This window comes from Linepithema humile, chromosome 1 (genome assembly GCF_040581485.1).
Source record: "Linepithema humile isolate Giens D197 chromosome 1, Lhum_UNIL_v1.0, whole genome shotgun sequence".
NCBI lineage: Eukaryota > Metazoa > Arthropoda > Insecta > Hymenoptera > Formicidae > Linepithema > Linepithema humile.
The window spans coordinates 37,249,485-37,537,842 of NC_090128.1; the positions used below are offsets into that span (position 1 = coordinate 37,249,485).

The 288,358-nt window shown below is 34.1% G+C and overlaps 19 protein-coding genes, 3 long non-coding RNA genes, 2 other non-coding genes and 1 pseudogene across 42 annotated transcripts; 11 read left to right on the forward strand and 14 right to left on the reverse strand.

Moving 5' to 3' along the window:
* Positions 1-4,178: 4,178 nt before the first annotated feature.
* Positions 4,179-8,606, reverse strand: LOC136997439 (fatty acyl-CoA reductase wat-like). The gene is made up of 6 exons (XM_067348188.1): positions 7,118-8,606; positions 6,108-6,356; positions 5,734-5,876; positions 5,549-5,658; positions 5,092-5,284; positions 4,179-4,564 (listed from the first exon to the last, which is right to left on the reverse strand). Exons 1-6 carry the CDS (start codon positions 7,403-7,405, stop codon positions 4,309-4,311), a joined length of 1,239 nt encoding a protein of 412 aa, XP_067204289.1. The 5' UTR covers positions 7,406-8,606; the 3' UTR covers positions 4,179-4,308.
* Positions 8,607-17,421: 8,815 nt separating this feature from the next.
* On the forward strand, positions 17,422-20,956 carry LOC136996992 (uncharacterized). Of its 2 annotated transcripts, XM_067347035.1 has the most exons (6): positions 17,423-18,771; positions 18,858-19,202; positions 19,313-19,530; positions 19,660-19,819; positions 19,914-20,028; positions 20,114-20,956. In XM_067347035.1, the coding sequence occupies exons 3-6, from the start codon at positions 19,489-19,491 to the stop codon at positions 20,151-20,153; spliced, it is 357 nt and encodes a 118-aa protein (XP_067203136.1). In that variant the 5' UTR covers positions 17,423-18,771; positions 18,858-19,202; positions 19,313-19,488; the 3' UTR covers positions 20,154-20,956. The 2 variants fall into 2 exon arrangements, 1 of the variants encoding a protein (XP_067203136.1); XR_010887820.1 differs by having other exon boundaries at positions 17,422-18,771; positions 18,858-19,819; positions 19,903-20,028; positions 20,114-20,954.
* Positions 20,957-27,594: 6,638 nt separating this feature from the next.
* On the reverse strand, positions 27,595-31,271 carry LOC136996985 (E3 SUMO-protein ligase ZBED1-like). Its single transcript, XM_067347017.1, has 5 exons — positions 30,985-31,271; positions 30,457-30,800; positions 30,333-30,384; positions 28,767-30,263; positions 27,595-28,338 (listed from the first exon to the last, which is right to left on the reverse strand). The coding sequence occupies exons 1-5, from the start codon at positions 31,061-31,063 to the stop codon at positions 28,292-28,294; spliced, it is 2,019 nt and encodes a 672-aa protein (XP_067203118.1). The 5' UTR covers positions 31,064-31,271; the 3' UTR covers positions 27,595-28,291.
* Positions 31,272-37,832: 6,561 nt separating this feature from the next.
* Positions 37,833-42,938, reverse strand: LOC136996989 (fatty acyl-CoA reductase wat-like; annotated as a pseudogene).
* Positions 42,939-46,524: 3,586 nt separating this feature from the next.
* LOC136997398 (cytochrome P450 4C1-like) lies at positions 46,525-59,219 on the forward strand. Of its 5 annotated transcripts, none has more exons than XM_067348110.1 (4): positions 46,525-47,592; positions 48,819-48,925; positions 49,134-49,221; positions 51,343-59,219. In XM_067348110.1, the coding sequence occupies exon 4, from the start codon at positions 56,238-56,240 to the stop codon at positions 56,997-56,999; it is 762 nt and encodes a 253-aa protein (XP_067204211.1). In that variant the 5' UTR covers positions 46,525-47,592; positions 48,819-48,925; positions 49,134-49,221; positions 51,343-56,237; the 3' UTR covers positions 57,000-59,219. The 5 variants fall into 5 exon arrangements, with proteins under 5 accessions (XP_067204211.1, XP_067204212.1, XP_067204213.1 ...); XM_067348111.1 differs by having other exon boundaries at positions 46,533-47,592; positions 54,231-59,219; XM_067348112.1 differs by having other exon boundaries at positions 46,533-47,592; positions 54,248-59,219.
* A 3,131-nt stretch (positions 59,220-62,350) lies between these two features.
* On the reverse strand, positions 62,351-63,277 carry LOC136997448 (uncharacterized). The gene has a single exon (XM_067348221.1). The coding sequence runs from the start codon at positions 63,275-63,277 to the stop codon at positions 62,351-62,353; it is 927 nt and encodes a 308-aa protein (XP_067204322.1).
* A 4,953-nt stretch (positions 63,278-68,230) lies between these two features.
* TRNAA-GGC (transfer RNA alanine (anticodon GGC)) lies at positions 68,231-68,303 on the forward strand. The gene has a single exon. It is a non-coding gene; the product is annotated as a tRNA-Ala (tRNA).
* Positions 68,304-68,569: 266 nt separating this feature from the next.
* Positions 68,570-70,480, reverse strand: LOC136997396 (cytochrome P450 6B1-like). The gene is made up of 5 exons (XM_067348107.1): positions 70,346-70,480; positions 69,888-70,232; positions 69,264-69,534; positions 69,000-69,200; positions 68,570-68,865 (listed from the first exon to the last, which is right to left on the reverse strand). The coding sequence occupies exons 2-5, from the start codon at positions 70,221-70,223 to the stop codon at positions 68,597-68,599; spliced, it is 1,077 nt and encodes a 358-aa protein (XP_067204208.1). The 5' UTR covers positions 70,224-70,232; positions 70,346-70,480; the 3' UTR covers positions 68,570-68,596.
* A 1,825-nt stretch (positions 70,481-72,305) lies between these two features.
* On the forward strand, positions 72,306-78,910 carry LOC136997399 (uncharacterized). Of its 2 annotated transcripts, none has more exons than XM_067348115.1 (5): positions 72,306-73,103; positions 73,186-73,388; positions 73,475-73,573; positions 73,674-73,988; positions 76,180-78,910. In XM_067348115.1, exons 1-5 carry the CDS (start codon positions 72,994-72,996, stop codon positions 76,185-76,187), a joined length of 735 nt encoding a protein of 244 aa, XP_067204216.1. In that variant the 5' UTR covers positions 72,306-72,993; the 3' UTR covers positions 76,188-78,910. The 2 variants fall into 2 exon arrangements, with proteins under 2 accessions (XP_067204216.1, XP_067204217.1); XM_067348116.1 differs by having other exon boundaries at positions 72,306-72,867.
* LOC136997449 (uncharacterized) lies at positions 76,900-77,498 on the reverse strand. The gene is made up of 2 exons (XM_067348230.1): positions 77,277-77,498; positions 76,900-77,202 (listed from the first exon to the last, which is right to left on the reverse strand). The coding sequence occupies exons 1-2, from the start codon at positions 77,496-77,498 to the stop codon at positions 76,900-76,902; spliced, it is 525 nt and encodes a 174-aa protein (XP_067204331.1).
* Positions 78,911-81,636: 2,726 nt separating the features above from the next.
* On the reverse strand, positions 81,637-85,370 carry LOC136997397 (farnesol dehydrogenase-like). 2 transcript variants are annotated; one of them, XM_067348108.1, is made up of 6 exons: positions 85,183-85,370; positions 83,857-84,170; positions 83,107-83,233; positions 82,766-82,934; positions 81,897-82,040; positions 81,637-81,820 (listed from the first exon to the last, which is right to left on the reverse strand). In XM_067348108.1, the coding sequence occupies exons 2-6, from the start codon at positions 84,158-84,160 to the stop codon at positions 81,779-81,781; spliced, it is 786 nt and encodes a 261-aa protein (XP_067204209.1). In that variant the 5' UTR covers positions 84,161-84,170; positions 85,183-85,370; the 3' UTR covers positions 81,637-81,778. The 2 variants fall into 2 exon arrangements, with proteins under 2 accessions (XP_067204209.1, XP_067204210.1); XM_067348109.1 differs by having other exon boundaries at positions 82,766-82,919; positions 85,183-85,368.
* Positions 85,371-87,036: 1,666 nt separating this feature from the next.
* On the reverse strand, positions 87,037-89,306 carry LOC136997450 (uncharacterized). The gene is made up of 3 exons (XM_067348237.1): positions 89,100-89,306; positions 88,603-88,831; positions 87,037-88,490 (listed from the first exon to the last, which is right to left on the reverse strand). The coding sequence occupies exons 1-3, from the start codon at positions 89,304-89,306 to the stop codon at positions 88,420-88,422; spliced, it is 507 nt and encodes a 168-aa protein (XP_067204338.1). The 3' UTR covers positions 87,037-88,419.
* Positions 89,307-90,464: 1,158 nt separating this feature from the next.
* LOC136997403 (uncharacterized) lies at positions 90,465-91,584 on the forward strand. The gene is made up of 2 exons (XR_010888166.1): positions 90,465-90,982; positions 91,074-91,584. It is a non-coding gene; the product is annotated as an uncharacterized lncRNA (long non-coding RNA).
* A 1,534-nt stretch (positions 91,585-93,118) lies between these two features.
* Positions 93,119-94,167, forward strand: LOC136997404 (uncharacterized). The gene is made up of 2 exons (XR_010888167.1): positions 93,119-93,411; positions 93,501-94,167. It is a non-coding gene; the product is annotated as an uncharacterized lncRNA (long non-coding RNA).
* A 408-nt stretch (positions 94,168-94,575) lies between these two features.
* LOC136997400 (uncharacterized) lies at positions 94,576-108,173 on the reverse strand. Of its 4 annotated transcripts, XM_067348120.1 has the most exons (10): positions 105,211-105,721; positions 101,326-101,443; positions 97,369-97,618; positions 96,693-96,848; positions 96,384-96,515; positions 96,221-96,301; positions 96,075-96,122; positions 95,772-95,995; positions 95,314-95,473; positions 94,576-95,228 (listed from the first exon to the last, which is right to left on the reverse strand). In XM_067348120.1, the coding sequence occupies exons 3-10, from the start codon at positions 97,580-97,582 to the stop codon at positions 95,050-95,052; spliced, it is 1,194 nt and encodes a 397-aa protein (XP_067204221.1). In that variant the 5' UTR covers positions 97,583-97,618; positions 101,326-101,443; positions 105,211-105,721; the 3' UTR covers positions 94,576-95,049. The 4 variants fall into 4 exon arrangements, with proteins under 4 accessions (XP_067204221.1, XP_067204220.1, XP_067204219.1 ...); XM_067348119.1 differs by lacking the exons at positions 101,326-101,443; positions 105,211-105,721 and adding an exon at positions 97,975-98,139; XM_067348118.1 differs by lacking the exons at positions 101,326-101,443; positions 105,211-105,721 and having other exon boundaries at positions 97,369-98,134.
* A 586-nt stretch (positions 108,174-108,759) lies between these two features.
* Positions 108,760-111,080, forward strand: LOC105678872 (uncharacterized). 3 transcript variants are annotated; one of them, XM_067348124.1, is made up of 6 exons: positions 108,760-109,006; positions 109,370-109,585; positions 109,651-109,734; positions 109,801-109,907; positions 109,987-110,110; positions 110,391-111,080. In XM_067348124.1, exons 1-6 carry the CDS (start codon positions 108,859-108,861, stop codon positions 110,546-110,548), a joined length of 837 nt encoding a protein of 278 aa, XP_067204225.1. In that variant the 5' UTR covers positions 108,760-108,858; the 3' UTR covers positions 110,549-111,080. The 3 variants fall into 3 exon arrangements, with proteins under 3 accessions (XP_067204225.1, XP_067204226.1, XP_067204224.1); XM_067348125.1 differs by having other exon boundaries at positions 109,571-109,585; XM_067348123.1 differs by having other exon boundaries at positions 109,651-109,907.
* Positions 111,029-112,574, reverse strand: LOC136997402 (uncharacterized). Its single transcript, XM_067348121.1, has 3 exons — positions 112,344-112,574; positions 111,819-112,230; positions 111,029-111,646 (listed from the first exon to the last, which is right to left on the reverse strand). The coding sequence occupies exons 1-3, from the start codon at positions 112,547-112,549 to the stop codon at positions 111,101-111,103; spliced, it is 1,164 nt and encodes a 387-aa protein (XP_067204222.1). The 5' UTR covers positions 112,550-112,574; the 3' UTR covers positions 111,029-111,100.
* A 1,611-nt stretch (positions 112,575-114,185) lies between these two features.
* On the reverse strand, positions 114,186-122,650 carry LOC105674266 (homeobox-like protein HDP1). Its single transcript, XM_067352310.1, has 8 exons — positions 121,857-122,650; positions 119,293-119,497; positions 118,952-119,191; positions 118,705-118,818; positions 118,350-118,433; positions 117,759-117,997; positions 117,405-117,564; positions 114,186-117,119 (listed from the first exon to the last, which is right to left on the reverse strand). Exons 2-8 carry the CDS (start codon positions 119,489-119,491, stop codon positions 116,959-116,961), a joined length of 1,197 nt encoding a protein of 398 aa, XP_067208411.1. The 5' UTR covers positions 119,492-119,497; positions 121,857-122,650; the 3' UTR covers positions 114,186-116,958.
* Positions 121,857-132,827, reverse strand: LOC105672031 (uncharacterized). Of its 3 annotated transcripts, none has more exons than XM_067352249.1 (7): positions 131,631-132,827; positions 131,032-131,195; positions 130,661-130,894; positions 126,918-127,181; positions 126,396-126,586; positions 126,132-126,294; positions 121,857-125,986 (listed from the first exon to the last, which is right to left on the reverse strand). In XM_067352249.1, the coding sequence occupies exons 1-7, from the start codon at positions 131,687-131,689 to the stop codon at positions 125,853-125,855; spliced, it is 1,209 nt and encodes a 402-aa protein (XP_067208350.1). In that variant the 5' UTR covers positions 131,690-132,827; the 3' UTR covers positions 121,857-125,852. The 3 variants fall into 3 exon arrangements, with proteins under 3 accessions (XP_067208350.1, XP_067208313.1, XP_067208263.1); XM_067352212.1 differs by having other exon boundaries at positions 131,032-131,288; XM_067352162.1 differs by having other exon boundaries at positions 131,032-132,827.
* A 690-nt stretch (positions 132,828-133,517) lies between these two features.
* Positions 133,518-145,779, forward strand: LOC105667430 (nose resistant to fluoxetine protein 6-like). The gene is made up of 13 exons (XM_067352096.1): positions 133,518-133,810; positions 134,680-134,924; positions 135,060-135,244; positions 135,359-135,453; positions 142,044-142,268; positions 142,357-142,570; positions 142,754-142,919; positions 143,007-143,086; positions 143,173-143,268; positions 143,339-143,468; positions 144,285-144,459; positions 144,678-144,820; positions 145,478-145,779. Exons 1-13 carry the CDS (start codon positions 133,585-133,587, stop codon positions 145,601-145,603), a joined length of 2,106 nt encoding a protein of 701 aa, XP_067208197.1. The 5' UTR covers positions 133,518-133,584; the 3' UTR covers positions 145,604-145,779.
* Positions 145,780-157,281: 11,502 nt separating this feature from the next.
* LOC105667450 (RNA polymerase-associated protein Ctr9) lies at positions 157,282-171,179 on the forward strand. Its single transcript, XM_012359253.2, is given in 18 exon segments — positions 157,282-157,437; positions 158,092-158,190; positions 158,297-158,536; positions 158,609-158,760; positions 158,762-158,803; positions 158,805-158,855; positions 158,857-158,891; positions 158,894-159,153; positions 159,233-159,352; positions 159,438-159,748; positions 159,826-160,351; positions 160,418-160,612; positions 160,688-160,804; positions 160,958-161,268; positions 161,335-161,672; positions 161,751-161,925; positions 164,570-165,229; positions 165,316-171,179. Coding segments are annotated over 18 exon segments (3,735 nt in total). The 5' UTR covers positions 157,282-157,395; the 3' UTR covers positions 165,377-171,179.
* Positions 171,180-185,181: 14,002 nt separating this feature from the next.
* On the forward strand, positions 185,182-252,261 carry LOC105667442 (uncharacterized). 4 transcript variants are annotated; one of them, XR_010888124.1, is made up of 9 exons: positions 185,183-185,829; positions 199,230-199,487; positions 200,645-201,593; positions 204,897-205,048; positions 218,398-218,647; positions 222,048-222,269; positions 223,733-223,928; positions 224,130-225,051; positions 251,876-252,261. XR_010888124.1 is itself a non-coding variant. In XM_067348009.1 (8 exons), the coding sequence occupies exons 2-8, from the start codon at positions 199,251-199,253 to the stop codon at positions 251,877-251,879; spliced, it is 2,010 nt and encodes a 669-aa protein (XP_067204110.1). In that variant the 5' UTR covers positions 185,182-185,829; positions 199,230-199,250; the 3' UTR covers positions 251,880-252,261. The 4 variants fall into 4 exon arrangements, 3 of the variants coding, with proteins under 3 accessions (XP_067204110.1, XP_067204109.1, XP_012214669.1); XM_067348009.1 differs by lacking the exon at positions 224,130-225,051 and having other exon boundaries at positions 185,182-185,829; XM_067348008.1 differs by lacking the exon at positions 251,876-252,261 and having other exon boundaries at positions 185,182-185,829; positions 224,873-235,727.
* Positions 208,097-208,974, reverse strand: LOC136997336 (uncharacterized). 2 transcript variants are annotated; one of them, XR_010888126.1, is made up of 3 exons: positions 208,683-208,974; positions 208,358-208,417; positions 208,097-208,250 (listed from the first exon to the last, which is right to left on the reverse strand). It is a non-coding gene; the product is annotated as an uncharacterized lncRNA (long non-coding RNA). The 2 variants fall into 2 exon arrangements; XR_010888125.1 differs by lacking the exon at positions 208,097-208,250 and having other exon boundaries at positions 208,304-208,417.
* A 26,301-nt stretch (positions 252,262-278,562) lies between the features above and the next one.
* On the forward strand, positions 278,563-278,634 carry TRNAP-UGG (transfer RNA proline (anticodon UGG)). Its single transcript has one exon. It is a non-coding gene; the product is annotated as a tRNA-Pro (tRNA).
* A 4,660-nt stretch (positions 278,635-283,294) lies between these two features.
* On the reverse strand, positions 283,295-285,746 carry LOC105667440 (GS homeobox 1-like). The gene is made up of 2 exons (XM_012359244.2): positions 285,103-285,746; positions 283,295-284,717 (listed from the first exon to the last, which is right to left on the reverse strand). The coding sequence occupies exons 1-2, from the start codon at positions 285,356-285,358 to the stop codon at positions 284,008-284,010; spliced, it is 966 nt and encodes a 321-aa protein (XP_012214667.1). The 5' UTR covers positions 285,359-285,746; the 3' UTR covers positions 283,295-284,007.
* Between the last annotated feature and the right edge of the window lie 2,612 nt (positions 285,747-288,358).

Genomic DNA, 288,358 nt, shown 5'->3' on the forward strand with positions numbered 1-288,358 from the left:
TATTTTCACGTCACTTTCGCTTCTATTTTGCGCCGCTTTAAAATAATTATTTCACCATTGCTTAGTTTACCGCACTCTATCCGTACACGAGCGTTGGCACGGACATTATAAAACACCCTGTATATATATACAGGGTGTCTCAAAGTTCGCGGCCCAACCGTCGTGTACAGATAGAGCGGGTCAAACTAAATAAGTAAGTCTTTTACCACTTTGCGAAATTTTCAATAATTAATTAGAAAATAATTAATAAAGATCCGCCAATCCGCGCAAGTATTCCCCGAGCGCCAAGCGCGCGGCGAGTAGGACCCACCCAGCATAGCATAATACAAAGCGCGGCAGAGCGGTGGGAGGGACTTACGTTCTCTTGGCTAGCTATGCACACTACACACGAGCGGCGCGTGACATAGAGTGTATTATGCTATGCTGAGTGGGTCCTACTCGCCGCGCGCTCGACGCTCGGGGAATACTTGCGCGGATTGGCGGATCTTTATTAATTATTTTCTAATTAATTATTGAAAATTTTGCAAAGTAGTAAAGGACTTACTTATTCAGTTTGACCCTCTCTATCTGTACACGATGGTTGGGCCGCGAACTTTAGGACACCCTGTATATACCCTGTATATACCCTGTAAACTCGCCGCTCCCCGCTCCCCGCTCGCCGCTCCCCGCTCGCCGCTTGTCGCTCGCCGCTTACCGCACGCCGCGCGCCTAGCGACCGTAGTCTGTAGGCGGTCGTATCTCAGCCGTGCGTTCGCATTCAGTAATCTTTAATAATTAATATCTCTTTAACCCTTGTAAAAATTGTAAAATGGTAGAGGACTTTTCGGTTCAGTTTGGTCTGCTCTACCGGCATACGGCCGCTGTGTCAAAATTTTTGGGACACCCTGTATATATATATATATATATATATATATATATATATAATGTATTAATGAAAATAAACATTATTTATGTAGCAAAGAAAATATTACTCTTTTCTGAGAGGTGCCTCAACAACCCAGCATATTTCTTATATAAAACGCTCCTGCGCCAGAGCTATCGGCGGCTCGGCCGCCAGCGGCCGGGCGATAGTGGGGAAACAGGAGGCGTCGTCTCTTGAATCGGCCCGAAATGTGCAAGTTGCACAGTGCAACTAATTCCGAGCGCTAGTCTAGATAATGCATTTTATCATGATTATGATGACGCTGTTTCTGATTACAAATCTACTGATATAGATATTGCAACGGCTAATAGCGGTGCTGGAAGATAGATTTTTAATTAACCTGTGTACATTAATAGTGACTTGTCATGTACCAAAACAATACTACAAGGAATCTGTTACTATTGCTGAAAACCTTAGAAAGAACCTTAGAAAGCCTCTTCAGGATTCTCATATTTATCCAATGATCCCAGATCGCTATTGACTTCATCTAGACAGACAACTTTCAAAGTCGTCGAATTAGGCTTGTACTCGCACCTTGTATTAGCAAATGCAGTTAAGAAGTTGTGTTCGCCGACAGGGAAATTTTTTAATAAGATAGTATTGTTAGTGAATATTAATGGTTTGCCTCTCAGTAAAAGTTCTGGTAGTTAAATATGTGTTATTAATGGATGGGGAAGCTCACTGGTTGTCCACTCCTGGCAGCCCCCCCCACAAAAAAATTTTTTTTGCTATACTAAAAAAGCACAAAATTTTTTCTTTGTAGATTTGGTGAGGGCATAATTAGCGCATAATTTATTTAACAATTTATTTAACTTTTTTATTGAATTGACGCAAAGTGGTGGGGGGAGGCGAGGAGGTGGGCTAGCTGGGCAGACATTAAGTACTTCCCATTATGAGGATTTGTTATTGAGATTGATGTGAGTTTCTTGTTCTGCAGTGTCTTATTCTCCGTGCTAGGAGACAGTGTTTTAACTGACAAGTGACTGGACAGTAATTTTAAGAAAGAATATGTCAAAATTTTATGTAAGCAAAAAAAAAAAGATACAGTGCTTATTAAATAACACGCATAAAATTGTAAAATTAAAATTGCATGGTTCTAATAATACAATATAATACGAGGGTCAATCAAATATAAACCAAACTTTTTTTCTTATTGCTGAACGAGCTAACGTTCGCGACTGAGATCGAGTGCAGGATATTAATGGACGTATCTAGACTACCTTCTTGTCACGCACATCACCTTGCATTCGTTCGTTTATTAATTACAGTTAAAAAACACGATGAACGAGCAAGCAGTACCTAGTGGCGTTGTGCAACGCATTATCAAGTTCTTTACTTTTAGAGAACCGGCCTAGCCACTGTGGTTCTGAATCTGCACGATAGCTATATATAACACGAACTTTATACATGTATACAAGGGTTGGGTATCAAACATACATGATTTTAAGAAAAAAGTGCCATGTAAAGACTTGCGTCCTCGGTCGATTTCACGTTTTCGTTTGTTAAAAACTTGATTATAATAAATAAATGTGAAGTGATGTGCAAGGCGGGAATCTAAACACGTCCATTAATATCTCCACTCGATCGTAGCCGCGAACGTTAGCTAAGTTAAGAACAATTAAGTCGGTAAACAAAATTCATGAAAGACTTACCAAAATTTTTTAATCTAACAAGGAACATTTTTGAATGATCCACGTGATTATTTCAATATTTATTTGCTAAAATTACAGCATTTTGATTTTTTTAAGTAAATATTTATAAAGTAAATCCTATTTTATCAGATAAAGTAAAAAAGTATAAATAAAAATGTAATATTTATTACATCCTGTTTTAATGATGTAACTGATGTACGATATCGATTTTATCTCGAAGAAAATATTATCGCAATAGTTTTAAGCAGAAAACAGTTATCAAAGAAGACTAAATTAATATTTACATAATAAACAAATGACATAAATCTATATTTGTATTTTTGGAACAGTGCGCTGTACTGAAGAAATTTGATTTTAAATTAATTGAATTGTCAATTAAAGATTTGTAATATTATTCAAGATAAAAAAATTAGAATCTTTTGTATTACTCTATTAATAAAATCTGATTAATTGCATATTTATATTTTTCTGGTGTATTCTTTTTAACATGTGTATATCAAAACTCGTTACTTAAATTTCTGCTTTATACATATAATTATGACGATTATTTTCAATACAATTCTCTGCGAAAGAATGTAGTCGTGCTTTTTTCTTAAAAATAAAATATTAATTTCTACTGTTTATTCCCACATTTTCAAAACGCATATCTTGGATTTTAGATCTTACCTACTACTTGTACCGTCTCTGCGTCATTTGTTTTCGTTGAAACATTTAAAGACCATAGATATTATGAACCAGCAGAACGTCATGCCAATCAAAATCAACACGAGTTTTAACGCTTGATGGCACCAATACAATCTGTAATATGAATAATCCACAAGTTTAGAAAAATTTTTTAATTGGATAATAAAAGATTAAACATAGAGTACTATATTTAATATTATATTTATGAAGAACGCAGAAATGTAAAATAAAGTTTCAAAAATATGACTTAAATTCTGTTCAAATTGGACACAAAAAATTTTGCAATATTTTTATGGAACGAATTTTTGTCATAATTGGGATTCGGAAATAAATGTATATAAATTTTTATAAAAGCAAATAAAAATTAAACGATTATTTTTTAGTTTATTATCGAGTATATGAGTAAAGAAAAACTTTTGCATAATTTTTTGAAAAATTTTGAAAATGTCATACCTTTGCCATTTAACGCGTGCTTGCGGCAGAGTACCCAGGGGATCCTTAATGAGATGCACTCTCAATCCTCGTATATACATCTTGAAGTAAACTTTCCAATTGATATTCTTTATATCGCAATCAAAGTTTTTACGATCATTGGACGTGAACTTTGCAATCATCTCGCGTACTCGATCATTAGTAAATATCCATTCTTTTGTGGAGAAATATTTCAACACATCTATGGATGTGTGTATCCTTTTGTAAAGCTTAAGCAGTCTTTAAACAATTCATGATATAAAAATGTTAAATAACCAATTATTAATACATAAGTTAAAAATAATTTACTTTTCCATGTAATTATATTCTAAATTGCTCAAAATTATTCTAAATGATTTAATATGGTTGATTGATTTTAAAAATTTAAACAAATTCTAATGTATAAAAAACACTCATTTTATTTCACTTGTTATAAATATTAGCATTAATGGAATTTATTTTCTCTTATAGTGTAAAACATACATGCAACTGTTGTTAATAAAAAATTGCTTTGAGGAAATATTGTATAAGCAAAAATCCTATAGATTTTTTTATGTCGTGTTTGATTTGATTTGATTATTACCTTAGTTCCTTTCTCCAACAAAAAGTCGCGATGTCGATCAACAAAGCTGGCAACAAGTGGCAGAAATATATGAAAAAAAGATGAACAAGTCTGTACTTTGTTAATCTAAAGCTATAATACCACATTGCTTTGTTAGAGGGAAATTCAAAAATTCCCTTTTCAAAGAAATCCTTCATATCATTATAACTTATCGGGTTGTCCTTACCCACATAATTATAAATCGGAATGTCACTAGGCAAATCGTTGTTTAATCTGAAACAATGACGTAACGAGATAACATCACCATGTTTACAAATGTAGTAAAATTTTTTAAACTGAATTAATTGCCGCTAATTATACATTAAAATAGGTGAATACAAATAGAAACGGAAAAATATATTGAACAAATATAATATCTCAAAAAAACAATTTCTAAACACTCTCAAAATTAATTTGTATACGAAGATACGCTATTTTTATCCATATAATAATTCAATATTTTTAAAACCGTGTATTCTGTTTACCAACACTTTTAAAAAAATTTTTATTAATTTTAGCTTATGTTATAATAAAATAAAACTTATGCTAACTAATGGCAGGACGAAAAATACCGATCAGCAAGTCACCAGCCTGATTCCTAATCACGTATATGAAAATTTGAATATTAAAACCATATGTCTAATGGCACTTTTGTCGGAATGTTAAATGTCGAATGCCTAAATGCGTTTTCAAGTATTGAGATTAATTTATATCTAATAATATTCATCGATCGAAAAAGACAACGATGATGATAAATGTACTTTGTATTAGCTGCATCACATGCGCACGCGATAAGAGTGTTGATTACTAAATCAGCAGGTATCACATTTGTGGACATCGAACCATCGCAATGAACCGATCGCAGCAATCCAATACTAGCACCAAGAATAATTCCTGTTGGACCGTATAAATTGTCGATCCAACCTCGTATAGGTTCTCGATACGTTGAAATTACTAAAAGTAACAAGATAATAATCCATAATTTTCAACTTAAGATTTATCAAATCTCTATACGTATTATTATTATAATTAATTACTATTTCGTGATAATAATTACTATATTTACAATCATTTATTATTAATAACATAATTAATTATTTTTATCCAAATAATAATTCAATATTTTTAAAACTGTGTATCCTATTTGCTGACACTTTTTAAAAAAATTATTATTAATTTTAACTTATGTTATAATAAAAATGTTAAACTTGTGCTAACTAATGGCAGGACGAAAAATGCCGATTGGCAAATCACCAGCCTGCTTCCTAATCACATCCTCCGCCATCGCTTTTGTAAAAGTATAGGTATTTGGCCGTTTTTCTAAAAATCTGTAAAAGATAAAAAAATAAGATTTTTTTTCGCTTTTTTTTTTCAAGAATTTGAACAAAGAAAAATTCACGTACTGCGGTGTTATATCGGCCAATTTATCATCCGTGCATTCCATCAAAGCGAGTAGTTTGTCGGAATCCATTGGCGCGTCGTAAAATTTTTCTTCTATCACGTTTTGTGGACAGTTTGCATACGCGGTTGATACATACACAAATGACTGAAGAAATTGAACAAGTAAAATATCAGTCGCGTTGTTTTACTATAAAATTTTAACTTTTAAATTTCCGAGAAAAGTCATTCGATTGAATAAATAATAAATAAATAGTAAATCGTAAATAATAAATAATATAATAATAAATAAATAAATAAATAACAAATCATGAAATAATTGTAAGATGCTTCTTAGGTAATTCTTATCGTTTTTTGTTTCTTAAATATATTTAAATACCTTTAGATTCGGGATTTCCTTGCAAAGATTTAAAACGTCTTTCGTACCGCCGACATTAATTGTTACGGCTAATTTCAATTTCTCATTAAATTTTACTGTTGCCGCGATATGAAAGACAATCGAAACTTCTCGAATGAGAGTAGCCCGATCTTCCGAAGATATTCCGAGATTTGGGTGGTTACAATCGCCCGTTATAGCGATTACTTGATCCCGGAAATTCGGCTGCTCGTCTTTCAGTTTTTCAAATAGCTGCATAAAGTGAATAATGGTAAATCCACAAAAATTACACATTAACTGAATTAAAAGAAATTTATTATAAAAGATTAATAAAAATCGATAACTTTTATCATTTATAATAAATCTTCGACTTTAATCTTTTTCTTTAACAAATGGTAGGAGTTTTGCTCTGCAGTTCTGGTCTGCCTCTTCAAAAACTGTAAGTGAGTGGTCCCTTTAAGTGATAAAACCATCAGACATGACATTTACATAAGTTCTTAAACAATTCCAAGAAATATGATAAATATGAAACTATCGAAGGACGGTAAGAAATTTTTTTGGTTATCTAACAGTTACTAGATTAGCTTTACATGAGTTTTTTTAATTGAATTTTTCTACGTTTGATTTAAAAGAAACCCCGAGCTCTTAGAATACAAATTAATGACGCAACAATAAAAAAATGAACTTGAAGACTAATTAGCAAGGTGTGGTCACTGAGTAGCAATTATTTACATTTTTTTCTGTTTATCAATCGAGCGAGTCGCTCGCTAATGATAATGGCAGCATCTACAGAAATAACTTAGATCATAAAATATTGAACAAAGTACAATTTGATTACGTAATTTCTTTGCAAATTTTACAGCATATTAATTTAATTTTTTATTTAGTGACACAACACAATTTGATTGAACTTGAAATTGTAAAATAATTGAATTCCATAAATTTGTTATTAATCGCCAAATTTTTCTTGTATAGTTCTAGAGCGCTCTGCACTCAAAGGATTAAAGACTCACCACATTATCAAAAATTTCTTCTATTCGTTGTTGTACATTTTTGTCCTTCTTTGGACGCACTAGTAAGTAAATAGTTCCCAATCCAAAACACAGTCTGAGAAGTTTCTCGATTAACAGCTTGCCTAGAAAACCGGTACTGCCGGTGATAAAGATGCTTTGGCCATGATAGAACTTCTGAATCGGCGATAGTTTTTCATTGACCGCCGACAAATCCTCTTTCGATGAGGATTCCATCAGCGAGAGTTCCATGCGTGATTTCGATTTGCATTCCGATTCAATAACAGCCATTTCGTGGTCGTCGATTCGATGTGCACTTTATATGAACACTTTTATTATCACTTCTCCTTCTGTAAGCGGCTAACAAGCTTCCACCTTAACAAATGAGCTTCGTTATTCAATCGATTCATCTTATATTCAATTCGCAATGTGTTACGCGACGGCTCCCATTATGTATCGTAATTTACGTATCCATATTTATCGACTTTTTTATAATACATACATCTTTGAATTATCATAATATATTCCAAATGTTATTTTTTTTTTCGATAATACAAAAACTATAAAAATTATACATAAAGTATATAATACACAAGGTGATTCGAGCGTGACAGTATTGACTAAAAATAACGCAGCGCATAAAACTAAACAATGACAAAAAGATGTCTTTTTTAAGTTATCTTTTCGGCAAGATTAAAAGATGTCTAAAGAATGTCTTTCTAATTACACAAAAAATCATAATTAATTTTAGTTGACGGAAAGACATTGCAGGTGGCACATGTTCGTTTCATACATGTTTCCTAAACGTATATGAAACCACTGGATACGTTTAGGACACATATGTGAAACAAACATGTGCTATCTGGGTACCTTTTTGGTCATCTTTTTAATCATTTTTTCGACAAGACAAAAAAATGCCTAAAAAACATGTCTCTCTGACTAAATAAAATGTCTTCTCTGATAGCACAGAAAGTTTCAGTTATGTTGCAGAAACGTTTCAACGTCTCAATTGTGTATTATCACATTTGTAATGTCTCTGAGACCATCTTTTTGGAAACATTGCAATTGCAATATTTCTGCAACCATCTTGATTAAAACCTTACACTTGAAATGTTCCTGCAATGTAGTATTTTGTAACATTATAAATGTAAAATTTCTGAGAGGTTTATGAGACCTCTCAACTAATAAATGCGCGCACATCGTATCCCGGCGGTGCGAATTTGCGCGAACTGGTCGTCGCGCGCCGCGACATATCTAGCTTAAAGGTCCGTTTATACATATCCGTACCGTATCCGTACCGTGTCCGTACCGTACACGTCCGTGCACGGATGCTAGATTCGATTCCATATGATTAAATGTAAGTATTTACACTATTCCGTATCCGTGCCGTCCGTGTCCGTACCGGCACCGCAGATATCGTTGGCGACGATATTTTCACGGACCGCACTGAACGTGTCGGTACTGACAAATGTAAATAGGCTTCAGTGTAGCATTCAGATTTTTGAGTCTCATTTTTGTATCAATCTGCGATATCGAGAGCATTCTTTTAAAATAAAGAAATGGATTATGATAGAATTATTTCAACAAAATTGATAGAATTAGTGCAACAACACATAGAATTATACGACCTTTCCCATCCAAAATATCTTGATGGAATTTATAAAAAAAAACTGTGGCAGAGTATTTTTCAAGAACTTGACCAACTAAGTAATTTTACTCATATCGAAGTATTTACACATATCCGGCTCGCATCCGTGAATATTTTGAAACATCAGTCTTGAGACATACATTTGAACTGTGAACATGGCAGAGCTATCGATAAACGAATTAGCGGTAATAGTATTAATTTTAGACGAAGAGAAATCTTTAAAAAAAAAAACGGATTTTATGGGTTCATAAAGCATGGACAAACGAAAAACAAAACAAGAGTGAATTTTTTACATTTTACATATAAAGAATTGGTTGATGATGCAACTAAATTTTATCAATATTTTAGAATGTCAGAACATGCTTTTAATGTGTTACTCAATTTAATTGATAATAAAATACGAAAACAATATACAAGATGGAGAGAACCGGCTAGCGAAAACACGTTCCTACATATGTATAAATTTTTGAAGAGAATTGTGTATTTTTTCTTCAAATAAAATGATGTTTAATGAATATAAAAATTTATTTGTAAAATAATATTTATCATGAGTAAAATTACCTGGTTGGTCAAGTTCTTGAGAAATACTCTGCCACAGTTTTTCTTTATAAATTCCATCAAGATATTTTGGATGGGAAAGGTCGTATAATTCGATGTGTTGTTGCACTAATTCTATCAATTTTGTTGAAATAATTCTATCATAATCCATTTCTTTATTTTAAAAGAATGCTCTCAATATCGCAGATTGATACAAAATGAGACTCAAAAATCTGAATGCTACACTGAAGCCTATTTACATTTGTCAGTACCGACACGTTCAGTGCCGTCCGGTCCGTGAAAATATCGTCGCCAACGATATCTGCGGTGCCGGTACGGACACGGACGGCACGGATACGGAATAGTGTAAATACTTACATTTAATCATATGGAATCGAATCTAGCATCCGTGCACGGACGTGTACGGTACGGACACGGTACGGATACGGTACGGATATGTATAAACGGACCTTAAACGGACCTTTATCTCGCGGTTGCTACGCGATCATACTTGTTTGCGCGGTATTTGGCGAGACTCAGCGAGACAGCGAGACATTACCGTAGATCTCACCGTTTGTGATTCTTACACACGTGGAATCTGTTGAACAGATCAGTATCAACAAATCTATTTGTCTCACGTATAAGGTATGTACAATACTTATAATTATCATATAAAAATTGTAAAGGCCGCTCTACATAAGACGCAAGACGCGGATTTCGCAGATCGCAAGGTTAGACGCAGCGTGACATATTTCCAACCTTGCTGCGTTAACGCAGGACAAAATTGTTTGCGATGCACTTTGTACAATCTCGTATCGAATAGAAACGTAATATTATGTATGTATGGAGACTACAATAGACTCAAAAATCTTGTGGCCAGCGTTCGTTCCCTGCGACCTGCGACTTGCATTCTGCATCCTGCGTTTTATGTAGAAGGGCTTTAAGATAAAATATCGATGGCTTGTTATATCTAATAATAAAAGTTGTGACTTGATCGGCACGATAAGAAAATACACACGTATTTTCTGTGTCCGGAAATTAGATAGGTTTATAACCTAGCAAATAATGCAAACACTGATTATAGTACTATTTATATTATGTTTGTTACAGAGGAGTTTGTTATATTTGCTGACAGCTATAGTCGAACAATAAGCAGTGAGTATAGCTATAGTTGTACAAGAAGCAATAAATATAATTACATTTTCTCACAATGGACAAAAAACGGAAAAGATTTTCGTCTCTTTCAAAACGGCATGTTTGTCAAATTATTAAAAAAAATACGTCTGTAGATTTAGATACGATTTTTGCACCAGAATGTTCTCATCAATCATTTTCCGATAGTAATAATAGTGCTGAAATAATAGCTCAAAATCAAAATGATAGCGACGATGGAAATTTAAACAATGATGTTGCGCCTAATTATGTTGCTGTGCCTAATGTTATTAATTATATAGATTTATTTGACAATGATTTAGAACCAACGTGCGAAGTTGAGGATATACAGTCAAATAGTGAGGTTGAAGTGTTTGAATCAGAAAGTGAATCTGAAAATGATGAGAGAGACAATCAAATTTTAGAAAATTATGAGAAATTTAGAAAAAAATTATGTTGTTGGTATGTAAATTCTGGTATATCGCATAAATCTCTCGCCAAATTGTTGATTATTTTACGGAAACGTACAAATTTTCCATTTCCGAAAGATCCTCGAACTTTGTTGAACACTCCCAGAAACGTCGAATGCATTCCTACAGAAATGCAATACTATCATTTTGGTTTAAAGAGAGCTCTTAAGATGATGTTAAATAAACATGTACAACTTGTTGGCCCTACTAATATTCTTCGGATTTTTATAAATATTGATGGCCTACCAATTGTGAAGTCTAGTAATGCTTCTTTGTGGCCTATATTATGTTCTGATTCTATCACAAAATCTGTTTATATTGTTGGAGCATATTATGGCGAAGTAAAAACTGAAAATAATAATATCTTCTTGCAAAAGTTCGTTGATGAAGCAATTTTTTTAATAAATAATCCATTAAATAATGACGGACAAAGGGTTGAAATTAAGTTGCACGGTTTAATATGTGATGCCCCAGCCAAAGCATTTGCTTTAAATGTTAAAAACCATAACGGTTATAATAGTTGTACAAAGTGCACTATGAAGGGCAGTATATCAATGGCCGAGTATGTTTTCCAACAATAAATACACATTTTGCTTTAAGATCTGATGAAGATTTTATAAATAATAAGTATGAAGATTATCAGATAGGAGAAACAATTTTAAGCAATATTCCTAATTTTAAACCTGTCACAGATGTACCGCTAGATTATATGCATCTAGTGTGTTTAGGAGTTGTTAAAAAACTAATTTTACTTTGGAATCTCGGACCGGCTTCAGTAGAACTTTTTAATAATATGATGAAAATTATATCAGATGCGTTAGTCAACTTACGAAATACAGTACCTTCTGAATATTGTCGAAGACCAAGATCCTTAAAAGATTTTAAACTCTGGAAAGCAACTGAATTTCGCCAGTTTCTCCTATATACCGGCCCAATCGTACTAAAAAATGTTTTAAGAAAGGATGTTTATTTGAACTTTTTAAGCTTACACGTTGCGATGACAATACTTGCAAGTCCCGTCCTTACAAAATTTGTGGATAATATAGAATATGCACAAAATTTACTCGAGTATTTTGTCAATACTTTTATTCAAATTTATGGACAACAGTATGTTTCTCATAATATTCATAATTTGTTACACATTTGTGCAGATGTTAGAAAATATGGACCTATAGATCAATTCAGTGCATTTCCATTTGAAAATCACATGACACATATTAAAAAACTAATTCGCAAACCTGATAAACCTCTGCAGCAACTAGTAAAACGATATGCCGAAATAGAAGCGCTTGATTTGGAGAATTCAAATCGGGATAATTTTCACGATCAAATGCATTTAATGAAATCTCATCAAATGGGACCTCTAATTGATAGATATAATTTTGTTTCTCAATTCAAAAAGCTTCGTGGTAATTCATATTTGTTAAACTGTGATAATGAAAGAAATAATTGTATACTGTTTGAAAATGGAAATGTAGTTTCAGTTTTAAATTTAGTAAAATCAGAAGATAACAAAACATTCATTATAGGGAAGAAACTAAAATATGTAAAAAATCTATACTCGTTACCCTGTGAATCAAAAATATTAAATATTCAAGTTGTTGCAGAAGATAATCGGATACGTATCGGATTCGCATGGGCATGCGAAAAAATTCAAGCAAAGATGTGGAAAATGCCTTACAACGATAATTTAAACGTCGTTTTTCCAATTATACACATATAAAATATCTGTTTATTATTATTATTTTACAAAAATTTAATCTTTAAGTTAACTATTAAAACAAATTAATTACGTTGTAATATATTGTAAAATTATATACTTATAGCTTCAATCATTAAAATTGTTTCTCCTATCTTGGTAATTTACGTTAAGAATATGTGTCCCTTAATAATTAACAAATATAACAACTATAATTAGCAAATATAATAACTATCATATACATATTTAATGTAGTATAATGTAGTATAATATAGTATAATAATAATATCAACACATTAATTATATATTAATCTGTTTATACTTTTTTTAGATTTACATCGATTGGTACTATATACAAATAATCTTTGCATTTACTTATTTAAGAATAACATACTATATATAATACAATTCTAATTCACATTCATAATGAAAAATCAACAATTATTAAGTTTCCTTCTGTACTCAATAATTCTCAATACTATTATTTTATTAGATATTTTGAATCAATTTTATTTTTCTGTGTTGCATATATAAGAATAAATTATTGCAATAAAGTCAATCAAGATTATAACAACTACTACTACAACATAATCATGTACCAATCTAATTTTGATGAAGAATTGTTTACCCCTTATTGTACGTTCATTATTTTTAATGGAGATTTGTAGGAAGTTTATAGGGATGTCGCGATTTACAATCGCTCTTTTTGAGGATGGGCTCTTTCTGGTCTCATCATCGTAACGCAAAATAACATGTGTTATTGGCCGCCATACCCCTGGTGAAAAAACATCTCATAATTTCCTAGAAAATTTTAAGAATTGTTTATAATTTTATTTTATGAAAAATTCTGAGAAAAAATTTATTATTTATTCATATTTTTAAAACATTTTTTCGAAAATTATTTAAAAAAAAAAAAAATTATTAGCCGGGATTTTTAAGATTACAGAATCTGATGTAATAATGTTCGATAGCTGTATAGCTGCAAGCGTTATAATAATAATTATTATAAAAATTATTTTTGCCAATAATGTTATAATTACAATTTATATTTCATAAGCGGTTTTTATATTTATTATATATGAAATGTAATAAATTCAATATTTGTAATTATTATATATTTTTTATAGAATTTTTAAATGTATATGTATGCGAGTATGTGTTGTAATAAGGTACATTTTTCTGTATTCTATTTAACGGAATATTTCTAAAAAAAATTTACGATTTATCAGCTTCCATATTTTGCTCTGCCTTTGAGTACATTTCATTTAACGGTACAAATTAACGCAAGTATATATTTCTATTCTATCTTTTTCATTGGATGTCAAACACAGAATAAAACATGTATTAACATGTATGTTAACGTGACATTCTATGTTCGATATCTACTAGAAAATAAATATAGAATGACACGTTTTTACATTGCTAAATGAAATGCATTCAAAGATAAGATAGAAAAATAAAAGCTGATAAATCGTATATTTTTCAACTTGTAAATATATTTCTAAAGGCCTGTGTCCATGATGCAAGAAATTGGTCCAAGTTCTTGGTCCGAGAAATGTATAGCCAATTAAATTGAAGTTCTTATGGAAAAACAGCAAGTTGATTGGTTACACATTTTTTGAAGCAATCCAACCAGTGATGCAAGATCGAGCATTGTTACGTGCCGCAACTTATAGTTTCTTAGATTACTCTTTTTATTCGAACCTTTGAACCTTTTTTTATCTTTACTCCTTCTTGATCCTAAACACATGACCCTTCGATAACTGTAATAAACATAAACGCTGTCCCTATGCCTAACGCATATTTTCCTTTTGACAAAACCGCCTCCTTCCAATAAACATTCCGCCGCTACGATTTTCCTACAGCACCTTAAACCAGTGATGCGATATTTCCCACAGCGGTCCCGGCTCCGCTGCCTCACACAACCTTACAGAAGCGCTACGTCACGTATCCGTGTGAGCTCGGCCGTTCAACCAATGGAAGAGAGCGAACGCTCCTTTCCACCGAGCCGACACAACAGACGATAAATGCATGCTACTTGCATGTTAAAAGCAAGCGTTTCTGATTCAGAAAAGAAATTCTGAGGCGAGTGGCTGGAATATTAGAGATCACCTGTTCGAAACCTGCTTCGTGCAACTTTTTTTCTTTTTTCCACATTTGTTTCTAACATAGTAAATTATTAGATAATATTTTTTTGCCCAAAAAATAATATTTTCTATTTATTATTAATATTTGCATATATTAAACTAACAATTTTAGAAATAATACAGATCTGCTATTGTTAATAGAAAAATGAAGTTATTTTACAATGTTGCAACAAAGTGCTAATTTAACATATGCGAATATTTTTAATAAAAATAAAATAATTTTTTTAGCCAAAAACATTATCTAATAATTTACTTAAAATAAATATCGAAAAAGGAAAAAAAGTTACAAAATCACAGTTTTCAAACACGAGATTTTTAATATTCTTGCCATTCGCCTTACTCGTTTAGCCATGCTTGTTATTTTACATTTATCAACATAAAAGATTACACGCCTGCAAAGCTTTTAATTATTTATTTTAAACTACTGCATATTAGCAAGAGTTACTGCAGTAACTACATATACATGTACTGTGGAGATTAGTGGAGGAACACAGTAGCATATTAAAACTGCAGTGAAATAGATGTAGATTGGTAATTTTATTAATACTATTAATAAGTAGTGGTCTTCCGCACCACCTTTGAGGTTCCACTTATGGCGCGTTCGATTTTTTTTAAGTGGATCGTCGCCTGGAGCCCTATTGTACCACTTTTTTTTACACCTGTTATTTACAGGTTAAAATAATTTACAGTAGTTGACACTGTATTTTTGTATCTATATACTTACTGTACTTTGTATACTCACTGTACTTGTACTTTTGCGCGTTGCGCGTATATTGGCGAGTTGGGAAAATTACTTACTTTATAATTTTTTATAAATACAAAATATATTTTGTATTTATTATGCCTGCAATGCTATCAAGAGCAATGAGAAATACAAGGTGTCCCATTTTAAACAATCCACTCAAATATCTCAGAAACACCGAGTTAAATAATAAAATTTTTTAAATAAAAGTTGTAGGATTTGGAGAGGGAAAAAATATAGGGATATTTGTTTGACCTTGGATGGAAGCGCTTCTGAGATTTGAAGGTCATTTTTATTTTTTTAAATGGAACTACTTTAATTTTTTTATATAAATCGATTTCTCATAATATTTGTCGTAAAAAGTTATAAAACTAGGATGGCCAAAAATTGAATGGTTTACAAGATATTTTATACTTTAATTTGACATAATTTTACATAAATAAATACAATAAATACAATAAATACAATAAAATAAATACAATAAATAAATACAAAATATATTTTGTATTTATAAAAAATTATAAAGTAAGTAATTTTCCCAACTCGCCAATATACGCGCAACGCGCAAAAGTACAAGTACAGTGAGTATACAAAGTACAGTAAGTATATAGATACAAAAATACAGTGTCAACTACTGTAAATTATTTTAACCTGTAAATAACAGGTGTAAAAAAAAGTGGTACAATAGGGCTCCAGGCGACGATCCACTTAAAAAAAATCGAACGCGCCATAAGTGGAACCTCAAAGGTGGTGCGGAAGACCACTACTTATTAATAGTATTAATAAAATTACCAATCTACATCTATTTCACTGCAGTTTTAATATGCTACTGTGTTCCTCCACTAATCTCCACAGTACATGTATATGTAGTTACTGCAGTAACTCTTGCTAATATGCAGTAGTTTAAAATAAATAATTAAAAGCTTTGCAGGCGTGTAATCTTTTATGTTGATAAATGTAAAATAACAAGCATGGCTAAACGAGTAAGGCGAATGGCAAGAATATTAAAAATCTCGTGTTTGAAAACTGTGATTTTGTAACATTTTTTCCTTTTTTGATATTTATTTTAAGTAAATTATTAGATAATGTTTTTGGTTAAAAAAATTATTTTATCTTTATTAAAAATATTCGCATATGTTAAATTAGCACTTTGTTGCAACATTGTAAAATAACTTCATTTTTCTATTAACAATAGCAGATCTGTATTATTTCTAAAATTGTTAGTTTAATATATGCGAATATTAATAATAAATAGAAAATATTATTTTTTTGGGCAAAAAAATATTATCTAATAATTTACTATGTTAGAAACAAATGTGGAAAAAAGAAAAAAAGTTGCACGAAGCAGGTTTCGAACAGGTGATCTCTAATATTCCAGCCACTCGCCTCAGAATTTCTTTTCTGAATCAGAAACGCTTGCTTTTAACATGCAAGTAGCATGCATTTATCGTCTGTTGTGTCGGCTCGGTGGAAGGGAGCGTTCGCTCTCTTCCATTGGTTGAACGGCCGAGCTCACACGGATACGTGACGTAGCGCTTCTGTAAGGTTGTGTGAGGCAGCGGAGCCGGGACCGCTGTGGGAAATATCGCATCACTGCCTTAAACGAAGATCATTCTCGCCAGTTCAGTTCTCGATCAAAGCTCAAACCAGCAACACCGAATAAAGACTTTTTCCACAAACGTGTCCCGACTTATTCTAAATAATCTATTACGTAGCTATACGCTCGTAACAGCATCCTGCATCAAGCACCACATGAGGGGAAGAGCCTCCACCATGGCGGCACCACACAAGCAAGCATCGCTGACGTCACGCGTCCGTGTGCGCTCGCCGTTCCAATAGCGTATGAGTCGTACGCTGTTGGACGGCGAGCGCACACGGACGCGTGACGTCAGCGATGCTTGCTTGTGTGGTGCCGCCATGGTGGAGGCTCTTCCCCTCATGTGGTGCTTGATGCAGGATGCTCGATCTTGCATCACTGAATCCAACCATTTTGGGCCAAGAACTCGAACCAATTTCTTGCATCGTGGACACGGGCTTTAATATACAGGGTGCGTCAGCTAAATCCGGACAAAACAAATTGTTTATTAAAACACTCTTTAGACTCAGAAAAAACTTGAAATTATGAAATATTTTTTTGTACGTTGCTTAAGGGATCCTCTCTGAGTACAATTATTCTATATAACCCCCGTTTGCTGCGATCACTGCTTCAATCCTTTGCCTGAAGCGCGAGCACGCTCTTTTCAACTGCTCCTTGTCTAAATCAACGAATGCTGCTTCAATAGCGGCTTGAAGAGTTGCCACATTGGGGTGCCTGGACTTGTTAGACAATCTTTCAATAACGCCCCAAACATAATAATCTAGGGGGTTTAAATCCGGACTATTAGGAGGCCAGAATTCCTTGGACCAAAACGCATCCACGTTATCGTTAAGCCAATTTTGCACTAAATGGCTTGTGTGAGCCGGTGCACCGTCTTGTTGAAAAATGTACGGCCTCCCGGAGGCCGTAGTTTCCATCCATGGCTTTATTACAGTCCTCAAAATCCGGAGGTAAACCTCCTTCGTGATGGTTTCTCCCTTTTTAAAGAAATACGGCGGCATGACATCACCCTCATTAGAGACGACGCTTAAGACGTGAACATTGGCTGGAAACTTCGTCCAGCCTATTATGGGGACATCCTCGGGATCACGGGCGAGCCAACGGTCGTTCCTTCGATTCACTTTTGTCGATCTCGAGTACTTGAAGAACCGAATAATTTCGATCGGTGAACGTCCGGCGCGAAGCGCTTCAATTATCGCCGCTCTTCGATTGTATTCCGCACTTGATTTTATTAACTCGGACATTTTAAAGGTTATACACGTTTTACACAAACATTTGACTAACGCGAACATTAACAATCATTTGTTCCTAAATTCACACGTAGCAAGGAATTCTAATTTAATTTTGTCCGGATTTAGCTGACGCACCCTGTATACAGATCTGGAAAATATGAGAAATAATGAATTTATTCATATATTTTCATATATTTTTATTTCTTTTCTGAACTTTTCTGAAAAGTGTGCCAATTCATATAAAAAATCTTAAAATTTTCTGAAAAAGTTATAAAATTTTTGTAAAAAATCTGAAAATTTTTATGAAAAATTTTGAGAATATTTTTCACCAGGGACACCAACGATAAGAAAATTCGAAAAGCAGTTATTAACAAAATCAGTCCTGATTGTAGCTGGACTAAACTCAAAATTCACCGCATTTTTGGAACATCAAGTGAGTTAATTATTCAATAACAATTTTAATTTATGTGTTTTAATATAGAGATTTTAAATATTACTGTGTTTGCCATCAATTTTTAGATACATACGAGTCAGGAATCGAAAAAGTCAAGATTGCTCAAGAATTTTCTGACTTGGATCATTCAGAGGCAGATGACATTTCGCGTAAAAAAAGGCAAGTTTGCCACAAGCTTCTTATTAGGAAGGATTGTTCATCGTCCGATGAAAGTGATAATAACCTCTGTACTGATGAAAATCAAGAAGCTATTGTGGATAAAGAACTTCGTGCAATACCGCCAGTGCCTCCACCATCGTTGATTGCTAATAAAACAATAAAGCAACATGTATCAAAAATAAAATAAATTGAAAACGAGAAATTATTCTCTCGTAATAACAATATCACCTCCACTTTAGACAAAGATAAAAGTTAGTTTGATATATTTACGATTTATACATTACATTTACACGAAATAAATAGTAATTTTGTATTTTATTATATGTATCCGAATATGTGTGCATTATCTATTTGTTTATAGATACACTGCCAGAAATATTGCGAAAATTGAATCAAATATTCGCTAAATTAAGCTCCATTGATGATAGACTTTTCAAACTCGAAGAAAAAGGCTGCACGCATGAAAATAAAGAAATACTATCGGTGCTCTAAGAATTCGTATCTTTGCCTTTAAAATCCAATGAGGAGCTACAAAATATGGAGAAAGATTTAGAGGATAAAGAATTTTTGGAACAAATGGTAAGCATTTATTTATTTCATTTAAAATATATCTCAAATATGTAAATTATACTATAGTTTGAAGTACAAATATCTGCTCTTACGAAATTCATATAAACTCTTAAATATATAAAATTATATTTTTTATAGGCAATTTCCATGAATAGAATCGGTGGACGAGACAGCCACGATTTAACCATTAACATTTTAAAAAGAGTGATTAGCAATGAAGTAGCTTTACAATATAGTTGGGCGGAAAAGTTAAAAAAAATGGAATTCAAAGATTTATTACTGGCAAAGTGTATTATACGTAAGTTTGGAGATATTATACAGCTAAATATATATAAGATTCAGTATTCAATTTAAAATTCAAAAATATTAATATTAAAATAGATATATTTTAGGAGCTGTGAATATGGCGGATAATAAAGTGACGGAAAAAGAAACCGTTAATTGTATTTCAAAGTGGCTCGTGCAAGCTACTTTAAGGCATGAGCGAAGCCTTGATAAACAAAAAACGTAAGTTTTAACAAATTCAATAAATAAAGATCTCTTCAATAAATTTGTTACTTTTATTACATTGCATGCCTATTTTCATTTTCAGTAAAAATCAGAAGACTTCTGCAAATGACCAACAAAAATAAATATATAATCTGAAGAAAAAAACGTAAAATAAATAAGTTACGTACAATAAATAATATATAAAACAGTTCAATTTCAGTTCGTAATTTTAAATGTTTATTACTTTTATTAAATATATGTTGTAAAATCCATAATAGAAGGTATTGTAATTATATCAAATTTATTTACCTGAATTTAATAATACACACAGAAACATACACATATACATGTCTGCAATGTCGCAAATAAAACCAAAATAAAAGCCAAATAAAAGCGGACATTTTGACATTAGCAATCTATCCGAGACGTTTCAGAAACATTTCTGTAATATTTCAGAAATATTCCAGAAAGGTTTATTGCAACGTTTCTGCAATGTTGCAAATGTGATCAAAGCGGACATTTTGACGTTGTTGCAACCTTTCAGAGACATCCCAAAGACCTTACGTAACATAACTGAGATAGTTTCACGGTTTCTAAGTTATCTTTCTGCAACATTGCAGGGACTTTTCTGTGCTATCAGGGTAGCTTTAAAATATTGCCTAATATATGCAATAATTTTAGTTTGTACACCCAGGTAGAAATTTCTCTCGATCTTCCTTGATATATACGGGCCCCGCATAGGAAAAATTAGCTTGGAAAATCCAGACGGGTCCTGGCTTTTCGCTATAAATTTTCCACGATTTTTCCCAGGTTTTGGTTAAAAAATATCTATTTATATTGTTTCCTGGATCTGGCCGGGTCTGATCAGGGAAAAACCAGTATTTTTATTTTAAACTTTCAGGTTATGTTAACGTTTGTTAAATATTTTACGGCTCAAAATAGTAACACCTTAGAGCATATCAAAGAGTTACGGTTTAAAATAAAAGAAAAAACGGTTTGAAACGTACAAAATGTGTGATCGCATATTCGCGGTTTCTCGTCTACTGTTGAGGAAGCGAAAATATCGGGCGAGGACAAAATTAGAAACAAAAATTGCGAACATTGAAACTGAAAGTGACACGTGTGACAAAAGTGACTTGATAAAAAACAAGTATTCGCGATCTAATAGTAATAAAGCTACTGATAGTGCTGTAAATGAGAATGTCTATCATGTACGCGACGAAGAGGAAACTGATGGCCAGGAAATATTTATGAAAAATAACAATTTAGAGCTCGGAAATGATATGTCAGATCCGGAAAGAGAAATCAAGAATTCAGAGCTCGAAGATAATATATTAGAATCAGAATCGATGAATACAATGAAGGTCACAATAATGAGGACGAAATGGCTAATGAAATGGAAAAACTATGTCAGTGGATTGTAACCAACCAAATTCTACACAACCAAGCAGATGAGTTGCTGGATATTTTACGACCTAAATTAATGTCACTTTTACCTAAATCTACAAAAATGTTTATAGGAATGTCATCCGCAAAATACAATATCGAACAATCCAGGAGAAAACCCGAGTAAAATAAGGGCCCCAGGCGGGATTCCAGTATGTTGGTTTCTTCGTTTCTTAAAAATAGACATACCGCATCATCAAACAGAAACACAATGCATACAAATTACGCAATTATACGTTGAATTTGCAAGTATCAGCAAGCCCGCATGAATAATTATTCTTATTTTTCTTTTTATAGTTGAATCCAATTAAAAGATATGCATAACCTTTTACAGTAAGGATTTAACTTTTAGATCTGTAATCAATAAATAAAGGGACAGAAAATGTTGTGTACACGAGATATCCTTGAAGAATTATGCATGTATATTTACCAATTGTTTAGACTCATGGAAAATGTACTCAAAATATACACTGACAAAGGAATGTTCACAAGTGTTCCCTCTCGATTTGATTCTCCTTGAAATATGTTGTAAAACATACAATTTGAAGAGACATGTATTTTTTTATAGCGGCCCTAACTCAAATTTAAGGAGTAAAACACCCTTTTGAAAAAAAACGAGTTTTTTCTTTGTGTGTAACTATCGCCAAAACCGTAGGAGATACAAAAAAATGTTTCAAATAGAAGTTGTATGGCTTGTAATAGGCTTTATAACTGTGTAGTTAAATTTTCAAAAAATGTAATTTTTTTTAACTTACCGTCACCCCTTGTTATTATTTTTTCGAATTTCAAAATTTTTGTTATGACAAAAGTTGTAGCATTTTTTACGATAAATTTAACCATATATGATTTTATGTTCCGAAATCGCATCTTTCAAAAATGAATCATCAGTATCACACTATATGCGTCGCGCTGCATGACGCATCGCTTATACCGCACTTGTGCTGCGCAATAGTTGTTAAATAAATATAAAAATAACAGGTTATCACATATTTGAGGAAGAAAAGTTAACTAAAATTGTTGCTAAAGCATCCCTTCCACATTACACCTTTATAGATAATCGCTGCATTTTGTGCGCAGCGCGTTGTCATATACAAGTTTGCTATCAGCGCATATTACACTTTGAAGTTTCGCTTGTAGTGACTACGGGAAAATAATTTATGAAACGAAGACAGTGAATGAATCAATCTATTCAACATATATTCACCCTGACTCTACCTTTTTGGCCCGACTTGACTGACAATGAATTGAAATATAAAATTCTGTACAGTTTACTCTTTTTCAATAGTTTAAATATATTGCGATATATTCTACATACTATTACATTCTATTAAATTACTACGATTTTTTTAAACTATGGTATATAAAATCTTAAAATATAAAATGTATATCATGAGTATAATTATAATATATACAATTAATAACCTTTTATATATACACATATCAGGAGTACAAATTAGTTCGGTCCGTTTTTTTGTGTTCAAAAATGCATTTATTTCAAAACAAAATGAATGAACAGATTAATTAAAGTATTGTCCATCGCTGGCTACTACTTTTTCCCATCTCTCAACCAATTTTCAAATTCCATCTCGAAAAAATGACTCGTCTTTGGAGGCGATCCAAGTTTGGAGCCAATTTTCGATTTCTGCGAAAGAAGTGAACCGGTGACCTGCCAAATCGTGCTGCATCTTTTGGAACAACCAGTAATCAGAAGGAGCAATGTCCGGAGAATACGGCGGGTGCGATAAAACATCCCATTTGAGCGGTTCCAAATATTTTTTTACGACTTTTGCGACATGAGGCCGAGCGTTGTCATAAAGAAGAATAACTTTATCATGTCTTTGCTCGTATTCCGGCCGTTTTTCTCGCAATGCACGGCTCAAACGAACCAATTGAAGCCGATACCGATCGCCCGTAATGGAATCGCCAGGTTTCAGCAGCTCATAGTAAACAACACCTTTTGGTCCCACCAGATGCAGAGCATGATCTTCGAACCATGAATGTTCGGCTTTGGTGTTGATGTTGAGGTCGATGGCAACGATTGACCGGACTTAGCGTAGTATTTTTTCCTCTTGGAGTTGTCGTAGAATATCCACTTCTCATTTCCAGTCACAATCCGATGCAAAAAATCTTTTCTTTGTTGCCTTTGAATCAGCAGCTCGCAAGTGAAAAATCGCCTTTTAACGTCTCTCGGTTTGAGTTCATAAGGCACCCAATTTCCTAGTTTTTGTATCATTCCCATGGCTCTCAATCGTACAGAAACGGCTTGTTGAGTTACTCCCAATGATCCTGCAAGCTCCTCTTGCGTTTGACTCTGATCTTCTTCGAGTAATGCCTCTAATTCTTTGTCTTCGAATTTTTTTGGCTGTCCAGAGCAAGGCTTGTCTTCAACGCTGAAATCTCCATCCTTGAAACGTCGAAACCATTCCCTACATGATTTATCAGTTGGAGCAGTGTCACCATAATCTTCGACAAGCATTCGATGGGCTTCAGCTGCACTTTTCTTTCAATTAAAGCAGAAAATTAAAACCTCCCGCAAATGCTGCTTGGTTAGCACAAAATTCGACATTTTGAACACAGTAAAAATCAAGTCAGGTTTTTGTATGAAACTCAAAGCGATATAAACTGAATATTATTAGCAGATGTCTAACCTCTCTGAAACCGCCAAAATCTGCTGTCACTATGAACCATTCACAACAGCCAGAGCTATCTTTTGAAAAACGGACCGAACTAATTTGTACTCCTGATACAACAACTTTTTTTTTAGATATATACGACAGGTTTTTTTGAAAGGTTCTAAATATGTACGACAATTTTGTTGACAGATAAAGCAATACTGTTTTGTTTTGGTTAATATATACGACAGCTTTATGTACAAGAGTTTTATAGAAGAGTTTTATAGAAATAGTTAATAACTTTTTTTATAGTTCTTTAGTCCCTTGGCGCCATTTCTGATATCATATTTTTTTGTAGTTTTATTATATATACAACAGCTTTTTTTTAGATATATACGACAGGTTCTTTGGAAAGGTTCTAAATATGTACAATTTTTTGACAGGTAAAGCAATACTGTTTTGTTTTGGTTGTGACAAGAGCGTGTACTTGGCGCCTTTTTTTTACCGTTTTTTAAAAAGGTAATTTTTTGATAAATATCATTTCTTTTTGTTTAGTAATATACAGTGTGTTCCATTATAAAACATCCACGCAAATTACTCCAAAGATAAGAGTGATAGCAAAAAATGACCTTAACAAACGTTGTAGGATTAAAAGGGGGCCAACTGAGGGTGACCTTGACTTTGACCTCGCAGTTGATTTTTAAGGTCATTTGAAGATCAGAGTAATTTTTTAAAATAAAAACCCCTATTTTTGATTCCAAAATCTAATAGCTGGTGTCAAGAGCTTTTCAAAACACTATAATGAAGTTATTTTTCATTAAGTACTTTTCGAGTTATGAGGCTTGTAAATTACAGTATTTTGACATAAAATACAAAATATCTTGTAAAACATTCAATTTTTGGGAATCTTACCTTAATACTTTTATGCATAAAATAATGAGACGAATCAATTAGTATAAAGAAAACACATTGGTTTTAAAAAAAAGTATGCAGTTGCATGTTGCAAATTACATATTTATTCTTGAAAGCAACTATGTGTTTTCTTTATATCAATTGATTTGTCTCATTATTTTATGCATAAAAGTATTAAGGTAAGATTCCCAAAAATTGAATGTTTTACAAGATATTTTGTATTTTATGTCAAAATACTGTAATTTACAAGCCTCATAACTCGAAAAGTACTTAATGAAAAATAACTTCATTATAGTGTTTTGAAAAGCTCTTGACACCAGCTATTAGATTTTGGAATCAAAAATAGGGGTTTTTATTTTAAAAAATTACTCTGACCTTCAAATAACCTTAAAAATCAACTGCGAGGTCAAAGTCAAGGTCACCCTCAGTTGGCCCCCTTTTAATCCTACAACGTTTGTTAAGGTCATTTTTTGCTATCACCCTTATCTTCGGAGTAATTTGCGTGGATGTTTTATAATGGAACACACTGTATATTACTAAACAAAAAGAAATGATATTTATCAAAAAATTACCTTTTTAAAAAACGGTAAAAAAAAGGCGCCAAGTACACGCTCTTGTCACAACCAAAACAAAACAGTATTGCTTTACCTGTCAAAAAATTGTACATATTTAGAACCTTTCCAAAGAACCTGTCGTATATATCTAAAAAAAAGCTGTTGTATATATAATAAAACTACAAAAAAATATGATATCAGAAATGGCGCCAAGGGACTAAAGAACTATAAAAAAAGTTATTAACTATTTCTATAAAACTCTTCTATAAAACTCTTGTACATAAAGCTGTCGTATATATTAACCAAAACAAAACAGTATTGCTTTATCTGTCAACAAAATTGTCGTACATATTTAGAACCTTTCAAAAAAACCTGTCGTATATATCTAAAAAAAAAAGCTGTTGTATCAGGAGTACAAATTAGTTCGGTCCGTTTTTCAAAAGATAGCTCTGGCTGTTGTGAATGGTTTATAGTGACAGCAGATTTTGGCGGTTTCAGAGAGGTTAGACATCTGCTAATAATATTCAGTTTATATCGCTTTGAGTTTCATACAAAAACCTGACTTGATTTTTACTGTGTTCAAAATGTCGAATTTTGTGCTAACCAAGCAGCATTTGCGGGAGGTTTTAATTTTCTGCTTTAATTGAAAGAAAAGTGCAGCTGAAGCCCATCGAATGCTTGTCGAAGTTTATGGTGACACTGCTCCAACTGATAAATCATGTAGGGAATGGTTTCGACGTTTCAAGGATGGAGATTTCAGCGTTGAAGACAAGCCTCGCTCTGGACAGCCAAAAAAATTCGAAGACAAAGAATTAGAGGCATTACTCGAAAAAGATCAGAGTCAAACGCAAGAGGAGCTTGCAGGATCATTGGGAGTAACTCAACAAGCCGTTTCTGTACGATTGAGAGCCATGGGAATGATACAAAAACTAGGAAATTGGGTGCCTTATGAACTCAAACCGAGAGACGTTAAAAGGCGATTTTTCACTTGCAAGCTGCTGATTCAAAGGCAACAAAGAAAAGATTTTTTGCATCGGATTGTGACTGGAAATGAGAAGTGGATATTCTACGACAACTCCAAGAGGAAAAAATACTACGCTAAGTCCGGTCAATCGTTGCCATCGACCTCAACATCAACACCAAAGCCGAACATTCATGGTTCGAAGATCATGCTCTGCATCTGGTGGGACCAAAAGGTGTTGTTTACTATGAGCTGCTGAAACCTGGCGATTCCATTACGGGCGATCGGTATCGGCTTCAATTGGTTCGTTTGAGCCGTGCATTGCGAGAAAAACGGCCGGAATACGAGCAAAGACATGATAAAGTTATTCTTCTTTATGACAACGCTCGGCCTCATGTCGCAAAAGTCGTAAAAAAATATTTGGAACCGCTCAAATGGGATGTTTTATCGCACCCGCCGTATTCTCCGGACATTGCTCCTTCTGATTACTGGTTGTTCCAAAAGATGCAGCACGATTTGGCAGGTCACCGGTTCACTTCTTTCGCAGAAATCGAAAATTGGCTCCAAACTTGGATCGCCTCCAAAGACGAGTCATTTTTTCGAGATGGAATTTGAAAATTGGTTGAAAGATGGGACAAAGTAGTAGCCAGCGATGGACAATACTTTAATTAATCTGTTCATTTATTTTGTTTTGAAATAAATGCATTTTTGAACACAAAAAAACGGACCGAACTAATTTGTACTTCTGATATATATAATAAAAAAAATATTTATTTAAAAATGCAAAAAAAACTTGACGCTGCTACATTTCCAAATATTGATGTTCAGAAATTCACTGCCAGTGCTAAAATCTACAGTTTACGTTACATACATTGTAGATTTTCAGTACTGTAGGAAATTAACGCGTAACGCTCTCGACGAATGTAATACAATGCGAATGCAAAGATGTAAATACTATCGAACGAACAGTCAGCTGTGCTCCGTGATGTTTTTCGTGTCGGAGTAAGCGTTGAGAGAGTTGTTCTCTAATCGTCGTTAACACCGGTCGTTTTCGGCAACCGAAGACATACATATATTCGAGAGACTATTATCACGAACGCTTTTATACTTTAATTGTGTCAGTTGTTCTGAAGTAAATCTTTTTTACGTTTTCTCCAGTGTATCGCTTTGTAACCCGGTCTTTTCCCGATTTCGGAAACCCTTAAAACCTTCCGTTTTAAAAAATAAAAGAAATAAAATAAATAGAGGCATTAAGGAACTCTACAATTTTGGGGGCTCAGCCGGGATAGACTACGTGCGAAGCGGTGCGAGTGAGGGACGGACCAACGGAAAAGAAAACGATTCGAAAATCTCAACAATCGAATACGACGTACGCGTGTCACGAAACGAGTACTATTACGAAGGACGGTGCGAATATTATTACGACGTAGGCTCTTAACGAAGATAGAACGATTATATAACGATTACGAATACATTGGTGCGACGCGAGGACGACGCGATCGTCATCGAGTGTAATTCGACGTGTGATATAGGGATGGGCGATGTGTAAAAAAAAGATCGATGCTAAATTATTCGATGTTTGAATATATCGATGTTGATTAATCGATTATTCACAAAAAATATCGATGAATCGGTTATTTTTAAAAAGGAGTTTTTTTATTGTAGAAATGGTTAAAAGAGTAAAAAAATCGTAGATTTTATAGAGGAATAACGCAAATTAATAAATATAATTTATTTTATTTCTCTCTTTCTCTCCCTTTTTCTCTCTCTCTTTCTTTATTAAAAAAAACTTCCCATTAGTCAGATTTTCGAAATGCGGTACACTTTGTAGATGTTGCTGTCACTACAAATAATTTTCAAACATTATATTATTATTACTAATTATGTAAAATATACATGCTTTCACAACAAAACATAAATTTAGATATTGTACGATAGATTGATATAGCATTCTATGAGTAAAGAAAGTGGTTTTTATGAAGGAATAGTTTAAGATGGAAGTTCTGTTTATAATTGAAAGTTATGCATACATATCATCTACACAATCATGCAAACATCTTACATAACTAGTTCATAATGCATTCATAAAAATAAAATAAAAATACAACAAAGGATCAGTCTTCCAATAAAAGGTAAATCTCTTGAAAGTAAAACAAATAAAACGCAAAAATAAAAGACAAAACAGACAAGTAAAATTACAGTAGTTTTATGCAAGTCCCCATTCTTCTTTTGACAGACTGCTCAAAAATAATAACATGTTAAGATGCTCACCAGTAAGACGACTGCGATTATCAGTTTTCACATTTCCAGCGTGTGAAAATAAACGTTCGCATGGGACTGAAGTTGAAATAATACTTAGATATTGCAATGCCAATTTAGACAGTGTTGGAAATGCATGCTTTAGTGATTTCCAGTAGTTGAAAGCATTTTCTGAACGTTTGATTACCGGTTGATGCAAATATTGCTTTAATTCCAGACTCAAACTTTCATCTGTATCAGTCATCTCTCTATTTTTCATCACAAGATTATCGTGAAAATGCCACAAATTTGAAGAACTTTTTTCATCATTAGCATCTTGATTGTTTTCTTTTTCTATATTTTTATGTGAATGATTTGAGATCTTTTTCAGCTGACTGTCTATGTCTTGAATTGCTTGAGAAGCTGCTAAAGCGCTTTTGAAATGCAGCCTTTTGAAGCGAGGATCTAAAATTGTCGAGATTGCTAGAATTCGAGTCGATTCCAGATATTGAAATTTTTTATTGATCTGATTGAGCAATTTCTCTTGAAACTCGATGCCAATTTCTGTGGTAATTACGCAATCAGTAATAGCTGCTGTCATGCAGTGGATAATTGGAATTATGACACTACAAGTGGGATAATTTTCTCCGCTTATCTCGGTAATTACACTTGCAACAGGCCTCATCAGTGCTACCAAATTCTTTAAAACTGAAATTTCAGTCCTTGAGAGCATATCTGGCATATTGGTACATTTTAACATTACTGGATAAACATAATCCTCTAATGTTAAAAAACGCTCTAACATGTAGTAAGTTGTGTTCCATCGCGTTTCAACATCTTGGATAAACTTCAATATCGTTCCATCGGTTTTCCCATCACGTTTTTGTAATCTTTTTAATTCATCTGATGCGACAATACTGTGTCTGGTAAGGCTCACTATCTTTTTTACTTTACTTATAATTTCCATAGCAGATTGGATGGACTGTAAAGCTTTCGGCACTAAATGGGATAGAATGTGCGCAAAACAAGCTAATTGTTTATTACTTCCAACTAATTTAGTAACTGCGCTTCTAATATTCGCTGCACTATCGCTAATAATAGCCATAATTTTGTTTGAATCCACGTGAAAATCCTCCATCACTTTTAATAAAGAGTCATGTAAGTAATCACTGGTATGATTCTTATCTAATGGTAAAACTCCCAAACAACCATTTTTCATTTCGCAATCAGCTTCTAAATAATGAATTGTGACACCAAGATAACTCTGATTGCTAACATCAGACCAATTGTCACATGTCAAAGTATACGATGGAGCTTCTTTAATTTTCTTCTTAAATTGTTCTTTCATTATTTGATACCTTGATTCCATTATGTTCGTAATAGTCTTTCTACTTGGAATATTATACAAGGGAACTATAGTTTTCATGAGCGTCTTGAATCCCTTCGCCTCAACAGTAGAGAGTGGAAGCTTATCGACAGCAATCATGTACATAATTGACAATGTTATTCTATCTGCAGTCTGTCCGCCCTCTGAAAACATATTTTTAACTTTTATTTTATATTTATATGTACACACATGTTGTTTAATTTTTCACTAACCTTCGAAGGATTTTATTTTGCTGAAAGCATAATCAATTCGTGATTCGTTGCTCTGTAATTATTTTTAAAATATATCAATATAATTATATATTTTACATTTTAAATCATATAAATTAAATCGTACCTGAGGTTTTTTTCTTTTAAAAACCTGAAGAGTTTCATCAATCGATTTAGAACTTTCTTTAAAAAGCTCAAAATCACATTTTCTTTTCTTTGCTTGTGATACTAATATTTCATGCTTTCTTGAAAGATGTTGCATTAAATTTGTTGTGTTTCCACTATGTTTTATAATTTTATCACAAAAGCAGCATTTTGCTGATGTATTATTATATTTTGTGTAATGTTTCCAAGCAAGACTTGTTTGTTTGATGGAAAGATTCTGCATCTTCTGTGGTTTACATGAAAGAGATTGATCTCTTGAACTTTCAGATGAAATATCATCACTTTCTCCTCCAGTATCTTGAATATCTGTTAACAATTTATTGATGATATATGATATGGATGGTAACAACTCCTGCAGCTTGCAAAAATTTCAAACTAAGTTGTACATATATATATATATATACTATCTAATAATTAACAGAAAGAGAAAAAGAGAGAAAGAGAGAAAAGAAATATATATACAATTTTGTGTAATAAAAATATTGCTTACCATTGTTAGGAAGTACTTGACTCATTGTCAATGTTACACATAACCAAACAGAGAGAAACTTGTATCTATGTATACACATACAACAAAGCAAACTAGACCGAGAGGCTTTTATCTAATTTACTAATATTAACATCACAGTAATTTATAGTTTCTTTGACGTCACTTTCCGTTTATATGTATATGTAGCGTAAACTCTTTTTAACGAAAATAATTTTAAAAAACACCTGTCTGACGCAACGATAGCTGTTGAGGAGCGTGCTATCAGTGCATTGTGTTAGCCCCGATCTACAATAGGTGTAGTAAACTTTAAGCCGTAAAAAATTGACTAATCACAGTCGATTATTCTTTTACGCTTTGACTGTGATTGGTCAATTTCTTACGGCTTAAAGCTTACTACATCTGTTGTAGATCGGGGTTAATGAGCGATAAAGATAGAATGACGCAATAGTGCTTATAGCGTGCTTTCTGACACAGCCGATGTCTGACGTAAAAAATCGATGCATCGATGCATCGATCAAGAAAATATCGAACTGATTAATCGATTATTAGAAAAAAAACTATCGATCATTTCGATTAATCGGCAAACATCGCCCATCCCTAGTGTGATACAACGAGAACGGCATTCTGAGTGAGCGGTGCAGGGGAAGTGACGAGCGATTTCCGACCCGAAAACATTCAGCAGTGTAGCCGCGCTCAAGAAAGTTGTAAAACGAAGAGGACTGAGCACGGTAGGAACGAAAGTCGAACTTATAAGCCGCCTAACGAATAACGATCCGAGTGGCGGATGGATGCAGACAATGGGCGCGAGAACCGACGAGATGATGGAGCTGACGAGTGGGAACGACGATGGTGCCCACGGGGGACCGTCGCACGGAAACGAAGAAGCGTGACAATCACGAGAGGGGTTGAACGATCGATGGAAACCGCAAATTTACCAACGAGAAATAAAAATTTATCGAAGGGAAAAAGAACTGGCTGAGCGAGAACTTGCATTGGCGCGACGTGAGATTGAGCTGCTACACCTAATGCAGAGCAGCGGCACAACAGACGTGCGTGCAGGCGTGTCAAATAGAAATGCGCCCGATAATAACCGAACTTATGGAGAAGCGTCAAACACGAATCAACGATTGCCTGGTGAAGAAGATGATTCACTCATGAGGTCAGCGAGGGTGAACGTCAATGCCGTAGCGGATTTATTAAGTTATTTTGATGGTGACGCTGAAACCATCGGGATGTGGGAGAAGCAGATGAAATTTCTGAGCGCCGCGTATAAATTGAACGACGGTCTGACGAAAATTTTAATTGGCATGAGACTGAAAGGACGCGCGTTAGAATGGTTCCATTCAAAGTCGGAGTATATCGAAATGACGCCCAATGCAATACTCGACAAATTGCGGAGTATGTTTTACCACCGACCAAACAAGATAGCAATGAGACGACGCTTCAAAGAACGGAACTGGAGGAAAGACGAAACGTTCTACGATTATGTGTACGAGAAAACAATAATGGCGAATCGTATTGCCATTCCAAACGATGAGATCCTGGGGTACATAGTCGACGGCATCCCAGATCCAAACTTGCGCGACTTGGCGCGGGTACAAAGATTTACGACGAAAGATAGAATTTTGCAAGCTTTTGAAGAGATATCGCTAAAAAACAGAAGATATCTGTTGGGATGGATGGCGCTTAAGTCAGTTCTTCATTCTCATGATTAGGCGCTATTCGCTATTGGATGGAATTTTCTCGATCGCTTACTGAACACATTATTATTAGACACCGACCTGTGTAGCGCTCGTTTTATAAATATACATTGTCTCTTGCATTTTATTGTGGCAAATTCTGTGATTTTCTATTCCACCTCCACATATCCTATTAATATCCAATGACAGCGATGAACTCGAAGAACAATGACAGTAAGAAGCCTAAGAACGACAAAAGCGATAAGAGTGCTGTAGGTAAGAAAAGTGCGTTAGGCGATGGGAAGGACTCGAAAAAGAGAAAAGAACACGGAACGACGAAGCTTTAATTGCGGATCGAGAGATCATTTAAGTGCGTATTGTCCGACGAGAGAAAAAGGTGTCAAGTGTTTCGGCTGCAACGAGTACGGGCATATAGCGTCGAAATGTCCGAATAAAAACGCGACAAAGAACAGCTGCGCGATCACCCAGCCTTATCGACAAAAACGACTCAAGGATGTACTAGCTAATGACGTTGCGATGCAAGCAATTATAGATTCGGGTAGCGATATTACTATAATGCGCGAAGACGAATACGTTAAATTAGGATCTCCACGGTTTAAGCTAGAGGCAACGCCGTTCCGGGGAATAGGCACAGAGAAAAATGTTACGAACGGGGGATTTCACGCGAAACTGACAGTCGACGAAAATTGTTATGTAATTCCGATTTATGTGGTAGCTGATAATTTAACGAGATACAAATTACTGATCGGTAATGATTTTCTTGATACCGTTAATGTAAATTTAGAGTGCGGAAAGCAGACTATTGTAAAACCGGCAGGCTATGCCAACGACGAGCGTGATTTCGCAGAAATTTGTCAAATAAACGTAATCTCTGACCGAGAGGTGAATGTCGCAGACGTATCACACATACGTAGCGCCGAACACAAACAAATTATACAGTCTCTAGTAAACGATTATAAGCCGAATCCGACTCGTGAGATAGACGTCGAAATGAAACTTGTATTGAAAAACGACGAACCGATCTATCTTAGGCCAAGAAGATTAGGATCGGCCGAACGAGCTGAAGTAAACGCGCAGATAGATGAATGGATAAAAAATGGTATTGTACGACCGTCCGTATCTGATTATGCAAGTCCGGTAGTATTGGCAAAGAAGAAAGACGGCACGAGTAGACTATGCGTCGATTATCGATTACTTAATAAGAAAGTCGTTAAAGATCGATATCCCTTACTGCTGATCGAAGATCAACTCGATGCATTGCAGGACGCGAAGGTATTTAGTACGCTCGACTTAAAGAACGGGGTTTTTCACGTGAAAATGGATGAATCCAGCGTGAAGTATACCGCGTTTGTAGTCCCTGACGGGCATTACGAATTCCTCAGAGTACCATTCGGACTCTGCAATTCTCCCGCTGTTTTCGAGAAATTCGTGAATGTCGTGTTCAGGGATCTTATTCGCGATGGAGACGTGTTGGTTTATATGGACGATTTGATAGTACCCTCAACCAATTTCGCGACAACGTTAAAGAAATTAGAGCGCGTGTTAAACGTGGCTAGTCAATATGGCTTGATAATCAACTGGAAGAAGTGCGATCTCTTGCGGACGAAGGTCGAGTATTTAGGGTATATTGTCGAAAGCGGTAAAATTCGTCCGTCGAAACACAAAACCGAAACTGTAAGGAAATTCCCGATGCCTACATGCATACGGCAGGTTCTGTCGTTCTTAGGTTTGACAGGATATTTCCGGAAATTCGTACCGGGTTACTTTATGATTGCGCAGCCGTTGACGAATTTGCTGAAGGTTACGATATTTAAATTTGAGAAAGAAGAAAAAAACGCGTTCGAGCAATTAAAGTTGATATTGATAAACAAGCCTGTATTAAGTTTATATAAGATAAGTGCGGAAACCGAGCTGCATACCGATGCTTCGATGTACGGGTACGGTGCGACCGTAGTGCGGTATTTTGTTGCAACGTGATAGTGAGGATCATGCGATGCATCCGATATATTACGTGAGCGGAAAAACCACCCCGGCGGAGGAAAATCCGAGTTATGAGTTCGAGGTTCTTGCGATAATTAAGGCGTTGAAAAGGTTTCGAGTATATCTGCTTGGCATAAATTTTAAGATTGTCACCGATTGTCGCGCGTTCACTCAAACGATGTCGAAAAAAGATCTATGCATACGCGTATCTAGATGGGCGCTTTTGTTAGAAAAGTTTCATTACGAAATCGAACATCGCCCGGGCAGAAGTATGCTTTATGTTGACGCGTTAAGTAGGAATCCAATGCTTGTTTGTTTACTTTTAGAAAAAAGCGACAACGGACTTATAGCGAGATTGAAAAAAGCGCAACACGACGACGTTGATACGGAGAGAATAATACGATTAACGAAAGAAGGACAGACACACGGGTACGTTATTTGCGGAGGATTATTATTTAAAAAAGTGGATGACGATATTCGACTTGTAGTTCCGAGGGCGATGTGCTCGCAAATAATTAGAAGAGCTCACGACAAAGGGCATTTTTCAATCGTCAAAACGGAAACAATTGTCAGGCGAGATTATTATATTCAAAATCTAAAGCCGAGAGTCGAAAGGATTGTACACAATTGCATCAGTTGTATATTAGCTGAGAAAAAACAAGGGAAGCAGGAGGGCTTTCTTTTCCCGATTGACAAAGGTGAGGTCCCGCTCGACACCTTTCATATCGATCATTTAGGACCGCTTGCAACGACGAGAAAAAGTTACAAATATATATTCGTGGTGACAGATGGTTTCTGTAAATTCACATGGCTCTATGCGACTCTATCCTGCGACTCTATCCTGCAAATCCACAGCCACGGCAGAGATGCTTAACTCTCTTGGAAAACAAGCAACGATATTTAGAAATCCACGGCGAATCATTTCGGATAGAGACACGGCCTTTACGTCAGGGGCATTCGAGGAGTATTGTAAAAACGAAGGCATCCAGCATGTTTTCACGACGACGGGAGTTCCGAGAGCAAATGGACAGGTGGAGCGCATAAATCGAACGCTCATACCGCTGCTGACGAAACTAGCGGCACCGAAGCCAGAAGAATGGCACAAGTATTTGAGAGTTGCCCAGCAGTATTTAAACGCTACGATACACCGAAGTATAGCCACGACACCGTTCCGTCTGTTGTTTGGAACACACGCACGATTGCGCGAGGATGATAACGTACAAGAATTGCTCGAGAAAGAGTGGACGGCTTCATTTCAGGAAAGTCGCGACGAGTTGCGCGTGCAGGCAGCACAGAATATCGCAAAAGTCCAAGGAGAGAATAAGCGAGGATTCGATAAAAGACGAAAAGGAGCCCAACTCTACCAAAGTGAATTGGTAGCCGTGAAGCGAACGCAGCGGGTCCCTGGATCTAAGTTAGCATCGAAGTACTTTGGACCTTACAAGATAGCACGAGTCTTGCGTAACAATCGCTATCTCGTGCATAAGATTGGAGAGCAAGAAGGGCCTCGGCAGACGTCTACAGCAGTCGACTTCATGAAACCCTGGATAACCGAGGAAAGTGATTTTGAAGCTGAAAATGAGGACGATGTGTTGGAAAGCGGAGATGACAAAGACATTCGGGGGCGAATGTCAACGCCGAATGTAGGAAATTAACGCGTAACGCTCTCTACGAATGTAATACAATGCGAATGCGAAGATGTACATACTATCGAACGAACGGTCAGCTGTGCTCCGTGATGTTTTTCGTGTCGGAGCGAGCGTTGAATCGTTCTCTAACCGGTCGTTTTCGGCAACCGAAGAAATACATATATTCGAGAGACTATTATCACAAACGCTTTTATACTTTAATTGTGTCAGTTGTTCTGAAGTAAATCTTTTTTACGTTTTCTCCAGTGTATAGCTTTGTAACCCGGTCTTTTCCCAATTTTACGGAAACACTTAAAACTATCCGTTTTAAAAAATAAAAGAAATAAAATAAATAGAGGCATTAGAGAGCTCTACAGTACTGGCAATGAATTTCGGAACGCAGCCCTTATAAAGCAATAAAAATGAATAATAATATAATAATTGGCATGATTAATTGACATCATGTAATAAATTGACATCATGTAAGTTAACATGTAGTTCAGTGTAGCAGCACCAAGTTTTTTTTGCATTTTTAAATAAATGTTTTTTTTATTATATATATAACAGCTTTTTTAGATATATATGACAGGTTTTTTTGAAAGGTTTCTTTTTAATATGTATATATCAAAATTTGTTACTTAAAATTCTGCTTTATACATATAATTATGACGATTATTTTCAATTCAATTCTCTACGAGAGAATGTAGTCGTGCTTTTTTCTTAAAAATAAAATATTAATTTCTACTGTTTATTCCCACATTTTCAAAACGCATATCTTGGATTTAAGATCTTATCTACTACTTGCACCGTCCCTGCGTCATTTGTTTTCGTTAAAACATTTAAAGACCATAAATATGATAAACGTCATGCCGATCAAAATCAACACGAGTTTTAACGCTTGATGGCACCAATACAATCTGTAACATGAATAATCAACAAGTTTAGATATATATTTTTTTAATTGGATAATAAAAGATTAAACATAGAGTACTATATTTAATATTATATTTATGAAGAACGCAGAAATGTAAAATAAAGTTTCAAAAATATGACTTAAATTCTGTTCAAATTGAACACAAAAAATTTTGCAATATTTTTATGGAACGAATTTTTGTCATAATTGGGATTCGGAAATAAATGTATATAAATTTTCATAAAAGCAAATAAAAATTAAACGATTATTTTTTAGTTTATTATCGAGTATATGAGTAAAGAAAAACTTTTGCATAATTTTTTGAAAAATTTTGAAAATGTCATACCTTTGCCATTTAACGCGTGCTTGCGGCAGAGTACCCAGGGGATCCTTAATGAGATGCACTCTCAATCCTCGTATATACATCTTGAAGTAAACTTTCCAATTGATATTCTTTATATCGCAATCAAAGTTTTTACGATCATTGGACGTGAACTTTGCAATCATCTCGCGTACTCGATCATTAGTAAATATCCATTCTTTTGTGGAGAAATATTTCAACACATCTATGGATGTGTGTATCCTTTTGTAAAGCTTAAGCAGTCTTTAATAAACAATCCATGATAAAGAAATGTTAAATAAACAATTATTAATACATAAGTTAAAAATAATTTACTTTTCTATGTAATTATTCTAAGTTGCTCAAAATTATTCTAAATGATTCAATATTGTTGATTGATTTTAAAAATTTAAACAAATTCTAATGTATGAAAAACACTCATTTTATTTCACTTGCTATAAATATTAGCATTAATGGAATTTATTTTCTCTTATAGTGTAAAACATTTGCATTTTCAAGCATTGAGATTAATTTATATTTGATAATATTCAATTACATCGATCGAAAAAGACAATGATGATGATAAATGTCCCAGGGAGAAACGTAAAGTCGAATAGATGTCTAGTTGACGTCTATTCGATAGATCTAAAATAAGTTGATTTTTGCATCTCGGTAGACGTCGAAATGGTTTCTATTAGACACATCTATTAGACGTCTTGTAGATGTCTTATAAATGTTGATTAGACGCCTTATATAAAGCTTATATAAAGCTCGTATCAAACCATGCATTAACAATTAAAATTGAAATTTGACTAAACAGAACAAAGAAATTTTAGTCTTCTGTCCTGATTAATTAAATTCCAATCTTCAATCTTTAATACGTAGTCTGATATGGGCTTAACCCAACGGATTGTTAATATATATTAATGAACTGTCAAAATTATAGCCTCGTGTAATGTAATGTCAGATTTATTTATATGTAGTACATAAGTACATTGTTTTATTATAATATGCAATATTGTTTTAAGGATCACTGAAACATATACTGAGAAAAAATACAGCATTGTAGGATGCTTGCGCATTTATATCTTTAATATCATTTGACGCATACACTACAATGCTGTATTTTTTCTTAGTATATGTTTCACTTGTGAGCCTTAAAACAATACTGCATAATATACATTTAACACAGTACATAATTGTAATATATATAATATAATAATGTTTATAAGATTTCTAAAGTAGGTACTTATATTACTACAGTAGAATATATTATACGATACATTTCTACATTATTCAAATTTCTTTGCGAATACATACACAATATTTAATTATATTTATTATAAAATTTGTTAAGTTCAATTTTACTAATACTCTAAGATAAAAAATAATCTAATATTTTCTAGATCTAAAATTTTAATAAGACAAAGTTGACAAAATCTTTAAAGAAGTATAATCTAAAAATTGAGTTTATACATTATTAGAAGTAAAACAAACAAAAGGTTTGTTATTGTTGCGTTGCTATTTTGTACATTTGTATACAATTCGCACTTAAAATGAGAAGAACGTTATATTCAAGCGTTGGAGAGAAAAAAGAACTAAAGAGTGTACAATGCGATGCAACGCGAACTTTTGCAAATGCGAACTAACCTAAAAGCGTAATATTTTACTTTAAAGTACACAAAGATATTAAATCACAAGATAAAGCACAATCAATTTTTCCTTGGGAAAAAAATCGTGCACTTACCGGTTTCTTTTCATTATCCATTTTTCACTGTTTTATAGCAGCACACACGAGACACAAGACAGCACAGCACGTGAACACGTGAATAGGTTACGGCATTCGCGCGGCAATACTTGTTGAGCCTGAGCGGTATGAAAGGCAACGTAACCAATCATATAAATGATCGATATTGATTGGTCAATATAGCACCCGCAAAAATCAAAATTACTAAAACAATTTTTCCGTAAAAATATTATATATATATATAATATTAATATAATATAATATTAAAGAACAATTTATAATCGATTATAATTATACAGGGTGAGTCATTTTAATCTATGGATCCGAATATCTTCTAAATTACGGTATCTACAAAAAAATGGTTTAGATAAAAGTTGACCAGGACAGAGGGGGTTATTTAATTGTATATGCTGCTGACAGCCTCGGGTAAAAGAGGACAGACATAATGCTATCTCTTTCTTTTTGCAGGTATAGCTATCGACCATATATGTAGACATCATTATTAATTTTATAATCTCCAAAATCATGACAGACAGAAATTGATTCGCGCAAATACAAAGTAAATATTAATATTAGAAAATACATTTTATGAGATTATTTTTTTAACCACAAAATTTTTGTGTTTTTATCCTGATGAGGCTATATTGCATTAATATATTTACTTATTGTTAGAAGTCTATTAGACATCTATTAGATGCCGAAAGATAATTTGTAATCTAAACAGTGTTTGATAAACAATACATCGCTATTGTGTAAATATTAAGTTTTAATTTTGTATAAGGAAACAAATGACACAAAATTACATGGCATCTAATTTAGATATTTCTAGACATTATTTTAGACTAGATGGCTCCGACATCTAATAGACGTATATCCGATCTTGTGTTTCTCCCTGGGGTACCTTATATTAGCTGTATCCCATGCGCTCGCGATAAGAGCATTGATTACTAAATCAGCAGGTACCACATTTGTGGCTAATGAACCATCGCAATAAATCGATCGCAGCAATCCAATACTAACACCAACAGCAATTCCTGTTGGACCGTATAAATTGTCGATCCAACCTTGTATAGGTTCTCGATACGTTGAAATTACTAAAAGTAACAAGATAATAATCCATAATTTTCAACGTAAGATTTATCAAATCTCTATACGTATTATTATTATAATTAATTACTATTTCGTGATGATAATTACTATATTTACAATCATTTATTATTAATAACGTAATTAATTATTTTTATTCAAATAATAATTTAATATTTTTTAAACTGTGTATCGTATTTGCTGACACTTTAAAAAAAAATTATTATTAACTTTAACTTATGTTATAATAAAAATGTTAAACTTATGCTAACTAATAGAAGGACGAAAAATACCGATTGGCAAATCACCAGCCTGCTTCCTAATCACATCCTCCGCCATCGCTTTTGTAAAAGTATAGGTATTTGGCCATTTTCCTAATAATCTGTAAAAGATTAAAAAATAAGATTTTCTTTTCGCTTTTTTCTTTTTAAGAATTTAAACAAAGAAAAATTCACGTACTGTGATGTTATATCGGCCAATTTATCATCCGTGCATTCCATCAAAGCGAGTAGTTTGTCGGAATCCATTGGCGCGTCGTAAAATTTTTCTTCTATCACGTTTTGCAGACAGTTTGCATATGCGGTTGATACATACACAAATGACTGAAGAAATTGAACAAGTAAAACATCAATCAATCGCGTTGTTTTACTATAAAATTTTAACTTTTAAATTTCCGAGAAAAGTCATTCGATTGAATAAATAATAAATAAATAATAAATCGTAAATAATAAATAATATAATAATAAATAAATAAATAGATAATAGATCATGAAATAATTGTAAGATGCTTCTTAGGTAATTCTTATCGTTTTTTGTTTCTTAAATATATTTAAATACCTTCAGATTAAGGATTTCCTTACAAAGATTTAGAACGTCTTTCGTACCTCCGACATTATTGTTAGTGCTAATTTCAACTTCTCATTGAATTTCACTGTTGCCGCGATATGGAAGACAATCGAAACTTCTCGAATGAGAGTAGCCCGATCTTTCGAAGATATTCCGAGATTCGGGTGGTTACAATCTCCCGTTATAGCAATTAATTGATCCCGGAAGTTCGGTTGCTTGTCTTTAAGTCTTTCAAATACCTGCATAAAGTGAATAATGGTAAATCCATAAAAATTACACATTAACTAAATTAAAAGAAATTCGTTATAAAAAATTAATAAAAATCGATAACTTTTATCATTTATAATAAATCTTCGACTTTAATCTTTTTCTTTAACAAATGGTAGGAGTTCTGCTCTGCAGTTCTGGTCTGCCTCTTCAAAAACTGTAAGTGAATGGTCCCTTTAAGTGTAAAACCATCAGACATAACATTTATATAAGTTCTTAAACAATTCCAAGAAATATGAAAATATGAAACTATCGAAAAACGGTAAGAATTTTTTTTGGTTATCTAACAGTTACTAGATTAGCTTTACATGAGTTTTTTTTAATTCAATTTTCCTACGTTTGATTTAAAAGAAACCCCGAGCTCTTAGAATACAAATTAATGACACAACAATAAAAAAAAGAACTTGAAGACTAATTAGCAAGGTGTGGTCACTGAGTAGCAATTACATTTTTACATTTTTTTTTGTTTATCAATCGAGCGAATCGCTCGCTAATGATAATAGCAGCATTTACAGAAATAACTTAGATCATGAAATATTGAACAAAGTAATTTGATTACGTAGTTTCTTTGCAAATTTTACAGCACATTGATTTAATTTTTTATTTAATGACACAACACAATTAAGCTGAATTTGAAATTGTAAAATGATCGAATTCCATGAATTTGTTATTTGTCCAATGGCTAGTTCGTCAACATTTATAAAACATTGGAGATGGTTATAAAAATGGAGCAAAACCTTTGAAGAATAAAAAGAAGTAAAATTTAACGATTGCTACTTTTTACATCTAGCTAGGGTCTTTAAGCTCTTGTCTTTATTATTGTAATATTGAATATTTCTGTAGGTCTATAACATAACATTTTATTTTAGAAATTATTAAATTCAAAATAAATTTTCACGGAAAAGCGATAAATCTTTTGGATTAATCAAAGATAAAAACGTTAAGACATATATTAAATTATTAATTAATGTCTATCAAGATAATGTTTAATATATAATGTTTAGTGTCTATTTGATTTAATATTCCATTTTTTATATTTTTTATGTTTGTATTAAATTAATTTTCTTTATAGTGTTACTATCTATAAATAATATGTAACTGATAAAATATAAGCATTTTACATAATTTATATTTTATGAAATTTTAGATAATAAAAAATTAAAATGAGACTTAATTATGCATTGTACATTGTTAATTGGTATCTCAGTACAATAACCATTAACATTTTGTATTTAACACTTTTTTAATATCTTTTATAAAGAATGAATTTTTTAAATATTTTTTTCACGAAGATATTAAAATTTTTTTAATGGGTGCTTCTATCTTTATAACAGTTTTCTAGCCAAAACGAAAAATAGCTTTTTGATTAGGTTTATATGTATTATTATATTTTTGGAAAGTTTCAGATTTTTTAGAGAATTCGAATTGCCAAACCTTTCTTGTATAGTTCCTGAAGCGCTCTGCACTCAAAGGATTAAAGACTCATCACATTATCAAAAATTTCTTTGATGCGTTGTTGTACATTTTTGTCCTTCTTTGGACGCACTAGTAAGTAAATAGTTTCCAATCCAAGACACGATCTGAGAAGTTTCTCGATTAACAGCTTGCCTAGAAAACCGGTACTGCCGGTGATAAAGATGTTTTGGCCATGATAGAACTTCTCAATCGGCGATAGTTTTTCATTGACCGCCGACAAATCCTCTTTCGATGAGGATTCCATCAGCGAGAGTTCCATGCGTGATTTCGATTTGCATTCCCGATTCGATAACAGCCATTTCGTGGTCGTCGATTCGATGTATGAACACTTTTATTATCTCTTCTCCAAGCTTCCACCTTAACAAATGAGCTTAGTTAGTGCAATCAATTCACCTTAGATTCAATTTGCAATGTGTTACGCGACGGCCTCCATTATGTATCGTAATTTACGTATCCATATTTATCGACTTTTTTTACAATATTTTTCCATTGTCGATTAACTTTGTTATATATTACTTTTTGTACTATAGCCAGAGGTTCTTGAAACACAATATCAATTCTCTGTAGTTAATATAAAGTTTATTGTGAAAAGACAATACGGAAGGATTCTTTTCGATTACAGTCTTAACTGAACAGAAGAAGCGCATTTTCATTAGTCACGCAACAGTAGCGCACGCACTCTACAGACACTGGCGCCAAACATAAAACAATTATTCTCTACAAACTTTAACCAATGGTTCCAATTTATCGACAAAATTATCAAGATGAATGAAGGTTAAGCCCACACGTATTCTATAAATATTTAATTCATGCAGTCGCACGTTGAACGCTGTTAACGAACTGCGAAAAATAGGTAGCAGACTGTTGACATAAGGTCTGTTCTTTATAGCTGTACTGGCTGTACTAGTTCAGAGTTTATCTTTTTCCCACCACATTGGAAAGAGAAAGATAAACTTTGAACTAGTGCAGCCAGTTCAGCTATAAAAAACAGACCTATAATATCTATGATCATATAACTTTGTTTACATTCTTCAACAGATTAGTACGACATACACAAATTTCACTGTTCGTAATATCAGCTTATAACACCTAAAGTAGAGTATTAAATTTGTGAAACTTTAATTTGTTATATCTCCTAAACCAAAGCCGTTCCCCATTTATTTTTTGCAAGGAATTACTCAGAATACCCCCCCCCCTCCCCCGCTACAACATATCAAAAGAGCAACAAAATTGGTGAGAAGTGACCTAAAATGTATATTTACCCGAATTTTTACTATGGCATATTATAAAACATGTTAGGTAGTTAAGTGTTAGTTTAAAATTTTATTGTATTATAATTTATTCTACATATAAAGCCCATGATGGTCCACCGATAATACAAAAATAGTATAATGTAATTAAAAATTGTATTACAAATTAATATAAAATTTTCTCCGTGTAGAAGCGAGATAGCTATATCGAATACCTAATGCGATAAGTATCTAATGCGCAAATAATTTTTCTGTTCGGTTTACTCTCTTCTACTTCAACTTACGAGCATTGTCGTAATTATTATCAAATATCATGTATGTATGATGCTTGTCATTTGTTTACATATTCATCTCGCATAATTAATTCTATAATTAGTACAGTAATAACTCTGTTTATGTAAATAACTTGATTTCTCGTTTCATGCAGTATAAGAATGTGATTATGTTATAGACCTACAGAAATATTTAGTATTACAATAATAAAAACAATAGCTTAAAGACTGTAGCTAGATGTTAAATTTTGCTTCTTTTTATTCTTCAAACGTTTTGCTCCATCTTTATAACCATCTGCAATGTTTTATAAATATTGATGAACTAGCCATTAGACAAATAACAAATTTATGGAATTCGATTATTTTACAATTTCAAATTCAGCTTAATTGTGTTGTGTCATTAAATAAAAAATTAAAGCAATGTGCTGTAAAATTTGCAAAGAAATTACGTAATCAAATTGTACTTTGTTCAATATTTTATGATCTAAGTTATTTCTGTAGATGCTGTCATTATCATTAGCGAGCGACTCGCTCGATTGATAAACAGAAAAAAATAAATAATTGCTACTCAGTGACCACACCTTGCTAATCAGTCTTCAAGTTCTTTTTTTTATTGTTGCGTCATTAATTTGTATTCTAAGAGCTTGGGATTTCTTTTAAATCAAACGTAGAAAAATTGAAATAAAAAAAACTCATGTAAAGCTAATCTACTAACTGTTAGATAACCAAAAAAAATTCTTATCGTCCTTCGATAGTTTCATATTTTCATACTTCTTGGAATTGTTTAAGAACTTATGTAAATGTTATGTCTGATGGTTTTACACTTAAAGGGACCACTCACTTACAGTTTTTGAAGAGGCACACCAGAACTGCAGAGCAAAACTTCTACCATTTGTTAAAGAAAAAGATTAAAGTCGAAGATTTATTATAAATGATAAAAGTTGTCGATTTTTATTAATCTTTTATAATGAATTTCTTTTAATTCAGTTAATTATGGATTTACCATTATTCATTTTATGCAGCTATTTGAAAAAACTTAAAGTCGAGCAGCCTAATTTCCGAGATCAAGTAATCGCTATAACGGGCGATTGTAACCATTAAAATCTCGGAATATTTTCGGAAGATCGGGCTACTCTCATTCGAGAAGTTTCGATTGTCTTTTATATCGCGGCAATAGTAAAATTTAATGAAAAATTGAAATTAGCCGTAACAATTAATGTCAGCGGTACGAAAGACGTTTTAAATCTTTGCAAGGAAATCCCGAATTTAAAGGTATTTAAATATATTTAAGAAACAAAAAACGATTAGAATTACCTAAGAAGCATCTTACAATTATTTCATGATTTGTTATTTATTTATTTATTTATTATTATATTATTTATTATTTACGATGTACTATTTATTTATTATTTATTCAATTGAATGACTTTTCTCGGAAATTTAAAAGTTAAAATTTTATAGTAAAACAACGCGACTGATATTTTACTTGTTCAATTTCTTCAGTCATTTGTGTATGTATCAACCGCGTTTGCAAACTGTCCGCAAAACGTGATAGAAGAAAAATTTTACGACGCGCTAATGGATTACGACAAACTACTCGCTTTGATGGAATGGTAGAAGGTAGAATAACTCGAAAACTAACTTCGGACAAATTTTGTAAAAGGAAAAATTGTCTCAAAATTCGCTCAAGAATATGGCATTGCAAGGACATCAAGTTATTTTGAATCACCCTGTATATAGATAGCGTTCAGAATGCATAGCAAAAAATAGATCAAGTTTCAACTTCTAATGTATTCGCTCAAGGAATTCGCTCAAGAATATGGCATTGCAAGGACTTCAGGTTATTTTGAATCACCCTGTATACATCAGTTATATATACATCTATATATGTATACATTTAGTACATTTGAATATTCAGTGAACATTTATATGTAAACGATATGCTCTGCTGATTTTAACATATTCTGAACAGGTTTATAAAATATTTTTTATAAACAAGGATATTCTATAGACATATGTAAATGATTTCTTCGAGAATATTCTCATAAAAATATATTTGATGCAACATAGAATATTCATACAATATTGTGTGTTATCTGGGGAGGCTGTCATCATAATTGTTGGTCAAATTGAATAAAACTGTGAATTTTGTTAACAATGAGTCCAAACAATAAGGAATGTTAAACAAAATTGTTAAAATTTGAAACTCTTATATAAAAGTCTCGAAAAAAACATTTATGCAACAAGTAGCTCAATGTAAAAAAACTGATTCTTAGTAACGATTGCAATATCTTAATACATTAGAAGTTTTTCAACTATTTTTAGTCAATTTTGCATAAATTGTGAATGTTAACCATAAATGTCAAACTTTGTGGAATATAGAGAGAGTTAAAAATTAAAATGCAGTACGTCACAAAATAAGCTAAACAACACGTACCTCAATACAACGTCCGCCATTTATAACATGAATATAAAATTGTAATAAAAAAGAATGCATAGAATAGATTAGTTTTAAGTATCAGCTAAAAATATTTGCGCAAAAAATTGTTATTTAATAATGTTAGTACCGATGTAGATATTATCATAATATCATAATTAATATATTATAATTAATAACCGTTGTAAGTCTTTTCATAAACTATCCAGGCAGAAATCAATTATCTCGCTCCACTCTGCAGTCTGTAGAATATCCTTTCTATATACCATGATCTTGATCTCCTTCTCTTCTACCTTTGCATAAATTCATTCCCTTTCTCTTGTTCTCGTTTCTTACTATAAATGCGTCTACTACCATTCTACTCGTCAGAGTGCATATTGAAAGCGAAAATTAAAAGAAATAACATCAGTGTTCGCAGTTCGAGCAGTAACATCAGTGCCAACTCATATATTTCTATTGTTTGTGAATAACGTGGTTAATGTTGTAAAATTAATACAGCAATGTTTGTAACTGTTACATTAATAACTTTAATTTGCCTTGGAGTAAACTACATTTTGTCGAATTTCTGGCATCGACCTTTTATTAAAAAAATAAACACTCTGCCAGGTCCAACAGGATATCCACTCGTTGGAAGTACTTTCTATTTTTTAGGAATAATTACTAACGGTAATAACAAATTATAATATACTTAATGTATACAAAAGTAAAAGTAAAAGAGTTAACATTAAATTAAATGTTACAGAACATTATCTTACTTAAATATACTGTAGTATAAAATAATATATATTTCGACTATTAAGAATACAGGCGGATATAGGATCGGAATTACAGAGTTCTCTCCATCGGTAATCCGCGCGCTTTTAGCTCTTCTCTTAATTTCGCTACTGTAAGCACGTTAGGGTCAAACATGTTCTCGCGAAACGTATGTCGTCACCTTTCGTCGTCCTCGATATCGTCGTCGTCGTCGTCGCAACCGTCGTTTGCCACACAACCGTCTCAAAATTCGCAACGTCAATCTCTCAAATACTCGCTCACACGATACACGTCTTCTAAACCCGTTTTATCCGATCCCACCGGACGAGCCCCCAAATGTAGTATAAAATAATATATATTTCGACCATTAAGAATACAGGCGGATATAGGATCAGAATTACAGAGTTCTCTCTAACATTCTCGCGTCGTGATGTATCGTTTCATCGCTCGAGGACGACTGACTGTCCTCGCGAAACCGTCGGAATTCGAAGCCAAACAGCACGAGACGAACGCATGTACGAAATACACAAATATTATCGCTGTAACGCTACCTTTGAATATTCGGAGCTGTCGAGCTGTGTCTTACAATCGTGTCGCTGTATTCAACGTTATTTATTCCACAATACCTGCATTACAATTTTGTTATTAATTGTCTTAATTACGTGCGTAAATGATTAATTACAATTACTAAAAGAGAATAAATTTTCTAAAAATCAGCAATAAAAATTTGAAAATTGCTTACACTATGCTAATCACAAAACATATCTACATGCGTCATTTACGTACTGCACAATACAATTATTATTATATACTATTATATATGTTCAGTAAATTTTTACCGCAACATTGTGATATAAAATTTGCTATTTTTTAATATATGTCCATGAACAAGAAATAGTTTTTTTCTACCACACGATAAATTAAGTTACAGAATCTTATGCGATGAATATGTCTATGCATTGAGCTTACACTTACAATGAATCGTACGTTAAATCGTACACTATTTTATTGTTCAGTACTTTATAATACAAAAATCTTAAAAATTAATTTTTTCTAAATGGAATTTATTAATATTAATATGGCATCAATTAATTTTCAAATAAAAAAAAATTTTTTTGCGTAATAAAAGTTTTTTTTAGAAATTATGCAAATTGTGAATACACTAGTGAACGATTTTTCATCTCCATTTCGAATCTGGTTTGGCAATACTGCATATATCGGTGTATACGACGGAGAACACATAAAGGTAAAAAAATAACGTTTGATTTCTACATGTATTATAAGGAATAAATATTTTCTATAAATATTTTCCATGTGTAACATTTATACTTTACCTTAAATAATAGAAATAATTATTTAAAGTATATGTAAATAATGAAAATAGCACAAATAAATACACATATTTAATATGATATAAAAACGTTAATAAATTAGATTTTAATATTGTGTTTTAGGCTGTTTTGCAAAGTCGATGCTTCAAGAAAAGTTCACTTTATAAAGTTTTTAAACCAGCATTGGGCACAGGACTTATAACATCTCATGGTAAGATATTTCAATAGCACAAAAATTCGGGAGGGTCTCAACTGCCTACATTCCCATTTGCCAATAGCTTCGTTTGCCCACAACATTTTGCCGACAGCTTCAATTGCCGACATTCTCGATTGCCTACAGAGCGATTGCCTACAAGCATTATTGCGCACATTTAAAAATTAAAAATACAAACGTACGTTTGCACACAAGACATTATTGCACACATACACATTGCACACATGACATTATTGCGCACATAAACATTGCACACATGACGTTATTGCGCACATACACATTGCACACATAATATTATTGCGCACATACACATTGCACACATAATATTATTGCACATATTCTTTCCATGCAAAACGAGGTTCAACATGGGTTTACAACTTTGTTTGTGAACCTTGTTATGTTTACCTTGTTAGGTATAACCTGAGTAGGATTTGTTATTTGTTTTACGCGAGGGAGAGGCTTCGCCCCTACGGGGCGAAATCCTCCGCCGCCTACGCGTGAAATTTCAAACAAAGCGAGATTCAACATGGGTTTACGAGTTTCTACACAAAGCGCAATAATGTCATGTGCGCAATGTGTATGTGTGCAATAATGTCTTGTGTGCAAACGTACATTTGTATTTTTAATTTTTAAATGTGCGCAATAATATTATGTGTGCAATGTGTATGTGCGCAATAATGTCTTGTGTGCAAACGTACGTTTGTATTTTTAATTTTTAAATGTGCGCAATAATGCTTGTAGGCAATCGCTCTGTAGGCAATCGGGAATGTCGGCAACTGAAGCTGTCGGCAAAATGTTGTGGACAAACGAAGCTGTTGGCAAATGGGAATGTAGGCAGTTGAGACTCTCCCAAAATAACAAAATATTTATTAAAAATTACAAAAAAACTTGGCGCTGCCAACGGGCTTCGCTCCTCCTCTTCGCCCCCCCCCCCCCTCCCAGTCCAGTCCTTTGCGCCATGCTCCCTTTCCCCCCATCGAGGCGCTACACCACCTCTCTTTATACTTCAAAGTATTATGAAACATTGAAAATGAGTAATAATAATGTAATAATTAGCATAATTAATTGACATCATGTAATTAATTGACATTATGTAAATTAACATGTTGTTCAGTATGGCAGTGCCAAGTTTTTTTGTATTTTTTAATAAATATTTTGTTATTTTAATTAAATTTTTTTCAATCAAATTTTGATCAGTTTTATTTATACATTTTATGTATATTTTATATATGTTTATTTTGAATTTGCACCTTGGATAATGTATCAGTTACTTTTTATGTTGGTAATATATTAAAAATTTAGATAATTATTAAAATAAAAACATATTAAAGTGTCTTTTTGGAACTTGGCCAGACCTTATCATTTATGAATTTTTGTGCTATATCACTTACTTTTTATATTAGTTATTTTCTAATATTACCAATAAAACATCTGTTTCACAAAACATAAGTGTGATATAAAACAAAATACTTGTGTTAGAATGTGAAATAAATTAGTTAATATGTAATTAAGTTAATATAAATGTACAGAATTAATTATGTGACAAAATTTAAATTATTTTTCTACATTTCAAATTTAATATTTATATTAACTTAATTACATATTAACTAAATTATTTTACATTATAAGTTTTGCGACTGGATCGACGTCGACGTCGATGAAAGGTTCTTCGTTCATTAATACCAATAAAATTTTATTACATTGTATTTTATTTGTTACTCAAATATTAACAAGATTAAAGGATATAATTTTCTTTTTCATACTTTTCAGAAGTTTTTTTTCATACTTCTTGAGTTATTTTTTATCTTAATCTGACATATATCGATATAAAATCTAAAATATCTCTGAAAATATTAAGTTATCAATAATCTTACCGTAATACTTGTATGAATAAAATACTGAAAATCAAGTGGTATAAAGAAAACGTATAATAGTTAAAAAAAAGTACATTGTAAATTACATACGTTTTCTTCAAAATAATTCTCTCTAATTCTCTCTAATTCTCTCTCTCTCTCTCTCTCTCTCTCTCTCTCTCTCTCTCTCTCTCTCTCTCTCCCTCCCTCTCTCTCTCTCTCTCTCTCTCTCTCTCTCTCTCTCGTGTTTGCGACATTTCCGTAGTGCAACTTGGGGAAGTCGAATTCGTTTATCTTTGGCACCTGATGCGAGAAATTCACGTAGCGCAACACGGGGTAGTCGAATTCGTCGACTCTTGGCACCTGGTGCGAGAAATTGTCGTAAATTATAAATAATACTCTGGGCCTCGCAAATTTTCTATCCGCCCCTGGCAAACAGAGGAGAAGAAGGAAACGACGTTTCTTATTAAAATATGAAAAACATCACTTTTTGACCGCTTGTATCTCCGGAACGGCTGGACCAATTTTAGTTTTCTTCGACTCAAATTACTCGTGACAATGTCACCTTTCAGGTTATGCTATCTGTTTTTCAATATTTCTTATATTTTAGTTGCTACAAACCTCCAAAAAATCGACTTTGTGCGCGCAGGATAAGAAACTTATGCCCGATTCCACCAACGAAGATTAACTTTAATCTCGGTTCAACTTACTCTTCACCTTTTTCTAATTCTTAGAACTAGAAAAAGATAAAGAGTAAGTTGAACCGAGATTAAAGTTAATCTACAGTGGTGGAAATGGGCATTAGTAGTGTCATTTTTTGTACTTGGCCGGAGACACTACCGCGTGATAAGAATAAAGCTTAATTAATTGTCATTACTCACTCTAAATAATATAAAATTTAGTTCAAATAATAAAGTAGTCACAGCCACTTTCTCATATACTATTTATTAGCATTATGTTTAAGGCTCCTGGTCCCGCAGCCGTGAACTCCGCGTTGACAGTAGCGACATAATTGTGGTAGGAATAAAAACCTAGTCGAATTTACCCAGTCGATTTATCGTATAAATAAATAGTGTAACAGTTTGACCTAATCAATTGATTCGATAAAAGTAAATTACTGAATAACATACAAAATATTAATTTATAATTTAAAAATTTGTTCACAAAAAAATAAACGCGATAAATACAGAATATATATAGCTTAGTACCGTTACCGACATGTCCATATGATAGAAATTCTTATGCAGCGTCTTAGGTGGAGAATCGATGAACTATTAGGCGTGAAAAAATGACATGTTGACTACCCAATTTATTCTTGCGTGCCATTTCATTAATATTCGTTAAATGTTAGTACTGTGATATGTGACGTGTTCATGAAACCTGCAAAATTATCCGAAAACTAAGATTAGCAGGGAAAGCCCAACGTAGAAGGAGAATTTTCTACTCATACAGACAGCTGTCAACCGTGTGTTTTCTCGCATAATTAGGCTTCGTTTTACTGTTGATTTAACGATTGTTTATAACCTGTCAAGGAAAAAGCATAGTTTTCGGACAATTTTACAGGTGTCTTAAAGCGATCCAGAGTGTTACTTTGTTAAATTATCATTTTATTTAGAAATGGCACGCAAGAATTCTCGGCGTGTCATTTCTCGCTTCTGACGTCACGAATCTAATATGGCTGCGGTGACTACCCAGGAGCCTTAAACGCAATAGTTACACAATAAACGAATATTATTTATGCATAAATTATATTTGTTTATACAGGGTGTCTGGCAATAATCGCCCCACCGGTCATATACAGGTAGAGGAGGTCAAATCGAGTAGAAAAGTCCTTTACCATTTTTTAATTTTCATAATAAGTACTGAGTAATTAACGAAAAAAGATCGGCGAATCCGCGCGAGTAAAGCGCGCGCGGTGAGAAGAACGTCCCACTGCTACGCAATCACTAGGACACAAGGATCTAGCGTTACGCGCCGCTCGTATGTTGCCATTGTCATTTGTAGAGCGCTCCTCCCAACGCTTCATCGCGCACCTAGTGATCGCATAGCAGTGAGATGACCTTCTCACCGCGCGCGCTTTACTCGCACGGATTCGCCGATCTTTTTTCGTTAATTACTCAGTACTTATTATGAAAATTAAAAAATGGTAAAGAACTTTTCTACTCGATTTGACCTCCTCTACCTGTATATGACCGGTGGAGCGATTATTGCCAGACACCCTGTATATACATGGAGCATTCTTTCTCAACTTTACACCCATGCTGCCCATTTTCTATTTGATCTAAAAATTTTTGAAAAAATCTTAAAATTTACAGAAAAATGTAAGCTTTCCAACGGCGCGTGGAAAAATTATCAAATTCAATTGGATCATACTTAAAATTTCAGAAAACCGAAAAAAATAATAAAAACAGTAATTATTCAAGTGTAGCGATTATTTATTCGACGTTTTTCTCTTCCAATTAACACTTTCGAGTACTCTGTTTATCTGTGCACTGTCACATAAATCTAAACTAAAATGGCGGATCCAATATGGCCGCCAAAAATTTAAAATTTTAAGAAATTAACGGATTTTTGTAAAACTTAATACCAAAGAGTTTTTCTGTATGCTGAATACAAATCTCAAATCGGATTTTGAAAATTCAAAATGGCGGATCTAATACAACCACCAAAAATATTGAAAAATTTAAGAAGTTAACGGATTTTTATAAAACTTGGTATCAGGAGTATATTTAGGACGCAGATTTTAAAATTTCATCATTAAATTCGTATTTATCGACCTATTTGGTCTAAAGATGATCGAAAAACTATTAAAATTTATAACAAAATTCAAGTCCTCCATGGGCGCGTGGCAAAATTATCAAATTCAATTGGATCATTATTTTTTTTCTGAGCCTAGTCAAAAAAGTTTCATAAAATAAGATCGTGAAATCCATTTTGTACACATTCGAGAGAGTTTCTCTACCGCGATATTATCGTCATTTATTACAACATTTTAACGTTAATTCTTCGTCCAATTCTTTATATAATGTGAAAAATTCACCTTTTGTTTTTTGTTTTGTCCATGCTTTATGAACCCATAAAATCCGTCTTTTTTTTGTTTTTTTTTTTAAGATTCCTCTTCGTCTTAAATTAATGCCATTCGTTTACCGATAGCTCTGTCATGTTCACAGTCAGATGTATGTCTGAAGACTGATGTTTCAAACCATTCAAAACATTCACGGATGCGATTCGGATATGTGTAAATATTCATATCTAATTTTGCCGGTACGGTATGGATACAGTACGGATACGATACGGATATGTATAAACGAGCCTTAATAATTACAAACAAGTCCGAGGTTATAAGATGGGAAGAAGCTCCGTGCTCAACTCTTCTCCGAAAGATATAGAGGTTGGATAGGGGATAAGATTTTCTCGGAATGTTGATGCAGAAAGAGAGAAACAGAGCTCCTTTTCCGCCACACGTTTAATCTACTATTTATTAAATAAATAAAGCTGCTAACAATAAGAGTTTGTTTTATTAAATTTAAATAGTGTCATAAAATTACGTTCTATTTGGTAAACTTGTTTTGTTAATAATTTTTTTATAAATAACGAGCGACGACTAAAACTTTTTCTTATTACTTCAAACAATTGACTTTGGTGGCATATGTCAAAGTTAAGACGATTAGATCTAATTGCGTAAATATAAATATTTACTAAATATAGTATATTAATAATAAAAATTTATAACAACCTGATGGAAGATATACGTTGCAAGCAATGTAACAAAACCTATTTTCGACCGCAGCAACACATCACTATACCAAAGAGATACTATTTGATATGTTATAAAATATGACACTTTTATTTTATGCCGAATGGAATCTAAGTCTTCATCATAAATAATATCGACTTCTCTGAAAAATGTTTTCAAATATAAAAAGTTCGTCGACAATGTTTACTGTTATTAACCAATTCAATAATATAAGTCTTTAATATAATGAGTCTTTGTATTGTAGATATAACAAATTATTACAAAAATACATTTTTTGCAAGAAACAATTATAAAAAAATTTATTCTTTGTAATAATTTCACGAATATAAAAAGACAGAAGACAAGAACTCTGATGAGTTTTGATAAAATAATTAATATAATAAATGATACAATCGATTTATTTGTGAAACTTATATCGTACAGATATTTTGCATGCTTCTTAAAATGAAGTTAAAACAAAATCTGATTTGACACAAAAAATAATTATTTTAAATTTTTATCTAAACTAAAGATAATGATATCTTCTTAATATGGCGCAAATAAAAATCTATAGATTTCAGTTATTTCCTAATTTATACATTGTGACATAAAAATATGTATATCTTTCGGTTTTAAAATTACATTATTTAATAGTTTTACATTTTTTTATTTAATAATTATTTTTGATTAATTTATTTTAGTTTTGAATATTACCTTTGTAAAATCAGTCCCTGTTACAATGGTATTGTATTGAGTATCCCAAAGTACAACATAGTCTATTTTTGGTAATTTGTCAATACTATTTTCACGTTTCAAAAAATATAGGACTTGTTGGGCAATAGATTTTGCTAATTGTAAATAGTATGTCCCCGGGGGTTGAGCTACCCACCGGGCGCGTCTCCAAGGTGGCGGATAGGAGGACGCCTAGTAGTTGTGAGTTTTTTGAGGGGACTCAGTGCTGCTGGGTAGTAACAGTTATAACCTGGCCCCACGGAAGTAAAACCCTGTGGAGGGTAAGGGAAGACCGTTGCCGCGGACCAGCTCCCCAAGCTAAGTTGTAAGCCATCGTGGCGATGGCTGCATGTCATTGGAGGAGCAGTGTCACGAACGATGCCTCTGGGGAACCGGGCGAAACCCCAGAGTATCTAGCCTTACCCACGCATGCGAGGCTCTGCGTGGGCGGACCGTGTAATTCCCTAGCTACTCGTGGGACCACAATGGATATTGACAATACAAATTCAGAGGACAAAGTGGGAGATCGGGAGGGCTTGCGTGACGGGTCTCCGAGGGAAGGAGCTGGGACGGTGGTGACGGACGGGACCTTTAAGGGCTCCGGAAGTGAGGCCGGCCCGGCTGCGCGGCAGGAAGCTTCACCTCCAGCAAAAAAGAATCGGTGCGGGGCCTAAAGAAGGAGGGCGAAGCGGATGAGAACAGCGGCTCTGGAAGGGGCTCGCTCTCTTCTCGTGGCTTCCCCTTGTACGCTGGTAGAGGTGGTGAAGGAGCACACTGATGGTAAACGTCGGAGGGGCTCCAAGGAAACCCCTCCATCGGGTGGCCGTCCGCTGAAGAGGCAAAGGGCTCACGACGGGCACCATGCCTACTCGGACGCTGCTGACCCTCTGGCGAAGGTGATTGTGGCGGAGGGCTACTCCGTGACGGAGATCACTGCTGAGCAGTTGACTGTTGAGGGGTGCGGTCTCGAAGAAGATCGACGGGATCCAGGAGGGTCCGGTGCCCAAATTCCACGGCACCTCTCTAAGGAGTGGTGCGGCGGTGGTAAGGTAAGGGATGAGGCGTCGCTGGGTTGGCTCGTGGGGCGGATCGACGGCATCATTCCGTGGGAGGGCGCCAGGCTCAAGGTGATGGGCACGGACGCGCTTCAAAAGCAGCACAGGGCGGTGGTTTGGGTCCCGGGACCTCCCGAAGGCACGGCCACGGTCCTAAAGCGGCTGGAGAAGCAGAACCCAGGTCTCGTCACCGGGAGCTGGAAAGTGTTTGCGGAAAGGGTAGGGGCCACCAGGGAGGGTGGAAACCTGGTCCTCGGTGTCCCGAAGTCCAGTGTCCTCAAATTGAAGACACTGGACTTCAAACCATTCTTTGGGCTCGACAGAGTTGCCTTTCGGGTAAGTGGGGCCCAGGGGCGAGTAAGGGGGGATAAGGAGGAGCCCCCTAAAACGTTCCCGTAGTTAAATGGCGGGATTGAGAGGGGTGGCCTTCACCCAGATTAATCTGCATCACAGCAAAGGGGCTTTGGCTGTTCTGGCCAGGCAACAAGCTGGGAGGCAAACATGCATATCACTGATGCAAGAACCCTGGGTAATCCGGGGTTGCATCAGGGGCTTGACGGCCTGCGGTAGGCTCTTTAGGGCCCCATCAGTGGATCGGCTCAGGGCCTGCGTGGCCGTCAAGGGTATGGAAACCCAGCTGATACCTCACCTGTGTTCCAAAGACGTTGCGGCTGTAGAAGTGAATTTCCAGGCAGTTGATACAGGAGGTAGTGGAGTGGAGGGTCTCGACGGAGCCCTCGCTCTCTGACCATAGGCAGATCACTTTCAGGATAGCTAAAACTAGGGGGAAGGAGGTCAAATTCAGGAACCCGAAGAAAACCAAGTGGGATTCCTATAGGGAAGACCTGGCCAGCAGTCTCAAAGACTTCCCTAAGAGGCACGGGACAGAGGATAAACTGGAGACCTGTGTGGACTACTTGCAGAGGTCTCTGGTAAACTTCTACGAAAGTAATTGCTCCGAAAGGGCGGTTACAAATAGTAAAGGAACTTTCTGGTGGACCCCTGGACTGCAGGGTCTCAGAGTGGCGGCTCGTAGAGCCTGGAACAGAGCTAGGAACACGGGCCGCCAATCCGACTGGGAGCTCTCTAGGAGGGCACTGTGGTTAGAGCGAAACTGGAGAGCTGGAGGAAGTTTTGCGAGGAAGTGCCCGAGGGAATGCCTGAAACGGCAAGAATCTGCAGGATCCTCGCTAGGAACCCGGATGCGTCTCTGGAAGCCATCACACTCCCTGATGGGACGGTGGTGACTGGAGAGCGATGTCTGGAGCATCTACTGGAAGTGAACTTTCCGGACTTCCATAGGGAGCCGGGAGAGCTACTTGCATATAAGGAGCCGGGCTCACTCAGAAGAGCCCGACAAGCAGACTGGCGAATGGCGGCCAAGATTGTCATGCCCAAGAAGGTCAAATGGGCAATTAACACCTTTAAGCCCTACAAGTCAGCGGGACCAGATGGCGTCTTTCCGGCTCTTCTACAAAAGGGACTGGAACAGATCGTGGGCCCACTGACCCGAACCTTAAGGGCTTGTATCGCGATAGGCTACACACCCAGCGCATGAAAACTGGCCAGGGTAGTTTTCATCCCGAAAGCGGGAAGAACGAGCTACACCAAGGCAAAGGATTTCAGGCCAATTAGCCTAACATTGTTTTTCCTTAAGACATTGGAGAAACTGGTGGACGCGTATCTGAGGGAGACAACACTGTGGAGTCACCCTCTCTACAAAAATCAGCACGCGTATCGTTCGGGCTATTCCACCGAGACTGCTCTACATCAGACGGTAGCGTTTATTGAGGAGCAGCTGGAAAGGAAGGGCTACGCAGTGGGTGCTTTCTTGGACATAGAGGGCGCCTTTAACAACACACCGCACGAGGTAGTGTGTGAGGAAGCCGCCAGAAGGGGTGTCCCGATGAAGCTCGTCGAGTGGATCTGGGGCATGCTAGGGAGGCGTGTGATGACCTCGCTGGGAACTGCGAAAGTCTGTGGGTGGGTGGGAAAAGGCTGCCCGCAGGGCGGAGTACTTTCCCCACTTTTATGGTGCCTGGTAGCAGACGGTTTATTAAAGGCACTGGACGACAGAGGCTTCACTGCACAAGGCTACGCGGACGACGTGGCAATACTTGTGTGAGGCCCTTTTTTAGAGACGCTTCTAGAGCTCATGCAGGGGGCACTGAAAGTTGTAGAAAAGTGGTGTCAGAGGACGGGTTTGGCGGTGAATCCACTAAAAACCGGTCTTACTGTCTTCACTCGCAAATACAAAGTGGGCACTATTGTAGGACCCACTCTTGGAGGAGTAAGGTTAGTTCCGACCGAATCAGTGAAATATTTGGGAGTTATCCTGGATAGGAAACTGCTTTGGGAGGAGCACCTTCGTAACCGGTGCAAAAGCTTGTGCCAGTATTTTTGGATGTGCAGAAGAACCTTTGGCCAGACTTGGGGTTTGAAACCGAGTATGTTACACTGGATTTACACAGCCATATTTCGCCCCAGACTCACATACGCAGCCGTAGTATGGTAGACTAGGGTGCAAAAGAAAACAGCCAAAGTTGCGCTAGAGCATGTCAGGGCTCTGATTTTGAGAGGGGCCCTGGGTGCTATGGTTACGACACCAGTGGCGGCGATGGGCGTAATGTTCGGCATCGAACCATTTCATCAGGTGGTAATGGCTGCGGCAGCAGTGGCGACATACCGTCTAAGATGCAAACTAAAATGGAAGAAGGGAGCCCAGCATACGAGGCTGCCGGAAAACGTTCTGCTGGATCCGATATTCGAGATGCGACAGGACAGAATACCTATTATTCAGGCTTCTGATAGGCGCTTCAAAGTGCATATACCGAGGCCGGAGGAGTGGGAAAAGGAAGGTGGAAACTTAGGGGCTCGAGTGCGTGGAGGAGATGTCTGGTATACGGACGGCTCCAAGACGGACACGGGCTCCGGAACCGGCTTCTTTGGCAGTCGAGAAGGATGGAAGGAGAGCATTTCTCTCGACAGTTATGCCACGGTATTCCAAACGGAGATTGTGGCTATCCTAAGCTGTGCTCAGACCGTACGGAGTAGGGTAGAAGCGGGAGAGCACATCAGAATTTGTACGGACAGCCAGGCAGCCATCAAGGCGCTGGGGGCTCCGACAATAACGTCGCGGTTGGTTCAGGAGTGCAGAGGCGTTCTGAACGAAATGGCGAGAGAGAAAGAAGTCACCATTACATGGGTGCCTGGTTACTCGGGCATCCAGGGTAATGAATGTGCGGACCAGCTGGCAAAAGCGGGTTCAGAGAAAACGATGATAGGACCGGGGCCGGCTCTGGGAATCCCCTTTTGTCTAGGAAAGGGGAGGATCAAAGAATGGCTCCGCAGAGAACATCTAAGACACTGGAGAGTGGAATCTGAGTCCAAATGCAGACAGGCTAAAGCTCTAATGGGAGATACTCCTAATGAGAAACTGGCTTGGAGCATAAGGGCTTTAAGTAGAAGAGATGCCAGGACAGCGGTACACATACTGACGGGTCATGGCACCTTAAACTACCACATGTACAAGCTTAGACGTAGCGATACATCCAGGTGCAGGGCATGTGGAGACGACGAGGAAACAAGCCTTCACGTACTCAGCGACTGTCCTGCACATGCAGGGTTGAGACACAGGATGCTGGGCTCAGCACTACTTGGGCCCGAGCAGATCAGGGAGCTGTCAGTGAGGGATTTGATTCTCTTTTGGAGAAAAACAAGTCTCTCATGAGTAAGTTTATAAGGGGAGGCACAATGGACAATGTCTGGGTGCCGCGGGCGGCGCTTCGAAAGAGGAACGCCCCCCCGTTACGATATAATAATAATAATAACGCTTTGACTGAAACATCCAGTGCGCAATGTTATATTTGTGGAGCTAAAATTATTGAAATGATTAGCTTAAAAAATTTAGAACGTAGATTAAAAAATCCCTCAAAACTCAAATTTGGAATATTGATCCTTCATTCTTATATTAAATTTTTTGAATGTATCTTACCGAATGTACTTATCAAATATATATTTCTTATCGCTTAGATTTTAAACAATAGAGGTTTATCTCATTGATTGCAAACATTATTTTTGGCATGTAGCGGAATTAATAATTAATTAAGTGTACGGCAGAAATTTTAATACTTTATTATTATTTTAGTGATATTAATAATAATATTATATAATTATGTTATCATGATATAATAGCTTATAAAATACTACATAAAATTTGTATTAATTGACATAGTAACGCTGCTTTTTACGCAGCCAATTAGACATGATTTATTCCTGAATTCTCACGTCGACAAGTTACGCTTTTAATACATTATATTTATTAATAATAGCATATAATTGATTAATTAAACGAACTTACGTGAAGTTCGATTACAATTATGCTGTCTCGTCCGGATGGATAATCGTAGTAGCGTTCCGCTGCGCTACCTCAACAGGTTTTTAATTAAATTTAAAAAAGGCGCCGCTCACTTACACTTAGGCGCGCCTAACTGCACTCACGAGCCTTCATTAGTTCAAAGCAAACAAATCTGAAATATATGGTGTGGGTGGGAGGGACTCTCCATCCGGACGAAACAGCATAATTGTAATCGAACTTCACGTAAGTTCGTTTAATTAATCAATTATGCAATGTCTCGTCTGGATGGATAATCGTAGATGTTTAAAGCTCAGATTTGTAATGGAGTTAAAAGTAAATAAAGTACAACTTTATTTGCCTTTTGAACTTCTTGTCTATTTTATTATAAATGAACATATGACCCAACATACATGTGTAAGTCCGAAACACAAACTATATTTCTTTTTTTTTTTTTTACGAGAACTAGTATATAGCCTTATGAAATATTCAGGATCTTAGCCTGAAAAGATGAGTCCGTAATTATTGGTCGATTATAAAATCGAGAAAAAACATCCGAGGACCTGCTCCAACTAGTCCGTCTGATTTCATCTAAGCTAATGCCCCTACTTGCCGCGAGAGATGTTGAAGCATGGCGAGTAGAATGTGCTGAAAAAATACTTATGTCCACTCCCGCTGCGTCTAGTTCTGTCTTGACCCAACGACCTAGTGTCTGGGAAGAGACTGAATTGTGTGGCACACGAAAAAAGATAAAAAAAAAGAGTCGCAGCCCCTCTGACGGAGATCGCAAGTAACTTGAAAATAAAGTTTTATTAAGGAAACAATACAGAGTTCTGGTTTGTCCAGGAAGGGTTTGAATGCGAGTAAAGGCTGAACTTTCCCAACGCCGGAAGTTTTAAGCTTCGCCGGGATTTTTATGATTATGGAATCTGATATGATAACGTTCGATAATTGAATAGCTGCAAGCGTTTGCATTCTTTGAGCCGTTGTGAGAGCAAGGAGTGTTGGTTAACAACCAACTTCCTCGATATCTGTTCCAGCGAAAGATTTCCATGTGGATATAAAGTGGCCAAATGATCAATCACTGGAGATGGATCCCAGATGAAATCATAACGAGGGCGTTGTGGTTTTAAAGTTGCGACACCCTTGAAAAATTTCGTTATTAAAGGGTGAGACCCTATCTCTTCCGAAGAAATAAGAGATATGGCTGAACGATATGTATTTAAGGTAGCATAAGAGCCTACCTCCGAAAAGAAAGCGGATAAGAAATCTAGAAAAACAAAAACCGACGGGGCAAAGCAGCTGATCCCCTTCTGTTTACAGAAAAACCACCATAATCTAAGGGGTTTTGAATATTGCGCTATTATAGCGTCCAAAACTGATGCAAGCGTTGCAGTCAGTGCTGAGAACGGTGTCCCCTTGAGCAAAAAGACTTGCCGGATAATTTCGCGGCTACCAGGGAAATCCTGTTCCAAGCTGGGTGAACGTCTCTGAAAGGAGATGATAACATGTTAATGTCCGGTTCAAATTGGATTGGTTGGTTGACTATAAGTTGATTGAATAAAGGAAACCATGGCTGGGCTGGCCACCAAGGAACAACGACAACCCCTTCAGCCTTATCAGTAATGATCTTCCGTAAGACCTTGAAAATCAAAATAAAAGGGGAGAATGCATAAAAATAAAATGTGCTCCAATTTAATGAAAACGCATCAACTGCTTGTGCTAAAGGATCCGGATGCCAAGAGACAAAACGTTGGCACTTACTGTTAATCGATGTAGCGAACAAGTCAATATCGAAACGACCAAAATAACAGTTAATTCTGTCAAAATACTCCTGTCCAAGAGCCCACTCTGTTTCTTCCGACACAACTCGTGATTCAGTGTCTGCCTCAATATTCTGAACCGAAGAGATATATAAGGCATATATAAATATATCTCGCTTTGCGCACCAATACCAGATTTTACGGGCAAGTTCGGATAAAATGGGGAATTTGACCGAACCCATACGATTAATATACGAAAGAGCCGTGGAATTATCTACCCTTAAAAGAATGTTAGATCCTTGTAAGTGAGAGGCAAAGCATCTCAGTGCGTGAAATGTAGCTAAAAGTTCCAAATAATTAATATGATGTTGTTTGTCCTCTGGTGACCAAAATCCATGAGTCCGAGCTCCACCAGACGCGGCTCCCCATCCTGTTAAGGAAGCATCAGAGAAAATCTCAATATCGAAACGACCTGATCGAATATAATTGCGTTGTGACTTGTTTTTTAAAACAGCCTTCCACCATAAAAGATCCTCTCTGAGCGAAGCTGGGAGAGGCATCTGGGCTTCAAAATTATCGTTTGTTGCTTCAAGAGCTAGAAACTTTTCTCTCTCTAGGATTTTGGTATGCAGCATACCATACTGTACAGCCGGGCAAGCAGATATCAGAGAACCAATATAACTTGCCAAAAAACGAATCTTACAGCTGCTTTTACTTAACATGGTAAGAGTCATCTGTAGAAGATTATCTCTTTTGTCGGGCGGAATCGAGACCGCAAAATATTGGGTATCAAAAATAAAACCCAAAAATCGGCAAGAGTTCGTCGGCGTGAGTACACTCTTACGTCTGTTAATAATAAAGCCTAGAGAGGATAACAGGTTCATCGTTGTAGTGACATTTTCTGCACATTGATCATATGTGGGTGCGATGAGAAGAAAGTCGTCCAAGTAAACCACCGAAAAAAACCCTCTTTCCTAAAAGAATATAAGACTGGTTTTAAGATCTTCGTGAAGATATATGGGGCTGAAGCTAGTCCAAAAAGTAGGGCTCTAAACTGGAAGAATTGATTCTGGAAACGAAATCGCAGAAATTTTCTATCATCCTGGTGAATAGATAAAAGGAGGTATGCATCCTCCAAATCAATTAAGGCCAAAAAATCATCTGCGGAGAGGAGGCGAATTACCATTTTCCAGTCCTCTAGTTTAAAATGCGGAGCTAAAATAAATTAATTGAGACGTTTTAAATTGAGAATAAATCTCCAACCTCCCGATAATTTCTTAATAACAAAATATGGAGAAAAGAATTGGTCCTTGCATTCCGTCACAATCTCGATTGCTCCTCTAACGAGAAGTCGAGAAATTTCCTGGGAGCAAATTTACTCCTCAAACTTAGATAGGTGGATAGGAGGATCATTAACCTGAGAAGGCGGGTGTTGTGTGAACGGTAGCCTATAGCCAGCAATGGTCTGTAGGATTTTCTGGTCTGATGTAATTTCCTTCCACCGGGAAAAAAAATACCTGCCGGCAATATTTACCTCCTCCTGGCCTAGTGTCTCCTCGACTGGGACCTGGAGCGATATGATGACCGGTGATTGTTGTTCGCCGCCCCTGTTCTCCTCGTCGCCGATCTCGGGTATCTCACAGAGGCGCGGGCATTTCCCAATTTAACGGGGGCTACCTCCGTCGGTTGTTTGATCGGCTGCTGAACCCTCCGAGATATTGCTAGCGGCGTTTTAATGATATCCTTGGATGATTTTTCTATAGAGGCCGCTTTCTTTATCTGTTCTCCGAAAGAAGAACCAAAAAGGAGATCGTCAGCTGGAATAGCATCCGCTGTATTTTTAGCGATCAAATTAAGGGCGGGTGTGACCTGCGCCCTTCTAGTCAGAGAAAGCCGATAAAAGAGGTCCGCCAGAATTTTCGCTCCCTCATTGACCTTTGTGACCGCTATGCGAGCTTCAGGGCCGAGAGAATTTTGCGTAACTGGCCTAAGGAAATCTGTTATGGCTTTGCCTAAGGCGCACAGTGCTATGCCCACCTGATCTTGGTTCTTACCTCCATATTCATCCCTCTTGACCATGGAGTTGTTTTTGAGTGCTATTTTACACTCTTGATTCAAGGTGGGGGCCTTAAGAAAAGCTACTGTCTCGGGGGGAGGGGGGGGGAGTATTTTTTTAACAAGAGCTCTCGTTGATCTGCGGGAAGCCCGTTACGGGTCAGATCACGCCACCTCTGGGTTATTAGCTCGTTCTAGGGTAAGATTTCCTCTCCCTCCAGCTCGGAACCAAACAATTGTTTGGTAAGCGAATCTGTATTATCTTCTTCCGAGGCGGAGATTATGGGCAAGGCGTCTTCTAGCGTAACACGTTTAGATGGCCTAGGGGGCGAGTCGTCCTTGCCTAAGATCTTACCTGCCATAGCAAAAAAAAATTTGGGTAGTCCGAATAATTGGGCAAAAAAGGTTGTGTTGTCATGCCGCCTGTATTTCGCAAATACAGATCCAGCAATATCGTACACATCTGAATTTTGGGGGTCCGTTGGTCCCACTTGTCTCGCAAAGGATACCAAAATATTATCATTCAAGTCAGATCTCTGAGCGATAGATTCTGACTCCATACGTGACCCCTGGTTCTCCTGTTGTACAAGGGAAAAGGACGCGGACGCAGACGGGGAGGGGTGACGGGGCGCTCTAGCCTCTCTTTGCGTCAAAATATCAAGTAAGTGGGACATTTTCTTCTCCAAGCCCGCCAAACGGTCTGCCGATGGTGACCTCTTCCTCTTCTTTGACTTATAAACCGATTTTTCCATACCTGAAAAGCTGAAAACTAAAAAGGAAACAAAAAACCAAAAGGAAACTACGCCTAACGTGTTGAGGAATCGCACAACAGGAAAACAATAAAGGCTCGTGAGTGCAGTTAGGCGCGCTTGAGTGTAAAAGAGCGGCGCCTTTTTTAAGGCTCCTGGGTAGTCACCGCAGCCATATTAGATTCGTGACGTCAGAAGCGAGAAATGACACGCCGAGAATTCTTGCGTGCCATTTCTAAATAAAATGATAATTTAACAAAGTAACACTCTGGATCGCTTTAAGACACCTGTAAAATTGTCCGAAAACTATGCTTTTTCCTTGACAGGTTATAAACAATCGTTAAATCAACAGTAAAACGAAGCCTAATTATGCGAGAAAACACACGGTTGACAGCTGTCTGTATGAGTAGAAAATTCTCCTTCTACGTTGGGCTTTCCCTGCTAATCTTAGTTTTCGGATAATTTTACAGGTTTCATGAACACGTCACATATCACAGTACTAACATTTAACGAATATTAATGAAATGGCACGCAAGAATAAATTGGGTAGTCAACATGTCATTTTTTTCACGCCTAATAGTTCATCGATTCTCCACCTAAGACGTTGCATAAAAATTTCTGTCATATGGACATGTCGGTAACGGTACTAAGCTATATATATTCTGTATTTATCGCGTTTATTTTTTTGTAAACAAATTTTTAAATTATAAATTAACATTTTGTATGTTATTCAGTAATTTACTTTTATCGAATCAATTGATTAGGTCAAACTGTTACACTATTTATTTATACGATAAATCGACTGGGTAAATTCGACTAGGTTTTTATTCCTACCACAATTATGTCGCTACTGTCAACGCGGAGTTCACGGCTGCGGGACCAGGAGCCTTAAATTTAGTTAAAAACCTGTTGAAGATAGCGCAGCGGAACGCTACTACGATTATCCATCCGGACGAGACATTGCATAATAACCATTATTAATAAATATAATGTATTAAAAGCATAACTTGTCGACGTGAGAATTCAGGAATAAATATATATAATATATTTTTAAAAATAATGTACTTTAAAAAGTATTAAAAAAATATATAATAAGAAATTTTTAATATTTAATTTCTCATTATATTTGTCATATCTGTTTAAAGTACATTACTTTTTGAAAATATAATAGTTGACACATTAGTGCAAGATATAAAGATTACGCATAAGCATCAATTGATCTTGGTCAATTTAAGATACATGCATGCTGTTTGTTGAACTATTATGTCTTTGCTGTGTACTATTCGTGTGTTCTCACAAGTATCAATTTTGTAATTTTCCACAATAGTAATGAGCGATATTTTTGTTTGCAGTATGCCAAACCGTTCACCTGCGGAATATCATTAATAAGAGAAAAGAAAATAATTTTTATATTATTCTCTGCTGATTATTCAATTATTACAATAATCAACAATATTCTGTTTCTTGAAATAACTAAATATTGCTTTTACATACCAATACAATTTCTTGGACCATGTCCGAAGGGTAGAAAATACATTAAAGGTCTTGATTTGGCCGCTTCATCCATGAATCTTTCAGGATCGTAAACTTCTGGATTTGGATATATTTCTGGGTTATGATGAATGCCATGGACAGGTATACCAATTAATTGATTTTTCGGAATAGTGACTTCAGAATTTCTAAAAGTGTAGGCCGATGAAGCCTGTCTCTTTAATAGTTCTATTAGCGGATACTTTCGCAACGTTTCTGGAAATCATTCATAATTATAACCGAAGTCCAACTTCTTTTTTCCTTATCTCTTAACTGTAAATTTTTTTGCATATGTTAAGTGTCTATTTTGTGTGTTGGTTCTTTTTTGTTTAGTAAATGTAGCTACCAATTTATTAAATAATTGACCAATGTTAAGTAATTTGGAAAAAGTTAACTGTTAGTAAATAATGTTGACACTTTTTTTATAGAAAAGAATGTCTGAAGATAATGATAATAAAATTTTAAGTAGATTTCTTATTGTTAAAAACAAAATAGAAGTTATGTTAGTTATTATTAAGATCAAACAGCTAAAAATAAACAAGATTATGATTTAATAAGTAAATATTTGTAAAATAAGATATTTATTAACTTTAAACCACATATAATGGAAGGCTCCATATGTTTAACAAACGATAAATAATGAAAATGGCGATAAGAGCCGTTGCAGGATGTTCGTGCTAAATTTTTAATTTTTCTTAAAGAAATTAGTAAATTAGTCTACAAGAGACAGTTAAATTGTACACCGATCTCAATTCGAGATACTTAAAGTGTACGAAAATTTTAAAGTACATTGTTCTCATATATCGAAAAACTTTAATGTATACATTAAACTTATGTATACATTAAAACTTTAATGTATACATTAAAGTTTTTCGATATATGAGAACAATGTACTTTAAAATTTTCGTACACCTTAAGTATCTCGAATTGAGATCGGTGTACAATTTAACTGTCTCTTGTAGACTAATTTACTAATTTCTTTAAGAAAAATTAAAAATTTAGCACGAACATCCTGCAACGGCTCTTATCGCCATTTTCATTATTTATCGTTTGTTAAACATATGGAGCCTTCCATTATATGTGGTTTAAAGTTTTAAATCACGCGGGCATTATGACGCGTTTATGTCCTACAGCATTGTTGATTTCCTAATCTAGGAGAGATAAATGTTAGAAGCGTGGGGTCTGAGTAGTTTAATGGTCAGAACATTCGCCCGGCAAGCGAAAGACCCGGGTTCAATTCCCGGCTTAGCCACTCGCGCCCTGATATTTTTTCTCTCTTCCTTTCTTTACAATAATTCCTATACGTACATTAAAGTTTCTCGATATATGAGAACAATGTACTTTAAAATTTTCGTACACTTTAAGTATCTCGAATTGAGATCGGTGTACAATTTAACTGTCTCTTGTAGACTAATTTACTAATTTCTTTAAGAAAAATTAAAAATTTAGCACGAACATCCTGCAACGGCTCTTATCGCCATTTTCATTATTTAAGATATTTATTATTTATTAGACAGTTTTTAAGTTTGCCATATTTGTTTTTTTTTACCGAATAATTCTCAGATAATAATCGAATTTACCTTTAAATACTGCGTCCAAGTAAGACATTGTGTTTATATCATCATATGTTATTTCTTCTGCTTTATTTCTGTTATTGGCTGCGCGTACACGTTTGATTTCTTTGCGGAGTCTGTCCTGGATCGACTGATTTACAGCCAATTCATACATTGTGTGAGTCATCGTTACGGAAGATGTTTCATATGCGCCAAAGAAAAATGTGAACATATTTGCAGCAATAAAGTTATTTGTACTTTCTATAGAAAAAAGTGCGAAAAAATGTATGTTAAATATTTATACTTACAGCATCAATGTTTAATAAATAAGAGTATTTTTGTCAACCTTTCATTATTTCTCTGAAAATTTTAAGAATTGTAAGAAGCTTTTATACCTGGTTTAATCAACTTTCCGTTTTCTTGGAGTCCCATAACGGCATCGGTAATATCGTGCCTAACAATACCATATTTTTTTCTGTAACCGTCAATATCTTTGACTAATTCGGTAAAAAATTGCAAATCTTCCGCATTGTTAAACATATAATAACCGAATAAATCGTATAATTTGTTGTATATTACTATATTTGGTAGCAAATCTGTCAACATTGTTTTCAATTTATTAGCGTTCATCCTCTTTTTAATATATTGTAAAACTTTACTTTCGCCATTTCTTAAAGTCTGCATATCATAACCAAACAGGCAGGTAGCACTCAAGTCAGCGGTATATTTTGCCGTCACTTGGCTATAATTTATTTGCTCATTTTGCAATAACAGTGTGTCCAACCAATCCTTAAAAATCTCCGAGCGTTGCAGTAACAAAGGAACCATACTCTTAAGTTTGCTTGGTGTAAATATGGGCGACACTTTTGCTCTTATGGGTTGCACTTCGTCTGTATTCATGTAGAAAATTTGATGGTCTAACGGTTCCGCCTATAATAAATATGTTTAGATTTTAAATGATAACAATATTATAGTTAAGAATCTTGTAGTTTTTATAATATCTAAGAGAATATGTAGAATTATTTTTGTCCAATATGTTCTTAATCTGCCGTATTAGAATATTAATTGACAGTAAATTTGATTGCATTTGAACATTTGACTTACTAGGATTATATGGCTCTATATGGTTCAAATTAAATTTTTTAAATTTTTTAAGAAATTTTTTAGCGATGAAAACTATTTTTTAATATTACATTTCCAATTTAATATTTAAGAGATTTAATAAAAAAATAAACAAGTAATAGCTAGTAAATAAAAATTATAATTGTAAACACTTTACGTACCTTTTTAGAATAATTAAAGCCTCGCCTTGAAAATATTGCACTGTCTGTAATTAAGACATCCTTGATCAATTCAGGATTGTTGACCATTAAAATCGGCACCGTTTGGTCGAAAAATCCTATCAACGGCTCACTTTTATACGTATTGTATATCTTTTTGTGATAATCTTTTCTACTCATTCTCTGTAATATGACATCCTTCATAGTGCCGAAGAATAGTATGGGTTCGGGCCCGGGTACACCACGCTTCTTCCAGAAATTAAATTTTATCTTGTAATAATAATAAAGCGCAAGGAAGAAGGCGATGAATCCGTATAATAGTTCAAGAAGTCCTAACATCTTTGATGTCTGTTGGAAACAATTCGTCATAATCAAAGATTTTAAATTACATCATTGATAGTTCACTATTATTTTTTACAGATATATTGATTGAATAATATGATTTAGCAGATATTACTTACACAATAAAAATTCAGAGAAAAGTGAAATATCAAGAATGTGTACCACGCTATGATACAAATTTTACGTGCACTTTTGACTACCTCACGTATTTGAGAAAAAACAATTCTATGTAATGACTTGGACGAAGAAGCGTTTATAAATATGTGTCTGAAATGTTACAATATGTATTCTGTTACGCAGCAGTTTTTTTTTACTTTTATTTCTTGCAATTGTTTTTCTTCTAAATTTTGTAAATACGTATTTTAAAACTGTTACATGGTAAGTAGTGAGCGATAAGTTAACAAATGTAAATATAATACTTGCATGCGCATATGTATTTAGAAATTTGGAATGCATGCTGCTTTATTTACTAGCCGTACTATTACCAATACTACAAAATTAAATTTCTAAAAGTATTCGATTCTATCATTATGTTAAACATGACTGTTGCTGACATGAATTTTATTATTAAATAAACACAAGTATTGATTTATACAAACTTGTGTAATTAAAATAATTTTAAATAGCATTAGTTGTTAAATAACAAGTCATTGTTCTGGGATATCAGTAACAAGTTTCAAAATTTTACTATTCATTGAAAATGTATATTTATAAGGCTAAATGTCAAGTTGTAAAATAGCTTATTGACTTTTCGCTTGTTATTGCTATCAATGTAATAATAATATGTATAGAGAACTACTACATTATCATATTACATGTCGCATTAGTACATTAAAAAAAATTCAATTAAAAAAGATAAAAAAATTAAATACTCGGGAAAAAAAGTTTATATCCAGTTATATATAATTATATATAATTTTGTAGATATAATTATGTATGGATTTTGACCTGATCTAATTACATATAAACAGATAAAATTGTTTTTAATTATATATAATTAGATCGTATTATGTATACTTCATATATATCTATGATTAGATACAGTTATATATTTTTACAATTATAATTAGATCTAATCTTTGATGGGTCTATTTTTGTACCATAGTAAATTAAAAAAACCAAAATATCGTCCCTCTCATGCCAAAACTATGAATGTGCACATTTTTTTCAACATTGTTTTTTTTTTTTGTGAAATTATTTTATGCTACTTGATTTAGTATTTATATAGTTTTAAAGAATACCTAGAATACTTTAGATCTTACAAGGAAAGGGACCCAAGTGTCCCTCTCCGATTTTGACGAGCTTTAAATATGTTGTAAAGTAGCTCAAAATAAGAGACACGTATTTTTTTTTATGTGCTTTCTCACACGTTTAGGGTTGAAACAACCCCTACAAGCTAAAACGGTTTTTTTGGTTTTGACTGAATATCGTCAAAACTGTAAGAGATATCAAAAAATGTTTCGAATAAAAGTTGCATGGTCTTTTATGAGCTTTATAACCGCGTAGCTCGATTTTTAAAAAATTTTATATTTTTTAATTTACCCTTACCCCTTCTTATTATTTTTACGAATTTCAAAATTTTTGTTATGACAAAAGTTGTAGCATTTTTTACGCTGAATACAACCATATATGATTTTATTATGTTTCAAAATCGCATCTTTCAGAAATGAGCTGTCAATGTCGCACTATATGCGTCGCGCTGCGATATATGCATATACAGGGTGTCCCGCGTAAGGTGTACCACCGGGAACTGGGAGGTAGATGGGATTGAAATAAATATAAAAGTCCTTTACCGTTTTACGATATTCGCAATAATAAACGAGATATTAATTTTTACAATTGGACTAATGAGAGCGCGTCGAGAGAAGCGCTCGAGCCGCTCGAGGTCTAGCCCGGCCTAGTCTATCATACATTGGCTGCGGGCGGCGCGTTGGAAAGGCAAGAGGGGAAACGCGCCGTGGCTCGGCGCTCAGCTCACGTCTCGCCGCACCGCGCCTAACGTCACGCGTCTATGCCGCTACGCACAATCGCGATTACAATATGTATGTTGTATAATAATGACAAATAACTTATTTAGGAAAGAAAATAATAAAAGATCGCGAATTTGCGATAAAGTACGATACGATAAAGAAAAAAATTACAATTGTGGATACTGTAATTAAGTTATTTTGTATTTATGCGTTAATTTTTTACATTAACACGATTCTGTTACTTTTACTTTATTATGATATTTATTTGTTGTGTACATTTGGTATGAATTTTTTCACAGTGCAAGGAAACGCTATCGTTTCCACACCACCTTGAGGTAGATAGCTTGGCGCGTTTTTTTTTTTAAGTGGTTTCCCCAGTAGGCCTAATCCACTCTTCTCACACTTCTAATTAAGTGTATGTTCAAAGTGCCTTCCTTGCATTTGCAAACATACTTCTACTCTCCGAGAAATTTGCCGTGTTGCACGGTGCGCCATATCTGGAGTGATGGTTTGAAAGGCCGCTATGATTTCATCACGTACCTCATTTTCAGTACCATCACGTTTATGCTCGACTAAAGCACAGTATATGTATAACCAGTAGCGTCACTTGATAGAAATAGTGTCGAAGAAATATCACAGCGCATGCGTTGCATTACTACTGACAACATGGCGTAAGTTGAGCAACACAGTAATGTGGTTATGTTTATCAAACATAGACATAAGTATTAATTTCAATTCTATTAATAAAAGACTGATAATTTTCAGTTTTAAAAAGATTTATAAAAATTTTATGTAAAATGAAACGCGTAATTGTTGGTGGTTTTATGTGTGCAATGAATGATTGCAATGAAAACTCGGGTGCAAATCGTCATTTAAGCTTTTTTCGTTTTCCATCTCATCCAGAAAAGTAAATTATTCACGACAATTTTTCATACGTACGTATAAATATTTAATTATTTCTAAAATTACAGTAATATACTATATTTCAGAGCCAAATTGTGGTTAGAAGCATGTGGTATAAAGAAGAATATCTCACCAAAAAAACTATACAATAATTATAGAGTTTGCTCAAAACATTTTGCTTCTCATATGTTTTTAAATGATTTAAAAAATCGACTTCAGCCACATGCAATTCCGAGTGCAGTTATTATTACTAATAAAAAAGATACTACTATACAGAGTGAAACCAATAGTAAATATATTTTCTATTATTAAGTATATTATTACATTTACATTTGTTTGTTGTTTATTTAATGTATTATTATTACTAAATTTTAGAAAATATTTTAATAGAAACTTCAACTAAAAATTCTACAGGAGATATAGAAACAGATATGTTTAGTGCTGTGGCCATGTGTTCAACAACCAATTTGACAGGTAGAATATTACAATCAAAAAAACAATTTAAAAAAATTTGATTAATCTAAATTTTATTAGATTTATTTCGAAGATGTTTTATTTTTATTTGTAATTTTAGATGTTGTTGTGAGCACAAATTCAACTGAAAATGTTAATATGTCAAATAATGATCATCGAACATCTAAAAATGATAAAACTACTCAGACGGAATTAAAATTATCGAACTCTAGCCCAAGGAAGGTAGCTCTTAGAAGAAAATGTGATGCTGCAGAAAAAAGAGCAAAACGTGCAAAACTGAAATATAATAAGAAAGAAAAGAATATAGAAGACATTACTTTCAACGATTTCCAAAAACTTCTTTACAAATTTTATCCAGAATCGATAGCTGATTTCATGAAAACTCAAGCAGATATTCTACATAAAAAGAAAAATGGTAATAGATATACAAAAGATTTTAAAATGTTCTGTTTAAATTTATATTTTAAAGGACCCAAAGCGTATAGATTATTAAGCAAAACTTTTATTTTACCGTCAAAAAGAACACTTGAACGCACAATAGAAGGACTTATAATTTCCCCAGGATTACAAGATGTTATATTTGAAAGACTTAGGATTAAAACTGAAAATTTACATTCATTAGATAAGTATTGTTGCATAAGCATTGATACGATGTCATTAAAAGCAAGTTTATTTTATATGATTAATAGAGATATGGTAATTGGATTTCATGATACAGGTTGTACTAAAAGTTTCTTAACAGCATGCAATGCAGCGATAATCATGGTTAGAGGTTTGACAAATAAATTTAAGCAACCACTTGGTTATTTTTTTCTTCATTCAGCTATGAATGCTGATGAATTACGAATTATTATTATAGAATGTGTTACAAAGCTTCAAAACATAAATTTAAGAGTTATTGCGGAAGTCACAGATATGGGAACAGATTATCAAAAGGCAGCTAAAAAATTGGGTGTAACTGAAGAAAGTCCTTACTATATCGTTAATGAGCAACAAATATTTTACTTCTTTGATCCACCACATCTTATTAAAGCAGCTAGAAATAATTTATTAACTAACGTTATTAAATCAGGAGATAAAATTATGTCATGGCAATACATAGAAAAATTATTTGAAATAGATAAAGAAAACATAAACAGGTTAGTACCTAAACTGGCTCAGGACACACACATTTATCCCAATAATTTTCAGCGGATGAAAGTAAAATATGCTGCTCAAACCTTAAGTTTTTCTGTAGCTTCTGCTATTAATTCAATGATTTCACTTGGACATTTACCGGCATCTGCTAAAGATACATCAGAATATGTTGAAAAATTAGATGCTGCTTTTGATATTTTTAATTCATCATGTATTAATGGAAAGAAACCAAGCAGAAACGCGTTTGTAGCTTCAGAAGAACAAGTAGAATTGTTAAAATCATTACAAACATACTTCAGCAGCCTCAAAGTTTTTACAAAAGATGGCAAAGATATTACAAAAAAAGTTAATGTATTTAGATACTGGAATCAAAACATAAATAGCTTAAATAAAATGTGGGAATACTTACAGGAAATTCGTTCAGAATTTAAATTTTTATTAATGAGGCGTATCAACCAAGATATACTCGAACATACATTTGGAGATATTAGGAATTTATCGGGCAATGCATTCAACCCAACTCCAGTGCAATTTTATTACTCTTTTAGAAAATCATTTGCTACCAATCATTGTTCAGTTCAGACAGGAAATTGTACCTTAGATATTGAGGAATTGCAAACAGACATGATGACTAGAATAGCACAATTTGAACACGAATCTTTTGTACAAAATACATCACTGCAAAAGAATACATCTATTCAAATTGATGACCATGATTATCGACAAAAAGACGTTGTAGAAGATAATGCATTTTATTATATTTGTGGTTATCTTATGTCAAAGAGTTTGAAAAAACATTCCTGTGATACATGCGAGACTTTTGCCAAAGACATTGACAATTTTAATAATAATAGATATTATACATTATTTAGAGCATTTAAACCTACTGAAGAAAATATATACGGCGGATTATGCGTTCCAAACCAAATATTTGTGACCTATATAGAAAATTTAGATAACATTTTTTTAACCATTTACGTGCACTTATTTTAAATAAATCCGTTCTTCAAACAATGATTACTTTTTTAGAAAAAGTTTTCTGTCCTCATCCATGTGCTAATTTTCCAAAAAAATATTTTCTCGCATTGTATGCCAGAGTTCGTCTTTATTTTACATTAAAATTCGCTAACAGACGTTTTAAAACTCAAGAAAGAAACAAAAAAATTATAATTTTGACTCATAAATAACTTACTATGGTTAATGTTTGTTTCTCTAAGAATTTATTTTTAGTTTAAGTTATTTATTTTCAGTTTATTATAACTTTATTAATACAATGCTAATATAATTTTTAATTATCAATTATTAAATCTAAATATCAAATTATTTTTGTTATTTAATATAATATTATTATATGTTAAAGATAAATGAAAATAGTTTAAAAATGTATAATTTTTGTTATTTTGTAAACATTATAATAGTGTTGAAAATATTAATAAAGTGTTTTATCTTTTAATTAATATTATTTTTAGGTGACTGAATTCCTGTTAAAATATTCAACACATGCTTATTAAGAAAATAAGTTATTATAATAACAAGACAGAAATAAATTAATACTTTCCGTGCTAATTAAGTACACTAAATAAATTAACAATACGCATGGCAAAATAAAATAAATTATTGTCTTTCCGTAATAAATTGCTAATTGTAACTTGCAAATGTTAAAAATATTATATATTTCTTTATTATCAATTTTTATATAGATGTATTGTAACATTTGAAAAGTTTTGTTTGTTTTCGAAAAGGATAACAAAAAAATTTGAATCATTGATCAAGAATTTATATTGTAATTTAAATTTTATACACACTTCAATTGTAAATAATCAAAATGTACATCAATTTGCTTATAAATAAAATAAAAATTATAAATTTTACCTGTTTATTATAAATACAAAAATAATTTATTATATAATACAATATATATATATTTTATATTCTTATTTATTAATTTTATTTTTCATATTTTTATATGATTACTTGCGTTACTTTAATATTATATTTGCAAATTTGCAATATTTATTTAAAAAAATATTAATTGCGAATACTTGTATAATATGAAAATAATTTTCTATAGTTGTCTTCCTTTCTCACAATTTTAATATTAGCGCGCTACTACTACCAAGAACATGGCGACGTGACATGTGACCTAGGACGCTAACATCAAAAGAACCGACACGGAGTGCCGCTACTGGTTATACATATACTGTGACTAAAGCTTTGATATAGCCCCAAACGAAATAATCGAGCACGTTTAAATCTGGCGATCGTGCCGGCCAAACGATCGGACCACCCCGACCGATCCATCTATCCGAAAAACGATCATTTAAAATTTCTCGTACTCTACGAGAATAATGTGCGGGAGCTCCATCGTGCTGAAAAATCAGCGTTTCCCGCTCTCGAAGAGGAATGTCCTCCAAAAGAATGGGCAATTCATTTTCCAGAAATTCTGCATATCTTTGTCCATTGAGATGTGCCGGTAAAAAATACGGCCCGATCTGAAAATTTGCCACAGAAACGTTATGGAAACAATGCAATAGAAAAAAATGTCTTTATTTGCAAGAATATTTACCACTCTGTTTGCAAATATTCCTGCCCACACATTTATGGACCACCGATATTGGAAGGTGCACTGACGAACAGCTTGCGGATTCTCCTCTTCCCAAAACAAGAAATTGTGAGAATTGAATACACCATTCGGCGAAAAAGTTGCTTCGTCCGTCCATAAAATGTGATCGGGAAATGAAACATTTCGCCGACATTGTGCAAGGAATCCTGCGCAAGTTTTATTCATGATTATTATACAGTTAAAAGCGCTATAAATATCAAATAAAAATTAGAATAAAATCATAAAAATACCTTCACAGAAATAGATGCGCTGTATTTCATCTCGTGGAAATATTATAGTTGCTGCACACGTTGAAAATGGAAAGGATGCAATCCATTTTCTTGCAAAACACGATGCACTGTGGTTCGTGGTATACCAAGTGCGCGACTTACACGGCGTATAGTATTTTGGGTATTTTTGGGAATTCTCACAATTTCTTGTTTTGGGAAGAGGAGAATCCGCAAGCTGTTCGTCAGTGCACCTTCCAATATCGGTGGTCCATAAATGTGTGGGCAGGAATATTTGCAAACAGAGTGGTAAATATTCTTGCAAATAAAGACATTTTTTTCTATTGCATTGTTTCCATAACGTTTCTGTGGCAAATTTTCAGATCGGGCCGTATTTTTTACCGGCACATCTCAATGGACAAAGATATGCAGAATTTCTGGAAAATGAATTGCCCATTCTTTTGGAGGACATTCCTCTTCGAGAGCGGGAAACGCTGATTTTTCAGCACGATGGAGCTCCCGCACATTATTCTCGTAGAGTACGAGAAATTTTAAATGATCGTTTTTCGGATAGATGGATCGGTCGGGGTGGTCCGATCGTTTGGCCGGCACGATCGCCAGATTTAAACGTGCTCGATTATTTCGTTTGGGGCTATATCAAAGCTTTAGTCGAGCATAAACGTGATGGTACTGAAAATGAGGTACGTGATGAAATCATAGCGGCCTTTCAAACCATCACTCCAGATATGGCGCACCGTGCAACACGGCAAATTTCTCGGAGAGTAGAAGTATGTTTGCAAATGCAAGGAAGGCACTTTGAACATACACTTAATTAGAAGTGTGAGAAGAGTGGATTAGGCCTACTGGGGAAACCACTTTAAAAAAAAACGCGCCAAGCTATCTACCTCAAGGTGGTGTGGAAACGATAGCGTTTCCTTGCACTGTGAAAAAATTCATACCAAATGTACACAACAAATAAATATCATAATAAAGTAAAAGTAACAGAATCGTGTTAATGTAAAAAATTAACGCATAAATACAAAATAACTTAATTACAGTATCCACAATTGTAATTTTTTTCTTTATCGTATCGTACTTTATCGCAAATTCGCGATCTTTTATTATTTTCTTTCCTAAATAAGTTATTTGTCATTATTATACAACATACATATTGTAATCGCGATTGTGCGTAGCGGCATAGACGCGTGACGTTAGGCGCGGTGCGGCGAGACGTGAGCTGAGCGCCGAGCCACGGCGCGTTTCCCCTCTTGCCTTTCCAACGCGCCGCCCGCAGCCAATGTATGATAGACTAGGCCGGGCTAGACCTCGAGCGGCTCGAGCGCTTCTCTCGACGCGCTCTCATTAGTCCAATTGTAAAAATTAATATCTCGTTTATTATTGCGAATATCGTAAAACGGTAAAGGACTTTTATATTTATTTCAATCCCATCTACCTCCCAGTTCCCGGTGGTACACCTTACGCGGGACACCCTGTATAAGTATATATTATGTATATTGTGCTCCATATTATCTATATTTATATCAAAATATCTATGTAAAAAATTAACACCATTTTGTATACTGTTTTTATAAAAAACGTATATGATATATGCCATATTTTTTATTTCTAAAGCATGGAATATAATGATATTCTTAATTTCTTGTGTCTATCATTTGTAAAAAAATCTTGATAAAAAAAACAACATTAATTTTGCGATTTGCAATAATCTGTTTCAATATATGCTTCTTTTAAATAATACTTAAAATTAGCCTTATTTTATGTGCTTAACTTGGTATTTAAAATACATATCAAAATTGAAAATGTATTTCTATTACAGTAGAAAAGAAACATTGTCTTATAACAGAAATGGCAAAATATAATATTGCCTAAAGTACAGTCCAATAAAAACTGTTAAAATTGAACATTATATATAATAACATATATAATAACATATTTTTTTTCTACTGTAATAGAAATAAATTTTATATTTTGATGTGTATTTTTGATACCAAAGTAAACGCACAAAATAAGGCTAATTGTAAGTATTTAAAAGAAGTATATATTGAAACAGATTATTACAAATCACAAAATTAATGTTGTCTCTTTTATCAAAATTTTTTTACAAATGATACATACAAAAAACTAAAAATACCTTTATATTTCATGTTTTATAAATAAGTTATATGACATATGTCATACGTCATATAACTTATTTATACATAATATAAGTTATAAGACGTATTCATTTATTATAAAAATATATACAATATACAAAATGATATTAACTTTTTACATAGATATTTTGATGTAAATATACATATATGGAGCACATAATATACATAATATATACACATAAAGCACATGCATTAAAGTATTTTACAGAAATTAGAATATAAGTGTATGTAATTAAATAATGGAAATGTTGCAAAAATGTTGCAAAATTAATATATAATACATACACTTTTTTTATTCTTTGGAGTGCCTTCAACCTATCTTCAGTCAGGTTTCTTAGTACATAATACACACACATAACTATACACGCACACTAACCTAAAAGATTCTGATGCATGGTATAAAGACAAGGGTATGCTCTTGCGCACGCGACCAATCAAAATTGTCAAAGTGTGACGTCACAGATAAGCGGTAAATTTAAAACTACTGTTTCCAAGCAGCTTATATTAGCAGCATTCTCGTCAAATATATTATTTTGATTTCAAATTTGCAGAAAAAAATCTATTTTGAAGTAATATTTTATGAACTAATAAATATCCTGTAATAAAGTATATTATAAATAAACATTATAAACTCTATATAGAAAAATTAAATACAAAATTAACATAAAAATATTAATCTTTTTCGTTAAGGTATTAGTATTTTTTTCTTAGATATTAACATTTTTATCGGTTACGTTTTCACTGAAAAGATTTCACTCAATCATGCGTTTCCGAACATAAACGTCAAGCACTGAGGATCACCATGTTTAGTCGAACCGTTCGGATGGTCTGATTGGCCCCGAGTGTGACGTCACACTTTGACTGCGCAGTGAGTGAATACGAGATGAGCATACCCTTGTATTTATACCATGTTCTGATGTATATGACAGATAGCACTGAGAACTATATAGCGCCTCTCTAATATTATCCGGGAACTAATTTATTGCTGTTTTTTCGTCTGTTATACCGATATTGGACGCACACGTATGTAAAAATAGTCGGACAAGAATATTTTTTACATTAGACTTTTCAGCCCAATTTTAATGGTTCCATAACATTCTATTCTGCAGTCCGCAATTCGGGCTGCTCTTATTCAGCGTCTTAAAACTGTTGAACTTTTATAAAAAACGAAAATAGATAGCCCTATACAATATGTTATCCTAAGAGCAGAATAGAAATTAATGAATAGAAACAAATTTTGTTGTTAATTCTTTTTTTCCGAATGAAGTCGAGCAGTCCGAATTCCGTCTTTCTGTACACTTTAATCCTGCAAAAGAATTTACAATTCTATGCAACCAATAAAAAGATATTCTTGTTTGAAAAAATATAATGTCCGGCCGGTAACTCCAGCATCTTCTTAAACCAAGGCTCGGAATTATTTCATCTTTTCGGCCGATTCTCGTGGTATACGCCTTCTTTCCTCTCCTTACCGCCCGCGCGACAGCCGCTAGGACCAGCGCCGCCGAGCGTTAGGAGCGACGCTATCCGATTAATGTTAAAAAAATTTATTAAAAATATTGTTTTCCTCAATAGCAATAGTACCGCATAGGTAACGTGGAAATCTATTGAAATATTTTTACACAATAAATTTAAAAATGAGAAAAATATTTTTAATAAATTTTTTTAACTTTTAATGATCAAGGGAGAAGAACCCAACATTTATCGGATAGCGCCGCTCCTAACGCTCGGCGGCACTAGCCCTAGCGGCTGCCGCGCGCGCGGTAAGGAGAGGAAAGGAAGTGTATACCACGAGAATCGGCCGAAAAGATGAAATAATTTTAAGCCCTGTCTTAAACTAAAAGATTCCGTTAAAAAAATAATCAATTTTTTTGACCAGAAAAATGAGATTTCTCCCTTAAGAAGAATATAAATAATATTAGCAAATTAGATATAAAAATTTTATTTCCATGCAATCCAAAACATATGCGTAAACTTAATTTACAATCCCAAGTTTCTTATTCCATTATTGACGTAAGTTTTTCATCAAATTGTTGATGCGATAAGATAAGCATCTTGTTGAAAATGTTCATATTGCTTCCAAGGTAGGTTGGATGGTAAGCTCCGTAATCTGAAATTAAACAACGTGCACAATGATTTTCCTATACTTTTATATTATAGAAAGAAAATGTATTAATAATTTGAACCTGAACTTCCGGTCGTGTTCCAAGAACATAAATGAGCGCATTCGCCACATCTTCTGGTTCAATACATTGCATTTTATCGAACAAATCATACAGTTCTTTCGCATGCTGAGTTATATTAGTTTTCACTAAACCAGGGCTAATACTCTGAAAAGACAAATAATTAAAATCGTAGAAATCATCAATTTTTGTTATATATTACGTATAATTATATAAATATACATGTATAAATTAAATTATATTATCTAAATAGAATAATATATATGTACAGTAGACCACCGTATAACATGGGGGATATGTTATATAAAATCATGTTATACGAGTCACACAGGTTATACATATCGTAACTCGCAAAAAAAGTGTCGAAATTTTTCGAATTTTGTTTTATGTGCGGATTGTGTTTTAAATATATCGATTTCAATCAAGAAAAGTGATAGAAGTTGAATTCAAATACTTTCCGCGTAAATCCGTGTAAATAAACAATTTTGTTTTTTTAACTTATGTCACTTTTCTTGCGGATGTGCAATATATGGATTATGTATGCATATGAAAATGCATATTTATAAAAGATGTAAAGGTTTATTATAAAGAACGTAAAATAAATATTAAAGATGTAGCTTTTATACGGAGAAATTCGAATGTGAAAATGTAAACTTTTTTTCCGTGTTATACGAATCTGTTTTACCGTGTTATAAGAGCACTGTCACAATTTTCTATCGTGCTATACGAATCCGTGTTACACGAACCCGTGTTATACGGGGGTCTGCAGAATATGCATTTATTATTGATAATAATTATAATAAATTCTTATTGTTTATAACTGTAGCAAATCAGGTAAAAAATAAAAATGGATTTAAATGATCGCAACTTACTGTAACTCGAATAGGAGCTTGAACGGTTGCTATCTCTCGTCGTACTGCGGTAGTCAAAACGCGAGAGGCGTGCTTAGTGGCACAATAAATATTAAATCCATTGTAACCATCTTTATCTAATAAACCTTTCATAGGAATATTGTGAGCTAGAACACTGCACATCAAAAAACTGTCTACGTCAAATTGCTCATTAAATTATCAAATGTTTTAAAAAAATATTTCTATCTTTTCTCTTCAGCATAGAAAAAACACTTGTTTCAGAAATAATTTATTTATTCGAAAACTTTTCGTGGAACTCGGCAATATAGCAGTTAACGAACAATTCATATAAATAATGATACCTGTTAATATTGAAAATATGCCCTTCAACATTTCGCTGCCGCATCGAATTAACGGCCTTATTCATACACACAGCATATGTGAGCACATTAATATTTAGCAGCTTTTCAAATGTTTTCCTTTGACTATCTGCAAGTGTAATTTATGGAATTCTTTAAAATGTGTTAACAACAAAAGAAAATTGAAGCTTCCCACTATTGATAAAAATACACAGTTGTCATCGCGAACTGTACATTGTATATAAAAGTATAAAAGCCCTCTCCTTTTTCCGCGATAATATCTTCCACGTTAAGAGACTACTGTGTGTTTGAGCGATTTTAATAACACTCCGCTTAAAACTGGATTAGAAACTGAATCACATGAGATTTTAATTCAAAAATTTTTCCAAAATCCGAAACAATAAACGTACAAAAATGTATATATCATATTAATATGTGCCATTGTATGCTCTTATTTTTTAAAATGATAATTATCTCGTGCATAAACATACAAATTATACATCATTACAAATTATCTTCAAACCGATTCATTGCGTGATTGATTCTGAGATAAAATATATATCGTTTGTTATCTCAGATAGTTAAATGTGGTTTGGTAAGACGAATTTGACCAAATTGGTTGTCGATCTGCCTATATTGTTAACATTTTGTTTATCGAAAAAGTTCTACAATTAATTGTGGAAAAAAGATTATATGCTCGTTGTAGATAAAAGCGTATAAATATAATACTTATTTAGCACAGACGTGACGTACCAATTATGCGTGTATAATAACAGACGCCAGCACAATTGATCATGATGTCCACACCGCCCAATGACTCAATCGTCGAGAATGCCTTATCAATCTCATTCTCGATACTTACATCGCAGCATATGGAATGTAGCTTAGCCAAAGTACGATCTCGTTTACATTCTTCATCGAGCTTCGCCAATCTTTCTTTCTCGATATCCAAAGCAGTCACGTTTACTCCGTTTCGCAGAAGAGCATGTGTAATTGCTTTGCCCATACCGGATCCAGCGCCAGTAACAACCGCGGTTTTGCCAAGCCAACGATCCATAATTACCTACCTACAAATATGACACAATTCGCAGTTGACATGCCACTAATAACTACCGATCCGAAAAATAATTTTAAGCAGACGTTCATAATTACGTTTTCTACGTCTACAATCAACTCTCTCAAGCTAGCAGAATCAAATCAACAAAATCGAATGCGACGTAGTGGATTATTTAGTACTTATTTTGTACTATTTTGAACCACTAAAAATAATGTTGTACCCCGTGTCATTTAAAAAAAAATCGTGGCTACTAACTTAATATGAAGCTAGGAAGATCAAAAGAAAAAGAGAAAACAAAAACGGAAGCAATTAGTATTGACTTTGTAGGTATTAATTTGTATCACTTAAAACAAATTAAAAATATCTATTATCTAAAAATAACTCCCATTTCAACAACCCTCAAGAACAAGATCTTTTTTTCTCAGATTATTTACGATTTAAATCAATAGAATTGAATGGCATTTATTGAATTATTTATACTACTCATTTTGTATCATTTTATACCAAGAAAAAATCTTTCCTATACCAAGAAAACTGGTCCCGTTAATATAAAGCTAGCAGAATAAAAAAATTTAAAAAAAGAAAATAAAAGTAGATACAGTTATACTATTTTAATACTTTTGTCCATGTTCTTCTAAAATATGACTCATAATAGAATCATAATAATTACGCATTTAGTACAAACATTTTTAGGTGATACAAATTAATACAACTTCAGTAATTGTATCTACTTTTATTTTCAGTTTTTTTATGTTATTTATTCTGCTAGCTTTATATTAAGTTAACAGCGCCACGTTTTTTTTTTTTTTTTTAAGTTGCATGAATACAAAATTAATTTTAATGGTACAAAATAGTACTTATTTTGTATAAGTGCTATTTTGTAAATAATCCACTAAGTAGCATTCTATTTGGCTGATTTGGTCCTGCTAACTTAAGAGAACTTTGATCGCAGTCGACATTAAATTCAGCAGTAAATTTGTGGAAATGGCATTTCAATTAACAATATCAACAGTGATACGTACTTGTGTGTATATCTTCTCTCTTTTGCTTGCTGTTCTTTTCTTCGTTGCCACCAAAGAAGATAATTTATTATAAAACACACTTGAGAAAATGTTTAACTGCGTAACTGCTACAATTGGATGAGCAGTGGTTCAAGGCAAACACATCGCACTGATGGTTCAGTACAAACTGCGTTGCTAGTAGACGTAACACGATAGTATAACAAGCAATTATTGTAACGATATAAACTGATGGTTACATGAACTAATTTGTTTTTTTGCTCGGAGTGGGAACAAGAAAAGTATGTTAAAGAAACAAGATAACAAAAACGTATGCATGCATATCTGGACAAATGTGTAAACTACGACGTTTGTAAACTACAGTATTATAATTATAAGTACTTCCTACTCAAAGAGAAATATACAGCGTGTGTCAAAAGTTCCGAGACGGCTGGATAATTTGAAAAATACGCATCACAGAGGAAAATGACCTCAACAAAAGTTGTAGGATTTTTTTCGGGCAATCCGATGGTGACCTTAGATTTGGCCTTGCCCGTGACCTTCAAGGTCATTTCAAGGTCAAATCAAATTTTTTAAATAGAAACCCCTATTTTTGATTCCAAAATCTAATAGCTGGTGTCAAGAGCTTTTCAAAACATTATAATAAAGTTATTTTTCATTAAGTACTTTTCGAGTTATAAGGCTTGAAAGTTACAGCATTTTGACATAAAATACAAAATATCTTGTAAAACATTCAATTTTCGGAAATCTTACCTTAATACTTTTATGCATAAAATAATGAGACAAATCAATTGATATAAAAAAAACACATAGTTGCTTTTAAAAAAAAATATACAGCTGCATGTTGCAAATTACATATTTTTTCTTAAAAGCAACAATGTGTTTTCTTCGCGTGCGTGCGTGCGTGCGAACATGCGTGCGTGCGTGAGTGTGAACAAAAATAGGGACCCTACGGTTCGTCACTTCCGTAGTGTTTAGAGACTCCAAACCCTCTATGTATTAATGTTGATTTAATTTTGAAGATGTTCAAATTGACGGCCATGAACGGTTTGACAATGTGCCAAACGTTCATAAAAATTGCACCGAACATTTTGCAAGTTTTCCGGGGTTATTAATGCTACAGTATCTAAAATGCGATTTCTTAATTCATTTAAATTCGTAGGTTTTGTTGCAAACACCAAATTTTTTAAATGACCCCAAAAAAAATAATCCAATGGATTCAAATCAGGATCTAGGTGGCCATTCAATTGTACCTCTTCTGCCAATCCATTTTCTTGGAAATGTATCATTTAGGAATCGACGGACGTTTATGCCAAAGTGAGGTGGTGCACCATCCTGTTGGAACCAAACGTTATTAAAAGCGTCACCAACTACATTTTGAGCCCTATTTTTGTTCACACTTACACTCACACACACGCACACGCACACGCACACGCACACAAACACGCACACGTTGTACACACAAGAGGTGTAAATCCGACTGGGCAACCCCCACGTGGTACACCTTGGGTAATGCCAATGCCAGCGGTACTGTAAATATTGAATCCCATAACTCGGAAAGTTTTTGTGGAAAAAAGGTGTTTTGTAACCAGTGTTTTGGAAACGTCTCAACGTCAGCTACAAGAATGTGAAATAAAAAGTAGGGTGTTCCATTTGAAAAATTTAAGATGACTTTTACCTGACCGCAGTGGCGCCATCTAGGATTATACTAATACTACTATTTAATGCGTCACTTAATATTCTACAACTTTTGTATAAAACATTTTTCAAGAAAATTCATATTTTACGATATATTTGACCGTTGCCGAACTTTTGGGACACACTGTATATATATATATATATATATATATATATATATATATATGGTGAGACCATTCGCGACAAGCGTCGGTAGGCCACCTGTGTATTAGCGATTAATGCCATCTATTAGAAAGAAGGGACAAATCGCAGCAGTTAATTCGGAGCTACAGAGTAAAGAGAGCTACGAAGACGAGCGGAGCAAAAGAGTATTCTTTCGGCCGTGCGAGCGTGTACCAGAGTTTTTCCAAAGTGTTTAAAAAGAGCAGTTAAAACCCGGGAAAAAAAGTTTATATCCAGTTATATATAATTATATATAATTTTGTAGATATAATTATGTATGGATTTTGACCTGATCTAATTACATATAAACAGATGAAATTGTTTTTAATTATATATAATTAGATCGTATTATGCATACTTCATATATATCTATGATTAGATACAATTATATATTTTTACAATTATAATTAGATCTAATCTTTGATGGGTTTATTTTTGTAGTAAATTAAAAAAACCAAAATATCGTCCCTCTCATGCCAAAACTATGAATGTGCATATTTTTTTCAACATTGTTTTTTTTTGTGAAATTATTTTATGCTACTTGATTTAGTATTTATATAGTTTTAAAGAATACCTAGAATACTTTAGATCTTAGGTACTTCTATGGTATCTTAGACTCTGAAACTCTGTAAATACAAAATCAAGTAGCATAAAATAAATTTTATAAAAAAAAAACGAGGTTAAAAAAATTTGCACATTTATGGTTTTGACATTAAGGGAAAGTATTTTGATTTTTTTATTTACTACAAAAATAGACTCATCAAAGATTAGATTTGCATAAGGGAGACTTATCAGAGATTAGATTGCATAAGAGGGACGATATATTTTTACGAATAGATTATTTATTTATAATATTTATTAATTTATAAAAACAATCTCATATATAAAATATACTTATATATATAAAACAATATTCAGAATACTTAAATTTTTCAATAAAAGAAATAAAATAAATCAACATTATTATTATAATTTGCAATAGAGAGATTAATCTTTTTTCATGTATTGCAAACATGTGTAATGTGATGAATGTAGAAAGCACTTTGTCATACACGCGAAGAGAATATAGCGCAGACCTTTTGAAACGTATACAATAATAGAGTCAAAACGAAACAAAAACTATATTATTTAATAAATTTGAAACTCGTATTCTTCTTAGTATTTTAAAGTTCCATTTATAGTCAATATATTATGCTTTTAAATATATATTACATGAAAAAAAATTCAAATAAAATTAATAATCAAGTGCTTTTATAAATTTGAAAAAAAAAAAAAAAAACTGAAATATCTACGTAAACGATAAAAAAATTGTGTAAAAACGAGGTTACTCTCTTTACTCATTATTTCTTGCTTCTCTTTTTATTTCTCCAATCCTTTGTGTTATAGCTCGATGTAAATCTTTTTTGTTTGTATGATCCAACCATGTTTGGCCCCGTACTCAATAGAAAAATCTGAAAATGTAATTTTATGAATTTAAAAATCTATTACAAACTTTTTTATAATAAAAATTTCTATTTATTGTAATTTATTAAGATTATAATAATGTAAAAAATTATTACTTACCAACTATTGCTTTAATTGCAAAAGGATGTAAATATGAGATTTTAAGATTTTGTCGGTCTTTTCCTTGTGATCTAGGAGTTTGTCCAGTCAGAGTACAATTAATTAATGTTTCCTTTTTAAACACTCCCGTTAAAAGTCTTCTAGCTGTCTGCGATGATCTATGAGAATTCCCTATTGCTGCATAATATATTATATTTCTACAATAGAAATTATCCTTTAAGTGTACCATCTGCAATCAATTTTCTTATGTTTAATAATTTACAGTATGATTTTGCATTTATTAATCATGAAATTCAATTAAAAATTAAATTAATATTTACTGTACAATAAATAATCCCATTTATGCCCGATTTCATCAACGTAGATTAACTATATAATCTTAGTTTAACTTGCTCTTCATCTTTTTCTAATTCTTTGAACTAGAAAAAGATGAAGAAAGTTAAACTAATGAGATTAAAGTTAATCTATATTGATAAACCGAGCATTAGAATATTTACCTTAGCCTCGAAGTTTTTTCCATATAACTGAGTATCTATAGCTTCAAATTGTTCTATTTCACTATCATTATCCTTAAGATTTTCTATATTATCATCAACATTCTCTAAAGGATTTATACTATCATCAGCATTCTCCAAAGGATTTATATTATCATCAACATTCTCTAAAGGATTTATGATTTCGGATCGTGAGTCTTCTATATCCATTTCAAGATCATTAATGTTCTCTGACGAAGTTAATTGACAGGAATCTTTATCAATCTCCTTTAAAACTAGAAACAGATATATTCTATTATGTATACATTATACATAATGAAATGAACTATAATAGTGTACGTAATAGTGAAATGATAATATTAACATAACTTATATAATTTATGTTATACTATAATATAAATTTTAACAACAAACTTACAAGATCTTTTTTTTAACTCTTTTCTAGTTTCAAAAAGCATTTTTTTCAATTCTTTCTTTGTTGGACTATGATCCTGCAAAGGTATTTTAAATCATATTTAATTCATATTATTATTGATTGAAATAATATTCTGATTTAAATTATGCATTTTTGAAATACCATTTTTTTATTATCTTGCGAAACATTGTAATCATCAATCATTGTACTTGAACTTGATAAATCAATCGTACTGTTAACAATATGATTATTGTTAATAACATTATTATCAGGCAATTCTGAATTAGTATATTTATTCAGTACATCAAAAACTGCAGAATTTGATGTCTTCTGTATTTCTTTTAAGACCTAAGATTTCAATAGACAATTTATAAATAACAATATAAACAATATGAAAAAAATATGTATTAAAAAAAATTATAATTTACCTTTTTAGTATTATTTTTGCTTTTAGTATTAGCTGCTTTTGGTGTTATAGATGAAGAGTACAATGATTTTACTTCCTTTTTTTTGCGAAGAGACATTTCTCTTTTATTTAATTCTTTATTTTTTTTAGCTTTTTCCAATTTAAACATATTGAGACGTTTTTCCATATAACATTTATTATCTGCAATAATTTTTTAAAAGTTATTAAAAATTGCACACAATATAATGAAATCATTTTCTAATCTATAAAATTTCTTTATCAATAAAAGCATTTTTGAGCGTTGTAATTGAGTTATTTATAGTGAATAACAATTTCTACACAATAGATGTATATTATAATTTAACCTTACCTGAATGATCTATTACTCTTCCAGTATATTCTTTATTATTATAAGTAAATATCACTTCATCACCTTTCTTAATATTTTCTTCATCATAAATAACATTCTCATTTTCTACTAAACAGTGGGAATTGTCACTAGCACAGTACAAAAGAAACATTTTCAACAAATAATTTTCACAAAATATTAAAAAGGTCGAGATAGTCTCACACACTATGTGCCGTATCGTTATATTACACTTTGCGATTTAGTCTACTCTTGGCTATGTTTCCAGCAGTGATAATGAATAAAAACATATAATATTATGTACACATATCTTTCTAACAAATGGTAGAAGTGGTAAGACTGTTGAGAAAAAATTAATGCGCAGCATATTACTCAATCGAGAACCGTGTACACATGCCTGCGCCGCTCTGCGTCTGCGTTCGCGGTTTTCGATTGTTTACGCCAGCGCGTGATTCTGTCTTATTTCAATACATGTCAATACTTGTCATTTTAAGCTTAGATTTCCACACGATAGAAAATTATAATAATAGTACACGCAAGAAATCATTTAACGCTATTAATTTGAAGAGCCCCAGATGGACAGTGTAAAACAATGTAAAATTAGCAGTAGAAAATTGGAGTAAGAAATGGCCAATGTGTGTGAATATATATTTCCACGAAAAAGATATAAATTATGGGAAGAAAATATAAATGTCTCGGTATGTATGAAAATTATTTTTATATTTTCTATATGATTATTATATATGAAAGATAAACATTAAAATATATTTGAAATTTTTATGCAAATAGATTCCTGTTAGAAACCGTCAACGATGGGATAAAAAAATTGCATTATCAATTCCTTGTATGGATGAAGGTGACAATGATACTAATGAAACGGAAACAAATAAAACGGAACAAAATTTTACACAATCTTTGAATATAAGCCGTGAGAATAATTATTTAAGCAGAAGTAGCGATATTTGTACAGATGAGATATCTGACAATAAAATTTATGAATCTAATTATTTCCCGGTAAAAAATTTCTCATACATAATTAGACAAAAATAGTACATATCTAATTATACAAAATTATATACCGAATTTGTCCATACATAAATAGATACACCTATATATAAATGAATATGAATATATATATTTATATATGATTATATAAAGGTGTGTATGAGTAAATATACATTTTCTTGTTTTATTTTGTTGTGTTTTTATTGCGCAAACATAAAGTACATAATCATACATACATCACATCATATATATATATATATATATATATATATATATATATATATATATATATATACTCATACAGTACACAAAGATTGCATACACATTGCATCAATCTTTCATCGCAATGTTGCAATATTGCAAGTTCACTGCAAAATGTTGTTGCATCATTGCTGTGGGATTGCAGCAACGTTAAAATGTCCGCTTTTAGGAAGATTGTAACGAAAGATTACAGTAATATTGCAATGTAATGAATTTGCAATAATGCATTGTTATTGCAATCTTAAAATAATGTTGCATATATTTTTATTTATTCGGACATTTATCTGTCCAATTTTTGAACAATCAGTTCAATATCTGAATTCCCTGTGTTGAGGTCGTATCAGAAAAATTAAACTGATAAATATAATTACTATGTCTTTAATCTTACTAGCCACTCTTTGCAAGTTTCATATAATCATCATGACTAAAACTTAAATACGAGATAGATTTTGCAATGCGCGTCGCATAGCGGTAAACGAACGAACTAGCAATTACCGAATATTGCTATTGCAATGTTACTGGAATGTTGCTGTCACATTTTCATGAAATATTACAATTACAGGTTGCAATAATGTCTCAACAATATTACATTGCAACTTGCAAGATTGTAACATTGCTGCAATGTAATTGCAATGTTCTGTGCTGTATGGGCAGTAAGAGTGACTTGATGAGGTTCTTTCTTAAAAATCTCTTCTTTAAATACCCCAAGCACTAATTTTCGAACTATTTGTATCATTCATAAAATGTATTTATATCTCATGTTATTTATTTTTCTCATATTATTTAGAAATACAATAAATAACATATATTTCTTATAAATGTAAAATAGTGTTTTTTTATTTTATTTTGTTTATATTCCTCTCTTGCATGCACGCGCGCGATGAGAAAAAGGTATAGAAACTTTTAGAAAAGTAAAATATTTTTAAATCAAGGCATTAAGTGAAATTAAGGAAAAAGTGACACAATTAGCCAGAATTTCTCGTTTATACAAAATCATATACAATTGCGTATGACTATATCTGAAATCTGCTTCTTACTTATATATGTTTATACATGATGCAAGACTTATACATAATCATATATTAGACTAACAGAGATTCATATATAATTATATATAAAATATTGTGGACATTATATATAAGTATGTATAAAAAGTACTTACATGTAATTCTATACTGCAGTCGCTCCATTTATATATATATATATATATATATATATATATATATATATATATAACGTTTTATATTTCGTCATGTATAATTATACATATTTTTACACAATTATGTAAAATATTGTATAACTCTATTAAATGCTACATGATTATATATGAGAAATTTTTTACCGGGTTTGTCGATGTTAATCATGATTATGAAGATGATATTGCGGCGTTAGATAATATAAGTAATGCAATTGATGTAGATACATCTTTATATGATGAGCATTCTATAGATTTCGGTAAAAGTACATTTTGCACTTCTTACAGCAATAATGAGAATGTTTTATTTAATAATAATGCTCAAACTATTAATGAAACTGTTTACAATTTAATAAATCTTTATATGAAACATAGAATGACAAAATCTAACTTCCCCAGCCAAATTTGATGCCAAAAACTATACATAAATTATTTTTTTATTTTCCTTCTTCCCCTCCTAGGTACTTATACCCTCCCCTCCATACTCCTTGTTCTTTCCGCCCCCCCCCCTTCTCCACTGCCCTCTCACTAATCTTTCATCGCTTGAATTTATCGTTATTCTATCACGTACATTGAGGTTTCAACCATCACATTATATGGTTCTAAGTTTTTTCTCCTACCTCGTTCCATCTTGTGTGGACGAGCTTTCTACTATGTTTAACACAAGTATGTAAAAATTGTTTCTTTTTTCTGTTTATTTGGTTTGCGCTCATTTTGTAACGGGAATTTTCTCATTTGGCTCTTTTTTATTACAGTTTAACGTGGTTTTAACTACTCTTCAGTTTATTGTGTCAATTTTACTTCGGTTTTTGTATTTAATTTTTGCGTTACGTATTTATTGAATTTTGTAATAACATTGATAAAGGCCTGATGACAGGCTGAAACGTTTGTTTTTTAATGTATTGTTCAATGGTTATAAATTAATACACGATAACCTTCGCACGAATATCTGGCTGTTGGCTCTTTACGCTCCTATCAAATTTATTGATTTTAACAATCATCAGAGCCTGATACATCTATAATTTTTAATTTACGCAAGCAGTATGATGCGTTTTTTTTTCATTTTTTGAATTCATTAGATTTAATTTCGGGGAACCTACCTGCCGATTGCTCAAGAACTTCAAAAAAACACTCATATTATGTTTATCTTTGAGAATTCGTATCCGTTTTTTGAAATCTTGTATAAATAACGCACTAATTCCTCCACACTTATGTTACTTTTTCAAAAACAAGTTAAATTTATTTAAATATTCTAATTCGTCTAAGTTAAACAGATTACATTTGAACCATCCCAACAAACACAGTTGTATAACCGCAACATTACCATAATAAAACTGAATGTAACAAGTAATATAACGTGTGTGTTACATGTAACATTTATGTTAGTTGTAATTTCCCACTTATACAAAATTGCAGTTATAATACATGAATATATCATGTTACTAAAATATTACATAACCGTTACAACAGTAACTGAAATGTTATAGAACAGTTATATAGATTATTGGAATGTTATGTAACTGGAATATAAATTATGTAATTGTGTTATATAACTATTCTTTTATTTGTTGCGAAATAGTAATATAACTGTTACGAAAATGTGCTTTAGTAAACTCAAATCAAAAATAACAGATTCCTAAATTAATTCTAAATAAAATTCTATATACTTTTATTATAATAAATTTATTATAATAAAAGTATATAGAATTTTATTTAGAATTAATTTAGGAATCTGTTATTTCTGATTTGAGTTTACTAAAGGACATTTTCGTAATAATTATATTATTACTATTTAATTGTAAATTTGTATAGGAATCAAATAAAAAATACTTTACATATTTATTATATCAATAATATATTTGTATGTTATTATTAATACAACTATATATTATCACTACTATAGTTTGTAACATACTTCCTTATACTTCTTTTATAACTGCATATATATCTTTATACTTTATAAGGTAAAAGACCCAGTGTTCGGACATATCCTAATGTTCGGGCTGTCAGCGAAATATTAAGATTATTAATCATTTCTGCAATATTAAAAAATTAAAATCAACTATTTTATAAAACAATAAAAAAATTTTGTATATTTAAGAACTTATTTAAGGTAAATATTTATTTCTTGCAGTGCAGCCTTAACTGTCCGAACACTGGGTCTTTTACCTTATTTGCAACTATTTTAGTTCATCATTTTTATGTATATAACACACATAATATATACATATGTGCATGTGTGTGTACATAAAAAATATATATATTATATATCATATAAAATAATTATATCACAAACAACTTGTTTTAGTTATTTTCTTCAGGGTTGTTTTCGTTACCAATATTTTCCTCAGCATTATTTCCGTCAGCAATATTTTCTTTTGCTCTGTCTCTCTTATTTCGCTGTGCTGCAAAGCGTAACCACTCTGCAACTGTGTTATCAAAATCTGTTTCCGTGCATGTAGCATAACGCGATGTTATCTCTCCTGAAAAGAAAGTGACATAATACAATTAATAAAACCATCATAATAAAAAGTTGTGATTTGTAAGTTTAATACGCCTACAACATACTTTTCATAATTTTTATTAAATGTAAGTTTGAAATTCTGAAATTGTTTCGTAGTCCTTTCCAGGAACACTTCATAGAACATTCGTTTGTTAATGTTTTTCTTAAGATACGGTGAATATTGTCTCTGACATTATTTCCACCAGTTTTTGACAAAAACTCTTTCTATAAAAAAAAGAAAAAGAAATAAGTAAATAAATAATATGACATGTATTCAAATTGATCGTAGCAATAATATAGAATAATATTGCAACAGAAATGTGTAATAGTTTTGTGTAATAATTTTTGTCTAATTAAATGATTTTATTGACATGTTTTTCAACCAAACAAATGCAAACGTACACTGCAAATGTACACTGTTAAAAGTAGAAGAATGCGGAAATCATGAAAAATTTTACTAAAAAAGTAGAAAATTTCTGTATCCTAATCAATATGCCAATCATGCTAAAATTTTTGTACTTACGAACTGTATCACAGCTTCACCCGACATTTTCAGTAATGCATCAAACTCTTTCACGACTTCAATTGTTGTTAACGGTAAAAATGGTGCAATGAGATCATTATTAATTTCGACAGGACTCAACACGCGGTCTTTAATGGCAGTTTCCATCTTTAATAATCGTTGCTGTATATCTTTCAGTGTAATGTTTGATACTGCTTGCATACGCAACATTTGTTGTATGTCATCTGCAATATAATAAAAAAATGATGTACACAAAGTGATAATTTGTAAGTTGAATACAAATAATATGCAAAAATAATTTACCTTTTATAGTAGAGATGTTTTCTAAGTTTTCAATCGGTGGAGTATTGCCTATAAAATTTCATTAAAGTTTGTAATTACAATTAATATTTGGTGATATTTTAATATTATAATTTATATAATATATATTTATATAACATAATACATACTTTGTAATATTATTGGTACATTGTACAGATTAGAATATTCATTCTCCTTATCTGTTATCAGCAATGGGTCATTTTCTTCTTCTGGAAATGTATAAATTACTATAATAACTGTAATTGCAATAATAATTATCATACTTCACATATCTTTATTATAAAAACATACCATTTTGCAAAGTTACAATGTTGTTTCCACTTGCATTATTAATTGTTAAGACGTTGGATTGTTTGGTTATATCCAAATTCGAAGGACATTCAGGTAGAGTTACCTGAACAGTATTTTTATTGATTTGTTTCTCTGTAAACAGCCAAATAATTTTATTCCATAATATTACGTCCCTCCGTATAAATATACTACATTGCAACGATATCGTGAACAATAACAATGCAAGATAATTATACGGAAATTATATACAGTACATAAACAAATGTACACAGCCATAGTGAATTATGATATGTATCAACCATACTTTACTTTTAATATATTTTCGAGGTTGATGAGAATCATCTTCTTCATCGCTCCTGAAACGATTATATGTCAAATGTAACCTCTTTCCTCGGCCCAGTCGTTCTTCATCAGTTGTGTCATAATTAGAGTCTGCTGCATTCTTTCGGGCTGACTCAAGAGATGCTGCAATAAAGAAAAAAAATTAACATTTAGTTTTTTGTACACCGACTAGCATAATACTTTTAATATTTACTAAGAATGATAAATTATTGAAACAACGTTTATCGAACTCTCTCCAATTAGTCCGTATTATTATTTTATTTATTAAAATCTATATTTCCTATAAACAAAGAGGACATAAGGAACAAATTATATGGAATAAAATATCAAAAGAAACAACAATGAAATTAGTTCAATGAATGCAAAATGTTAATAAAGCAGTAATCAAAGCAAAGAGAGTGCACATATTAATAAGTATTAGTTAAATAAGAATTAACGAATAATCTTTTAATTAAATATTATAGTCTCTCTCTAAATTTACCATGTAAAATACTTTTCAGCAATGAATATTACTTTCTTCGAATGTAATCTTCTATTTTTTTAATTCTTTAAATCGAATAATTATGAGCGGTAGTGTATTTTCTCCGTAAAAAATTGTTTTTCTCCATAATAAGACCGGTAATATATTAATGCAAGTACTTACTACAATATTTTACAATGTTTACTTCATAATGATTCCATGTATAAAAATCAGGACGTTCACAGTTCATTATCAATATTGCACTGTTTGCTGTTCGAGGTGGCCACCAACATTGCTGAATATCATTTTTTTTAAAAAGCCATGCTGTTGGAATTTCAGAATATGTAGAATCCGACAAAAATTTTACCACCGCATATTTTTTACTTTCGTTGCTCATCTTGTGTGATATGGAAAACGTCCAACGTTTTAAAAACTGAAAATAAAAATTAGTTTGTAATGACATCAATAATTTTAAAAGCAAAAGAAAGTTGAACATAATATACATAACATCATTTTTTATAGAAACAGCTCTATTGTCGTGAGATCAATTTTTGTTGTCAAATTTCTCTTAATACTTTATTACATAAATACTTGATACATAAAACTTGAGGAATATTGATCCTTCATGTTCATAGATTACAAATTTATTAAAAAAAGATCTTTAAAAAAGAAAATTGTGAAACAGAATGTAGATAAAACAATCAGTCTTCTAAATCTTTTCTTCTTCATTTGTCTTGGTTATATAAAATCAGCATGAAGCTTTTGTACAGTAAAATACTATACACTCACCATTGAAATGTTGTTATCCATGAACTAGAAATCCGTTAAGCAAGGATTTTCCACTTGCAATATATTTAATATAAAGGCAAAAGAAATATATGTTTACGATGCATAAATTTTATCATATAACACACATACAAAAATGAAAAATATAAAAATATATTCAACCAAAGTTATAACATCTAATTATTAGTGGCTTGCAATGGTATTGTAACATAACAACCAATTTCATCAAAGCATTTAATTTTGAAACACTTCCTTTTTATTTGCGTTACGGAAATTTTAATTATATCTGCATTAGTAGTGTTTGATATTATAAATATTCCAAGTCTTTCTGAAGAGCACGGTACACAAAAAAAAGACTTTGGATTCAAAAAACGTTTTGCACGAATATAGCAAACACAATTTTCTTCAAATATATCCAAAATAAATATTACGGATTTGTCATAAAGAATAGCACAGTTATCGGCTTGATTGGTTGCAATTTTAAAATTTTTAAATTGAACATGAGAAATGTCGTGATTTTTTTTATAAAAAACAATCGGATATTGTTGAAATTTACATGATCGAATGGGAAGCTGTAATTCTTCAAAAGTACGATTAGAAAATTCCTCTAAGGGTGCCCCCGACTGATGCAATTTTTTTTTTATTTTTTGCATTTGATTTTCAAATTTGAAGCAACTAAAGTTATCTAAAGAACCGAAACTTTGTACATCATTGGAAAGATGTAGAAGATTGTGAACGTTATGTGACAAATATTCGTCTCCATAAATATTTCCATAATTGGAAACAAAGTAGAATAACAACGAATTCGCATAAGCGTTGAATGGCACACATAGTTGTTGATCAGTTAATATCCTGATACCAACGCTAAGAGAAAGAAAGTGATTATAGCAATTTGTAGGCAATATTGATTTCATAACAACAAATCCAGTATAAAGTAAAAATTGACGAAATTCTGTAGCCTTCCATTTATCAATATCATCTAAACTTCTAGGTTTTCTCACAAATTCTGCTGGAATGAAGGGTTTCAATGCAATTAAATAACGCAAAACTGAATTTACAGCCTCTTTAGATAATCTAATATTTCTGTTTCCTCTGACCCATAGTTGCAGCAATCGTTTTACAACACCTAAACAGACAAGGTGCATATAATCTAATGGGATTTGTGATACCATTCCAATACCGAGTTTTTCTAATATGGGATTACCTGTGTGATGTTCAACATGTATACGATTTTTAAATGTGTCATTTGTACGTAACATGCTGTTAGTTTCTCGAAAAACTACTCTGTTACATATGAAATCGCCTTCTTGAATACATTTCGAGCAAGAGGAATATCCTGTATGACCTTTTGTGTAGGTAATAAATGATTTCGCCGGGGCATCGCATAATATTGCATTAAGAGTTACTGTATATTTTATATTAGAAACAATGATGCCTGTTTGAGAAAGGAGAATGAAGTCGTTAACAAAGTCGAGTAAAAACTCGTTAGCATTATTAGGTTTGCACATTCCATGATAAATACCAATTATAAAAGGTAATGTATATGTATCTACATCTTCAATAGATGCCATTATTGGCCAAAATTGACTACCACTACTTTTGGAAATTGGCAAACCGTCAATATTAATATTTAATTTTATTTTATTCCCTGTAATAAATTCAGAATATATTTGTATGGATCGCTTTAGAGTAGAGAAAAGACCAAAATGAACGTAGCGTCCACTATCCAGAGATTTTATATTTACAGACGCATTTCGTGGTGTTTTAAGTAACACCCTCACGTCTTTAGGCAAATCTACATAGCCATGTTTCCTTAAAATAGTAAGTAACTCGTTAACAGTATTATGTGCAATATTTCGTTCAATAATAAATTTTTGTAAATCTTCTCGTAAACTCGTTATATTATTGCTACCATCAGAGATATTATTTATATCAGAAATATAATCTTGTGCTTCAACATTATGTTCCTTGTTACTTTCTATATCCGATAGTGATTCTACACTTGATTCACTTATTTCGTTAGCAAAATCGTGAGGCAAAATATTAATTTCGTTAAATGTATCATCGACATTTGTGAAACTACTGTTACCACTATTTTCTGCTTCTATCGTATCAGATGCTATATTCGAATTGGTTGAATGTAATAATTTTGAATATTTATAATAAGTCAATTCGCGTTTAATTATTTGATTCTTTCGCCTTTTTGATAAATATTGAAATTCCTTTGGCATGATGGCAGACAGTAAAATCTACATAAGAGACAACAACGGTAGATGAGAGTACTTGCGTGAAATGCGCCACCGTCAATGTATTAACATATCTAACTCATGCATAACACATTCTATATTTGTATTACACTGATAATATATAGAAAAATAAATTAACACTTATACATACACACACAGATTTCTCTTCTTATTTTTATTGTATGTATAGGGTGTTCAAAATAAAGGTTCACTAATTTAATTGACTATAATTTCTAAAATAAATAAAAAAATAAGATTCTTTTTTTTATTTATTAATTGAATCATGACAAATTATAACGAATTAGGTGTGAAACAAAATGTCGTTCAAATGGCCGCTTTGGGTTGAGTCACAAATTTGAGTTCTTTTTATAGTATTTTGCATGACACAAAGTCTCTTATAAAGTAGTGGAAATTTAAGCTCTTTCTGCACAAATGTTATCTTTCAGTTCATCAATTGTTCATCACTTTTCCTTTGAGATAGCTCTACAAAAAAAAATCTGGAGCCATCAAATCAGGAGATCTTGGAGGTCAATCAAAACTGCCAAAACGAGAAATAAAACGATCTGGAAAGATTGTTTATAATAGCACGATTGTTTCGCGATATGTGTGTGCGGTGGCACCGTCTTGTTGAAAATAAAAAACAAAATAAAAAAAAAACAATTGCAAACAATCTTTCCAGATCGTTTCATTTCTCGTTCTGGCAGTTTTGATTGGCCTCCAAGATCTTCAGATTTTTTTTGTGGAACTATCTCAGGAAAAGTGTATGCGAATCATCCAGTAACAATTGATAACCTGAAAAATAACATTTGTGCAGAAATAGCTCAAATTTCTACTACTTTATGTGAGACTTTGTGTCAAGCAAAATGCTATAAAAAGAGCTCGAATTTGTAACTCACAATCAGTCCGAAGCGGCCATTTGAACGACATTGTGTTCTACACCTAATTCGTTAAATTTGTCTTGATTCAATGAATAGATGAAAAAAAGAATCTTGTTTTTTTATTTATTTTAGAAATTATAGCCAATTGAATTAGTGAACCTTCATTTTGAACATCCAGCATGTGTATGTGTGCGTATTTACTTGAAAGCAGAGAAAACAATTGTACTTACATATAAAAGTAACTCGTATCCGAACGAGAGAACGGGTTGCACACGGCTTATGCAATGATTTCAATTTTCGACAGGCGTAAGTGCAACGTTTCAGCGACAATCCTTAAATCATAAAGCACTGCAACATAAATAAGACCACTTATATTAGAACACTTGTACGTAATTGTATTAAAAAAGATTTGGCTTTTATACATATGTACATACAACATCGCGTGCTTGTCGTACGACAGGCACATAAAATCGTACGATTACATGCCACCATTAATCAGGTTTAATAAAGTTTGTAGATATAAAACCGGATTTAATTACGTAAAATGTTTTAACGCTAGTTAAGAGGATGCTGAAGTCATATTGTTACCGACCGAAACTTCAATTTTCTAAAAAGGGTGGCGTTTTTTATTGCTTTAATAGAATTACAAATTCTTTGGTGTAAATAAAGTACATATGCTAATCTTTCGGCAGGTGGTCAAATTTAAACCAAAAAATAAAAAAAATTTTTGAAAATTTACCGACAATGTCACCTCAAAGAATTATATCTTTTATATCAAAATTATACTGCTTCAATCTGCAAAACAAGACCATGTGCCGAAGAAGAGCGTATGAAACAATAATGGAAAACCAAAAAAATAGAGCTTAGAGACTTATTTTCAAAACGCCACCCTTTTCCAGATTTATGTAAAGCATGGTGCAATATAGAAAGAATAAGGTAAAAAAGAGCTATAGATTAGTTCCGAGATTTTGGGATAGAGGCGCTATACAGTTCTCAGTGCTATCTGTCATATACAGAATCTTTTAGGTTAGTTATGTGTGTGTTAGTTGTGCGTGTGTGTGTGTGTTTGTGTTATGTGCTACGAAACCCGGCTGAAAAAAATGGGTTGAAGGCACTCTGAAGGATAAAAAAGTGTATGTATTATACATAAATTTTGCAACATTTTTGCAAACATTTATATTATTTAATTACATACATTCATATTCTAATTTCTACAAAATACTTTTATTCATGTGCTTTATGTGTATATATTATGTATATTATGTGCTCCATATTATGTATATTCACATCAAAGTATCTATGTAAAAAGTTAATATCATTTTGTATATTGTATATATTTTTATAATAAATGTATATGTCATATAACTTATTTATAAAGCATGAAATATAAAGGTATTTTTAGTTTCTTGTATGTATCATTTGTAAAAAAATCTTGATAAAAAAAACATTAATTTTGTGACTTGCAATTATCTGTTTCAATATATACTTCTTTTAAATACTTACAACTAGCCTTATTTTATGCGTTTTCCTTGGTATCTAAAATACACATCAAAATATAAAATTAATTTCTAGTTCAGTAGAAAAAAAACATTGTAGTCTTACACCAGAAAGGAATGGTAAAATATCATGTATATGTAATAACAAATAAATCACTTTTCCACTGACATTATACACAACTTTGCAGAAATAAATTTATTCTGTGAATTTTGAATGTGTAGTGCAGTTTAAAACACACAGTCGAAATATATCTATATTTTTGAAATAATAATTCTGATTTTTCATGAATCACAGTGGTTTTATAAAATGTTCAATTTTAACAGTTTTTATTGGACTGTACTTTAGACAATATTATATTTTGCCATTTCTCTCTGTTGTAAGACAAGAATGTTTCGTTTCTACTGTAATAGAAATACATTTTCGATTTTGATACGTATTTTAAATACCAAGTTAATCACATAAAATAAGGCTAAGTGTAAGTATTTAAAAGAAGCATATAATGAAACAGATTATTGTAAGTCGCAAAATTAATGTTGTTTCTTTTATCAAAATTTTTTTACAAATGATAGACACAAAAAAATAAAAATATCTTTATATTTCATGCTTTAGAAATATGGCAATATATCATATACATTTAAAAAATATCTAAAAAATATCTAAAAAATATGGCATATATCATATACATTTATTGTAAAAAGAGTATACAAAATGATGTCAATTTCTTAGAAAAATATTTTGATATAAATATAGATAATGTGGAGCATATAATATACATTATATATATATATACATAAAGCATATGACGTAATAAAAGTATCTTACAATAAAGAATAAGACAAGCCAGAGGCGGTTTCCTCGTGGACTAGCAATATATAATAAGACAAGCCAGAGGCGGTTTTCTCGTGGACTGGCATTAGAAAACTCTTATTCTTGTCTTCAAGCCAGAGGCGGTTTCCTCGTGGACTGGCAATATAGAATAAGACAAGCCAGAGGCGGTTTTCTCGTGGACTGGCAATATAGAATAAGACAAGCCAGAGGCGGTTTTCTCGTGGACTGGCATTAGAAAATTCTTATTCTTGTCTTCAAGCCAGAGGCGGTTTCCTCGTGGACTGGCAATATAGAATAAGACAAGCCAGAGGCGGTTTTCTCGTGGACTGGCATTAGAAGAAAATTCTTATTCTTGTCTTCAAGCCAGAGGCGGCTTTGTCGTGGACTGACAATATAGAATAAGACAAGCCAGAGGCGATTTTTCGTGAGCTGACAATTTTAAATAAATATAGTCAGAGGCGATCTAACGTCAGCTGACAGTTTAGAAGAAAGAGAGCTAAAGGCGATTTATTCGTGAACTGACAAATTGTAAGAAATATTGTCAGAGGCGATCTATCGTGAGCTGACAATTTTAAATAAATATTGTCACAGACGATCTAACGTTAGCTGACAGTTTAGAAAAAAGAGAGCTAAAGACGATTTATTCGTGAACTGGCAAATTGTAAGAAATATTGTCAGAGGCGATCTATCGTGAGCTGACAATTTTTAATAAATATAGTCAGAGGCGATCTAACGTCAGCTGACAGTTTAGAAAAAAGAGAGCTAAAGACAATTTATTCGTGAACTGGCAGATTTTAAGAAATATTGTCATAGGCGATCTAACGTCAGCTGACAGATTTGAAGAAATACGTATTTATTTTAGTTAGCAATTTACTGCACGTGTGGTCTGTTTATATTTTATCAGATAATTTATAAGGTCATTTAACCTTTTTTCTCGCAATTGAAATTCTATCGTATGGCTGAATGATGTACATACGAGACAAAATAGACTTATACAAGGTGTCTAATAGATATAAGTTAGATATGATAAAATATTTTATTTGAAAAATGTATGTATAATACTATATATCTAATTGGAAAAATATGTTATATGCTTTTCCTATTTTTATTCTTATGTAATAAATACAAAATAAATAAATAAGTTAATTAATTATTGAATACATACATATACATATTGAATATAGTTATCTTTATTTTGTATTTTATATAACTGAAATAATATATACTTTCATTATTTTAGTCATTATCATATAAAATACAAAATAAAGATAAATATTTATTGAATATATGTGTATATGTATATATTAATTAATTGATTAATTAGTTATTTAGTATTTACTACATAAGGATAAAAGTAAGAAAAGTATATGACATTTTTCTTCAATGATATATATAGTATTATATGTATATTTTTTATTTATTATTTTGTCATATTTAGTTTGTATTTATTTGACACCTTGTATACGCTTATGTTTTCTCGGACATTATATTGCAGCTTTGCGACGAAATTTCAGTCGAGGAAACAAGCGCAAGCATCGTTTGTTTACAAACTTCCGATGACACACGTACACAGGCCACACGTCAGTGTAGTGAGTCACCACTACAAACAAATGCGTACACACGGACCTACGCGGCATAGGTCCGTAGGCTGCGCCGATAATGTCATTTCATTTTTAGTACCATCGAAATGATGGCGCTTTCGCGTCGGAGTTCGCCCGTCACTTCAGCATCCTCTTAATGGTAACGTTTAATCGTAATCTATAATGATCGGACCGGGGAAAAGAACTTACGATACGATTCGGCAACTGTCTCCCACGTGCTTCAACGTTGCAACGTGCCTGCCTGTGCCGGTATGATCTCGCTTCCCAGCATGCTCCTGAACCAATCAAGACATGATATGGCTGTGTGTTACACATACGTCTGCGCGAGTGTCACTCGCTACCAATCATCGACGTAGTAGCCGCTGTGCGCACACGTAACAAGATGCGTATGCAGTTGTTTCCTCCCGACACTCAGTTTATTACAAATAAATAAATATATAACATCAAAATAATATTTACGAAGCACTTGTTATATAACATGTTACATTCAAGTTATATTGCCATTTACTTTATTATAACCAGTAAGCAACAAAGCAAAATAACAATTCTATAACACAATTACATTATATGTATAAAAAATATTATATAATCACAATATAAATAAAGTGTAACATTTGTTATATGTAATATCTGTTACATGTTATTTCTACGTTATATGGCAGCTATATATTGTGTTTGCTGGGATATCAATAGACTTATAAAATTAGAATTACAAGACACATATGACCATGTACGCTATATTGTCAACGAGCTTTTTAGAATGTCTAAATGTATAGAATATTTGTTACCCGCATATATTGAGCATGGATTTTTCTCTCAACAAGAGAAATTATACCACCGTTTGTGGTGTAGAGAGTGTGTTAGAATTGATAAAAAGATACAATGGTTATCACATAAAAAGAACCTAACTATTAAAGCTAAAACACAACCTCTTAGATACGTTTATAATTTGGACTGTAACGATGTATACTACAACAAATCAAACGGTGAACTTGGCCTTGGCTACACCTCGGATACCAATAACTTTCATGTTGACATTAAATCGGACTCCTTTCAAAAGGCTTCTCATATCGACAACTTTAACGAAAAATGGTTTATTAATCTAACTTCTGTGGAATTTCCTAAAAAAGTCAAACTTCTGTTACAACTGGGTGACAGATTTGGAATGCCTATCACTCCCGCAAATAAAGACAACACCTCCACAATCTTGATTAAGAGCATAGAAAAAAAGCTAGACGAGTTTGATGAGGAGACTTCTTCTGCGATCAGAAATAAATGCATCCAAGTAATGGAGAGATTTTATAAAAAGGAACCTGTCTATGATGCTAATGACAAAAAATTAATCTCTTGGTGGTCTTCTACCAAACGCTTCTTGAGATCTAACTCTAACATCATCATCACCAGAGCAGACAAAGGAAATACCACTGTGGCCCTTGACAAGAATCAATATATCAGAGATTTAGAAATAATGTTAGGTGATTCAGATACATACTCTCTACACAGCAAAGATCCTTGCAAAATCTTAACACGCAATTTGCGGGAATTATTAATGAGGTGGAAGAGAAACAATTTTATTGAGGACAATATTTATAGATTCTTAATGACAAGTGACGGCGTCCTTCCTAGAGCCTATGGATTACCAAAAATCCACAAACCTGGTTTCCCACTTAGAATTATAGTTTCCTCCATCAATAGCCCTTTATACGCTCTTTCGGTTTATTTTCATAAAATTATTCAAAAAAGTTTACCCTTTCCTGATAGCCACATTGAAAATAGTTTCGATTTTGTTGACAAATTGAAGGGATTTGTTATTGGGGACGATTTTCAAATTATTTCCCTAGATGTTGTATCCATGTTCACGAACATCCCCATAGAATTAGCTATTGACAGCATTTCTAACAGATGGGTTTTAATTTCCTCAAATACTTCCATCCCTCTTAATGAATTTCTGAAGGGCATCCGCTTGATACTGAGCTCCACTTTTTTTAATTTTAACAACAAAATTTACAAACAAACTTATGGCACCCCCATGGGCTCTCCTTTATCCCCATTGATTGCTGACTTAGTACTACAGGACCTTGAAATCAGTGCGTTAGATAGACTACCTTTCAGGTTACCTTTTTATTACCGTTATGTGGACGATATCATTTTAGCTGCACCTAACAATTCTATAAATTTTATTAGTGACGTTTTTAATTCCTACCATGAGAGACTAAAGTTTACTGTGGAAGTTGGTGTGGACAATCGGATTAATTTCCTCGATTTAACTCTGATTGTGAAAAATAACACTATCACATCTGACTGGTTCCGGAAACCTTCTTCTTCGGGTAGATTATTAAATTATCATTCCCACCATCCGATATCGCACAAAAAAGGGACCATTATAAGTTTAACGGACAGAATTTTTTTACTTTCTCATCCTGAATTTCATAACAAGAATTTTACTATTGCAATCAATATCCTACTTAATAACTGTTTTCCTATCAATTTTATTTTTTCGACTATACATAATAGGCTTAAGTTTTTAATTCATAAAAAATCTAGTGAATTTAATTTAATTAGTAATTGTTCAAACAATATTTATGACAATAATGACTTTAAGACTTTTTTTACCATTCCTTACATTCCTTCGGTTTATAAAGATTTTAACTCCATAGCCAGAAGCTTCAATTTAAAATTATCATGTTCAATTCCTAACAATCTAACACAATTCATACGGACGGGGAAAGACAGTTTAAATAAATTTTCACATTGTCATGTTGTTTACATGATATCATGTCGAGATTGTGAGAAAACTTACGTGGGTCAGACAAAAAGACAGCTTAATACTAGAATCAAAGAACACAAGAATGATATAAAAAAGAGCTGTTCCCCCTCTGTTATATCCAAACATAAATTGGATTTTTCTCACGATTTTGACTGGGACAATGTGAGAATTCTGGACGGAGAACCTTCTTATGGAAAGAGATTGATATCCGAAATGGTGTTCATAAAAAGACAACGTGCAGGCTTGAACAATCAAAATGACACAGAACGGTTACCTGACTGAGTACAGGCTGTACCCTAACAGCACATATAGATACTGGGTGTTTACGATAATTCAAGTTCGAGTAATAGCGTTTTCGAATAAACGGGGTTTGAACGATCTAGGGTTGATCAATCACTATTTTACTATAAATGCAAGTCTTTCATTGGTGGAGAGGTTGCAATGACGTCATTAACCAATCTTGGGTCGTTCAAATCCTGTATAATCGAAAACGCTATTAGTTTCACTAGGACCGAAAAATGAGATAGACATAACCATCTAGAATCTTTATGATTTATGACAACTCAACGCTGTCTTGTATTGCTTGAGTTAAATTAATTGAATTTGTTGAGTTTATAAAGCAAATTTTATTGTAATAAAAAAATGTTAATTGCAAATCAGTCTATGAAAGAAACAAATAATGTTGGTATGTATGTTGGTATACCTCTTTAATAGATATAATTATATATATATGTATATAATTATATTTATTAAACTCAACAAATTCAATGAATTTAACTCAAGCAATGCAAGACAGCGTTGAGTTGTCATGAATCATAAAGGTTCTAGATGGTTATGTATATCTCATTTAGTGTGTTCGAAAATAGGTTTGGTTACTGCCAGTAAAAACAGTACTGTTGGCAGCAATGAAAATTACTGGTGCTGCGTTTCGTTTCTGCTGCCAGTAAAGCCAGTAAAAGCTAGATGTAATGAATAAGTTTTCAAGTAGTCAAAAAATTTTTTTATATTAAAAAATAAGTTAATTTTAATATTAAAAAAATTGTGTGTATAGTTACAAAGTTTGGAGAAAAATGGAGAAATCTGTATCTAAAACTTTCTCTATTTCTCAACATAAACAGAACAATAACCAATTGATTGATTTAATATTACTTGATGAAGTAACAAATATACAATATGTTTTAAAAGTGGAAAAAAAAGTATATAATCGTGCTCATAATGGTACAAGTTACATTTTTAATCCATTTTAATAATAGCAATAAAATTAATATCTTTTCCCTGAAATTATGAATGTGCAAATTTAAACTTAACCTAGTTTTTTATAAAATTTATTTTTTTTTGTCATATAGTTCAGGGATCTGAACTGAAGGCATGCTGCTAATAGCAGTAACACTTTCTCAACCAAGAAAGGCCAAAAAAAAAATTATTTTGTGCTATTTGATTTGTATTTACAAAGCTTTAGAATCTAGGATACTTTGTTAGCTTTATTACTTAAAGTTTTTGAAGTATCCTAGGCTTTAAAGCTATGTAAATATATACAAAATTTTTTCTTATGTATATTTATATTACCTTATATTTGTTTAGACATAATGTTTGCTACTACATTATTAAAGAAAGCACAAACGTTACATAATTCTAAAGATACAATACATAGTTCTGCTTCATCAATAAAGAATAGTAAATCCAGTTGTTCAAATGTAACAAGTACTATAGTTCCTGACAATACTGATAATACTGAAAATATAGTTCACAAATATACTTCTTCTAGCACTGAAAACATTTCAGATACGCTAAATACTGGTAAGTTTAAATAATAATAATATGGAGACAAGTAAGAAATATATTAATTACTTTTTCTATTTTAGAAGTAAATATAGAAAAATGGGAACATAAAGCTGTACTTCTTTTAATATCTTTATATAAAGAAAAATCATATATGCTGGGAAAAGGTTCTCATAAAAAAATGTGGATAGACATTTCCAAGTGTATGAAGGAAAAAAAATATAATTTTACAGGCAACCAATGCAATAATAAAATGGATGCATTGAAGAGACGATATCGTCAAATTGTTGACCATAATGCTCAAAGTGGAAACGATAGAAAAGATTGGATATATTTAGATGTAATAAAAATGACACAATAGTATAGCAATAGTAATAGTCTGACAAATATATATATATATGTATATATTTATGTTTTAGGTATTAGATAATATTTTTCGAAAAAAACATTGGATAAAACCATTATCTGTAGCAGGATCAAATATTAAAGAACCTGAACATTCTCCATTAACTGACAACAGTGATGAGAATGAAACACCAGTTAGTAAGTAAAGAAATGCAATGTACAATATGTTTAATAATTTACTAGTTTGCAAGCAATCCAACAGAAAAAAAACGCACCATGTACCGTTGGTTTAATTATAGGTTTGTTCTTTATAACTATACTGGGACTGCACTACTAAGGATAGTACAGGCCAAACTATCTATGTTTTGTACTATCCCGTTTTAATACAGTCCCAGTGCAGCAATAAAGAACAAACCTTATAAGAAATTTCACATTTTTTTTTAAATGTATACTTTTCTATAATTAATTTTGTATATAGAGCAAAGAAAAATCTCATTAACTGAAGCAAGAGCAAATTATTTGACACTTTCATTAGAAGAAAAAAGACTAAAAAGAAAAGAAACTGCCAATTATAGAGCTACAAAGTTACAAATATTAAGAGAAATAAAAGAAGCATTAGGGAAACAGAAACAATAGTAATATGCATATATGAAGAGAAAATGTAAAAAGAGAAAAAAAAACATGCATTTGCAAGAATTAAAAAAGTTAAAAGTTCGACAGTATTATCAAAAGCATTAAAATGTTACATATTTTTAAATATTTAAACGTACAAATTTTCTTACATTACTTTAAACATTAATATAATAACATATTCTTTAATACTTGTTTTTTTTTATATATATATAAATTATTTTTTTATTAATACTGTTATTTTCATATTTGATAAGTTAAAGTATATAGGTTTAAATATATTCGCACTGTAATATAACACAAAATATTAAGATTTTTTGTTTTTTTAGACGTCTATGTTTTTTACATAGAAGAGATTATTTTGTTTTATATAGAAAACTGAAATGAGTTTTCATCTGTGATTTAATTTAAATATTGTGTTCATTTATTTTTTAAGCTAAAGTTAGTCAATTGTTCAACATAATAGGATACAAAAACAAAATCACATATCAATACATATATTTTATTATAAAAGATAAATAAATAATACAATATCTTATCCTTTTGCAGTTACAAATCTTAATTATTAATTCTTCTTTCAAAATCATCATGAGCAATTATTTCCATCAGTCTATTCCTTTTAATATTTCCTTCTTCCTTTAAGATATTAGTGATACCTAATGGTTCCATTTCATGCAATATTTCAGGAACAATAATAGGGATTTCAATACGATCATTTTGTAATAAACATATGTTATGCAATATACAGCAAGTAATTATATAATAAGGAATTAAATTAGTTCTTGTCATAGGTAATTTATCTAATAAATATCGCCATCGTCCTTTCAATAGTCCTATTGATCTTTCTACAGTTATTCGGGCAGATGATAAGCGATGATTAAATTTTTTTTGTTCTCTAGTTAAGTGACCATTATCATGGAATGGCACCATAACATTTTTTTGGATATTGTATGCTGCATCGCCTAATAAATGGCTATTGTCGGGAAAATACTCTGGAGTACAATATTGTTGTACTCCGGAATAAAGAAACACGCGCATATCATGGACACATCCTGGCATTCCAGCAAATACATGAATAAAAGACAAATCACTTTTACATATCACCTAAAAAGAACAATTAATTGTATACTTAATTAATTGTATAATTAATTGTATAACACAATTAACAATTAATTGTATAATTAGTTAATTAAAAAAATTTATTAAAGTGTATAATATATTATATTAACTATCTCTATTTATAAAAATACAACATAGGTAACATTTTTATTCTTACTTGTAACTGTACAGAAAATCTGCCTTTTCTGTTTATATAACTATTGCCATCTTCTTTCGGTCGAGGAATATTTATATGCGTTCCATCAATAATGCCAAGAACTTTAGGAAAGCCATATAGTCTTTGAATGTTTGTCCAAGTATTTTCAGCTTCTTCATAGGTAGGCCATCTAATAAATTGATTTCGAATACTATATATTGCTCTAACTACTCTCTTCACACTAAACCAAGTAGTTGATTTGGACACATCAAATCGTTCACTTATGGAGCGATATGAATCTGGTGTTGCTAAAACATAAATAGTAATTAATAGTTGTTTTGTAACATCAATTTGTTCTCTTCCTTTAAATGGAATATTGTTTAATTTTGGTCCAATCAAATATAATAAAAAATTAAAAGTATTACGTTCCATTCTGTAATAAAAAATATATACTATTATTAACACAAATAATATAAATAATATAAATAATACAAATAATGTATATGCAATATTTCTTATGTACAAATATAGTGTATATATACTAACCTAAAATGTGATTTAAATTCGATATCTGTGTATAGTGCAACAACATGCTCCAAATAATTTTTTATTTTTGGAACTCTTCTATTATTTCTATTTCTATTATTATTTATTATAATATTTAAGAATTCTTCATTGTCATCACTGTCACTCGAAGAAGCACTAGTGGAAGATTCGAAAAGAATATTGTCAAGTAAAATATATTTTTCCATAATTACTGCCTTTTTTATTATTAGTCTAAATAACTAATTAAACATACAATTTCTTAAAATTAAATATGTAATGAAAATTATCTTTCAGACTTGACGTTATTACATCTGACTTTTACTGGCTTTAGGCCGGCGTCACATAGAACCCGTAATCCGTAATCCGCACCGAAAGTCCGCAAAAGTTACTAGGGATTGCGTCCGTAACGTTACGTGTGTTTTATCTCCTTGTGTCCCATGGAGCCGTAATTCCATGAAATTTCCGTAAAAGTTACTAAAAGTTACTAGTTATTACTAGTAATGCTTTTTTTAATTTTATTTATTTAACTAAATTTGACGATTTAATTAAAATTTTTGTTAAAATTATAATATATTCTGTAGTTTTCTTATGAATAAAATACAAATAAACAATTATAATTTGTTAAATAAAAAATAGTAATACCGTTACGTGTGTATTTACGGCTCCATGGGACACAAGGAGAAAAAACATACGTAACGTTACGGACGCAATCCCTAGTAACTTTTGCGGACTTTCGGTGCGGATTACGGATTACGGGTTCTATGTGACGCCGGCCTGAGGGTTCTATGTGACGCCAGCCTTACCGGCAGCAGAAACAAAACGCAGCACCAGTAATTTTCATTGCTGCCAACAGTACTGTTTTTACTGGCAGTAACCAAACCTATTTTCGAACACACTAATAGCGTTTTCGATTATACAGGATTTGAACGACCCAGGGTTGGTTAATGACGTCATTGCAACCTCTCCACCAATGAAAGACTTGCATTTATAGTAAAATAGTGATTGATCAACCCTGGGTCGTTCAAATCCTGTATAATCGAAAACGCTATAATTGTCGGTCCTAGTGAAACTAACTCGAACTTGAATTATCGTAAACACCCACTGAGAACAATCTGAGAATATCGCAAAAGTATAATTGTAATATTCTCAGAACATTCTCAAATGTACTGCGATGTACGTAGTACGTTCTAGGAATCATCGTATGTCCGCGGTACCATCTTCCATAGAATTTCGCAGGAAGGTCTATAGTTTAAAGACAGTATCAAGATAGGATAAAAATGGAAATGTTGCAGTAGATCACATATACATGCACACATTTACACAGCCAAGCGCTGAAACGCGCGCGCGTTCATATATTGTATAGGATAATTTAGATTAGGTTAATTAATCAGTCAATTTTGTATTAATTGATATTTTTATTTCAAAATTACGACCGTAAGCGTAAAAATATTTACATAAAACTTACAATATAAAATAAAGTTCTAGAAGCCTAAGCTAGAGAACTTCAAAGGAACAATACTGCGAACTGAAAACAGTTTTATGTTAAATCATCTTTTTAAGACATTGTTTAAAAAATAATTAAGAAAATGTATTGTATATTTAACCAAGAACCAAAGAGATGAGAGGCAATTATAATGCAAGTTTACGAACATAACCTTAAAATATTTTAAGCAAAATAATTTAACAAGTACATAAAAAAAAATAAAAATATTATAAAAATCATATACAAACACTGGCTGCGTTCCGTAAAGCACATATGCACGCATGTATCTATAGTATACGTAACGTATACTGTAGATACATGCGCGCATATGCTCTTTACGGAACGCAGCCACTATCTAGCTCTTACACTTTATTCACTATTTTGTGAAATAAAACTTAAAGGAAAAAAGGATTACCTTCGATATCAGTAAAACCTCGGATACGTGGTGTTGCGTGGTGTCACTTGATGCCGGGCAAGCGGGAAAAGACCGGAAATAGAAATTACGTATGTAAATGGCGCAGGTTAGTGCTGGTCTCGTCAAACCTGAGATTATACGCGCGCGATAGAAGTACGTATTACTTCTGTACGTTTGAGTCAAACCTGAGATTATACGTGTGCGAAAGAAAACCGAATAATACTGCAAAAGATATTATAGGATTGATCTCAGTATTTAACGGATAATCACAGTAGAATGAGTATGAAAATGGGATGATACGCAGGATATCGTGTGCTGTTAGGGTATATAATTATTGTTCATTACAGTATTTGTTTTTGGTTATGTGCATCATTATTTTTATTTTATTTCACAAGACTATTATTACATATTACTACATATTATTATATATAATTTATAATATATTGCAATTATATTATAATATAACTTAAAGAATAAATTGTTATAATCAAATTTTCAAATGCCTTCCACCTATTTTAAATCTTTCTACTTTCAACTTAAGCGGTTATTCATTCGCGCAAGCGCATTGACCGATTTCGTACAGACAATTATAGATAGATGTAGGGGACACTTTTGTTATGTATATTATAGCGTTTTCGATTATACAGGATTTGAACGACCCAGGGTTGGTTAATGACGTCATTGCAACCTCTCCACCAATGAAAGACTTGCATTTATAGTAAAATAGTGATTGATCAACCCTGGGTCGTTCAAATCCTGTATAATCGAAAACGCTATTAGATAGGCTATGCCCCTTCCAGTATAAATGTTCTAAGTATCTATCTTGTATTTAAGTTTTAATCATGAAAACTATATAAAACTTGCAAAAGGCGGGTAATAATATTGAAGTCTTCAATTTAAAGATGTAATAACTTTTTCTATCAGTTTAATATTTGAATCCCAACACAGGGAATTTAGATAAACTGATTGTTCAAAAATTGGGTAGATAAATATCCGAATAAATGAAAATTGTTTATTATTAAAAAACGTACTGTATATACTATGTACATACATAGAATGTACCTCATGTACATGCCACGAATTTGTATTGCACATCCTCGGAATATATCCTATGTACATACTGCGAACGTGCACTGCACATCCTCGGAATATACCCCATGTATATATCACAAATGTACACTGCATATTTTTGGAATATACCTATGTATGTACTATGGACATCCTATGTACATACATGTGGTAATTATTTCACATACATAGGATATGCGCTTTATATACTTTTCACATTTTCTGTATATACATAGAATATACAATATACATATATGTATATACATAGGACGTACATAGAATGTCCTAATGTTTATTGGATGATTATAGCAAAACAAATTAATGGTTAAATTTTTTTTATTATAACTTTATTACTTTTTCCAAGAAGCTCTAGTAATTATGTAAAATTACCGGTGAAAATGATTATTTTGATAAAATTTATCGCAATTACCATGTGTATTGATAATTATGTATAATTACCGGCAATTGTGCATTATAATCAATTATTTACATTTACAGTAACACACACACACGTCCGCACGCACGCACGCACGCACACACGCACGCACGCACGCACGCACGCATGCACGCACGCAAAATTAACATACGTGTTCTATTTTAGAGTGTTACTTTTAACTTTATTATATAATAATAATAATTATAATAGTAATAATAATAATTATTATAATAATAATAATAACTCTGTAAACAGTAAATTGTGCGCGGGGCAATATACCCCATATGATTTACAGCTAATACCGTCGCTGAGCTCGAGCGTTTTACGTCTCCGCAAGTAACCCATATATGTAATACTTCTATATTGCTAACAGAGCGAGAACAGTGGTTCCATAACCACGGCGCAGACATATGTTTTACCTCTTTTTCTAATGGGTACTTACCTCCATACCCAAATAGCACAAATACATCCTATGTACGTACATCGGACATCCATGCCGGACATTGTGTACGTACATCGCACGTCCACATTGAGTAAAGTGGACGTACAAGAAACGTCCATTGTATGTCCATTTGCAACTCCAATGGACATCCATAAAACATCCTTTTCTAACCATTAATGGACTAATTATGAACTAATTATGGATTTCAAAAGGACAAATTACGAATATCTAATGGATGAATTTTGGCTCTTAAATGAACGAGTTATGGATCCAAATGTACAAATTTTGGATCTTTTATGGATAAAATTTGCCCATTTAATGGACATACTACGGATCATTATTATGCGTGTATAATTCATAAATTAATTAAATAATTAATAATAATTGATAATTTTGTAGAAAGCTGAAAAAATATTTTTATTTTTGATTTATATATTATTATATATGTATATGTTTGACATATCACATATTGTCTGACATCACAGTTTGACAAATCACATTTTTTTCTAGAGTACTTATTTATACTTAAATATATACTTATTATCATATATTTTTACTATATAAACAAAATAAATGCGAATTGAATAACTGTAAACTAAACATTCTAAATAAAATAAACTTTATAAAATAAACTCATAAATAAAAACTAAATTAAAAAATTAAAGAATCAAGAGACACGGTCGTGTCTCGTGCCAAGTTCACGCGTCACGCGGAACGCGCAAGAGACCGACCGTGTATATTAACGCGAACACATGAGCTGACAGGATAAAATTAATCATCAATATTCTCGTCTCTGACGAGATTCTCTTCAATATTTTCTCCGTGGTTAATTTTATTATTATTGCTGCGTTCTTTTGCCCTCCTTAGCCATTTTTTAATTGCTTCTTCGCAATCTTTGTTAGTCGCATTTGAAATACTTTTCTTAGCAGAACCTGTAATATATATAAAGACATGTTAAAAAAGAAAATTATATAAATTGTATATATTCTTATAAAATAAAATACACGTTAGTTATAACATATAGACATTAATTTTTATTTTTATATTTATATATACTTATTTATTAAATACATATTATTTATTTTATATTTGTTATATATATATAATTATTATCGAATCAATTATTGTAATTGACTTTTTTGATCACTTTATGTGATGATGTGTGGTTTAACATTAAAAAAAAAGTTAAATAAAAGATAATCTAATAACCTATTTACCAATTATCAAATCCGCTAATTTTAATTTGTTGAATATTTTTTTGGCACGTCTCCCTAACCAGCTATAGGTTGCTGCAAGATTATTTGTTATCAGCATTTGCAAAGCTCTTTGTATAAAATTATATATGGAACTCCCACCAATTTTTGAAAGTTCATTCATCTGTAAATCAAAATAAAAATAATATTACAAAATTAAACTTGATATGTAACTTGATTATTTCACTAACTAATAAAACACATTTAAAATATTGTACATATTATATTACTACAAAGTATATTAAAAAGTATATATGTAATAACATATATTTGAGAATAATATGTATGAGATGTTATTTATAAGATAAAGAAGATTACCGCAGCATTAAAATTTTTCTCTGTATTTAGATATCCATCAACGCGAGTTAAGTCTTCTTCAGTTTGGACAGGAAAATAAAAAATTGTCAAAAATGAGGTTGTTTCCTGCACTTGATTGACCTTATTATTCGTAACAAGGTGATTAATAGATGTGGTTAATTCTTGGAGAGCATCCGTGTATTGCCACATGTTTGCTTTTAATATATTTTGTTGGCGAATGATTTCTTTGAAATATTTTTCTGTAAAAATTAAGTTATACACATAACATTTATCAATTACTTTTCGGACACGTATGTATTTTCGATAATAAATTATTTTATCAAATAATATGCTTGAAAATAAGTTTATCTAAAATAAATTAAAGAGTTTTGTTATACGTCATCGTTAATTAATCATCAATTAAAGATAACATGTATGGGTTTTAACACAATAAAAAATATAAGGAATAAGAACAGAGAATAGCATAGGAAAGAAAGAGAGAGAAGTTAGAAAGAAATAGCTTCTCTCTCTTTCTTTCCTATGTTATTTCCTGGTCTTTATATGTTTCATTATGTTAGTGCCCTATTAGCGCTCAAGTTATTAAATATATACCACAATGTTTTAAATGCACTAGACATTTGCATTCACCAGTGAATGATTGATCGGTGCCGTTCAAATCTTCTTTATCTTTAAGATCTATAAAAAAGTATATTATAAGTATAATATATATTTTTACATTTGGAAAAAGTATATATCACATAAAAAGTATATTATATAGTCAGTATTCAAAACGCACTTATAAAGATCTTAACGCGTTGTTAAAAGAATTTGTATTGTGTAAAACAAATTCTTCTAATGGATAATAACGCGCTAACATTTTTAAGCGCGTTTCTGAATGCTGACCTATGTATATCTTTACATTTTGAAAAAAGTTATCAATAATTTTGTATTATGAAAAATAATTTACCATATAATGTTGAGAGATTTCTTGAAAGTTCCTTTGAAGTACTTGGCGATGTATTAATGTTATCAATATTAGTTTTATCAGTGCTCTTTTTTTTCATTGTTTTTATACTGACTTCTGAAAGAAAACAATTAAGGGTTAAACAATTTAAAAGTGTATTTTAAATTCGTAAATTGTTCGCTGTTTTATTTTATTTATAAGGTGGTAAAACTTTCTATAAAATGTATCAAATACATAAATGCATACAAACCATTCGTTAAATGTGGAGGACTCGGTAATTTAGACAAATTTTTATTATTGGACTTAGACAAATTGTTATAATTATTGTTATCGTCTGATGACGATGAATTATTCTCCTCAAATGCAGATCCATAGGTTTTTCTTATTACTTTCCTTTTTTTAGTACTGGGTGACCAACTGGACACGTCAGAATGTACATCAGAAAAATTTTGAGCTTTGCTACATTTTTCTGTTGCCTTCGAAAAATTGGCTAAAACAAAATAAACGACATAATATTACAGGATATACAATAACAAATGGATTTTCAATTAGTTTACTAAGAAAACATAATATGTATAATAATATATTCACCGAAAGTTCCATTTCGTATAATCCGAATAGGATATGATGGCCAACAAGTATTTGGTTTCTCATGATTTTTAATTGCAGCAGTTAATTTTTCAAAAGTAAATGACGGCCAGTAACACTTGTTATCAATTATCCAAGTAGATGGAACTGCTTCCACAGTATCTTCGTCCGTAAAAATTACAATTGTCCATGTTTTAGTCATCTTTTTCTGCAAATTATCAAAAATTTGTGTACGCAGTATAATTCTACACCACATTAATAAATATTATGAATATCTATATGAAGTCGAACCGTTAACGAATGAAGAGAAAGACTTTTTTATTCCCGAAAAATATATATTCTGAACGAAGTAATTATTTTAACAAGTTTATATGCGAAAGCACTTGTTTCGGTTCTGTGCATATCATTAATTTTAATTATGAAATAAAATCGACATTATTTAAATCATTTTTAATTAAAATTTTTTAATATGTAAAAATAAAATTATTATAATCTAATTATAGAGAATGAAGTAAAGGAAAAATAACAAATTTATCATTAAACTCTAATCTGACACATTTATGCGATATTTCACTTATATTCCAACTTCGAAGATCGTTAGCAACGTTTTCTACTAAATATATACCTAAATCAGAAGATTTACATGGCTCAGAATAAAAATCTTCTCTTGATTCATATTTATTTCCAATTATAACTATATTTTCATTGTTATTGGCAATATTTTTAATTAAAATAATGTCACCATTCTTTAAAGTACAACAATTATCTGGTTTTTTTATTTTTAAAGTAAAATTAGAAAATACTACTTTTTCCCACTGACTGGTATACAAAAATTGATCTAAAGGACCATTATCATGTTTATTTAATAATTCAAATTTATCAAAATTATTTTCTTTACTTAATTCCACAAAATTTTCTTCATAAATACGATTAACTATTTGTTGTAATGGTTTATCTTTTTTACGAATATATCCTTTTATCTTTTGCATGTAATTTTCAAAGGGATAGGCACTGTATTTTTGCAAAATTCCAAAGTTTTTTACATCATCATATACATGTAATAAGTTATGAATATTAATTGAACAATTGGCTTTGCCATACAAAATACTAAAAGTTTTTATAAAATAATTAAAAAGAGAATGAGCATAATCTAAATATTGAACATGATAAGGAGATGATAAAATAGTGACAGCGATATTCAAGCACATGAAATTGAGATAATTATTACGATTAAGTTCAGATTTTAAAACAACAGGTCCTGTGTATAATAAAAATTGTCTGAATTCTGTCGCCTTCCACCTTTTACTTTCCTGTAATACTCTTGGTTTACGATTAAATTCTAATGGAATATTTTTAATTTGATTTATTAGCAAATGAGAAATTTGTGAAATTTCTAGATAAGATAATTTTGTGGATGGTTTACCATTACACCACATATTCACTACTAAAGTTTTTGTAACGCCCAGATCAATTAAATGCATCGGCTCTACAGGAAAATCACTAATCATATTCAAATCTTTAATTAATGTAAGATCTGACGTTTTTGACTTTACATGATGATCTTCTTGAAATTTTGATCTAAAATCGAAGTCTGTTCTATCACGCAATTTTCTTAAACTTGAGAAAGAAACTCTACCTTTCATATAATTCCCTTCTATAACACATTTTGTACATGCATAGTAACCGCAATGACCTTTTGTAAATTTAATAAATGCTTTAACAGGCGTATCACAAATAAAACCTTTAATTTTAAAGGGATAATTAGATCCATTTATTATAATACCATGCGTTGATAAATCGATAGCTTCAGCAATAAAATCCTTTAAAAATACATTTGCATCATCTGGCTTTTTTTCCCCGTGATATATGCCTACAATACCTACATTATTATGATTTTCAACTAAACTACATAATATTGGCCACAATTGTTGATTTGAACTTTTAAAAAGTGGCAAACCATCAATATTTATATAAACTTCTATTTGTTGTAAATTTTTAAACGTTACGACTGAAGAAAGTTTTTGAACGCAATTATTTAAACCAAAATGATAATGTCCTGGTTCAACAATTTTCAATGTTGTTTTTCTAGGAGTTTTCATTAATACGCGAGCATTCGAAGGTAAATCAGTATGAATTGGCTTTAAAATAGCTAATAATTCATTAAGTGCGACATGAGTAATTTTATTTTTCCAAGACCAAGTAGCAAGTTGTGATTCTAACGAACATTTATTAACTGTATTGAAATTTTCATAATTATTAATTGATTTATTATTATTTAAACATTTTTCATTAATCAAATCATTCAAATCATTATCATTAATCAAATCATCATTGTATGTGTCATTATTTGAATCAAAACTTTCTAATATATTATTGTTATCAAATTCATTGTTATTGAAATTATTATAATCTAATTCAATGCAATTTAACTGTTCATTAATATTCACATCATTATTTCTATTTAAACACTGATCAAAATCTTGATTAGATTTAATTGAATTTATCAACGCATCTGTATTAGCTTTTGCTCGCCTATAATACTTACTTGAAATTTTAGGCATACTCACTTATTTTTTATTTTATTTTATAATTTTCCAGTTATATAACAACTGCTACCTCCTGCTATCTCCTTTCTTCTAATTTTTTTGCTTCAGCTAATCTTTCTTCAGTGTAATCTTATTGACCTGTAATTCTGCGTAATTCTTCCCAGAACTATATAACATAAAAAATGTCTTAATTTCTAGAATTAAAAACACTTATTCTAAAGAATGTAGAAAATAAGAATGTGTTCATGATGCATATATTTTAATCAATGCACTAAGTCAAATACATATATATAATTCAGATGTTACAATATATGCAGAAACCTGAAATATACATTATGCATGCCTATATATTATTCATTTTTCTAGCTTATCGTATAGTTACTAATAAAAAATATTATCTAAAAATAATTTCAAAAATGTAGCAGAGTGTTTATCTTTTATGTGAACATATATTTAATTCAGCGTAACTAATATTTATATTAAAGTAAAACCACAAAACAATGTCTGTAACAAATAAATACATATATTATTTTTATTATAAAATTAAATTAAATTTTTAAAGGAAATTATATGAAATTAAATTTTTAAAGGAAATTATATAATTGTGATATGTAAATAAATAAATTGTATCATGTATATATAATATATAAAAATATAAAATACTAAACTTTTAGGTTATAAAAATACTATATCTGCCAAAATAATTTACTATAATAATAAATATACAACAAATATAAACTACATATATATACTTACCTTTTTAATTAATAACTGGTCCGTCTTACAAAACAATTTGTATATTTTTGGAATATCGATCTCAATGATTATGATCCACTACCCAAGTAGCAAAATGACGTTATAATGACGGTAAATTTTGGTCGCAAAATGACCAATTAGACGTCCTAAGTTAGGTCTCATGAGACTCGAAAATGACGTCGATATGTCACATCCACAAGACGTCATTTTTTGACGTCTTATGGACGGCGAAAATAGGACCAATATATGACCAATTGTATAATACTTAATTAACGAAACTTTGACATTAAACAATTATCAAGAAAGTAATCTAAGACTTCGTTTTAAACACTCGCATGCTTTAAATGCTGTTTCTTCTTCTTTTTTATTTAAAAAGATAAGAAGAAACGCTTAAAGCATGTAAGCATTCAAAGCAAATGCATAGCCTTAAATTACTTTCTTGATAATTTTTAATTTGTTGTAAAGGGTTTATATTTTTGTTAATAATACAGCATTTAGGTTTTTTTACAGAGTTTATTTTAATATAAGATTTATACAAAAAAGATTCTTTCTTTCTTAAAATAATAACATTTCAATAAATAATTTAATAATTGTTCTAACAAAACAATATTTAGATTATTCTCATCTTAGAATATTTATATAAAACAAACATAAATTATAATATAATTATAAAAACGTGAGAAAATAAAAATTGTTTTAGTAGGTATGCGAGATACTAAAAAAAATTAAATGTTTACAAAAAATTTGACCTACATTTTATGTATATATATATATATATAAATCAAAATATATATATATATATATTTTGATTTACATTATAATTAAAGTACATTCTTTCAAAATAATTTTATTCTCATAAAATAAAATGTTTTTTTAGAAACTATTGACTTAAAATTTAAGTCTATAATCAATTTATGTAATTATAGATTAATTATATATTTAATCAACGCAAACTTAAATTTGATTACATACACGCCAAACTGAATTTGTGTGAGTAATATTTTTTAATTAATAAATAGTCACTAAATAATAAGTCAGAAAAGAAATGATAATAATGCAATAAATATTGTGCAATGTTTAATGAACTTGATGGATTAAAGGAAATGATACCCAAAAATTATTTTCAGCAGGAAGAACTATACATTTTGCTATGACGTCCTTAAGCTGAACCATCACAAATTCATTAGACAAATGTTTTACACAAAATATATCTGTAAGCTTTGAATTATAGGGATATACATAATATGGATAATAAGACAAAAACTGTTTTCCATAAAAAAAAAGTGTATCATCGGATCTAACTAAAATGTTATGAATTTGTATTATTTTTTCCCCTTTTATATAACAATAGCAATCTGCATTACGACATTGCCAAACATAAAAGATTAAATTTTTATATTTTAATTTCTTAAACATTTTATATTTAAAAATATCATTAACAGGGAATGGCCCTGAATTATATTCATTAAAAGGCAAAGGAATATTATGATTTTCATGGTGCATGTTTTGATTGGAAATATCAATTTCTTTTAAACGTCTAAAAATCTGTTGTAAAGGTTTATTGGGAGATCTAACTAAATGTTTGAGACTATTCAAATAGTTTTCAAAAGGGAACGCTGAATAATTATCCAACGGTCCAAATTTTTCAACATCATTACTTAAATGACACAATATATGAACGTTATAAATGAGAAATTGAGGGCCATAAATGTTTTCACAGTGTTTTATAAACATAACTAAAAGCTCATTAGCTAACTGAGTGCCTAACTTAGTAATGTGTTTCTCAGAGCACAATAAAAAAATGCCACAATGAAATAAAAGAAAATTTTCGTACAATGCAATAGGGAGAATGTCTTTCAATGCTAAAGGACCTAAATAAATCAGGAACATTCTCAATTCTGTAGCTTTCCAACGTGCAAGCTCAGTCAAACTACGAGATTTTCTATTAAACTCAACAGGTATAAATTTTCTATAAGAAATTAATCTTTCAGATATAAGATTTACTAATCGACCAGGCAAGCGTATCTTTAAATTACCAGACATCCAAGTATTTAAAAGTTTTTTCATAACACCTAAACATACGGCGTGCATGTAATCAATTGGAAACTTTGTGACTAAACCAATTGGAAGTTTTGTAAGAGGAGAAACACCTGTATGGTGATCTTCATCAGTAAATAACTGAAAATCTAAATCTGTTCTTCTTGGAGCTAAAACACTTTTATAGATAACTCTATTTTGAACATACTCCCCAGTTTCTATACATTTATCACAAGATGAATAACCGCCATGTGACTTTGTACGTTTTATATAAGCTCTAGCTGGAGCATCGCAAATGAAGCTATGAACTTTCACAGTATATAATTTATTTTCAAATAAAAATCCTTCATGTAGCAACTGAAACAATTCATTTACAAAATCTTCTAAGAAAATATCAAGTGGCGAAGGTTTAGAATCACCACAGTACAAAGTAATGACAAAAGGATTTTCTTCAGGACAATTTTTTATCAAGCCTAAAATAGGCCATAATTGAGTATTTGCACTTTTAAAAAGGGGAAGTCCATCTATATTAAAACTAACGTCTATTTCATTATTTTGTAACTGTGATGTACATCGAGAAACAAATTGTTTCAATGGCTGTAATAAACCTATATAACATAATTCTCCTTTCTCTAACTGTCGACTAGGCATAGATAAAGTTGTCTTTAATAGAGTACGGCTATGTAATGGCAATTTTGAATGAAAAGGGACTAGAATTTTCAAAAGGTCATTAAGGGCAGCGTGAGTAATGTTATATTGCACAGCCCAATACCTTAATTGAAATAATAAATTTTCCTCGACATTATCTTGACATAAATACAAAGGCGTGGCTTCAATTAAAGACTTGTGTACTAAATTATTAAAGAGTGTGTTTTCATTATTAAAATCTCGACTCACACAGTCATAAGCTTCACTAACATTAGTTTGATCATTTGTTAAATTGTGATTAAAATTAACAGCAGAAATATTTATTGCATTATCATCATTTAAATAATTAGTAGTATCAGTATTATTAATGCCATGTTTATATTTCTTTTTAGAATTTACCTGTGTCTTTTGACTAACCTGTTTCTGCTGTTGCATTTCTTTCAAAGTATCTTGTGTATCTACAGCAATTCGTCGATATAATTGACGAGTACTTACAATATTTTTCTTTTTGTACTCAATTTTTCCAGCCATTTTTAATTAATTTTTTCTCTCTTTTATCACAAAAAAATCATTGTATTATTCTACCCTATTATTCCTGCTTGCTCGTCTCATTTGATTTTTCTCTCTATCAGGAGCATGCTTCAGCCATATTTTAATACTATCTTCTATCTCCTTGATGGTCACTCCAGGTGTACTACGTTTGATGGATTCTAAAAGAAATTAGTAAATCATGCATAATTACAAAAACACTTACAAATAAAAAAATATCACGTTGACAAAATATATATATGTATATATACGTATATATATGTATATATATGTATATAAAAGCATCACATCAATAAATATACTCACCCACAATTATAGTTCTTAAATATAAATCTGAAAAGGGTCGTTTATTTAATCGTTTTCCAAAGAAGCTAAATTCTGCTGCTAATGTATCTATAAAAAGATATTTCAGAATTCTTGATACTTTTGAAGAGACATCTCGTCCACCAATTGTAGATAGAGTAGCATCCTGACGTTATAAAATTAAAATTACATCACATATATACTTTTAATATTATATATAATATTATATATATGTAGTATGAATACAAATATAAAAATTCTACATACCAGAATATCTATTTGTGTCTTTTCTTTAAGTATGTCTTCTACATGATTAACATCATCAAAACTTTTCATGGGAAATTGAAAAGCAAAGTCTTTGTGTGAAGGCAATACTTCTTTATTCTGTAAAAGAGCTAAGACCTGTGAATTTTGCGCTTTAAGATGACTTAGAAGACGAATAACCTTCTCTTGGAAAACTGAAACAATGTTTTAGGAAAAAATTTATAACTATTATTGGATCGTACAACATTAAAGAGATTTATACAAATTTAGTCAAAAATATATAAATTATTAAGTATCTTATGTTTTTTTCTTTAGTTTTAATTTTTTTACATACATCAAAATGCAATACAAGACCAATTCTAACTGCGAATGTCAATATCAATCGTACGTTTAAATTTTGTAAATGTTCAAATATTTCAAACTTATATATTGCATATCTATTGTATAACTAATTCGCATTATTAAATGTAAAGGACATTAAATGTAAAGGAAAACTTTAGACCAACTAAACAGAAAATGTCATACCTGTTGACTCTGTTGAACTATTCGTAGGTGTGATGTGTAGTGCACCAGTCTTGCAAGTATGATATTCAGTAATTCCGTCTGTATGATCGGTAGTAAAGCTTGATGTATTACATGTGTTATGTCTTGAAATAGACAGAGTTTCTTGTATAGCTTGTTGTGTATAAAAATCTCTATTAGGAGAATCTGATGCATTAGGAGAATCGACATTAAGAGAATCTGCATTAGAAGAATCTTCATCGGGCAAATTTGTTACAGGAGAAAATGCTATAACATTGAACAATATTATTTATAATTCAAAAAATAAAATATTAATATTATGCAATTATATGCTGCTGAAATTATAATCAAGAGACACGGTAGTGTCTCGCGCCAAGTTCACGCGCAGCGCGCAACGCAAGCGCAAGACCGACCGTGTATCTTTACGCGAGCCCGAAAGTTGAGACGAGCCGAGATTATCGGATCTCGATAACGGCTGGGCCGATTGAGTTGGCAATAGGCTCAATCGATAGCGCATACCCAAATTACATAAGAAAAGTCTGCTTGTTTTTGCTCTGTGTGCTTTATAAAAATAAATATATGCATTCAAAGTCGAGAAATCTAGAAAATCATCTCGCTAGGATGTATGTCGCGTTGATATGTATGTCGCTCGTGTCTTATTGGTCAGCGTCATTCTAACATGGCGGCGCTCAGACCTGTCAGCTCGCAGTTTTGATGTATATATTAATTACATTTATATATTAGTATCGATCGTAAAATGTATATATAACGTGTTGTGGAGACGAATAAAGATAGTGTATATCAAAAATAATAGTATTCTTCATAAAAAAAATTTTTTTCGATCTTAAAGTGCAGAAGTGTACACTCTCAGTATTCTGTAGTTAGTTAATTAGTGGACAGAAAGTGTACTTCGTGCAGATGGTGGAATCTGCAAGTTTCTGACGTTAGGTGCGCTGATGGCGCTGAGAAGCCGCGCGGCGCGCGCTTACGTTTGTTTGGCTATTTGCTCATTTAAATTTTTAGATGTTACATAGAAAAATATTAAAATTTTATAGTTATTTGAGTTATTAATTACTAAAGATGTCCGAATAAGCACGTATCAATCCAGCCTGCCGCCGAATGCAAGCGCGCGAAGAGATACAACCGCTCAGCGATTATGATCGCTTTCAAGCGTTTCAAAAATCCTCCTCCCTAAGTGATAAAAATATCGAAGTTGTTTTAATAGGTTTGCCATATGATTAAAATGTTTATAATCAGTACAGCAGCGTTACAAACTTTTGTTCTAGGTTTCCACGCACACAATCGAGGGACCATGTTTATGTGCTGCGCAAAACGCTTTACGCAGCACATGAACATGGTCTTTTGATTGTTGCGTGGTAACCCAAGCCAAGAATTGGTAACGCTGGAATACAGACTAATGCAGGCAGAAAATTATTAAAATTTTATAGAAAGAAAATTTAAGCATTTGTTATTGGCATTTAAAAATGTAATAACTATACAAAAATGAGTTAAAGATTTTTGGAATTTTAAAACAATCTATTTCTCTTATTTCATATAAAACACTAAATAAATTTTTACTATACGAACAATTACAATATCATTAACATTAATTTAACTTTTTTAATAAAAAAAATTTCCAATTAATGCATCTCAATATAATATTTATTTATTAAAACATCTTTTATTTACTATCTACATTGAGTTTACATTTTATAAAGTACAAACATTGTTTTTTTATCTAAATAAATTTTCATTAAGTTTTATGAATACTATTCGAACTCGTATTAAAAGCTTTGCATTCTAACACACACGAAAAATGGAGACATCTAATTCTACAGCCGGCAAAACTTCGTCGAATAACAATACCACGCGTGGTGAGAAAGTAAGTGCATTATAGCAAGTCATTTTATAAAATTAATTTTATACCGAAATTAATTCGTTTGGTGAAAACATTGGAAGATAGTTTTTCATTTACATTATACTCGTGCACAAAAATAAACTATAATATTACAAATAGAGAACATGAACTTTAAGGTACATCTAAATATACACGCAAACCTTCCAAAAAAGTTGTTGTATATATAAACACGCAAACCTTACAAAAAAGTTGTTGTGTATTTTACCTAACAAAAAAGTTGTTGTATATTTGAAAATCAACAAATTACCTTTTTAAAAAAAGGTAAAGAAAAGGCGCCAAGTGCACGCAAATCTTCCAAAAAAAAGTTGTTGTATATATAAACCTTTCAAAAAAAGCTGTCGTATATATTATATATTAACCTTCCAAAAAATTTATCTTCCACAAAAAAATGTATATATATTAACAAATAACAAACCTTTCAAAAAAAGTTGTTGTATATATAACCAAATAAAAATTTGCTATATATTCTGCCTATAAAAGAGGTGATATCAGAAAATGACGCCAAGTTTAAATAAAAAACCTTTCAAAAAAAGTTGTATGTATATATTTAAAAAAAGTTGTATATACCAAATAAAAATTCGCTATATATTCTGTCTATAAAAGAGGTGATATCAGAAAATGACGCCAAGTTTAAATAAAAAACCTTTTAAAAAAACTTGTATGTATATATATTACGAAAAAGGATTATATTTATTATATTTAATTATATTTATTATATTTATTTATTAAAAAATTTTTCAAATTTAATCAAAATAAAAAAATATTACAAAATTTCGCAAAAAACTTGGCGCTGCTGTACTGAACTACATGTTAAATACATCTTAAAATATTATAGAGAATGAAAATGAGCAATAATTTTACAATTTACATGATTAAGTGTTATAATGACTCAAACTGACCAGAGCGGCAAACGGCGACGCGATAGCCAATTAAACTCTTGTTCTTACGGTAAAATTGTAAGTTGATTAGCTATAGCATCGCCACTTGCCGCTTCGTCGCTCTAGTCTGTTTGAGCCGAAATTTGTTTGCATCGCTTGCTCTAACATGCTCCTACTCGTTCTAATAATCCAAACTAAACTATAGTATTACGTCACATATACTATAGATTAAAGTATGTTGGAATGATTAGGAGCATGTTAAAGTATTGCGATGCAAATCTTATGTAAGTTAATAGTTTAGTACAGCAGCGCCAAGTTTTTTGCGAAATTTTGTAATATTTTTTTATTTTGATTAAATTTGAAAAATTTTTTAATAAATAAATATAATAAATATAATTAAATATAATAAATATAATCCTTTTTCGTAATATATATACATACAAGTTTTTTTAAAAGGTTTTTTATTTAAACTTGGCGTCATTTTCTGATATCACCTCTTTTATAGACAGAATATATAGCGAATTTTTATTTGGTATATACAACTTTTTTTTAAATATATACATACAACTTTTTTTGAAAGGTTTTTTATTTAAACTTGGCGTCATTTTCTGATATCACCTCTTTTATAGGCAGAATATATAGCAAATTTTTATTTGGTTATATATACAACAACTTTTTTTGAAAGGTTTGTTATTTGTTAATATATATACATTTTTTTGTGGAAGATAAATTTTTTGGAAGGTTAATATATAATATATACGACAGCTTTTTTTGAAAGGTTTATATATACAACAACTTTTTTTTGGAAGATTTGCGTGCACTTGGCGCCTTTTCTTTACCTTTTTTTAAAAAGGTAATTTGTTGATTTTCAAATATACAACAACTTTTTTGTTAGGTAAAATACACAACAACTTTTTTGTAAGGTTATTAATTTACACTAAAAAACTCACTTTGTCTAAAATTTTTTTTTTCTTGAGTTTTTTGAGTAGTTAAAAATTTGTTTTTTAATTTTGGAGGGCGAACATCAACGTCATCATTATCATTTTCATCCTCATCGCTTGATAAAAATCGACGTGGCACTACTCTTTTTCTTTTCCGGTAAGTATCGGCCTCCTGATTATCTGTTTGTAAATCGGATGTCTCCTCTGATAATTTACATTTCTGCCGAGCTCTTTGTAAATCATCTAAAATAATTCAATTAATCAAATATATTACTATATAAATTTTCTTTTCATTTTAAATTTATTAAAAAAATATAAAACATTATTGATATTTCTTTATTTCTATAATAATTAGTAAAGCTTTACTTTTATGCACTTACCAGTTTCAAATAAACATCTCTGTACTGGGTACAGTTTCCATGTTGCAGTATGTGCATGTACTACGCTTTCTAAAATTTTATTAAAAGTTTTTTGGTCTTTTACAGGTGGCCAAAAAACTTCTCGTTTTCTAGGAGTTAACCATGTGCTTCTTACAACTGCAACACTACCACCCCCATCATCAAATTCGATTAAAACATAAGACATGCTGTCACTCCTCGTATTAATTATAGGTACTATATAAAAGTATCGTGAAATCCTACAAGAAATCCACAAACTGTATAATGCAAGGAAATATATGACCGCATACAGCGAGAAATAACTCATTGAATAGACATCTAATCGACGTCAAAATCATCAAAATCACATCGAATTACATCGAATTACACGTATTTTCAATGATTTCTACGTCGATTAGATGCCAATTCAATAAGTTGCTTCTTGCTGGGCATTGTTAAATCCTCTAACCTAATCTAATTTTTCTCACTTTAGTAACATACAAATATAATTTGTTAATTTTATTTTAAATTAGTTTCACATTAGCTTAAGTTATTATTTTACACGTATAAATTTTACAATAAAATTTATTTAAATTACTTACTTGTAAATTATATTCTTGAAAAGCTGCATGTGCTCGCACATATAACCTGATATAACCATCACGCAATCACGCTACACGTCGTGTAACAGCAAACGTACACCCGCCGAACTAGTAATGCGCATTGCGCATACCTCTGCGCAGATTCTTTTTAAGTGCATGTTTCACAACTTAAAGCTATCACACAATGGAAAAATAAAGAATAAGAAATAAGAAATAAGCGAGTCAATCAATCATGATTGATCAACTCGCTTTTATTTCTTGTTTCTTATTTCTTATTTCTTATTCCTTATTTAATTTTTCATTGTGCGCATGATGGCCTTTAAAAATATATTGCAATTAATTTTGTGAATTTTATTTTATAATTAATCTATAATTATACACCATTAAGAAGTAAAAATAATTATATTATAAATTTATTTGGACGACCTTAAGACGTTTTCAAAATGACGTCTTTAGCTGGTCTAAGAAATGACGTCTTATAAACGTCCATTATTAGTCGTCGACGTCATAGTCCAAAAATGACTAAAAATAGACATCATTATGTCGTCTTCTGACGTCACCTTGCTACTTGGGATAAGGCGTACGGTGCTATTTGGGTAAGCGCGTGCGTGTAATTTTTATCTCAGCCGGAAAACACAATAGGAAAACACATAAATGATTAAATTAAAAGTTTTAATCATATTGGGATACCATTCGACAATGATATTATGAATAATCATGTCATGACACAAGACATATTTGATAATCACAGAGTGCAATTATGCAAATATGTAATTGATTTATACATTAACGTTGGATTATTTCATGAATCAAAACAAATGTCAGAAAAAGATCAATATTTACGAAGTAAGTTTAATAAATTAATATTATTTAAAAACTTGTAATAAAAAAAATATGATTATTATTATCATTCTTATTATTTCATAACCTATAGAAAATTTAAAAAAATATTATTTTAATAGTATTTTAATATTGTTTTAAATTTAAAAAAATATTATTATTACTTTATATTTGTCTAATAAATTAAAATAAATTTAATTATTTTAATTTTGTAATAATATATATATGTATACAATAACACATTAGATGTACCTATATATATATAAATAAATATTTTACACATGATTGTAAATATTTTTACAGATTTTTCTCATAATAAATATGAAGTGTTATTTTTAACGTATGAAAAGTATTTGAAAAACCCGCCACCTACCATGCATGCGCACAATGATCAAAGTACCAATTTTCATGTTCTTTTGTCTCTCTTTTTTGGGACACGTTCCACTTACGGAAAAAATGCTATGTTAGCAATATAGGAGTATTATATATATGGAGTAACCAAGATGCTATGAAACGAAAGGAGAAAGCAGGTTAGATCAGCCGAAAAATGAAAACCACTGAGGTCTATAACATACTGGAGCGAGCCTTCAAGAAGTAGGGGTGTCTTCTCGGTCGAAAAGGCCAAATAGATGACGTGAGGTTAGTTTTCCTTATCAGTTATTCGTTGACTGGTTGGCGTAAGAAAGAGACAGAGAGCCTCACACTCTATATGTGTCCTCTTCTAAATCGCGGATCACAATGGGCTTGTTTGTTTTAGCTACACTGGGGCTGCTCTGGGTCTGCTCTACACAGGATAATACAGGACAGATAAATAGTTTGTCCTGTATTACCTTGTTTAGAGCACACCCAGAGCTGCCCCAATGCAGCTAAAACGAACAAGCCCAATGTTTTTTTGTTTGAGATACGGAAGGCTCGCTTCAGTGTGTATCAGTGTGTATAAAGTTCAGTGGTACAAAACCGGTTGCCAATCATAAATTGCAAACCGGTCGTTTTTCCTACAGATATGCAATGCGCTTAGTAGGCAACGGGTCAAAATTAAGACGATTGGTAACAGTATTCAGTTAACAGGAGCGAAAGAAAGTATAAGTATTCTGTTACATGTTATAGCTCAAATATGTTACACCGGAACATTGCATTTATTTTGTGCATTTGTGTAAATTTTTCTGTGTTAATGTGTGTCTCTACGCAAATTCACGAATTCAACGAAAATAATGGCAGTAATTATACACTACCCGCGTATACCATTGCCTCAAGAGCCGATCTTCTCAACTCGACATGTGGAAAGGAGTTACACGATTTTCGAGACGCTGTTGATCAACGAATACTGTGGAGTTTGAGAAGTTAGTAAAATTCTTAATACATTGTTTATTGACTGTTTTCAATATTGGGATGTAGTTTCGAAAAGCCCACACCTCCGATTTGCTCTAAACTACGCTTTTTATTGTACTTTTGCGCGCTGATTACGAATATGGCCATGTCGATTGGCGACAAGATCATTTTCGAAGTCAAAAAAACTCAAAAATTATCATTTTGTTAACCACTTCAGTGGTAGATTTCTCCGAAAGGTTTGTACCAAAAATGGTAAGAGTCAAAAGTTAAAATATCGAAAAACGGTGAAACACGAGTTCAAAGTTTTCGAAGAAACTACTTTTCGGAATGGGTGTGGGTCGTGTGGGAAGTCCTACGGAAGGGCTCTATTACTGAAAAACTAAACACATAGATTTGGGTTGGAACCTCGCTTTGCGTAGAAAGTTGCAAACCCATGTGGAACCTCGCTTCGCGTTGTAAAGTGTATACGTGAATACAGTGGAACCCACTGCATAATGCAGGGGGGTGGGGGTCTTTCCTATTATCTCATTTTTTTCAAAAAATATAGTTCCATGCAAAATATACATAAAATATAAATAATGTATTTTTTCAAGAGCTACAACTTTTACTTAAAACATTTTTTTGTTACATCAATATTTATCAAAATAATGTAAAAAAAAAAGATAATTTTTGAGTTTTATTTTACGATTTTTCTGCTTTACTGAAGATGATCAAATTACTGATCAAAACGTCTAAATATTACTTTAATTTTTGTTTTCTATACAAAGATTGTTAACGAATAATATTTATTTTTATAATTATTAGTCGTTGATTAATAATCATTAAAAAATACTATATTATATTTTGTTTAAATAATAATTGTTTATTTTTTATCTTTAAGTGCTAGATTCTAGTGGTGAACCTAAATCCGGCTTTCTTTATGGAAATAATTATTGGTTAGGCAGTCGCAGTCAGTGTTACGATACAATGAATAGATATTCTTGGGAACTGTCAAAACAATATTTATTAAATAATTCACTATACCGTGATCCACAAAAAGAGTATCCACCTTTCAAAATTAATTACTTTGTTGCCCACTTTAAACACAATAGTACTCTTCAGTACCACGTAAATTTACCAAACGAAGTAAGTTGACAGATCTTTATAAAGTAAGAAATCGCATAGAACATATCAAATTTTAAATCAATTTATTGAATCAGAATAATAACATATATTTGAGATATTACAATGTTACAATATGTAAACAGAATTGCTTTTCAGGATTTAATTGTACTTGGCCTCTGTTTACCAGCATCATGTTCCACAAATGACCTAAGCTTTATTCTGGAGAGAATATTTCAAGATAGACTTCTCTTGATTAGTAATCTTTATTCCATGGATTTCAGATTGATCGAAGTTAAAGATCTAAAAGACGATCAATTTAGTGGTGCGATATCTCTGACCAGGTTCGTCAAAAAATAAAAAGTTATATACCTATATATGTATGTATGTATATATGGTATATATCTATATATATATATATATATATATATATGCTAAGTATTAATTTTTGATTGCAGTGTTATTTTAATGCTTACTATTTGCGTGATGATAATCCGAACTATATATGATGTATTCGTGCATCAAAAACACTTAAATGTAAAGAGTAAAACTCGTAAGTATATATCATGTCCAAAATTTCTTAGCTTTCTTCAAGAACAATAATAGATTACCAGTAATTATTATATATAATTACTTAGATTACCATAATTATGATCATAAATATTGTAAAGTTTATATTTCAAAAAATACCTTTATGCTCTATAATTTAAAATTATTTGATGAATTTCATATCAGTAAGAAATTTATTTATACAGGATGTCTCAGAATAACTACGACAACGCTCGTAAGCGGATAAAGTACTGTAAACTGAACTGAAAAGTTCTTTATCATTTTACAATTTTCACAATAATTATGGAGAATTTAATTAAAAAGAATTGACAAATAAGCGCGCGTTTCACGCGGTAGCTTGACTGTAAAATGTATGCTCTATCCATACAGAAAGATTGCACATACACATTGCATCAATCTTTCATCGCAATGTTGCAATATTGCAAATTCTCTGCAAAATGTTGTTGCATCATTGCTGTGGGATTGCAGCAACGTTAAAATGTCCGCTTTTAGGAAGATTGTAACAAAATATTACAGTAATATTGTAATGTAATGAATTTGCAATAATGCATTGTTATTGCAATCTTAGAATAATGTTACATATATTTTTATTTATTCGGACATTTATCTGTCCGATTTTTGAACAATCAGTTCAATATCTGAATTCCCTGTGTTGAGGTCGTATCAGAAAAATTAAACTGATAAAAATAATTACTATGTCTTTAATCTTACTAGCCACTCTTTGCAAGTTTCATATAATCATCATGTCTAAAACTTAAATACGAGATAGATTTTGCAACGCGCGTCGCATAGCGGTAAACGAACGAATAGCGATTACCAAATATTGCTATTGCAATGTTATTGGAATGTTGCTGTCACATTCTCATGAAATATTACAATTACAGGTTGCAATAATGTCTCAACAATATTACATTGCAACTTGCAAGATTGTAACATTGCTGCAATGTAATTGCAATGTTCTGTGTTGTATGGATATTCAAGGAGAAATACAGGTCAAAGAAACGTTTAATAAACATCTAATAGACATTTCTTCGACCTGTATTTCTCCCTGGGTAAAAATGTGCTAAGCGAGTGTCACATAGCAACGAAAAGTGGCGCGAAGGATAGCAACTACTAATTAAAAAGTGTTATTTTTGGTTATTCCTGGTAAGACGGAGCATTTGTGACTCATTGTAGAATGGCTCTTATGCCCGTATCAGACTACACATTAAAGATTAAGATTGAAGATTAAAGATTGAAATTTGACTAATCAGGACAAAGAACTTTTAACTCGTTTTGTTTCGATTGGTCAAATTTTAATCTTTAATCTTCAATCTTTAATCTTCAATATGTAGTCTCATACGGGCTTTAAGGTGCAAATTCATGGGACGCTCGTTTCAGCGTTGCCCATAGTCACGTGACTTCGAGTTGACGCTAGCGTCAAGAAAAAAAAGCTGGATTTTTTTAGCTTTAGCGTCAAGTCGTGCGATCTGTGCGATGATCTGTCTGTGCGTGCTATTCGCTATTGGATTTGCATATGTCTCATGTGGTCTTTCAACCTTGTCAATAAAAATGGATGTTATTTAAGTAATAAAAAGTAATAATTGAATTTATTATCCAATACTACATATATATAAAGAAAATAAAAAGAATGAATAAGTAATGAATTAAAAATGATACTTTTTGAGGTTTGGAAGAATCAGCAGTATTGTATTTATTTGCAAAATATATTTTTATAATTATCTTTATATTATATATGTTTAATTATGTAAATTTAATATTAATGTTATGTAAATTTAATTCAATAAAAAGTTATTTTATTATAAATAAAAGCTTGAAATATAATATATACAAATATGCTGTGCATTTTTATTCTATACAATTAATTTTCTAACTTTGAAAAATGCTATTCTTAAGTATTACATTAGAAATTTTCTAATACTGAACAACTATTCTAATATCGTTTTTCCTACTCTACTTATCAAAGTTTGCAATAATATGAAACTTTGTTTAATTGAAAAGATATACATTTTGTATACTTATCAAAATAAATAATATGACATGAAGTAAATATTTTATGTTTGTAAACATATAATAAAAAATATTACATATAATAAAAAAATTATTAATAAACATTTTTTTAACATTTTCGATAAAATAAGTAGAACTGGTAACCAAAGGTTTTTATCTTATTCCTACTTAATTACACTTTTTTTAATATTTAAAACAGTAATTATTAATAAAGCGAGTGAAAAAATTAACTGAACAAAATCAGTGACAAAAACTTTTAACAGTTTTGATATATACAAATATTGATGAATACCGACGCAGACCGCTGACTGACGCTAAATTTTACGAGAAACTCTTTAGGTGCCTTTTCACGCTGACGCTCGACGCTCATTTTTAGCGTCCAAATATGTCACGTGAACAAAGTTGACGCTGGATGTGAGAAATGCATGAAAAGAGTATCTCGTAAAATTTAGCGTCAGTCAGCGGTCTGCGTCGGTATTCATCGATATTTGTATATATCAAAACTGCTAAAAGTTTTTGTCACTGATTTTGTTCAGTTAATTTTTTCACTTGCTTTATTAATAATTACTGTTTTAAATATTAAAAAAAGTGTAATTAAGTAGGAATAAGATAAAAACCTTTGGTTACCAGTTCTACTTATTTTATCAAAAATGTTAAAAAAATGTTTATTAATAATTTTTTTTATTATATGTAATATTTTTTATTATATGTTTACAAACATAAAATATTTACTTCATATCATATTATTTATTTTGATAAGTATACAAAATGTATATCTTTTCAATTAAACAAAGTTTCATATTATTGCAAACTTTGATAAGTAGAGTAGGAAAAACGATATTAGAATAGTTGTTTAGTATTAGAAAATTTCTAAAATGTAATACTTAAGAATAGCATTTTTCAAAGTTAGAAAATTAATTGTATAGAATAAAAATGCACAGCATATTTGTATATATTATATTTCAAGCTTTTATTTATAATAAAATAACTTTTTATTGAATTAAATTTACATAACATTGATATTAAATTTACATAATTAAACATATATAATATAAAGATAATTATAAAAATATATTTTGCAAATAAATACAATACTGCTGATTCTTCCAAACCTCAAAAAGTATTATTTTTAATTCATTACTTATTCATTCTTTTTATTTTCTTTATATATATGTAGTATTGGATAATAAATTCAATTATTACTTTTTATTACTTAAATAACATCCATTTTTATTGACAAGGTTGAAAGACCACATGAGACATATGCAAATCCAATAGCGAATAGCACGCACAGACAGATCATCGCACAGATCGCACGACTTGACGCTAAAGCTAAAAAAATCCAGCTTTTTTTTCTTGACGCTAGCGTCAACTCGAAGTCACGTGACTATGGGCAACGCTGAAACGAGCGTCCCATGAATTTGCACCTTTTTCATGCATTTCTCACATCCAGCGTCAACTTTGTTCACGTGACATATTTGGATGCTAAAAATGAGCGTCGAGCGTCAGCGTGAAAAGGCACCTTTACTTTTCGTTGCCGTGCAGTAGTAGTAGATGTGTTGTGGCACCGAAGGGTCACCCCTCTAATGGCCGGTTTATGCTTCGGTCTTAATCTTAATATTAATGGCCGGAGCACAGACTTTTGCATAAAGCATAACGCATAAGCATAAGGAAATTGATTGGTCCATTTCTTTATGTATTTGCTTATGCTTATATATAGACCAATCAATTTCCTTATGCTTATGCGTTATGCTTTATGCAAAAGTCTGTGCTCCGGCCAATAGTCTTAATCTTAATCTTGGAAAGATCCCATCTTTTAACTTTAGTCCCTAATGTCCTAAGGCCGGGCCAATGAGGTAAGTCTGACGTCCGACGCAGCACGAAACCGTGCGAAATAATGGTTTTCGATTCTTGTATATTTAAAAAATTGTTCCTGATCGTATTCAATATTCAGCATATCTTTCATTAAAGAAAAGAAATGACCAGTTTCGTGTCTTTTTCAATTCAGTGGCCAAACAGCGTATCTCCGTGGTTTTCTTTTATTTTTTTTTTAATTTCTTAATAATACACATGCTGCATAGACACTTGATAACAAAAGTGCCATTCCAAACATTAAAGTTTTTTGCCGCTGACGATTTATTTTAACATTCACTATAATTTGCAGCACCGGGATCTATTACAATTTGTGGTTAGGTTAGGTTAGGTTTTGTTACATTTGCACATGCGTAGTCCGAATTTCCAGGGAAGCATAAACGAGTCCTTAAGATTAAGTTAAGACTAAAGGCCGGAGCACAGACTTTTACATAAAGCATAACGCATAAGCATAAGGAAATTGATTGGTCTATATATAAGCATAAGCAAATGCATAAGGAAACGGACCAATCAATTTCCTTATGCTTATGCGTTATGCTTTATGCAAAAGTCTGTGCTCCCGCCTTAAGACAAAAGCCGAGAGCACAAGCTTTTACATAAAGCATAACGCATAAGCATAAGGAAATTGATTGGTCTATATATAAGCATAAGCAAATGCATAAGGAAATGGACCAATCAATTTCCTTATGCTTATGCGTTATGCTTTATGCAAAAGTCTGTGCTCCGGCCATAAGATTAAGATTAAGACCGAAGCATAAACCAGCCATAAACCAGCCATAAAGCCTTGTGTCCACGATACTAGAACTCGGTCCGAGATCTCGGACTGAGGGAAAGTTACTAGAACTCGGATCATGTACACACTGATAGCGTTTTCGATTATACAGGATTTGAACGACCCAGGGTTGGTTAATGACGTCATTGCAACCTCTCCACCAATGAAAGACTTGCATTTATAGTAAAATAGTGATTGATCAACCCTGGGTCGTTCAAATCCTGTATAATCGAAAACGCTATGAATTTGGATGCAAAACTTGAATAACAAGCTCAAACGAAAAAATGCGTTGCGTCCCATTTTTCGGTACGAGTTATTGCGAGTTATTAGATTTTACTAGTTTCTTTTACTATCTGTCAAGACAAAATATAAGATACTTATAGGGTGTTTACGATAATTCAAGTTCGAGTTAGTTTCACTAGGACCGACAATGAGATATACATAACCATCTAGAACCTTTATGATTCATGACAACTCAACGCTGTCTTGTATTGCTTGAGTTAAATTCATTGAATTTGTTGAGTTTATAGAGCAAATTTTATTGTAATAAAAAAATGTTAACTGCAAATCAGTCTATGAAAGAAACAAATAATGTTGGTATGTATGTTGGTATACCTCTTTAATAGATATAATTATATATATATGTATATAATTATATTTATTAAACTCAACAAATTCAATGAATTTAACTCAAGCAATACAAGACAGCGTCGAGTTGTCATGAATCATAAAGGTTCTAGATGGTTATGTATATCTCATTGTCGGTTCTAGTGAAACTAACTCGAACTTGAATTATCGTAAACACCCACTGTGAACAATATAAATAATATTTTAGTAAGTAATTATAGAATTGAAAAAATAAGAGAAATATAATTCTTAAATAAAATAAATTAATAAGATTAATAATTAAGAAGATTTACATAAGTAGTTATTATTAGTTTTAATGCAGATTAAATTAGACATTAAAAATATATTATAACCTATATATATACATATTATTTTTCAAGAAAAGTATAATAATATATAAAATTGATTTTCAGAAAAAACTTTTTTATAATAAAAAATGGATAATAAGGAAAATGTTAAAATTTTATTAATGTTATATCAACAACATTCTTGTTTATATGTTACAAAAAGTGTTGATTATCATAATCGTATGAAACGAGATCAAGCTTTACAGATAATCTGTAATCAGTACAAAGAATTAACAGAACAACCACTAACAACTAAAATTGCAAAAAAAAAATTAATAATTTAAGATCACAATATCTGGACCATCTAAATAAAATAAAACACTCGAAATCAAGCAGTGCATCACTTGATGATATCTATAAACCAACTTGGCAATATAACATAGATCAGAAAATCATCGTAAAGAATCGTAACTCGATTACAACGCTAACTATATTCAGCCAAGTATAAATATTATTGTTCGAGGACTCGGACCGAGATCTCGGATTGAGTTCTAGCATCGTGGACACAAGGCTTTACACCGTGTTTAGAGCATACATTTTAGGCCGGGTCTACAATAGATGTAGTAAACTTTAAGAAATTGACCAATTACAGTCGATTATTCTTCTAAGATTTGTCTATGAGTGGTTAATTTCTTACGGCTTAAAGCTTACACCTATTGTAGACTCGGCCTTACAGTCAAGCCACGCGCGTCAAGAAACGCGCGCTTATTTGTCAATTCTTTTTAATTAATTTCTCCATAATTATTGCGAAAATTGCAAAACGGTAAACTTTTCAGTTCGGTTTACTGTGCTCTATCCGCTCACGAGCGTTATCATGGCTATTCTGAGACACCTTCTTTGTGTTTACTTTTGTATGATTGTTTCTTTACATAATAATTTCATTATTTTCAAAGTATCTTTATTTGTATATTAATATACTATTAAAACTTTTAACTTGTTATTCAGATGAGAATAATATACACGAACAGATGGAAATAACTGCTTTGCCATCGCATCAGGAAAGTAAACTTGGAAAAATATTAATATGTTTCTCCATTTATACAAATACAAAAATACTATTAAGCACGAAAGTAGAAGATGATTCAATATCTATTATTCACGGTTTAAGATTGATTTCCACGATTTGGATTATCAACATTCACACATATTTTTACTCAATTGACTATATTGGCAAGTAATTTAAAAAAATTGTATTGTTTGTATTATATTTTACGATTAATATTTTTCATGCATAACAGAAATCATTTTGTACATATAGATAATAGAACATGGGGTATAAGATTCGGCACCGGTTTTCTCATTCAAATAATCACTAATGGGAATACAGTGGTTGAGACGTTTCTTTTTCTAAGCGGATTTTTATTGACCTACTCATATCTAAAGCATGCAAAAGATCAAGAGAAAACTATGCCGATTAACTACAGAGCGAAACTAAATGAGTTCTTTTTTTATATAATAAAAAGATTTATACGGTATGTTCTTCATTATCTTGTTTTAATGGACAATAACAAAACAATTCAAAAAATATAATAAAATAAATAATATAGTAATAAAGAAAACAAAAGAATATAAAGTAAGAACAATTTAAAAATCAAAGTTAAGGAATGAAACAAGTAATAATAACTTTTACAAAAATTTATTGGTAAACTTTTAAGGCTAACACCGGCTTATATGATGATGATTGGAATAACGCAATTGAATTGGTCTTGGTACGACAAAACATCACAATTTTACATGAGTGACAAACTGCACGAACTTTGCGCGAAATATTGGTGGAGAAATCTTTTGTATATTAATAATCTATTCGATTTTAACACAATGGTATAAATATATGTTTATTTAAAATGTTCATTTAATATCATGCTTATGTAAAAGCTTATTTATTCTTCAGACCTTATTTTTTTGCAGTGTATGTCTTGGACTTGGTATCTTGCCATTGATATGCAATTCTATATAATCGGTGTTATCCTATTAATTTTATCTACTATGTAAGTTGACTGTATATTGACGTATATATTGACGGTATCATACAATTAGTTTCTTTAGTGCACATATTTGAATAAGTAAATTTCAGATACTTTTACACAGCTGTCGTCATCTTGAGCATTCTTTTAATCGGCACAATTGTGTTGTCTGGCTATATTTCATATACCTACGAATATGTTCCGACGTAAGTTATAGAAAGATTTTATTAATCATAAAACTTATTATTAAATAAATGTTTTTTCTCGTTGTTACAGATTTGAGGAAATGCTCAGACTTGCAAATGTTTTATATGTGCCATCATGGGTCAGAATAAGTTCATATCTTGTTGGAATAATTATGGGTTACATTTTAGTAAAGCTAAAAGAAAAATTGATCTTAAATAGGGTAAAATGTTATTTGTATTTGGATATAAATATTTTGAGAGGACTTCAACTGCCTACATTCCCATTTGCCAATAGCTTCGTTTGCCTACAACATTTTCCCGACAGCTTCGATTGCCTACAAGCATTATTGCGCACATGTAAATATTAAAAATACAAACATACGTTTGCACACGAGAAATTATTATTGCGCACATACACATTGCACACATAAAATAAGAAAATCGTATTAACACTTTGCACACAGGATATTATTGCGCACATACAAATTGCACACATGACTTTATGATATAAACCTTGTCTTGCATCTGAAGCACAGGGTGATGTGAACTGGACCTCGCTTTGCGCGAAAAGTTGCAAACCCACGTGGAATCATATAATTATAAACCTTTGAGTACTGTGTATCTGTTGATTTTTTTGTGTGCAATAATACCATGTGTGCAATGTGTATATGCGCAATAATGTAATGTGTGCAATGTGTATGTGCGCAATAATGTCATGTGTGCAAACGTACGTGTGTATTTTTAATTTTTGCATGTGCACAATAATGCTTGTAGGCAATCGCTCTGTAGGTAATTAGGAATGTCGGCAATCGAAGCTGTTGACAAAATGCCGTAGGCAAATGAAGCTATTGGCAAATGGGAATGTAGGCAGTTGGGACCCTCCCAAATATTTTGTGAAAAATGCGCAATTATTAAAATAATTATTATAATATGTAAATAAATTATTAAATAATTATTTATAAATTAATAATTTAAGGAAAAAAATTGTTTAGTTTATTTAAGTATATTGCTTTCATTACTATTGTCATTAATTTCAGCAAATTGTAATTTTATGTTGGTGCCTTGGAAGTGCTTGTAACATTTCTGTGTTGTTCGGCCTTTACAAGCGACATATATCAGTACTATCTACTGCTATCTATATTGCATTAAGCAAAACTGCTTGGGCCATTGGTATAGGATGGATTGTAATAGCATGCTCCACTAAAAACGGAGGTTTGTTATTTTACTTATAAATAAATATTATTATCAAATCTGTGTATAAATGTAACAAATAAAATTGTTGCAATGTATTATTCATAATTTGTATTTTGCTTAATTTTATTTTTAATCAATTTTTTAACTACATATTGTTATAATGAGTAGAATAATGTAAAGAAAAATGCTAAGGTTTCGAAAAGTGTAATTCCTCAAATGTTTTTTATTTATTACAGGCATTATTGAGAAAATATTATCATTCAAAGGCTTCATTCCTCTTAGTAGACTCACGTATTGCGCTTATCTTATACATCCTTTCATCATACAATCGATTAACTTGTATGGTGAAACAACCAGCCATATAGAATTGCTGTTCCTAGTAAGAATATAAACATTTAAAACTAAGGCACTAGATATGTAGGTATTCTCATCCGCCATTTTGGTTCCTACTAGATGGAGAATTATAGCGTATATAGTATAGTATAGCGTACATGTGTAACACGTCAATTATTAAAAATGATTCAGGACTTTTTTCGACTCATTTTTTGGCAAGGAATAACGCTATGTACTTAGTGGGCAGTCTTTAATAGCGTTTTCGATTATACAGGATTTGAACGTCCCAGGGTTGGTTAATGACGTCATTGCAATCTCTCCACCAATGAAAGACTTGCATTTATAGTAAAATAGTGATTGATCAACCCTGGGTCGTTCAAATCCTGTATAATCGAAAACGCTATAAGTGTCACCCTGTATACGCTATAATTTTCCATCTAATAGGAACCAAAATGGCGGATGAGAATACCTACATATCTAGTGCCTTACTAAAACTGATACCGATCAAAAATACTCTTAGGGCGGTATTCATAGTCCGTTCTTATATTTAAAATCGTCTTAAGCACGGACTTATATTCGCTCTCTTCGTCACACATAGATTGTGTCTGACGAAGAGAGCGAATATAAGTTCGTTCTTAAGACGATCTTGAATATAAGAACGGACTATGAATACCGCCCTTATTGTCGTAATTTTTGTTTTCAGGTTAATATGTTTTTGGGATACGTTGTGATTTCTTTCGGATGCAGTTATATATTAACCTTAATGGCAGAAATGCCGTATATCTCGCTAATGCAAATGTATACTCAATCTCGCGGTGGAAGAAAATAAAAAGAGTGAAATTGTAGTACCGCATACAGAATTGTGAAATGCTGTAATGTGTGTTGGCCAACACATTAGCGTGCATTGTTCAATTATAATTATATTTAATTAATCTAAAATGCGAGATGTATAACAATTATTATAAAATAAAATTACTTCTAGACAAAAATTCTTACTTTACTAAATAACAATTTTCAATAAACATTTTTATTAATTATACCTGATGATTTATTTTAAATGTTCACCTAAAATATTTTAAGAGTTGCATTATTTCAAAAAAGTTTTCGACAAAAGTTTTCAGATAGCCAAATCTACTGAAAACATATTTTGCCAAAACTTGCTACAAATTTTGCTGATAATAAAAATATAAATTTAATACAAGATTTGTTTTATCCAACGATGTCACCACAATGCCAGCAGAAATGTAACGAAATCTGCTGATATAATTTTGATAGCAAATCGGCGGCAGAATACGAGCAAACCTACTAATATTTTCTGAGAGCAAATTGATGCCAAAAACCGAGCAAAATCTGCGCAGCGCTAAAATAAATTTACAAATTTATCTTATTCGTTCGCATCACTAAAATAAATTATTAGTTATTCCTTATTGATACGAGATAATTCAAATTATCATCCGCTACGTTTTCTTAAATTTTTTGCATTATTTGTTTAACTATTTTTTATATTTATTAGTAGTTAAATAAGTAATATTAAAGAATTTAAAAAAATGTAGCTGATGGCGATTTGAATTTTGCGCGCAAATTGCGAGTACCAAAACCGTTATACTTGGGTATACTATGCGCTTAATTTTGCTATAGGATATGCAACCCGCTAGCAGTCCATACTTATGGCTGGTTTATGCTTCGGTCTTAAGCCGAGAGCACAAGCTTTTACATAAAGCATAACGCATAAGCATAAGGAAATTGATTGGTCTATATATAAGCATAAGCAAATGCATAAGGAAATGGACCAATCAATTTCCTTATGCTTATGCGTTATGCTTTATGCAAAAGTCTGTGCTCCGGCCATTAATCTTAATCTTAGTCATAAGGCCGGAGCACAGACTTTTACATAAAGCATAACGCATAAGCATAAGGAAATTGATTGGTCTATATATAAGCATAAGCAAATGCATAAGGAAACGGACCAATCAATTTCCTTATGCTTATGCGTTATGCTTTATGCAAAAGTCTGTGCTCCCGCCTTAAGTTAAGACTAAAGCCGAGAGCACAAGCTTTTACATAAAGCATAACGCATAAGCATAAGGAAATTGATTGGTCTATATATAAGCATAAGCAAATGCATAAGGAAATAAACCAATCAATTTCCTTATGCTTATGCGTTATGCTTTATGCAAAAGTCTGTGCTCCGGCCATTAATCTTAAAGACTTGTTTATGCTTCCCTGGAAATTCGGACTACGCATGTGCAAATGTAACAAAACCTAACCACTAATTTATTTTTATAATTTGGATTTTTTTTATTCCAAACAACATCGAATTGTTGGACACATTCAATTAAATCAGCATCACTCATTTTCGTATTTTACAAAAATCGAAAACCATTATTTCGCGCGGTTTCGTGCTGCGTCGGACGTCAGACTTACCTCATTGGCCCGGCCTTAGGACATTAGGGACTAAAGTTAAAAGATGGGATCTTTCCAAGATTAAGGGCGGTATTCATAGGCCGGTATTCATAGTCCGTTCTTATATTTAAGATTGTCTTAAGCACGGACTTATGGCTGGTTTATGCTTCGGTCTTAATCTTAATCTTAGTCTTAATCTTAACTTAATCTTAAGGACTCGTTTATGCTTCCCTGGAAATTCGAACTACGCATGTGCAAATGTAACAAAACCTAACCACAAATTGTAATAGAAAAACTATAAAAACACTCCTACACAGTTTTTGTTCTTTCAATTTAAGAGGTTAGATTCTACATACTAACTTACCACTTAAATTTAGCGCTTCTCCAATAGCGTTCCAACTATTCTTCACCACTAATTTATTTTTATAATTTGGATTTTTTTTATTCCAAACAACATCAAATTGTTGGACACATTCAATTAAATCAGCATCACTCATTTCGTATTTTACAAGAATCGAAAACCATTATTTCGCGCGGTTTCGTGCTGCGTCGGACGTCAGACTTACCTCATTGGCCCGGCCTTAGGACATTAGGGACTAAAGTTAAAAGATGGGATCTTTCCAAGATTAAGATTAAGACTAAGATTAAGACTAGGGAAGTATAAACGCCCTTATGGCATTCTACGTTATCAACTCTTAATATTAAGATTAAGACCGAAGCATAAACCGGCCATTATATTCGCTCTCTTCGTCACACATAGATTGTGTCTGACGAAGAGAGCGAATATAAGTTCGTGCTTAAGACGATCTTGAATATAAGAACGGACTATGAATACCGCCCTAAGATTAAGGGTGTTTACGATAATTCAAGTTCGAGTTAGTTTCACTAGGACCGACAATGAGATATACATAACCATCTAGAACCTTTATGATTCATGACAACTCAACGCTGTCTTGTATTGCTTGAGTTAAATTCATTGAATTTGTTGAGTTTAATAAATATAATTATATACATATATATATAATTATATCTATTAAAGAGGTATACCAACATACATACCAACATTATTTGTTTCTTTCATAGACTGATTTGCAGTTAACCTTTTTTTATTACAATAAAATTTGCTCTATAAACTCAACAAATTCAATTAATTTAACTCAAGCAATACAAGACGTTGAGTTGTCATAAATCATAAAAATTCTAGATGGTTATGTCTATCTCATTTTTCGGTCCTAGTGAAACTAACTCGAACTTGAATTATCGTAAACACCCTAAGGCCGGTATTCATAGTCCGTTCTTATATTCAAGATCGTCTTAAATACGGACTTATATTCGCTCTCTTCGTCACACATAGATTGTGTCTGACGAAGAGAGCGAATATAAGTCTGTACTTAAGACAATCTTGAATATAAAAACGGACTATGAATACCGGCCTAAGACTAAGATTAAGACTAGGGAAGTATAAACGCCCTTATGGCATTCTACGTTATCAACTCTTAAGATTAAGATTAAGACCGAAGCATAAACCAGCCATTAAACCCGCGGCACACGGTACTATTTTCTCTGCTGGATTGCTTACGTGCACCTGTACTGACAATCTTGCTGTTTGCTAGACTGGAAATTGTGTGTCTACTGGTCACGCTACTGACTGATATGCTAAATTTCCATGATAGAACAGGTGCTATTTTTCTTGCGTGATCCTGTGTGGCGTTCGGGCCACGTGTGCGTTCTCGCCGGTACGCCCTTCGAGTCTCGTGTTACTCTGGGGCGCGATTTGTAATGCCGAAGATTAGGACAGCAATAATTCCGGTCACTTTATTAACTCTAACAATAAGTTTATTGCAAAAATACAAAATCTAGCCGCGACTAACTTATGGTCACAGAAAACGAGAGGAACTTAAAATTACTGGGATCGGAAACTAACTATACTTTTTTGGGAATCTTTGGGAATGTGTGTTCTCGTTGGCTGAGACTTTGAACAAGTATGCTATAGAAGAGTCTCCATGCAATGTCGACCGCTGTCGCCATCTGCGTATTTCCCCGTCTAGGGAATTGGACAAGTGGGCCGCCACAGTACTCCCCCTCTAGTGACTCGCAGTTCGAGTCGCGAATTGGATTCTCCGCTCGGATCGTCCCTCTCTTTGGCTGGGTGATGCGTCTGATGTCCCTGGCTGCTGATGATCTCCGCCCTCTGGGGGTGGTAGTTCTTCTCTCTCACTCTCGGTGAAAGCTGGTTTCAGCCTATCGGTGTTTATTTCCTCCGGTCGTCCTTTATAGTTGATTCTGTAAAGGAAATCAGAGGTTCTTTCGATTATGCGAAATGGCCCTTCGTAGGGCAACTCCAAGGGTCCTCTGGGGTGGTCCACCCGAACGAACACGTGCGTGGCGTCCTCCAGGTCCTTGTGGATAAATGTCTTGATCTTGGCGTGATGAGCTCTCGTCGGTTTTCGTACTTGGCGTATGCGCTCCCTCAATTTTTCCACGAAGATTTGCGGGTATCCGATCGGATCTTCGTAGGTGAAGTATTCTCCGGGCAGTTTTAGAGTGCTGCCATAAACTAGCTCCGCCGCTGAGGTTTGGATGTCCTCCTTATAGCTGGTACGAAGGCCCAATAGAACCATTGGTAGGGTATCTACCCAATTCTGCGTCTCATGGCACTTTATCGCTGATTTAAGTGAACGGTGCCATCTCTCGATCATCCCATTCGATTGCGGATGGTAGGCTGTGGTTCTAATCCTCCTGCTTCCAATTAATTTGACTAGGGCGTCGAATAGCGCTGACTCAAACTGCGCTCCTCTGTCGGTGGTGATTGTTGTTGGTGATCCATATCGCGAGATCCATGTATTAAAGAACGCGTCGACCACTGTATCCGCTGTACAATCTGCGATTGGCGTTGCTTCCGGCCATCTTGTAGTTCTATCAATCATGGTTAAGCAGTATCGGAACCCTCTTGAAGGAGGAAGGGGTCCCACTATATCTACATGTATATGCGAGAATCGATCATTAAGTATCGGTATATACTCAGGGTTACGTACATTATGCCTGTGGATCTTAGCTCTCTGGCAGGCTAGGCATGTCTTTGCCCATCGTGCGATGTCCTTCCTCATGCTAGGCCACACGAATTTCTGCGCGATCATCCTCCTCGTGGTACGGCCGCTCGGGTGTGAAGCTCTGTGCGTGACGTCGAATATCCTTCTCCGTAACGATGTCGGGACGTATATTCTAATTTCGTCTGTGACGTTGCAGTAGATGGTCTTGTCTCCATCGTCCAAACGAAGTTTCTTCAAGGTGAGCGCTGTGTTAGACTCGAGTAGCGTCTTTAGCTCTTCATCCTTTCGTTGTTCCTCGTATAATTCGTCCGTTGTCACTACTGTCGGCATGTCAATGGCTTCTACGCGTGACAACGTATCTGCTACCGTGTTCTCCTTCCCAGCGATGTACACAATCTTCGTGGTGATCTCGCTAATGAAGCTCAGCTGCCTCCTCTGTCTCTCGGATGCCTTGTCTAACGGTTTCTGGAATGCGTATTGTAACGGTTTGTGATCCGTTATGATTGTCACCTCGCGTCCTTCTAACATGTGTCTGAAAAATTTCAATGATGAATATATGGCTAGAAGTTCACGATCGTACGTGCTGTACTTTTGCTGCGTTTCGGACAATTTCTTGGAGAAGAAACCTAACGGTCTCCACGTTTCGCCTTGAAGTTGTTCGAGAACCGCTCCCATCGCCTTGCTGGAAGCGTCCGTTTTAATTGCTAGCTTAGCGTTCTCGAAAGGGTGCGCCAGTAGTGTCGCCTCTGCCAATCGCTTTTTACTCTCATGGAAGGCCTCTTCCGTCTCTGCTGACCAGTCGATGGCCTGTTTGTCTCTTTTCTTCTTACCAATCAGGTATCGGTTGAGCAGCGCTAGAACTTCCGCTGCATTTTTAATGAACCTATGGTAATAGTTTATCATGCCCAAGTATCTTCGTAACTCGGCAGTATTGGTCGGTTTTTTGTATTCAGTAATTGCGGTCACTCTCCTCTCCAGAGGTTGTATGCCGTCTTTGGTTACTTTGTACCCTAGGTATTCAATATCTTCTTCCGCGAAATTGCACTTTGCTACGTTGATCGATAAACCGAATTTCTTCAAGCGTCTGAATATCTCTTCCAGGTGCTGCTTGTGCTCTCTTTCGTCCTTGGATGCTACCAAAACGTCGTCTATGTATGCGTGGCAATATTCCAAACCACGTAACGCTGTATCGATGAATCGTTGAAACGCTTGCGCGGCGTTGCGCAAGCCAAATGGCATTCGATTGAACTCGAACAGCCCAAATGGAGTTGTTACCGCTGTCTTATGCTTATCCTCGTCGGCCACTGATATCTGGAAATACGCTTTAATAAGATCGATTTTGCTGAATATTTTACATCCCGCCAAATGGTACGTGAAGTCTTGGATGTGCGGAAGTGGATACTTGTCCGGGACCGTTACGCTATTCAGTCTGCGGAAATCCCCGCACGGTCTCCAACTACCATCTTCCTTTTTGACTAGATGTAGCGGGCTGGCCCATTGTGAAGAAGATGGTTGGCAGATCCCCTGCTCCAACATAATCTCGAATTCCTTCTTCGCTGCTGCATATTTCTCCGGCGCTAGCCTGCGCGGTCGCTCTGCTAGCGGAGGGCCGCTAGTCATGATGTGATGTTTCACCTCATGCGTTGTATTTGACAATGCCGTAGGGCGCGTGATCTCGATGTACTTTCTTAGTAAATCTTTTATTTTACAGCTGCTACTCACTGTTAATACGGAGAGCTGTGCGGCGTGACTGGGGCGTGTGCTGGTGAACAAGGTCGTGTGCTGGTCCACCAGTCGGCGATTCCTCAGATCTGGCAAGAGTCCATAGTGCGCCAGGAAATCGGCTCCAATTATCGGTTGTCTCACATTGGCTATCACGAAATCCCAGCGAAAAGGTCGTCGTAAGCCGAGATCCAATACCAATGTTCTGCTGCCGTATGTGAATATTTCAGTATTGTTGGCTGCAAATAACCTTAAATCAGTAGGTCGGAGCGTACCGCGGATTAGATTTCGCGGTATCGCGGAGACGTCCGCTCCGGTATCGATCAGGTAAGTAGTGCCGTTTGTTTTATCGCGAATTTTCAGGCGTGCGCTCCCTGGGTTTCCGCCGACGACCGCCTGGCATCGTGGCGGTGGGCTTAGTTTTCCGACTTCTTTTCGTCCTTCCACTCGCATGGGCTTTCGCACTTATAGGCTTTGGCTCCAAATCTGCAGTGATAAAAGCAAAATTTGTCATCTTCCCTGCCGCGAGATTTGCTCCTCGGGCGGTCTCTATATCCGCTGCGTCCTCGTGATCTGCTACGCGACCGGCTTCCGATTCGCTTGTTCAATGCCGCCATTTGTTTGGTTAGAGTGGCGATCTCGGTGGCCATCTTGCCGAGCACTCCTGTCTCAGCGGTGACTGGCTGGACGGCCAACATGGCGGGTTTTGCCATGTCTAGAATTTTGTCAGCCTGGTTGGCTAACCTGCTCAAGTCGCCCACTTCGGATATGGATAAAATGGCGCGAACATTTTCGGGGAGTTGCTCGAGAAATATCGTGCGCAGGACCCCGTCGGTCACCTGCCCTTCCGCGAGATTACGCATTTTCTGTAGGAGGATGGACGGTTTGTCATCTCCCAACTCATGCGCGGTTAGCAATTTCCGCAATCGCGAAGCGCTGGTCTCGCCTAATACGGTGGTGAGACGTTCTTTAATTGCCGCGTACCGATCCACTTCCGGTGGAGACGTCACGATATCCGCGACCAAAGGAAGAATAGCCGGGTCTAAATGTAATATTACGTAGCGAAACCTGGTTTCGTCGCTTGTAATCCGATGAATAGCAAACGCGGCCTCCACCTGCACGAACCATAGCTGCGGATTCTCTTTCCAGAAAGGTGGTAGCCGCACGGTGCTCGCCTCGATCGCCATGCCTCCTCTCGCGGGGTTGATCTGCGAGCCCGGTGTTCCGCTATCGCGCGGGCCTTGCAAATCCTCCGTCTCCGGCACGTTAGAAGTGTCGTTCGACCTGTCTGGCGAACAGTTCACTGGCATCCTGTTGGATGGCACTCTGTCCACTAAAGGTCACTTCGCGAAGAAATTGTTACCGGCGATCACGTCGGGGTCACCAATTGTGGCGTTCGGGCCACGTGTGCGTTCTCGCCGGTACGCCCTTCGAGTCTCGTGTCAGGCTGGCGTCACATAGAACCCGTAATCCGTAATCCGCACCGGAAGTCTGCAAAAGTTACTAGGGATTGCGTCCGTAACGTTACGTATGTTTTTTCTCCTTGTGTCCCATGGAGCCGTAAATACACACGTAACGGTATTACTATTTTTTATTTAACAAATTATAATTGTTTATTTGTATTTTATTCATAAGAAAACTACAGAATATATTATAATTTTAACAAAAATTTTAATTAAATCGTCAAATTTAGTTAAATAAATAAAATTAAAAAAAGCATTACTAGTAATAACTAGTAACTTTTAGTAACTTTTACGGAAATTTCATGGAATTACGGCTCCATGGGACACAAGGAGATAAAACACACGTAACGTTACGGACGCAATCCCTAGTAACTTTTGCGGACTTCCGGTGCGGATTGCGGATTACGGGTTCTATGTGACGCCGGCCTTAGGCCGGCGTCACATAGAAAAAACACACGTAACGTTACGGACGCAATTCTTAGTAACTTTTGCGGACTTCCGGTGCGGATTACGGATTACGGGTTCTATGTGACGCCGGCCTTACTCTGGGGCGCGATTTGTAATGCCGAAGATTAGGACAGCAATAATTCCGGTCACTTTATTAACTCTAACAATAAGTTTATTGCAAAAATACAAAATCTAGCCGCGACTAACTTATGGTCACAGAAAACGAGAGGAACTTAAAATTACTGGGATCGGAAACTAACTATACTTTTTTGGGAATCTTTGGGAATGTGTGTTCTCGTTGGCTGAGACTTTGAACAAGTATGCTATAGAAGAGTCTCCATGCAATGTCGACCGCTGTCGCCATCTGCGTATTTCCCCGTCTAGGGAATTGGACAAGTGGGCCGCCACACCTGTGCTGGCTCATTGCAAGAGCCAATCACGACACAACCTCATTAGTTAGGTTAAGTTAAGTTACGTGAAAGTATTCTCTTGGTTGGTGTTAGTATTGTTATACATTAACAAATATGATGTCCATAGCAAATTGCAAAGCAAAAATTAAAAATAATGCAATTGCATTTTTTTATGTTGCACTGCAGTGGCAATGGCCTACTCCATGGGTGTTTACGATAATTCAAGTTCGAGTTAGTTTCACTAAGACCAAAAAATGAGATAGACATAATCATCTAGAACCTTTATGATTTATGACAACTCGACGCTGTCTTGTATCAAGATCTATAGAGAGAAGGTTACCTCACGCGCAAAGAGGGACGTGCGGCAAGAGGGACAAATGCTGAGCGTGGCGAGCGGCAAGAGGGGCAATGATAATCTTATCGGCAAACAGAAGCTATCTCAGACAGCTACTGTTTGTCGATGAGATCATCATCATTGAGTAAAAAGATACAGGAGAGAGCATATACTAGCAGGACTAGGCAAATCCGCGGACGGATGTACGTCATGGCAGCCATCTTGAGCGACCACTTTTTGAAAGTGAGAGGGAATGCTCGAGCATAGCGGCAAGCGGCATACCGTACGCCGTACGCATTAATATGCAGTGTATAGTCTTTTATGCAACAGTGTATGGAAATAAACGATCAAAATAGTATACTGTAGAGCTTGTAGCATAACAGCAGCAGCTCGAAATCATGGAATAACGTTTCATCGGTTAGTATTATCAACAATAATAAGATTTTTATTTTGGAGATTATAATCATATGTATAGTATTGTGAAATTGTAGATTCACAATAATTACTAAATAATTTTCACTCACAAACAGGTTTCCGAAAAATCCGGATCAAAGAAATGGATAAATTTTTGTAAGGACGAAGGATTTAATATAAATTTAGATTTTAGATTTTAACATTGTTCTTATGGAAATACTGCATGAGTGCAATCTCAATGAAAAACGCCATTAAAATTTGGTATTATTGTTGCATATTATAGTTATTTTCTTTTAATTGTACATTATTTTCTAATTAAACATAACGGGCGGTATTCATAGTCCGTTCTTATATTTAAAATCGTCTTAAGCACGGACTTATATTCGCTCTCTTCGTCACACATAGATTGTGTCTGACGAAGAGAGCGAATATAAGTTCGTGCTTAAGACGATCTTGAATATAAGAACGGACTATGAATACCGCCCAACAAGTCATTCAATATTGGCGCCCTTGAGCGGCCATCTTGAGCGACCACTTTATATAGTCACTTTCGTCCGCACTTTTAAGACCAAACGCTCCCTCCTGTTTTTTTTTACTCAATGATCATCATGCTCTCCCCTTCCTTCATCGCCCCTCGCCATCAAGCTGTTTCTAGCTCCCCCCTTACTTCATTGTACCTCGCCAACAACCGGTTTTCCTGAGGTAACCTTCTCTCTATAGATCTTGGTCTTGTATTGCTTGAGTTAAATTCATTGAATTTGTTGAATTTATTGAGCAAATTTTATTGTAATAGAAAAATGTCATTTATTATTATTATTATTAATTATATTATTATTATATTATTATATTTATATTATTATTATCTTATATTATTATATTATATTATATGTTATTATATTATATTATATTATTATTATATTAATTATATTATTATTAATTTATTAAAGAGGTATACCAACATACATACCAAAATTATTTGTTTCTTTCATAGACTGATTTGTAGTTGACATTTTTCTATTACAATAAAATTTGCTCAATAAACTCAACAAATTCAATGAATTTAATTCAAGCAATACAAGACAGCGTCGAGTTGTCATAAATCATAAAGGTTTTAGATGGTTATGTCTATCTCATTTTTCGGTCCTAGTGAAACTAACTCGAATTTGAATTATCGTAAACACCCCATGTTTACTTCAATTTGCTTAGCCAGTATGGAAACCCGCATCGTCTGAAGCCAAGCCAACAATATGGCCAGTAGCATGATGTAAGAAGATAGGTGTACCATTGCCGTGAATGCGCAGTCGTCCAAAGTAATGATCGCTCTTCGACCAATCAGGAATTGGTCCAAAATGCTAAAAAGTAATATGGCTGCCAAAATATGTTGACACGGTTGACACCGAAGGTTATTAAATATAATAATATTAAAAGATATTTAAAAACTATGCCAACGTGTTGTGTAAAGAATTGTATAAGTCGTACTGATCATACGAGATATCATAAGAGATATTAAATATATGTATTCACACATTTGTGTTGGAAACACTTAATTTTCTATATAATATTTATTAATTGATATTATTTATTATTGTGGGTAATTGTCATTTATTGCTACTGTATTTTATATTGCAAATTTATTATTTTCATAAGATATTTTTATAAATTTTAATTACATTTTAATAATATGATAATTCTATATTAGAATTTCGCGGATGCATTTTGGACCACGTTTGATTGGCTGTCCTATCATGCTGACGTCATACGGCTGCCATTATGCGCAATGGTACACCTATCTTCTTACATCATGGCCAGTAGCACTGCCAGTACTGCTGCCCACACGATAGCAAGTACGCACATCTAGTTAGCAATCCAGCAGAGAAAATAGTACCGTGTGCCGCGGGCTTTATAGGTTGCGTTCCGAAATTCAGTGCCAGTACTGAAAATCTACGATATACGTAATGTAAACTATAGATTTTCTGTACTAGCAGCAGAGAGAAGACTCTCTGGTACAGGCTGCGTTCAGCAGAACAACTGCTGAATTGTCGTCTAGTCAACACTTAACGTTGATTTGTTGGTTCTAAAAGTAAGAGCCAATCATGTTCGATTGCTACCAAGCGATTTGTTCTGCTGAACGCGCCCACAGTCTTCTCTCTGGCCAGTACTGAAAATCTATAGTTTACGTCACGTATATTGTAGATTTTCAGTACTGGCAGTGAATTTCGGAACGCAGCCATAGTCAAAGGCGAACGCCATGAACAGTCTATACTTACCACGTCTATGGTTGCACTATTGTATATATTATGTGCTTTATCTTCCTTTTTTACTTTCATGGTTCTTGACTGCGCTGGGTTGTTCATAAATATAGTAGCGTGAGCGGTTCAATGGCGGGTTCAATAGAGATACCACTTCGCGACACAGACGAGGTAAATATTTTCTTCTTATTAATTATATGGTTAATTTGCGAAATCCGTAACGAGATTCGTAACGAGATTCGTAACGAGATTCTGGCGATAAAAGATTGCGCATTATGTAAGATCTAAGGTTTTGTAACAATTAGTGGTACTGTAAGTCGAACTTCGGGATGTTTTCCGGTTATAACGAACACTGAGACCTTATATACACAAAATAAGATATACAATATGTTGATTCACAATGACATTACTTTGATAATACTTTTATGATGTCTTTAAAAAGATATGTACTTCTATTTTTACTTTATTTGAATATTCTATAAATATGTTTCAAATGTTGTTAATCTTTCTAATCTGTAATAATTGTCTTATCTATCAATATAGTTAAGCTTATGATTTTAAGCACAATTTTTTAAATCACTTTATCATTTTTTTAACCTCTAATTCTCAGGAAGGAGCATAAGAGTGTCAAAAAAAAACTTCTATAAACAAAACAAGGTTGATGGCACGTTAAATATTTTTTATAAAGCCCCTTTAATCTCTAATCTAATAAAACTTTAGGCAAACAGAAAGTAGCGATTAATATAAACAAGTGAGAGAAGTATAAAATATTGAAAAGTAATTCTTAAAAGATTTTAATTTTTTTTATTCTGCTTAATGTCATAGGTTATAGAACTTTGTTTAGATCAATTACCAGATGGAGATGAAGTTCTTGGAATTCTACGGCAAGAACATGCCCAACTTTACATTTGGGTCAATTTGGCTGTATGTAGTACAGATAATTTTGAATTGAAAGAGGATATGTGTAATAATATAATAATATAAAGAAGTTTATAGAATATCCATTTAACATGCTTATTCTTCATTTTAGCTTGAGTATTATAAACAACAAAAAATTGGTGATTTTATCAAGATACTTGAATCTTCTCGTATTGATGCAAATATTGACTATCGTGACTATGAAAAAGATCAGATGCGAGCTCTTGACATGTTGGCTGCCTATTATGTCCAGGAAGCCAATAAAGAAAAGAATAAGGATAAAAAAAGAGATCTTTTTACAAAAGCTACGTTATTGTATACAACAGCTGACAAGATTATTATGTATGATCAGGTAAATATACGCATTTCAATAGCAACATTTATAAGTTTTTTCAATTTTTCAATTTGCTATTTTCTGTTACAGAATCACTTACTTGGTCGTGCTTATTTCTGCCTACTTGAAGGCGACAAAATGGAACAGGCTGATGCACAGTTCAACTTTGTGCTGAATCAGTCGCCAAATAATATACCATCTTTACTCGGTAAAGCCTGCATTGCTTTTAACAAAAAGGACTACAGCTCTTGCATTTTATAAAAAAGCTCTCAGAACTAATCCAAGCAGCTGCTGTTAGATTGGGAATGGGTCACTGTTTCATGAAATTGAACAATCAAGTCGTTCGAAAGAGCTTTGCAGTTAGATGGACAATGTCTGCACTAGTTGGTCTTTCCGTCTTGAAATTAAACCAGCAACAGCCCGACAGCATAAGAACTGGTGTGCAGATGTTATCAAAGGCATACACGATCGATTCTACGAACCCAATGGTGTTAAATCATTTAGCAAACCATTTCTTCTTTAAGAAAGATTATAGTAAAGTTCAGCATTTAGCATTGCATGCGTTTCATAATACGGAAAACGAAGCTATGCGAGCAGAAAGTTGCTATCAATTAGCTAGAGCATTTCATGTTCAAGTAAGTCGTATTAGCTTCTAAGGCCATTTTTGTCATTATTACATTATTCATGCTTAGTAATGAAGTAAAAATATTTCAGGGTGATTACGACCAAGCGTTTCAATATTATTATCAGGCAACGCAGTTTGCTCCTCCTGTATTTGTTTTACCGCATTTTGGCTTAGGACAGATGTATGTTTACCGTGGTGACGCTGAGAATGTAAGAATATATAATATATGTTAAAATATATCTAAAACGTTAACCATGCGTATTAAAAACACATGATAATTAATTTCAACAAAAGGCAGCTCAGTGTTTTGAAAAAGTTCTGAAGGCACAACCAGGAAATTATGAAACAATGAAGATTCTTGGCTCACTCTATGCTAATTCGAGTTCCCAATCGAAACGGGACATTGCAAAAAATCATTTGCGCAAAGTAACGGAACAATTTCCCGATGATGTCGAAGCTTGGATCGAATTAGCGCAAATATTGGAGCAAAGTGATCTGAATGCAGCTTTAAATGCTTATGGAACTGCGACTAGGATCTTAAAAGAGAAAGTTCAAGCGGATATTCCACCAGAAATCTTGAACAATGTTGGAGCGTTACATTATAGGTATATAATATTTATATTGCATTTATCTTATTCTGGAAGATAAAAATATTTAAACATTTATTTTTTTATTTTTTTAGACTCGGTAATTTGGAAGAAGCCAGGAAAAATTTGGAAGAATCTCTGGCACGTTCAAAAGCAGATGCCTTGCATGATTCGGTATATTACAATTCGATAGCTGTGACAACCACGTATAATTTAGCGCGTCTCAACGAGGCATTGTGTATATTTGACCGAGCAGAAAAATTATATAAAGATATTCTGAAAGAGCATCCAAATTACGTAGACTGTTATTTGAGACTTGGTTGCATGGCTAGAGACAAGGGACAAATATACGAGGCGTCTGATTGGTTCAAGGATGCTTTAAGAATCAATAACGAACATCCCGATGCATGGTCCTTACTAGGTAACCTGCATTTAGCCAAGATGGAATGGGGTCCCGGTCAAAAGAAGTTTGAGAGAATACTGAAAAATCCGACAACAAGTACAGATGCATACTCTTTGATAGCTTTAGGCAATATTTGGTTGCAGACGTTGCATCAAAGTGGAAAAGACAAGGAAAGAGAGAAGAGACATCAAGATCGAGCATTAGCAATGTATAAGCAGGTAACGCAATGTTGTCTGAATAAGTATAATGCTCGTGATTATGATTAACTAGATATGATTTACTAGGTTCTGAGAAATGATCCGAAAAATATCTGGGCTGCGAATGGCATTGGCGCTGTTCTTGCGCACAAAGGTTGCGTGAACGAAGCTAGAGATATATTTGCTCAAGTGCGCGAAGCAACGGCAGAATTTTGTGATGTTTGGCTGAATATAGCACATATCTACGTAGAGCAAAAACAATTCGTTAGTGCTATTCAAATGGTAAATTATAATTGTTAATTCGAAAAATGCTCTTTCAAAATTTCAGTTTAATGAATGTAACATTTTATGTTGTAGTACGAAAACTGTTTGCGTAAGTTCTATAGATATCATCACGTTGAAGTCTTGCAATATCTTGGGAGAGCTTACTTCAAAGCTGGCAAGCTAAAAGAAGCAAAACTGACGTTATTAAAGGTAATTTATTGCATATCAATCAGAATATACGGGGAAAAATTAAAAAGGGACACTTTCAATTGATTTTGAATTGATGAAATAAAAAGTCTCTTCGCTTTTTGACTTTTTTCCTTATTTTAATTTTGATGATTAATACATAATTTATCGATTTAGGCACGCCGAGTAGCCCCGCAGGATACCGTTTTATTATACAACATTGCTCTTGTACTCCAACGATTGGCTACGCAAATTCTTAAAGATGAAAAATCTACTTTGACCACCGTACTCCAAGCCGTTCACGAATTAGGCCTTTCACACAAATATTTCCAATATTTGTCAGCGCACGGTGATAGGATGGAGCAACTGGCTGAAGCAGAAGCTAGGAGATGCCAAGATTTATTATCGCAAGCACAATATCATGTTGCTAGAGCTAGAAGATTAGACGAGGAAGAAAAGATGTTAAGGCGAAAACAGGAAGAAGAAAGGTATATTGCTCTTAGAAGATAATATATTTGAAATATATTCTTATTGCTAATTATTTATATTTACAGACAAGCCTTCAAAATGCGCCAGACAGAAGAACAACGCAAGTTAGAAGAGATGCGTCGTCAGAAAGAAGAAGAAATGTTACAGAAGCGACAAGAATATGTAGAAAAGACTAAGAATGCACTAGTATTTGGGGAAATGCCATCGGAGAAGCCTGGAAGGAAGGGTAAAAGGGTCCGAACTGATCAATACATCAGTGACAGCGGAGGATCTGGCAGAGACGAAGGCAGAGAGGAAGTGCTAAGAGAACGAAAGCGAAAGAGGAAACCAAGTGGTGAAACTAAAGAGCGAAAGAGCAGAGGTAAAGGCAGACGCAAGAAAGATACTGGAAGCGGTGAAAGCGGTGAGAAAATTTATTTATTTTTTTATTTTTTTGTAAAATATTCCTTATTATTAATTTTCATAAATATCTATTTTGCAGGATCGGAAAGCGATCAACCGAAACGTAAGCGTGGCAAAAAAAATATTGGGAGGAAAGAGAAATCCAAGGGTAAAGGTGCAGTCGAAACTCTTAAGGGCAAATTGGTTAAATCGAAAGAAACTATCTCTACGAGCGAGTCAGACAGTGATACAGGCGGCCTTAAGATCGCCAGTGGGTAAGTATCACTAATCTTATCCAAATATTACGATTATTTTTAATTTTATAGTTTAATCAGGTTTGAAAATATGGATAACAATGGATGGATTTGTATTTACACTTTATGTTTCTAAATTATCGTTCGAAATAGCATTAATTAAAACTTTTTTTTATTACTTTAATTATGTAATTTGCCCAAGGTGAAGAAATTATAAGTTGCGTAGGCCTATATGAAGTTAGCCCCCCATTTTTCGATTTTGAATATTTTTTTAGTTGTTCCAGGTTGTTCTACGTTTGTTCTATATTGTTCCAAAGTTATGAACAAAAAAATCGAAAAACATGACGGGAAAAGCAAAAAAACGATTTATTTTTGTGGCCACCCATTTTTTTTTAAATTCAAATTTTTTTGCTGTTCTGGATTGTTCTAATTGTTCTAAACATTGTTCTAAAATATTAATCCCCCTAAAAAAGAATTTAAAAAGATATAGCAAAAAATAGCATTAAGCGTCCAAATAGTATTTTTACATTTATCGCTATTATTATATTATGTTTTGACACCAAATTACATATTTAAGCTAAAAACGAATAGAACAACCCAGAACAACTCTCAGTTTCACCAGAACAAACATATAAAAGGCACTTTACTCTTGAAGGTAGAGAATTATTTTGTCTTTTTCGACCGATAATGTTACATCAGCGACACTAAAACCTAGAACAATGAGAAATAGACACAGAACAATCCGGAACAACTCACAGTTTTGTCAGAACAAACGTTTAAAGAGCACCTTACTCTTGAAGGTAGAGAATTATTTTGTCTTTTTTGACCGATAATGTTACATCAGCGACACTAAAACCTAGAACAATGAGAAATAGACACAGAACAATCCGGAACAACTCTCAGTTTTGTCAGAACAAACGTTTAAAGAGCACTTTACTCTTGAAGGTAGAGAATTATTTTGTCTTTTTCGACCGATAATGTTACACCAGCGACACTAAAACCTGGAACAATGAGAAATAGACACAGAACAATCCGGAACAACTCACAGTTTTGTCAGAACAAACGTTTAAAGAGCACCTTACTCTTGAAGGTAGAGAATTATTTTGTCTTTTTTGACCGATAATGTTACATCAGCGACACTAAAACCTAGAACAATGAGAAATAGACACAGAACAATCCGGAACAACTCTCAGTTTTGTCAGAACAAACGTTTAAAGAGCACTTTACTCTTGAAGGTAGAGAATTATTTTGTCTTTTTCGACCGATAATGTTACACCAGCGACACTAAAACCTGGAACAATGAGAAATAGACACAGAACAATCCGGAACAACTCTCAGTTTTGTCAAAACAAACGTATAAGGAGCACTTTACTCTTATATTTAAAAAAATTAAAAAATTCAAAAAAAACACTAATCGACACTAATCGCTGATGTAACATTATCGGTCGAAAAAGACAAAATAATTCTCTACCTTCAAGAGTAAAGTGCTCTTTAAACGTTTGTTCTGACAAAACTGAGAGTTGTTCCGGATTGTTCTGTGTCTATTTCTCATTGTTCCAGGTTTTAGTGTCGCTGGTGTAACATTATCGGTCGAAAAAGACAAAATAATTCTCTACCTTCAAGAGTAAAGTGCTCTTTAAACGTTTGTTCTGACAAAACTGAGAGTTGTTCCGGATTGTTCTGTGTCTATTTCTCATTGTTCTAGGTTTTAGTGTCGCTGATGTAACATTATCGGTCAAAAAAGACAAAATAATTCTCTACCTTCAAGAGTAAAGTGCTCTTTAAACGTTTGTTCTGACAAAACTGAGAGTTGTTCCGGATTGTTTTGTGTCTATTTCTCATTGTTCTAGGTTTTAGTGTCGCTGGTGTAACATTATCGGTCGAAAAAGACAAAATAATTCTCTACCTTCAAGAGTAAAGTGCTCTTTAAACGTTTGTTCTGACAAAACTGAGAGTTGTTCCGGATTGTTCTGTGTCTATTTCTCATTGTTCTAGGTTTTAGTGTCGCTGATGTAACATTATCGGTCAAAAAAGACAAAATAATTCTCTACCTTCAAGAGTAAAGTGCTCTTTAAACGTTTGTTCTGACAAAACTGAGAGTTGTTCCGGATTGTTTTGTGTCTATTTCTCATTGTTCTAGGTTTTAGTGTCGCTGATGTAACATTATCGGTCGAAAAAGACAAAATAATTCTCTACCTTCAAGAGTAAAGTGCCTTTTATATGTTTGTTCTGGTGAAACTGAGAGTTGTTCTGGGTTGTTCTATTCGTTTTTAGCTTAAATATGTAATTTGGTGTCAAAACATAATATAATAATAGCGATAAATGTAAAAATACTATTTGGACGCTTAATGCTATTTTTTGCTATATCTTTTTAAATTCTTTTTTAGGGGGATTAATATTTTAGAACAATGTTTAGAACAATTAGAACAATCCAGAACAGCAAAAAAATTTGAATTTAAAAAAAAATGGGTGGCCACAAAAATAAATCGTTTTTTTGCTTTTCCCGTCATGTTTTTCGATTTTTTTGTTCATAACTTTGGAACAATATAGAACAAACGTAGAACAACCTGGAACAACTAAAAAAATATTCAAAATCGAAAAATGGGGGGCTAACTTCATATAGGCGTTGCGTAGTCATATTTAAGATCATATTTTACTATTACAGTGGAGAAAGTGGCAACGAGAATCAACCGCGCAGCAGCAGACGAATTGCATCCGATTCAGAAGGTTCTTGCGCTTCGCGCTCAAGATCTCGTTCAAGATCAAAATCTGGGAGCCGCTCAAGAAGTAGCTCACGTTCGCGTTCGCGTTCGCGTTCGCGTTCGCGTTCGCATTCACGTTCGCATTCACGTTCGCGTTCGCGTTCGCGTTCGCGTTCTGCTTCTCGCTCGCGATCTCCATCTCGATCACAATCACGCTCTCGATCTCGGTCTGCTTCTGGATCTAGATCAAGATCAAGATCTAAATCTAGATCTAAATCCAGAAGTGTTTCAAAATCCAGAAGCCGTTCCAGGTCAAGATCAAGGTCGGCCAAGAGCGGGTCAAGATCGAGGTCGGGCTCGCGCAAGAGCCGTTCAAGATCAAGGTCGGGCTCGCGCAAAAGCAGATCAAGATCAAGATCAAGGTCAGGCTCGCGCAAAAGTGGGTCGCGATCAAGGTCTAACAGCGGTTCACGGAGGAGCGGTTCGAGAAGCAAGAGTCGATCGCGATCTAAATCAAAGTCTGTCTCTAGGTCCAAGTCTAGATCGAGAAGCGGCAGTCGATCGCGATCGCGCTCTAGATCGAAGAGCGGTTCTCGAAGCCGAAGTCCGAGTGGATCTGCACGGTAAGAGAATGCTTTTTTTACATAATACTTTTAACTAGTATAAATGCCTTTAATGCTTTCCAGAGGTAATATATTTTTTTTTGCAGCTCTGCGTCTCCGGTATCTAGGAAATCGGTCTCGGGTAGTGGTGGTAGCGACAGTGAATAGAAAAGTTATACATTTATATATACATATACATACATATATGTTTAATACTAAAATGTTTAATGATAAAAGGATTTTTTAGGATATATTTTATATGTATACACACACACACACACATATGTATGCATATAAAATATATCCTAAAAATCCTCAAGAAATATAAATTTAAGTTAGTATTAAAATACATTACATCAAAAGACCTCAATATTATCTTTATAAAAATTATATATACAGGGTGTCTGATAATTGCTGAATCACCTCTCGGGTGTAGGCGGTTTAAACTGAATAAAAGAAAAGTCCTCTATCATTTTGCGATTTTCGCAATAATTAATGAGGAATTAATTAAAAAATATCGGCCGAGTTTAAGAGCGCGGCGAGAAGAGACCCGTGGCGATACAGCCCACTGTTATTTGATTACTAGGCATGCGATAAAGTGTTGGGAGGAGCGCTCTACAAATGATAACGGCAACATACGAGCGGTGTGTAAAGCTAGATCTTTGCGTCCTAGCGACCGTGTAACAGTTGGCTGTCTCTTCTCGCCGCGCACTTAGGCTCGCGCAAATTGGCCGATCTTCTTTAATTTCTCATTATTGCGAAAATCGCAAAACGATAATAGAGGACTTTTCTATTCGGTTTAACCCGCTCCACCTGCACCCGAGAGGTGATTCAGCAATTACCAGACACCCTGTATATATAGAAATATATATGTATATATGACATATATATATATATATTAAGATAACATTAGAGGTTTTTGAACTCAATTAAAAAATTGAATTAAATTATATGAAATTTATTTGAATAATTAAAATTTATATTTTTTGGTGATTTTAAAAAAGTATTCTGATGTAATTATTTTAATTTCCGTTTTTATGCTTCATTATTATGCTTATTGTCGGAATAACAAAAATTTGTCTTATATTCTTCATATTCTATTTTTTTGACAATAAATTTAATTTTTTTTTCGCCTGTCATTTACTATGGCGTTTCATTATTCACTACCAATACTGAAAATCTGTATTTCACATTATGTATATTATGTACGTAAGTGAACTTTTCGATATTGGCAATGAACGATGCCTATTTTGTCAATTGAAAGAATATATTATTAATGAAGATGTAAGTATTAGAATACATACATGTGTATACAAAGGTATATATATATTAGAATATATATTTTTGTATGTATATATTCTAATACTTGTGTATGTATGTACATATTTTTATATGTATGCATTGGTATTGGGTAGTATATGTAATAGTTTTTAGCATGTTCAAAATTCGTATCTAAGGAAAAATAATAAAAATAAAATAATAAGGAAAAAGAATAACAATTGTTTATTTAATACGCTGCAACGTTGCATCAATTATGACTCTTGCGCAAATTATTAAATATAGAAGTTATATCGAACTTTTTCGGTTTTTTTATGTTATATATAATAAATATTTTGTTCTATTTTTATTATTAATGAGTAACGATAGATAAAGACAGAATCTTTGCATATTATATATTATATCGCACTCAAAAAATTGTGTGTACGACAAATTGTTTTATAATACCACATAAAATAATAAAACAACAAATTTATAAGTATTATAGATTATTTTCTTCTGATCAGATAAATATTTTATTTTAATCGTTTCTACTTCATGAGACTAATAATAACGACACTTGCGCGTGTTATCAAATGTGTAGTCGATACGCGTTTACTCAGATGATTGATGAATTATATATACATATATGTGTGTATATATATATATATATATTTTTTTTTTTTTTTTTTGTTATGCACAAATATGATTAGACCATTGTCTAGCGAGCAACTCACAGACAGCGCAGTCCACATATTGATCTTACAAGCGGTATAAAATAAATTATTAACGCGCACTCGAGGTAAGTGACACATTTGTATGGTCCGCAATGGCACTTTGTACAAGTTGACAATCCGTACGAGAGTTGACATTTCTCTTGCACTCAATTATAATTTTCTGGTCTCTATTGAAACGATGGTCTTTTCGATCTTGCATCTATATCGATCTTTCCATATTTCCTCAGAAAACTAGTCTTTTTTTTTTTTTTTATCAACAATATAATGTACTATGAGAAGAAAGCATTTCTTTCATTTCATGAAAAGATTAAAGTGATTTCATGTATAATTATGTTATGTTGTATCATTATTGTTTGTTATAACTATATGTTCCGGAGAATACGAAAACGATTTCAATAAATATATGTACTATTGCATTGCAAGTTAACGATAGTGAATAAATTCAGAGTAATGAATAAATAATTATATATAATGCTTTAGCAGAAAATTTGCTCAGCGATATGTGATGAATTTCTACCCATGTGCGCTAATAAGGTTTACGTGCAAACGTGGCGTTTACATGTAAAAGCAATTGCATCTGTGCAACAGTTCCACGTGGGAAAGCATAGCAGCCACGTGGTAATTTCATTATGAATGTTACATGAATATGGTCTTTGTAGAAAATAGATTAACTGGTTTTGGCACGCGTCAGCGCGTGCACATAATTATAGTTTAATTGTAATTGCATTTTCCATCCAGCATTCGTTTGTTTCCCGTTGTCCATGTGATTAGTCATCTTATCGTATTTTAATTAATGATTATTTGATTGCTCAATGATATTATGTTACAAGTGTTTCGTTTATTGAGACGTTCGTATAATATTTCACGATTTTCTCATGACTCTCGTCATTCTTTCCATCCGCTGTGTCATTATTGTAAACGTCGGTCTTTTAATTCTACATGCCCGGTCGAAATTTATCATAGAAGGCAGCTTAGTTCTATCGCGTCTCCAGTCTTAATAAAGTCTGTCAGATAACTTCCTGTCAGATACGCGTTATTATATGCGTCTTCTGACGCATCTCATCGTTGATCTATCATTCTTAAGATGAAGTAAATAAAATCTAGCATTATGCGTACGTAATATATGTACCTATTATTACCTAGCGAAACTTAGATTCGATTTAAAGTACAAATTTTGAGTCATTAATATAATACGTGAAACAAAATTTATAATAATGTTTAATTATCTGTTTATAATTTTGTGTACATAAATGTTGTGCAGTTTTATGCATGTATATAATTGGGTTTCAATTATTTTTATTCGTATCTTCTGTCACGAAATTTTTTTCTTTATAATTGCTTGAGCTCCAAGTTTTTCGAGTTTTCGACTCGATCGGATAGTTTGTTTTATCCAACTGATCGCAGTTCATTATTTTTGAACGAAGTTACGATACGTGTGTTCCATGCTTTAATCCCAATAGTACATAAAGCTCGGTAAATCCAGTGCGACGTGCCCAACAAGATTTCATTCCATACATACGTAATAACGCCATCAGCTGCAATACGCGGAAGAGCGAATGCTCCAAGTTCCCAAGAGTAATTTTCGCTCATCGATAATGATCAATAATGTATAATTCTTAAGTTCAGTGAAGAATCGATTGTCCGTAAAACATGTTCGCAAAAATATGTTCTTACTAATCATGTCAAATTATTTGCCTTAATTTTCAAAGATCGTTGATTTAGCATTAAAACTGTAAGATTAATAGCGCCGTAAGTGGCGTCGGACGTAGCGCGCTAGCCTAGTAAGGGAGAGATTGGCGAATTCGATTCCCGTCCGCTTCCTCTCGTGAGGCAATGGGAAAATCTGCGAGCGGTATGAGATGTCCTGGTTCTCTAGGTTTGGCGTTGGACTAGTACTCCATCACTCATAAGAAACATTAAAATATTGAAAACACTTAATTGTGCCTCGGACAATATCGCAACGACGTTCTAAATCAGATCCAACACACTATAAGAAGAATAACAATAAAACCATATTATATTCTGTATCAAACTGAAGTATTTTCTGCAAACTCTTGTTACATCTTAATTCGAATGGAAGATCTCATGAAAATTCTGTGATAATAATCAGAAATCTCGATTTAAAAATAAGTAGATTCAAAATTACAAGAATACCGCGCGCCACACATAAAATCTCCGTTTTTTTTTATCACTACAGCCACTTGAGTTTGCAAGCACAATCTTTGTTGAAGTATACGCACTCCTTACATCTAGAGGGAAATCTTCAGTCTGATATACAGGAGGGTCTATGTCGAGAGAGAGAGAGAGGATGGAGATATTAAGAAAGAGGATGCGAGAGATCCCACCCGTTCTGCGCCGGGCATACTGAGAGCTCCAAATATTTGCTGTTTCTATCCATCAGCGCGCAATGTTGAGTTATTTTCTCACTCTTATCTGCGTCTATTCTCTCTCTCTCAATCATTTGCCGATCCTACTGAATTGCTCAACCACTTCAGTTTGTTGTTTCAATTTTTTTTTTTTTTTCGCTCTCTCTGGAACTTTTAATTAAATTAATTCACTTATGATGTTTCGAAACAAAGTACATCTCTCTGTTAGAAATTGTCACTTAAAAATTATTAAAGCAATCAATTGCCCGTCGCTCCATTGCCAAATGACAAAAATAAAAAATCGCAAGAACTCTAGACAAATTTGAAGACATATGAATAAGCATTGTAACCTTCTCTCTATATTGTTCTATTTATGCAATATTTTTTCTCGGTTTTTTTTTCAATGGATCATGAAACAAATAAGTTGTTTTTATGTAAAGGAAATTGTTAAGCCTTTTAATTATATTTTCAACTTTAACGATCTTCGCTTCCTGCAGTGATTATACAGGATTTCAAGAAACCAATCACTGAAATAGGAAAACTGCTTAACTTTACCCCTCAGACTGGAGTTTAATTAGTTCTACAACTTAGTACCGTGAAATTATGCATAGTCACAGGTATATGCAAGAGGCATTGCATTATTATTTGTATTACATGTAATTTAGTCCGCAAAATTTCGCGATTTATTATAACTGTCAACATTTTTTTCTATATTTTTTACACAATAATATATATACTTCGATACATCGTATTCATCATTATTTTAATATGTTGACAATTAATTTCAAACCTTGTCTTTTCTAAATTTTTGAAAGAAATTTCTAGAATCTTTCAAATTCTCAGATTCTTAGAATTATATTTCCGTAAGAGAAAATGTTGTTTTGTCGCAACTGAGAAACTAAGGCAAACACACTTTTATTTCTTAATTTCATCATTGAAGCGTTTTCTTTTGTATACCTTATTATAGTATATTATAGCACAGAGACCGAGAAAAAGTCGAGCAATCTAGAAATTAAATCATCTTCACAAGAAATGATTATATGCCAATCTCTTATGCTGGAGTATCCTTGCTTGTAGCGAGATAGGATATACGATTACGTTTGAAGAAACACAACCTTTGAATTGAAGAGAAATTCTTCCACGTTTCTAGGAAGCCGAGACGACGCCTTCATGCCAAATTTAATTTGCGCAAATATGAAACTACGAGATAACAGTGAAATAAAACCGATTTAATAAGATTAGTGATTGCGACTAATGAATAACGAAGAATTGCGGGTCAGTTCGCTTCTTGGAACGACAAAAATTGCGAATGTCATTGAAAATGTTATTACAAGCGCTAATACTTGAGGATCGAGCGTTTCCGTTTGAATCGCTTCAACAAGATTAATAATCGTCGTTTCTCGTCGCTGCTATGCCACTTGTTCCATGTTGAACATGTATTACGGCGAGAATTATTATCGCCTTGTTATTATGTAGTGTTCAAAGTAGTGTAGCTATCAAAGTATTTCGTCGATTTACGAGATATAACACTTAAATTGTATGGCAATTTATAAGATATTAAGAATAATAACTAGTTTTAATCAGCTATAATAAAATTAATTGTCTAACTCACTGCAGCGTGGTAATTTCTAAGTTGACAGAAAATGTATTTCCAATATTTTTAATATATCAAAAATATTGGAAATAAAATTTTTATTGCTAAATTAAAAGATATAGGTTTTTAATTTAGCAACAACTTTGGAAGAAATTATGTAGAATATTGACATATTTCTAATATATCCTGTTATAAAATTCTCATGTAACTGATCGTAATTAATGGACGAAGGGTCGAAAGTAAGCGCGAAAATGCGGCAAAATCGTAAAACCGTGATATATCAAGAAATAGTATAACGACGTTTAGTTTTACAGTATAGTTTACGACTTTGTAAACGCCAGTACAAGCTAGCGGCACATATCTTTGCATCGTAAACTTCTTTGCTATATATGTAAAGTACGAAAGTGTTCTGGAATTTGGACGTCAAAACTTGAATTTTACGATCTTTGATATGGATTTATATTGGCGCAACTGGAAGCAATCATGGTTGATTACCGTCATTTCATCGAAAGATCCTTGCGCCAGAAGCTTTTATCGCGATGTATTCGGAACGACAAAATTATATCGCTGCAATATTAATGCGGCAAAAATATAAATAGCGACGACATGTTGTTCGAGTTTTAAACAAGTTTTGGAAAATTTAGCGATCCGCCTTCAGTTTGCAAGACCTCAAAAATTGATAAATGGTAAAGAAAAAGTAAATAAAAGATTATTCGCGTTAAAAATTAAAGTTCTATAAAGTCGTACGAGTAATATTATTAGTTTAATTAATAATTTCAGAGAGTATTATAATATAAATTATTAAATATTAAATAGGCAATTATGATTAATGAGCTATATCGTCTTGACTTTAACGCTTAAAAACTTTTCATGTATTTTATTGTGTAAGTTCATATCAACACACATGCGCGCGCGTGCGCGCACACACAATATTTCAATCAATTCATTATTCATACTGAATTTGTATATCTATATAAGAACACATCATCATCAAGCTTTTTAGACGCGGGCAAGGCCCTTGACTTAAAGAGGACTCTCGTCCATTCTCGAAAAGTCTTTAAGCGATCGTATATTTTTATCGATGCTCCGAGAATAAGAGAAAGTTGATCCAAGGATACCGAGGGTCATCCTTGCGTCTCTATCAGATAAGGTTTAGGGTTACCACAAACATTCGAGCTGGGAGTGGGCGTTCCGCAACGCTTTTTTTCCCCTTCTCGTTCCGTTCGTCGAAACTGTCGGGCTTTTATCATGACCCAATTCGACGGTGTTCATCTTATTCGGCCAGCTGGCCAGTCTGGGGACGCATTGTCGCTCGAAAACGGAAACGAATACGCGACGCAGAAAGCGCCTTATGGGACTTCAGGTTGAGGTTTTTGCGACGCGAACGGAATTCCGACCGAATTGAAGTGGATTTCGCATTGTTCGAATCGTCACGACGACGTTTATGTGCGCCTTATAACATAGCGATCAAATATTGTTCGATAAACCATCGAGAATATGTGCAGAATAAAAAAAGGTTCACCATCTGAATCGAAAGATCCGAATCGAATTGTGCTCTGATATTTATCTATTGTCAAAATATTATGGAAAATATTATAGAAGGCACAACAGATATAAAGAAAAAAAAAAATAAAATAAAATAAAAGAAATAATTAGAAAGAAGAAAAATATATATATATAAATCTTCGATAAATATTTTTCAATTATTTCTTTCATTTTTCTGATCTTTTATTATTCTTTTTATATCTGTTGTGCTTTTTCTTGTCCGCTCATTGCAGTCCTACATTCAAGTAAAAATCTGATATATCGATGTCGCATATTTACGAAGGTTGCCAATTTCGCTTTTTTATTGAGAATATTTCGCAATTTCCATTAACTGCAGTTTTCTATGCAACGACTGCATCTCTCTCGCGTGCGATCCCTCGTTTTGGATGAGACGCGTCCTTGGTTTCAGAATGCAGAAGGATCGTTATCAATTTCTTAAACGGCTTGCATATTCATGCGTGCGTATCATATGCAAAATAAGATGGAAGCTCTGGCAAATATTTGCGCGTCGCCACCGACATTTTCCGCGAGAATAGTGCGGACAGATCTGCAATTCTGAGATTCTCATCGTCACAGATCTATTGGTTAAAGCAATTTACCGATATTGGATTACAGAACACGTCCGTCCGCTTTCGGCCTTTCGTGAAATGTTAATAAAAACTTGCAACAACAATAGCTTGCCATCATTGGAAATTTCAGTAGAATAAAATCGTCGCAAATTCCACAAGTACTTCATTAACATTAAAGTTGAAATTTGTAAAGTACACTATGCGTGTATGTGCAGAATTTAATTAAAACTTGGGTTTTCGGGTGTGCTCAACACATCTTAACATTACTAATATAAAATTAACTCGATTCTTTCATGGCATATTAAATTTAGTGTAAGATTTTCCAAAGAAAATGCCAAGTAATCTCGAGAATATCTTAAATAAGATTACCAATAAAAGTTACCGTAATAATAGAGGAAAGCAGCTATCGTCCTTATTTATCTAGAATCTTTCTGAAATTCCCTGTTTATCTTTGGATAACGCTATTCTCTTTCTCTTTCTAGATACCTTATAGTTGTTTTTTTCATCTTTTTTAACTTTTCTCATTTGAGTTTTGTTACTTGTTTTAATGCACAAAATCTTTCTTCTTTCTTCATCTAAAGATTTAATCACAACTAGTACCTGTTTATTTCAGAAGAAAAATAAGTAACATAACGTTGAATTATTTTGGACGTTTGATATCACTATTTAGATATAGTGTTTTCTCGAAAGGTGAGAAAATTTGCAAATGGAATTTCTTTGTTTGGAAAATTTCAGTGGATTAAAGCTTTTCAACGGCACTGCCGATTAAAGCTTTACGGACGTTACGTTACTTCACAATTTCACTTTATATGCCAGCAAGCTGCAAATCCAGGATAATCCTCGTCTTAATATATTTTTCAACGACTTTCTTATTGTGTTGTGGAATTAAGAAATTAGTTATCGGAGACTTGGATAAGATTCGCTCAAGTAAGCTTTTATTTTTAGTAATAACAGATCATCTTTGATTTTAATTTATTTAGTTTTAAACTTAGAACACACTATGCATTGGTGATAAAATGTAAGTAAATGTAATTGTAAATGAAGATTTAAGAACTTCGAGAAGGACAGTTTTGAAACTTTTATTACGACACTGTTATGATTATGACAGTTAAGTAGTTCAGTACGGTTATGGTTACGACATGACAGCGTTGGCATAAAGATGAAAACGCTTATCTAATATGATGCACAGAAAAGTGGTCGTTGCAATGTTTCTATCTTACTGAATGCATATTTTTTAATAAAATATCTCATTTCGCGGTATTATGTCTACGCGTGTTCTTTTTCTCGGTTGCGGTTTAACGGCCATTTGAGAAACATTTTTCCTCATTTTGTTCTCAGTACGTGGGTGGCGAATCACTTTCCTTCGGGTATGCAAAGTTAAATAAATTAAGTTCAGAGGATTTAAGTTTGAATATTACATCGCGCCACACCTGTCTGCGTTGATTATCATGTAATTACTTTCAAGCAAATATTCAGGTTGCTTAGAAGTATACGCAAGCATATAAAAGATAGAGTATGTCATAAGATAAAGCAGAAGATTATCGTGTAAAATAATAAATTACAAATATATAACAAATAAATATTATCGTTATATCCTTTTCTAAATTAGATACATATGTAAATAATATCAAAAATAAACAATGGATACATTTTTGTGATATTTTTTGAAACTAAACTTGGATTCTTGATATCCTCTGCAACGAATGGTACACAAAATAAATCTGCATCAGCCGAGTAGTCAAGTTTAATACGGCCAATTTCTTGAGTTGCCATAGTTAGAATAAGTTAAACTTTTGTCAGGTACAGAAATGGCAGACGACCGCAATCCGCTTGGTGCTGAATTACGTTGTAAAAAAAATTGAAAATAATCCTGCACAGGCGGAATCCATTTCTCGCTCGGTGGTTTTTCATCGGCGGTTAGCCGTTGTGGCTGCAAGTGTGAATAAAAGAGGCATGCTTCGTCAGCGGAACGGACATTTTTCGAGAGAAGGCCTCGTGTCGTCGACTATTTCATTTTTATCGATCAAGTTTGTGGTGAATTGCGTTTCTCCATTACATGAATATATGCATATTGTTGAGCACGGAGCACTGTCAGCTTTACAAAACACTAGCAACCTTGCAAAGTGCATTACATTACTTGAATTCAAGTACAACATAAAAAATTTGCACAAAATTGATTAAAGTAAATTTTTCATTCCTCTATTTTATTTACGAACAATTTATTATTAAATCCATTAACTTTTATTAGTAAACTTACATTATTGTTTGGGCAAGTACAATGGTCGTGCCATGAAATGAATCTCTGCAAAATACTAATTTTTCATCAAGTTTGTCTGTCACGTCAATCTTTTCAATTCACATTGATCGTTTCAATTGCAAAAGAAATTTAATCGCTTCCGTGGCTCTTTCTTACAATAAAGAAAATCGATACAATACAGAAACAATAAAGAAACTCGATATTACAATAAAGAAAATCGAGTTCTTATGAAATTTATGATCATAAACGAGGTAAATTCCTCCCCCCGAATTTGTCCTCGCGTGCTATGAAAATGTATGAAATATTTCTATCTCACACAATCCTTCATCTCTCTTTCTCCTCGTTATATCTCAATTCGTATCGCAATATTCGTGATTCTATTTAGTACAAAATCTCATCCCTTTTCATTTTACATATCATTGTTCTTGGCTCTTTTCCACTTTCTAGATGAGCATAAAACAAATACAGTTTTTAAAAAATACACTTTTTTAAATTTAAAATATTACAGCGTAAGTTATATGTAAAGAAATAAATAAACGATTTAAAATAAATCTCACGTTTATTTTTTTACTCACAAAAACGAAAGTGTATGGATTTCAGATCAGGTGAGCACGTGCGATGAAAATGTAGAAGAACGAGAAAAAGTTGTTAAGAAGGCAGACGCATGTAATGATTCCTCGAGGTATCAGAACGCGGCGAACTTTGATATTTGTGCCGTCTCGTCAACACATTTTTCATTCTTTGCTTTTTTGATATTCAGCACGATGAAACGCCAATCGAGATGTCGTCGTCGTTGCGCGTGATATGAAAACCCGGGACGTTGGATTTCGAATTCAATTGGCGAACCGTCGAGGCTTGTGAAAATCCACCGGAATTATTCCCGACAAAGGCTCGAGGAGCAATCCTCGAGTCGTGCGTTTGGACATGTAATTCTTTCCGTTAGCTTCACGATCGGGTCGATCTTAGCTCGAAGAAAATCGGAAAATAAGCTTGGAATACGAGGTCGAAGAAATCTCATGCCAGGCGATCGGCGGGTAAGTGCCTTTAAAAGGTAAGTCCGCGAGTAGCTAGGTATCGTTACGTATGTCGGGGAAAAGCCGTAACGGGAAATTGAGAAAAGTTATACGATTGGATAGTGATTTCGATGAAAAATATAAATCGTAAATATTTTCTGACAAGTAATTATTTCCACTTTAAAATAATATGCAAGTTTTACTCGTCTATGTTAGTTTAATTTTATTTTTAAAAATCGAGGTAATCAATGTCTTTATAATGCGGACAGTTCAGTTTCTGTTTAATCAGTGATTTACAAAGAGTTAATTCGACGCTTCGATGAGTTCTCGAAAGTTTTTCGTAGTATCACTGTGTAGGCGCGAGTTGTAAACCAGCTAATCACTCAGTATAAAACGATTTATAGCGGCGGAACGCCGCTTTGAAACTTTCAGAACGAATCGCTTAAGCAGAAATCGCGGCGGAACGCGAAACAAGTGCGCTCGATTGGTTCAGTCGTGAGAAGAAAGTATCGGATAGAATCTACGTATCAAATGTATGGCGAGGGAATATATTTTCTTGCAAACGTGGAATATCGAGTAGATCGGAGATGTGGGTGTAAACCGCTCGTTATAAGAACAAGATTTGCTCGCTTTGATACGGACGCATCTACCGTTTGCCGGGATACGATATTTCTTGTCATGTTATGTCACATGCGATTTCCTCTTAACGCATCGTTTATTGATAGCCTCTATAATGTAACATCGATTCCGATAGATATTTGTTCTTAACTGACAAGGGAATTGAAGGATGTTTGAGATATCGCGATTTATTCCAAGAGCGGGAAAAATTGCGCAGTAATGCGTGAAGTGTACTGTAACTACGTGAACCTGTCCTTAGGTCAATTCGAAACTATTGCTCGATGCTTATATCATTTTTATATTTGCAGTTTCACGTTTGTAGAGATTTGTCTTGGTGCTACCTACGCGCACTTTTCAGATGATTGAGTTGAAATCTCTCGTTTTCGCGACAATATGAGAAATCCTTTCCGCGATTACTTGAACCGTGACATAATCGAGATATATAACAAGAGTCATCCACACGACACGATATTACACATGAAAATTCTGAGTGCAACATCGACAATACGTAACACGCAATCCCACGAGTGGTCTTAGCGATGCATCGTAATAATGCCGCGGAACTCGATTGTTGCGCAAAATTGAGGCGGGAATACAATCGCAAACAACTCGAAGACGATTATTGTCTGTTCGCCTTGCGGGGAGTACCTAGTAGATGCTCATGGAAGCTTGTGTTCCATTGCTTTTCAAGATTCTCTAAGGAAGAACGTTTAACATTGGACAAAGCGCTGCGACGAGCTGCACAATCGTAAAGTGTATTGGTTTCCTTTTATCTTTACACTGAGAATCCTTTTTGCGATCAACGCAATGTACTTTTTTAAATATAAATCAATCTTATGATTATAAGATACATTATTCAGTTTTTTCCCTGAAGTTTATACGATACAACGCACACTTTTAATAAAAATTGCATCATCCGTTTAAAATTATCATGATATTAAGGTGCAATCTAAGATTAACGATCTTTGTGATAAGACACTTTGATATTTAATAGCTCCAAAGTTAAAAGAAGGGTCGAATAAAGAAGAGTGAAATGTACGATTAATGAGATTCTTTCTATTCGTGTCGAGACAAAATTTAATGCCCGTCCGATATTTCGCGCAACGAAAATGGGAAAAAAACAAGTCGAGCATCTTTTACCATCAGACATATTAATGATGTCATTAATACGATTGGTTCGAGTGGTTTGTAATATAATTACAATTCTGTTCTATCGAAAACTTTATTTCAAAAATCACATTTTGCGAATTCTCTCCGAGAATTTTAAAAGAATTTTCTTTTTGGTATAAAAACGCACGCGACGAAAACAAAATCGTTTTTTTTTGTGCGGTGTTATTATTCTGTGAGTTTTACGTCGATGAAAAAAGAAGCACACACTAATAAAGAGAGAAACCGTCGCTCGTATATCTGTGGAACGGCGGTGAAACATTAACATTTTCTGCCGGTCCTTCCGAACTCGATATTTTTTAATCGTATTATTGCATGCCGCGTAATGTACGCACAAGCTACGCTTCCACAAAGTGAGTTCCACAAGTGAGTTCCCTTTCTTACACGTCTCGGCGCCATCAATTTTCTCTGTGCGGTGTGGCACGCAAGAATTTCGTGTGCACCCGTGGAAGCGGGGCCTCCGTCATCGTAACACAGGACGACGGGCTGTTTTCTCGAAAACAGACATTGAATGATCGCCCCTTCTCGACGAAAAGCAATCTCAGCGATGCGGAATTTAGAAAACGCTGTGTAACGCCATAGAGATGTTTTTCCCGCCTCTGCACATCTTTCCACTTTTACTTTTACCTCTATCCACCTCCGTTCGTCGCGTGTTTTATATAAAATTTAATCTCGCGCTCGCCGCGCCATTAAAATCAAAACTTTCAACGCGAAACAGTTGCGTTGGTGTCTCGTCAGTTCGGGGCGAAAAGAAAATTAATAAATCTTCACCAGTTAAGTTTCATCAAGTAGATAAAATAAATTTTTATTTATTTATTTTAAAAATAGCTTTATAAAAAGTTCCATCTATCTCTCTCGCTTCCAGAGCTTAGAAAACTTCGCTCGTTCGGCAGTCTTTCCGCGCGAATAGTTTAATCAAATGAAAAATGCGACAGGAGGTAGTAAATTAATTAGAATCTGTGTCTACGCTAGAGACTAAAATTCTTCTCATTCTCTTGTATTTGCCAAGATAAATCTCTCTTTCTTGGTAATGATAGACTGCATTAAACGTTAGCAATATCTATGCTAATTTGAACTTAAGAGGAGCTCAAGTGTAGTCTACCGATTGAAGGATATCGCCTTGAATTAAAGTGATGGAAAGTATAAAAAGAGATCTCGGCCTGATCGATTCAACGGGAGAAGTCGTTCACTTCGGCTTGCGCCGTCGTTGAATAAAGAAGAAAGCAACTTTAAACTTTTGGTGAAATTCGACGACTCGGGTAATCATTGTTGAAGTAATGAGGAACATGGAAACGTACTTAGATGATACGGACAAATGCAAAGCCTAAAAATAAAACATTGAGCTTCTAAGTTGGTCTGATGCTATCTATATACATACAGAGAGTCTTGCGGGATAAATCTTAATATAGGATCGCTTCTCAACAAGAGTTGCCGCCTACGTCTTTTGTTGACGGCAACGTATGCAGCGAGCCGTCGCAATATTCTATTTGCAGATAAAAGCTTCTAAAATTGCTTAAACAGGAGTTGATAAAAAAAAAGAAGAATAAACTTAAAAAGACATTGCGTTCGTAGAAGCGATTGTTAAGCGCATTGTAGATTGCGATAAAGCAGTTTAGTGATACACTTGCGCATTCTCTGATATCAAACTGACATTTCTTAGATTAAATTATTAGTCTATTAATTTATTTTATATTTTATTTCGCAGAAATATGAAAATAAAACACGATTAAAACAGAGATTCTGACGACAAAATTTGCGATTAATCGAAATTATAAGTTTTAAATGCTGTTAATCGCAATATTAATAATTGGCTTCTTTACAGCTTCTTGTAATATCACACTGCAACAGGCAGATAAAATATGGCTTTAACAAACTATGCTACACTATTAATTTCATACAGTTTCAAAGCGTGGGCGACCTTACATGCACTTTTCCGACAGTTCTAATTAATATAATCATGTCAGTCGCGAGTGTATTCTCGGAACTCTCTGTTTCTAGCGCATTTCTTAGTACACGCCGTTTTCAGGATAATTTCCGGAGTGCGATTTCCTTAGTTAAATGAAAGTCACAGAGACATTTGCTAATTCGCAAATGAACGAACCATTGAGAATCATACGGAAGTTTGGCTTGCAAATTCAATTAAGAGATCGCGCGAATGATGGCTGGATGATAGTATTAATTCTGCATTATAATTAAATAAAGTGTACACCGGAAATTGAATATTTTTTATCTGCCACTATTTATATTTGTGACAACTAAGCTTTACGACAATTCGTAATAATAAATGTAATAAATAAATAAGACTTTAGATAAATAAACAAATTGCCACTTTTCACGCAATCTATTTTATGCGCTTTGTAGAAGGACAAAAGTGCCTTTTGCACGCCGATAAAGCACCTTTTGTACGCGCGCATTGAAAAATAAGGATCCATTTTCAACGGTTCGATAGATAATTTCATCAATATTTTTTCTATCGCTATTTTTCTTTAATACATTTTTGCCGTTCGTATTGCCGTTCCTTTCGTGCTCGACGGAAGAATCCAGATAAATCTAATAACAGAAGCTCTCGCAATGGTATGTATATCCGTGAATTTATTTGCGGATAGACGGCGATTGCGCGTGTATTATCCCAGATAATCGAAGGTAAACTCATTAACCCACATGCTCCGGTTAAAGTTCGCAGAGCTGTGGGCGCCTTCAATTAACGTGAAGTCAGGTAATCATTAGGCGGCATTTAGCTCGCGAGATCGGGTCACTCGTGGGCAGATAATAAAGACGCATGTAAGTCGGACTGTTTACATGGCCTGAATAAGTCCCAATCGTAGGTCCGTCAACATGCACAAACATATCGTGCGACACATGTAAAAGTACGTGAAGTAAAATATTCATACGATATAGCGAGTAGAGTGTGAATAATCATAGTTGTAGATCAGCATTCTGAATAACGATACGAGAAGCACTCACTTTAGTAAGAAATATGTTGATAAAATTAATGATATCCCTGTGGTATCTATTACATGCATCTGTGATTTTATTTTATGCAATGTAATGCGCTTCTCTGGTCTCTTGTTTGCTGTTTTCATGCAATATATAGCGCACTTCAAATATTTTATATTTTTATATTTTTTATTATATTGATCGAAGGAAGTGCGTTATGTATCGCATAAAAATAAATATAAAATAAAATGCGATGTGACATTATTTGCAACTGCATTTTATCACAAACTAATTTGCGCGTCCGTTTCGTTCGTCGTGAATATTTCTGCCGCTCTCTCTCTCAACTTTCCGTAATATCTTATGAAATAGCTATTAAAAACGTTCACATTATTAATCGATATTTATAAGGCAGTTGATTAACGTCACGTAGAAGAGTCATGAACTTCATTACGGACGCGTCCTAATCCACCTAATTCCAACGTGAGTACGTCGTTAAATATGGATCTCCCCGTGGGCCTAATCTGGGATGATGGCCTGGACGAACCCCAAGTTTTGATTGTGTCAGCTCGTTCATCGTATAAATTGAACCATCCGAGTGACCAGGCTGTCGAGGTTGGCGGAGGGTCCTGGAGTTCTCTCATTCTTTCGTATTTTCGCGCGGCACATCGATCGACATATTAAATGAACCGTTGGACGGACAGAGCATAGATAAGAATCGTATTTTTTTCCTGTCAAAAAAGAAGAATTCGTAAGAACGCCTAATGTAAAAAACAATTATTACATTATAGCGGTTTTTTTTTCAAAAACTAACAAATTTGATACAATAATAGAACAAGCTACAATTTATATTTTATACAATTTGATATTGAACTCGCATTTCTGAAGTTGAGCGTTAAATGCCGAAACCTTTAATTCCAAACAACGTAAATTTCGCATACGTAAAAACTGGCGTTAAATGCATTTCGAGAGACATCATCGGAGTCGTTTCGGCGACGCATTAACGAAGAATTGGCGTCGACGATGCATCGCTTAAAGCTGCATCGGTCGGGAAATGATGCACTTTAACCTATATCGAGAATAACGGTAAAAAATGAGGCAGTTTTTAGATGGGAAGATCGCCCCCTTAAAGCATGGTCTCACTGTCGTATAGTGCGCCGCACGTCTGAAGGTTAATCTTTGGCGATAAATATACCGTGACTGAAGAAGTAGAAAGATTTCGGCAATGCCCGAGGTGTATATTTCCCGTCAGTGCGAAATCGCATCATTATTTCCGAAAAGAGATAATCCACGGCTTGATAAAGACGATGTGAAAAAAAAAAACGGGATTATTCCGCGAGCATTCTTATAATTAGTATCTTTGCGCTAATTAAGATCTCGGGTAAAGGAAACAAGTTTAAAATGAATCAACTACTTATAACATCGTAGAAAATATATATATATATATATATATATATATATATATATATATATATGATAAAGTTATTATATCTCTAACCTTTCACTTCCTTTTTTAATTAACTTCTACTGCTCTCCTTTTAGATCACTCGTATCTATTGTATTATCCCCAAAGCGTCATAGATTCTTCAGATCTCGACCTCCCTTTATTTCGAATTTTTTGATTTTTTAATTTTCTCGTGTTATAGAAGCACGTTCGTTTGGCGCGCCAACAGAATGTTATAGGTCATCCTGTAAGAACAGACAGAGCATTCTTTCTTTAGCTGTCTCGGGGCTAAGAGCATACCCCTCCTCTTCTGCCGCGTTGCTATTAATCTCTTCCTGAGTATCAGACAAATCGACTGCTCCGACCCGCTTTTGTCTTTTCCAAGGAACAGTATTACGAAAGAATCCGGGATTCTGCGATAATAAACGCTTCGCGTGCGCTATAACTCCGCCTTTTTTGCCTCCGACAAAATACGCAAAATGATTCTCGAGTTAACATTATCGCGCCATATAGGTCAATAAAACACGCAGTGTGTGTGCGCGCGTGTGTGTGTGTGTGTGTGTGTGTGCGCGCGTGCGAAACTTGCGTGCTCCTTGCATGATAAAGAATTGTATTCACTGGTGTCAATCTGTCCGTATTGTTTCGTGCTCGTTTCTCTCGTCTATAAAATGAATGCCGCATGTCCATAAATTGTGCCGGGTGTATTCACGGCACACTCGTAAAATTGAAACAAAATTTCCCGAATGTGCCATCAATTCATATACGAAGCATCGTATATTAAACGTATATTAAACGCGACGTAATGGTTACTTCCGTTTCGATAAAAAGTTGAATACATCGTTTATAATAGTTAACGGCAGCGTTTTCTGAATATTAATAGGTTCAGGTTCAATGCGGTATTCTGATAACGCCGGAATGGAATCTCGTCGGAATACGCGATGGGAGATCCATCCGATTGATTTATTTAAAATGCGCAGATTCGTACGTATGGAAGTTGTCGAAAATGTTATTGCACATGCAAAACTCTCAAAGAAACTTGGATACAAAGCTATACAATGCGAAGAATACGCGATTACTAAAGACGAAAAAATTCTTTTCGAGTGCAGTCGCAGTTGAGAGAAATATGGTACGCATAAAGCGCGCCGTAGATACAGAGACTCGGCAATATAGATGCAATCACGAAGCTCTTGCATACTGAAAACGTATAATACCGCTGTTTTATCGCGTTCCTCGGTAGAGCGCAAAGCACATAATGAGATTGAACCTGGCAAGCGCGAAAGTTCGAATGGCACACTTTCGCATAACTGCGCCATCGTGATGTTAAGTATTCGGTTGTTCCGCGACAGAAAGCACGAGAGGACTCGAGTTTATGCGATGTAAGAGGATTTATTAGCGACATTATTTTCGTGCCTAGCAGTCTGTGGCTCGCGGTTACATTTTTCTTCAGAGAGCGCGAGGCGAAAAATGTTTAATAATTTACTCTGACGTTACTGTTCGCGGAATCGTTACGCATAAATCACACACGTGCGAAACGAACCTATGCATTCGACTGACGGAAGATTCGAGTACACTCGCAAATCTGACTCGTGGAAAGTGTTTTTTTTTTTAATTACACTGTCCAACTTGTAAAGAATTTTCCACAGACGAATAATACTTCAGTAAATCATACTTTTATCTCTCGCCAATAAGTAAATGTAAAGGGAACATTTTCCGTGCCAAGAATATAAAATTTGCAGTTTTGCGATCTCCGGATATTCGTGGAAAGTTAATGATTCTCTTTGTCAAAACAGAAAAAAAGAGCTTGTGCGTTGATGCGTTACTTTGAAAAGTCTTCCAATTAACGTCTATGAATTTGTGCCAAATGTAACGCAGACCGTTCAATTGAAATGCTACGTTGCTCAATAAAATACCACGAAATATCAGATTCCTGAAAATGTCACACAATGCATCCAATGTCAAGCCAATGTCAAGCTGATTGTTACTGTACACATCACGATATCATGTTAATATATTGCTTGCAGCTAGCTGTAAGACTGCTACATGTCAAGATATTTCTCCATTTGCGCTAATTATAAATGCGGCAACGACTGTTCCTCTATTCACGCGAAGCGATGGATTTGCATATTAACGCAATGCATTTAGTAACTGATATTGTTGTAACGACTTTACCAGTGTATAAGTTATCAGATTAGAAGAAAAGTAGTTAGTCGCCAGTTTTAACAATTTGCATAAAGGATACAATTTCTCAAATTCGAAATAATTTTATTCAAGAGACATAAAATTAATATTTTCTAAGTTTTTTTTTTCAATATTGAAAAATGTAGAACTAATGGTTCAATATTGAAAAATGTAAAACTAATGGTTTCTCGATGAAAAATGTTGAGCAAATTATTTTTTAATTTAACGTTATGATAAAATATCCAGACAATTTGTTAAAATTTTTCCGTAAAAGGTTTTAAATTTATCAGAAATCTTCAAAGAGGACATAGAAGACACAAGTTTTGCTTTCACACAGCTCTCTTCGCAGCAAATGCTGACTTAAGATTCTGATGAACGTTTTCCACCCTTCCGACGTCATCAGGATAAGAGAACGCCGAGGCCGATAAGAGCAGCCTGGTATTTCGCGACAGGTCGCGGTCTGGTGTGTCGGCGCCGATCTGCGCCTCACGTCGGATTCTCCGCCCGCACCCTCTCGCTTGGGGGTGCGTTCAGTCAGCTCCGAGCCGCGAGTGGGGTAAGTTGCGCTGCGCGCCGGCTCGCTGGCCCTTCGCTGAACGAAGCACATAACGCCGCCCCGCGCGCACCTCACATTCTCGTCCGCTGATAACGAGAAACACGACCCCTGAACGATCGGCGCATCGTCGCGCGCCGATTCAACCGGCGCGACGCGACGCGATCGCGAGAACGAGAACGCGGGTGAATGTATCGTGAACACGAGCGCGTTTCGTGAGCCTTCTTCCTTACAGTTGCTCTCGCGTGTAATTTTTCTCTCGCGGAGAAATATATATCACGCGCGGAGGAATCTTCGCCCCTACTTATGACGACGACGAAAGAGAACGATACCGGTGGTAGAGTCGCGCGTCGCATGTGAACGCGAGCGGAAGGCTTCGTCATGCTCAGGTGAGTTCTCATTTTCTTCCCATTCGATCTAGTTTTGCGACGTGACTGTCACTGCGCAATTTCTTATGTAACGTAACCACGGAAGACCCCTTGAGGTGGAAATGTTTCGCTCTTATCGAGTTTTGCAATCACGCTGAAAGTCGATTCTCGTTAGGTTGATTCTACATTTCGCACGTCAACATGATTTGATTAATTTAGAATTTGCTGTTTTCCCGATGTAAATCTTGAAGCAGCAAACAATTTGTGCGTTTCGAGCGGTTGACAATCTAGGGCTTTCAATAAATTAAATTTTATAAGTACAAAAAAAAAAAAATAAAACCATACACTTTGTTTCAGCGCATTTTGCTTCAACCTAATTTTTAGTTATAATTTAATGGCATTTTCAAAGATTCTTATCTGGCTATAATATATCGCGTGATATTATATTGTTACATATATTATTATGACATGAACATTACTCTTCATTTTTCAAAACAAAAATCACTTCACAAGTTCCGAGCTGATTGTTTGTCAAGTTTTAAGCGGGAAACATGGAGAAGCTTTTTAAAGGAAGTTTGTCACTCAATTCCGCATTTACATTCTCGCGCATCTTTTTTTTTTTAGAAAGTTTGTGCACACTGGCGACTGGTCGTTGACTCCGTTTCGCAAGACAGTTTCTTTTCGTTTAGAACAAAGGTCGGCACCTCTCCAAGTTTCTCGGGAAAGAGAGGGATCCGTCCGTGTATTGCCAGCACGTAGTCAATTCTCGATTACGGATGTTAGAATGGGAAAGCACGATCGACGAAAGATTGAGCAAAGTGTTGAACGCGAATCGGGGCTCAGAATTACGACAGCGCGAGCAGATCTTTCAAGTGGGTCAACAAGTTGAATATTCTGCAGGTTGAATATTCTGCTCGGTTTTGTATTCTGGAGCTGTTAGCACATTGTGATACGATGATAACAAGAATCGACGACGTGAGGAGCAATTCTAACTTTCGTCTCAGAAGTCTGACAAAAATTTATAATTATGAATGAGTAATTAATGCTTGTTTTTTTTAAGCTTCCTTCTTAGATAAAGACAAAAATGGTATTATATTCAGAAAAATTCATTATTTCACTGTATCCCATCATTCAAAATATTTTGTAAATTAAATTTTGACAGAGCTTAAGAGTTAGAACTACTTGTTGGCGCTGCTAATATTTATAAATGTTTAATATTTACACAGATTTCGGTCTGTGTGATCAGGTCATCTCAGTGTAATAAAGATTTACATGCTATTACAGGCCGAAACATTTGCCAATATTTGTAAATATAATATTAGCAGCATGAATAACCAGCTCTGGCTCTTAATGTAAAATTTATTACAATTTCTTTTGGATCATTAAATCGATCTTTATTTTGTAAATTATTTTCTAAAACCTGCTTGAGAGAATTAGCAGAAAGAATTACGTCGTAGAAACAAAACGTTTTAATATGTTTAATTTATTCGTTCATGGAAAAACCAAGATTTCTTTAATTTAGTCATTATACTCGTCATCTTTTTTTCCGGCTCGTTGACGCAAAAAAAAAGAAATAAGATGAGATCACGTGCATTAGTATTCAGTTCTTCTGACACATTCATAATGCCATGAAGTATGCGCGGCTATACGTCACGACAAATTACTCTAAAAGCCGCCTGCGATACTACAGCTTTCTACGTCGCTAATGCTTGTATTGCTTTTTTTTTCACAAATGAGCCGCGCTTCTTCGCCCCAAAAACTTCCTAACTTATTAAAGACTCATTTAAATATTTCTGTTTCATTTCGCGCACGGCTTCTCTTTAAAGAAAAGTGACATTTTACAAATATTCTTTTGTTAAAGTTTCGGACAATTCTCGGCCACGGATAGCACGTTTTACGTTTTAATATTTACAAACGATACTTACTCACAAGAATTCGCACGTCGTATAACGCCGTGGCCTTTATATATTATTCGGCGTCCGAAGATTTATCATGAAGTCCACGAGTGAATAGTAAGGCAATTCGAGCTGTTTGCGCATACATCAATACAGATTGGGTTTAAATTAACAATGACAATAAAATATTATAGAGAACACCATCCGCAGATTTTATCTTACGCAATATTGTTAAAAAAACGTGTGAATATTTTATATAATTTTATTCATATTTCGCAATAACAAACTACTTAGAAATTACTTTCTCTTTTATCCTTTTATGTAAAAAAGCGAATTATTATATAGCTGGAGCTTAATGATACGTTTGTAGAGTCGTGAAGAAATGTACAGGTTCGAAGGTATGTACACGTGTACACAATTGCATCGCAGGGATTTGCGAATATGAAAGTAATGTTAAAAATGAACCGATCAATTTTGTGTTCTATTCTTGCTGCAATTGATTGTGGGTGCCGTCGAACGCACCATTGAAACGACAAGGGATTTGTTCTCTCTTTTTTTTTTGTTTGTCGCTTTGTACTTATCGTTCGGGAAGATTTTATTACGCCCCTGGTAAAAAAAACATTTCGCAGGTTGCAAACCCGAGGTCTTATCCACATAATATATGCGACGCTTTCATAATGCAGAAGTTTACATTTCTTGGCAACCCTTACAACGCTCTTATAATCCCAGGAGAACCTACAGATGACACTTTTCAACGGGACTTTATTACATCCATGGTCGCATCCTGCATCGCCGGTATATCTTTCCTTGCGCTAAGTTCTATTTTCGTTGCGCCATATCGATCTCCGCTTACGCCATTTGAAGCCGCACATCGCGTCGTTGGCCGTACGGTTCTCTTTTGCAAATGACAAAATTAAGCGGAGTCACTTGTCGCGTGCTAGAGAAAAAAAAGGAGAAAAATGAAGCGCGACGTTAATATCCGGGGAGATAAAAACGGAAATACGCAAATCAGCACTGGTCATATTTTACGCGGAATGCTCGTTTCGCAGAGTATGCAACGAGTGTGCAAGAATATCACATATCGCCGGCGTCAAATAAGATGCGTATAAACATTTCTGATTTATTAATATATATATTTAATCTTTTTGATATCGAGTGTTTATTTCCGCATTTTAGAAACGATAAACCGTATATTCGGAAAATTGTTTATTTGTAGTAAATGTCAAATGCGCTGTTATGACTCTTCTGTTCTTTTTACGATAGTACTTATAGCAGTGTACAGTTTCGTAACAACTTCGCAACTTTCTGCGAAATTATCTGTGAAAGTAGTGAAAACTGTCTAGCTATAAAAACATTTTTTTATTTCCTCTTTTTTTTTAATACTAGAGTTATTTCACGTTAGAATAAATATGTCTCGAAATGTGTCATGTGCTCGACGTAGGAATCAAATTTAAAAATTCCCGAGGTAGCTGCACACCGTCGCGTCCGTCGAGTCGACTCTGTCGCAGCAGTTCAACTTGATAATTAAACCGATGCGGCTGCATTAATGGATAAGCTCACAGATGCATTGTGCACGACTTATTTTCTTTTAAGTAATTATTCACGCCCTAATTAACGACACCTATAAAATTTCCCATTTTTAGAATTTTGATATAATTGATAAAGTGCTTTAATTATATCGCATTTACAAAATTAATATTTTTTTAATTAACTGCCAATTACGCGATGTCCATGTGTTTAAGCACTTTTCAAGTTCAATTCGTCGGAATGTTGCAATATTTTTATACTAATTTTAACATCATGAGGGGAGCTACAAGGGAAGAATAGCCTGCATAATCATAAGATAAATAAATAGAATCATACATAAATAGGATAAAAACACGTTCCGCGTCTTTGGGAAAATTCCACGAACACGAAGGAAATCCAGCGGAAATCCAACAATCGTCGAACAGTCGAGGGTATTTACACACCAATGTTTATCTCGTCATGATTTTATCGAAATCGAATTTTACCTGCGTTTCTGCAAATTCTGTCGTACATTAAATATGAATAAATCTCTGCGCACCGTTACGCGATGGCATACAAAAGTACTGGCTAAATGTTCATCAATTAACAATAGTACAGATCGATAGTCAGATTAATTAAGTCGTTAACGGAACGCGGATATCTGCTCGCTATGGCAATACGATCGTTCCTGTTTGCTGGAATGAAGTAATTAATTGCTAACGAGTAACAACGCTCGCGGACACACGTCGACGTCGACGGTACTCGTCATTAATTGAGGATTCAATCGAAAGTTGCATCGTAGCTGCCTTGATTGCGCTTAATGCAAGTCGCACCGGTGCGTGTCCGTTTTTATCAGAATTGATTTTACCGGGTTTATAGACAACATTAAGCAGTTGTAGATAGTTTATAGGCAACATTAAGCAAAAGACCCGCGGGAGGAGAAAAAGCGTACAATTTGTTTTTACTGCTTTAATTATTCTCTTACGGACAAAATGGTTTGTTATCTGTCGGTGAGTTATCTTGACAATATAACGCGAACGCGTCGAGACTTGAGAGACCTTCCGTTTGAGAACTTGCGCTCGAGAATTTCCGACGCGACGCGCAAGTTTCGAGAGCTAACAGGAAGATTCCAATGTGCTTAATTCGGAATGCCTCTTCAAATTGCCGCGGGAATAAGTCGACTCTGGAATAATGGTCTGAGTTTACACCCCGGAGAAGCAGCGGATTACGCACGGCGCATCAATATGGTAACGAGACTGCGATATCAGAAGGCGAGGCTTCCTCTCGTTCTATTTATCTTCCGTCGTTTCTCTCGCGTTTGATACGTGATTACTACGTGGCTGGCTATCTCCCCGAATTTGCATACTTAAATTTATCGTTGTCGATTTATGCTGGATTATTTCATAAAGCTGAACGAGCGACGGTTGCAAAAACGTACTATTTTCATCGCGTCGTAAAAATGCCACCCTCAATTTCGACCTTAATCCGACACTTGACATCTATTTAGATATGACAACGCTTCACGTATCTGGCTATATTGAATTGCAATACATTTGTTTATTGACAGATATTTATATTTAACGCTCGGCACAGTTGCCTGATTGATAATGCTTCAAATCTAAACATTGAAAAACCATCCATCACGATTTTCGATTTTCACCGTTCATTACTGATTATTCCATTCAGCAGATTATCGTCTAGCATACATCTTTCATACATCGCGGTTGTTGCTATCGCATGCTTTACGATTATCGTTTAATTTCGCATGCAATTTCAAATAATTCATAAATATCCGTGCAATCCCCACACGGCGGGACTTCTTAAGATCCGCGTACATTATAGAAACTCGCCGAGATGCGGAGCAACTTCCCAGGACAGGTCGGCGTTAATGCCATTACATTACCCGTTTAATCTGAATACCATCAACATAATTGTGTTTGCCAACATCTTGCCTCGGCTTGCCAGTTCTCTATATCTCGTCTATTCAATTATGCCCCCATCTCAAGGATAACATGACGGCCATAGATGCAGTGACATTTAGTAAAGCCCGCGCGAGCAATGCCGGGCCCTTAAAGACATCGCAATTGGTGGCCGCGATGCTGTAATTTTGATGGATTAATACCCGACCACCTTCATCGGATCTCAGTTTCTTAGAGCGGTTAAAAAGTAACGGACACAGTTACTGGTGAGCGATTCCGAAGAGGAAAACAAAAAGACGAAAGGAAATGGTACTTGGACAGATAAAAGGAATGAGCTTTTGGTCAATTGCTCGTACTTTTGATGGCAACCGGTACGTTTTTTTTGTCGCAAGCACCATCAAACGGTCTTTTCTTGAGAAAATCAATCGTGGAAGGAGTGCGATGTTTCTTCAGCTATATGTATAAGTGGTTACTTTGTTCGAGTGTTTGATATTCCGCTCCCGCAGGACCCGAGGGCTGTCTTTTAGTTTTACTTACTCAATCGTTCAGAATTTAATCTAGCTTACAGAAATGGAAGAAACTTTTTTCTGCCCAATTGATAAAGTTCTTCCTTTAATCAGATTTCAAGTATGGTCAATTCTTCTTAACTAAATATAATACTTCTTATTACATAGCCTGTTCTAGATATTTTTTTTAATAATAATTTTTAATATAATACTTCTATTCTTTAAAAAATGCACATAAATCTTATTAAATATTTCCATTTTTTTAATTTGCCTTTTTCGAGTCTCTCTCTCTCTCTCTCTCTCTCTATTTTAGTCTCTGATATAAATTATTTTATATTGCTTTAAAAACGTATTTACGTTAGTAATTAGAGAATTAGAAACTCATTAGCGTTAACATTATTGTAAATTGAGTCTTCGGAAATCATCATTAGCATTATGTACGTCATTAGCATGGTTAATATACTTTTGCTCGTATAAAAATTTCAAGACTTTTCAGAATTGCGTTTGCGTTTGCCCGAAAAATACATATTTTCGTGCGCTCTACATCCTTTCTTTCAATATTGGAAATTTTTGTTTCTGTTTCAGACATGCCCACTGTTTCAACCGTTTGTAAGAGTAAAAAAGTTGAGTTGATATGGCGTGGATTTTTGAAGTTGAGTTTTCCGTCTTGACAGATTGTCACGCGCCAGGATTTCGCAACGATTGAATCGGTGTTACAAGAAATTTCATTTTCACAGCAGCAGCTGTTGATTATCTCACTGATTGGCGATTATGCGCCTTTAGCTCGGAGCTTTTGAGTTTTACCGGCAACGTGCGCCGGTTTCTCATTTTATCTGTAAAGTAATAGAAGAAATTCGAGTAATGAAAAGCCACTTTGTTCAACTCAGCGTTGCTCGTTAGATACGAACGGGACTCTGGAATAGAAATTACATTCCTTTTCGTGCACTCATTACGACGTTCTTGGCAAACACGATAAATCCGCATAACAAAGAGAAAATGTGACAGCTATTATTCCGGGATCTAAATATTGCGGAATTCTGCACTGCGCACAAACGATACTATGTATATTTCGAATCCTTTGTTCGTTCTGCGCATTTTAATAAAACACAATCATCCGGTTAAAACTTGATTGTTCCTGAGCGTTTATCGCAATACATTGAAATTCCAGCAAACAAACTTTATCGAAGTGTTTTGATCCTTTCCAGCTGAAATGCAGTGACACGTAACTTCCGTCAAACTGTTCTACAAAATATTACTAAAAATACTGGATATTTCGCAAAAAGACTCATTTTCACAAAGCGATTCTCTATATCGCATCTTTCTACATTTCTGTAAATTTACGATCGCTGAGTAATATTAATATATAGCCTCTCATTTCTAAAATGATTGCCGGATAAAGATAGCAAAGAGCAAAACATAGCTTTGCGTTAATATAAAACACTTATGCAAAAAAGAATAAAATACAAGAACTAATATAAATGTGTATATTATTCATTCAAAATGAGTTTTTTTACCAATTAAAGATAGAAAAATGCTGTAAATTGCTGAAAATTGCTAAAAAAAATGCTAAAAATTTGAATTTAAAATAAACAGACTTTATATTTGTTTTATTAAAAGTTTATCGTATGACTTTTTTAGATTTTTTAACTAAAAAATCATAATGATATAAAAGAGGAGTAACATCACATAGGTCAATTTTTTAATTTCACGCATTTCACACAACTTTGAAAAAAACTGAAAAAAAAATAAACGTTAGAGGTTGCTTTTGCGTTAAAATTTTATCCAGAAAGGTTGCATTCAAGTTCCGTCGCCACTTATGACGTACATAAAAAAATTTTTCAACAAAATAAAATTTCCGCGTATTCATTCTTTTATTCTTTCTCTCGCATCCTGTCTGTATTTTTATTTTATTCATTTTATATCATTTTTCCCCCAAGAGAGTCAGAGTGTCGAAAGAATAAATAAAATTATGCCATTGAATCGCTCTTTTATTCTAACGGATAGATTTTATATTCTAACGTGAAGTACTTTTGATTAGTTGTGTATTGTAATAGTTATTTTTGAAACTTTTTTAATAAAGAATAAATGACTCTTATAACACTTTAAATTTTCAGGTGGATTTTGTGACGAGTCTTAAATTTTGTCGAAGTAAATCAGCATCGACAGTCGGTTTGCGTAAAAAAATGTGAATAAATGTGGTTCCAAAAACCACCTCACGTCCGACGGGCTTTAATATAATCCCGCGACTTTTCCATTTTCGACGATCGCGCGGTTCCCAATATTATTTCGCACTACGCACTTCTCGTTTATTCTCGTCTTGTCAAAAGTCCACTTATTCGTACCACCTCACTCTCCGCGGTACGAGCCCTCGGAATAATTTTGCAGACGATAAAAATTGAAACGAATCGCGCGGTGATACGCGTATACACGGCACCACACTTGGTGAAATTGGCATGAATTCCACGCCGTTAAGCTTGCCGCTTCATTTGCCGGGGTTTCCTACGGGAAGATAAATGGTTTCTTCGGAGGAAAAATACCTGGGAAAAATGATAAGAGAAAAAGGGAAGAAGCGTAGCCGGAAGAAATGCGGCATATAAGAACGGTTGCTGTGATGATCCGTATATAGATTAACGGTTCTACCCTTCAACTTCCTGAAGACTTAACTCAACGATTATTACACCAGCAGGACCGTTTGTCTTGATTGTGCGTCAACTCGTCACCTCCGCTAGTCAATTTTACGCGCGGCTATGTGCTTATTGAGTGTGATAAGCGTTTTAATATTGCATGTGCATATTACGAAGATTTAATAGATAGATGCATGTGATTAATTATACCGTTCTCATTTAAACGCTGATATCGAATTAAACGCTAAATCAAGAGAGGATTTGTTAAAAATAACATCTTATAATTAGTTACACTAAGTATGCTATATATACACCGATCTACTAATACCGTGTACTATTATCGGGAAATGTTTTGCGATTTCATCTTATACTTGATCGATCTTATTTGCATACCGCTGTTTGATCAATAAACTCTGAACATGTTCAACGATAATTAATTATCGGGGAGGAAATCGACAAAGATGAGATTGAAACGTAAGCATCTTACACTACTTCTGTTTCTGGAACGTTGCCAAATTTGTCGAAAACTTTTGGCGATAGAAATCGCGGCGGCAGTCTGGTAAATATAAAATAATTATTTGAAACTTCCATAATAGAAGTTATTTATAATACTAATATATTCAATATCGCAATTTGAACTTTTACATTTTGTTGAGCTTTAATAATGTTGATATTTTCAGACTTCCTAGCAATCTTACATGATAGCAATCTTTCCTACAATTATCAAATACATCCTGGAATTTGATTGTCGCACTTAATATTAAGCATTCAACAACTTGAGAACTTGGTTCAAGTTCAGAAGTTTTGCAAGAGAAATATAGAGAGATCAGAGAACACTCGCAATTATAAGCTCGCGTCGCCCTTCCATCTTCGTTACTACCGTTCCTTGTTCACCCAATAATTCATACGTCTCTTCAGACACGGTGGCATGACGGCGGTAATTACATTTCTGAGAGATTAGGCTCTAATGGACGTGTGTGGGTAGTAGAGATCGCTTCTCGCGGTTCGTCGTGGGTACGCAAAATTAATCTTCGCCGCGTAATTTAGACGCCGGCCGCCAATAGAACACACTTACAAGTAAGTATACGAACGTTCGTGCTAGATCGCCGTAACCGACTTGTCGGCCGAGTGATGTACGGTATGGCCTATGATGGAGAGTCGATGCATCGAAGTATCGCGACGCGAGTAATTGACCATGCTTTATTTGCTTCGATTAATTAACTTTTGCTACTTTATCGCCTTGGCCACAATTCCCGGCATTATGGATGCTTTATATTTATAATAATGTTCTTCGAACGTCCAGATATTTATCAATATCCCAATTTCTAATTTCTTCCTTTAGTCTAAACAAAGATGCACATGTCGATGGTACTTTTTTTAGAAGTTTAAAAATTTCGTTGTTTTATATTTTTCTTACATTTACCTGTTTCTCTGTATTCTTGAAATTTTTAGTGGAATGTAATATAATTCCTTTCGTCCCACACGTTCTCTCATATCTTTTCCCGTATTAAAATGGAACACTAGTCATTTTTAGAGGCCGCGGTTTGCCGTGCATTTTTCATGCAATTCAATTAATCGTGATTTGGCAAATAGGAATATTTGTTGATGCTGTTTTTCCTGTAAAATTTATATATAAATTTATGATTTATTTACGCATTACTACATTTAAATAATTAATTATTTTGAGTATTGTTAGATATAATTATATATATATATATATATATATATATATATATATATATATATATATATACAAAATTGCTGTTGTATTAAATTTTCCTTTCGCAGTTGTTACTCTAATTTAATACAATCGGCTTTTAGAAATGTTTATTCAATTAAAATTTATTTGGAAAAAATTTGTTTTTCTAGATTCAAATCGCATTGTATCATCTTGTTAAATTGGACTACATTATGTATCGTGCATTAATGTAAAGGAAAAATAATTAAATTTTTGATTTTAATATTGTATATTCGGCACTAGTTAACCTATTCATTCAGTAGTCCATTAAAGCAATGCTGCATTTAAACTGGTAATTAATTTAGACGTGATACGTGTAATTATAAAATGTCGTGACACTCGTAACAGCATATTGCGTACTATCGGATGTTATTAATTACGATTGGCGTTATCCAATCAATATCAATAGAACGTTAATTAGTTGATTACCCTTGAAACTTGCGCGTGGCTTCTGTCGACGCAATCGCAGCCTGGCGAGGAAAATGCTGACGCTGATAACGTAGATAATCTCACGATGACGCGGAGTTGCGAAAAGTTGACTTAACGCAGAGAGACTTTCGTGTGGGCGATAAAATAACAAGCGCACGTCACGATTATTAAATGTCAGCAAAATATTTTCAACACTTCATTGAGCGGCGTCATGCGTTGAATAATCGTCGAGCTTGCACGAGATCGTAATGGTGTCGACAATTTATTCTTTCAGGCTACTGAATTATGAAATTCACACTTTGAAATTCTATTGTGTGTCGCATGTATTTTATGGTTACATCCACAGTGGATTTCCGCGGTTATTTGATACGGAAAGTATTTTGTGTTAAAACTTTAAGTACGATAGACTGCGCGTGCAAAGGCGTATCTTTGCAAGAAATTTTAATACACAGACAAATGTGTGTATAGCGTACAATGCTTTGCAACATCTTGAAAATGTGCACATGATTCAAGAATATGTGTGCACACACGGGCTAAGTTGCTTGCATAATAGATAAGGAAGAAGACGTGTAGGCAGATGTAATATTATAACGCGCAATACGCGCGATCTCTCGGCTTCCCAGGAGATTTCACTACGCAGTTTTCGCCCAAACTTTCTTCCAGAAATTGCGCTTCTGTTTGGCAAACAGCGTAGGAAGAAATATTCCAACAAAATTAGTACTTCACGCCTACATTGAAAAGTTTTTCCCAACAGCTAGACACACGCCGCTTGTGGGTTTAATTATGAGCCACGAATTCACCGGCTGGAAACTTTTTGCAGAAACTCACGCTCGATTCACTGAACTTTATAGAATAGCTGAAAGACATGTGCCTATGTGGCGTCAAGGACTTTTCTAATAATGTGGATCATTTTCTTTCTCCCCCCTTCTCTCTTCGTCCTTCTCCCTCTTACAGCTAAGAGCTTAAAGTAATAATACCTGAAGTTAGAATAGTATTCGATAATTTACGCGTCGCAAATTCATTCTGAGAATATGTCCCGTAAATTGCGTTGTGAAAATTTCCGTGGGGATTCATTTGTATACGAATATAATACGAATGTCATCTAGAATGAAAGATTGGCAAAGAGGGACAGTAAGAAAAGGAGGACGGTTACATTCGTCGTCGACGTGTATTCGTTCAACTTTTGTTACGAAATGTATGGATCGAGTTAATTTTGTATTTCAATGAATTATCTCGGATTATATCATTTTAATTTTCAACTTCGAAAAGGATACATCATTTGTCGTTTATTGGATATGGCAAGAAATTATTCTCTGTCAATAAAGTATGTCCGATAAAGCTTTCATCACCAAACTGAATACCAACTATCGTATAAAATACAAACGAGTTTGTATTTTATGCAACACGTCGATCGCGCCTGACAAAACAATTAACCAGTATCGCGATAATTCATCCGCGTTGCCGATAGCCACATTTTCCGAGTGCACCGTATTTTGTTCATGCTCACGCCTTCGTATTTAATTACATAATATCAGATATAAATGTGTATTTAAATTTGCTAGTTATTATTATATTTTGCGTAGTTTCTAAAAGTAAATAATCATATAAATCGGTGTAAATACGTTTCACGTTATTTCAATTTTGGTCCCGAATTTGTTCTGCTCACAACAGAGATAAGATTGCGTAATATTACATTTCTATGCGTTGCAATTTGCATAAAACATTGTTTGCATAATGTGTTTGTTTCTACGATGATCACTTCCAGCCGTAAATTAATTGATTCTCAATAAAATAGAAGCGTTCTAGGCTCACATGAATCAATAATATATACGCGGCCTATACGTGTGTGGAAGAGGTTCTATGTGTGATGGGAGACACGCTCTTATCGGCGCGTCAAAATGCACGTTGCAGGGGGAATTAGGGGAGCCGATATACATACTAAACCGAGCCGTACACTTATCTGGGTCATCTTCCTAGTAGAAACTATCCATGCAATATAGATGTATGGTAAATGTTCTTGGAAATCTATTGAGCAATTGGTTATCTAACAATGCAGTTACATATTGACCCTAATGTCTGTAATTACATTGACTTTAATGTGTGTAAAAATTGCTGAAGTTCGTATCTGTTTAAAATGATCAAATTTCTACTATACTTTTATGTGTTAAAAATATGTCCATTCTTATCATTATATTTTATGCAGGTTGTTAATTTGTCACGATTATGTTTTTGCATTTTTTAGACAAATTGTGCGCACATACATTTCTTCGTTAAAGCTTAGTTTAAAGCAATTAAGTTCATCGTCTTGGATTTAGCTGTCCTTTAACATCACGCAAGGATCCAGAAAAAACTTAAAAGTTCCTTTACTTTAAACTTCTAATAAGTAGAGTTCTATTACTCTCTTCTTGAAGATTCAAATTTCTTTGATTACATGTCACACATGGTCGTGATGAGGGCTCGCTTTGCGACACATTTTTATCGTGAAGCGCTTTTAATTCTCAAAAAAGCGATAAAACTTCTTTCAAACGTTAAATTGCAAATGTTAAGCGATACGTTACTTGAAAACAAACATTTCTCAAATAACTCTCATGATTAATTGTTTTGGTATATTTTGTAGTCTTAAAAATTTATATCGCGCTTTTTAGCCATCTTATTTCGTGCATTTTTCTCGTAAAAATATCAATTTAATATCATGTAAATATTAAAACCAATGCTAATAATTTTTACCGATATTTATCGAAAACGATAAAACAATGATTAATGTACTCGGTGAATAATGAGACGAAAAATATATGATGTTGCAGGGCTGAGAAAATGTCACCGTGATGTTACACCGAAGCGCTTCGTCGCGACGCCGGCGAGCGTCGCCAAGCGTGGCAAACTCGAGCCAGCCGGCAGGGATATCTTTGACGATGCGAGGTCGACGAGCGAGCGTCGCAACCGAGAAGCCCCTGATCCTGCCGCCAACTAGCTCCGGCGGAACGATGGAAAGACAGCGATCACCGAGGGGTAGCATGGTGCCGAATATCGCTCTGGATACTGACAGCGGTTCTCCCGACGAAGTTAGTATTCATTTTTTTATATATTATCTTTTATATATATATATATTTATTCTTTTATATATATCTCTTATATAATTTTTTTGTATATATATGTACGAGTGGCTTCTACGCAGAAAATCGACCGTTTGTCATTCAAATTTATTTTAACATATGTGCACCTGAGGCAAGAAAACGACAAATCTAAAAACAGAATTTATTTTGTTAGAAAAAATGTATAAAGGTCTCTGCCTAGGCTGCTATTTTTTAAATCAACGCGTATAACAATTCAAGTAATTTGATTCGGCAAACATTTTTATGACACTATAGTGGTCATCTATATATATATATGGCATAGAGTGTAAAAAATCATTTCAATCAATTGAGATCTCCAGTCAAACTTGCCTGAAATACCTAGCGTAGGATTGTTTTATTTTTTTTTTCTGCTTTTTTTCACTGGCTTCGGGCTACGCAATGTTAGGGAATATTCAATTACTCGCGAAATACTCGAGTGTTTGATGTCATATTTGGTCGATGTGAGCACCGCGATATTCATCGATGAAAACAGATACGCGCTTTTTATCACGCATTTTACACATCAGTTTATCCACAAAATTTTGAGGTCATGAAATTTCCGCGTCAGATTGCTATCACATGTTATTCATTAGCGAATGATTGGCGCGGCACAGGCATGCGTTTTGAAAGCTATCGGTTGGTTTTGCGCAGCGATCGCTAAAATGATTAAAATCCATTCACTTCAATCGATCGTTTCAACATGCTTCGCGAACACGTAGCTCTGCTTTCACGTACAGAAATAAATTTATTCCTGAGTTAATTAAACTAGATATATTACAGAAATGTGAGTGTATAACATTCATAAATACGTTTTCAACATTCCCGAGTAAAATAAGAAAAGTCAATTAGTATGAACGATGAAAAACTGAATAATTCAATTAAGAGAGAAAAGCGAAAGCTAATTTGCTTCTTGTAGCATTTCTAATAGACATTTTTCGCTGCAAGAAAAAACGGAATTTTAACAAAAAATGAAGAAAAAATGAACACATTTGACGAGTGGGATATAAAGTTTGAAATAAATTTCCACCATCTTTGCGTATCTCGATCAATAATTAGCAAGATAGGAAGCTGACGCTCCAGTGTTTATGATTCGTGTGCTATTTCAGGGAATCTGTCGCAGAATTCTGCCGGATCCCGAGCAGTACGGCACCGGTCGTAACTCTCTGGCACCCGAGGCGAGCCGCAGTCCGCGAAACTCTCTAATACCTGACGATTACTGCAGAAGCCCGCGGGGTTCCCTAATACCAGACTCCAATAGAAGTCCGCGCAACAGTCTGATACCTGATGTGGTGCGATCACCGCGGAACAGTCTGACGCCGGAGGTTACTCTCAGTCCGCGGCATTCTTTGGTGCCAGACTCGGCGCTTAGTCCCAGAAATTCTCTGGTGCCGGACGTGGCCTACAACCGAAGTCCTCGGAACAGCATGGTGGCGATTGGCGCTTCTAGAACCTCCCTTTTACCGGAAAACGGAAGTGCAATCGCGGCGGCCAGCCGCAGCCCCAGGCACTCGTTGGTGCCGGACTCGACTAGAAGCCCGCGAGGCAGCATGGCAAACTTAGATTTCGACCGAAGTCCGCGCGGCTCGATCTGCCCGGAAATGCACAGGACACCCAGAGGCAGTATCACGCCTTTGGAGATCGCGGATAGAAGTCCTCGCGGTTCGATAGCCTCCGAGTGCCTGAACCAAAGTCCTCGCGGCTCCATCGCGCCCGATCCCAACAGATCGCCCAGAGGGTCGATAGCGCCGGACCCGAATCGGTCCCCTCGCGGATCGATATGTCCGGAGAGCAACAGAAGTCCCAGAGGATCAATTACACCACACGATCAAACGAATCGATCACCGCGCGGGAGCGTAGCCGTGAATGACGTTGACAGACACTCGAGAGGTTCTCTCGGAGCCATCAACGACGACGTAAATAGGAGTCCCAGAGGGAGCGTTGGGCCTGACGGGATCGATAGGAGTCCTAGAAGTAGCCTCGGTGGACATCAGGATAGAAGGGCGCCGAGAGGTACTCTGGCTTTGCAGGATCCTAGAAGAGCTTCCGCGGATCAGGGTGAGAATTTAGCATTTTTTTAGCCTGTTTCCTTAGAATTACACTTTTCTCTAGTCTTCCATCCTAACGTGTAATAAAATATTGTACTAATTTTGTTGTCTCAACATTTATAACGCTCAAAATTATCGTCATAATCTTTTCCGTTACGATACAAGCGTCTCAATTTTTTGTTAGGATTGTTATTGGCAATTTGTCACTGTGCATCGCAATCGATGTTGCGTAACTTTCGTACAAAAAAACCATGTTCGGATTCTTGGATGTCTAAACCGCAATCTGCTCCGTATGCGAATACCAAAATCCAAATATATCTCGTTCGCGAAATTATAGCGTCGCGGTGAAACGCAACGCGATATGCAGACGAAACGTTTGTGCTTGCCGCAAATGCGGTCGTATTGTACTAATAATACGCCTACATACCAAACATGTCAATCGTATCGAAATTAAACAATTGTCTATTCGATACTGTCACTTTTCACGATTTAAAAACGATTTGAGAGACTATGATTGCAATTGTAAAAGTGTAACCGGCGAGTCGCGTTTGACAAAAGTGGTCTTAACTTGTGAGCAAGAGTCCGTATAAATTTTACTGCGCATCGTACACGTTTGCCATTCGTAAATATTAAACACAATTGATGCTTTATAATTCGCCTTCAACTTATAGACGTTATGCAACGTATTAAAACTATGCTGTCTGGCAAGAATTCGTCACAAAATGTTTATTAATCAAATTTCAAGCATTCCTGCATGTGCAAGCTGAAAATTTACCTCGAGAGCATATATCTCCCCCTTTGGGAATGCAATAGCAATTTGATGCTCATCACCTTACAACTCTACGTCAAGTCTCTGGAGAGGCCGATTAGGTTTCGTTCGTTTCTCCCGACATATATGTATGTTCGAAGTATCGAATGCGATAGATAATATATCTTGAGTAGAGGAAATTGGTTGCCAGATGATACACTCTCACGTGTGTCGATTGCCACACTGTCACGTACTTGATACTTTTAACTGGGATCTCGTAGACACGATAGACATTCACGCGTCGAAGCGCGTGACGCACGAACGGAAGAAACGATCCGCCAAGCGATGCAAAATAATATCCGATAATCCGATAATGATACGTTATCAACTTCGACGCAGGCTCCCGCCCTTAAGCGATGTCGAAATCCCGCCCTCTGATTTTCTGTAGTCTCGCGCGATTAAATTTATCGCATCATAATTTAATCAGCTCAGACGAACGTGATTTCGCGAAGTATCTTCGATTTTGCATCGATTTTTAATAATATTTTTCCAAATATCGTATTGGTATAATAATCGGAACTAGTACTATAAAAGATGAAATAATGTTTAATCAGCTTAATTTTATTTTGATATTCAAGTTCAGATTAACTTATAAATCGTAAGCTTTTTCATCAAAAATTCAGTTTGTAATGATAATGATTATGTTAATTGGCATAAATAGTGTAATTATATTTTTGGCAATTTTATTAAACTCTAGTCTGTCATAATTAGAGGGCTAAGTCGCTATTGGTGGTTCAAAAGCGCACATGTGGTGTTGATACAGTAGCATTAAATCTCGTAAGCCAGTCTTTGCAAACTGGCTTAGTACTGTAGATATATACGCAAGATATATATGAAATACGCAGTTTGCCATTAATACTCTCGAATGAAACAAACTCTATAAATCGTAAGAAATAGGAAGATTAACGTATATACTGACTGCCATAGTAATCAAAGATTTTTTTAAACAAAGAAATGCCATCTGGTATAAAATTTTGAATTACATAAATTACAAAACAATTTTTATTTTTAACAATACATGTTTTATGCGTGTTACGATGTTATTTTATTGAAACGCAATGAACACAAATTTTACCGTGGCGTACGTAGTAACGTACAAAACTCGTTAAGTGAGTGAATGTGTTAACACTACTGCATGTATGAAGCAGTTTTTAACGTTGTAATTTTTGATGTCACGACAAAATAGGAAAATCAAACACGGAGCAAGTAAGTAGCTCTTATCTCGATGATAATTAACATCACGCGCATTGATATACTGCGAAAGGTTATGCTTCGGTTGCGCAAATTGGCCTGATTTTGTAGCACGTGTACGGCGCTTATTAATGTCAGTAACTACGCAGAACCACCGTTGGTCACGAAATCGGAATACGCGTCTGTTATATATTCCCATTTACCTTTGCGGTGCGAAAAGGATTGCGTGCGTGCGTTCATCGACGGCCTAGGCTGAAGTTTTCTCTTGAATTTTTTAAAGAAAGAAAAAATGCAAATATATGTAATGAATAATTCATTATTTAATAATTGTGCAAATTTGCTGATTTTATAATTATTATAGTTTTGTCGCAGAAAAAAAAAAATTTATTGCAGTACTAAAGTGCCCTTTTATGATTTTGCTGCGTAAATTTGCTCGCTTCCTACATTATTATCCTGAGATCTGAGATCGATAAGACGAAATTGGCTTGTTTACCGTGCTACGCAAGCAGACGAAGTCGATAAATTTCGCGGCAAATCGCGCGAGAAACGTCGCAATAATCGACATCTCTCCAGCAGATGGGATTCGTATTCCGTAAATTGAAAGCGCGGATTTGTCGCGCAAAGCAGTGCGTATTACGCGAAAGCTTGTTGACAAAGATATCTCATCGCTGGAGTTTGCAGTGCATGTAGTCTCTTTACAACAAGCAAATTCGTGCAGGTGCGCGAAGGATACAAATTAAATCGCGCACTAACACTGTTAATTGAAGCATAGTTCGCCATTGTCCGTAACTGTACAGTTGTTCAGCGTTCGTTAACTGCAAATGTATCAAAACAACTAGAAGCTAATAGTCGGAATAATATAGTCACAAAGAATTTAAATGCCAAATTGGACAATTCATATTTGGATGTAGTAATGAAATAAATACAATATAACGCAAATTAAATATTTATAATTTTTACTGTAATATTTAATTTTGACGAATACGATTTTCATTGTATTCAAAGCAAAATGTACAAATTTATATAAAATTTGCATAAAAATTTGACTGACAATCAATTGGATCAATCCATTTAATTACATTTTCGCAAATCATAATACGTACAAAACCAAAAAACACATATTCTGATTTTAAAAAAAACCGTATATCGATAAAAAGCAGAAATGTCGGATACATTGTCAGTAAATTTGATGTACAAGATTTTGCAATTCCTTTGTCAGTAAGTCGTATTGCCGTAGATATTCATGACATCGCGCTGGATTGCACCGAGTATTGAAAGGCAGTCGGAGAAATCCAAATATTTGCATTTGTCCAGGGAGCACGAGAAACCGAAGTTCCTCGCCTTATCGCCAAAGAGAAGTGAGCTCGGGAAGCGTCAGGTCGGGCGGAAGTGGCGGCGCACAGGTCAATCTGGGATATGGAAATGCCTGGGCCGACTCCAGGCGAGCAAGCAGCTCCGTTTCGCAGGTAACCTGCCTCCTCTTTTATCGCGTCTATTGCTCGATCTGCAACGTTCAAAGAAATTCTTCTTTTTTTTTTTTTTACAACGTACTCGGCTATCGCCGTACCGAGCACGCTACGCGCCCTAGTTGCGTTACAAGTATTTCGGAGCTCCTCGCCTAAACCGTGGAAACGGGCGACAGGAGCGCTGCTTTTACAGCTCGCCGAGTATATATGTATCTATGTACGTACACGTACGTACGTACAAGAGGTATGTACTCTGAGAATGCAATTTGTCATCTATCATTCGTTGCCGTAATTACGGCGACGCGAAATAGTTGCAGACTGAGAGAGCGCGATAACGCCTTTTTTCCGCGAAAGCACGTTAACAAGGCAACTTCCGCGAGTTGAGGAAAAAATTGGAAAAGAACTTTTCGAAGAGTGGTTTGACCAAAGTGCGTATGTCGTTCTTTTTCACGGCAACTAAAATATTGTTTTAAATGTGAAGCGAAATAACGTTTCATGAGATATCGCGCTGCGAGTTGCGTCGGAATTTTATGTAGCTGACCTTTGTGGAGTTAGCGCAGCAATTAACAGATAATATCCTTTAAGTACTATGGAATTTTACAACATTCTCTGTTAAAGCTTAATACATGCTTTGATATAATTTCACATCATTTTAAAATATTACAGTTATTAAATTGATAAATATCTGTTTAAACATTTAACACATGCTTATGTTGTGTTTTTCTTTTTTGCAAAACAAATAAAAGAGAATTTTTAACAAATTACTATTAAAATTCTGTAAATGGAATAAAGAACTATGGAAAAAGTTGTAAACTATTTTTATAAAGACTCTTGTATATAAAGCTGTCATATATATTAATGTTAAATAACTAAATATTTAATTTACTTCTTTGATTGGAGTGTAGATTTTATCCTAAATAGTTTAAACCAATCGGAGAAGCAGATTTAGTTTTCTGATTAATATTAGATAACTTTTGTTTAGTACGCGTACCAAATATTTAATCTACTTCTTTGATTGGTGTACATTTTACCCTAAACAGTTTAAACCAATCGGAGAAGCAGATTTAGTTCTGGTTAACGTTAGATAGCTTTGTGTCAATTACATGATGTCAATTTATTACATTATTATTCCTTTTTATTCCTTTATAATATTTTGAGGTTGTAGCAGCGCCAAGTTTTTTTTTTGCATTTTGAAAAAAATCTTTTTATTTTAATTTTTTTAATATATTTTTTTCATTTCTTAATTAAATATTTTTATTTTCTAATATTTTTATTTTTTTGTTTTTTACGTATTAACTTATTTATTTTTATAATCTCCGATTGATTTAAACTATTTAATGTTAACCAGAACTAAATCTGCTTCTCCGATTGGTTTAAGCTATCTAACGTTAACCAGAACTAAATCTGCTTCTCCGATTGGTTTAAACTGTTTAGGGTAAAATGTACACCAATCAAAGAAGTAGATTAAATATTTGGTACGCGTACTAAACAAAAGTTATCTAATATTAATCAGAAAACTAAATCTGCTTCTCCGATTGGTTTAAACTATTTAGGATAAAATCTACACTCCAATCAAAAAAGTAAATTAAATATTTAGTTATTTAACATTAATATATATGACAGCTTTATATACAAGAGTCTTTATAAAAATAGTTTACAACTTTTTCCATAGTTTTTTAGTCCTACTTGGCGTCATTTTCTGATATCACATTTTTTTGTAAAAAGTTTCATATTTTGTATTTTTCATATTTGTAGTTAGCTTTTTTTGAAAAGTTTAAATATTTATAACATCTTTTTTTGAAAGATTTTTTTAATGTAGGATAGGTTTTTTTGAAAGGGTTAATATATAAGACAGTTTTTTTGAAAGGTTTTTACTAATATATACGACATTTTTTTGGAAAGGTTTTTAACATATTCGACATTTTTTTTATAGGTTTTTTAATATAGGACAGGTTTTTTTGAAAGGACGTGTACTTGGCGCCATTTTTTTACCTTTTTTTAAAAAGGTAATTTTTCCTAGATATTACTTGTTTTTTTTAAAATAATCAGCTTTTTTTGAAAAGTTTATTTTAATATAGGACAGGTTTTTTTTTAAAAGGACGTGTACTTGGCGCCATTTTTTTACCTTTTTTAAAAAGGTAATTTTTCCTAGATATCACTTGTTTTTTTTAAAATAATCAGCTTTCTTTGAAAAGTTTATCTAATACAATATTAATTAGATTTTGCTGCAAAGAGCCCACCACCACCCCCGTCGTATTTTCAGTATGCAAGATACGACGGTCCTCTTTGATTGATTATGTTATAAAAATAAATACAAAATTATATAAAAGTTATATCGTTTTAAGGCCATTGCGTTTTTCTAATTTAATCATCAATTTCAATTCAACAAGAAATATCAACAATTACTTATCAATCTTCTGTAAGAAAATAATACAGATATCTTTAGCGCCTCTAGGCCATTGTTTATTTCTAATTTGCGCATCGTCAGCTTCAATCCAAGTGTTAGATATTGCTTCTCTACATATACTTGTGTAGTGACCTTTTTCGATACATGATCCATGATGGAATATAGCACTCATTACTTTGTAGAATTGTCCAACAATGTTTATTTTAGTTGTTGGGACAGCACGCAAAGTAAATTTATCTGTTTTTGATTGTATACCGTCTTGAACTGATATTAAATGAATAACCATTATATCTCCGATTAATGTAAATTCACTTTTACATAATATGTCATTTCCTGTGCAATTTTTGCATGATTCGTTCTGTAATTGATAATGAGAAAACGTTGCATTAAATAATTCATTAAGATCTAAACTTTTTTTCTTTCATTTATTTACAGGAATTGAAAGAAGGATATTATTTTTAACAATAGTCGTTGTATTATTACAACTTTTGCATCGTTTAACAGAAGTGACTTGATGCTCGATTAAACTTTTTATATAATCATATTTTGTACAAAGAGCTGTAAGAAATTCACATGCATCCCGTTTAACGCTTTTTGAAAAAAAATCTCCTAAACATTGCCGTATTACGTATGTATTTAAATTAGGCAATTTGTTTTCATATTGATGCATTAATGTACCTAAGACATTTGATTTATCATAATCAAATATTTGTTTTCTAATAGCATTTAAATCAATCTCTGATCGCTCTTTTGAAACCATTATCCCGTTGTTGCTAGCAGAATATGGTATTGCTTCTGTAAACAAAATTGTAATTTATCACAGAAAAGCAAATTATAATTTGAATAAATAGATAATAAATACTTTGTATTTTTCTAAACTTATTTGAAATTACATTACATACCACAAGTTACAAGTGTCGTTGTCATTAACAGATATTTTCTCTCAATTCTCTCTTTGGATCCTACGGAAATCATACGTTTTCAATAAATAACAGTTAAAAATAAACAATGGTATTATAGCTTTGAATTTATAGAAAATGTATGATCTCCGTAGGATCCAAAGTTTACTGATTAAAGTTTAACGCAATCAAAATATCAAAACGATGTTGCGAAGAAGCGAAACCACAAACACAATTCACTCATAACCTTTCACTTATAACATCAAGATTTATTTTCATATTATTACTTATTCTAGTATATATATTTTCATCATACATATATACATACTTGATTAAATATAATAAAATAATAGCGCGAGGCGAGACATCGTGTGTCTTGTTGACATTGAATTGAATACACCGCCACTATATCTATCACCGTCACCAGCGCACCTAACGCCAAAAATTCCAAACTGTACGCTTCAGCTGTACATCCGTCGACGACGACTGACATGAAAATAGATGAAAATTTAGACTTTTCAACTTTAAAAATTAATATCTTTTTATGTACACCACGCACAGCAAAAACAAGCACACTTTAATAACATAATTCGGGTACGCGCTATCGATTGAGCCTACTTTGAAATCAATCGGCCCAGTCATTATTGAGATCCGATAATCTCGGCTCGTCTCAACTTTCGGTCTCGCGTAAAGATACACGGTCGGTCTCGCGTCATGTCGCTTTGCGTTTTATGCGCTACGCGTGAACTTGGTGCGAGACACTACCGTGTCTCTTGATAAACTAATTATGAGATAGACCCTTTTCACGTTACAAGGAACAAGATCGCAGACTCGTATAAGCATATAAATTTAAAGCAGAAGGTAGATTCAATGCACTGCGGCTCTCATTCTCGTGGGAATGTCGTCCTGGAAAATGTTGCTCTTTGCCAAATGAATTTCCGTCGCCAAAACTCGATCGAATACAGAACGTACCTACGAGGCGTCATTTCCTGTTCTTCTTTTATTTTTATTTCTTTTTTAGCGTCGCTTAATCTCCCGCGTTTATCTTTATAAATTCTTCAAAGTAATTTCCTTCGTTATTGCTTCAAGGAATGTTGAATTCATAGCATTTTTTCATGTCGCAACAAAAGATTTATTCTCCCGTGTAAAAAAAGTTTTTACCTTCAATGGCAAAATTTGCTTAGATTTAGTTACAAAGATAGTTATAAAAAAGATGAATTGAGAATCTGTCCGTGTAATGAGCGTAATAAAAAAAGAATACAATCTATGCGCTATGAAACTAGTCTATTTTACTTTACCGAAAAATTATTAACTCTTTGACGTCAGATCATCTGCTCGCTAACCGCATAGCAGATACCAGATCCATTTGAACGCATAACAGAATTTCGCTTTCACACTCTGAAAGCAGGAAGCGAGCGGGTAGGAGATATAATAGTATTTTATCTCGAGCAATGAAAACGATCGCTATTGTGATATAAACAATTTACATGGGTGCGAACTGTATATTCCGAGTAAAAGTTAAATTAATCGCATATAAAATACACGTAACTAATTGCAATGCCAATGCAGTTTATTTTGAAGAAGTGGTCATTAATCGTTTTATTAACTCTTTTACTTCTAAATTAAATTTTAAATGTTAATAACTGGAAATTATATTTACATAACATATTTAAGTTTAAGAAAAACAAAGACTTTAGTTTTCTATAATTGAAAAATGACATTTATTAAAATAAAATTTTGAAATTTTTCTAAATATAATACTAAAAACGAATACTTATATAACTGGAAATTACAAATAAATTAATGCGATCGGTGTTTGCGTTAAAAAAAATTAACTATACAAAGTGTAAAAAATCTTTTTTTACGTATATCATCATTACATTTATCACGTGTATCAACGGAAGAAAGTGTTTTTCTAAAAGAATAACTTAAACAATCTAAAACTGCATTCTGAATTGGTTTTCCGGTGCAGACACAGCGTGGCACGATATGTTGCTGCCACGCACGCGAAGTGAAGTCGAGTGAATAACGATACGACTGGTAGCCTCATCGCGAAATCTTCCACGCCCTTATCCCTCGTGCTTTGCCCTTTGCACTTTGCCGGAACATTCTGATAAGTTTGTGAAAAGACTTATTTTATCTGATTCGAGAAGAAGTCAAATAATATTATAATTCATAAATATTTTTAAATATTTAAAGAGATTTTTAAGTATTTAATGAGAAATATATAAATATAGAAATTGAACATAGAAATATTAAATGAGAAATATATAAATATATAAAAAGAATATATAATACTTTAAACTTTTATTTAGATTTTTCCTTCATGAGTATTCTTTCTTTCCGTTTATTCTTTTCAATGCAAAACATTTGTTTAGATTTTGCAGTTTTACGATAGATAACTAGATAGATTTAACATGACGATACTTCTTGCAAATACATCTTGGTTGAGATTTGTTGCGAGCGCATGTTGCTATTTCGCGGCGTGAAACTCGAGTGTGAACGAATCTTCACACTCGTGGTGTAAAGAATCAAAGGTACTGGTGCATTCTGCTCGTGACAGTTTAAATTTTTCTCGAGCAGATTACATCCGCCGCTTATTTCCCGCGCAGCAGACGTGCCTGAGACGTGTGCGCGCTGCCCGAGAATCTCTCAAAGGATCAATTTCGTAGAACGTAAAGTGAGAATCGCGGCGGTGAGAAATAAGAGACGTGTCAGCAACGTTCGACGAAGCTGTGCTCTCGCGTTTTTCAGAATCGTTTATTGGATCCACATTATATGGAAGGTGAACGAAATATAAATTGGTCTCTGGCCCTAAATCTACGCTATGTTTGAAAAAGCCGTCACTATAATAAAAAGTGTCAGCACCGATAATTAAACCGTACCGATAAAATCAGCTGGTTGAAGTTTGGAACGTTCCTGGAACGATTTTTTAAAAATGATTTGTCGCTCTTGTCCTTTTGCAGAGAGAAAGTTTTGAGACCCGCAAACAAAGTACAAAAGAGACCGATCCGATACATGCGTCGGAAGACACCCTTATACCCGAAAAACAACCCCCAAAATCACTTAAACAATTCTAGCCAAGCTAAAAATGACTTGCCGCTCTTTTCCTTCTGCACAGAGAAAGTTCCGAGGCCCTCACACGACATGCAAAAAAGACCGATTTAATACATGCGTCGGAAGACACCCTTATACCCGAAAAACCACCCCCAAAATCACTTAAACCATTCTAGCCAAGCTAAAAATGACTTGTCGCTCTTTTCCATCTGCATGGAGAAAGTTCCGAAGCCCTCACACGACATGCAAAAGAGACCGATTCGATACATGCGTCGGAAGACACCCTTATACTCAAAAAACCACCCCAGAGCGTCTAAAAAATCCTCACCTAACAAAAAATAACTTGTCGCTCTTCTCCTTTAGCATAGAGAAAGTTCTGAGACCCTCACATACAATATAAAACAGACCGATCCGATACATGCGTCGAAAGACATCCTTATACCCGAAAAACCACCCCCAAAATTACTTAAACAATTCTAGCCAAGCTAAACATGACTTGTCGCTCTTTTCCTTCTGCATGGAGAAAGTTCCGAAGCCCTCACACGAAATGCAAAAGAGACCGATTTGATACATGCGTCGGAAGACACCCTTATACCCAAAAAACCACCCCCAAAATCACTTAAACAATTCTAGACAAGCTAAAAATGATTTGTCGCTCTTTTCCTTCTGCACGGAGAAAGTTCCAAAGCCCTTACACAACATGCAAAAAAGACCAATTTGATACATGCGTCGGAAGACACCCTTATACCCGAAAAACCACCCCCAAAGTCACTTAAACAATTCTAGCCAAGCTAAAAATGATTTGTCGCTCTTTTCCTTCTGCACGGAGAAAGTTCCAAAGCCCTTACACAACATGCAAAAAAGACAGATTTGATACATGCGTCGGAAGACACCCTTATATCCGAAAAACCACCCCCAAAATCACTTAAACCATTCTAGCCAAGCTAAAAATGACTTGTCGCTCTTTTCCTTTTGCACAGAGAAAGTTCCGAGGCCCTCACACGACATGCAAGAAAGACCGATTCGATACATGCGTTGGAAGACACCCTTATACCCGAAAAACCACCCCCAAAATCACCTAAACCATTCTAGCCAAGCTAAAAATGACTTGTCGCTCTTTTCCTTTTGCATGGAGAAAGTTCCGAAGCCCTCACACGACATGCAAAAGAGACCGATTTGATACATGCGTCGGAAGACACCCTTATACTCGAAAAACCATCCCCAAAATCACTTAAACAATTCTAGCCAAGCTAAAAATGATTTGTCGCTCTTTTCCTTCTGCACGGAGAAAGTTCCAAATAGGGATGGGCGATACAATAGAAAATATCGATATTTTGTATCAATATGTATCGTAAATAAAATATCGATATATCAAAAATATCAAATGGGATATATCGATATTGGTGATATCGATATTATCAACTATTTTTCAATTAAATATATAAAGCCCGTATCAAACTACGTATTGAAGATTGAGATTAAAGATTGAAGATTCGGAAATTTGACCAATTAGAAAGAAGTAATATTTGTTTGCTTCTTCTCGATTGGTCAAATTTCTAATCTTCGATCTTTAATCTCAATTTTCAATGCATAGTCTAATACAGGCTTAATAATAATTTCCAATTAAATATATTTACATTTTTTTATTATACAATACATATATAAATATTTTACATAAAACAGTTATGCTACTTATAATAACCAATCTTCCAGAGAAAGAGAGTTTAAAAATAATAACTGCTGTAAATGTTCACTTGTTATACGATTTCTATCTTCGGTAATAATATTTCCAGCCCGTGAAAATAATCGTTCACTTGGAACGGAGGTCGCAATTATACTTAAATATTTTAATGCTATATCTTTTAATCCAGAATGCATGTTTATTAGCCAATATTGTAGTGGATTGTCATCCATTTTTATTGGTGGTTGATTCAAATAATATTTAAGTTCATCTGCTATTGTAGAATCATTATTTTTTGACATATGCTTGGATTTATTAATTAAATACTGATGATATATCCAAAAATTATCAGTTTTCATCGAATCATTTTGCGCGTTTTGATAATCGCATGTATCTGATTCTTTTGTATTTATGTTTATCATTTGTGTAATTTTATTGATAGAATAAGCGCACGCAATTTCATCAGAAAAATTAATATTCTTGAATCGAGGATCCAATATGGTTGATATTGCCAATGTGTGATTTTTTTCAATATCATTAAATCTTTTTGAGAACTGACGTTGTAACTCATGTTTAAAGTGAATGCCTATTTCAGTATTTGGTGCAAGCATATGTAATTTGTTTTTTAGCGTATTAATAATCGGAATCACTTTGCTGCCAGTAAGATAATGTTCACCGCATATAATTTTAGTGGCTTCGTTAAACGGTTTTAATAATTGAACAAATTCTTTTGCAGCTTGCAATTTGAATGCAGTCAACATTATCGGTGCTGTAGGTTGCTTCAGAAGAATACTACTTATTTTATCTGCCAATTCAATAAATCGTTCAAGCATGTCGTAAGTCGAATTCCATCGAGTTTCGACACTTTGTATTAATTTGAGAGTTGATTGAGCTCTCAATTCATCTGCAGCAACCACAGAATGTTTAAAATACGTAATAATATTTTTAACCTTTTTACAGAATTCATTAACAGCACCATCATTTTTAATAATGTTCGACGGAATTAAATTCAAAGTGTGTGCAAAACATGCTAAATGTTTTTCAGTACCAAACGCTTCTGTAATTGCCTTTTTCATATTGGCTGCATTATCGGATACAACAATAATAATATTTTCTGTGTCTATGTTCCATTCACGTATTATATTTAACAACCACATTTTTATATTGTCAGAAGTATGTCGATCATTTAATTCAGTAACGCCAATAGTTACAGTTTTATATGTTTCTTTTAATATATAATGAGCTGTTAAACCTAAAAAACTTTTTGTATTTATTGTGTCTGTCCAAATGTCGGTTGTTAAACATAAATTTTTAATGTTTAAAAATTGAGTTTTTATCATACCCGATAAAAATTCGTATTTTTCTTCTATGAGACTCGTAATTTTTTTCCGACTAGGAATCTTGTATAACGGTGCAACTATTTTCATAAAAGTTTTAAATCCTTGCTTTTCTACAGTTGCAAATGGCAAATTATCTTTTGCAATCATAAAAATGAGATTATTAGTGAATTCAGCCGCTTTTGTTCCTCCATCTACAATTAAGAAAAAAATATGAAGTAAAATAATTAATTTTGTAGTGACATATTGTTTTGAAATATTCAATAAATTACTACAAAGGCTACTTATAAACTTTAGATGATAAAACTTGTAAATATAAATACCATAAAATGATTTTTGGTTTTGAAAAGTAGAATCAAGTGTGATTTGTTTCTTTTTCACAATTGGTAATGACACAAATGTCTCTGATTGCGACTGTGACGTGACTGATAAAACCGAAGAACTAGATGAAGATTTCACTGTTAAATTAGAATTATCGTCTACATCAATTTTATCTTCTGTCTGAAATGCATAACATACAAAATGCATTAGTAATATTATTTTACATTATATTATAATAAACTTAATGTAATTAATTTTCTATACAAAATTCGACATTTATTACTATAATTTTTCTCTGTTTTATTGAGGATTCTGTAGAGTCTGTAGAGTCTATTATATCAGCTTCGTCTATCAGCTTCTTCATTTGAAGCTTTAACTGAAGTTTAGGATGTGCTCGAGTTAAATGAAAACGTAAATTGGTTGTATTTCCTGAATTTTTTATAATCTTTTGGCAAAAATTACATTTGCTACCTTCATTGGTTCGAATGAAATATTTCCAATATTCACTTCTAGACGGCGGCACTAAAAAAACAGGCAGAAATAATATTTAAATGGTGAAAAATAACGCTAAAATAATTCAATAATTCAAATAAGGAATAGGATAACGTATGAGATAATTACTGTTATAAAACAAGTGAAAACATAAGAATAGAAAGCAACGTAGGAAAAGTAAAATAAAGCCTTTGAGGATTCCTTTTCAAGCACCCAGTTTAATATAGCAATATATATAGCAATATAATGTACATGCATATGCATATATTATATCTGTAAAATTCAGAAAAATATTAAGATTACCATATAGTAATCATTATATACTGGACTATATACAAATAGTAAATAGAAAGTGCAAATTTTAACTAATCCAATCAAACAAACATGCATTTTAAAAGAAGTGAGAATTATTTAACTATTTTTTTCTTAAATTATACTTACCGCAAAATACCCAGCAAACACAGAATATTGCAACAATATTGCGGCAATGTTGCAATATTGGTATAATATTGCTACAATATTGCAATATTGTCGCAACGTTACTGCAATGTTCTGTGTTTGGGTATCATAATACATAATACGTAAATACGTAAATAAATAATAAAAAAGTACGTACCTCTTTGTACTACTACTTGTCTCTATTTTTTACTATTTGTGACTATATATTAATAATTAATATATATGTGACAGAACTGTGAATAGATCACGACAATGAGATATGTCACGTGGAAAAATTAAGGTCATGAGTAAATTCCTACTGAGCACTGAGCACTGAGCACGTCACGCATTGCGTCATTCATTAGCCCGGATCTACAATAGGTGTAGTAAAGGCCATACGTACGTACAAAAATTTTAGTCGTAACCGTAAGGGTCTATTCAGACAAACTTGTATAGTCGTATAAACATATGCATAAGAAAATTGATTTATCTATTTTTAAAGAAAACCAAAAGTTGATTGCTTTATACGACCAAAATAAAGAAACTAATGAACGCATTTGTCTGAAATTTTGACAGTAGCCCTCTGCGGGATGAATTGGTTTATTTTCTTATGCATTTGCTTATGGACCAATCAATTTCCTTATGCATATGTTATGCGACTATGCAAGTTTGTTTGGATAGGCCCAAGGTCATTAGCAAATCGACCAATCATAGTCAAGTATTCTTAGTTTCATAATGGCTTCTGCACACAGGACACAGTAATACGTGCTATAATATCGGAGATTCGATATTTCTGTTGAAATATCGATGCATGCTAATATCAAAACAAAAAATATCGATACAAAATATCGATAATAAAGTCTAAAAAAATCGATATTTTAAATATCGATATTGTATCGCCCATCCCTAGTTCCAAAGCCCTAACACAACATGCAAAAGAGACCAAACCGATACATGCGTCGGAAGACACTCTTTTACCCGAAAAACCATCCCCAAAATCACTTAAACAATTCTAGCCATGTTAAAAATGATTTATCGCTCTTTTCTTTCTGCCCGGAAAAAGTTCCGAGGCCCTCACGCGACATGCAAAAGAGACCGATTTGATACATGCGTCGGAAACACCCTTACACTCAAAAAACCACTCCAGAGTCTAAAAAATTCTTGCTTAGCAAAAAATAACTTGTCGCTTAAAATGGTTTAAGTGATTTTTGGGGTGGTTTTTTGGGTATAAGGGTGTCTTCCGACGCATGTATCAAATCGGTCTTTTTTGCATGTCGTGTGAGGGCCTCGGAACTTTCTCCGTGCAGAAGGAAAAGAGCGACAAGTCATTTTTAGCTTGGCTAGAATTGTTTAAGTGATTTTGGGGGTGGTTTTTCGGGTATAAGGGTGTCTTCCAACGCATGTATCGAATCGGTCTTTCTTGCATGTCGTGTGAGGGCCTCGGAACTTTCTCTGTGCAAAAGGAAAAGAGCGACAAGTCATTTTTAGCTTGGCTAGAATTGTTTAAGTGACTTTGGGGGTGGTTTTTCGGGTATAAGGGTGTCTTCCGACGCATGTATCAAATCGGTCTTTTTTGCATGTCGTGTGAAGGCCTCGGAACTTTCTCTGTGCAAAAGGAAAAGAGCGACAAGTCACTTTTAGCTTGGCTAGAATTGTTTAAGTGATTTTGGGGGTGGTTTTTTGGGTATAAGGGTGTCTTCCGACGCATGTATCGAATCGGTCTTTTTTGCATGTCGTGTGAGGGCCTCGGAACTTTCTCCGTGCAGAAGGAAAAGAGCGACAAGTCATTTTTAGCTTGGCTAGAATTGTTTAAGTGATTTTGGGGGTGGTTTTTCGGGTATAAGGGTGTCTTCCGACGCATGTATCGAATCGGTCTTTTTTGCATGTCGTGTGAGGGCCTCGGAACTTTCTCTGTGCAAAAGGAATAGAGCGACAAGTCATTTTTAGCTTGGCTAGAATTGTTTAAGTGATTTTGAGGGTGGTTTTTCGGGTATAAGGGTGTCTTCCGACGCATGTATCGGATCGGTCTCTTTTGTACTTTGTTTGTGGGTCTCAAAACTTCTTCCCTGCAAAAGGACAAGAGCGACAAATCATTTTTAAAAAATCGTTCCTGGAACGTTCCAAACTTCAACCAGCTATAAAATCGAATTTTGTTTAAAATGTAAAATGTGTCGTTTCTTATTTCGCCTTGATCGAATTACTCAATCCTCCCGCAGCACGGATTATTTATTCATTAAAAAGAGACCCTAAAAACTTCTCTCTATACGAGAATTTTTGAGAACGTTGTTGATTGCAACTCTTTTAAAATCCGGACCGTCGTTAATTTTTATTTCTAAGTTACAAACGTGTTGGTTAATAAGGGTTCCTGCTAAAAGACGGAAAAAACCGCTTCTACTTCACCGCTAATTGGATTACTTTGTAATCAGCGAAATGCAGACAAAGTGGTACACAGACACGCGCACTAATACGAAATAATAAAGATAATACAAAACAGAAGATTAAAATTAAATATTATTATAATCAAATTACAGTAAGAAAAAGAGATGCGAAAGCTAAAATATGTCCGTTTGTAGCTTTATAAAGTCGTTTCCATGACAGTCTAACGTCACGTGTATGTGTGTGTGTGTGGCATTAATCAAAGTGAATGAATTCGCTGGAATAAAATTGTATTACGTTAGGAGAGAAAATCTGATTTGAGGTATCGCGTGTGCTTTCAGCTTTCAGGAGATGAGTCACGCCGGCTTTGCGCCAGTGGCGCGAAAGTCCCTGAAAAGGGCGACACGGAAGCTGCGAATCTCGGCGTGGCAACCTACGGCTCGGTAGTGTTTCAGCTGAAAGACGCCCACCTCGAAGCGAACGGCATTTGCGACTTTGTCTTTCGCGCTTTACGAGTCATCAGCAAAACGATGACGTTCACCATATGTCTGACCTGTTTGTCCACTGTGCCTATCTTGATGTTCATCTTTGGTGAGTAAAAAAGACGCAGTTTTGTGTGTGTGTGTGTGTCTTTAAATCCGTTTAAATAAATGACGACGAACCCATCCAATCTCGATTGTGCAAGTCGAAAGAGGTCTTTAACCGATAACCGGTCACGCACGGATAATTTAATCGGAAGAAAGAGTGTTCGGCATAATAAATATTATATAACGAGCAGCGGCGGGATAAGTGGGTCGAAAGCGGCTTTACTCGGGTTGTTCTCGCCAGTTCGATCCGTTTTATACTTCGGTACTAGCTTAGCAGATCAATACTCAGTACATCTATATTTAAGAATTAACGACAGACTTTCGTGAGACTTAGAAAGGCGATATAACTCATCTTTACTCTTTGGTCACCTAGTACATTTTAAAATTGAATTAAAACTGCCAATATACCTCCTTAGTGTAACGCCATTTAATGTCTTTTTACCCTTACTTTTTTTTTTCCAACACTTCTTCCAATTTTTCGATATTACTCTTAAAGTTTATTATATATATATATATATGTGTATATCTTTTACGTGGGATAAACCTGAGTTGACTTGCTAAAAGAATGATGTAAAGTAAATGATTGAACAAGATGTTGTCTATAACTTTCTCCATGTTCCAATTCTTTACGAAAGCTCCTAGCTTTTTCTCATGTAAATTTTCCTCTATTATATATCTCGCGGGAGTTGGAGCTCTTTTTTATTATCCTTTTAACCTCTCTTAAAGGAATATCTTTACGCGTTACGTTCGATGCGAATAATTTCTAGGTATCAAAGAAATTTTTAATGTAATATCCATCAGTAATGCGGCATTAGTCGCATTTCTCTCTCTTTGGCTAGTTTCCGGGTTCAATCTCGATTAAAAACATGGGGTCTGATAAAAGAAGACGATTTCCCAAGGTAATTTACGTGGAGAACGCGCCAATTAATGTGAGAGATAAGGTTTATTAAGATATTCTTGTGACAGAATTACATCTTATGCAATGATATCAATGTTATGAACCGGCCAAAATCTTTCTTGGAGATAATAAATTATTGAAAGTTCTCACTAATGCAAAGATTTATCAGCCAATAGTTTCTAAATTTCACAATTTATTTCATTAACCGTATTATTTACGTATAATGCACGATGTGGTACTGTTTTTATAATTTATTAAAATATCAAGATCAGTATTTTTGTGTTACAATATTTTTTATTATGTCTAATGTATGTTTAATATTTACGAAAACGTAATCACATTTTTTTAATCTGCTGCAATTAAAATAACTGCAATTTCGAAATAAAGCAAAGTGTAATTTACCTCTTAACGTATAACAAGGAAAAAACAATTTCAACCGGCAAAATGCAAATGTTTGATAAATGTTCACGGCGGCACGAGAGAAGATATTTGCGCCCATGCAAAGTAAATAAAATTTTCTACCAACAAAATTTAAAAAAATTTTTTTAAATTTTGTGAAATGAGATTTCACGTATGTTTCCGATCCAATTACATGTATGTATAATTCTGTAACACATAGCATAACATTAATATAACTTTGTTGAATTTAAAAATATTGAGTTTTTTCTAATTTCTATTAAATAAATAATAATACTAGTAGTAAAAGTATTGGATTTTTCCTTTTCTTTTTGACGATTTCCTTTTCTGGCCAATTTCTACTCCGAATTCGGTAGCAAAACTCGCCTGAAATTCTACGAAATATACGACATCATTTCCGAGCTAATTAATGCTGCCGGAGTTACGACACGCGAATCGCTAGCGTGTTGAGTTTACGGCATGCAAGCATACTTAATTTCTCGGGCATAGCAGGTTATTCGCGCGGTAGGGAGCATGGACGCTTAACCTGATTTATTGCAGGCCCGGTGCATTCACCTTCCGGTAAAGTTCTACCCGGCAAGAATCCCGTGCAATCGATAATAATGGCGTAGACGAACCGCGAAAGTGGCCGCGGACTGGCAATTCCAAATACGATCGAAATTTTTTTGTCATAAATCACGACACAAAAGCACAGTCGAAGGAATCGCGAATGGCAACCTGCACTGTGAAAGTTAGATATGGAATTTAACATCTAGATTGATTCAACGAATGACTAGTATGAAGCTTATCTAATTTTTAAACGTGTTAGAACTCTATTTAGAAAACTACCATATTGCGCAACTTGTATGCGAAAGAAGAAAAGAAGCAATCTATACATCACGGTTGTTAGTCGCCTTATGTAAAACTTGATCTGTTAAAATATCGATTTGTACTTCCGAATTCATTACGAATACAGCTCGGATAGCTCATATCGCGTTACAACATTATGCGCTGAGAGAAAAGTATGTGATATTTGGAACTATAATTGTGGAACTATAATTATAATGGGACTATAATTATAATCATTTTTATAAGAATTGTTATTATAATGTTAGCAATAATAACCTTATACGTATAGTACTGTCGATCATATAATCAACTATATATATAGTTAGAGTATCTATAAAAATATGGTTGGCGCCAAAAAACACTATAGATTATGGTTATTGCAATTATTCTTTTCTCTCAGTGTGATCGAAATGGACATTTAGTTTGTCAGAATTGAAATATAATATACTTCAGAATTTTTATAACTTTTTCAAAGTATCGCAATATCTGCGATTATCGAGATATTTATGAAAGCCATATTATTCTCTTTTCTTATCGCAACAAACAGCGCAAAATAATGTTTTGAAAAACTATTAAAGATTGCGCTGCGACGAAGAATTAATAATTTATATTCACAAGATGTGCATAATAACGAAATATTCAAGTGTATGTCATAGCACAGAGTCTCTTGATGTTTGCATGTTATGTTATCCTAAGTTGGGCGTCAAATCAGGACGTGATACACAGAATGAACGTCAGGCAACACACAATTAATGCTAAATTATTCCTTGCTGGCGTTGCAAAAAGCGCATGATAATGACGCGCGTCATAGATGCTAGGTCTTAATTAATAGGCGAGAGCGTCGGCTAAGAGACACAATTCTTTTTCTCTTTTCGACGAGAATAACGATGAACTCATGATATTAAACAAACTATTAAGCCACGTATTATTGTTGCTCGGTACTCAAGCCATAAAACGGAACACTTAGATCATGGATATAAAAAACAGGAAAAATATTGTTAGAAAAATTTCACTAACGAGAATGCTTCCAGCGGGGAAATGACAGAACTATTTACAAGTCGTACAATCAATTATTACGTTTATCGCATCGTGTATCGCATATATGCGACGCGACGTAAAATTAAAATTTCTGCATATGCCTAACTAGAAATGATTTCACATGTTTATTGACAATAAATATATCATAGATAATTTTTTACGTATATGACAAGAGTATCTTTGTAGCGAGTAATAAACGCGTGAAAAATATTTAATTTTACAGGTGTGCAATTCATCAAGGATTGTCCGAAAGAACCATACCTTCCGGTATACATGTTAATTGGAGGAGCTCTGGGAGCTGTGCGTATGTTCTGGGCGCTTTATTCGCAGATACGCTCCCGGAGGCCGGAAGTCTTGTCCGTTCCCGCCGCTAGACCATATATCTCGCCTATGAAATTACTCTCCATAGTTTTGTCGTGCTTCCTGGTAGTGTGGTTTGTGTTAGGTAAGCAAGACATTTCGTTTGATATTGCACGAGGCATATTATGCACTGCGTCAGCAATCCTCGAATTTTCCAAGCGTTAAAGCTACAAGGGATTTACTTAACAAGCGTAAAGCGAGCCATATTACGAAAACATGTATTCCATAATATTTCCCCGTTCCGTAATTCTATAATAACTTTATACAAATGCGAATAAAAGTTAGGAAGTTATTGTTATGCACGTAAAGTAGAACAAGCCACGAATAATAATACATGATAAAACTAACAAATGCCATTACTTCAATAACTTTTTATTAACTTCACTAAATAGAAATTGTTCGTTTTTCACTTATTTTTAATCATTTTCCATAACTTTTTATTGTTACTTCTTCAACTATTTTTAACTATTACTTATATAATTATTGCTTCTTACATTATTTCATGGAGATTTAGTTTAATTTTAATTTTTTTACTATATTTTTTTAATAAAATTGATGAATAATATTTATGAATTTTCTAAACTCCAGATTTGGATTTAAGAACTTTAAAGCGGCGTGCAGAACTTCAGTAATTTTGCCGCAATATTATTACATTGTTCCACAAATATTATAGCGTGTATTATATTTAACTTCCTTGCTCGTTAGTCTTAATTGCGTAGTATTTTCCGTTCCAACATTACTTTTACGCGCAAATTCTTACATTGACAAAATATCGGTCAAGTGGTGAGTTTTGTTTTTAAATTTACAGCACATAGCACATTAAAATGGATGGTTTTTTTAACGGCGTGTTTACCTTTAGTAAAAATGGATCAATGTCGAGTTGTCTCAGAAATACGTTTTCTCACAATGTCGCCATTAATTTTATACACATATACGCGCGCGCGATATCTTTGTCTTTTATGAATAATACATTATTCATACTTTCGTATATATTACATTAAATATATATTAAATATATATACATTAGATTGATTACATTTTTCTATGTCCTTTGAGACTTTTTTAGCACAACTTTCTGCTGTTTACATGAAATGGCAAAGAGTGCGAACCGTTAAAAGCGTACACACATGAATTTGTGTGCAAAATGAAATATCATGATTATTAAAAAGTCCATTGTTGCAATTCAACTGTTCGTGACCAAGTGTTCTTATGAAACATTTATCTACATTTCGTGCAGTGTACCAATTCGCGAATGTCGTATGGCAAAACGCGATAGTTCGTTGGTCGGAGTGTAGGACGTAATTGCAGGCTGCTTAATCGCGAGCTGATATGTGTGTCGCGTAGCTGCAAGATCATTATCTGGAAAATTTTTTTCGAACCAAAGAAAAAATTGTACAAATAAAAAAAGTTCTCTCATGCTTTGGAAAATAACTAATTTAAATTTGACGGTACACGATGCATACATTTCGGGAATATTTTGTCGCATAAATTTGAAATCAGATATTAATTTATACTTATTGTCATATGTTACTTTCTTTTTTGTTTCAGGACATTACTGGATACTACATATAATGTGGCCGGAATACGAACTTTCGCTGTATGCGCCCAATAGATGGTGTAACAAGACGCTTTATATTTTTTCTTTAGTTCATCTGTGCGTGATGTATGCGGTTTTATTTGTGATACTAATGGTAGCAGTCGGTCTGGCTTCCTGCAGAATTCTAGAATGCCCTTTACCAGAAAGGTAAGTCGATTTTTAGAACACGGAATATATCTGCTTTGCAAGATTTGTGTCCAAATTTAACTTTGAACAAAGAAGAGAAAGAGCAATTATACTAGTTACAAGCTGTGAATAGCGTTAAATTTACTTTATCGATATATTTTCGAAATATTTAAAAGAATTTGTGCGAAACTGACTAAAAACATTTTTTTTTATAAATTGCAGATATAGAAAGCGACAATTCCAACCAAGACTAATTATCCTAAAAATTTTTAAAATGGGAGAATAACTTAAATGTTACACGAATTTCCGAAAATACGAATGTGTCTCATAATGAAAATAATGCGCGATGTTAACCTGAATTCTTGTAGAATAGAACAATGGAAACTATTTTACGACGGGGCGAGATCGACGATGAAAAATATTTCGTCTCGGCGCCACCGCGTTTCAATTTGCGTATATTATTATAAGTGCTCGATACATTTGGAGAGCTGAGTAGCACGGATCACGTAACGTGCGGCTCGTATAAACGCACACCGATCATATTCCTATTGTCGGCGAAATGCGAATACCGTTCGCAGCTCGGGTTGCGTGTTCAACATGATAACGACGTGATTAGAGTATTTGCGGCGATTACAAGGGATACATAAAAAAAACTTTGCAAAAAAATAACTGTACCGTATCGCGATTTGGCCGTTTGTATTCCCAGCACGAATAGCATACACAAAATGGCAAATGCTTAATTCGTCGAAAATCGTGCCATGTAGCCGTCTAAAAGAAATTATAATTCTTGAGTCACAAATACGAATCCGATAATATCCCACACTCAATCTATGTCAAAGCGTCTATACACATTAAAAATAAAATAAGATAAAGTAAATTTTATATATTATACATAAGGCGATGAACCCGCGATCGATAAGAGCACACTCACGCTCCAAAGCGCGCCCGTTCTGCTCGACTTTCAGATACAAATAACCACGGCGATCCGTTCGCCAGAATAAAATTCGTGAGAAGAAGAAGTTGGCGATCTGCGGCAGGGGTGGCGGCTGGCGTCTAGATAGACGTAAGGTCCTGGAGGACTTGCAGGAGGAGGACGACGGCGACGAGCAGAGCAACGACGCCGACGCGGACGAGGACAATTGCGGTAATAAGATCGTGCAGGAGGTGAAGTATTGCAGCAAAGTGCAGTTTCGCGCGCCGGATATCATCGAGCTGTAATGAATAAGCGATAACGCGATGGAGGAAGAAGCGAGGGATGACGTTTCGTCCCGCCAGGGGCAGCAGGACTTCGTGGAGGGATGCCGGCGGAAGAGCGATTCGTAATCTTAAAAAGTTCTGCGCGATAACGAGAACGCTGGCTGCGAGAGTGAGATTTCGCGAAAGGGTGAGGGGCGAGGGGCGGAGGTGGACGGAAAAGGAGAACAGATAACGAGATCGCAAAAGGAAAGCACCGCCGGAGGTCGACGGCGGTGTATCGCTTTCGTGAATAATCGGGGTCTCGACTCCGACACGTGCGAGATCCCGAGATGGAGCTTTCGCATTTTCTGCACACGGTAAATCCACGTGTCGGAAGTATATCAGTGAAAATCCAGATCGATTGCGAAGAAATTCATCCGGTAAAGCGAATACAATGAAATCTATAGTATCACGTAATTGTGATGCGACTCATTTAATCCAATTGATTTGTGAAATACGGCAAGAAAGATAGCGTGACGCAATTACATAGAAGCCACGTTCAATGCACGATGAACACCGACCATTTTCAATATATCGATCACTCAATTCTTTCAAAACATAAATTAAAATATTTACATCAAATTTTTATCGTTGTATTCAATTTTGGAGAAATATGCGGCATTCGACATAGAGAGTTTGCATAATTTTGCGGTGAATTCGGACTCGATATACGAAGAAATACGCCTAACACAATAGCGGCGAAGGAAAACAAAATAAAACTTTTATTAATAAAAGAAAGCGGTCTCTCTCTTTCTCTCTCTCTCTCTCTCTCTCTCTCTCTCTCTCTCTCTGTAAGAATGACATTGCAGTTGTGGAAACAGAGAATATTTCCCAAAAGAATTTCGTTTTGCGCCGCAGTTTTGATATACGTCGTGCTATACAGCTGCGGTTTGGTAAAGAAATCGATATGAAAACCACCATGAAGTACTCGTATCAAAACAGGAATCTCTAATTCGCCGTTTGCGCAAACAGCGCGTTCTCTCTATCTCTCTTTTGCACGTCAATTGAATGCAGAAATCGGATTTTAAAGCACGTAGATAGCTTAATGGAATTAACATGGCCCAGCGATATATTCTTCTTCTCCTGGAAATGCTCGCCGAGGAACCCTACGTCGTTTTAATACCGATTCAATGTGAGTAATTGCTGGATTCGCAGCCATCGATCTTTCGATTCTTTTAATTCGCCTGACGACGTAGAAGCCTATTGATTTTCTCCTGTTTTTACCGCCTACAAGCAAGAAAATAAACGAGAAAGTACAAAAGGAAATATGTTCTTCTAACATTTTCTCCTACATAATTTTGAGAAGTTTTTTTTTTTATGACAAATATTTCTGAATAGAGAATTCCTAGAAGAGTTTTTGGCAGTTGAAAACCCAAAGGTCCCCGAATTTCATTAGTTTTCGCCCGGGTCCACCCGCGTAAGAAACACGCCGCGTGACAAGCACGTGATGAAGCTCCGTTTGAAGATCACGCAAAGTTGCAGAAAATTCACGGAAATCTTGCAACCGCAGTTTTACCACGTGTAACGCTTCCTGTGAAGTTGCGGTTCACTCAAACGCGAAGAACTCGCGACTTCGCAAAATTCCGAATTACTTTCCAACTCGTGCAGGAGTGAAAAATCTGAACGAAAAAGGAGGGGATAACCGCCAAGCAGGAAAAAACGAAGCCAGGTATCGACTTATCGAACCACGACGACAACGACGACGTGTTCCTGCCGGTCGAACCGACGCGCAAATCCGCTTCATCGAATCAAGTCTGAAAGTAGTTACAGTGACTGCGGCAACTGCGTTCCTCCATGACGCAAGTGATATCGAAACTTTACTCCCCGATTATTCGATATTCCCTCTCGCAAAGGTGTTTTTTTTTTCGTCCGCGTGTGGGAAATATGGAATTTAATGCTCGTTCGCGAGAATACAGCTGCAATTCGGCGACATGTCAAAGTTTCTGATCGTTTCTCATTATCTTTCGGTAGTATCGAGCGTTGACTTCAGGTAAGTCGATCCCATTAAGGATGCTATAATATAGAGTGGAAAACATAAAGTGGAAGAAACATTATGCCCCTTAACTTTCGTCATCTTTTCCGAACTCTTTTCTTGTTTCTTTCCAAGTTAAATTACTAACATGACAATTTTTTCATAAATATATAAATAATGACTAAAATAAAACGCGTCGTACTTTATCTTTTATACGAGAAAAAAGCCGTATTTTGTAATGCGAGTTTTTGCCACTTTATTTGTTCCATTCTCTATATCGTTGAAATCGCTTTTGGCAATCTTCATTTAAAATAAATGAAGTCTGCCAAAGTTTGTCGAAGTAGTATATGTCAGTGATATGAGTCAAAGTATCTGTTCCCAAAAGAAATTAATCTCCGTACCTCGGCGCGTGTATTAGTTGTTAACAACATACTGTCGATTAATACATCGTGTAACGCGATCGAACATTCGCAAGAATAACTTTTCGATCATTAGAGGCATTTTTTTTATAAATAAGTTTTCACACATCTACTGCACATACACACGCAAAACAGATACATACTTTTTTACAAATATTTGTATTATTGAACACGACATCGTCCTCAGATTTCCGCTGTTTTCATCTCGTCCCTCGAACGGGATAACAATGTAAATAGTATGATTCTTGTGCTATCATTTGTAGGAGAATAGCATAATTAACAAGATAGAAGTTAACGAACCGATTAATGACACACTCAATGTTCTCGTTGGAGCTCCATCTCGGTTTAAGCTCAAAAACACTTCCTCCTAGATCCAGCAATTAAAGATTGTTTTTTGAAAAAAAAAAAAAAAAGAAAAAAAAATTATTTTTTAACATTTTTTTTTTAAAGAGAACCGACGGAAACATGAGAGCAAGGATTCAGCTTGGTGTCGGGCGAGAAAAAATGTATAAATCACGCTGATTTTATAAAGACCATAAATAGAATAGCAAGGTGAACCAAGTTAAAATCTTTTCAAATAAAATGTAGTTATAATGCGACCAAAAAAATTAGTAAAGCAGATTAAACCGAACAAAAATGAGGATCAAGTTTCTAACAATAAGTGATTCACTCTGCAATTCCTTTCGAAATTTTGTTATAAAAATTATTTCTTTCGCAAAATGCTACGTGCAAATGATATTAAATAATATACACGTGTTTATCGCTATCCTAACCATAATTTAAAACACAAAATTTTTAAATATAAGTTTTGAGATTTACACTACGCTTAAAATTTAGAAATTTGTTATGCTAAATCCTCCAAATTGTTTAAACAATGAAACATTTCTAAATTTAAAAAGTTTATAATTCGGCTGACGGTTTATTTCATTCCACTGAAATACCATTCAATGCACACGTTACACATGCGTCTCGAGTATATTGCGCCAAGGACTTCGATCTAGGCGTCGTTCTTTTGCGATTACGACGCGACCGATCGCACTTTTGATGCTCTGACGCATGTATCAATGTAAAAATAGACGGAGAGAGAAGAAGAAGAAAGGAACAATGCGTCAATTAAATCTGCACATCACAAACTTCTTTCCAAACAGTAGAATACAAAAGCTCGCAAAAGCTAATTTTAACATATACATAAATACCGAGCAGTGACTGTAGTTTCTAAACATCAAGTCAACGCTTCGTCAACAAACATTTTATCGCGTATGCGTAAATCTGTTTAAATTTGTCGTAACTATAGAAGACATGTATATACAATATTAATATTTGTATATATTTATTTAAAATTTATTTTGATATTTTTACCTTTTTTATGTATACATTATTATTTGGACGAATAAGTAGCTCGTAAAGAAGTAAAGTAAACCATTATAAGTAAACCATTATATATTTGTGCATCTATAGTCACTGTATCTCGGCTCACATACGAGTAAAAGAACAAAGCAAGCGCTTTTTAAGCTGACCACAGAGGCAACAACATTTACTCGTATGACATGTACATTATGCGTATAAATATAGATATACTCGTACGAGAAGAGAATAGTAATTTCTCTGATAAAAATCTGACCAAACGCACCGATAGGCGATCTGTGGGAAATAAAATGTTTCAACGGCCATTAATTTTGCTTCAGATAAATAATTCTTGTTTTTGCACCTGCGACTGGTTCGAAAACGGGTCCACGTACTCTAAACGTCTATACGTCTATAAATAAATATCGCGAATTGTGTCGTAATTAAGGCTGTAACTCAGCTCGTCAGTGTGTACGTGAACATAGAATAAATCTCCGCTGGGAACACGCCATCTACAATATTTCCATACTCGTCATTTATTCGTTTACCATTATTTCAACAAGTGAAAATTCCAGTTGATTTCCAATCGAACGGACACTAAAAAACGGGAATATGTTTTTTATTATTCTTTACTTTCCATATAGACAATTACCGTGTGAAATAACTTAAGCAAAAATAATAGTATGAAGCACGGAAATACAAAATAATTACTCGCAATAATATTGCTATTTTTTAACAAAAATAATTTGAATTCTATCGATTAATATCGAAAGCATGGTCCGCTTGTTTTAAAATATTTTATGTGTTTGAATAAATATTGCTACACTAGTTTTCGCTATAAAAAGTGAAAAGTTTCGTTTCTAGTAAGATTGAAGAAGTTTTTATAAAATAATGAGTAATGAGTTTAGAAAAATTAAATTAAAATAATATTAACAATTATTATTTCTTTTCTTCGTGCTCAAGAGACATTTATTACTTGAACTTTATTCTATACATTTAATGGTAGATGTACCCATACTATTTCATGATGTGTATCAAAGTGTATCATGATGTTACGTTTGTCGTAAACAAAAGCTTCAAATTCGACGTCCACGATGCGGTAAGGATTCAGAATCCCGTCTTATTGTTAAGCTACTAGAATTACAAAAGCAGTTGCTGGCATGCGCATAGTGACCGATGGTAAATTGCGCATCGATTTTCATTGGCGAAAATTCAACGTCGTTCCGGACTTTGTGGTATCTACTTCGACGTCAAAAGCCGCGAGGCAGAAACCGTGGGAGGGAAAGTGAAGAGAGAGAAAAGATGTGAATCAATATAGAGCGCTATATAATTTGTCGAGCATATCGAATCGCCATATCATTATTATCACATTTCAATAGAACTAATTCAAAAATAAAAATTATAATATTCATAATTTATAAAATTATAATTTATTAATGGATATCTTTGTAAATTTAAATGAGAGTAAAAGTCAAAGTTTCAGTTAAAGATATTTTTGTTACTTCTAACGCATATTATGTTTAAATCATGCGAACCATGCGTGATCGATAAAACTTTAAGTATTTTAAATAAAATAATGTATATTAAAAAATATATTCGTGCATTTTGATAAAATAACAATGAAAGAATTAAAATAAAATACGTTTTTAAAATAAAACATGTTATTACTCGCCTCCATACGCGTGTCACAGTGCTGTCATACGCGTAAGCATTCTTAGTTAACAAACGTACAAATGTTCAACGAATGTGGAAGTCTGTAAATTAGAGAAAATTACAACGAGTCGTGGAAATACCATTGACCCGTCTGCGGTTTATTCTTGACAGCTCGATTAATCGTGATTTAGAATTGTCCAAAATGATAGCTGATCGTGCACAGTTGATCGTATGTCCTGTATATAGTGTGTATCGTTGTGAGAGTCATTGTATTGCCGGTTAACTATTTAGATTATCGTCAATGCCATTCACGTTCCATCGTCATTGAGACGTGCGTGCATGCGTGCGTAAATGTGTCGTACGCTTGCGAGTAATAATATCGATAATGATAACAATAGACGTGTTTTATTTTTTCGATTATGTTATATTTAAAGGCGGAATTTCGTCTTTAAAAGATACAAAAATTATTATTTAATGCGTATGCAAAATTTGTTAACAAAATTTGCATGGGACATTGTATCGCTCTTGGGCACCATTAAAAAAAATGCGGATACCGTTCTAGAATTCACACATCGAGTGAGCTCACGCGAACTCCGGTTAGAATAATTCGCAAGCTTGCGATTAATTGCGTAACGAAAGGCGCGGTGACTTTTGTTTATTCCATCGGTACTACATTCGCAGCGTTACTGTCCTCGGATAAGAATAAACCTGTTGCGATGCCTAAGCTGATAATTATAAAACGGTAGAACGTAGGATATATAACGATATATCGAATGATAGATGATATGTGATAGATGATTGTCGTGATAATTGCGCGAATGTGCGACGTAACTTTATACTCGAGGACGAGTCGGCAGCGGGACTTTGTAACACAATCGCGTATACATACGTATATACCGAGCGAGCAGCTTGGAACACCAGATCGCGAGATAAGACATAAATCTCAATCCGAGATCACAGTCCTCCCTTCGACTTAGCCCCGTTTACGTATAAGTAACATCGATTAGTGATTATAATATTAGATGTATCGTTAAGATGTGGTTGAATTTCCTAGGGAATAGAGAGTAGAGTTTATTTATTTTTATACTGGACGCCTCGACACGGAGCGTCCGCTCCATTTAATTGGGCGCGTAGGCCGCCCGTCATTAACGAGCGCGACGTTTTTCGGTTGATTCGGAATTTGTGCGCGCGGCTCATCAGTTTCCCTCATTGATTTTCTGCAGATAATTGTAAACCCGTTTTGACGTTGATCATCATTAAAAACACGCGCACGCGCCGTTTGACTGTTTAACTCATAATAAAACTCGAGAACGCGGAAGGAATAAACGTTAATGATAAACGGTATTAAGCGTTAACAATAATACGAACGGTCGAAACGCGTTACAATATCAATGATACTTTATCTACTACTGAGTAATCCGCCGAAGGGCCGGCTATCCGCGGTATCGGTGTATCCGATCCGAAATATCCGTTCCCGAATTACTCGGACATCGGCGTGTCCGGGGTGAATTTTTGCCGGACACCGCGTTATGTGTTTTAGCGATACATACGTGTTTCTAGCTATTAGGATTATTTGCACGCGCCAAGTCGCGAATTGTGGTCCAGGCTTTAACGTAGAATTTACATGCAACGCCACGAAGATCGATCTCGCTCGCCGTGAACAGCGAAACGGGATATCTCGTGCACATCGATCGTACTTTTCTACATCATTTTCGTCCTTTCGGATAACTTATGGTTGGTCGCTTCGGTCCAATTCCGTAGTAATATCTAGCATCCTTTCAACCTCTTACAGTGGCGTAAATCAGCGACGGTGGCGTAAGTCGGGTGCATAAATCGTGCAATGAAGTCGTGAAGCTTAAAGAAGTTTCTGTAAAATTTATGTGTTATGCCGTGTCGAATTGTATATTACAGATATTTGTTAATAAAATGTAGCGATAAAATTTTTCAAAATTTATGTTTTGCGTTGAAAAGGAAGATATTATAATGATTCCAAGAAAGCTGTTAAATATACATATATGTTATCAAACGTCTGTTAAATTTACACATTAAATTTATAAATGTTACAATCGTGTTAAATTTTAATCCCTCGCAAAGATTAATTAGTTGCAAAATCTGGAGAACAGTGTAATCAGTACAATAAAGCGTAGGAAATTGTTCGATGAATGTGTAGAATGTTAAAACGAAATATTGCAGTTAAACTCCATTTCTCACGAGTGTTTAACTGCAATTGACACGTATGCATAGATTCAACTTAATTCTATTACGCCACTGTGGAAACTGGTGCTTGTTTTAGCGGACAGTTTCAGCGGAAATCGACGCATCGATCAGCGGATCGATTTATGCTCATCACACATATCGTGAATCAATTTCCATTTCAGAAAAAAAAATAAAGAAAAAACAAAAACAACATCGAAACTTATCTTTCATCAGGTGCATCGAAGCTTGCGAAAACGTTCGCCATTTTCGAAGCGGATTATTATCGTGCCCGCGGAAATCTAGAAGCAACGAAGGGAAGTTCGAGTTTCGTGCTTCAACAAGTTGTCTTGAAACAATTTCAATTCGATAAAGAAATATTATTGCATCATATTAATAAAATACATTTAATTAACTACAAAAACATATCAAAGTTATCAAGAATTAAGTAGAATTGTCGGTGCAGATTACAATATATTGCGCAATTATCATCTCGTAACAATTGTTATTATAATTGTGACGCCGCAATCGAATTTACTTAAATAACAGAGTTATTGATAGAATGAATTTTGATATTTTATGCCGCGGAACCACGCTATACAATAACAAACGTCTCCCGCTAGCGGCGGATACCGTATCGATCGCTATAAACCGCTGTTATTATCGATTTTGTTGTCGGCCGTTTCATCGCAATGTAGCCGTCTGAAAGCGCGGACTGTCCAATGAAAATAGAAGTCGAATAACGTTGTACAAAACCAGCTCGTTGACTCGACCGCATACGTCGATGTGATTTCGATGCAATTTTCTTAAACGCGAAAAGCCCTTCGTTGCGATTTCCAATCCCTTCGTCGCGGTCGAATGGATTGCCGTCGCCGTAAAACAAATGCCAATCCGCGATCCGATCGCTCATGTCAACCGCTATACGAAGACTTCAAGGGTCCAATCACAGCTTTGAAATGCAATCTCAGCATAAGTCACGCTATAATATACAATACTTCTCGTTCTCTTGTAATCGAGTAAGTCTTATACGCAACTTTAGAGAATTCTAACGCCTAATCATATCCTTTTTAATATCACGCGAAAAGAAACTTAGTGGCTGATTCGATTCAACGTACTTTATTCTGCACAGCAAAAAAAGTATTTAAAAAAAATTATATATATTTAGAAAGATATTAATAACATAATAATTCTCTTTTTCTTCGTAAATTTTAATTGTTTTCGAAAAATCTGCACTTGCATATTTTTATATCTTGTATAATTATCTCACTCGGCGAATTATTGTGTAGATATCTTGTTTTGAGAGAAATAAAAATAAAATTCGATAAACATAATAGCAAAAAATCAATAGAATCGCAAGCTGCTAAGTTTGTATTTGCTCATTCTACATATATTATAATATCGTATGATTGTGGTGATTTAATTACGGTGAATAAAGAGAAAAATTTAAGATGCAAATAATAAAGATAGTTTCCGATCGTCGCAACAATTAAATCAGCACAGTAATACACAATCTACATCTCATTCAACCACGACATATCGCTTTAAAAGTATAGCCACGCCGTCGATATAAACGCGGTACGCATTGCGAATCATTATGAACGCTCGCACTCTCATCGTACATTTAGCGCTAATTGCAGCTATCCATTTGTGCGCACTGATCTGGGGAAAAAAAAAACGCAACAAATCACATTTAGCCCTAAATGAACGATGAAGATACGGACCAAAGTATCTTTATAGAGCGGAATACAGGTAGGTCTCGCGATTTGCGCGATTATATAATGAGCTTCCGAAAATTATCGCGCATAAACTGAATTAAGGGAGAAGAATTCTGCCAGAAGTGATCTCTTTCTTTTGAAACGCATGGCATTTGGCGTTTCAAAACGGCCATTTACGGAAACGCGATAATCGCGCTGATCGTCAACTGCCTGTAATGAGCCCCAGGCTCATCGTAGCAGGTGCAAAAGAACGTTCCCTCGAAGCACGTTCCGGCTTTTTGTCGAAATCTCCCCGTGTCTAACGACTGCATTTACGATGTAATAACGTGCAAAACGCTCACGATTTCTGTCGAAAACCTTTCTCGTTATGAATCGCGTGTCTGCGAGATATCAACAAATAGACGCAATTTCGTTCGCGCGATATAACGTTTCGCATATGCATCGTGTATCTACGTACGTGAATTTCCGCGCATTCTGCATACCAAACCGTTTTCGCATTCGTATCGCGAAGATGTAAACGCACGCGTTGTAATTCTCATTGTCGTTCTAATTATTCGGTATCTCAGCTATGCGGTGCGAATACTCCTCGTGATTCCGCTGAAACTCATTTCCCAAAATAATATCTGCATTCCGCAAATTTATCAACAATATATTCTCGTGTTTTCCGTGAATATCGAATATTTCAAGCGACTGATGTAACCCAATGATTTAATAATAAATAATACTGATGTAAAGAAAACGTTTATTATTAGCACATTTAAAAAAGAAATATATCACAATTACATATTGTTATAGTTTCATTGTCGTTTGAATTCAAATATCATTTTTATGTCAATCTCGCAAATATTTTTTTATAAAGTATTTAGAATATATAGAGGAAATAAATGTGCGTGAATAAAATAAAATCTGTCGTATCGTGTCCGAGTCGTGTCTTCAAATGTGTTTAACAAACAGTCGGAACGTGTTTGAAAACGCACCTGTATATATAACTGATGAAGAATGTAAACTAAACAATCGAGCAGTGCCAGTGCATGTACCACACATTTGTATAATATACATACAATAGAGCGTAATATAACGTAACGTATATAATACACGTACACATATTATGTATCCCTGTAGAATTATCGAGGTTGTAAAACGAATGATAACTGTACGAGTACATTTATATAGAGTGTATACTGTAAACAAAGTGACTGTAAACGGTATAGTGGACTCATATTGTGACCTATTTATAACATGACCGCCGAGTGGTAAAAATATAAAATGTCTACATGGTATACAGTGACACCTGCGTCTCAGTTTTTTCCCTGCAAACAGACTCCAGCCGTCTATCTTTACAGAATTACGTTCCCGCCTCGCGCGTCTCTCTTTCCCTTTTACATTTTAAACAAAAACTTCCATTTAAATCTCGGGGAATATTTATGTTCTCACGTAGTTTAAATTTAGTGCATTGATTTCTTTTTAATAAAATAAAAGTCTACCGAGGATATTTTACATTAACTAAAATAACGTTACGTGCCATGAGTAAGAATTAATGGACCTGTTATGTTTTGTTTTATTAATTTTAATGTATTTAAATACTTATAGTTTTGAACTTTTCAATGTTGCTTGGCACACAACGTGATTGAGATATATTCAATGCTATCGAAATTTGTAATGCCAATTTATGGTTGGTTTCAACTAAGTCATCGCTTTAATTAACAGTATGATTAATTGATTTGATAGTAATAGTAGAGTTATGTTCACGGCGTTTATTAGATAATTATTACGTGTTTGCAGATACATTTAAAATCTGAGCGAAAAATATAAACTGTTGGTGAGAATGTTATAAAACGTCTTTGGTTTAAAATTTTATTTAATTCATTGATCTTTTATTTATTTATGGTCATATTTGCGAAAAATTTTACAGACTAATATTTATATTAATTTGCAAATATGATTCAACTTGATTAGCTTTTGATAACGCTTTACGAAATAGAGAATATTTCCATCCAACTTTTTGTAAAAAGTAAATGCTCTCTACGGTTTTAAATTTTTCTGTAACAAAAAATTCGTTAATTACGAAAGAGATATTTATTAATACCTCACAGAGAAAGCTTTTCTCATGGAACTATCGGCTATCTCGTGAATGAATATTTTATCCATCATTATAAATGCCGCGGGAATATCCCACATGTTAATTTAGATGCCCACCAGTGAATGCATGATTCTATCTGTCTGCATCCGAATTGCCATTAGGTAGCCATACAGCAACCAACAATGCCGACGCAATACAGTCAAGAGACAAAGTGATCGGGCAGCGATAGCTCGCCAATATACTATTAACAAACAATGCAGTTTTCGGAGTAAATTCTACACAGTAACAAGCGATCAGTAATGAATAAACACTTGATCGAATTACTTCCATTAAATTTACTAATGCCAAATTATGAGTGACTCTTGTTAATAAGTGTTAATAAATTAATATATTCTATAAACAACGTTCTTGTAAAATTCTCATAAATTCTCATAAAAACATAATTTAATATTTCTGATTAAAACTAGAAGAGGTTATCCTGACCTTTATGCGTGTATTTTATAATCAGATGCATATTTTTAAATCTCATGGATTAATTACGTAGTATATTAATAAATTCTTGACATTTATTTTGTGCGAAACAGAAAATTGAGATGTCCATTCAAATAACGACAGCTGTTGTACATGAAAATACGGTATTTTATCTAAATGTAAATAGACGTAAATACGCGCGGAATATTCGTAAAACACGCGCAACGAGAGAGAGAAGAAGCTCTTAAAGATAAATTCTTTCATTGAATCCGAGCCGCGTCGTAAGTTTTCTTGCTGAAGTCCATCAGCAGTTACAATTTTCTATATATACGTCTATGGACACTAACGAGGAAATTGAAGTAAGATGCAAGGGAAAATATTTTTTCCAGTCCATGCGCGGTATCAAATGCATCCGTGATCCATGCATCCATGTTGTTATAATGATAATTATTTATCAAGAGCATGATAAGTAAATGGAGCTGATTAGACCGACGCATCATTCACAAATTTACATAATATATAGTTTGCAGCGTAATTGGGATTTTAATTTCTTTTCATTAATCTTTAACAAAAAGTAAAAAATTTCATATTTATAATATAGACAATTTAGAAGGTAAATATTACTATATGTAGAACTTACAGTATGTATATCATAAATAACGCATTATCGAACCGCGCATTCTTTTATCGGATATAGAATTTACTTCCTCTTTATAATATGATTTTCTTAATGCTTTAATGTTCCTAAATTTTTGAATATTTCGATAAATATGTCAAAGCAAAAAGAAAAATTATGGACGTGCTGATTGAGAAATAACCGACGTTCTTCCTTATTTGTTTTCTCCAAATTCTGATTCAGAGAATGCACATGAATGCACTTTTGGGGTAGACTGTGTGAAAGCCGATCGATGATGAGTTGTGAACTCTGTGTAGACGCGGCTTGTATATTGTGCGCTTTTCCAGAGTCAGTTCGACGGACCCGCTATCGGCTTTTATTGATTTTAAAGTTTCTTTCCACGCTTCAGTGCATTCCATCATATTTTATATTTTCACATCCGATTTGTATTTTTATTTCCAGAAGTGGCACGAAGTATCCTCGCAGCTCCCCTCTCCCTCCCCCCCCCCCTCTCACTCTCTCTCTTTCAAGCAACATTCCCTATCTCGGTAAAGCCAGCAATTTCTGTGGCGTATTGCACTGAAATTGCCAATGGTAGTCAAACAAGAGCTCAGTGCAATTTTCCACAATCGACACCATGTCTTTGAATTACAAAGATTCTATCAAATCTGGTTTTATCACGATGATGATGATTTCTGTAGATAAACGTCAGATTTACAAATATATTATGGATTCTAACATTTTTATTTTAGTTTTCTCTAATAAATATTATTATATTATATAGTATATAGTATATTATTATATAACAGTATGATAAATTAAAATTGTATTTAATAGAAGCAAATAAAAAGTTACAATGATAAAATCCATAATTTTTTGACAATAACCTTTTTATGTGATATCTGACAAAGGGTTCTCTCTTGTTTTAATAATCTTCAGTTGCAATGTAAATCTATTCGACATAAAATTTCACATCACTGCTATCAGAGAGAGAGTATAAATTTTATTGCTGGGAACATAAATCGCTGACTATGATGAAATTATGCAAACCTTTCGACTGCGTCTCTAGATTCATATTTCTCTTTTGAGTAACTTGAGTGGCTGCGCTTACGGGTTGACATTTGACGACGAGGCGATTCCCTTTCGTCCCGAGGGCAATTCTATTCTCGTCACGTGACGAGAACACGACCTAGAAAAAAAGGTTCGACAAAGCCGATAGAGAAACCTCAAAAGAGATGGCATTAATTGTTCAAGAACAGAAACGTGCGCGTTCTTGTTGTGACAGAACGTTAATCGTTCGTGCAGCCTTATTGTGATTCGACCATCGAAGCTGTGAGAACTGCGAGAATTGCTTGGCTTTGCGTTGAATTTGTTCGACGCAATACAAAAATAATAATTCAATAATAATAATAATGAGAAATAATTCAACGTAAACGTGATGTAAATGTGAATTAATATAGGTACTTAATATGATATTACAAAATTAATTATGAATAATTTAACAATAAATAAACGTAAAGTTAATGGACATCCGTCGCACGTTAAATGGATAACTTAATAGCTGTGGTGTCGCTTTTATTTAATAAATGAATCTTGTAAAGAATCTTGATAAAAATATTTATTGAGCTAAGATAAACACCTCAATTATCGACAAAAGTTTGAAAGCGTGATGATAAAAAAAATCTATTAAAAAAGCTTTCTTAATTTTTGTATGTATTTTCAGTAATACTTATATATTCTTTTATTTTATAAAAATGTTATTTAAATACCATTTATGTGCTGATTATATATAATGAATTAAACGCGTTAAGATTTTGCAGCTTCTTCAAAATATAAAGTTCTTGACGTCGTAATTTTTATCTGAAATTCTGTCTTTATGTGAATAAGACACTGTTTTACATCACTTACACTAATATAAAAAAAGACAAATTTTATTATTGATTAACAATACTTTGATACGTAATATTGACTAAATAATTCTAAAAAAATTAACACAAATTTTTCGCTCGTATCTAATCAAAATTTTTTATAAAACGGATCTCTTTTCCATAGCCAATCTACTATCACTTTAATTTCATGAAAATGCTTTCTATTTTCACAGAACATAAAATAGAATCGATTACACAGGCACATATAAGTATATTTGCACAATCTATCCTATCGTATTTGAAATATTAACAATTAAATTTCTACGTTACACTTAATTTTAGATTATTTCAAATATAAATATATGTTTTCTCTTTCTCTCTCTCTCTCTCTCTCTCTGTGTCATGCTAATAATAATAAAAAAAATATGATTTAAAACACCATTAGCTATATAGAAATTAAATTAAGTATCGCATATGTCAGATAATTGATAGTTACGCTAACCATTATTTGATATCTAGCTTGTTATTGATTAAGATAAACGCAACGTTTTAGATTTTATCACGAAAAACTGATCCACTCTACAATTCACGTAGCTAAAGATTATACACATTAAATTTTCTGATTAGAGAGTAACAGTGTGTTACGGGATCATATTACCACCATATTGAATGCTAAACGGGTAAAGCTATACGAGAAAATACTGAAGTAAATCTCTAAATTTAAGTTAATAGCTAGCATATTTCTCGATAAATTAATGAAAAAATTTCCAAATTAACTTGTAGATTATACTTTAATTAATATTTTATTAACTGTTAATGTTATATTATTTGCAACATTTAACGTCGCCGGAGTCGATATTCATATCCATATTTATATATCGGAGCCAGTTGCACCCGTCTAACGTTATCGCGAGATCTAGCATCTGCCTGAAATGCACAACGCTCTAATTCAGCTACTAAATAACAGTCAGAGAAAGAGAGAAAGAACCATTTGTCGTCCGGCGGCAGAACGGTTCGGCATGGTTAAACTGCGACGTCAAAACGAATTAAGTCATCGAGAGAAGAGAGATCCGTCCCTCATGTCGACCGACACTCCTAGTTGGATGTTCAGGTTGGCACGAAGATCGCGCAGATGGACTCCTCGAGATCGCTTGCTCTCGTATTCGTGTATATATCTTCGAAGCATCCGATCGATCGCTTGTGAAAGGATACGCTATGGGCGATGGGTGAACCTTAAAGCATCAACAATGCCTTGATTCCCGACGCCAATTGTATCGAAAAACGAAAGAATTGTATTCACGAGCCGCGCCGTTGTTCGCGATTGCCAGACGATGACAACGTTGCCTCTTTATTATTTCTATTGCCTCCTCCTTTGAGCAACTCTTGCCCTCGGAAAAAGTAGGAGGTAGTAAGAGGAAAAAGAAGGAAACGGAGTTAGATTAAACGTGAGAGGATCCGGCTAGATTAAAAGTAAGTCGGGCGGAGATAAGGCGCCGATTAGTTTTTACGAGGACCTTTCACTAAAAGAGAAAGATTTCTCTCGATAAGAAGCAAGACTCGCGTCTTGATCATTACTGAAGTCACTGTTGCACGAGCAGTGTTTTTAAGATGAACCGTTGGACGTGTTAAGCTAAACACGAAGAGATGAACAACTTGCTCCTTGTGTTTCTTTGGCTTCTCTGTACAGTTGCACGTGATGCAAAATTGCGACGACAGAGTTTCCGTTTGAAAATGAGGAACTGTACTAATTACACCGTTACAGATAGGCGTTGCTTAAGATGACTTGGTAAAGGCAAATTGAGATAAAATAGAGAAAAAAAGCAAAGCAAAGAGAGTGAGAGTGAGAGAGAGAAAGCACTCTGTTATTTGTACTTGTGTACACATGCATTGCAAAAAAATTAATGAGAAATAAAGTCTTCATTATTTCTATTGTTTACTGTGAAAAACATTTACGTTTAAAATGCAAATAAAAATTATATAATTTTTTTGTAATTACATAAAAAATAATTAGAAACAATAGTATATTAATTTAGTATAATACATATTAAATTAATTAACAACCTAGTTGCAAGCACGTTATTCATTTGATGTTAAAATCTATAATAGATTCAAAACTTTCTTCTAACTTTGATTATTTCCGACATTACAAATTAGCATATTAAAAATGAAACATGTATTTCAAACCGGGATCATAATCCGCGCGCTCTTTTATATGCCGCAACCCCTTGTTTTCACGGTGAGCCTTCTCCGTCTGGTTTCTTCCATTCGAAATCATTCAAGCATACATCGAAAGACGATTTGCGCTCGGCACCACGCCTACCGTGAAGCACTCTGTGCATCCGGTAGCCGGAGCGACCCGGGAAACTGGGTTTCGCTGCCGGTCGAGTCTCCGCATAGGGTTTGGCTTAAGACCACAACATTTCCCCACCTTTGTCGCATTTTAAGCGTGACAGGATTGTAATCTCGCCATCGTCCGGCCATGACGGCACAGTGGCCAACTTTCCGTTGAATTACATTAATGCATTAAAGTCGCCATGTTAGCTTTGGCGTGGAAGAGCAAACGTGATAGTATATAAACGGAAGTTTGGCGAATGGAGATAAACAAGGAGTGACAATTTTCATCATTCCGAGAAAAGCGTATTGTGAATAAAAAAGATAACAAACATCGCAGATTGCTGCAGCTTGACTATTTTTTTACAATTTCCTATTTAATGGCGTGTGTATATCGAATTCTAAAAGGAAATCAATGTCTCGTGCAAAATTGCAAAAATGCTCTCAAGTTTAAGCAAGAAGAACCAATTAAGGAAGATTAGCAATTGAGAAAGATTAATTTCCCTGATAATTACCGTAGATACGATAAAACCACCTGGCAATAATTAATTCAGAGTCCGTCGAATATAAACGGCAAGCACGATAAACGATAAAATGTATGCTGAGAGATCAACGAGTTATCTAGATTTGCGCAAACCAGATGGGAGCATTGATCCGTGGTGCCGTTTTTAGCTTCCGGTCGTCAGCCCGCAGCATCCCGCTTGCGGTGACGACGACCCCGGTGCTCGCCTATCTTCGTGTTCTATTCGTTTCCGAACGCGGCTTCGGTTTCAGATTACGGTTTTGGAAGTGATGGGTTCTAATTAATCCTTTCAGTAGTAAAGATCTACTAGCGTTTACAAACGTCTACAGGCGTTTACTAGTGGTTCTATAACTTACAAACTGTATCATAGAAGATAGTTTATTATATATAGATGCACAATATGCCAATTAAAAAAATTATTATAAATAATTCTAATTATTTTATAAAAATATAATAATAAATAAATGTAGAGAGGGTAAACTATACGCAGTTGTGCATGTTATAAAGTTGTAAAAAAGTTCTGGATTTAATAAATACAATCGCAAACTCATTTTTTTCTCGGCGTGTAATGGTTTTATATAAAAAAAAAAAAAAATATATATTTCGCTATAACATGAAGCCTTCGAGCGATCCAATAGTGTCCGCGGCAGACACATTGTTAAAGCAAAAACCAAATGTGAAATTTTTACTAAAGCTTAAAATCCTTTGATAACTGATTTTTGTATATTACATTATAAAAAGACTATTTAAAAATTAAAAATAGTCGATATTGCCAATTATCAATAATGCATCAGAAGAAAAAGAATGAAGTCTGCAAACTTTCTATTGTCAGACTCGGATGTTAAATATATTATTATATTATATTATTTAATATCCGAATCTGACTCAATATCCGGATATTAATTATAGATATTATATAAATGTGAGGATTATAACTATAGAATTGAATGTTAAAAACTAAATTTTTACTTTATACTGAGATTTTTAACTTAGCTTTTTTTTCTCGTAAAAATTGCTATCGAGTAAATGACAAAAAATCGTTACAAAATAATGAAGAAAATAAGAAAGGGAATTTGCCGCTATGCCAAACGTGCTTTGCTTTATTGATTCCGTTTTTTCGCCGTCCGGGGTAGCTATCATTGGGCATTAGTTCGCTTTCTTAGGTAATAGCGAGGGGAAGTAGGATGAGAGACGTCAGGAAGGTTTGAGCACGGAGATGATTGCCAGGTCGAGAAGACCTCTGATATCTCGTCTCGATGGAAGTGAACCGCAATTTATCACGTGTGGAAGCCGCTTTCAATCGAGTTCTCATAAAGAATCTTCTCGACAAGATCTTGAATAGCGGGATATACATTTAAGTACGTCGTGTACCAGTCGAAGACAGTTCGATTGGTATTTTTCCTAATTGCGACACGAAATATCACGAAGCTCCCTTGATAAGTGTAAAAATAATAAAAATTTTTACAGCCAATATATATAGCAAATGTCACTGGCGATATTTCATTGAACATTCTCAAAAAACTTAATTATAGAATTATTTAGTATTAAATAATTAAAATATTTTGTCAAATTAAATGTCAGAGATAAAAATATAATTTCTCTCGACACATTTACGTGGTTTCCATAGAACATAATAGATGATTAAAATAATATATGCTTAACAAATAGCTATAAAAAATATATTAAACATATCTCGCTCTTTATTAAAATTCAGAGAATATTACCTATTTATTTAAAAGCCATTATAAGAGTAAAATTTCTCAAATTGTCGTAAACGTAATATTCAATGTCAATATTAATTTTAATTAATAATTATATTAGTTAATAATTAAAAATCTTTACATTTATTGAGGAAGCGTCATGATATTTCGTATCGTAATTAGGAAAAATACCAATCGAACTGTCTTTGTGGTACACGACGTACTTAAATGTATTAATTAATATTAATTAATAATAATTTATATAAGCTCAGATATAATATAACAATATTCACCCTTGTATTAATACGTTTTTTAAAATAAAAGCAAATAATATTGAAAAAATGCAAAATATGCGTTCTATTCAGAGAACGGCGTTAAAGATTCCAGAAGAACAAAGAGAAAAACTTTGTTTCTTGAATTTTAATGCTAAACCAAAAATACTCGCGGCTCGTTTCCACGCAAAAGTAGTTTCTTAGCCGCGCGAAACTTTACACCAATTTTTCGTTCGCCAAGTTACGGAATGCATTACGCGTCATCATCCTCCTTTTGTCTCCGCCAGTTTTTCAATTCTGACGCATGAAATATTCGTGGTCTTTTGTTTCGGTCAAAAGCACTCGTGAAAAAAAAATAATAGCGACACGCGAATGGAGAGCAGTAAATGGAAGGCAAAAATGTATAGGCTCTTTGACGCGCTTCGGAGGAAAGTTCATTTCGCGCGATTCATGTGCAACGACAATTTGTTACGACGTAGGCGAAAGTTTCGCGACGATTCTCGAGATTGCAATCACGTGCATTTGATACTCGAAACAGTAAGACTTAACTTTGCATAAACTTTGACAAGGCAAAGTTAAAATTTAGATCGACTGCTAGGACTTTTAGAACAAAAGATCGATGAGAAAGCTGAAGTTTTCTGCTAGAGTGGCAGAAATATGAAACAGATTGAAACGATATTATTTCCGTCTTATGTTATATCCAAGTGCACTGTCAAATATATCCAAATATAAAGTTACCCTGCGATTTAATATACATTTATATCCGTATAGAAAAATACAACTAGATTATATTTTCGAAATAACATTTCAAATAAAATTTCCACCAATTATATGTGAAAATAGCGAGTTCAAGATACCAATTGTTGGAAAATTTTTGTCTCCTTCCTGATAAGAAAACTATGCAGTGCATGTTTGAGCAATTACGATAGTCTAATAGAATTTGCGGATATACGTTTGTTCGCAAAGGGATTCACCATATCTCTCGGGTCTGAATTATATGCGTATCTGCAAACTCGGAATTACGGTTAATTTTCAAGTTTCCGATAATTTTGTTATTTACCACTAACAAACGCATACATCGCGATATCTATTGTTACATATCCATTGCAAATAACTCTGTTGTAATATCATCAATCACCGATTACTTTGCGGTTTTGCGCAATGCATTGCACAAATAACGTATGAATTCGCATTCATACGTGTCAACAAGTATCGCGCGACAACAGTATAACAGTACTCGTCATTGATACTCATTTAATTTTTTTCCCGCCTTGATCGAGTGCACGTGCGCACGTAAATGTCCACTGCAGTTTGATCTAATTACGGTGCGCGCTAAAGCAACGCTCTCGACTTTTCTACTTTTCAAATATCTGCCTGTCACGAGAAAACAGTTGCCGGTCGTTGCTGCAAGTGACGTTCGCCGTGGTCAAATCAAACGGACGCGGTCTAATAACGCGATTAGCGCAAAATTCAATGCTTGTTCATGCGTAAATATCGCTTTAAATCACCGGCCGAGCGAGAGGCAACACCCACAGAGCGGAAATTCGTGTGGGCTTACGGAATGGATGCTCTATCGCGCGCGCGGACCTGCCGCTGTAATCGAACAATCCGAAATACAGAGGTTATTTCTTGGGATAAAATAGAAAAACGGTGTTTGTATCTTTCAAATTATTTTTAGTTTTTAATTTAATTTTTTAATTAACATGAATGTAATTGGATCAACAATGCTCCAAGGCCATTATTCCATTACGAAACGTCCGATTCGACAAGACCTACAAAATATCTATTAATTGCTCATTCATTTCTTTATTGACAAAAATCTTTTTTCAGAAAGGGATTTTTTAATTCGTAAGAATAGATAGAAATCAAACTGTTAAAATTGTCCTTTGAAGCAACATTTATATGGAAATGTATTGTTTTGTTGTTAACAAACGCGGTTTCTTGCAAAAAGCTTTTCGATGCACAATTCGTCAGTTAAGATATGAAATGTATGTACATCTGAGATAATGACATTCTTCTCGATTTTAGAGACAATTGGCGATTCTTCAAAATTTATTTTGATGCCTTCGTTCCGAGAAATTTTTAAATGACCCACGTATATGTCGCGTCAATTTTTTTACGGACAAATAAAATAATCTATAATATTAGCTTTTAAGTTGCAAAAAAATAGCGACTTTTTTCAATTTTTCGCTAAGAAAAAATTGACTTTGAGTTTACTTGAAGTTTACAAGAAACGGTATACATCCACTTATTTTTTATTTTTGATTTTTTTATACAAAAAAAAGCAAATGATATCTCGATGAATATTTTGCTGCTGAACTTTTCCGAAATATTTCAGTGAAAGATACTATCCTGATTAATGAGATTATTTATCCAATCAACCTTGTTCCAAAGTGAAACCTTGTATGACACGTGGCGAAATTCGGCACTATGGGTCTTCCACAATCAGCGAGAGTATCTTTGGAATGGCTCCGGAAACCATATTCACGTAACTCGCTTTGAATTCGCTATATGCTGCCCACTAGAACATGTGCGGGTCTCGTATATTGAAAATGTGTAGAATTCCGCATTGCTTCCCCTTCCTTTTTCTTTCTCTCTCGATCGCTCGCTCGCTCGCTCGGTCGTTTGACGCAAAATACATCTTTAATAAAAGCGGGGTCGCGGGAAATGCATAAGTAAAATGCAGACGTGTCAAATCGCAAAATTTTCATCCGCGTCCGGTGGAATTGATAATTTCCGACAAGTCGTTTGTGTTTATTTTAATCTTGCTAAATTTAGCATTGCATAGATAATTGAAATTTTCGCTCGAGCGATACAGCGTCGTTTCACAGTAATTCTCTCTAAAAATTATATTATTTTCGTTACTGCATTATACAAACTTAATAAAGCAATTTAATGAAGTAATTTAATTAAACGGGAACAATGCGCTATTTCAGACAAAATTAAAATATTTTGCAAAATTATTGACAAGTCTCTATCGTGTTTGATATTTGATTTATATAAATAGGTACAATTGCCAAGAATAATTTCAATGTAGCCTTACAAATTATTCCTCTTTTATTTGTATAATGCAGATTTTTAGATTAAAGTGCAAATTTTTACCCTACAAAATCTAAAAAATTTGTTTCCAAGAAGAACTTATAATATTTGTAAAAAACAAGTTTTTGGAATCAAAGCTACTTCTATTTATAATGATGAAATAGATAATTCTATTATTCGATGTTAAAGTTGTGCAAAATATTTTTTAGATAAATCAGAATTATTTGCAAATTTGAATACACTGTCCAGTAGTAATCTCGACCCACATATCGAAATGTAAAGTGGCCAGATCAATATATGCGGAGACACGATTGAGCTGACGATGGCAGCTGTCCCTTCGACCACTTCCTCGTCACGACCTCTCGTAGAGGTTTAGCAAAGCAAACTGGTCAATTATCTCCTATCTGTGCTGCTATTAGTAGCAGAGCTCATAGGAAGATTTAGGGATGCAGTACGTGTCTGACAAATGGTTAAGCCAAAGACTACAGAATCTGTATTTTTATATTTGCAAAACGGAAAGATGTAAATCTAAATCCAGCTTTTCATTGCACTTCTATAGACAACATCAGAATGTGGTAATTAATAAAGTAATATACTATTAATGATTAACTGGATAATATATAAAGAAATATATTTAATCTAAAAAGTTTTGTGTATTCTGCAAACTACACAGTACACAGTACAAATATTGGTACAGACATGCGACATACAACGTTTAATGCAATCAAAGCCAGCATTTGTTCGGTACCGATGACACCATTCGCGCTCTGCCGACATGAAAACAACGAACGCATGAGTGAAAGCCACAAAGCAGAAACGTAGAAAAAAAAAGAAGAATACCCGATTGGCGCCCACGCGAGAGGTCACGCGATTCAGATATATTCTCGGGGCGAAAAGTCATCACCGCCCGCGCTTGCATTCTCGCTGTTTGTCGGTCGTGAGAGCGCATGCATATGCATACGTTGACGCTCGCGCATACGCGTGCCGACGTGTACACGTGTAGACGAAAGACGAGCACAACGGCGTCAGGACGAATTGTTGTTTGCCCGTGTGCGCGGATCACCGGGACGGGAAATTGCGGATAACGGCAGCCGATCGGGGGGGGAAAAAAACGCGGATGAGACGGAAAGACTGGGAAGGGAAAACGGAAGTCGACGGCACGGAAATAAAAAGGGAAATCCTCTTCGTTGAAGCGATTTTTGTTTCTCTCTTTCTCTCTTCTCGTCATTCTCTCTCTTTCTGATTACCGTTGAGACGACAAAAAAGCGAAAATAAATTGAACGATGTGACCTATTACGAATCTAATTAGCGAACCGTTTTCTCGAGCATATTTATGCTCGGATTAAGCGCGGTTTATTGGCAAACTTGTCACCGGTGCAGATTTATACGAACGGTTTTTCCGCTGCATTTTTTTTTACTGGTTCAGCAATGCCTGTAAATGTAGCGACGGTGTTGCGCCGGATTTGAAAATTGCTACAAAAAGTTGACACGTCAGGCACGCGCAATAATATTTCCGACGTGTTGTTTAAAAAAATAGAACAATTCGTCGTATTTTTCAACTTGGTCGCTTCTAGGCTTTTTTCGATTGCTGTTGATTTTTCTTAACATGCGGGCGCATTATATTATTTGCTTTTCGTATTTGTTTTTTTTTTTTCTCTCTCTCAAACATTGTTACACACGATTTTGCTAACAGTGAAATTTCCACGGTACACACACTCAGAATTCAAGACTGAAAATATTTCAATTAGAGCGTGTTATTTTATAAATTTGGCTGCCGTTCCGATAACAAAGATCATTAAAAGCTACCCTTATTCTGCCGTTGAACCGTCCATCACCTAATCTCGTCGTATTTTTATATAATGGAGGCACAACGCAATTCTTCAAATCTAAGTCCACCACGAGTGTGGGCCATTAATAAAATTGACCACGCGCCAGTAGTCCCCTTCGCATGGAGTGTCAGTAGCGTCCAAGCGAGAGATAAAGAGCCGGTCCGAAGAATGGACGAGAAAAAAGTGCTGGAGGGATCGCGAGAAGATGAGGAGAGCCTCGCGAGGGCAGGCAAGCACAAAGGGACGAACATATGTCTTCGAAGCGTGCTCCATCGGGAAGGTGTAACGGCGCAATTTTCCTTCTCGAAAATACCTTCAACGTCCGAATACGAGGGCGTTTCGGGACGCCTCATCAATGTGATACAGGCGTTAAACTGACCCGACTTCCTGCGATTTCTACAAAGTTATACGTGCGTACATCGTACGAAGTTAATGTCCTGGAAAATTGCCAGGTTAGCCATATTATAGAAAACTTGCACACGCGTCAGGCACAGGCGTTTCTCCCATTCGTTTTATAACTGCTAATAAATTCTTCTCTCTCTCTCTTTCTCTCTCTCTCTCTCTCTCTCTCTCTCGATCTCTTCTCTCTGGAATTTCGAGAAGTTGGCTTTGTGTCGATGTATTAAGTTTTCAGGCACGCGATTGTAGTTGCCAGCTTGGTCGGCGCACAGTGCTTTGCCGCGTTGGTTCATGTATTCATGTGCTAGCGATAATGTAGTGAAGTGCGGCAAAGTTGAAATAGTTTAGAATCACGACAGCAGTTAAGCAACGTAGGTTGGTACTTCGCGTCTCTTTTCCTTTATTTTCGCTAAAGGCTGATCAATAGTTGGCCGAATCCAGAAGCGGCTATTTCTCTGTCATTGTCAATTTATCTATCTGTCTGCATCGTTTTGCGGGAAGTATTATAGAATTTCATGAGAGGTACAGTCGAATAAATGAACTATAATCCGCAGTACATATGCGCAGCATTTTCGACGGATAAATCTTTTTCTGACATAACTTTGAAGGTTCGTGAAGGAGTTATACGAAAGCCGGCGGCTTTCGAGCACACGCTGAGCTGCGCACGCGGTGGAATTTATGAAAACACAGCGGCTTAAGTAACTTTAATTAAACGAGAACAATGCATCGGCTGTGAGCCGCAAGATCGTTAGATCATAAATATACATTTAATTAAAATCCCGTAAGGAGAGCAAACCACGATCGAATGACTTAATTAGAGATCATGCCTCCTAATTGTATTTCTCTTTGCTTTGGCGGAGATTTATTTACTCGTACGTTACTCCTTGCAATTGCCAATTAGATCCCGTAAGCGCCATTTTCGCATAAATCTATTCAAATAAAATCGATATTTCTTTTTATCGGTTAGAAAAGTTATTTTCTTGTAATCAAAATATATTTATACTTTGCAATAACACATTAGTTTGATAAATTTTTTATTATACTTTTAAATATTTAAAAGATGTATGAAAAATATAAATCTCTTTATTTTTATGCAAGTCACGTTAATTACATAAATCTTATCTTTGACAGACGAGGCATCTAAATAAGCCGATTAGCGAATCGAAGCTCATACTACGTGCATAATGTTTAATGAACCATCGAACCGTTTTGCCGCGATGGACACTTAAATCAGAGTGCTGTCGGCAAGCTGGCTTTCCCACCAACGAAAGGGGAGAGTTCCCCGGGACGGTAGAATCGATTCTCTAGAACTATACATACGCTGTACGCGTATTCCACGAAACATTAAATCACATGGCTCAGCGAGCTGCCATCAGCAATATGCTACTTGTTTACTAAATCACTTCTCATTGACTACTCCACCAGGCAAATAACCGCCGACAATAATGAGGGACACTTGATTGTGCATCAAAGCCGAAGACGCGTGCACTGCGTGTGTTCGCCTATCGGAGTGTATGTATGTGCGCGCGCGCGCGCGCGCGCGTGTGTGTGTGTGTGTGTGTGTGAATGTGCCTTGGTGCGACTGATCACGTATAATGCCGAATAGAGGTGTACTCCTTTGTAAGTAGAAGTCTGTGTAAATAACTGTGAATGTGTGTGAAAGTAGTTAGAGCGTAGATATCATCCCACGGACAACGATGGTCGAATATTCAAAGATAGCTTCCCTTAAACGATCCCATGGCGTTAATTCCGATCTCATGGTTTTGCGGAATTTTGTTGTACGTTTTACGGCTCGTCGTTATGCGATACCGTGCAAGATAAAATCGCGTACTATCGTGAATTTTCTAGGAATAGGGATGAGCGCGTCGCAAAAGTTTTGCGAGTGGCATTAATAGCGGGAATTGTTCCGTTTTTGCTTGTTCGCTTCTGCATTCTAATCCGATTTAATCCGCGTCAGTAATGTCGCGTTTCCCAGGTAATGCCGCGTTCCTGGGGGTAACGTTAATTACTTAACAGCATTGAAATCATGAATACTTTATTAACGTATTGTTATACATTCTAGCACTAAGCACAATGCGCAACTGTGAAAGACTAACTTTAACATTAACGAGAAACTGCAGTAGCATTAGTCTCCGAGAGAACTAAAAAATAATGCATATTTATGTAATAAAAATTTCTCAACATTTTTGCAGAACGATTAATATTTTTTTTCCCTTATATTTCAGCATACACGTGTAATACGTACAATTGGATTGCCGAAAATACTTTTTCGTCTGCTCCGTAACGGTCTTGTATGATTTGATTATAGATAGACGAATGGCGTATATAATTGAACGTGTCGGTTTGGACTGCAGCCGTATGCCGTCAATTGTCGGCGAATCTACATGACAGAGATCCAAATGTCGCCATCGACACATGATGTCCAACCAATTTGAAGTCGACAATAAAAGAAACTCTGCCGCCGAGAACTGTCTGGGATCGTTCGCAACTGTTACGTCAATATTGTGTTCCGGAGGATGAGTATGCAGAAATGTCGAAGTGAAATATGCCTGATCATTAATACGAATTTGTCATACGGCCACCTCTCAAATGAGATCGATGACGATTTCATTTCCGTTCGGGTATCACCACTTTATTCATCCAGATACGTGACAGTAGCAACAGTCGAAGAATGACGAAGAATCATTAATTTTTTTCGCGTGTAGCCACGCTTCTCGTGTAAACATCGTTTTTTTCCCTTTTTTTCGCAATAACTCCAACAGTCGCCACAGATAAAACGTCGTTGTGAGAAATTATTGAACCGTAACGCGTGTAGCATTCAACTGGGGAGTTTTATTCTTTTTTTTTATAATTTCTATTTGCATGCATTCAATTCAGTTCACTTCAGGGACAAATTGTGCGTTTTTTTTTGTTTTACTCTCTCCAGATGAAGTAATGATATTAACTTGTTTTGATATTTTTTCATTTAATATATTTAAGTATATTAGAAACAAAAAACTGTAATCTAATATATTGAGTAATTAAAGCAAACATGAAACATAATCGTTTCCTCGAGCTAGACAGTTTTGGGGCTAAAGGATGAATGATAACATTGTATGCGATGTATTATCTGCGGATGTGTATTCAATAATGCAAACAAGCGTGCATAGCGTATCGCGTGCTAATATTACCCGTATTAAAGCGTGCAGAACGAGGATTGACCCCCGGACTGGCTAACGCGGTATCTAGTACCGACACACACGATATCGATATATAACGCGTATTAACGCGCGCCATTGCGTCGAAGACCGACCGGGAAGGACGTACCGTGGCGAGAGCACACGTGCACTTTACACGAAGGGCGAGCGAGTAAGCAAGAGAAAAGGAGAAAGAGAGAAAATATTCGCAACCCCGTGTGTTCCGATTCCAGTGGTGTCAGCGTGTTAAGTCGACCTCACCGACGGGTTATGTCGACTCGCATTACGAGTCTCCAGTTACTTCATACCAATCGCAACTGCCGCACGTGCACGCGGTTCTAAACTGCCTTGAAACTGTCGTAACTGTTTCGCGAAATTCTAACATTACGGAACTACCGTTTAAGCCGAGCCTTCCACATACCGCTCACGGGTATGTTTTGCATCCAAGCTTGACGAGTGCGAATCGAGCGAATCAGTTTGACAGTCAGCGTAAAAGGTCAAATTTTTCGGGTCAGATTTGTTTCGCAACTCGACATTTCAGATATGGTAATTTTTAAATCGACATATGCAACACTATGCTTTCTTCTATATTTCATAAATTATTTATCAAACGCGCTAAGCTTCTTTCCTTCGTCATTTAATTACTTTTTAATGTTATTGTTGATTCGAAGAACCATTTGCTCATCTTAGAAATTTGTTTCTAAAATTAAGATAAAGATTTTCTTTCTCTTTCGAAATTACATTTACAGTGAAATATCTACTATCGTGAACGAGAACCTGAAAACTACACAATCCCTTCTCATTTGTTTGTTGGAACATGTGATCCATGGATAATCGGTTTTCGTCGTCGGAGTCGCACAATACAATTTACGATTCTACGCCAGTGACGTGGTTTCGACGTGCCGCGAATACAGTACGTCGTTGTGTCTTTTTTAGAAACTACGCTTTTAGGGTCGTGGACACATATTGCTTACGCTTCAAGGATGCATTCGGGTGACGCGTATTTGTTCTATTCCACTGTGGACGCTCCGATGTTCTACGGATTCCACGTGATGTACGTCGAGGGCGTGCAGGTGCGCGCGGGAAATATAGGGCCCGGGTGTATCGTGACGAATCGAACTTGCGTGTGTAGTTTAATTAAGAATTAACTCCGTGCAATCTCTCTCCGGCTGTGTGGATCGATTTCGTCTGCGCGCGACAGAATACATCCTCGTTGCAAAATGCATCGATAAATAGAAAAAGACTGCTATCGGCATTTCACGAAATCTGATGTTTTAGCATAAACAAATTTTATAATTTTAAAACAGTGACATAGTATTAAAAAGTAAATATTGCAAAATATAAATTAAAAAATAAATAAATAATAAAATAAATAATAATAATAAAAAATAAAACTAAAAAAATATGAAAATTATGATGTAATACCAACTATTATTAATTCAAGAAAATTATAATATATTTCGACATTCAACAACTGTGGTAATGCTAAAACACGTATTCGCTAAATCATTACTTTGAGTTAGCAACAGATGGAATTGTTCGGTATTGAAAGCAAATGTTATTGCTTCGAAGTTCAACTACGTGCATTTGGTTCGCGATATATCTTTTGATTGAACAAACAGACTTGATTACTTGTCCTGCTTCCTCAAGTAATTATAACCGACTTAATTTCAACTAGAAGTTGAGTTTCTCCAAGTTTACATCGCAATACCAATTTGTATCCCTTGATTAGAATGTCAACGAATTATGTTTAACCTTCTTTATTCCATGAAAAAAGAGAGAGATAAAAAATCAATGATTACATTATTTATATTGAAAATCGACAATAATGTAATACAAATCTTGAAAAAAAAAATGTTAAAAAATGATAAAAAATGATACAAAATATTTAATTTTAAGGGTAATTGCTAAAAATAAAAAGAAAAATAACGTTATATTATTCTGAGCATGATAATTTGGTGTTAAACACTGCTTGACTCTCTCACCAACTTTACTGAAAAATAGAATATTCTCCCTTAAAAGCGTTAGTATATTCAAGATAGATGTAACACTAATGCAATGCAAACAGTTGGTATCTTCTAATGCCATAATAGCACAGTGGTCAACGTTGCTCCAACATGTGCCATCCATTTATGCGAATATTCAGATATACTAGCTGTTCGATTAAATCTCCTGTATTCTCCATATTTTCATATGAAATGTAAAACTACCTTCGCAACATTCGCATAAATCATTGTACCGTTGAAAAATTAAAGAAAAGAGCATGCAAGTACGCCACAAATGTTTACATCTCGAGATTAAATGTTATTAGAGAGGGCGTGACGATTGAATACATCGCGATAGCGATCGCTTGCGATGGGGACTTACAAACTTGAGCCTGCGAAATCCATCTTCCGTTCGTCAATGCCTACATCGAAGCTTTTCTACTTGCCTACTTGAAGAAGCAGTTTTCACTATCGTGACGTAGTCGATTGACGATCTCGCACTTCCGTCGAGGAGGAGCCATGAACGCGAGGATCTTTCATCCGCAGGACCATCAATAACGCGCAACGGGTCCTGAGAGCTATAGGTGCTATGTGATGACTCCACCCAGTTTCCACGCTTCACTGCTCCCGCCTAACAAGGCAGGTTCAAGTGCCCATTGTCGGGTTATGAATACGGGAAACATGTTCGATCCCTACCTTGTTGCACACTCGGCGAGAGCAGTTACAAAATTATGATATATCGCACGTCACGCTGACGTTTGCGACGAGTCGCGCATATGAAAGCGCGATGCGGACTCGCGGCCGGACCCGAAAACTTCGTAACAGAACTGTCCCCTTTTCCCATTTTTTACTTATCCGTCAAACCCTGATTTTGCCAAATTGAGCGACAGTGAGCGATGAGAAAAAAACCGCCTGTACGCATTAAAGCAGCGCAACTCATGCGAAAGAGTCTATTTACTTTTACGTTGAAAATTTTGTTCTTTACCTTTGCTGTTTAATTAAAAAATTTGTGCAAACCGTAAACTTTCTGCAATAATCAAAAATTGTATTGACGTTCAATGTTTGCAAAACATATCGGTTTTAATTACGATCATACGAATAAATATTTACGTAAAATTGTATGTATAGGAAAAATGTTAAAGAATCATTAGTTTAGATAATGCAGTATATACAGATTACTGCATACCTTTTGCAAAGTAAAAATACAAAAGTTTTCTTTAATTTGTCTAACTGTCTAACTGTCTTCCAGCGCGTTTTACGATTGCGTGCTATCGTTCCCCGCTTATCGCCGCCAGGTTGTGTAACATTTGACAATCGATTTGAGCAAGTATTGCCGGCTTTACGAGTATAATCGCCATTGGAAATGCATGTTGCGCCGAATCCAAAAGCCGTTCGGTACGTATAAATTGTTACAGCGCGCAGCACGAAGGAAATCGTCACAATGAATTCGCCGCGTAATGCCAAAAATAGCATATCATGCATTTGTTAAAGCGGTTTCAGCCGGAAAATAAATGCAACCGCCGACTGCGACTCCGAAGCGCACATTACATTCAAGTATAATGATGGTAAAGTTATTAGCTTCGAAGGAGCAATGAATATGCAATGGTTCGCGATGAATTGGCAGATTCTCTTTAATGACTCGACGATGATGTCATATTAATTTCAGGTATCGCATAACAGTACACGCTTTGTACAATGGTGTGCGATATTTTAATTAACTTGAAGATATTATGCACTCGATGCAACTTATATTAATTTAATAGTTCATCGGAATAAAATCAAATCGCGGAAATAAAATCAAATTGCAAAACCTACACGAGAATCAGTTGTATTGATTCAACGGATCCGTCTTTTTGATGAATCCTCTCGAATGGAAGGGTCCGCGCAATGCATTTTAATTGGAATAGCACCGTTATGATAATTATTAGCACCCTACACCAAACGCATTTGTACCGTAACTTCTACTCAACCAACAATCGTTGTCGGCCGGATCACCCTCTTTCTGCATTCCAGATGCTTTGGTCCCTGCGTTGTTTGCGCAACTTGCATCCACTACCCTCTGTCCCTTTGCCATCTAATTTAATAAACGTCCCCGCGCACAGAAGAAAACGGAGGGGTTGCGGTTCGTCGTTGAAAGAACGGCGATTCGCTTCTGACGCACGGCTCATCGTCTCTTTTTTCAGTTGTCGCGCTTGTCGTCTCCGGAATGTTCAATTTGTACATACTTTGAACTTAATGTCGCCTACTAACGTCCCCCATCACAATGACAATGCCTGAACGGTATCGAATGACGTAACAATGCGGAATTTAATGATGCGTTCAGTTGAATTAGTTAGTTCTTACTCACGACAAACATTTCGCGATTAATTGCACTACAAATTATATCGTATATTCATTATTTGTTATTTGTTTTATCCAATCTAATAAAATTTAATAAATTGTTAGAGAATACCAAAGGAGTTAAAGTGAGACCGATGTAGTGGAATTTTCAATCTTTGTGCGATAATATTTCTGGATGACATTTCTTACAAATACATTATACATTAAAAATTACATTAAAAATATAAGCAAGGAAAAATCATATTTTTAATACAAAGTATATTTAATATGCATTGATATTAAAATATAATATGCCATTATTGTAGTAATTGTTGTCGTAGTAAAATAAAAATTATTTCATCATTTTGACTGCCATTTCCATAAAATTGTTTACGTAATCCTCTTTCATACAGCAGTCGTTAATTATACATGGGTCATGTATCATATTTCGCCAGTTATTTGCGTAATCAATGTAAGTACACAAGCAAAAGTTGTACCGATGGCGAGCTGAAAAATACACATTTTATTCCCAACTGTTGGCCAATATCTTATCGTTAGAAAGTTCGCGCGACTAACACAGGGTTACGTATTTCAATTTCTCGACCGAGGAGAGAGAAGAGAAAGAACGACTCGCGATAAAACTCTCGATGGGGGACGGCGGCACACGCTGTCAGGTGCATAAAATATCTGCATTATTCGCTCAGCTCGACGTACATTATTATCTTTCTAGACTTTTATCGGCGATTACGATCCCCTGACTCTATTATCACCATTAAGCACCCTCTTTTTAGATTACCAGATACTCGAGCTTTTTACAATTTCCTTAATTTCCTCCAAGCTTTGCAAAAATTGCAAGCAATTAATTTTTTTATCACAGTCGCACATTCGAGTATCTAAGCATTTTCTAATTATTATCCCGCTTTTAATTATTTTTGATAATTAATGCTTTTCTTGTAATTTATTATTAATTTTCTTTTATCAATAGAACTGTATTAGACATTTTTAATGTTTAAATATTTACATTATAAATATTTTGTTTTAAATTTGCTTATACTATAAATGATTTAACTCAAGTGTAATGTTACATAGCTATTTTACAAGCCATTTAGCTTATTAAGGAAACCGTGACCCAGATGGTTAAAAGTCATAGCTTTGCTAGCACTTTATCAAAGACTTTAGCCAATAGAGCACTTTCATAGTAGTACTAGCAAAAAGACTCATGGAGGAGCTGCGCTCTCGGTCGCCCGTGAAGCTTAAGAAACTCTGACAAATAAAGATTTATGACTGGGAAAGCTGGTTGATCTTAGAGCGAAGAATGGCGAAAAGTAAGAAATATAAGTTCAAATATTAAAAAATATTAAAGTGCCGTAATTAGTTTTCTCTGTTGTTTCTTACTTTTTCCATTTTGCGAGCAAGCGTGTAAATAGCAATTAATTGTATAATTCAAGCAAATTCGAGACCTTTAAATCTTACAATATTATTTCAACTTAGCGTAATAAAATATTGTATTATAATTACATTTCTCATATAATGAAATGACGTTAATTGAAACGAAGTATCGAAAGTACTTGAAACATTTCTAATAGGAAACTCGATAGCGAATCTCAGAAAAAAGATATTGAAACCACGTATGCTCCTCCCTTCCTCTCGATAAACGTATAATCAAAATATATATTTATAGCTCATATTTTAATGAGCTTTTTGACAAGCTGTTTTTTCTCACTGCTATCTTTCACTGCTTGTTTATCGTATGTACCGTTTATGTAGGAAAAATACACGAGTCAAGGGAAACATCATCCGTTTTTTCTCACGAGGACCTCCGGCACGAAAAGGGCGCACGTGTATTGCGGTGCACGTAAATTACCGTTTACCTCCGTTCTCAGTTTTATTATCAGAAATGATGCATGTAGGAGTACAGAGTAGGCAGGGTTATCGTTAAACGCCACGTTTTTCTTCTGATAAGATTCGATCGACGCATAACGGAGCCTTAGTTCCTGAGAAGAGTAGGCAAGTCCTTTGATATAGCTCGGAAGCTGTAGGGTAACATCCGATATATTCTCACTCTTGACATTTTTCACACGCGTGTTTTCACACTCGAGCGAGGAAAGCATTAATAAGCTCTGTTATTAACGTCGCATAAACTTTACTTTAATAGAGTTCTAAATTTAAACCACGGTATTTTCTATTGATATTTAATAATTGATAAAATTATTTTTGAATAAAATGATAAAGAAAGAGTATGATAATACTAAATATGTCAAAATATTTATATAAAAAGCACGTTATCTTTTTATGTATTAAAAAACTCAGTAATAAAGTGTTTTTCTTGCATTAGTGATGGCCGTCTCGCCTTTTGCGACGGCATCGTAAATTATTCTACAATTTCTCCCTCGTTAACTTCGTGTTTTTAGTCCGTTCGAAGAAGGTTGTTTACCCGACCAGTAGCATCTAATTTTCTAAGGACCAAGATCGCTCTCCGAAGGAGTCAATAGGATCGTTCTTAAACCTTTTTCACAGACTTCCTGCCTTTCGGTTTGAGCGCAGGATCGACTTTTTGAGCGACACCCACGACGACGTCCTACGGTTTTTCGCACTTCACTAGTGGTTATTACTCCGCACGATATCCAAGAGAGCGGGATGCCATTCGTTCGACCTCCATTCACAAGCCGCCGATGAATGAAGTGGAAAGAGGCACTTGGCCTTTGCATCTCCGAAACCTCCTCTATTGCAGAGTCAAATCTCACCCCCGAGCTCACCTCTAGTATCCTCTTCTCCCGAACGCTTTTCTTCTCTTGTCCTTTCTCTTTCGTCGAGCTTTTATTGTTGTGTGCTGTTAGAAGCTCAATAAGGGAGCAAAAAATTTAAATTTTACGTGGGTCGGTTTTCGTGTCTATAAGCCGCGTTTCTTCTAAGTTACAGGTACTCCAGAGGTACAATGGCGATGTCTCGAGGACTTATGAATGAAACTCCTTACTACGGGTCCAGGCTACGGGCCGAGAAGAAGAGAGTCCTACCATCTGGTCAGTTCGATTCACTAAGAGAATAATAACGGCCTCTCTCTCGAAGATCATTGAGTCCGGCGGCGATTCCAACGGGACCGAGAAATTTTCATGCCTAATTTACGGTGCTTCAAAAAAGACGGAGAATCCGTGCACAAGAATGCCCTGGACGCAGCGCGGACACGTGTTTCACGGAATCAATGAAAGGTCGCGTTCACTCTGCCGGAAATCCGACTGTCGTCCTCTCGCCAGGACTTCGCGACGGAGGGCGCGGTCGGTTATCGATTTCGTATTAGCGCACGTAGATCACGAGCGAAGAAAATTCTCGTAAATTTACGTCGGACTGGAGCAGCGTGTTTTTTGACGTGTTTTCTTTTTTTTTTCTCGCGTTTATAGTCGCGACGTTATATACGCTGCTTCGTGCTACCGCCCACGCCTTTTACGGTCTGCGCGTAAAAGCTGCTACCTTCTTTTATCCTTTATTAATAACCTATTAGAATGATGGTAGTGTAAATCGTGATGCTGAAGAAAATGCGAAGTTTCATGTGCCATAAATTTTTAGCCAGTTAACCGCTTGGATAAAAAACATTTTTTATTTAAATAAGAAATTTTTCACGTGCAATAAATATGTCGAAATGATATCGCGAGCATGTTAAAAAGACGCCCTAATTTTTAAGATGTTCTTTAGATAGCTTTTTATTTCTCAATTTACGTCACGTTATATATTCTATATTAGGCGTGCATAGGTATATATCCATTTATTCCTCCACGTCTAATATAATTAATGACTTATAAAAATTTACTTACGCGATTCACTATACATTTACGAATATCGATTTCATATTAGAGAGCCATGTCCTCGATATTTCCTTTGTGACTTCAACCCTTTCAAGGCCGGTGATCGTAGAAAGATACGTGGGTGTCAGGTGCCATCGTATGAAAGATCGATCTCCTCATTTAATTCGTCGTTAGTGGCAGGTGGATGCGATTTATAACAATACCGCAGACAGGTTCTTCGACGCCATAACGAAGACAAGTAAACACCAGATATATATGTCGACAGTCGTCAAGAGATCAATTCCTTGTGGAGTTTCTAGTTTAGTTTTAGGAAAGTACAGCTCTTCCTGCGATGCGCAATATCTACATTTGATGTTTGTGTAAAAGTTGATATATTGAAACCAGATAAAAGTAATTTTTAACGATCATTCTTGCAATTCGAAATATTGCACATTATCGCAATTTAATGAATGCAAAGCCCTCTCTGCGATATTTGATCTTTTAATTTCTCGCCTATCCCATCCCAATAAAGAAAAATTAAGATTGCTTTTCTGCAAAAAACGAGATTGCGTTTTATATTCCTGTGGTAACACAATTTTACTTCAATTACCTTTTTTTCCAATCGCCCTCGATTTTTCGCTGTATAAAGAGTAAAGATCCATAACAACCTTCTGCTTGAAAAAAGTATTACTTGGGCCTTTTGTTCTTTTAATATGCTATACGTCACTCGAGATTCGCCCATATCAGTAAGACAGGAAACATGGTAACCCCGAGATGCAGAAGCGATTTTATCGAGAATATATCGTTCTTTTTCTGTCGCGGGAAAAATTTCACGCGAGAGTATACCCGTGGGGATTACGCAAATCGATTTACTCGGCGGTAGTCGTGGCAAAAAAAACACGGAATTCTTTTTGTCGTGTGGCAAGAATTTCTTTCAAACGCACGAGCGTCGGGCGGACGCGAATCGAAAATATATATCGGAGGGTCGCCGCAGTGTCAGAATAGAGAAGCTTTATCAATTTCCGCCCTTTGTCACCGGACGACTCGTCTCGTGAAACCACGATCGGCTGAGCTGCCGTTAAAACTGACCCCCCCCCCCCCCGGTCTTCCTTTACCGATGGAAATTGCATCATGTGCGGAAGCGTAAAACCAATCCAAAAGACGCGCCGACGCGCCGTGTCGCATCGCGACGCCCTTTTATCGCAGGTCGCCCATCGTGCTTAATTGTTGGCTTTATATATAAAATGCGTCGCACGCTACATGTATTTCATCCTGATTAATCGCCGAAAGCACAAGCGGAAATTAACGTGGGTATAAAGCGCGCTTCATGAAACAATTTTTTTAGATTTTTTATCTTTATTAAATCCACGGATAATATTATTTTTGCGTAAATTTTAAAGGTGTCACTTGGTATGCTAAACAAAAATTTGTTACAAAATAGAGCGTGTTACGAAATAAATTTAAACGTGAAAAAAATTAAAACGTGCAAGCATTTTGTTAAATAGTGGATGCTTCTTTACTTGTTAAACAGTTTTATAATTAAACAACAAATCAAATTCCTATTTAAATGACCTCAGCTTTATTTGCCCCTAAAAATAATGTGTAAACATTTTTACTTGAAAATTGTTCCACTGAAAACAAGATAAGTTTCTTCGTACAAATAAAGCCAAGTGTGAATTACGATAGTATGGTTCTAAAATAAAACACGATTCTGTATTTCTTGTTAACCTAGGATTTTTGTTAGATATATAGCCGACATTTAGCTCGTAGACGAGAGATAACAATATGTCACGCTGTAGCGCCGGCATGTATCCGCGAAAAGAAATGATCCGCTTTAAAAATACCTTCAACCGTTTTCTTTGTCGAGTTGGCTACTCGTTCGCAAACCGCGCCCTAGTTTGTACCTTTTTTGTTACAAACTCCAAATAACGTTTACAGAAATTGCACCGAGCAAAGCACACGAGACGAAACTTACAATAGAAGAATCACAACTTTCCTTTCGACAATAGGTTTATATATCGTCACAAATTTTTGAAGTACATATATGAATTCTACACAAATATCACTTTTAAAGTGGCCGCAGTTAATTTATTGTTGAAATAAAGAAAAAAAATTACTTTCTTTCTTGAGACTATTTTTGCATTAGTAGAATAAATGTTATATAATTTGAATTATTTAAGATCAAAGTAGTTTTTTATATATTTTTCTAGAAAAATAAAATAAAGTTAAATTTTCGGCTAATAAAATAGAGTTAAATAGATCGGTATATTTACAGAAATTGAGAAATTTTAATATGATAAATTAATTAACAAGCATTATATATTGACAGACAGAAATTGAAAAACATTTTGTTTAAAAAGTCTATCTAAAGCTTAAGATTTCGATAAAATTTGACGATTCATAGTGCGTGATAAATTATTCATGAGACTTTATTTCCGGCGAATCTGAAGATAAGAGAAAGTAAATCACACATGAGCATAAAATTTAAAAAAGATATATGAATTTAAAGTCTATGCCGAAAGTGAAGTTATTTTGCAGTTAAATTGCGTGTAGGTTAAGCTGCTTTTACGATTTACGGCGTTTGTATAGAATTGAAAGTAAATTATATTTCACGATTTAAACTTGCACACCTCTCTCTCTCTCTCTCTCTCTCTCTCTCTCTCTCTCTCTCTCTCTAATCTATTTTCTCGTTAAATTTATTTTACTAATTTTTCTGGTTGTTGGAAAACACTTATTTCTGTATTTAATTATCATATTCATTTTGTGATTTCAATTTTTAATTAAAAATGTTTTTTTTTCTTTCTGTGATTAAATATTTATTATGCCCTGCTCCCATTAAATTTAATTCTACTTTCTAATCATTTCTTTGCGCGTATATTGTATTATTTTTGTTATTTATGTTATAAAATAAATGGCATTACATAATTATCGAGTTTATTAGCATCTACGAGAGTATTTTATAATTGATGGAACAAAATGGATGGAAGTGCATTAGCCCGTGTGCGCTGCTATGTTTACGTGTGACTTGTGATAATGAATTGCAAGCATTTCTCAACACGCACGTCAATTACCGGCTCCGTGGCCAATAATAGTTTATCGATACAACACGTAACGCGTCCTTTCGCATTTTCGCGCGCAATTGTATTTCCGCTCTGCAATTACTTAAATTCTGCCCTAATTGTAAATTCATGATCCACGATTCTATTATTCCACTGTGTATTCAAGTGGTTATTGTGTTTACTGCTATTGATTGTGCCAGTGTACAATGTCGTTGATTAAAATCGAGCTTTCATGAAGCGAAATAAATTGTGATTGATTTAAAAATTATGTTAAAATATTTAACATCATTTCTGACATAAATTGATCAACTTTATATAAAAATTATTTTAAATCATTCCACATCATTTCATATAATAATAATTACATTATTAGGCAGAGATCAAACAAATGCACTGCCTTTTCTAAATTGTAACTTGTAAGAGAGAATGTCGGATTTCTAGGTTGTGAAACACTACAAGGAAACCTCGATTGCGGTTCAACGGAAGAAACTATAAAAGTGCACTTGGAAGGGAGGGAAGAGAAGCGAGGAAAGGCGGAAACGGTGGGGATTGCATCTGCGGTTAGCTTGCGAATTTCGTACGGTTTTGCGTCTTGCGGCGCTGCGCGCCCAAGTGCAGTCTCGTAAACGGCTGCGTAAACGAGCCACAACTACCGTGTACCCACACACGGGTGTATAACTTTCTCCCTTTCGTCGGCCGCCCTTTTACACGGTCGATTGCACTGACGATGCACTCGAGGAAACATTCGTCGTTTTGCAGCGCGCGCTCTCTTCGTAAAGAGGCGTGAAATCCTTCGCGCTTTTCGAAGATCCTCGAGAGATCCACCATGTCGAATCCCGATGGAGGGCCCGACTGCACGTTCGACAAATCGTTCGGCTCTGACGCGGGAAATCGGTATGGAACGAAGCAGCTGCTGAAGACTTTCACCGACTTTTGCAGATTCGCGGGTTCGAGCGAACGGTTTTTGAGTGGCCGTCGTTTATCCAAGGGAGTTATGACGCTTGTCAAGTTGTCGTATTCAGAAATCTAAAGTGTATCCTCAAAAGATCCAGTCGGGATTACATTTAGTGCGCTTAAATCGAACGTGTTTTGCTTATTCCTATAATACTTTTAAATTTTATTTAAGGGGGAAGACTATTTTTATATATTTGTTAACAATGTTCATCGATGCGATCTGATAACTGCTGAGAATTCTTTTATTGCAACTGGAAAAAGCACGTTGAAGAGCTTCAAAACTATCCGCTTGTCTCGGCTTTCAATTACTGTTTACTGAGAAAACACGAATAAAGGAACTCGTGTTGCTTAGTTGAAAAATGCTTTTGAAATGCTCGAGAATGGTATTCGAAAAAGTATATACGTGTAGTATACCGTGCGCGATCCATTCTACTTGTTTGAGAAACCAGTGAAACTTTTATTGCGCATACATTTGCCGTCGACTAAATAAAGTCTTTGACAATCGATCCTTCACTGGCAAGTATACATTATACTCGACTTCTCATAACGATCATGAAGTCACTTGTTTCAAATCTTCTAAATCGATGACGAGGAGCCATCTGATAAATCGATTTAAACTGAACGTATTGATATTCCTGCGGGAACAAACTTGTTTTCATTCTGCACCGGGTACCCTCCGGTTTGTCCAATTTGTCAGAGAACTAACCGAGACAGCACGGCGTCGACAAAGCCGACATGTTAGGGACAGAGTCTCACATTGTGGTGAAACATATTATATGAGTTCGAAAAGGACATCGCGGTGAAAGAGCGAAGAGGGAAGAATGGGGGGAATATCGAATTGAAGAAATTTGAAGGAGCAGCAAAAATTTTCAAATAGCTCGCTTGTTCGGCAGCAGACACCTGGTGGCTACCTGAACACCGCGAGGCGTGAGGTAATTTACTTGGTGGCCGGTCACGAACGGTAACCCCTCTTGACCCAGCCCTCCTCTTCATTAACGCGGACAATAGGGTACTCTCTGACAAATTGCTGAATTCTAATGCGAGGTATAGGCAGAAGAGATAATTCGACGAGTGGAGCTGATGTTGCGATGATGGTCTCAAAAATCTCAATATGATGAATTTCAAATGTAATTTAAGCTAAATATGTTACTTGTATTTGTCATTTTCTTTCAATTTTCTGAATTATTTTTACGATTTTACTATAAATTCTTACAAACAAATGAATCCGTCCGTACAAGAACTATGTTTGCAATTTATAAAATTCCGTTTTAGTGTAAAACGTTTTATGACACACTTCAACAATTTTAATTAATGTAAAAGATTTTCTAAAATCAACTTTAAATTTGTCAGTGAATTGAAACTTTTGCGACACTCTATATAATGGTTTTTCAATTTCAGATGAGCAAAATGGTTTCTAAAGAGCTTTCTCTCTGCGATGGCCTGAAAATATAAGAAGACAAAGAGATGGTACTTAGTCATTCGAGACGGGATGCATTTGGCTTAATTCTTGAAGGAAAGTACTGACGACTTTCACGCCTTGATTATCGGATAAGAATTTGTCGTCGGTGTCGTCGGCGCCGCGGTAGTCGATAAATCCTTGCCGGATCTAATCCGACTGCCCATTGCTGCATCTATGAAAAGCCCATAAATTGAGAATTATACTCGGCCAGAGTCGTCAGCTTTTACTGCCAGTAATACTGCCGATTCAGCGCCAGCTTTAATTCCATTAATTATTTACATGCGAGAGAAACCGCAGCAACGTGATATAAAATTAATGAACTTCGTCGTTTTGTCATGAAAATACAAATTAAATGACATTTAGGAATATGTATAATACACTATTTCATAAAAAATATTAATTAATTAATATTATTTTATATTTAAATATCCGATATGTGCACTTTACAAAAAAAACGATTTTAATTCTAATTTTCAATTATGATTATAAACACTAATTAAAGATATTAATCTGCAGTAATAAATGTATCAAAAACTAAAAAACGCAATAACAAAATAATTAAAAATAAGCGAGTAAAGACAAAACAACATTTTTAGAATAGAAAGAGAAATACATTTTGCTTTTTAATGCAACATTGTGCGGAATATCAAATGCGAAAGTTAGTACCAAAAAGTTTCAGCATTTAAATTGCGCATAGAAATAAGTATAACGCATTAAATTGCGGATATTTAAACGCCACGCAGCACAACTAAAATAATCTTGATCCCGCAAAACCTCGTTAAAGTTAAAGTCACGGAACGTTTCCCCTTTCGAGCCCACTATAGCTCAGCTAATCCGTGTCGACTCGACTCTTCTTCCATCCTAACTCACTGTCGAGCCGAATCAAGGCGCGAGCGCCGTCACGCACACTCGTGCATAGCGATCGATTGATGAGGCCAATTACAAAATGTACGAGTCAACCGAATCCAACCGTGATTGAAAAGAGATCGTACGGCACGCTTATTAATTTACATTCCCGCCGGAAGAAAATCTGGTCGGGCGAGGACCAGGTCGTGTGTGCTGAGCAAAGAACACGGGCCATCGAGTTCCCGATGGTATCTTTATATTGCATTATTGCATTAAGCACTTCTGCACACAGCGAAGGGTACATCGCGCCAACAATGACGGCACCCACGGGGGCCCGTGAATCCGAGCGTCCTACGGACGGCGCGTATTATGGGTCGCGCGCACAATAGACGAGTTCGATCAAACACACGCAACTCCTCGCTCCGCATGCACACCGAAAATCCTCGCCGGCGATACAAACGCCATGATCGTGATACACTTCGAATACTCTTGCGTCGGATACAACACGTTCGTATTGTTTGCTCACCGTGGAACAGTTATGCATTTACGTACGTATCGAGAGAAAAAAAGTAGCAAAACGTCGCAAAATATACGTTGTATCGAATCAAGTGACAAAGTATTAGTGACATGTAATTACTAGTTGGATAATCCTGTTCTTTTCTCAAGATACATAATTACGCACGCGCTCGGATTTATTATTTTTAATACAATTTTCAATTTATCTATTAATTGATCTATTACAAAATTTTCTGTAATGCTTATAATCATACAAAAATAAAATTTAATATTTGAATTTATGCGGATACTTTATTTAAACTTCTTTAAACTCGTGAGAAATCTCATAAGCTTATGTCGACCTTCGTTGCTCAATACGTCATTCAATAGATGACAGCTTGCATAATATAGCAGACGTTTCACGAAACATATCGTTTACCCCCGAGACGATTATCTTTCTCTTTATGTACTTAAGAAAAATTATAACCGTGTAGCCTGCAGCCGCGTGCAGTCCAATGAATGCCATAACTGCTGATCTCTGTTTGGTTATAGAACTAGTCGGGTAGGTCGAGTTCGGCCATTTTAACGAGCCATTAAACGGCAGTTCGCTCGTTTCATGAGAATCGTTACATTGCTACCGAATTTACAATCCACACCAATTCCCGCTAAATAAATTGCAAGTTTTTTTCATTTTTGAGTTTAAATTTTGCTGAAAATAAATCTCGGAAATTTAACTAGGAATAGAATGCGTTGCGAATAGTTTGCACACAAATTTATAAAAATATTCTCTTTTTTTATTCCGGAATATGATTTATAAATAGAAATATAAATAGATATATAAATAGAAATTGAAAACATTTGTTAATAATAATATAATCAATTGCTTGATTTTAATCATGCCAAGATGTATGTACAAACTTATCTTTTTTTATTCCATTCCATTAACATAAAAACAAATGAAACCATTTTGCTTGTTTCAAGATTGTAATAGAAGTATCACATTCATAATTAATAAATATCGTTCTATCTACTTGCTAGAATACCTTGAATTGTCAACAGATAAAATATAACGTAATATGAAAAATGTATAAGATATAAGCATAAATAATGTATAAAATATAGCATGCAACTTATTGTGTATCTGTAAAACTGTAAACTGTCCTGTGTGTCACATGAATATCAAATATATGTGGTATGTTTCTGCGGGATCGTTTAAAATGTTCGTGTTAACTGCGATGTTTAAATAATACATCTGTTAGTTTCAAACACGGTTATTCGATATCGCTTTGTGAAAAATGGGTATCGAATAATTGTGTTACCTCTCTACGGAATAACATAGAAGGTGCGATAAAATCTTTTTCATGTCCCCAATTATTGGCACGAAAATATGGAACAGAAAAGTCGAAGAGAAATTCTTTTTTAATTCTCTTAGAGGCATCTTGCGACGTGCGTTCTGAGGACTTTTCGCTTTGACCGTCGCGGTATTTGCGTCTTTCAGCCGATCGCGCGTTCTTTCGCGTAATTTCTCATGAGAGACGGCTTCTGAGAGATGGCGCATTATTTTCAAACGAATTTTCTGCGCCTTTGCGCGACGTTTGGAGATTCCATTACGACGAAAGAAACGAAAGAAGTCGGATAGACGAAGATAGAAACACGGCGCAAAGTGTTTCCAGCACCGTCGACATGCAAGATGTTCTGTATCGTCCCACCTTTGCTTCCCTATGCATTTCATGAAATGCAATATTTATTCCGTGACCTGCATTGAAAATATTCTAAGCTCATATTTTGGGATAAAACCGTGGCATAGAGAGAAAAATATTCTTTACTTCATGTTTATTCGACTTGCTGCTGTTTATCACATTTTCTTTAATTTTACGTCCTTCAAATTAATTGTGACTAATATATTTTGGTACATTGCACAATCAGAGTACTCTTGTGTCGTAATAAAATTATGTAACCCGGCACGATGGGAACCAAAACCCTTTTTAAGCTCGGCCCAAGGGGCGTGTGGTTTCAAAACGACCACTCCCTTTGTACCTTTCAGAAATAGGGGTTGGTTAATCAAAAGTGTGCAAAAGATATTGCATTAAAGCTATAAACTCATAATTATGTATATTTTTAATAAGTACTATATTTATAATTGTATTTTTATTTGATTGTCATACAAAAATTCTAGTGAAAAAATACTAAAATATTAAAAAATTTCGAACTTTTCTATAAGCGTGTACAATGTACATTTTATCATCTTTTTGTATTATTACTTAAAAAAATATAGTACTTAGCATCGGGATTAATAGACAGAGAAGATATTTTCAATGAAATGTATATATTTTTTATCCGTATTCACGACCAAGTAAAGAGCCTGCTAATTCTTATTTTTCAAGTAGGGAAGATGACAATCTATCGCGTGGAGCGTAGAGTCAAAACGCAAAAGGAAGGTTATTGTGTCATTGCCATTAATCCGTTTAACAACGCTTCCAAGCCAGGGCGCAGTGGTTCTCGTATGCTCGACAACGCAAATATACAACTGCAAGGACCGCAAGCCAACATCAAATACCCACAGGGCGTGAACCTGAAATTGTGTACCTGAATAGGAACGGAGGTCGAACAGAAATACGTCTCCTTTACGTAAGGAATTTGCCTGATCAACGAAATGCCATTGTGGTAACAACGTCGTCTCGTTTCTGAGCATCGACAGTTACAATGTTCGCCTTTGCGGATTACCTATTGCAAATATCTCTAAATCTTTTAGGATCTTTTATGAATTAGCTGAAAACTTTTTTATCGAGAATTTTTTTATCGAATGCTTTCTACAATAATGATGTATTCTTTCGTTGAAATATTTTTGATGATATAAAATAAATCCAAATTTATCTAATTTAATTTATGATTTGTTGGTGTAACCTTGTTTTATTCTTTGACTTGTGTAGGAATAATGCAAAAAATAATAATAAATGCGATAAATGCGATTTTAAAAAACAATTTGTTATGTGTATGTGATGTAACTTACAAAACTTTTTTCTAGAGCTATTAAAAAAAGATACGATAAACAGATTTCTGCAGTTACTTTGCGTAATTTTGTTTCTTGCCGACAAAATCTTGTCGAAAGTTCTAACTTGTCCCATGACACCATGATTTGCCGCTTACATTACACAAAGGCGATTCAAGAAGTTTAATGCACCGACTTGCTCAGCTTTAATGAGGTCCTTTTAAAGTTTCTCGCGCTATGAAAAACCGTAAGAAAGTGTGGAAAAGAGTAAAGAATAACTAAATACGTTTTCATATTATGTAAAATAACCAATTTATGCATGTTCTACATTCTTTTGTATTTTATTTCAATTTTACATTTGTCAATCACATGCATAGTTATCATCACAAGACATCAAATTTAAAAAAAAAAATATTAAATATTAATATACATATATTTAATAAAAATTATATATTACATTTTAATATTAAAATAATATTGCGTTCAAAAGTAATAATAATTTTGTATTAATATACAATTTTTATTTAATATTAATTTATTAATTAATTTATTAACATTTAATATTTTCGAAATTTTTGAAAAATTTTGTAATATCTTGTGCGATTGTACGTGATTGACTTTCACAAATGTAAATGGAAACTGAGATAATAATAGTAATAATAGTAAAAGCAATGAAAATTTTAAATTAATATTAAGCATAAATTTTGTATGTAAAAATAATTGTAGCAAAATGAGATATCCGACCTTCTAATAAAAATTTAATATTTACTTGACAATAAAAAACACAAAGTTCTAAAGAATTTCCAAATTCTACTAGCTTTTAAAGATACGTTTCTTTCTCGTAAGAATTTTGCCAGCGAATATGTGGACATTTGACAATGTTAGCGACTGTACTACCGAGAGACCGAGCTGGTAAGCTCTTTTGCGCATACTGATTGAACACACAAACCTAACGATCTTATTAGAGCAAGTAGGAAGTCGACTCGATGTATAACTAGGTGCACTTGATCTACTCGACGAGCAGAGGCGAGTGGAGGAGCACTTGACGCGGCTTTAACGGTTCACTTGCCAGGCCGAATCGTCGTCGAATCAAACTGCAAACAGGGGCTTCTACAGAAGAGACGCGCAATGTGACAAACAATGCAACCCTAAAGGGGCTCATTAATTAAGTACGCCTCTTTTACTCGAGTACGAGATCAACAAGCAACCGACACGCAATGTACTCTTTCATAAAGAGAACTGTTCGCATTACCGCAAACAGAACACGCAGAACGACTTCAGCGTGAGAGAATCAGTCTCTTGTTTTACTACTTCAAACCCATGAATGTTTTAATGTAATATTATACCCAGCGTAAGAAGTTTTTATGCTATCGTGTTTGTCGGCCTGTATAATTATATTTGTATGACAAGATTCTTTCGAATCGTCTAGCAGGAGAAAAACATCCAACATATTATTCCATTTTGTCTTTCACATTGCAAAGTTCAGTCATGACATTATCTCTCTGTAATGTGTAATAAGCGTGATAACATGTTAAAAGTTTTTCAGTAAAGATGTGATTTTTTCAATGATAAAAGTAATGGTTATGCGCGCGCTAAATGCATTCGATGATTATCATAGTGTCGTATATGAAAAAGTACATAAATAGGCGAATGCACTAAAAATATTAATAGAAAGTTTAAGACAGTGTGTAATATTATTTAATATTGTGAAATATGATTCTTCAAAAACAAAGAATAACAGCAAAAAGCAATAGAAATTGATTGATAATAATTAATAGGTCTTACATTCCGATCACCGCGCTTCTGTTTCTTATTACTTTCTCTTCTTAATACCATTTAAGACCGGAAATTAAATTTGAAATAAAAATATTAAAAATGTGCTTATTGATAATTGATAGCATGCAATAAAATACGACGTATACACTTTCCATCGATGAACCGTAAACGAATGCATTTGTCCGAGCGCAACTGTATCAAATAAAACTCGCGTCATGTAATTAACTGACAATCCGTCGAAATAAGAGATTTTAAAAAATTCGTTTACGCCGGCGGCTGCGTTATTTCATGCTTAATACTCGTAATGGAAATTAATCACCAATCCGCGCGTGGGTGAATTTTGCGACTCTGTAAAATGAATTTTGTTGCGCTTCGCGTTCCAATTAAAATCATATTCATCTGGCTAAGGCTGCGTTATAATATAGGCGAAATGCTTTTATACATATTCATGCACGTAAAGAGATGCATCAATTAAATTTTTGTTTTGTCAGCGAAATCGCCAATGATGGTTTTATTCGATCTGCAAATAAAGCGAGTATTTCTCTGAGGACCAAAATGATTAAAAACATTTTCCAATATTCGTATGTCAATCCAATATGTCAATTCACGATAGAAAATATCATTAAAAAAATTGCAATTTCTAAATTGATAAAATTTTTTTCGTCATTATAATAACGGATAAAGTTCGATAGCAGTATGTTCAAAATTCTCTTGCATTTAACTTCGCAATTATTCTTCAGTTTGCTATTCTGCGCGCTTCCGTTTTGATTTAGTGGCGCAATTGGTCTCACCGAGAAATAAAATTAGCATAGACATAAGAGGTTGCGATTTTTTACGACCGGTTAAAGAATCGAGCACTGAGCGCTCATTACCGCGCTATTATGTCGAAAGCCGCGCGCATTAATCCGCCGCAGAGGGGTTCGACTGTAATGTCATGCAAATTTCTCATTAAATGTCCTACGTTCAAAACCATAAGTTACGTGCTTCGCACACGTGATGGTCGCTGCTGATCGATTCGCTACTGTCGGAAATGCGCATGGACAGCTTAGCGTTTAATTAGAGTCGAAACGATAGTAATTATTACTGTTAATTATACTCGCGCAAATCTTTTAATGTAAATCGGGAAATGAAGTTGCGATTCACTTTCAATTTACGTATTATTGTAAATTAATTTAATTTTTGATCTAGTTTTAATTTCTATGGATTATTGATATCAAGAAATCGTATAGGAAATTTTCTAGAGTAACAGCGTATTGGTAAAAAATTGTAAAATTGATCGGAGAGATGTCTCAAGAAGAATGTAAACATTAATTATGCAAACATAATGATCAAATTTACTCACCATCTGATTTCGCGACGTCTTCTTCCTCGTTCTATCTAAAGAAAAAAAAAAAACAAGTTTAACTAAACATTTATTTAAGAAACTTATTTAACTTAAAATTTAATTTAATTATTTTAATTGTCATAACAATTTGCATTCATCTCTAACGTTATCATAACAAATTTTATTATTTTATTCTTATTTAATATAAAAGAAAATAATATAATTTATTCGTTCTCTTCTTATAATATCGCAATATCTATCTTTTAAAATTGTTAATAGTTAAAAAAATGTAATAAAAAATATAATTTTATAAAATTTTCACAGCTATGCAATTTTTTAAAAGTTTAGATATAATTTGAAAAAAATTTATTTATTTATATTTGTGATTATAAGCAATGTTTATATTATCGGATTAGTAAATATATAGTCTAGAGAAATATCACAAAAAAAAATCACACGAAAGACGTCGCGGCGACAGACGTTTTAATTTAGCTCCAATGCTGCTTCTGCAGATTGAATCGCGTCTCAAGTGTCGATAACCGATCGGAGAGATGTCTCAAGCCTGCCTGCCCGTAAATCAACCCCGAATTCCTCACTCGATTTCCATTACAAAAAGCCCTCTCTGCCGACGCACATCCACAAATACAAAAGCGCTGACAATTCTCGTTCGCGATCTCCATCGTTCTTAGCAAGATAGAAGACAGCGAACGATTGGACCCGAAGGTAGAACCCGGCGTTAAGTGGTGTCTCCTTGTACACTCTATTGTGCTGGCGTGCGTTTAAGTTAATCCCATGCACTGCGATCCGATCGATAAACTCCGGGTTAAATAAGGATTAGCGCAGTGAGTCGGCAGGTCAAACGAAAACTTTTTGAAAAATCGCGAGTGGACGATCGCCACATCCATCGAAAGTCTCGTATGCGGTAGATCGGTATCGCAGCAGGTTAAAGTAATGTTAAAAGGCATGAAACAAGCAACGAAATCGACGTCATCGGAATCAAAGATTGCTCCGATAAAAAGATTATCTCGAAAAATTAGTCAAGAAACGTTGATTTATTCTAGCCACGCTGACTCTACGACAATCACGTGCATGCATTATAAATATACAATTGTTATTTATGAAATTAGATTCAACAGACTAAACTAAAATTAATTTAAAAATCTGTAAAAACATTTTAATACATATAACAAAACTTTATTCAAAATATTATTTCTAAAGCAATAAAAAATAGTTTACATTTCAAATATTTTATTTTTATATTTGTACATATTTGTTTTTGAAAGTTTGTTATTTTTTTCTATTTATTTATGAAATTTTATATGTATATTTATTTATAATTTTTTTTAATTTTGACATTCATACCTTTTTCAAGATATTTCAATTAATTGAACAGACATAATAATTAAAAATTTGTTTACCTCTGACGTCGTTGTCCTCTTGCTTACAAAATTTTTACAATGGACACTACACTATACACTACACTACACACTACACTACATTTAAAACTTCATTCACAGAATCACTCATTTGTGTAAATATAAATCAATCAATAAAAACCACGGCCGCGGCGAATAAATAATCGCGCACAATATATTTGTTTTTGAAAGTTTGTTATTTTTTTCTATTTATTTATGAAATTTTATATGTATATTTATTTATAATTTTTTTTAATTTTGGCATTTATACCCTTTTCAGGATATTTCAATTAATTGAACAGACATAATAATTAAAAATTTGTTTATCTCTGACGTCGTTGTCCTTTTGTTTACAAAATTCTTACGATGGACACTACACTATACACTTCACTACACACTACACTACATTTAAAACTTCATTCACAGAATCACTCATTTGTGTAAATATAAATCAATCAATAAAAACCACGGCCGCGGCGAATAAATAATCGCGCACAATAATTAGCACTCTATCACAATTGATTGATTTGACACAAAGCAATAAGGTTATAAATATGTTTGATCGCGATGCCACAATTATCACTCCCTACGGCGATTGTTGGTTTTCCCGTTGCTCAATTCGACACTTTCAATATTCTTTCGCGAGATCAATGCAGGCAAAAAGAGCGTAAAATATAGAACAAGTTTCCCGACATAACAGAATAAACACTAACTCGTCGCGCAGCCATGAGTGACAGTCGTGAATATCGAACAATATATTCATGAATCGCGACCGAGATGTCGTACACTACTTCATGTTTCAGGACGTTTCGCAGCTGCCTGATTCAGTATGCGATATTTGTACGCGCATAAGATATTTTATAATCCGAGAAACGTGTAAAAAATGCTAAATAATCTCGAGGCATTATTCTCTACAAAACTGTTAGTATTTTTTTTTATTTTAATAAAGAAGATGGCGTTGGGAGTTTCGCCTAAAAACTATTAGTATACATACGTTCTCAAGACACTTACATCATCTATCGTTTAACTGTCATACTAAATGATAAAAGTTTAGTTTCTTTTGAGATGGCGTTGAGAATTATTTAGGCTGTGTTCGCTTTGGACGCTTACGTGCTGAAAGCGTCATTCTATCTTTCTTCGACGTATAATGAGCAAGAAAGATAGACTGATGCTTTCAGCGCGTGAGCGTCCAAAACGAACGCAACCTTAGTTACCATGACTGCGCTTTCTACGTTAGTCTCTTGTTTGTTTGTTTGTATCATCTGTATTTATATAGGTAGTTTTCCACCAAGAGACACAAGCGACACAAAAATATTATTCTCTCTGTTGCTCATTGAATATCGAACAAAGACAGAGTGATATTTGTGTCGATTTGTGTCAACTTGTGTCCTTTGCTGGAAAACATACATAGTTGTTGTTGCTTTACTTTGTTGAAAATATACATGTCAATAGTTAATCGGTTGTGTAATTTATTTTTTTTCGCGTTGATCTGTATTAAAACTGAATAATCTAACGAAAACAACGTAATCCAAAACTATAATTTTTTTTTGACCAGTGAATATGAAGAACAGTTTTGAGTTAATTACGGATTTGGATTAGAATTAATTGGGCTTTTACAGTACTAAAATGCACACTTGATACGCTTTGCGCGAACCTGCCGTTAAACATAATCTAATTAATTGCAAACGTGTCATTGCAATTGTACAATTATCCAATGCAATCGTGTTGTGTGTTATTTATTCGGTTTGAGTATACCGCAAATACAATAAGTTTCGAGAATATGATGTGATGTGATTGTTAAACAGTGTTAAGCATGTGTGTTGCGAGTGTAGGTACATTAAAAATGCCATAAGAAACAATGTGAGTGAGAAACCGATTGATTCCTATGTTGCGTCGTTTCTGAATGCAATGGTGAGTACATACGTTTATTATATTAGCGTTTATTTTAAGCATTTGATAATATTATGTTATAATAATCAGAATAATTATAATTTGATACGTACTTTGCATCATCTGCAATGTAACAGATAATAATTAATATTGTTCTTATTAGTATGAAACTAATTATATCACATAATAACCGACATTTAATATATATTATGAAAAAACGTAACTATTAATAATAAAAATAGCAAAAAAAATCCAATACATATACTTATTATATCAAAAATGAAGTAATGAATCGCCGTTTTATGTAGATAGAAAAGAGTATGTAGTAGCTTATATTCTGGATGCATATTCTGGAACAATATTGATTCTTTTAATAAACGTACAAAAATATAAATTATTAATATAAGTATAAAACATAAATATAATAATATAAATGTTTTAAAAATGCTGAATATTTCACGCTTTAAATTTTCACGCTTTTTGAATTAAATTAAATATTTAATTAAAATTATTATTAAAATAAAAGAAACTTGAATAAGATAAATATAGAATAAATATAGAAGAATAGAACAAATAATTTCGTTATTATAATTTAGAAAAATGCATTAATGTAAGATTGGAGTTAAATAGAGCAAAATATCATTTTCTGCTCAATATTTTTTCAAAATGTAATTCCGGGTTGCGGCTATAGCACCTGCCAAGTCATTATACCGCGTGATACACGTGTTTTCAAAGTTGTCAGTCAACAGCCTTTAAGATTGTCCGAAACTTGATATCGCTGCATCGTTCGAGCGAACAATCACGCTGTCTCGATCTCCGCTTAGTAGGTCCATTCAAAATCGACTGTCCGACCGCACGTCAATAAAGAGATTGAGATTCTGTCCCTTTTGATTCCTGTCTATGCGATCACCAAGCGCAACCACAAATCTTCCCCGACCCTTCGACGTGTCTAAGGGTCGCGTTTTCACCGCGTTTTTGCCCGAAGGGTGACGACACGTTATGAGCGAGTTAACTGCAGCAAAACAAAGATACAACGGTCGTTTTTTTTGTCGCTTGTAAACGAAGGTGTTACTTTTTTCGCGGCAAAAGAGAAGGGTTGCGTTCCAAAATTAAGTGGTTATTTTATGGCGTTAATTATGATAAATGCCACGGGTAAAAGTTTGCATCTAGAACACAATTTGCTGCTACATACTTTTCTATTTATATAAAACGGCGATTTATTACTTCATTTTTGATATATATATATATATATATATATATATATATATATATTGGATTTTTGCTATTTTTATTATTAATAGTGACATTTTTTTCATAATATATATTAAATGTCGGAGTTATTATGTGACATAATTAGTTTTACACTAATAAGAACAATATGCATTTTAATATTTCCGAATATACTACTGGGTAAAATTTAAATATAAAAAAAAATTATTTTTTTATATAGATAATATTAAATAAAAAAAATAGAAATTTAATAAAAAGAATATACCTGTATCATGATAAAATAACTCTCACCTGTTGGGAATGGCTCAGTGGTCTAGGGGTATGATTCTCGCTTTGGGTGCGAGAGGTCCCGGGTTCAAATCCCGGCTGAGCCCAATTTTACTTTTTATTGTAAATTTTTCTATTTAATGTTATCAACATAATTGATTCTATTGTGCTTTATCCTTAAAAAAGAAAAAAAAGAATTGGAATGGAAAGCATAATATCAAATAAGTCTAAATGCTGCTATTTATTTCCTACATTTATTTCCGTTAGCAAATCAGCGTGTATGCGACATAAAAGTTAGATAAGCAGCATGGAAGAAAAGCATGGAGTAAATCTTTGTTCAGATCTATGCTTTGCATGTGCAATGCGAATAATGCGTATCTCATGCAGGTCAAACATATATAGTTGTTATCATTCCCTGTCTACTACGAATGCAATATATGCGTGTACTATGCATCGTCTGTATGCTACGAATGTAATATCACTTCTCCGTTTATCATTTCGTAGTACTATTTTAAAACTCAGATAAATAAAAACCATGATCTCAGTTTTACAAAAAATAAATCTCAACATCTATTATAAAAAAATCCAAAAAAATTGATTTTAAATTTTGGTTTATTGTGAGGTAAAATTGACGTTTAAAAGTTTTTAAATAATTACTCTGTTTTATTAAAAAAATTTTTTATATATCAATTTTTTTTATTAAAAAATATTTATTAAATATTTGCAAAATACTGTTTTGAACAAAGTTACTAACATCTGCTATAAAAATATGACTTATCATGATATGTTTCTACGAGGCGACGAAATTTCTGCATTTATCGCGTAGAAACAGGTTTATAACGATCGATCGACCATTGCGGCACGCTCGGACAGTTTTTCGGTTAAGTTAAACTGGTCCCAAAGGCAATTTCCTGAAAGTTGCCGGCTCACATTAGGCGGATACGCTTGGGACACAGGTGCGTTTAACGTGTGTATTTCACGGTTTAATGCGAAGATCACACAGGAACAGGTATGCGGGACAAGAGGCGTCTGTATAGGTGATACGCCACCTGCCGCACATAATGATGATGTAATGACTCAATGAAACCCTATCTTTATTGTTTCTATCTTAAATTGCCGCGACTACCAGGACACCCTTAGCGGCTGTTACCAATTTTCGGACGAAAAGGCCACCTTTCCTACTTTTCTAAGTGCTCAGAGGGTAAGGTAAAATAACAATTGCGCTGTTTATTCCTTATGATAATTTTCTCGGAAGCTAATATACGTTTGCTCTATTAAAAAAATAATATCTTGTCAAAAGTAATTACGCTGCCGTAAAATAATACTAAAGCCGTGTTTTCTTAAATGTATATGAATATAGTACATTTGTATAAAATACATATGTTCTATCAATACGCAGGTGGCAAATATGCTATCTTACGCTGATTTTATTATTTTATTTTATTCTCTCGTGGTATCATGTGCTAGATGTCCAATGTGTTTCCAATGTGTAAAAATTTATTTCCCAGGATGCCATTTCGGCATTCTTCAATCATTAAACTACCGTCGCATCGATCTTCATCGCCGAGACATGTTGGCGCGAATAGGAATCGCGACAATAAAAAACTGATGTGAATAAAAGTACAACATCAAGCGACGATCTTTAAAATTATTCCGCGTCATTAGTCACGCACACACAAATGGCTGACAATATCAAGACGGCGTACTCTGCATTCTTGCGATACTGTGTTGCGCAATACATCTGTGTTACAACAGTTCGCCGTCTTGCAAAGTTTACACTTCTTTCACGTTTTGTGGTGAAATGTTGGTAAAACCCAGAAACAAATTTATCGCGTTGTTAAATCTTCTACACTTATATGCCAGCGGTCAGTTATTTTAACACTGAAGCGTAGAGTTTATTTGTTTTAGAAAGAAATATCTCCAAACTTTTTCGTTGACATTTGCAAATTGTTGCTTTCTGCTTGGGGAAAACTGTTGCTCATAGATCAAAAGATTAATCCTTTTATTTTTTTGTCAGAGTTGCCACTCTTTTTTTGGCCCTTTTTTCCGCAGAATTCTTAATTACGCTTGCATTTCCTTTTCTCTCAGGAGAATCTAATAAGTTTTTTTTAAATACATATTTTTTTAAATATTGTTGTTAACTTATCAATGTTAGGTTTGTTTCAAAATTCTCATAGTTATATTTGTCAATATTAATCGATCGATTCAAACGCAAGTGGCCTGGAATCACGTACTACGAAAATGAAATCCATAATGGTCGATGTGCTGTTACTATTGTCCTTTGGTTGCGTGTAAAGAGGCAAAAACGGTTTCAACTTTCAAGTGCCCGCACCACCTTGTCATTTCGCTCTCCGTCGCCCTTCTGCATTGGAGTGCTGTCGTGGTAGCTTTTTTCTAGCTTTGATGGAGCGCCTCTTCAGTGCGCATAAGATGAAATGAATTAGCGCACTGGAACCAGAAATCGGTCGCCGCCGACAACAATTCTGTTGCAACCTCTCTCCGTCTCTTTCCTCTTTTTATTTTTTATCCTTTTTCTTGCTTCGTTTTTTATCATCGTCTCTTTCCCTCGATTTTTGAGTTACAGACCGTTGCAATCGTGTTTCACGAATTTTTCTACAGAGTATGTCGCGGGTTTGCTCGGACTCATTAGAACCACTCGAAAGTAGACCCTCTCCAGTAGTCCAGTTCGAATCGCAATGATCTGACAGGATTACTGAATAGAAACGGTTGCAAAGAGAGTTGCTAAAATAGTAGGAAATGTCGCCGCGATTACGTCAGACTTGGTCACTTGGACGAAATTTAAATCAATTAAAAATTTAATTATTTATGTATCAATAATGATGGAATGTTTGTTTTGCTTTACCTTTGCCTTGTCGAATTGAATAATTCACGTAATAAGGCGGAAAAATTTGTTGTATTAATTAAACAAATTAATTAAAAATTAATTAAAAATGCGAGAAAAAAGATTGAGAATATGTATTGCGCATATTAATTTTCACCTACTACAATGTTACGGATATCTTAAATTTTCCAGTCAGATCGAAAGAGAGGAAAATGAGCAATACATAATATTGCATAATATCGCGATGGCTTTGCCGTGCACCAATGCAGGCATGCAGATTGTCTCGTGGAACTTGGTAAAGTAAACCGAATAACGTTTAATACACTATCATCATTTTCTCCGGATGTCGCACGGGGAATTAGGTTTCTCGACAACACGGAGAGACGAAATGGGCTTAACCCAGCAGTTTCTCATTAACGCAATCGGTACGAGGTTCCACGACGTGGAAGGACATGGCAAGCGGAATCAGCCGACACACGCGAATACCGATGGGCGTACAAAGGAGCGGTTGATATCTACATATCATTCGCGCTGTCGGTGATCCGATTGCATCCGCCGCGTGACGAGACGTGAGCACGCGAGGGCCCGGAAAATTGAATTGCGATTGGACGTCGCGGCGGGAGATCATTTAGCCCGACGCTGCTGTGAGTTACCGAAACATTAAATTGAATTGAAAAGTGAAACACGGCGGATCTTGTTACCAGGTTCTTTTCCGTAGCTGCCATTAAACGTATACATATAAAATACTTTTTGAAACTTTTTCTTACCTACTATTTTATATAATCTGTATTTGATTAAAGGCGTCGTAACTCAGGAGCAACTGCTACTTCAGGTATCAAAAATCAGAAAAGCCGTCGGGATTTAAGAGGCACTCCATACATCACTTATACTCGCATTCACGCTTCAGACTTTAACTACCATAACCGAATGCGTTCTCTAACACTCTCAAGAGGCGAGAAATTGTCGCCGAATCCGCATTCCTTAAACGTCCCTTAGATTCACTCCAAACGATCGTCAAAAGCACCGGCCGCCGTTGTGCGGGACGAAAGGCAAAAAGGCGGATCGTGGAAGTGCGATTTTTTGATTTCGACTTTTCGTCCGGACTCGTCGTCGTTATTCAGTCTGCGCGATCGGTCCCCTCTGTCTCCTTCCTCTATGTCATTGATCCTCCTGAGCGGATGAATGAACCAAGTCTACGCGACTTTGGGGACTTCTTGGCTACCGTGAATGGGCGCGGCGTTGTCGCGCTTGGGCCTGAAAAAAAAAGGACAGCCGGCTGGTTTTCACGTTCCGTCGGGCCTCGCGAATGGCAACACAAGTGTTCTATTGTACGACTCGGGCTTGAGGCTTCGAGAGCGCAAGAGACCTCGGCGTATTGTCACACAGCTCCTTAACACCATTAACTACGTTTTACCTTAAATTTAACCTAAAGTGGAGGCCCTCTTGACAAATTTTCGGGATTTAAAACGCGACCGGTTTCCCATCGACAATAGCCAACGGGCCCTTCGAGTGACCGCGTGTACTCTTGTTGAGTTGTACTCTTTCTGGCCGATCGTTTGACTGGAAAATCGCGCACAGACGCGCGTTACGTCGTCTAAGGTGGTGATGTGTATCGGAGAATCTTCATTATAATTAACATTTGATGCGATATTTGTAAGTTTTATATATGAGAATGCTATATTTTAATAATTAATTGTTTATAAGCCTTTATTTGCGCGTGTCATTGTGTGTGTGTCATTTGTGTGTGTGGATCAAACTTGAATACAGTATTTACATATTATCTATATTTGAAATAAAATAATTCGAGGCATATAAAAATATAATATAAAGTTATATTAATTCATATCTATTAGTAATATTTTTATATTATTTAATAATATGTTATTTGCATTATGGTATATATTATAATAAAAGGAATTTGCATCGTCACATAATATTAACATAATAATCATTGTTTAATTAGTTAAATAAGTATAATGAAAAATAATTCTGTGATTTCGCTTAAATTTCTGTAATATTAATACGAAAATCATCAGTCTTTTATTATTTAATAAAAATAATATTTAATAAAATGAATATTTAATAAAATATTTAATAAAAATGTAATAAAAATTATTTTTTAGAGTTGCTGTTTATAATACTTTTAAATATTAGAAGAAAATATTTTTTTTGTTTTAATGACAGTTTTTATATGAAATTCAAAGTTTTATTATATTATTTTAAAATCTATATTTTTTAGTAAAGGAGTAATAAATGTTTTGTATCAAGCGTAAAAATATCTTATTTGTGTATTATCTATTTATTAGAGCAAAATTATCGGTATATCAATAAGTACATTTTTAAGGTAGCAAATATATTTTACTTTTATTTAGTTTATATTAAATATATACAATTTTGCTTTTCTATATAAATTATACAAAAATATATCTACAAAGCAATACAATTGTACAAAATATATTTATAATATTTACAACAGTTAAACGCATTCTGAGTTGCATTATCCCGAGTATTTATCGACTAATTTAATTAGTCATTTAACATTTAATTTCCTTATTGGTAAAATCAATGAGAGTTTGAACCTTTCGTTACATTACTTTGCATATACAAAGCTCGCAAACTTATGTGCAGGCTTCTAGATCTACGAGTTAACGATTCTCTCAACGGTATGCTTCGTGCATCTTATATTTCTGAATACCGGAGTTATAATCGCCTCCGGATTCGGAGTCTGATAATCTGCCGTCGTCTCCATCTTTCTCCTCTTGCTGTTTCCTTCATCCGCTTCCGTCAGACTTCTCTTGCAACCTCGAGAGAGATCCCGCACTTCGTATCCGACTGTCTGATTCTGCATAGAGTTTATTCTCGAGAAGTCGAACTTCTCCTCAAAACGGGCGTCTTCGTTCGCGATCGATTGCTCGAGGCGTTCAGTCTCGGCGAATCCACGACCAGATTTGCCGCTATCGCTGCTCTTTGGGGACTTCTTTTCGTCTTCTTCCTGGTCGCACTTGCGGCCGGGCGATTCCTCTCCACAGCTGTCTTTTCGTTTACTGCAGGTTCTCAGACAGCAACACTTCTGATTTTGGCCAGAAGGTAGATCCTCCTTCTTGTACTTTACTCGGCGATTTTGGAACCAAATCTTGACCTGCTTCTCTGACAATCGGAGATTGGTTGCGATTTCGATGCGACGCAATCGCGATAAATACATGTTCGATGCGAACTCCCGCTCTAACTCCAACAGCTGAGTGCTGGTAAACGCAGTTCGAATGCGTTTCGAGCTGTTGGAGCTCGGGGACTTTGGCGGAGGCGTCGGAGTACTGTTGCGGGACGGAGACTCGTTGGGTGCTGAAACATCTGAAGATAAAGGTCATGGGTTAATGGCGTTGTTGCGAGAAAGCACGATAAATTTGATTTTCGTTTCTATCTGATATAGTTCGTGAGATTGAGAAAATATCAGGGAGACGTGCGTAATCTCATACTGAAATAATATCTCGCAAAAATAATATCAAATATTTAGAAATATTTGTAAATTAAATAAAAAAATATTTAAAATAAAATTTGGCTTATATTTATTCAAAATTTATTATTTGGAAATAAACAATGCTTTGTAAATTAATATGTGTAACTTAATGTGGCTTTGGAGTTATTATATTAAAATTTACTAACAATTATAGTGAAAGATTTAATTATCGCGAATTATTGTCGTATAGATAGTAATTTAATTAGTAGTCATATTTACCTGATAATCTACTTGTTGAGGTGTTTAAAGGCGACGGGGGGCTCTGTCCAGGTATCGGTAAGACGGTTAGCGTCGATGGGCTGATCGGCACGGGCATGGTAGGTGGTCTAGGCACCGGTCTAATCGGCTGGTAGCCCAATCCAAGATTAAAGAAATTAAACATGTAATTAGGCAGCTGATTTCCATAATACGGCAGCGGGTACGAAGGTGGCGAGTTGTTGCCGATTAAAGAGTCCACTAGGAAGCTTCGTGACATTTTTCTTTCAATGAAGGATCCTCCGGAAGATCAACACAATTTCTCAAGTCCTGTCCAACTTTAAGCCGTAAAATTCACACACGACACAGTAATCCAACGATCATTGAAATTTTCTCGTCGCACTTAACTTTATGTTTAATCCCAGCTTTGAGTTTAATCAGATTAAACTCTTTCCCGAGAAATGTATTTTGGAATCACAATATTCTTCGAATCCTTTCCGACTCTTTTTCTTCGGATTATCTTCTGTTCTCTTTTTTATTCTCCCCGGATACACAATATTGATTTACATTGTCCTTGAATGTTTTCAACTGTGAGATAAGGTCGAGTCAAAATATTGATTTGCAGATCTTTACTGCACGACGGTGCATCGAGTTCTACATTCTGAGGATCCCGGGCTTATTATATATATACGGGGTGCAAACTCCACCCAGGGGTTGGTTTTTGATCCCGGGCCCTTTTATGCAGGGCCCCGCCCTTCTTCTCCGCGAGGGTGCCCCTTTCGGGGTTCACCCCAACTGCCCTCCCTAGGGAACGACAGTGAGTAGGGCATTTTCTCGCAGCGTTAATTCGACGGGTGGCTAATATCGCCGGAAACTTTATACGGTCTCTTTACCCATCTTTCTATTATTATCGACGCCCCGACCCTTCCGTATCCTACGCCGTTATTTCGGAACACGGCCGATGAACTCAAAGTATGATTTAAATTGACGCACACAATCTTAACAATTAAACTTTCTTTTTCGCTTTGGAAGAGTTAATAAAAAGTTTAATTTTAAAGCTATTCTTGATTCTGAAATTTTCAACTTTAATAGTTTTGCTTTCTTTGCAGCAATAAACGATTGCATGATTCGTTAAAAATAAATATTTTGTTGAAGAGATATTGTTCCACGCGAATTGTTATCGTAAAACACTATCATTATTATTAGTGGATCTCATTAGAGCACGCGTCCCAATGCTGATACAATCGCTCGAACGGTGACCTGAATTCATACAATTTAGTTTTGAGAGCAGCAGAGGGAAGAGAATCCTTTCATCTATTTCTGTGATTTTTCTCTATGGACAGAGATAGAATACGAGTGTCGAGCTTGTTCCATCTTTTCTTCTCGTCGATGTACATCAACTCGGCTTCCTTGGAACGTGCTGAAGAATCTACGCGGGTAATCAGATAAGCTGGAGAAGGAGTCGTCTAAGGACGTTGATCTATCTACTTTGGTTTGCGGAAAGTGTTATTAGTAGCCTTCAGCCGCGTAAAATTAGGTAAATGGCGCAACAATAAATCTCAAAAAATAAATAAAGACAAAATATAAAAATATGATGGAATTTCGTGTGTTTGATCCGACTCTTATCCGACGGGATGTACGTATAAGAAATATTTTTGAAGAAAAAGGAAATCTAGTACAAATCCCGTTTTATCTACTACTCCCTTTAAATAATCTTTTATTTTATGTCTCTGAAAAATATATTTAGAAAAATAAACCTTGAGAAACTTAGGTTTGGTCTTTAAATTTAGTAAACAAAATATTAATAACATGTTGTTAAATATGTTTTTGGAAATTAGTCGAGAACATATGTTTGCGAGCATGATTGTTGATTGCGAGTTGAAGCATGAAGTTATATCCGATTCTTCTTTCGAATATTTACGAGCAATTGAGGAAAATCAGGAAGGTCGGCGAAAAAAAACAAATTTTGCCCAAACGGCATCATTTATCGTCGTTTGTTACATAGGTGGATCAGTTTTTATAGCGGTAAGATTATGTCGGCGACGGGCGTAGGTTTACACTCAGACGTTTCTCCGGAGGGGCGAAACGTAAGTTTATTTCTCGCTGTGGATCGATATTCAGCAGCTTGGCAGATTCAAATCAAATCTCGAAACAGCCTTAGAAACTGAGACTCACTCGGTACCTCTCGCTTATTCCTCTTCTCTTCGTTTACGAGAATTTGCATCTCCGAAGTATCATGCTGATGAAACCTCGCAGCGTCGGGTGGAAATAAAAATCACTGATGCGAAGATAATGAGAGAAAAATGGTAAAAGAACTGCAGAGAATACAAGATTCGTCGTGTAGTTTCATGATTTTAATATGTTGACCGATAAATATTAAAGACCAACAGAGAGAGTTTTGCACACTTGAAGAAATCAGCAGTATATTTTATTCAGTTCCGTTGCGATGATATTTTAATACGACCCTAACACACATAAAATCATGCAAAAGTTACTTTTATCACATTTTTTTGCAGCATTGGTTTTAATGTGTTTTAATTAAATTTTAAAGAGCCTTACAAGAGAGCTCGCAACTTCACAGAAAGAAAAGAATTTCTAATTGTAAGTTCCAAGATTTCTACATCGGACATAGACGTGTATGTTGTCTTTTAATATAATAAAAATTAAAAAATAAAAAAAACTATAAGACAGAATATACAGAAAAATTAGGCGTACCTGCGATTTTATAATTGCTATAGAATCCATTAGTACTGATTCACACAGGTAAAAATCGAATCGTTATTCATAGAACACGTGTGTGCGTGTCTGAAATATTTGAGTGTGCAGCATATTGCATCCGCGTAACGTATTTACATTGAGATTGCCTGTCAAAATCGCCATCGCGGTACAACGAAGCGTGTCGATAGACAGAGAGAGAAGCAATAATGTTTTGGTAATATGCCGCTTGACTTCACACGCGACTAATTTCTTGATTAACCGTTGCCATAATGTATCCATCGAATCGTGCAATATACGAGACGATGCGCTCACAAAGCGGAAAATTAGTGTTTAACATGAAACGCCGTTTCTCGAATATCTACCTTCATTATCACAGTTTCGGCTTCGTCATTACAACCGTGACCTTGTGCGAACGATTTCGCGCCGGGTACACCTGTCAGTGCACTTGAAAATTAATTGCGTGCGACGACACGTTTATTGTTACGGCGGGGGAGGCGCAACATGATGATCACTTTGTGATTGAGATAATACGATATCATCATGATGCATGTAACGAATGATT

Coding starts and splice junctions, on each gene's coding strand:
- LOC136997402 (XM_067348121.1), bottom strand. CDS start 112,549: ATGGAAAAATATATTTTACTTGACAATATTCTTTTCGAATCTTCCACT. Junction 112,231..112,343: donor GAATTTAAATCACATTTTAG/GTTAGTATATAT, acceptor TTTTTATTACAG/AATGGAACGTAATACTTTTA. Junction 111,647..111,818: donor GATTTTCTGTACAGTTACAA/GTAAGAATAAAA, acceptor TGTTCTTTTTAG/GTGATATGTAAAAGTGATTT.
- LOC105667442 (XM_012359246.2), top strand. CDS start 199,251: ATGTTACACCGAAGCGCTTCGTCGCGACGCCGGCGAGCGTCGCCAAGC. Junction 199,488..200,644: donor ACAGCGGTTCTCCCGACGAA/GTTAGTATTCAT, acceptor GTGCTATTTCAG/GGAATCTGTCGCAGAATTCT. Junction 218,648..222,047: donor TATCTTGATGTTCATCTTTG/GTGAGTAAAAAA, acceptor TTAATTTTACAG/GTGTGCAATTCATCAAGGAT.
- LOC105667430 (XM_067352096.1), top strand. CDS start 133,585: ATGTTACACCGGAACATTGCATTTATTTTGTGCATTTGTGTAAATTTT. Junction 135,245..135,358: donor GGTGCGATATCTCTGACCAG/GTTCGTCAAAAA, acceptor TTTTGATTGCAG/TGTTATTTTAATGCTTACTA. Junction 144,460..144,677: donor ATGCTCCACTAAAAACGGAG/GTTTGTTATTTT, acceptor TATTTATTACAG/GCATTATTGAGAAAATATTA.
- LOC136997448 (XM_067348221.1), bottom strand. CDS start 63,277: ATGCCTCTCCCAGCTTCGCTCAGAGAGGATCTTTTATGGTGGAAGGCT.
- LOC105678872 (XM_067348123.1), top strand. CDS start 108,859: ATGGAGAAATCTGTATCTAAAACTTTCTCTATTTCTCAACATAAACAG. Junction 109,007..109,369: donor ATATAATCGTGCTCATAATG/GTACAAGTTACA, acceptor ATATTTGTTTAG/ACATAATGTTTGCTACTACA. Junction 110,111..110,390: donor TGAGAATGAAACACCAGTTA/GTAAGTAAAGAA, acceptor TTTTGTATATAG/AGCAAAGAAAAATCTCATTA.
- LOC136996992 (XM_067347035.1), top strand. CDS start 19,489: ATGGAGAAAGATTTAGAGGATAAAGAATTTTTGGAACAAATG. Junction 19,531..19,659: donor AAGAATTTTTGGAACAAATG/GTAAGCATTTAT, acceptor TATTTTTTATAG/GCAATTTCCATGAATAGAAT. Junction 19,820..19,913: donor ACTGGCAAAGTGTATTATAC/GTAAGTTTGGAG, acceptor GATATATTTTAG/GAGCTGTGAATATGGCGGAT.
- LOC136996985 (XM_067347017.1), bottom strand. CDS start 31,063: ATGTGTATACATAGATACAAGTTTCTCTCTGTTTGGTTATGTGTAACA. Junction 30,385..30,456: donor TTAAAAGAAAAAAACCTCAG/GTACGATTTAAT, acceptor AAATAATTACAG/AGCAACGAATCACGAATTGA. Junction 30,264..30,332: donor CAAAATAAAATCCTTCGAAG/GTTAGTGAAAAA, acceptor ATATGTTTTCAG/AGGGCGGACAGACTGCAGAT.
- LOC136997449 (XM_067348230.1), bottom strand. CDS start 77,498: ATGAATAAAACTTGCGCAGGATTCCTTGCACAATGTCGGCGAAATGTT. Junction 77,203..77,276: donor GAATATTTGCAAACAGAGTG/GTAAATATTCTT, acceptor GCAAATTTTCAG/ATCGGGCCGTATTTTTTACC.
- LOC105674266 (XM_067352310.1), bottom strand. CDS start 119,491: ATGACTAAAACATGGACAATTGTAATTTTTACGGACGAAGATACTGTG. Junction 119,192..119,292: donor TATACGAAATGGAACTTTCG/GTGAATATATTA, acceptor ATTTTGTTTTAG/CCAATTTTTCGAAGGCAACA. Junction 117,120..117,404: donor ATTAGCGGATTTGATAATTG/GTAAATAGGTTA, acceptor TATATATTACAG/GTTCTGCTAAGAAAAGTATT.
- LOC136997396 (XM_067348107.1), bottom strand. CDS start 70,223: ATGTTAGGACTTCTTGAACTATTATACGGATTCATCGCCTTCTTCCTT. Junction 69,535..69,887: donor GCTTTAATTATTCTAAAAAG/GTACGTAAAGTG, acceptor TATTTATTATAG/GCGGAACCGTTAGACCATCA. Junction 69,201..69,263: donor GACTTTAAGAAATGGCGAAA/GTAAAGTTTTAC, acceptor CAATGTTGACAG/ATTTGCTACCAAATATAGTA.
- LOC136997397 (XM_067348108.1), bottom strand. CDS start 84,160: ATGGATCGTTGGCTTGGCAAAACCGCGGTTGTTACTGGCGCTGGATCC. Junction 82,935..83,106: donor CATATTTTCAATATTAACAG/GTATCATTATTT, acceptor TGACGTAGACAG/TTTTTTGATGTGCAGTGTTC. Junction 81,821..81,896: donor GAACACGACCGGAAGTTCAG/GTTCAAATTATT, acceptor GTTTAATTTCAG/ATTACGGAGCTTACCATCCA.
- LOC136997450 (XM_067348237.1), bottom strand. CDS start 89,306: ATGGATATAGAAGACTCACGATCCGAAATCATAAATCCTTTAGAGAAT. Junction 88,832..89,099: donor GAAAAAACTTCGAGGCTAAG/GTAAATATTCTA, acceptor AATTGATTGCAG/ATGGTACACTTAAAGGATAA. Junction 88,491..88,602: donor TGCAATTAAAGCAATAGTTG/GTAAGTAATAAT, acceptor TTACATTTTCAG/ATTTTTCTATTGAGTACGGG.
- LOC136997398 (XM_067348110.1), top strand. CDS start 56,238: ATGAGAACAGCGGCTCTGGAAGGGGCTCGCTCTCTTCTCGTGGCTTCC.
- LOC105667440 (XM_012359244.2), bottom strand. CDS start 285,358: ATGTCACGAAGCTTCCTAGTGGACTCTTTAATCGGCAACAACTCGCCA. Junction 284,718..285,102: donor CTCAACAAGTAGATTATCAG/GTAAATATGACT, acceptor CTTTATCTTCAG/ATGTTTCAGCACCCAACGAG.
- LOC136997439 (XM_067348188.1), bottom strand. CDS start 7,405: ATGGCTGTTATTGAATCGGAATGCAAATCGAAATCACGCATGGAACTC. Junction 6,357..7,117: donor AAGAAATTTTTGATAATGTG/GTGAGTCTTTAA, acceptor CACTTTATGCAG/CTATTTGAAAAACTGAAAGA. Junction 5,659..5,733: donor TTGGCCGATATAACACCGCA/GTACGTGAATTT, acceptor TATCTTTTACAG/ATTTTTAGAAAAACGGCCAA.
- LOC136997399 (XM_067348115.1), top strand. CDS start 72,994: ATGAAACGCGTAATTGTTGGTGGTTTTATGTGTGCAATGAATGATTGC. Junction 73,104..73,185: donor TTTCCATCTCATCCAGAAAA/GTAAATTATTCA, acceptor ACTATATTTCAG/AGCCAAATTGTGGTTAGAAG. Junction 73,389..73,474: donor TATACAGAGTGAAACCAATA/GTAAATATATTT, acceptor ACTAAATTTTAG/AAAATATTTTAATAGAAACT.
- LOC105672031 (XM_067352162.1), bottom strand. CDS start 131,356: ATGAGTTATTTCTCGCTGTATGCGGTCATATATTTCCTTGCATTATAC. Junction 130,895..131,031: donor GAGATGTTTATTTGAAACTG/GTAAGTGCATAA, acceptor GAATTATTTTAG/ATGATTTACAAAGAGCTCGG. Junction 126,587..126,917: donor TAGTTCAACAGAGTCAACAG/GTATGACATTTT, acceptor ACATTGTTTCAG/TTTTCCAAGAGAAGGTTATT.
- LOC136997400 (XM_067348117.1), bottom strand. CDS start 100,202: ATGCCAAAGGAATTTCAATATTTATCAAAAAGGCGAAAGAATCAAATA.